The sequence below is a fragment of the Notamacropus eugenii genome, chromosome 3 (assembly GCF_028372415.1).
Source record: "Notamacropus eugenii isolate mMacEug1 chromosome 3, mMacEug1.pri_v2, whole genome shotgun sequence".
Taxonomy (NCBI): domain Eukaryota; kingdom Metazoa; phylum Chordata; class Mammalia; order Diprotodontia; family Macropodidae; genus Notamacropus; species Notamacropus eugenii.
In genome coordinates, this window is record NC_092874.1 from 63,689,978 (window position 1) to 63,940,402 (window position 250,425).

A 250,425-nucleotide genomic window follows, 5' to 3' on the forward strand; every position below is an offset into this window, starting at 1 on the left:
TAGCCTCCAGAAACAGCAAATAACAAAGCACTTTAGGCCAAGAGTCTGCTAGGCATTTCCCCAAAATTTTATGACCGACAGCAAAAATCACATGTAAGCAAATATTCCTTGGCAGAGCACACATTTTTCAAAAAATGAACAAGGCAATTTAGTCAACAATTAAGTCAAGTTACATCTGTAAATGTGAAAGTTTGCTTTGTTGTTACTACATGGGTAGAATGACCTTGGCCGACATATCCTGGGCTGTGAGCTATTATGTACTGTAATTATTAAGACTACTATTAAAGATCGTTATTAACACATTATTCTCTATCCATTTATATCATGCTGTGCTAAGGTGCTTTTGTAAAAACCTTAGCAAAAACAATTTTCAAGATAACCTTGCAAAGGACAGAAATGCCAAAAATAATGTCTTAGCCATCAAACCTATGCCCCTTAATACCATCAAATTATTTTGAATGAACTTTATGGTCCCAACAACAGAGATATAACTAGTTTTATGAATGAATGAGAAGACATTTATTAAAGGTTTACTATGTGCCAAACAGGTATGGTGGGGCAGCTAGGTGGTGTGGTGGATGGTGTGGCTGACCTGAAGTCAGGAAGACCTGAGTTCAAATCCTGCCTCAGACACTAGCTGTGTGACCTTGGGTAAGTCACTTAATGCTGTCTACTTCAGTTTCCTCATCTGTAAAATGAACTGGAGAAGGAAATGGCAAACTACTCCAGTATCTTTGCCAAGAAAACTTCAAATGGGGTCAGGAAGAGTTGTACATGACTAAAAATGATTAAACAACATGTGCCAAACACTGTGCTAAGTGCTAGGGATACAAATACAAAAGCAGAGAAAATCCCTGGCCTTAAGAAGCTTAAATTCTAACGAGTAATATCATTGTATATGTGTATGTATATGTGTGGTGGTGTGGTGGTGGTGGTGGTGTGGTGGTAGTGGTGGTGGTGGTGGTGGTTCCTGGAAGTGTATTTTGTTTTGGAAACTTAGAGAAAAAAATAGAAATTTTCAGAGATGGTGCGTGGAGTCATGGTGGGGGTGGGGGTGGGGGGAGTAGATTAACACATTCTTTCTAGGAGCAGAAACAGTACTGATTATAGTTCTAGAACCAGAAAATTGGGAGATGGGATGGAAGTAAGAACTAAAGCAAAAGAAAACAGACTTTTGTGTTGGAAAAAAAAAACAAGAAAAGTAAGGGAAAAGATGAGACAAGAGAGGGAAATAACTTGAGAAATAATCAAATTTCTCTATTCAGTTAGCACTACTAGAAGATGGGGCCTAAAAAGACTATGTTTAACAAACCTTCTCTTAGGAGCTTTCCCACAGAGCATGTGCACACTGTGCATAGGAAGCTACACAAAACTCTCAAAAAGAGAATCATTTTTACTTCTTTTGCAATATGAGAGTCAACCCATTAAGTGGGGTTAGTAACATTGAACACTCACTTTGCATAGTCTGGTAACAAGATCCACTTTCACAAAGGGCAAAGCTCCGAAATTCCCAACCATTTATAATCCAAGGAACTCCTGCAATATGGTTTACATGTTCACCAAAAAGGGATCTCACAGGGCATCCGGTCCAACTTTGTCACTTTTCCAAATGAGGAAAATAAATAAGTTTCACAGGGGCTGACCTGTCCAAGGTTATATAAGCAGGAAGTAGAAAAGGTATGATTTGAACCCAGGTTCTATGACTCCAAATTGCTCACCGTTTCTTTCTTAGGGAATTTGAATAATTTTCACAATTCTCTTTTCCCTTTCCTTCTCTAATCAAAGGAGATGATATTTGTAAAGCATTTAGCATAATGCGTGGAACAGTGTAGGCACTTAATAATAGTAATTAATACTTAACATAGGCACTATTCCCTTCCCTTCCTTCAATTTCCTTTGGCCAGGAGGTTAAACAACCACAACCATCTTTAAAAGAAACTCCATGAGATAGTAAGATCTCAGTTGGCTGAAAACATAAAAAATCTTCAGAATCAAACAAGGTTAAAAAGCATGTATTAAGACTAGATATATTAGGTCATGGCTTTAACAGCTAAAAGGCCATTAGGTATCATGGAGCATGCTCTCCCCCTACTTCCCTGATTTTGTTTTTACAGATAAGGTAAATGAAGTCAAGAAGAATTAAGTGACTTGCCCAATGTCACACAGTTAGTAAATAACAGTGCCAAGATTCTAATCAGGTCCTCTGTCTCCACTAGTGTTCTTTTCAAGCCTTTTTAAGAACCTATAATTTTTGGGGCAGCTAGAGGATCTGAGTTCAAATTTGACATCAGAACATACTAGCTGTGTGACCCTGGGCAAGTCACTTAGGACTGATTGTCTCCAAAAAGAAAAAAATATAATTTTGTAGGTATGGATGTGAGCTCCAGAATATAGACTACTACTATAACTTATGACATGGTACCCTAGACTTTTCTAGGGATTAAAATACTCATCACCATACAGCTGTCCTAGGCATGAGCTTTTCTGCATTCATCTAGACTGTCTTCTCTCTAGCAGAACATAATGGGAGGGACTTTTCATTTTCATTTTTGTCTTGGCTTACCCCATCGTGCCTGGCTTATTAAATGCTTGTCGTTTGCCTGACTGACTCAGACAACAAACATACAGTGTATCACGAGACCTGGACTTGAAGTTCCTAGTAGTCCTGGCAGTCCCACTTCCTGGTAGGACAGACCAGGGTTTGTGTTGTGTTGTTGGAGCCTTTGAGACACCAAGCCTACTGTGATGAAGCATCAGAATATAACTCTAGTGAAGAGTGATCTATCCTCACCATGTGAGAAGTCCATCTTTTTTCTTATCATATATTTCCACGAGAAATGTGTCTTATTCTTGCTCTTCTACCAAATTCCTCCTTGATTATATGTTGCTGCCTTCTCACACCCACCAAGTATTTCTGTTGTTGTATGTCTGTAAATCATGGATCACAACAGGTCATCGGAAAGGCATAAACTAGAAACACATCTGAAAAATAAAAATAAATACAGCATAAAAATGAAAGCCTGGAAAAAATCTTTGCTGGACATCAGATAAATTTAAAAAAAGAGCAGGATTTGCAATTTTGCTTTTAGCCAAAGCAAAAATAAAAATTCACAATAACAAGAGAAATCGGGAAACTATTTAATGTTTAAAAGAACCATAGACAATGAATCACTACCAACACTAAACATAAATACATGAAATACAGAGCATCTATTTTCACAAACAAAAAGTTAACTGAACACAGAATTTATTGCAGTGCCTTGGATACAATAGGTGTTTATTAAATGTTGGTTGGTTTGCAAAAATCTATATGTAGTATTAGAGCAATTATAGGAAGCTTTAATGCTACTCTCTCAGGACTGAACAAAGTTAATACAAAGATAAACAAAAAAGGAAAATAGAACAAAGATAAGGAGAAAAATAGAGGCAAGAAATAGGGAAAGAATTATAATCCAGTAACAGAAAAGACATTTCTAGTTAACCAAGTGCTGTAATCTCAGTTTAATTCAATGAGATTGCAGGCTTAAGAGACTTTAGTAAGATTATTTTTTAAAAAATACAAATACCCAGAATTCTCTTGAAGTCCTTTTATATGTTGACTTCTCTGACTGGAATGGAAGTTTGAGGACAGGAATTGCTTTTCTTTTTGTTTATATTTTTATTACCAAGACTTAGCATAGTGCCTGTAAAATATCAAATATTTAATAAATGTCTTTTGAGGTGACTTTACTTGATTATAGAATAATTTATTGCCAGGTGATGCACACTCAACAGAGTAGATAAATGGGAATAATTATGAACTAAATTTGGGAAGGAATTTTTGAGTTACAATACGGTGAAAATGCAATGAAAAACCTTTAGAAGTCTTTTAACTTCAGCTACCTTTCTTTCCTTTTTTAAAAAAATATTTTGTCAAAAAGAACAATCAAAGAAACTGGGTCAAAATCTTACAGACTATTTAAACATATCTGTTCTAAATTGACGTGGAAGATGGACCAGAGACACAGTAGAAGTAAATCAAAATCCTTTGTCTAGGTGCCAAGTAGTCACGAAAAAAACTGTTGTGGTTTGAAGAATAAGGCATGCAGAATGCTAAAACAGAAACTGAGGAAAGAACTGAACTTTGGAAGCTCTAGTTTACCAAGATGACAGTGAGTTGTAGCTGTTTTTACCTGAGGAGCTTATAATGATTGGCTCTTCTGAGGCCATATCACCTCACTACTTCCAGCAGAGCGGCTGTTTAATGTTTGCGATTTAGAGAAGTCCATAGAAACCAAAAGATTAATTTGTATTGTGATATAATACAGATGCAAATTCCAAAGATGCCTATCATAATATAGACCATTAAAACATGAATTTGGATGCATCATGAATCACAACTTGTCCTCTAAAACATATAACCACAGACTGAAAATATTTAATGACATAAGCAACCTAGAAAGCAAGTATTATTCCTGTCCCTCAATACTAGTTCTACATATGAGTGCTGTATTTTATTTATTAAGGCTTTTATCAGAATCATGTGACATTTTTTATTTTTGTTATCAATATTCGGCTAAATGTTTTTCCTAATGTTGAACTATTCTTGCATCTGCAACATAAATTCAACTTGCTCATGATAGATTTAAAAAAATAAATGCTACAGTCTTGTCATTAATATTTTATTTTCATTTTTGTGTCAATACTGATATGTCTATACTTTTCTTTCTCTGCTTTATCCCTTCCTGTGTTGTAGTTCTATCTCATAGAACAAATTTGGTAGAGAGCCTTCTTTTGCTGTTTTTGAAAATAAATTACATAGAATAGGGAATTCATCTATAGGTACTTGGTAGAATTGATTTACAAATCTATTTCTCCTACTTTTTTTGTGAGGGAGTTCATATATTAATCATCCAATTTCTTTTTTATTGTTATCTTTTCATTTTTACACTCCCCTTGACTTGCTTAGATACAATTGTGAGTAAAGATTCTCTCTACTTACCTCTTCATATCCTACTTCTCATGCCAACAAATTCACTTCTTCTCTTAATGTTTCCCTTATTTAAAATATTTACATTTGATTTCCCTTTATGGAATTTGCCCATAATTGTTCTGATTTTGTTTTCTTCTCAATAAACAAAGTGAGACTTAGAAAATTATGTTTTCTCTACTGTTAAATCCAAATGAGAATATGCTTCTGAATTTTCTCCACCCCAACAACCCTACTTTATTTCAAGGATCTCTATCTGTGTTGTCTCACTGCAAGGAATATCAATTCATCTAATAGGAAGCATAGTACAGTGAGAGAATGCTGGATCTGATGTTAGAGGACCAGGCTCAATTCTAGGTGCTGCCTACCACCTGCATGATGCTGAGCAAACCACCCTCCCAAGTGGGCTTCTGTCTCCCCATATGAAAAATGAGTCATTTTTATCCAATCTTCCTATCAGTTTCTTTTTCTCTCCTCACTTTCCTCCCCTCTTCTAGGATGCTTATATCTGATCGTACCACATATGATATTCTTTCTGTCTGGCTCTTAGACTAGTGAAACTCATAAAGACAGTACCTTTGTCTCTTCATTTTTCCAAGCAATATGAGTATGGTTCAGGGTCCCTACTCCTCAACTTCTAGCTCTGTAATCCACCCTGAACCTCCTACTTCTTTGTTCTGGTGACCTCCATTTGTGGCACTCCATTACTACTTCTTCTTCCTCTACCCGATCCCTTGCCCTATCCTTTGTCCAAAAATGTTCTCTGAATGAATCTCAGACAAAGGAATCCTAAAATGACAATATTCTTGTCTCTCAATAAACAAAGTGACACTTTTGAAGGTAGAAAATGGCATTTCCTCTATTGTTGAACCCAAATGAGAATTGACATTCTTTGCAGAATGTAAATATTGATTCATAACTTGTTCTTTTCATGGTATATGTACTTCTTTGCTTTTCTTAGATTGAGATAAAGATTCTATGCAGGGAGTGCATTCCAAGCATAGAGAGAAGCCCGTGTACAAAGACACAGAAGCAAGAGGTCAAATGCTGCATCCAAGGAGAAGCAAGTGACAGCTGACTGGAGTTGAAAGCTCATGAAGGAGAGCAATATGAAATATGTATGGAAGACTGGAGACACAATATGAAAGGTTTTAAATGCTCTATTAAGGAGTTTGCTCTTTATTATAAATGAAATTCTTGAGCAATCCCAAGAGATTCTAAGAGCAGAGGAGTGATATGTTGGAATTTTTCATTTAGGGCAAAAACAATTAAAGTGGTGTGGTTATGGTGCAGAGTGCTTGTCTTGGTAGTGGTTTCAGTGTATCTTACAGGGTAGAGTAGTGTACTATCTCCTTTCCTTTGTCTCCTGACATCTATTGACCCATGATTTTCTCACTAAACCTCTTCAGGAGCTCATTTTTCCCCCTTAGGCATGAATCAATGGAATACTATGAAACATGGAGACAGGAGTTCCTGCTCAACTGCTGTCAAAGCACTAGATCCTTTGGTTTAGCTATGCCTCTGGTCAAACCTTTGACTTTTTTTCATTCTTTCATTGAATGTTAAAGTTATTATGGGGGCGGCTAGGTGACAGAGGGGATAGAATGCTGGGTCTGAAGACCAGAATACCCATCTGAGTTAAAATGTGGCCTCAGATACATGCTAGCTGAGTGACCCTGGGCAATCACTTAATCCTGTTTGCCTCATTTCCTCACTTGTAAAATGAGTTCGAAAAGGAAACGGTAAACTACTCCAGTATCTTTGCCAAAAAAAACCACAAAAGGGACCATGAAGTGTCAGACTAACTAAAACGACTGAACAATAACAAAAGCTACTTTTTGGTTTATTCTATTATCATATCTATAGATCTAGTCACATTATTATCTCTTTCTTTTTAGGGCTTTGTCTTATTTTGTATTCTTCCATTGTATCAGTGTCTCTTTTTTTGTTGTTTATCCAGTGTGGGTGGGTGGATGTCTGTCTTCTGGGTTTTTATTTTCAAAGTTTTTCCTTGAATTTTTTCCTTTCCTCTATTTTTAGCCTTTTAAAAAATAACTTATGTAAGAGATGTGTGTGTGTGTGTGTGTGTGTGTGTGTGTGTGTGAGAGAGAGAGAGAGAGAGAGAGAGAGAGAGAGAGAGAGAGAGAGAGAGAGAGAGAAAGAGAGAGAGAGAGGTGGGGGGGAGAGAGAAAGAGAGAAGTTGGAGGGAGGTAGGGTGTCCGTGTAGATTATATGTGTGCAAATGGGTCAGTCTAAATATAGCTTACAAGGAGACATGACTAAATATCTTCACGATTTCTTGAACCAGGTTAATTTTTTTCAGTAGGGTGAATGTTCCATTTGTAAAATTAATTTCTTCTGTTGTTTGCTTTTTTTACATTTACATTTAATGGCATATCAAAGTTTAGTATAATTAATTATGGATAATGAGGTCTTCTAGATGTTTCTGTTTGAAAATGACATTTTAAGGATTCAATTCAATTCAATAAGCACTTATTACATGCACTGGATTTTAAGCTTTCTCACAAGTTGGTCTAACAATTTACATGATAAAAATCACATGGATGAAAAAATTCCTATGTTCTGATTTTAACATGTAAAGTTTTTCTGTCAAATTATTTAATCCAATTTGACACCTATGATTAAGCATTAACCCTAAGTAAGACACTGTGCTAGAGCTTGATGAGTCAAAGACAAAAGTGAAAGAATTCTAATTATATTAGTCTATTGGGAGTAAGAATATGTACACAGATAAGTAAATATTAAATAACTATAGATTAATTTTGGATGGAAAGGGATGTGAAACACTGGGAATAATCAAGGCTCAGCTTTTACAAAAGAGATCCAGGGTTTTTAAGATGGAAAAAGGCTGGGGGAAACCATGGGTAAGGTATGGAGGTGGGAAATAGGAGATAATGTACATGTAACAGTAATAAAGCCAATTTGGATAAATGCTAGAGTGTATGAGGAAAAGTTATGACAAATTAATTTGGAAAGATATATTGAATACAGATTATGGAGGAATTTAAATGCTTTGCAAAACTATTTGTACTTAATCCTTGAGGCAACTGGAAATCATGGAAGCTTATTAAGCAGAGAAGTGACATGGACGAACCTTTGCTTTAACACAGTTGGCAGCAACTTTAACAAGTTGGCAACTGTGTTGAGGGAAGACTAGAAAAGGAAAAGATTGGGTTGGGGGAAGCTGTTGAGATATTCCAAACAAGGGGTGATGGGGAAGGGTGACATCTATGGGAGTGGAGAGGAGGGGGCAGATATGAGATGATGTGAGGATTGAATTGATAAGACTTGACAACGATTGGATGTGGGAAGTGAGAGTAAAGAGAGTTAAAGATGAATCCAAGACTGAGAAACTAAGTGATTAGAAAAAAATGTCATTATTCTCTGGAAAATAGGGAAGTTAGGAGTAGCTGTGTGTTTATAAGGCAAAGTAATGACTTCTGTTTTAAATATATTCAGTTTGAGATGCCAGTAACAAACCTCAGTTGGCAATGAAGTAGTGAATCCATCAGTATATAGCTCTTAGACAATGCAGATCAATTTCAATAATCAATAGTCATTGTAGTCCAGAACTGAATCAGAGGAACAAGGTAGATGAGATAGGATTTGGGTAATGTGATGCTTACAAGGATCTCATGCTTCTCTGTAATATAAAACTCCATCTTTTTTAATGCCAAAATTCTTTCAGAGATGGTATATATAGTAACAAATTGCAGAATTTGTTTGGGAAGAATTACAATCTTCCCAACTTCAGAAGTCTGGATGACCCAAAGGCCAAAGGGAGGAGGAATGGTGGATGTAAGTAGGGTAACAATTACTTGCAAGTAAAATGTGTTGCAACAAATGTTATCCAGGAAACATATGATTAGAAAAGGAAATGTGGAGGTTATATAGTGAGAGAAAGAGACAAAGGATGGACAACTTGAATGTTTCACTAGTAGCCACAAGATGTTGAAAAATTAGTTAGAAGAAGGTCTTCAGTACCTTGGGGAGATTCTCTGCAAAGTATGGGAAAATATGGACCATAATAACACAGGATAAGAAGAGAAATGGGAACTATTTTCTGCACCAATGTGGGGGATAATCACTATGACGGAATCATAAAGCAATGAAATACTGAATTTTGCATTAGTTAACTCTTTTTTCCTGGTACAAAGATAATTTTAAATTTAATGCAACTTCACAAATATTTAAGGGCCTGTTAGGTGCCCAATTCAGTCCCATCCAAACCATTGTGAAGGCTAATTTAGCAGAATACAAATCAATAAGGTTCTACAGTACACAAGAATGCTCTTTGGTTAGTTTAAAAAATACTTTAGATTTTATCTATTTGTGAATATGTGATACCTCGAAAAAACAAGGCTATATACATATATTTCATGCCCAAACATCCTAATGCCAATTTTCAAAAATGTAAAGAGTTCCCATTTTGGATTTTCAAACAAGTCTCCTCTTTAATAATTGCTGTATGTTGCAAAGTCAGCATCTGAGTGAGTTATTCTCCAGGAACACAACCAGTCAATTCCACTGCTGAACCCTGAGGCAAACTATTATAGAGCTCCATGTCTCTTTATTACACCCACTGTAACATAAATGCATCAAATAAATCCATGCTAAGGTTAATACTTCCCCCAATACCAATGTTATAAAGTGATTCTATTGTATTCTTAGATGAGATTTGGGTTAAACTTTATCAAAAGGTTTGGCTTTATACCTAATGTCACTTAACACCTTTAACTAAATAACCAAGCATCTATGTTGCCCTTGCTCTGACTTTCATTTGTCTGTCCCCTGAAAATTGCTGAAGCAATTTCCCCTCATTCTCAAAAAAGAAAAAAAACAAAAAAAACCAAAAACCCAATAAACTTCTACAGGGATGTATGAACCAGCTGGAAGGGAGAGTGAGCCAAAGGAACTATAACATTTTCCATTTGTGTTCAAAGCAGGAACAATGTATGCTCCCATCTGGGGAAGACATTCTGATTTCTGCTTCTGGTAAGCCTAGAGACTCATTGAGAGGTGGTCCATATAGACAGGTGATGATATTGAATGAAAGCAGTCTAAAGGGAACATTAGGGGTATGGGATTTTATGTCTAGTTTAATACTTCCTCCTTTCTTTTCTCCACTATAACTTCCACCAGCCTGTTCACCCACCCTCTATCTGTTTCTCCTAATGTGTAGATATGATATTTGTCAACATATCCTAGAGGCATCATCATGTAGGAAAGGATTGCTGCACTTAGAATTAGAACTAGCTTCATATCTCAATTCTGCTACTGAGAGTAAGTTCCTGGTGGTAATGACAGTATTCATTTTCTTTGCTTCCAATGAATAAGAAATTAATTTTGTTGATGAAGATGGCAATCCTATACAAAATCTCTAGTCACCCTCACTAGATTGGGTTGCCCAGAAATGATGTCAGATCAGCCACTCGAATCCTAACACTACCTACACCTATTAGGCCATCTCTTTGATTTTGGAAGGTGTATGTGTCTGCTTCTCTGTTTCTCCATTTCTCTACCTCTTTCCCACCCTCCCTCTCTCTTATTCTCTTCTCTTCCCGTCCCCCCCCCCCCCGCCGTGATTTCATTGATATGGAAACTCCCAGGAAAGAAATTTCCTCTACCAATATAATTGCACAGGACACTGACTGCTCAAGTGGTCCTAGGGTTACACAGCTCCTATGGATCAATGGCAAGACTTGCACCCAGGTCTTACTGATTTGGAGGCCATCCTTCCATCCACTAAGCCAAACTGCCTCTCTTTTGTGAGTTACCATTGCAAATAAATATATGGATACAGGATTTTCAAAAATTATTTCTTTTTGAATGATAAAACTAATAAGAATGTTGTTTCTCTGACAAAAGCATGACAAGTTACAATTCAGATACTTATTAGTCACATTCTAGAAATACTGTAGCTAAGGGAAATGGCCTGTGCTTCCTTGGCATCTTCCCCCTTGTCTAATATTTCTGCTTTCTGTTGGATTGATATTCAAGCTGTGAAAGACATTCTTCCATCAGCAGAATCAGGCACAAAAGCAAGGTCCTCAGGCAGCAGGGTTAGCATTTTTAAAAATTCACTCTGAATTTGTTAAGTAGTTGGCAGCTGAGAAGATGAACTGACTTGCCCTAGAATGAATTTAAACACTCTGAATGAAGCGTATCTTTAAGCTATTATATTCTGTTGAATTCATATATGCACATTTTACTCTATCAAATCAATATTATTTTCATTTTAAGCAATTTCAATAGCCAATTATTTGTTTTTTTATCCCTCATTGCCAAAAAAACTGTAAGTACATCTAGAAGTGAATATTTTATTATCTGTGTTTGCCATGGAAAAATGTTGTGATGTGTAGGATTTAAATTCTATTCCTGCTGTTGCAGGAACCTGTGGTCCTAAAAGCTTACAATGGAAAAAGTACTGTACCAAATCTGCCTTTGAGACCTCAGGCCACAAAAGTTCACAGTGCCAGACTCACTGATTGGAGGCAGTCTACCATGCAAAAAGATGTTGTGATTGAGAGGCCGGGGGCAGGTCATACTGAAGGGTGACAAACAATAAAACATATACTACCTGACTAACAGATCAGATCCTACATGATCACAAATATCTAAGTAGGAAATTGAAACTAAATGGCATGAGACTGTGGTCTAGGTATATCGATCAAGTCAGAAACAATAATCATGGGATCACTGATACCGATGCTTAGTGTCTTTAAATTTGCAGCATCGTAGCCATTAATGGATTTGAATAATTTCACCATTCTTTCCCTGTACAAGAGTCTACTGAACATTAAAGAAAACCCATAAAAGAACAATAGTAAAATGTCCCAGGGTTAGTTCTATATGAATAACATTGAATATAAAACTAGTAGTGACAATGAGTATTAGTGAATTAATATAAATATGAAACATATTTATGCATATTGTCAGAAAATTCTGAAACTGGTCATATCTAAATATAGGCAGTGTGGTGCAGTGGAAAGAAAACTGAATTTGGAGTTAGAGAATTTAGATTTGAATCCTGACATAGCCACTTACTACCTGTCTAACTGTTGGCATATCATTTAATTTCTCTTGACCTGTTTCATCATCTGTAAAATGAGGCAGTTCCCAAAAATAGCATCTAAGATGCTTTCTCTAAATTTATGGTGCTATGGATATCAGGGGTGATCTCGTGCCTTTTGTTAAAGTAGATTTCATTTGTCTTGCTGGAATTACACAGCAAAACTTCTGATTGGTCTCTTGCTCTACATGATTGGATAGATCATGTTAAAAGTGACTTGACTGAGTCAGAAAAAACTGCCATCTCTGTGGCCTACAAAAGGAGAGAAGAGAATGGCTCTGCCATTTTCTTCTTTGATCTTTCCATAAGGCAGGAATGCTGGTGGGGAACCAGTACCAATAATGGCTACAGGAAGGAAGGAAAGAATGAAGAAAGGAAGGAAGAAGGAGAGAGGGGGGAGGAAGAAGGAAGAGAAGAGATGAGAAGAGAGAAGAGAAACTTTGGCAGTGGGAATATATACTGCTGGGAGTAGGAAGAGTGGGTATAAGAGAAGAGAAACCCTTCTCACCAGAGAAAGACCAAAAAGAAGCAAAGCCTTTCTCCTTTATACTCCCATAAATGAAAGACTATGGGTAGCTCCTCTGACTAGAATCATTAGTAACATCCCCCACAACTCATCATTCACAAGGACCAGAGAACCACACAGAAATTAGTGTGTCAATCCAGGAAGAAAAATCAAGTAAGAGACTCCCTAAATACTTTACTACATATCAATTTTATGATATTCAGGAAGGCAATAATTTGCTCCCAAATAGCACTAAAATTGCACATATCTAAAACTGTCCACCTCAGTTTGAGAAATCTGCTAATTTTCCTGACCAACAGGCATTGGGACGATACTCTGCACAGGTGCTCTCCATTCCATCTCAGTAAACTCAATTCCACCACTTGCAGAAATTCTTATCACCACTCTTTAGCAGGGTTCTTTATTGTAACATTATTCTGTCTGTGTAAGTGGCATGAACTTGGTAATGAAATGATTAGAGCTAATATTAATATTAAATGGAAGAACTAAGTGTGGTATTGTTTAAATAGCTATAATTATAATTTCAAGGAAGACCTTTACAATGTATGATAAGAGATGCCAGTACAAAATGATTCATTTATGATGGAGGATCAGGACAGAAGAGAGAAATGAGAGATGACAGAAGACAGAAGAAAGGGAGGATAAAGACAGGGATAGCTAGGAGTTTAAAAGGGGGTAAGAAAAAGGGAAGGAATAATTTAAGGATCAGACTCTTCAAAAGTCATGACTCTGGAAGTGAAAATACCGTCTCCTTCTGTAGCTGGAATATACTTCTGAATGGTCCTGGGGATGAAGGGGTAGCTCTGTGTCTAGGATTGTCTGTTTCCTCAGCTAATTTCCAGGTTCTAATCCTCCTTCCTCCATGTGGATCATGGATAATCTCCATGCAGTCGCCTCACTCATCTCTTTCCTCTTCATGTTCATCACTTGTTTGTACTAATGTGGAAAAACTTTCCATGATGAGAGAGACAGAGCAAAATTTTCTCAATCAAAGGTGGAAAAAGTTCGCCTAGCTGTTTCTCTGAGATGAAAGCTTTAATGGGAAAATTACTTCATCATCCTCTCAATTCTCTTCTTTCAAAGCATGCTCAATGAATGCCAAAATAGAAGGATGTCCAGAAAGAGGGGAAGAAGGCAAGAAATGAGCTTTGTGTAATCTGGTCCCTTCAGGAGACAATATATATACAATAAAATTTAAGGCATAGAAAATGTCAAGAAAATTGTTATAAAGTTAAATATATGTTTAACATAAGATATAGTAGTATTTTACTATATTTTCTATGATTAAAAAGTGATAGGAGGGATTTTTTAAAAAAAGTAAATAAACATATTATGTATTTCAATTCCCTTTCCATTCAACAAGAATTTTATAAATAAGAGCTAAAAGAAGTATAGTAGTCAAATGAACTGAGGCGAGTTTCTGTTTTCTTCTATCACCTTTTGATAAAGATTCTAATGAGTAGCGAGCAAACACATGCTTACATAAAAGGGGAGATGAGGAATGGAAGTAGAGGGTGGATTTGTTCAAATGTATTAAGAATGAAATTAACCACAACATTATAACTGTACTGATTTCATTATATTTTATTTAGTTTTTAAAATAAACTAGTTTCAGCAAAAACTTATTACAAATATTCCTAGACATGATGATGATTTTGATGGTGATGTTATAAAAAGTTAAAATATAAGCAATGGAAGAATCACTTACAAATAACCTTGTTTTTCCTAGGCAAAACAAATTGGGTATAAAGTGATCATGGAAAAACTTATACTTCTCTATGCTAAGAGACTTCCTAGGATTCTCGAGGCAAAATTAAGTGGGAAGAATACATTTAGAGCAAGGTACACCTTTACCCTACAAGTCCTTAACATACACTTTTGGAACAATAAATGGGTGACAATAAACTTAAAAATATCCAAGTAAGACTCATACAACATTTATGAAACATGGAGCCTATCACTCCAAGGCAGCGATAGAAAAGTTAATACTGTCTTGCCAAAAAGAAGAAAGAGGATTGGTAGATGTTCTCAAATCATAAAATATACAGGTTAAAACTGTCAAGAAACATTTCTGTAGCAAATGGAGACTATCTTTACAGGGAAATACTAAAAGTTGACAGTATGTTCATGGTACCACTGGATATATCAAATGTAATCAATACTGGCTTGCTTCTGGATGGAGGCAATGAAATATTTAAGATTGCCCACCAAAAGGCCAGTCCTCTATGGGCAATAGCCACATGAACTCAACCAACAGAGAAATGTCAAATATATTATGAGTCATGCAGTTTTATTTATAGACATGGAAGGATTTATGATAGCAGTACAAGACTAGACCATTGCTAACGAAATTTAAGAAAGATGGCCCATAAGAAGCACAGACCTATTGATCAATGAAGATTTTTCAATGAAATGGCAAAAACTGTGAGTTTCAAAAATCTGACATCTTCCCTGTACTTAGACCCAGTCAACAGAATTATACCACGGAAGTTTGATATCTTTGATAAAATAACAGATAACATCTCCATACTACAAATAAAATCCCCCCAAATATCATTGAAGTTCAATTAATTAACTGTGTTGGAACTGGAACATCACCTCAGACAAATCCATTGTGCCAATTGTCATTCAACATAACTCCCACAAATTCAAGAGCAACATCTTAAATAAAATCACCGTACCAAATACTCGTAACCTCCTATCTAAAGAGAATGAAGCTTTCAAATTTTAGATATTTGGCAGAAGAAAAAAAATTTTTAATGCGGCAACAGGATGAAGACCTTTATCATCCCCATCATTCTATCTGCTATGGGAATTGTCCTGAAGATGTGAAAATCACCTTAAAAAAATTAATTACAAAGTAATTATTTTACTGTCCCTTCCCTGTACAAGAGTCTATTGAACATTAAGTATAAAAGAACAATAGTAAAATGTCCCCAGGTTATTTCTATATGAATTCCATTGAATATAAAATTAGAACAAAATGATAACAATAATAATGAACATTTTATAATAAAGTGCTTTAAACTTGCCACAGCACTTAATATACACGATCTCATTTGAATACTCTATACACAATAGGGAAGCTGTTAGAGAAACTACAAAGGGTATTTCTAACAAGGCCGGTCATATTGTCCTTATTTAGTCATTTTCAGTGATGTCTGACTCTGTGACCCCTTTTGGAGTTTTCTTGACAGATACTCAAGTGGTTTGTCATTTCCTACCTGGGGACATAATGAACCTAGGATAGAGCATTTGACCTAGAATCAGAAAGACTTGGGTTGAAATCTGGTCTCTGATATTCACTAGCTGTGTGACCCTGGGTAAAACACTTAACTTCTGCTGGCCTCAGTTTCCTCAACTGTAAAATAGGGATAATAATACTGCCTACCTACTAGGGCTATTATGAGGATCCAATGAGATAGGATTTGTGAAGTCCTTTGTAAACCTTAAAAACCTACACAGATGCTAACTATCATAATTGCTGCCTCATTTGATTTTCTGGTGCTTAGTAAAACCAAACAGTTTTTGAAGTTCAATGATTTTGAACTATTAAATAATAATAATTTCAACTTAAGTCAATAAAAATTTATTAAATGCTTACTACATGTGAGATACTATGATTGGAGTTGAGGGAGAAAGATGTGAATAGATAAAGTCAGTCACCACTTTTAAGGCTCTTTTAATCCAGTAGGGAAGATGAGGAATGTCTTCAAAGGACTGTAGTATAAACCAAAATAAAAATATTATAAAATGAATACAGAGTGAATACAATTCAGGGCAAACACAACTATGGCTACAGAAAATATTCGATTTTAACTTGGGGCAGTCTGAACACATAGGTGCAGAAAAGGAGTTGGGAGGATGTCACAGACAAACTTCAGTCCTCTCAAAATGAGTCCAGGGCTAGTCTATGTAACAGTATCTTTTTAGAATTATTTCATGTGGAAAGTATTCATATTTTTCTATCAAAATTCAGGCATTTTCTAGGATCTTATGACTCATGAGAAATCAGGCATTCTTTAGAATATTTTTTTTACCTTTTCTTAGAGTACGATGAAGAATCTGAAATTACTTAGGCAGGTTCTCAGATAACAGAATTAGAATCCAGCCCTAGGCTATATTCAAAGTGTTTTTGATCAATCAATAAACAAATTTTCTAAGGTAATATGAGCTATCTGGATTTGTACTTGGCTAGAACAAACTTTAAGAATTTAGAACTGTTGTCATGCCAAAAAGAGGCATCAAGGAAGATCTTTAATGGAGGCAAATTACTTGTTTGGGAGTATAAATTCTGTTTACCACCTCCACTAGAAGCCTAATTTTTTAACAATGCCATCTGTGAAAACTACTGAACCTTTCAAAGTTATGAAAGTAGATATGGTAGCATCAGTGAAAGAATTGTTTTCTTAATACATGGCACCCTGGATTGCTGGACTTGGAGTCAAGAAGATCTAAGTTCAAATTTAGCTTCAGACACTAGCTAGCTGGGTGACCCTAGTCAAGTCACTTATGCTCTCTCAGTCTTAGATTCCTTATCTGTAAACTGGGAATTATAATAGCACCTACCTCACAAGGCTGTTGTAAGCACCAAATAAAATAACATACATAGAAGACTTTGTAAATATTAAAGTTCTGTATAAATGCTAGTTATCATCATCATAATTATTATCACTGTATAACAACAGCAATGATTTCATCAATGTTTGTATTAATACTCTAATGTTCATTTTTGATGATCTTTTATTTTGTTATAATATTATTATAATATTAAGTATCACCTCAGTGTGAGGTCAAGAGCCGCTAAGCCGTTATCACACGCTCATCACCCACACCTAGACTATTTTAATAGCCCCTTAATTTGTCTCCCTATCATCTCTCTCTTCCCTCTACATTCTACAATCTATCCTCCAAGCAGTTGCCAAAATGATATATATAAATAAGAGATATGACCTCCTCATTCCTCTGCTCAAGCTGCTACTATGGCTCCCAGTTGTCTCTAAATTAAAATATAAATTCTGCATGGCTTTCAAAACCTTTCACAACTTGACTCCAAGTTATCTTTCCAGATCAATTTCACATTATTCCACTAATGTATTCTATTTGTAGCCAAACAGGTTTTTTTGCTCTTACCCAATATTTAATCTCCCTCCTTTATACAAGATAGCTCTCATTTCTAAACTGTCCTCCCTCCTCATCTTTACGTCTTGGTAAAGGGACCTTCAAAGTTCAACTAAATGCTACCTCCTATGAGAGACTTTTTTTTCATTTCTCACCTTCTTAAACTAACACTTTGAATTTATTTTGCATATGTAGCACTTGGGGCATCTACTCCTCAAAACAGGCACCTCAGAATAGCTATCCAATGTTTAATATACTTGGCGAGTTCTTATCTACTCAATTTCATAGTCCACAAGTTTCCATTAAGGTGTTTATTATTATTATCATTATTTAGTCAGAGGGCATGATTCAAGGAAAAGGCATATAATGAAACAGTACTGTAAGAAAAATATCAATAGAATATTACCTCCAATAAATTTGTGGAACACTATCCTACAAATATGCACACTGTCAGTGGGAACCGGGAACCCACATAGGGATTAAAAAGGACATACAAAACCATGTGTACCAGAAACAGACAAAGAAGGTCACAAATGTAAGGAACATATATGGTCATGACAAATATGTGGATGGACAGCTCTGATTTGGAGAGGAAGGCTATCTTCTAGTTATCTCCTCTTGTTGCTCTCTTTGGGACTGAGCCAGTGCGCCACTTTTCTGATGCTCCTTCCCTAGGTGTTGTACTTGTGTTACTCTGCCTCTCACTATCCCCTAGGATCCTGCTTTTTTTCTGAGTCTGTGACTCCAAGAAATGTCATGATCCCTTCTAGAATATGATCTCTGGAACCATCTTCTGGGCCTCCTCTCTTGAGAGCCCCCTGCCAGACACCAGCTCATTTACTTGGGTGTGGTACCTGGAAGCCTCTCCCTCACAAGGACAGGCAGGCAGCACTTAATCATTGCTGGACTCACATGCAACTTACAGGACTCAGGCAAAGTATCTCCAAGCTAAAATTAAGTCTCTTCTTGGCTTCTGTGACTGAAGGAGAGAGTATAGTTCTCTGCAGACAGCTATCCAACAGGGTTAGAAAGTACCAGGATTCTCTATGGTTTTAGCATGTCAACATATTTGAACCAGAATAAAAGTTAAGGAAAGAGACAAAATAATTGTTCTCGAACTACATCAATGCCCAATAGTCGGCACAAAACCTCCCTGACTCTTCTACATATATGTTTGGTATTTGCTTATCTGTGTGTTTTTCCCCCAGTTGCACATAACCTCCTTGAGGACAGGGAGGACTGTTTCTTTTCTTTTCTTTTCTTTTCTTTTCTTTTTTGTCTTTGTAACCTCAGCACATCACATAGTGGCTGGCATATAATAGGTAAGTAAAATGAATTGGAACTATATAGTAGAGAAAAAGGATTAATTTCAGTACTAAGGAGTATGAGAGTAGGGGTCTTCCTGTATCTATTCTAAGAGATCTCAATCATCCCCCAAAAGAACAAAAAATTCATAGAATTAGAGAAAAATACCTTTCATCATGAAAAGAATACTGCTCACTAATGAAATTCTCATGAATTAGATATTGAATCTATATTGGGTTAACTTTCAATCAATTCGAAAGGGCTAAAATTAGTTACATGAAGCTTAGAATAATTTCCCATTATTCTTGAACCTGACTGATGTCATGACTTTGATTTGTTATAGTGCTTTTCCCCCCAAAGCCTTAGAAGATGTGAGTCATTTTCATTTAGTATGAATGTCAAAAGTTGAGTGAAAAAGGATAGGTTAATCATCCAAATCTACAGCTGGCTTTGGCTCTCTGATATGCAAAGAAGACCAACTAATCATGTGGTGACAGAAATGAAGACAAATCACTTACTTAGAACTTAATAAGTGGAATGGATGTGGAAGCAAATTTTTATCTGCTACGTTACTAAAACAAAAAGGACACTTCCATGTCAAAGGCAGGGGGAGGGGAGAGAGAGTGATTATAGAATATAGAGGAGAGTGATAAAGTCCATAGACCCAGTTTTGACAAGGCTCCAAATAATGACTTGTGTTCTGTTTATTTATATGTCTACATGGAACATAAATGTTCAGAGAAAGGGGAACAGATCTTGCAAGTAGGATTGTGTTTCCAATGGACTGGTAAGACTGATATCTAAGTATGAGGGAATTTTTTTTAATGGAAATTAGTAACTGGAAAAGCCAGTGCAATACTCTTTGCTGCATTTGCCTTGTCAATCAAAGAGCACTCCTGGTAGAAGTCAGCATTTCTGAATTTAGAAAGGCAGTATCATTTATAATCTTGACATGGGTCCGAGATTTAGGGTCCATTGTTTATATTCTTAGCCCAGTTTCTGTCCTTGGGAAAGTCATTTAAGTGCACTGGGAGTTTGTTTACTCATTTGTATAAATGGGACAATAATCCTAGATTTGTATGTGTCAAGAAATAATTAATTATCATAAGTCTTTCATTAATTCAACTCTATAAATCCATAATTGGTGATAATTGAATAGATATGTGAATCTTATTCAGCTTGAGTAAAACATTCAGAGCAGTTCATTCCTCTGTGAATTTTATAGCATTATTAATAACAAATCACATTCAGAATCAGCAGTTTATTCATTGCAAGGACTCGGGGAATTAAATATATGCCTTCAACTCTGGAGCCAAGCAATTTATTCTAGTTTAAAAAGGAACTTATATGCTTATTTTAAATTATTATAACATGTAAGGCTATTATAAATATTAATCATTCACTGATTTGCCTAATTTTATTTATCAGTATCCATTTATGCCTTAATAATTCTAAAAATATGCTTGCTATGAAATCAATACTATCATAAAGGCACAAATGAGAATTTCTGAGTTTTAAAAATTTTATTCTTTTTTTAATTGGACCTGTGATTCTGTTGGTATGAGGAAGTCTTGGTGAGAAAACACCTACTACCCAGTAAGATAGGCATCTGTTCTGCCTCTTAGCTTTAAGAAATTGCCTTGGACACTGATAGGTTGAGTAATTTGTCCAGGGTCACACAGCCAATATGTGACAGAGGCATGACTCTGGTCTTACTGGTTAATTTACTACCTACTACTTATTATCTTGACAGGAAGCATGGCGGAGTCAATGGATGGCCAGCCTCCAGGTAGAAAGACCCAGGGTCCAAGTCCTGCCTCTGACACGTACTAGCATATATGATTCTGGCAAACCACACAAATTATAAGGACCCTAAGCAACTCTCTAAGATGAAGTTTCCAAATTTTTAAGCAGTTACTTGTCTCCATTCTCAAAAGAGATTTTGCTCACCAAGAGTTCCCTATAGCATTAAAATTAGTTCAAGACCAATAAAAACCAACTTATCTTATTGTCTATTACTATTAGAGAGATCCTTCTGTGATACCATTAGGGAGACCCTTGACCACTAAAGATGTATTACAAGGGTGAGGAACCTGTGGCCTCGAGGCCACCCCAGGCCTATAATGATGCTTCATTATGTCTAGGAGGTGATCCAGATTTCTGAATGCTCTGTCAAGGGAAAGCTGCTTCTACCAATCAAGGGGGAAAGGCTTCTGGTATGGGCTCATAAGTAGGTTACATTTTCAACTGTGTGTGGACCAGCGTGGCTTAATTAGCAAAGACTCACCACCAGAAGGTTGGATGCCGGGTGATGAACTAACTTGCCTTTAGTGATCCGTAAAGAATGTCTCCTAAAGCGTGGGAGAGTTGTGATCTGTGTCCCTGGAAAGAGAAACCACATCAGTGAAATAATGGAGTTTTTGGAAGGAGAAAAAGTGAGACTACATTATGGCGATACCTTAATACTTTTGGGAATTTGAATATACTTCATTTATATGTAGGTGTGGGTGTGCACATGTGTGTGTGTACAGGTGTAATGTTGTATATATGGATCCAAATGAAGCCAATTACAAATGATAATGAATTTACACTGGCTCATAAAGCATTGCCTTCCTGGATGTGCTTCTGACTTTCTGGATTATAACACTATGTCTCTGTTGCAGTCTTACTCCAGAAATTACCTCAGTGCCTGGGGTCTCACCCTAGACTGTTCATCCACCATGCCAGTCCTCTTCTCCCATTGTTGAGTCTCTGTGGGGAGACTCCAGCTGGCCAGTCTTCATTCCCTTTCTGGTACATCTGACTACAAGGGGCAGCTAGGTGATGCAGTGGATAGAGCACCAGTGCAAGAGTCAGGAGGACCTGAGTTCAAATCTCACCTCAGACACTTGACACTCACTAGCTGTGTGACCTTGGGCAAGTCACTTAACCCCAACTGCCTCATCCTGGGTCATCTCCAGTCATCCTGATGAACATCTGGTCTCTGGATTCAGATGGCTCTGGAGAAGTGAGGCTGGTGACCTGCACAGCCCTCCCTCACTCAAGACAAAGTCAAGTGCAAGTCATGTCATTATTTCTCTGATGGCATGGTCTTCTTTGTCAATGAAGGACAAATACACACACACATCTGACTGCAGATTTCAATGCTCCAGAGTAGGTACCTTCCCTCCCCTGCCTTTTCAGCTCCCTCCAGTAGGATGTAAGCTCCTTGAAAAGAGTTTGGTTTTTTGTTTGCATTTGTATTATTGTTGTTTGGCACAATGCCTGGCACATAGTAGGCACTTAATAAATGTTACTAAATGCCTTAAAATGAAAAAGTACTATTTAATTTTTAAGTCATATATTTAAATAATAATAAATTTTCTTTCTGATAAAAGACTATTAAAATAAGTCACGGAATATAAATAGTGTATGTAGTATAACTCAAGATATTCTCCCCATGAGTCAGATCTATGTAAGGGTTTCTGTATCCTGTGGGTAACCTGGCTCTGACATGGAGGAATTTCTCTTTTGTAATGGTCTGATGTTCTCCCTTGCACATATGTAACCTCTGCCCAAAGTCCATTGGTATGGGTCTCTCTCCTTATGGGTGGAGATGAATGGTAAGGGGTGAGAGAGCTCCACTTCCCTTTGGGACTCTTCAAACTGTGAGTCACTTTGGGTATCTCTCACTTCCAGCTTTGAGAGGGAAGATGGAAAAGGTCAACCCCACTTCTGGGTGCTGAAGGAAAAAAATGAGAAGATGAGAAGAGTTGGCAGTCTCCATCATGTCCCTACATCCAGCCTGCTATTCTAGAGACTTTGGGTGATATCCCACTGGGTGAGATCAAGGACTCTCTTGGTTGAGCTGAGTTTCTTAGAGAGAGTTCCTTCACTTTGTGTTGCCTGATATTCTCCGATGTATATCTTCTCTGATTTGTTTTGCTATTCATTTGCATAAATGGGTTTTCACTATTCACTATGTGTGTTCATGGTGGAATTGGCATTGTAGGAAAGGGGCCAAGTCTTGGATACTGAGCTGTGGTCCCCTTTTCACCCCAGTAATAATAAGACAAAGTGAATGTGATTGTATGCCCAGATGAAATTTAAGGGAGCAGAGAGATGTAAATTTTGGTCTTCTCTCTGGGGAGATCAGAGTGGTGGGCTCCAGTCCCATATCCCTGCTTCTCTTCCTGGTAGGAACAAAAGTCCCCCTTGGAGAAGGGTAAGGGGAAAAGGGCTAGAGATTCTGCCTCCCCTTCAGCCATATGACAACCCTTGCCAAAGCCTTCACTATACGTGGGTCCTACTCTCAACACACATAAGGTCCCTACTTATACAGACAAAGATAACACTGATAACCATTACTGGGAGGAGATAGGCATGACCTTTGAGTTGCTTTGTTACTAGGGATGATGAGTTGCCATAGCTCTAAACATACTCTTGGTCCCAAATCCTCATGGTCAATAGCAGAAAGAGCAATGGATTTGGAGTCAAAGAATTTGAGTGTGAATCTCAGTTCTGCCGCTTCTTGTCTACGTCACTGAATTCACTACAAATTTATGTTTAGCCTTGGTCCTGGGCTACAAAGCCCGACTTTCTAATGAGAAGGGGCTACATTCCCTCTTCTCACACTTGTTGGTTGGTTAGATCCTAAATCTTTAGCTTGAGTTGTGAATAATATCGAAGGTTTCCTCAAAAGGAGGAGAGTAGAAAGGTACTTAGTGTACAACACGAGTTGTGTATAGGATTTGTAATTTGTTACTACATATAAGCTAAACTTAAAAGACATTAGAGTGACTTAAAAATTATTAACTACTGTTGAAATCTACTGGGAGGCTGACATTTAAACTTCAACACAACATAAAGCAGTTTCTTAAGCTACCAATTAGGTGTTTTTACATTTTACCTTAGCTCTTCACTGTTCAAATAACTCCCAGTACATGTCTGATTTGGACTAATCCTCAGCTAATTGTCAGTGGCTGTTTTCTATAAAACACTGGAGTAATTAGGGATTCATTCTCTGATGTCATTCAGATCCAAACAGATGGGATCTAAAGATCTCTCAGATTCACAAGGCTGCCACCAAGTATGGACTTAACGTGTCTCAAAATAGGTACTCATTTGTCTAAGAACAGGAAAAACAAACAAACACGCAAAAGAAGCATCCCAAACCCAGACTTAGCCTTTCCTAGGCAGGACATGTGTTTTAGATTCCTTGTGCTCTTGGCTACATGGAAGCCTGGGGGAGGGGAGGGAAGCAGTTATAGCAATTTTTCCTTCCCTAGCCACCCCCACCCACTTCTCAAGAAAAAGTTCCAAAAAGTTCCACTTTATATCCAGGATGGAAGAGAATATCTAAGTGGATGTTCTCTCTCTTTCATATATATCCACTAAGTCATCAGTTTTTCTGGTTCTGCAGCCAATAGTAGAGTTCCTCATGATCTCAAAGCACAAGCCTGTTAGCCTAGAGTCCCATTTGGTTAGAAAAAGACCCCAGTGTTTCCACATGGTCAATCATTACAGAGAATAGCCCCTTCAGTTCAATTAAACCTCATTATATCTGTTCTCTGATCTCAAATGGGCTCTCACTACAGCGAGGTAACCCCTTTATTCCTTCCTAATTTTTTATTAAATTCCCCACAGAAGCTGTTCTAAGCATTCTCTTCCAAGCATTCTTCTTTTGTCTTCTAAAATGTGCCCTTATAAAAGATCTATCTATTTGGCTATGAAAATCTAGAATGTTTTGTTACTGAGCAACTTCTTCTCTATTTCTCTATGTATCACAACCCATGAGATCATTTCCCCAATTCCTTTTGCTTTATTCCAGTCTCTCATGAATAAGTAGTTTTTTTTTCCTTGCCAAGGTCAATACCTCTACATGTAACTTTGATCCCAGGCTTTCTCCTTCCTTTAGCAAAAATGTGCCCATGATCATTTCCTCTCTTACCTTTAATCTCTCCCTAACAAGTGATTGTTCCCTCCCTTATACCTACACAGGCACTCAAATCTACACAAATAAAAAACCATCACTAGAACCTACAATTCCCTGAAGCTTTCTTCTGATGTTTTACTTCCTTATTGCAATAACATTCCTGAAACACACACAACTATATGCACTTGATCTTTTGTTCACTTCTTAACCACTTGAATTTGGCTTCAGACTTCAGGAGCTGCTCTTTCCAAAGTTACTGATCTCTTAATGGCCAACTCTGATGGCCTTTCCTCAATTGTCAGCTTTCTTGACCTCTCTATAGGATTCAACATGAGTTTAGGGTTTAAGATTTTAATCCTAAATCCTCCTAGATATTTCCTTCTGTCTTAGATTTCATGACACTGTACTTTCTCAGTTCTTTTCCTACTTGTGATCAGCCACTACTTCCTGATCTTCTTTGTTGTTTCATCATTCATATCTTTGAAGCCAGCAACATACAGAACATGAACAGATTAAAGATGTCTGCAAAGACTCAAAACATGTCCAGAGATTGGAAGAGATTGGAGATCTCCTCTCTCTTGCTTTCATCAACTCTTGTGAGTTCCTTGTACAAGCTCAAGGCATTGATCTCTACCAATGAGGAGAGAGTCAGCCCCATATAAATGAGTTTTTGGATTTAGGCTGTATTTGAAAGGGGCCAGCAAAACTCCTGAGTGTAGCCTGAATCAGATTAAAAAGTAACTGGGAAATGTCTAACAAAATAAATAAAAATGTACTAGAACATAATGTTAATTTGTTGTTTTCTAAGTCAACGTGTAGCCAGTTAGATGTTTTTCCACTTGCATTTGATATCAGTGGCCTAGAGCACCGAGAAGTTAGATGACTTGCCCAAGATCACACAGTCAGTATGTGTCAGAGGTGGGTCTTCCCATTGCTGTCCACCCATTATGCCACTCTGTTTTTTATGTATGTGTCAGATGTGTATATATACTCTCCTCACTAGATTATAATGCCTCAAGAACAGAGACTTTCACTTTTGTCTTTATATCTCCAGCACCAAGCTCTGTGGCACACAGAAGATGTTTAATATCACAAGCACCTATGTTTCTGGCATAGGCATCCTTAACAAATGCTTATTGATTAATTGATTGATTAGGTTACTCCCACAGGGTCTGTATCACATGGGATTTGGCTATATGTATAGTTTCTTCCATGTGCTGCTCAGCTGGACTGTTGTGTAGGACATAGTCTTCACCAGAAACTGCTTTACCAGATGCTGCCCAGATGGGCACTGCTCTGCTGGGTGGGTATTGACAGGCAAGTGCCACTAGGTACATGTGTATGGTGCTTCTCCCTGCTTCCAGCTCCTGAATTCAGCTGAAGTCTTTGTCTAAGGAGTTCTCTCTTCCTCAGTGGGAGACTGGACCAAAGACAGAGGCTTTTTAGAAAGGCTTCTGTCCCTGATTCAGCCCTATGACCATCAATAGGCCCCCTAGGGGGAAATTCTCCTGAGTTGATTTTTTTCCTTTATGGAGTATCTGTTCCCTCCTAGAGTCTTGGAGAAATTCTTTTCTTCAAGTTCTAAGCTCTCCAGGATACAGGGCAAGGTCCCCTCAGCTAGCTAATGGCCTCAAACTTAATCTTTTCTTTGGAGTACATTTTTTGTCTACAGTGCTTGGGGTCTCTGTGGGTGACTTCACTCTTAAGATGAGCACTTCAAAAAACCCTTTTGATTTTAATCTCTGAAGGCTAGACTACACTTGGAACTATCTCGGAAAACTGTAACTGCACTTCTGTTGAGGCTATTTTCCCAGGATATGCCAAACAGCTCTGGAGTTCGGGGTTTCTAAGCTTCCCAGTTCCTAAACCCTCCTACTCTCCCATGTAGATCAGGGGGCAGGATAAAGTCCCAGAGACCCAATGGGCAAGGGCATCATTTTTCCTAGCTAGTTAGCCATATTCTCGGTCTTTCCTTGGTAGATATAGATAGTCAAAGCTTAAAGGGATTTGAGTTCACCCTTACCCAAGTAAGTATATACAAATATATTCAAAGTGACACAAAATGGGATTGTGTTAATGAATGCAAGTATCAAGGAGAGTCTCTTTTGGATGTGTGACCTGAGTTGGGTCTGGGAGGAAGCCAGGGAGTCTGTGAAGTCACAGGGAGAAAAGAGCATCTTTCAGACATGAGGATCAGTACTGTGAACTTACAGGAGGTAGTTTGGAGAGTGACGATTAGGAACAGTGAGCAGGTTAGATTAGAATGAAACAAGAAGGAGAGCAATATAAAATAAGATTGAACAGGAAGAGAAGAGGCATATCATAGAGGGCTTTAAATACCAGGCTGAAAGTTTTATGCCTTTTGAGTGGGGGAGTGGCAGTTTTAGGATCAGATTTATGTTTTAGGAAACTCAACTTGATAGTTTTGTGAAGAAGAAGTTTGAGATGATTCTGGAAACAGGGAAACTGAATAAGAGGCCATTTTAAAAGCGCAGATTTATCGGTTAAAAGCGTAGGGGCTATGTGAGTGGAGTAGAAAGGAGGGGGAAGTCACATTGACTGTAATGACAGAGTGACCAGTCAAAAGCTTTGCATTATTTACTTTTTAGCTATCTATTTAACTCTAATAATCTCTTTAGTAAATCTAACACTTTCACACATAGGACCCTTAGTAGGAATGCTCTTTGGAATAGCAAATAGGACTTCCCACTGTTTGGAGACCATGTACAATTCAAAAAGTCAGTGTCTCTGGTGAACAGATTTTTTTTTCCCATGGTACAAGACAAATGCTCTGAAACTGTTCCAAAGCTCTGTATACACTACAGTATGGGAGATGAGGGGGATTTATAAGTGGAGAACTTCCTTGAACAGAAGCCAAAAAATAAAACAAAACCACTCAACTCAGATAATTTTTGAATAGTGCTGCAGTGGAGGAAATTGCCTTGTGGAAATCCATTTCTAGAACAAATTGTTTACAAGTATTGTGTATCGGAGCAAACTGAATATAGAGCATCTAAACGAAAAGTTAAAAAGGCAGAAGAAATCATCCTGGTCTATAAAATAAGTGAGTGGGTTAAATTAGAACATCTTTGAGGTTCCCTCCCAGCTCTAAATCCTGTAGTTTTATGATTTATCATCTTATCCATAACTTTCCTTTTATAGATGAGGTAGCTGAAGCCCAGAGAGTTTGACTAACTTGCCTAAGTTCATATAACTAGTGGCTAGAGGGCCCAGGACTCAAGTACATCTAACGCTCATTATCATAGGATTTTACCCAAACAGTGCTGTCTCTCAGTAAACAAACTTTACACAATATTATATAGGAATAACTTGTGTTGTAAACAGATTAAGACGCAGACATGTTTTAAAAAATAATTAACTTTTCCTCAATTACATGCAAACAAAAATTTTTAACATCCCTTTTTAAAATTTTGAGTTCTAGAGATGGTGGAATAAAGTTCAAGACCCACCTGAGCTTTCCCAGATTCCCCTCCAAATAATGTTAAAATAATGCCTCAAAACTAATTCTGGAGTAGCAGAACCAGCAGAAGGATGAGGTGAAACACTTTTTCAGCCCAGGAGAACTTAGAAGGTTGGCAAGAAAGGCTCGTATCACAGGGGTGAGAGTGTAACGCACTCCAGCACAAGCTGTGCCAGCACAGGGCATATCCCAGTAAATCAGTGGCACTCCTTTGGCAGCAAGTGAATCAGTGACCACTGGGTGGCTTCTAGAGTTCTCAGTCCACAGACAGTAAGGGAGTTAGAAACTTGGTCAGAAAGAGATTTCAAAACAATCTTTACTGGCACTGGGTGCAGGACTCTGTTCCATTGTTTATATGTGGTTCTGGGTCAAATTCCTAGGGCAAGGAAGAGCACTAGCAAAGTCAAGGACCCTGAGCACTATTTCAGGGTGAAAAAAAAGTGCTTGTGGTATCTCACAGAGCAAAGAGTAGGCCATGAGAGCAGTGACCACACCTCTCCCCAGAACACATTACCTTGGAAACATTGAAAACTTAAAAGACACCCCCAGAACTAGCTCTGAGCACAGCAACATGAAAAACCTGAAGCTTCAGACAGTGCCCTTTGCATCCTGGGAACACAACTCAACTTTAACATAAAGTTAAAAGTCAAGAAATAGGATGGAAAGATAAGCAAACAACAAAAAACAATGTATCCATAGAAAGTTATAATGAGGTCAAAGCAGCTACATGCAAAGCCTCAAAGAAAAATGTGAATTGGTCTTGGGCCCAAAAAAAGAATTCCTGGAAGAATTCCAAAAAGATTTTAAAAATCAGAGAGGAAGACAAAAAATGAGGGAAAAATGGAAACAATGTGAAAAAAAGTCAACAGCTTGGTAAAAGAAGCACAAAAATATAGAAGAAATAACATCTTACTAACATATTAGGTCAAAATATTAAAAGAGTACAAAATTCACTGAAAAAAGAATTCCTTACAAAACAAAATTCACCAAATGGAAAAAGAGGTAGAAAAATTCACTGTACAAAAGAACTCTAAAAAGTAGAATTGGCCAAATGGCAAAGGAGGTACAAAAGCTTACTGAAGAAAAGAATTCCTTAAAAATTAGAATTGGGCAAGTGGAAGCTAATCAGATAATTTTAAAATTATTAGACTACTTGAAAGCCATAATAAAAAAAGAGCTGGGACACCACATTTCAAGAAACTATTTGTTTATTTGTTTTTAGTTTTGAACATTCATTTCCACAAAATTTTGAGTTCCAAATTTTCTCTCCATCTCTCCCCTCTCCTGCCCCAAAATGCTGTGCATTCTGATTACCCCTCCCTGCAAACTGCCCTCCCTTCTATTACACCCCTCCCTTCCCTTATCCCCATCTTCTCTCTTTTCTTATAGGGCAAGATAGATTTCTATACCCCATTACCTGTATATCTTATTTCCCAGTTGCATGCAAAAATAATTCTCAACATTTGTTCCTAAAACTTTCAGTTTCAATTCCTCTCCCTTCCTCCCTCCCCACACATCCCCACTGAGAAGGCAAGTAATTCAATATAGGCTATATATGTGTAGTTTTGCAAAAGACTTCCATAATAGTCATGTTGTATAAGACTAATTATATTTCCCTCCATCCTATCTTGCCCCCCATTTATTCTATTTTCTCTTTTGACCTTGTCCCTCCCCAAAAGTGTTTATTTCTAATTACTCCCTCCTCCCATTTGCCCTCCCTTCTATCATCCTCCACCCCACTTATCCCCTTCTCCCCTGCTTTCCTGTAATGTAATACAGATTTTCATACCAAATTGAGTGTTCATGTTATTCCCTCCTTACACCAAATGTGATCAGACTAAGCTTCACTTTTTCTCTCACCTCTCCCCTTTTCCCCTCCACTGAAAAAGTTTTTTCTTGCCTCTTTTATAAGAGATAATTTGTCCCATTCCATTTCTCCCTTTTTCCTCCCAATATATTCCTCTCTCACCGCTTAATTTTATTTTTTAGATATCATCCCTTCCTATTCAACTCACCTTGTGCTCTCTCTCTCTCTCTCTCTCCATATATATATATATATATATGCATATATATGTATGTATGTATGTATGTACGTATATAGTGCATGTGAGTGTGTGTGTGTATAATCCCTCCAGCTACCAAATATTGAGAAATGTTTCAAGAATTACAAATATTTTCTTTCCATGTAGGAACATAAACAGTTCAACTTTAGTAATTCCTTTATGATTTCTCTTTCCTGTTCACCTTTTCATACTACTCTTGATTCTTGTGTTTGAAAGTCAAATTTTCTATTTAGTTCTGGTCTTTCCATCATGAATGCTTGAAAGTCCTCTATTTCACTGAATGACCATTTTTTCCCCTGAAGTATTATACTTAGTTTTGCTGAGTAGGTGATTCTTGGTTTTAATCCTAGTTCCTTTGACTTCTGGAATATCATATTCCACGCCCTTCGATCCCTTAATGTAGAAGCTGCTAGATCTTGTGTTATCCTGATTGTATTTCCACAACACTCGAATTGTTTCTTTCCAGTTGCTTGCAATATTTTCTCCTTGACCTGGGAACTCCAGAATTTGGCTACAATATTCCTAGGAGTTTCTCTTTTTGGATCTCTTTCAGGAGGTGATCGGTAGATTCTTTTAATACATATTTTACCCTCTGGTTGTAAAATATTGGGGCAGTTTTCCTTGATAATTTCATGAAAGATGATGTCTAGGCTCTTTTTTGGTTATGGCTTTCAGGTAGGCCCATAATTTTAAAACTGTCTCTCCTGGGTCTATTTTCCATGTCAGTTGTTTTTTCAATGAGATATTTCACATTATCTTCTATTTTTCATTCTTTTGGTTTTGTTTTGTAATTTCTTGGTTTCTTATAAAGTCATTAGCTTCCATAGGCTCCATTCTAAGTTTCAAAGAATTATTTTCTTTGGTAAGCTTTTGACCCTCCTTTTCCATTTGGCTAATTCTGCTTTTTAAAGCATTCTTCTCTTCATTGGACCTCTTTTGCCAACTGAGTTAACCTGTTTTTAAAGGTGTAATTTTCTTCAGCATTTTTTGGGTCTCCTTTAGCAAGTTGTTGATTTGCTTTTCATGATTTTCCTGCATCATTCTCATTTTTCTTCCCAATTTTTCCTCCACCTCTCTTCCTTGATTTTCAAAATATTTTTGAGCTCTTCCATGGCCTGAGTCCATTGCATATTTATTTTCAAGGTCTTGGATGCAGAAGCCTTGACTTTTAGGTCTTCCTCTGATGGAAAACATTGTTCTTCCTCAACCTGAAAGGATGGAAGAAAATACCTGTTTGTTAAGAAAGTAGCCTTCTATAGTCTTATTTTCCCCCCTTTTGGGGCATTTTTCCAGCCAGTTACTTGACTTTTGAGTCCTTTGTCAAGAGGAGGGTATACTCTGGGGACCTGTAAGTTCTCAGTTCTTCCAAGGTGGGGCAATCAAGGGAGAGGAGTTATTCCTCTCCTGGTCTGTGCTCTGGTTTGAGAAATATCAAAAGTTTTTCTGCCCAGGAACTTTGAAGCTGTCTTTGGCATTTGTGGGTTGAGTAATCTGGGAACTGCAGCTTCTACCAGGTATTCTACCTCTGAGGTCTGCTCATGTCACATGGCCAAGACTAGGCTGCACTCCAAGGGCTGCACTCTGCTCCAAGCCCAGTGTGATTCCTGTCTGCCTTACAGGCTGGAAATCTCTTTCACTCTATTGTTTTGTGGCTTCTGCTGCTCTACAATTTGTTTAGGGTCATTTTTTACAGACATTTTAGGGGGGAGAGCTAGAGTAGGTGCATCTTTCTCCTCTGCCTTCTTGACTCTGCACTGTTTCAAGAAATTGTTAAGGAAAATTGTCCTGATATCCTAGAACCAGATGGCAAAATAAAAACTGAAAGAACCCGCTGGTCACTTCCTGAAAGAGATCCCAAAAGAAAACCCTCAGAATATTATAGCCAAGTTTGAGAGTTCCCAGGTCAAGAAGAAAATATCACAAACAGCCAAAAAGAAACAAGTCAAATATCATGGAGTGATAGTCAGAATAACATAAGATTTAGCAGCTTCTACATCAAAGGATTGGAGGACTTGTAATATGATATTTTAGGGCACAAAGGAGCTAAGATTACAACCAAGAATCACTTATCCAGCAAAACTGAGTGTAATCCTTCAAGGGGAAAAATGGATATTTAATGAAATTCAGGACTTCCAAGCATTTTTGATGAAAAGACTCAGAAATGAAGAGAAAATCTGACTTTCAAATACAAGCCTCAAGAGAAACATTGAAATGGTAAAAAGGAAAGAAATCATAAGGGATTCAATAAGGTTAAACTCTTTACATTCTTACATGGAAAAATATTTGTGTCTCCTAAGAACTTTGTCATTACTAAAGCAATTAGAGAGAGTATACATAAATAGAGTGCACAAATGTGAGTTGAATATGGTAGGATTTTTACCTAAAAATATAAAGTGAAGAGATGAGAAAGAGAAATGCACTGGGAGAAGGGGAAAGGGAGAGGTAGAATGGGAGTAAATTATCTCACATAAAAGAAGTACAAAAGAGCTTTTACAGTAGAGGGGAACATAGTAGGGTGGTGGGCAATGTTTGAATCTTACTTTACTTAGAATTGCCTTAAAGAGGGAATAACATATGTACTCAGTAGAGCATATAAATCTTGTCTTATCCTATAGGAAAGAGGGAATGGAGGGAGTACTGATTGAACGAAGTGTGGGTTAGGGGACATGATGGTCAAAAGGAAAATGGTCTTCAGGAAGGACAGGATTAAAGGAGACAGTGGGAAGGATAAATGCAAAAAAGCAGAACACAGGAGAAAAAAACAGTAATTTTAATTGTGGATATGAATGGGATGAGCCTCATAAACTGGAAACAGATAGCAGAGTGGACTGAAAATCAGAATTCTACCAAATGTGTTTACAAGAAACACTTTTGAAGCAGAAGGACACACACAAAGTAAAGGTAAAGGGCAGGATTATGCTTCAGCTGAAGTAAAAAACAGTAGGGGTAGCAATTATGATCTTGGACAAAGCAAAAGCAAAAATAGATCTAATTAAAAGACATAATCATGGAAACTACATTTTACTAAATGATACCATGAACAATGAAGTTATATCAATATTAAACATGTATGCACCGAATGAAATAGCATCCAATTTCTTAAAGGAAATATTAAATGAGTTATGGAAGGAAATAGATAGTAAAACCATACTAGTGAGGGACCACAACTTACCTCTTTCAGAACTAGATAAGCCTCCCAAAATAAGCAAAAAATAAGCTAAGGAAATAAGTAGAATTTTAGAAAAGTTAGATATGAGAGACCCCTGGAGAAAACTGAATGGCAACAGAAAGAATTATACTTTTTTCTTAGCACCTGGCACCTACACAAAAATGACCATGTATTAGGGCGTATAATCCTCACAACCAAATTCAGAAAATCAGAAATATTAAATGCATCCTTTTCAGATCATAATGTAATAAAAAATTTATTCAATAAGGGACTGTGGAAACAGATTAAAAATTAATTGGAAAGTAAATAATCTAATCCTAAAGAAATAATAGATCAAAGGACAAATCATAGAAACAATCAATAATTTCATTAAAAAGAATAACAACAATAAGACAACATAACAAAATTTGTGGGATGTAGCCAAAACAGTACTAGGGTGAAATTTTATATCTCTAAATGCTTAAATCAATAAAATAAAGAACAGGTCATGCAATGGGAAAAAAAATTAGAAAAAGAGCAAACTAAAAATCTGCAGTTAAGCATCAAATTGTAAATCCTGCAAATCAAAGGACAGATTAATAAAAAATCAAAAATAATGAAAAAATAAAACTAGAAACTAGTTTTATGAAAAATGCATAAACCACTGCTTAATTTGATTTAAAAAAAGAAAACCAAATTACCAGTGTCAAAAATAAAAAGGGTGAATTCAAGACCAATGAAGAAGAAATTAAATCACTTAGGAGCAATTATATGACAATAATATATGACATATAATAATTATATGACAATAAATATGACAATCTAAGTGAAACTGACAAATGTTAAAAAAAACATAAATTGCCCAGATTAACAGAAGAGGAAATAGAATACTTAAACAACCCTATCGTAGAAAAGCAAATTGAACAAGCCATCAATGAACTGTCTAAGAAAAAATCCCCAGGGCCAAGTGGAGTCACAATTGAATTTCAATATATAAAGAATAATTAATTCCAATACTATATAAACTATTTGTAAAAATGGGCAAAGAAGGAATCCTTCCAAATTCCTTTTACAACAAAATCTGGGGATTTTACAACAACCTAAATCAGGGAAGAGCAAACCCAGAAAGAAATCTATAGACTAATTTCCCTCATGAATATTGTTGGAAAAATTTTAAATAAAATACTAGTAAGGAGATTAAAGGAAACTATCACAAAAGTCATGCACTATAACCAAGCGTAATTTATACTAGGAATGCAGGGCTGATTCAATATTAGGAAAACTGTCAGTATAATTGGCCTGATCAATGACAAAACCAACACAAATCATGATAAAATATGAATAGATGCAGGAAAAAGCTTTTGACAAAATACAATTCCCATTCCTATTTAAAACACTAGAAAGCACAGGAATTAATGGTGCTTTCTTTAGATAATATTTATCTAAAACCATCAACAAGTATTATCTGTAATGGAGATAAGCTAAGAGGCCTTCCTAAACATCAGGAGTGAAGCAAGGATATCCACTATCACCACTACATTTAATATTGTTCTAGAAATACTAATCATAGCAACAACAAAGAAAAAATGAAGGAATTATAATAGACAATGAGGATATAAAACTATCACTCTTTGCAGATGATATGGTAGTATTATTCTTTGAGAATCAACTTAAAAACTAGTTGAAATAATGAACTTTAGCAAATTTGCAGGATATAAAATAAATTCACATAAATCATTAGCATTTCTATGTGTTACCAACAAAGACCAGCACCAAGAGATAGAGAAATTCCATTTAAAATAATCATAGACAATATAAAATATCTGGGACTCCTCCTGCCAAGACAGATCCAGGAATGATATAAGCACAATTACAAAACATTTTTCACATGAGTATAGTCAGATCTAAAGAACTGGAAAAATATTAATTGCTCATGGGTATGCCAAGCCAATATAATAAAAATGACAATTCTACCTAAATTGATTTATTTATTCAAATTTACTTCCAAAAATTGTTTATAGAGCTAGAAAAAGTAATAACAAAATTCGTCACAGAACAAAAGTCAAGGGAACTAATGAAAAAAATGTAAAAGAAGGTGGTCTCATTGTACCAGTTTTCAAATTGTATAATAAAGTGGTAATCATCAAAACAATCGGGTACTGGCTAAGGAACAAAGTGGTGGACCAGTGGAATAGATTAGGTACACAATACACAGGAGTAAATGCTCATAGTAACCTAGTGTTATATAAACCCAAAGATCCAAAGAAATTGCTATTTGACAAAAACTGCTGGGAAAACTGGAAAGCAGTTTGGCAGAAACTAGGTATAGACCAATTTCTCACACTGTATCCCAAGACATCAAAATAGGTACATGATTTAGACATAAAGGGTCATACCATAAGCAAATTAGGGGACCATGGAATTGTTTACTAGATGCATGGATGAGGAAAGAATTCATGACCAAACAAAAGAGAACATAATGTAGTGTAAAATGAATGATTGTGATTATATTAATTAAAAAGGTTTTGCACAAACAAAACCAATGCAACCAAGGTTAGAAAGAAAGCAGAAAGCTGGGAAGTTTTTTAATAGAAAGTTTCTCTGATAAAGGCTTCATTTCTCAAATATATAGAGAACTGATTCAAATTTATAAAAGTACACATCATTCCCCACTTGATAAATGGTTAAAGGATATGAACAGGCAGTTTTCAGATAAAAAACAATCAAAGCTATCTGTAGTCATATAAAATTCTCTAAATCACTATTAATTAGAGAAATGAAAATTAAAACAACTCTGAGGTGCCACCTATCAGATTGGGTAATAGGACAGAAAAGAAAAATGATAAATGTTGGTGGGGATATGGGAAAACTGGGACATTAATGCACTATAGGTAGAGTTGTAAATTGATCCAACCATTCTGGAGAGCAATTTGGAACTATGCCCAAAGGGTCATAAAACTGTGTGCACCCTTTGACCTAGTACACTAGTACCAGAAATATTTTAAAAAAAGGAAAAGGACCTATTTCTACAAAAATGTAGCAGCTCTTCTCATGATGGCAAAGAATTGGAAATTGAGTGGATGCTCATCAATCCATCAATTAGGGAATGACTGAACAGTATATGATTGTCATGGAACAGTACAGTGGTATAAAAAAGTTATGAGCAGCATGACTTCAGAAAAACCTGAAACAACTTAACACGAACCAATTCAAAGTGAAGTGAGCAGAACCAGGAGAACACTGTACACAGTAAACAGCAATACTGTGTGATGATCAACTGTGAATAACTTAGCAATTTTCAGCAGTATAATTATCCAAGACAATTCCAAAGGACTCATGATCAAAAATGCTGTCCACCTCCAGAGAAAGAACTGATGGAGTCTGAATGCAGATCAAAGCAGATTGTTTTTTACTTTTTATTTTTTCATAGTTTTTTTGGTCTGTATTTTCTTTTACAACATGACCAATATGGAAATATGTTTTGCATGATTGCACATGTATAACCTATATCAATTTGCTTGTTGTCTCAGGAAAGGGTGAGGGGAAGAAGGGAAAGAATTTGGAACTAAAAATTTTTAAATGAACTTTAAAAATTGTTTTCACATGTAAATAAAAAATTTTTTTTAAATGTTGAAAACAAAAACTAAACTGATTAATTACTTTAAAATAAATAAATAAAAAATCCTTCACCTGTCTCTTCCATCCCCCCTTTCTTCAGAAAGCAAGCTATTTGATATGGATTCTACATGTGCGGATAGATACAGACACATTCAGAGGTGATTATTTCCTTTGTCAAAGAATTTTTCCCAGGATTTCTTTAAATAATGAGTTCCACTAGTATACTTTAAAAATTGGTTGATAAAAATCCCTTTTATATACAAGTTCTCAGGAAAACATCATTGCATAAGGAGGGCTTGAAATCTCTGGAAGCTTGTTGCTTCCTGATGCTGACAGTTGACACCAGCACTGCAGGTGAGTGCATAACATGATTATTATTTTCCCACAAGTGTTTGGTAGCAGCTCTTCTCTCTGAAATTTAAGCCAAAATGTTTAACTATATTTTTCTTGAATCGTTAAAAGCACACCTAAATTCAAAATCAAGAAGAGGAAAGCATATTTATTTAAAACTGCAGTATAGGGGCAGATAAAAAAAAATTTAAGTAGTTTTTTCACTTTTACGTTTCTAGTGATTTTTACTAGAAATTTCAAAGGATTACCCTATAATTTTCCCTTCTTTTTCTCTTTTTGACCATGGTCTGTTTGCAAGTTTCAGTACTTGCTCTTTTGTTGAAGAAAGAATGGAGTTGTGGAAACTGCCTCTACTAATGTAGCCACCTATTCTTTAACTTACAGCTGTGAAGTGATGCACATCTGTAATGCGTGTGAGTGATGGTCTTTTTTAATTCTTTAGAATTAAGTCTTTAGACTAGAGACTGTAATATTATTATAGGATCATAGAGGGAGAATTATAAGGTGCCTTGGAGGCCACTCCATCTCCTCATTTATAAATGGGGATACTGAAGTTTATGGAGATTAAGGGATAGTATTCGAACTCAGGTTCTGAAACTCCAAAGCCCTATTCTTTCCATTTTGCAATGCTGCCTCCCATGACTCATAGACACACAATAGTAGCAAAGCACTGGTATTAAAAACTGGTCTTTTGTTTCTGGGAGAAGTTTGTGGTCATTAAGGGAGACTTGCAGTTTGTAGCCAGTTCTCCTTTTTAATTCTGGGTCTGATTTGTTGTCGGCTTGTACTGTCTATCCAAGATATGTACATACACACACACACACACGTACACACAATGTTGGACAAGAGCTATAGATTTTCTATCTACCTGCATATTATAATCTGAGTAGTAGGCCTTGATCTACCGGTTTTTCCTTGTGTTATTTATTAGACCAAACAGATCTCATCCAAGAGATTCTGTAATGCCCTTGGGTTTTACGGAACCAGCACAATGACATGGGCAAACAGGAGCATCTGAATGACCTCAACATCTCTAAGGAATCGATCTTCAATTTGGACCCTACTCTGAATCTCCTTCATGATCCTGTGAAACAACTTTGGTGAGCGTATGTCTCCCCCTTTTATGTTTTGCTTGACATTAAAGACAGTTGTCTTTCAAGGAATTCTGAATAATTTTGAGGTATGCTGGAGACAATATGTTTACTGAATCCAATCATTTTTAAAAAAAAAAGCAATAAAGATGGGATTTTATATGCTCTATATCTCTGTCAATTGTGTGATGGGACTTATAGATTCACTTGTGAAAGTTTGCCTGTCTACTAATACCCCTTTTATCTGTGTTGCAATAGAGTGCCGAGGCTAGATTAAGAAAGATTTTTGTGCAAATCTAATCTCTGGCAAATAAACTTAACCCTATTTGCCTCAGTTGCCTTGTCTGTAAAATGAGATGGAGAAGGAAATGGCAAAATATTCCAATATTTTTGCCAAAGAAAACCTCAAACAGGCTCATCACTGAAAAAGACTAAACCACAGCAAGAGATGGAAAGTGGGTGTCTATATAGGTTGGAAATTTCTGATTTTCTGAAGTCTTTTTTTCAGGATTAATAAAATCTGAGATTTCCCCCTCTCAGGATTTCTCCCAGGATTGGATCCCTTGTGACTCTCCTTCCCTCGACACTCTCATAACCCCATCACTGCCAACACGGATTTCTCCTGTATGTACTCAGCTGAAGCTGGTTGATTTCTCTTTGTTCTGCCTGCGTTTGGCAGAGTATAAAATACTCTTTCTAGCAGTTTGGCACGGAAGGGGGAAGCAAGAAGACAGTGGGTTGCATTGCGTCTTTGAGATTTTTTTGTTTGTTTTGCTTTTAAGGATAGGGCACACGTGCATGTTGGTGGCTCCTTTGGAGAAGAACACAATGGCGAGTAAACAAGAGAGGAATAAAAAAGGCTGTTGAGCATTAGTGAGGAGGTCAGACACAGAACCGTTATTATCGCACAATGGTACAAAGAACAATCAGCGGGAGGTGAATTACTAATCAAATTAACCGCTGATTTTCCGAGGGCTTCAGCTTGTCTGCCGAGGTCGGATGAGAATGACTGCTAGGAGAAATCGCGATGCGGGCGGGGACGGAGCCCTGACAAGTGCCAAGCGCTGCCAGGGCACGCGAAGCGCTTCTTAAGGCGCAGGGGAAGCCGGAGCAGCCCGGGGCTGTGGGGCTCTGCAGCCAGTTGTGAAAATGGGATGTTAAAGGGACGTACTATCACTCTTACTAAAGCAGGGAGGGGATTTATTTAATTCTTTAAGAAGGAAAGAAGAGAAGCGGTCCTGGTCCAGGGTCCCCCTGGTCCAGGCTCCAAGGGATGCGATGCTGTAGGATGCGCTGGGATGCAGCACACTCTACCAGAAGGGCGGGGCGGGGGCGGGGCCTAGGCCGCCTCCTGAAGGCGCATGCGCCTAAGCATGTTTTCGCTCTCCTCCTCCTCCTGCCCCTCCCCTTCCCTCGTCTCCTAGCAACTGAAAACAACCAGAAGCCCAAGCCTAGAGGAAGGAGGGAGGGAGCGGAGGGAGCTGTTGCTCCAGGTTCACGGGCAGGTAAGGCCAAGGCTGGGATGGCAGGGAGAGCTTGGAGGAAGTCTAGAGGGCCAGGAGGCAGGTGGAGTCCCGGGAGACTCGAGGCTGGCTCGGAGGAAACATTCCGGGCAGGACCAAGTGTTCTCAGGAGATCCGCCTCCCCCCACGCTGAGCTGACCATGTCCAGAGGCTGGCCTGGCTGGGGCAGGGGGGTTGGGTTTTGTTTTCCTTTTCCCTCAGCTCCCTTCCCTCTTTCTTTTTAATCCCTCCTCCCCTTCCTTTTCTTTCTTCTTTCTCCTCTTTCCCCTTTTTCTTTCTCCCTCTAACTCGTCCTCTTTTTTAATCCATCCTCCGCTTCCTTTTCTTTCTTCTTTCTCTTCTTTCCCCTTTTTCTTTCTCCCTTTAACTCCTCCTACTACTTCTCCTCCCCTTCCTATTCCAATGCCTCTTCTCCTTTCACCACCACTTTCTGCTTCTTTCCCCTTCTTTTTCTATATCTTCTTTCCTTTTTCCTTTTATTTCTTTCTTCCTTCTCCTCTTCCCTCCTTTTTCATTGCTTCTCCCTTAACTTTCCCTTCCCTCTTTTCCTTTCTCTTTCATCATCCTTCTTGCTTTTCCTTCACCTCAGATTCTTTCATTTTATTTGCCCCTGCCTCCTCCCTTCACCTCTTCTTTACTCTTTTCCTTTCTCTCCCACTACTCTTTTCTTTCCTTATGTTTGTCTTTCTTTCTTCCTTCTCCTCCCCTTTTTTGTTATCTTCTACCTCCTTCATCCTTTTCTTCCTTCTTCCTGCAACGTACTGGCAAGCCTTGGAATCAGGAAGACCTGGATTCATATACTAACTGTAGGCAAATCCCTTAACATCTCAATGCCCCCAGGCAACTCTCCAAGACTACAAGGTATAGTGTGGGAAGTTTGCCAGATACACATCAGGAGTTCCCACTTATGACACCATTACATGTCTAGAACTGATCCTTCTCCCACCCTTCTCCCCCCTTAAAATAATGCAATGATGAATTAATCAAATTCCTCCTGGTTTTAATAAGGCATAAAAATGAATAAACAAAGAGGAGAAAGGAGAAGAAAACATAGCCAAAAAAGGGAGCTAAGAGCCTCAAATAGAAATAATTTTCAATACAGTTTTACTTAGGTCCAGATCAGAATGGAGAGACATCTTGGAGTAAAGAATAAAAAGCCAACCCAGGACCAGGAAGATCTGGGCTCAAGTCCCACTGACACATAGTAATTATGTGACCCTGGCAAGTCAGGTGCTCTAGGTGGCTACTCTTTAAGACTATATAACATGGAGAAAATGCTAACTTGTACCCTAACCATATATGTTTCCCCATGGGTGTTGTTTCTATCCTAAATATGTCTTTTCTTCTCCCTCTATATTCTTTCCCTTCTATATTTCTTTTTTCCTATCTCACTTATCTTCTGTCTCTTTCTGTTGCTGTGTCTCTTTGCCTCTGTCCTTTTGTCTGTCTCTTTCTCTACTTACCTCCCATAAGCTGCCATTGATTTAACGAGCCTTTTTCAAATCTGATATCCCAGAGATGTCTCAGAGTGAGTTCCTCCCTCTTTTCCAAACTTCTTTATTTCTGTTGAAAGCACCACTATCCTTCTAGTTTCTCAGATTCACTACTTCAGAATCATCCTGGATTCTCATTTTCCCTCACCCCACGTATCCAACCAGATGCCATTTCTGCCATCATAACATCTCTTGCATCTGACCCCTTCTCCCCACCCAGGACACAACTACCTAATGCCTCAATTCTGGCCCTCAAGACCTCTCACCATTCATTCTAGTGTATCTTACATACTGCTGCCAAAGTAATTTTTCCAAATGCAAATCTGACCATGTGATTCCCTACTCAGTCAACTTCAGTGCTTTCCTATTTTCTCAAGAATCACATGTAAAATCCTGTTTAGCTTTTAAAGCCCTACACAACCTGGCCCAACCCATCTTAATGGCCTTAGTGGACATTATCCCCTCTCCTACACCCTGCAGATCCAGACAAAACTGGCATTTTGTCTAATCCTTACATATAACCTTCCACTGTCTATCTCCATGGCTTTGTACTGGCTCTTTCTTTTGTCTGGAATTCATTCTGTCTTTACTCTTTATCAGAGAATCCTTTTCTTCCAGATGCACCTCAAACATCACCTTCTGCACAAAGCCACTCCACTCCTTCCCAACTTCTTTCCCCAGCTAATGTATTTAACCTACTATGTATGTGTATATGTATCAAATGCATGTATATATAATATATGCATGCATACACATATATCATATAGAGCATATATAGTTTTGTATAGATACAGAATAGATTTGTATTTATTCACCTTATATTTATGCTGTACATATTTTACATGCACTTAAGTAAAAGTAATTAAAAGGTAAATACGCAGGGACAATTTTATTCTTTGTGTCTGTATCCCCAGCACCCAAAATAGTGCCTTGCACATAAGAGGCACTTAATATTTGATTCCTTGATTGGTAGAGGACATTTTTTCACAATTGCTCTATAGCAGTGAAATCATGGGTCTCAATTCATGTCCAAACCAGAATATTATTGTGGTCCTCTCAGAGCTGCTATTCCTGTCTTTTGCCTTTCCCTCTTTACTCACCACTACAAATCACTAATATGGGAATAAGAAAAATAGATACTAAGACTTAGCATTAGAAGACCCTATGGATATAAGTCCACATCCTTCAGTTCTCTGGCTCTAAATCCAATGTTCTTTCCAGAACATTCACTTTCCCTTTAAGGCCAGAACAGGGACTAGGAAAGGGGGAGGAAGGGCCTGTAACCCCTGGCTCTGAGCCCAGGGCACATCCATAGGGAGCTGTCAGGCAAACACTGACTTAATAGAGGCTCTGGGGACAACATAGGCATACGGATTTGGTGGAGGCTGGGGTTTTATTTACTATTGTCAGACTGGCCCTCCAAGCCGAATGCCATGGGGGTGCTCCAAAGGTCTCATAAGAGCAGGGAGTTGAGGGAGCCTCAAGCTTTTGCAGGGTAGAAATCCTTTGCCTTACTGGTCCCCAGTCAGTCAACAGGCATTAAGAACCTACGATGCACCAGTAACTATGTGCTAGGTGATGGAAATACAAAGAAACCTTTGGAAATCAGGTACCATAACTATTTGAATATGTGAGTTGTTTCTCAGGTGTTACTTGTTCTCAAACAATAATTTATTAGGATCACTCAATTTATAGGAGACAGAGCAATTTTTATGATCTTATTAAATTACATACATACATACACATTTTATAACAAAAAACAAAAGAAACAGGTCACAATATCATATGTATTCCTATTTCTTGTTCTATGTATATTGAAATGATTGTGTTTGATTGGTTAAGTTCACAATAAAAAAAATAAAAATTTAAATGACACTTTTCCTAGGTGATATAGGCTTTTCCTAAAAGTATTGGTATGACCTAGAAGATTTGTTAAGGGCTTTCCCCAAGAGGTACTCAGTACGGTGCCCAATGCCTGGCACGTAGTAGTCACCTAAATCCTTATTGATTGACTGAGTCACATCTGACACACAGCTAGTAGCTTAGTTCAGGCCCTCATCACCTCTTCTCTTAATTATTCCAAAAACCTCTTACCTGGTCTGTCCCCACTCCAGCCCATCCTACACTCTGTGGACAAAGGAATATTTCCAAAATGCAGATCTGACCCTCTCGCTTACTTAATTCTGGTGTTCCTTATTGTCTCTAGGACAAAAGATAAACTCCTGTCTTTAGTTTTTAAAGTACTTTACAGCCTTGCCCCAAATTCTCTTCCAATTTTATTATGCATTGCCACTTCTCCTGCACTCTGGAATTCAGCCGTTCTCTCTAACTCATGATCTTCTAGATACCATAGCCATGCCTGGAATATACACTGTCTTCATCACGCCCTCAGAGAATCCCTCTCTTCAGCTTGTACATGAAGCCTTTCCTGATCCCCCAACACATTCTACCTTCTCTCTCATTCTAGCTTTCTGAAAAACTACTTTGTATTTTTTCTTTTTATGTGTTTATTTATAGATATATTTCTTGCTTTCCTCATTGGAATATATGTTCCTTCCCTGCAAGGATTATTTAATTCTTTTATATCTGTATTCTAAACACATAGCATAATCCCTGGCACATAGCAGGTGCATAAGAAATGCTAACTATTGACTGATTGAATAAAATTCTGCTCTGAGGTCTTATCACTTTAATAATAATACTAATGATACAGTTGTTCATGTCATGCTTTAACATAAGCACCCTGAGGGGATGGTAGCACAAGTGCCATCTTATTTTATGTTCGAGGACCTAAAGCCCTTTTTAAATGATTTGTCCATGATGACATACCTGGTTAATATCTGAGGCAAGTCTCTTAACACGAAGTCCAACTTCTCCTCTACCCTCTGCTGAGCTGGGGATGGTCCTCAGATGAAAAGATATAGAGCCTATACTTAAAACCTTTCCCACTTGACAATAGTACCTATTAGATCTATGCGGTGATGAATTTTTAAGCCATGATAAATCTAATTTTATTTTTACTAAGCTATAGAGAGCTTGTGATCTCCACTGAAGGAGTAGCCACACCAACAAAACTACAGCTTTTTGACACATAGCTTTCATTAAAAAAAAAAATTCTATTGTCCCCGCCATAAATGACCATGCTGAGCAGATTAAAAAAACCTCAGAATTAACTTCTGTCTATATTCCATGAAAGGGGCATTCCCACAAAGTAATTTAGATCAATCCATAGGATGAGAGAAGAGAGAGAGGAAAAAGAGAAAGAAAGAGAATATGAATATGCTGGATGAGTACCATAAAAGGCTTGATTCTTCCGGCTAGTCAGTGACCCTTTGTTATAGAATCAGTCATTGGTTTTTAGCATCACTGTTGCCTGCATCGCGCCCATGAAGCCAGGGCTTTTCAACATCATGCTCAATAAACCTATCAAATGTATATAGGAATAACAAGTAGTAGAGAAAAACAGAGTGATTCTTTGTATTTTCTGGTCTGCCCTTTTAGGATGGGTAAAAAAATAAAGAAGGAAGTAGAACCTCCTCCTAAAGATGTGGTAAGTTTTCTGATTTGTGGTATATTATAAGAAAATTCTTCATTTAAGGGCACTTTGACTATTGATTTTTTGACAGCTGTATCTGTAAAAGGAACCTTGGAAGTCGTATGAACTGTATTGTTATATACATGGAGATATATGATCACATAAGTCCAAAGCCTGGCTAATGTTTAAATTAACCAGTTCTAATATAGTATTATATCTTGGAATAGAAATTTGAAACATTGTGATCACTTAATTACAAGATTAGAGACCCACAATTATTTTCATTTTAAGTATGTGAGTGATACATCATGTTCATGAGCAAGCTTTTTTTTTGGAAATATTTAGTCAAAATTTACTGTCTGATGTTCACCATAAGCCAGTTAAGATGAACAAAAATCAGAATTTGAACTAAAACTATTTATGTGAAGAAAGCTGTCCAAAAATTGACTCAGGTCTCTGGATATCAGAAGTATTGCATTATTTATCCAGAATTATGAAGGATATCAATACTTCACCACTACATCATTTAGCCATTTTTTTGTTACATAGGGCATATATCTATTGATATCTCTTTCAAAAAAAAGTTATTTTTTCTTTTTAAAGTCTACAAAAAACTGAAAGATTCTGTTTGTTCAAGCTAGAGGGAACCCCTTGGGCTGTTCATGTATCAAACTTCAGGCTTGTGAAGAAGCAGATATGAATAAAGCATGAAATAAAACTTTTTTTGAAACAGCCATAGATGTGATTTTCCTCTTTTAAAAAAAATGAAGAGATAGGATTGTATATTTAATATAATCTTAGAATTGGAAGAGCCCTTAGATGACCTCATCTAATCCAATATCCCACTCACATTAGGAACGTTTTCTTTGACAACAGTCTCTACATGAAGAGTCCAGTGATGGAACAGGAACAAGTGTATATGACATCCCATTCTATTTGAATAGTGTTACTGGAGTCAGTTCAATGGATATCTGCTGCATTGAATTAAATAGAGTTTAATTACTTACTAGAAAGTAAAAAAGAAGTTTATTTTTTTTTTTTACCAGTTTTATCTAATGCCTTGGCCCTAGTTATACCCTCTGGAGCTGTTATGAGAAAAAAAATCATGAACTATTTGAAAATGGCCATCATAGGATGATAGATTAAGATAATGAAAGGAACTTTTAGTAGGCCATCTGGTTCAACACTGCTTGTTTTACTGATGAAGAAAGAGACCTGAGAGGGGAAATGACCTGCCCCATGTCACACTGGTAGTGAGAGAAGCAGAATTGGAACCCAGGTTCTCTGGCTTCAAAGCCAGTATACTTATGTGTAAAACTTGTCAATTTCATGTAACTTAAATGGCCTATTTTATCCTTTTTGATCACTGTTATCCCTTCTTTCCAGAGCTGTGAAAAGTACTTGATCTTGTTTTCTTCTATTATTTTTATGGTGAGATGTTTAAAATATTCAAGTCATTTGCTTATGTTGAGCTTATTTTGTTATATGGTATAAGATGCTAAACTAAACCTAATTTCCACCAACTCTCTTTCAGTCTTCCCAGCATTTATTGTCAAATAAAGATTTATCCCCATTAGACTGTGAACTCCTGGAGAGCAGGGACTGTGTTTTTGCCTCTTTTTGTATCCCCAGTGCTTCACATAGTGCCTGGCATACAGAAAACACTTACTAGCTGACTGATTAGTTTATGTTGTTGGAATTATTGAACACTAGTTTTGAGTTCACAATTAGGATAAAAAAATAGTTTGATTTGGGGGAAGAGGAAAATGATTGAGGGGAAAAACCTGTTTTGTATCAGATATTTTTGACAAAGGTCTGATATCTAAGATATGTACCTAGATATACATCTGTGCCATATATAAACACATATATGTGTACATACGTGGAATTAATATAGATATATATAATATCAAAACCTGAAATTCACCAAAGAAAGTGGTCAAAGGATACAAATAAACTGTTCTCAAAACAAGATTTACAAGCTATTAACAGCCATGTGAAAGACTGTTCCAAACCACTAATAATAACTGCACATCAAAGCTACCTCTAAAGTTTCATCTCAGATTCAGTAAATTGCCAAAGATGACAAAAGATAGAAATATTGATTGCTGGTGGGGTTGTAGGAAGACGGGCACACTAATCTCCTGTTTATGGAACTATGAGTTGGTCCACAAGTTAAAGAAAGGAATCTGGAAACATGCTAAGAAAGTGACTAAAATATCAATATTCTTTGACCCAGAGTTGCCTCTGCTGACATATGAAAGGTCCTGTAAATACCAAACTGTATATAGCAGTACTATTTATACTAGCAAAGAATTAGAAACAAAATAGATAGCCCTCTGTCAGAGCATGGCTAAGCAAATTATTACACATACATGGAATATAGCTGTGCTGTTGGAAATGGTGAATTTGAAGAAACTGATAAGACATGTATGAACTGGTTGGTACAAAGCAAAGTAAGAAGGATGAAGAAACAATATATGCAATGACTACAAGATCAATGAAAAGAATACCACCAGACACTGAAATTGGATATTGTTGAGTTCAATTATTATGACTCAGCCTGGCCCAAAGAAAGAATATGATAATTCCAGTTCTTCTTTGGAGACATAAGGCACTATGGGAGCAGAATACAGCATACAGTGTCTCTCCTTATATGTAAGTTGGTTAGTTTTGCTGAACTGTTTTTCTTAATTTTTGTTTGTAACAAAGGATGGTTCTCTGAGTAAGAGAGGGGAGAAAATTTTAGAAAATGTAAGCAATGTAAAATATATTAATAAACATTTTAAATGGCTATCACGTGCCCCCTTAAGGCACCTCTTTTCCAGTCTTAATCATTCTGATTCCTTCAACCATTCCTTAGTTTAGATGATTTGCTGACTCCTCACTATCACAGTACTGCTACAACCTCCCCCTGGCCATGGGCCTGGAGCGAAACACTGTACTCTAGATGTAGTCTGACCAATATAGGATAAAAGGGGATTATTGTATCCTTTGTCTGGATATTAAATTTCCATTAATACAAGCTAAAATTGCATTAGCTTTGTTAGAGGCCATATCATACCATTCACTCATACTGAATAGTTTCCTGGAAGATGGTAGCCTATTTTTAAAAATAAAAATTCTTTAGGAAGAACATGTTCCATCTGAGATTAGAGATTTGGAACTATGTTTGGAACAAAGATCTTTGACTGATCCACTCATCTTAATGCTTTATAATTAGACTTCTTAGAATGTAGTGTACAGTGGCATAATGAACAATTTTTGTGACTGGGGTAAAATATTATATCTAGAATTTTTATATTTCCCCATATTATGCTGAGGCAAAGTCTCAGAACAGTAACCATACCAGAAAGAAGCCTGCACTGCATTTTAGTAAAATTATTATTGTAGGCATAATATTACTGATAAGACAACCCTCCTTATAACCTAGAAATATACCAGCTATGTCTGCAGCACACAGAATATCTGGAGTAGCAAGAGGCATAAATGCTTGTACCTTTAGCTATCTCTTTGCTGATCATTCTACTGCAGAAACATCCAGAACAATTCTCATGTAAGAGAAGCTCTCTAGGAAGCTAAGACAATAATACTCTTCCTAAGTCCTATATATTCTTCTGAAATACTTTACTGGAGAAGGAAATGGCAATCCGCTCCAGTATTTTTGCCAAAAAAACTCCATGGACAGTATGGGCAAGCTATGGTCCGTGGGGCCAGGAAGAGTCAGACAAGACTGAATGACTGAGCCATGACAACAGTCCTAGAGGTGTACCTTGTATTGGATACATATTTTCACGTTACAGAATTTCAGAGTTGGAAGGAACCTCAAAAGCCAGAGAGCTAAACCAATACCTGAATAAACATACTTACCTTAAAGTTTGTCAGTAAACAACTAAACACACTGAACTCAGTGAAACCCCTCAGACCTCCTTACATAGTGGTAAATGAAACCACCAAACAGCAGTATTGCACAGATCGCGTACTTATGGTTCTCTTTCCCCCAGTTGTTGTGATAAAGTTTATCCCTGCCTTACCCCCTCTCCCTCCTCTCCAGGGGCCCTGGAGGGGACATGGGCATCTTCTTTATTAACTTCCATGGGTAGTACTCTGGGCCATAATCCTTTCACCTGACCAGATAATAGAACCACACTCATTTCTATCTGTTATTTACAGTTGAGTGCATTTCAGATCCTTCTCTAGATCCCCCACCTGCACAGAGTGTTCCCATGACTGCCAAGGAAAATTCTGAGCAACATACCAATTAAGAGGTGTGAGGCATGGAAAATTGGACAAATCTTCCATATTTGTGGTAGCACTAATGCATATGGTTCAGTCACTGGAAAACACTGAATGAGTCAATGCAACTTTCATTTAAAACAGAAAAAGCCTGCATACAAGGAGCTAAGTGTGATATAACCTTGTCCCATGATTCCAGTCACAGAGACTGTTTTTCATGGACCCTCTCTTGCCTTCCCTGTAACTGCAGCAACCTTAAACCTTAAGATTTGTGAAGTGTCTTGGATTCCCTTCTGTGGGTAGTAAATGTTCCTAGATCACCAAGGTTGGCATTTACTGAGTCTTTGGCATGTTTACCAGATATGCATATGGGGAGAATTCACAGATTACCTGAAAAAATCAGCTGGCAACTTAGAACTTTGAATAAAATATCACACAATGTAGTGTGACATAATAGAGAGAATTCTGGACTTGGAGTCAGGAGTCCTAGGTTCTATTGCCAGTATCTGACAACACTTCCTAGCTATGACCTTAGCCAAGTCATTAAAAGAACACGCTCTGTGCCTCAGTTTCTTCATCTGTAAAATGAGGATTATTATTTTTCTCTACCTGCCTCACAGGACATATGTGGGGAAAGTGCTATATAAATGTCAGCTTAGTATTCACAGTCTTGAGAAGTGATCCATTGTCATGAGGATGGTGATATTCCCTTCTAAAAGGAATGTCTGTTAAAAAAAATTTTGTTACATGATGCCATGGTCATAGAAGCATTCTTGCATTCAATCCCATCAATTTGAACAAGGACTTCTGTGTACCCTGGTACTAGTCACGCCATTAATGTAGAACTTACACCCTTAACACAGAACCAAAAGTGTCATACTCCCTTTTGACTAGGGAAAGGAATAGAAATAGCATTTATTAAGTGCCTGCTACATACAAGGCATTAAGTTTATCACTTTACAAATGTAATCTCATTTGATCCTCAGCAACAACCCTATTACTGATATTATTATCTCCGTTTTATAGTTGAGGCAGACAGAGGTTGCCAAGGGGGCAATTAGGTGGCACAGTGTCAGGTATGGCATCAGGAAGACTCATGTTCCTGAGTTCAAATCTAGCCTCAGACACTTACACTAGCTTTGTGACCATGGGCAAGCCAGTTAACCCTATTTGTCTCAGTCTTTTCATCCATAAATGAGCTGGAGAAGGAATGATAAAACATTTGTATCTCTGCCAAGAAAACCCCAAATGGAGTTGGACACGGCTGAAAAATGACTAAACAATAAAAGCAGTCACATAGTAAATGGATTTGAACTCAGGTCTTCCTGACTTCAGACTAAATATCTATATCTATTTCTATATCTATATCTATATCTATATCTATATCTATATCTATATCCACCATCACTCAGCAGCCCCTAGCAATAATGCTAACAGATAAAATTCATATTTCCCACCTCCATCTAATGTTTTAGTTCTAACATCACAGGGAGCCTACAGGGTCTCCTCCCAATCGTACATTTTCTTGACTCCTTTTTGCTGTGCATATATCCTGGGAGCAAATAATAGTTCCATATAGGCTTCCTCATGGCAGCTGAAGTATTTCTCATTCCATACACAGTATTACCTGGAAGAAAAAAACACACCCCCAAAAAGCTTGAAGCGAGGGGGGGGGGCGGGGAAAGGTAGTAGAATAGAAGCAGTAGCCAGGCTCTCCCTACATTCTGCTTGAAAATGCCTTATTTAAAATAATGCCTGAAATCAAATTTAGGAGCAGCAGAGCCAACAGAAGGTCAGGGTGAGACATTTTTCCAGCCCTTTGGAGGTTGGAAAGAGATGTCCGTGACACTGGGATGAGGCCTTGCCTGGAACCAGCATGGCAGCAACATCAACTGTGGGCCATGAGTTGGCCACAGCAATGGAAGCAGCTTTATGAGCTCTCAAGCTAGAGATAGTAAGGGGACCTGACAACTGGTCAGAAAGAGATTAAAAGAAACTCCTAGGTAGCTCCAATGTTATAGCCACTTCTGAGTCACAGTTGCAGGGCAGACAGAGGTATCTGCAGTGACAAAGGGGCAGGAACCCTAAGGAACAGTGGCCTTTGCAGTCACAAGAGATCAGGGGGACTGAGGTGCAGCAGCATTTGCAGCTACAAGAGATCAGGGGCACTTTCTGGGTAAGGATCAGAGTGCAGACCAGGAGAGCAGTGACCACACCTCTCCCCAGATTACATCACCCTGGAAGCACTGAAACCCCCAGAACTAGCTCTGAAAACAGCAGTGCCTGAAGTTTGGGACAGTGCCTCTCCTCCACCCTGAGAATAGAAGTTCTAAGTCAAGAAATAGGCTGGAAAAATGAGCAAACAACAAAAAAGAACCTCACCATAAAAAGTTACTGTGGTGACTGGAAAGATGAAGACACAAACTCAGAAGAAGAAAATAATATCAAAACAGCTACAAGTAAAGCCTCACACAAAAAGTCAATTGGATAGAAGCCTGGCAAAATCTCCTGGAAGAGCTGAAGAAAAGACGTTAAAAACCAAATAAGAATGATAAAGGGAAAATTAGTAAAGAAGTGAGAGCTATACACAGAAATAATCCTCGATCTTATCATCATTCACAAATGTTCTACTTCCATAATCAAGAAATATGACCTTCCACAATTTGATCATAATCTTTATCTTGTCTCTAAACCTGTTTTTCATCCTTGTTCTCCAGCCCCTCAGTATTGTCCTAGTACACAAACTCCTACTCTAACTACAGTCTTCTTAACTACCTTGTCTTGACACACTGATGAAACAGTTCAACTCTATATCACTAACTACTCTTAGAACAAGGCCAACTCTGTGTAGATCTGCTCTGGTGGATTTATGGGAGAACATGAACAAATCGCAGAGTGAGGAGGCACTAATGGCTTTAGACATTAGTCAAAGGTAATTTTAGCCACTTATTTAGACTTTACCCGAATGAATCAATTCAGTTTTACAACAGATTTCTGCTGATCTCTAGCTATGCCCTAGATAAGGTTGTAATCTAGTTTTCTCTTATAACAAACTGCCTCTTCTTGGAATAATTAGAAACTCAAGTCAACAAAAGGCTATTATTTGTACGTATTGATGAGGTAAATACTACAGAACTTATCAACTTTTCCTAACCTAAGTTTAAATTTGTGTCCTAGGTGGAAATTTTATTTCCAATGAGAATAACATATCTACATTTAAAATACAAATTGGTTAATTTTGGTTTATTCTTGATTACAAGAAATGACTCTCTGTAGAGGTAAGAGAAAAGTATATTTATCAACAAAAATTTAAATTACATACGTATGTCTATATTTTAAATTTGTAAATTGATAGCTTCTTTAATTACAAGACTTTTAAAGAATTCTGAGCCTAGCTAGAATACCCCTTGATTTTTTTGAGCCCTGTTAGTAATTTTAGTTCATCATTTATTTTGCACATAGTGTGAAATTATAATCTCTCCACACGCGTTTTGGTGACTATGGCTTTCTCATCTGAAAGCAGATGGAATCAGTAATTACAACACTATACTACTTGTTTAGTAATGTGTCATTGCGTTATATCTATCATTTCATTTTCAATTTCTTTAAAATAAAAATTACTATACTATGATAGACTCTGTAGGAGTAAGAGACTTCATGCTGACTTTCTCTGCCCACAGCTGCATGCTGACCCTAGCAAAGTACAATATTTCTCTACCTTTAACAATTTTTTATACTACAATTCTCACATCCTTCCTTACTTTTTTTTTGCTTATTTTAAAAATAAAATGGAGACCATGTGGTTTCATACCTCTCTTTCCTCAACCATTAAAATTAACCTTTTGAATGAATATGTAGCTTACATATGTCACTGAAAAAAATTAGTTATTCTGTTCATTTGTATCTTATTTCAAACCTAATATGATGAAAGGTAGCTAGCTGACTCAGTGGATAGAATGCTGTGCCTGGAATCAGGAAGACCTGAGTGCAGATCCAGCCTCAGATTCTACTAGCCATGTGACCCCTGGTCAGTTGCTTAACCTCTGTTTGCCTTAATCTCTTGGTGAAAGAAATAGCAAACTACTCCAGTATCTTTGCCAAGAAAACCCCATGGACAGTAGGGTCCACAGAGTCACAAAGAATCAGACATGATTGAACTGAACAAACAACAAAAAAATTGCTGAAATCTTTATTATCAAGGATTCTATCAACCATAATTCTATTAGCCAGTACTTTTGTAATTATTCTGTGTGCTAAATGAGGACAGATGGACTGAATTCAATCTTGGATATGGGCTTATGGAAACCCAGAAAATTTCCTCCCTGAGAATATCTGAATTGGCTTACTTCTCTCATATTTGAGGCAGCTCATCTGCTGGCAACCAAAGTATCCAATTAGCATTTTGAGCGTAAACATTTATTACAATATAAATACAGACATAAATGGGACTGAAATCCAAGTCCAGTAGTAAGGAACAGACTCCCAGTATCAATAAGGAAATTCCTGTAGCATAGAAAATGAGTTAGAACTTCAGTGGCCATGTCTTTAGCATCCTCTCTCAGTCGGTCTTCCCTGCCTTTGGCTTCTTAGCCAAACATTACTGCCATCCTCACTCAACTGCATAGCCCAGTGAGGTTGCCTTGACCCCCAAATATGGTACCTTAGCTCAGGCAGAAATCCTTAGGAATTGATTGCACAGCCAAGGCTACAACTTGGCTCCTAGGCCCTGGCTCTCACCCTCCTAGCTGTACACAAGTGGCTCCCCTCCTCCCAGCTATCTCTGATCTCTTCTAATCAGTGCTAATGCTTCGTGCATTTCCCCCTCTACCTCTGGTTCACAACATTCAAGAAAATATAGCTTTTACTCTTCTCTACTGCATCCTTCCTGTAGCCCTGAAAAATAGAGAGAGAGAGAAAAGATTAAAAGTCACTCTTCATGCCTGCAACCTTCTCCACCCTCTTCCCTTTCCCCTCCTCCCCATCCAAGAATTTGCTGTTTTTGAAAACTACACTGACTGTATAGATAAAGAACATCTATTGAACTATGCTGAATATGCTTATACATATAATAATATTATTATATATCCAGTTACTTGGATCATATTCAGATACCCATGATGTACAATAGCACATTGTGTTGTTGCATACTAAACAGTACAGTGTTGGTCATGGAGTCCGGAAAGTCATGAGTTCGAATCTGGCCTCAGACACTTTATAGCTGTGTCACCCTGAGCAAGTCACTTAAACTCTATCCGCTTTATTTTCCTTATAAATAAAATGAAGATAATAAAAGCACCTCCATTCTAGGATTATTAGGAAGACAAAATGAGAATAATATTTGTAAAGCACTTTGCAAACCTTAGAACACTGCATAATAATAATTATTATGCATTTACCAAACACATATGCAGCAGGACAGACACACGTGATAACTGTTTTTTTCAAGTATTTACAGGGTCATCACCTAGAAGAGGGGAGAGTCAGGAACAATGGGTGCAAATGAGTTGCAGAGGGTTGATGCAAAGAAAAACTTCCCAACAGAGCTCTCTTTGGACTGCATCCCAAGGTGGTGAGGACCCTCCCTTTGGGGGTCTTCAAGTAGCTGCTAAATGATGACTTGTTGGGCACATTGTAGGGGAGATGGCTTTTGTGTATAACCTGAAACTAGAAGTGCCCTGAAGTCCCTTCTAACTCTCAGATTCCGGGATTTCTGTGGAAGTGGATGCTCATTGATTGGGGAACGGCTGCACAAACTGGGGCATATGAACACAACAGAATATTACTGTGCAGGAAGTAATGACAAATCAGAGGAAAGCAGAGAAATGGGGAAAGATTTTGCATGCTCTGTTGCACGGTATGGTAAACAGAACCAAAATGATACTATACAGACTTGCTGTGATAATGTAAATAAAAAGAACACTGAATTCTGGGGAGCTGTAATAACCAATCTTGGTCTAGAGAACAGAAAATGAAACATACCACCCTCCTCTTGGCAGAGAGGTGGGAAAACAAAAGGACAGAATGCTTCATCATATCAAATGCAGTCATATGTTCATTATTTATGCTTAATTGTTTTTCTCTGTTACAAGGAAGGATTTAATTCTAGAAATAATGGTGATGTAAAACAAGAAAATTACTATCTTTTAAACAGACAAAATTCACTCAAAGTGCCCACTGACTACCTCCTCTGAAGATTATAATCTGTTCTATATTTCTGGATACATGATTTAATTTTGTTTACATGATACATTCTAATTTTGTTTACGTGATACATTCTAAAAGTTTATTGTTAGTAAAATGTTACTTTTTTTAATTTCAGTTTGATCCATTAACAATTGAAAGTAAAAAGGCAGCAACGGTGGTGTTAATGCTTAATTCTACAGAAGAAGAGATTTTGGCTAAAGCTTGTGAAGCCATTTATAAATTTGCCTTAAAAGGTTTGAGTTTTTTTCTGTCTTTCTGTTTTATAAGTTATTTTTGAGGTATTTGCAATATGATCAGCTCCATTTTTTACCCCACGCTTAACTTATTCCTTGACAAATTAATTCTTTAAGGAGAATCTGGTTTCCTTTAACATATTACCTGACAGAATTAATGTGTCTCCCTAAAGGCCTATTAATTTAATATCAAGAAATAATTTATACATAATTAAATAAAGATCAACAATTTTAAATTACTGATTATTTCCTTAATAAATGTTCCCTGTTAGAAAGTTATTAGGCCTCTATGACATAGAATTTGCAAATCTAAAAAGTTGGTATAATTTCAATATTGAAAAAGCACTGACTTTTCATTATATTATACAAAGTTGTTTGTTTTTTTTTTACTGAAATCAGTGTGTGAATGAATATTCTTTTACTGGATTCAGAATTTTATTTACTTTAAAAAAAAATTTTACATCAAACATATGAAAACAAAACTTAGTTAATTTGCCATCCTCATCAGAAACTTGGATGAAAGCACATCTTAACTTCCCTGTTTGATAAAGGACACTACCATCTTTCCAGTCATACAGGTCCTCACCTTTAGGCTCATCTTTGACTCTCCCATTTCCCTCACTCCTCAAATTCCATCACTTGCCAATTTTTGCCGGTCTTATTTCCATCCATTAGTTTCTCACTAGTTACATAACCTTTACCCTAGACCGGAGCCTCATCATCTGTCATTAGTTCCTGTTTCCCTAGTTTCTCTCCTTTCTACATTCTGTAGAAGCCAGTTGCTAAATTGATTCTCCTAAAGCACATAATACTCCCCTAAGGAAAGATCTTGAACAGCTCCCTGTTTCTTTAGGATAAGATACAAAACCTACGCCTGACATTTAAAAGGCTCACTTCAATACAACTCCCACTAACCTTTCCAATCTTAATTTCCTTCCCCATTATAGTAAGCCTGACCATATAGCTAGTTTTCACACCTGGAACTCCACTGCCCATTGCTCTGTCTTAGCACAAAGGAATATATTTCTTCCTTACTTCTGCAAGATAGAACCCCTATCTCCAAAACACAGCTCAGGGGCCACCATGTACAAGAAACCTTTCCTGATCTTCCAATGGTTAGTGTTATTTTCCTCATGAAATTTCTTTTTATTACTTTGTACGTCTTTTGTGTTGACTTGCCTCTTTCCATGTTGGAAGTTCCTTGAGGGTAGAGAGTTTTGACTGTTTCCATAACCCTGAGCACAATTCGTTGCCCAGAGTGGTTCTTAATAAATATGTGTTGAATTGAATCGGTGTTTTCCACTACATGGTCTTGTATTCACATTTTAAAGTATTGACTAGCATTAATCTTACTTAACAAATGTGAATTGTAGTTCTATTCCAGTGCCTCGTCTTATAATTGCTTCTACTCTTTAACTGATTCTATTCTGTATTATTGCCCCATTTTGAATGATTGCTCAAGCCATATTGCTAAATCCTTGAATTGAGCTGAAAAATCCAGCTCTTCCTCTGAGTTAGCTTAAAGTTAGTTTAAAAAAAAGGTAGTTATCTTTCCTGCCTATATCCCCTAAAATACTTCATGGGTATATGGTTGTTTAGCCTCACAAAATTATCATCCCCAAAAGATATGTCTGTCCTTTCTTGTCTGTGTAAAGGGAGCTTTTATCTCTTCCAAGAAGACAATCTGTTAGCTGTGATCCCCTAGCAAAGACTACAAGATACAGATAGGTCCCAGAAATAATGAATATTCCTTAACTGTTTAAAAGGGGTATAATTAGCCTCAACTGAATGCCCACACACCTTTCTCAGCATAACCAATTCTAATGTTTCTGCCTCAACCCTACAACCTGTCATCTTTTCTCTACACCTACCAAGACCTCTTTTTCATTGTATGTTAATAAAAAAGGTTCCCCAGCTATGCTGAGGTTGCCACTCTGACCCTCTCTTTTTTTTTTAACTTACTTATTTTAAGTTTTCAACATTCACTTCCACAAAATTTTGAGTTCCAACTTTTCTCCCTATCTCTCCCCTCCCCCCACCCCAAAGTGCTGAGAATTCTAATTACTGCTACCACCAAGCTGCCCTTCCTTCTAACAACCCTCCTTTCCCTTATCCCCATCTTCTCTTTTGTCCTGTAAGGCAAGATAAATTTCTGTACCCCATTACCTGTATTTCTTGTTTCCCATTTGTATGCAGGAACAATACCAACAGTTGTTCCTAAACTTTTGAGTTTCAACTTCTCCTCCTTCCTCCCTCCCCACCTATCCCCATTGGGAAGGCAAGCAATTCAATATAGGCTATATATGTGTAGTTTTGAAAATGACTTCCATAATAGTCATGTTGTGTAAGACTAACTATATTTCCCTCCATCCTATCCTGCCCCTCATTTCTTCTACTCTCTCTTTTGACCTTGTCCCTGTCCAAGTGCTGACTTCTAATTGCTCCCTTCTCCCATTGTCCTCTCTTCCTTCATCCCCTCCACCCTGCTTATCCACTTCTCTCCTACTTTCCTGTATTATAAGATAGGTTTTCATACCAAAATGAGTGTGCATTTTATTCCTTCCTTGAGTCAAATGTGATAAGAGTAAGCTCCATGTTTTCCCTTTCACCTCCCCCCTTTTCCCTCCATTGAAAAGTCTTTTTCTTGCCTCTTTTATAATAGATAATTTGCCCCGTTCCATTTCTCCTTTTCTCCTCCCAATATATGCCTCTCACCCTTTAATTTCATTTTTTTAGATATGATCCCTTCATATTCAACTCACCCTGTGCTCTGTCTCTCTTTCTCTCTATGTGTGTGTTTGTTTGTGTGTGTGTGTGTGTGTATGTGTGTATAATCCCACCAACTACCCAGATACTGAAAAAAGTTTCAAGAGTTACAAATATTGTCTTTCCATGTAGGAATGTAAACAGTTCAACTTTAGTAAGTCCCTTATGATTTATATTTCCTGTTTACCTTTTCATACTTCTCTTGATTCTTGTGTTTGAAAGTCAGATTTTCTTTTCAGTTCTGGTCTTTTCATCATGAATGCTTGAAAGTCCTCTATTTCATTGAAAAGCCATTTTTTTCCGTGAAGTATTATGCTCAGTTTTGCTAGGTAGGTGATTCTTGGTTTTAGTCCTAGTTCCTTTGACTTCTGGAATATCCTATTCCAAGCCCTTCAATCCCTTAATGTAGATGCTGCTAGATCTTGCATTATCCTGATTGTATTTCCACAATACTTGTGGAAACTGCCTGCAATATTTTCTTCTTGACCTGAGAACTCTGGAATTTAGCTACAACATTCCTAGGAGTTTCTCTTTTTGGATCTCTTTCAGGAGGTGATTGGTAGATTCTTTCAATATTTATTTTGCCCTCTAGTTCTAGAATATCAAAGCAGTTTTCCTTGATAATTTCATGAAAGATAATGTCTAGGCTCTGTTTGGTCATGACTTTCAGGTAGTCCCATAATTTTTAAATTGTCTCTCCTGGATCTATTTTCCAGGTAAGTTGTTTTTTCAATGAGATATTTTACATTATCTTCCATTTTTTCATTCTTTTGGTTTTGTTTTGTGATTTCTTGGTTTCTCATAAAGTCATTAACCTCCATCTGTTCCATTCTAATTTTTAGAGAACTATTTTCCTCAGTGAGCTTTTGAACCACCTTTAGCATTTGGCTAATTCTGCTTTTTAAAGCATTCTTCTCCTCATTGGCTTTTTGAACCTCTTTTGCCAATTGAGGTAGTCTGTTTTTAAAGGTGTGATTTTCTTCAGCATTTTTTTGGGGTCTCCTTTAGCAAGTTGTTGACTCACTTTTCATGCTTTTCTTGCATCTCTCTCATTTCTCTTCCCAACTTTTCCTCCACCTCTCTTGATTATCAAAATCCCTTTTGAGCTCTTCCATGGCCTGAGACCATTGAATATTTATTTTGGATTTTTCAGATAGAGAAGCCTTGACTTTTATGCCTTTCCCTGATGATAAGCATTGTTCTTCCTCATCCAAAAGGATGGGAGAAGATATCTGTTTGCCAAAAAAGTAACCTTCTATGGTCTTATTTTTTTCCCCTTTTTTGGGGGCATTTTCCCAACCATTTCCTTGACTTTTGGGTCCTTTGTCAAGAGTAGGGTATACTCTGGGGATCTGTAACATCTCAGTTCCTCCACGGTGGCGCAATGAAGTGTGTACACTGGTCTGGGAGCAACCAGAAACTTTTGTGTGTAGAATCTGTGAGAGGTAGAATTTCCTCTCCACAATCACCTAACCTTCAGTTCTACCAAGCCAACACTGGGGGCTGAGATTCAGATAAGCTGCTCAATTTCCCCAGGGGCTTTTGGTGGGGTAGGGCCGCCATTCAGTGTGAGATAAAGATCAGCTGCTCAATTCCTCCAGGAGCATTAGGTGGGGTCAGGGCCACCACATAGGGCTGAGGTAAGGATCAGCTGCTCAGTTCCCCCAGGGGTTTTACGATTCATCAATGGATGCAGGCTGCTGTGGGAGCTGCTGCTGCCTGATGCAGCCTCTGCCACCATTGCCTGAGGCCGGCGCTATGGGGAGACCCTGCTCCCTTCTCAGTCAGCAAAAAAATCTGACCTTTGTCACCTGTGGGTTGAGGGATCTGCGAACCAATGCTACTGCCACTGGACATTCCGCCCCCGAGGCCTGCTCAGGTTCTCCTCCTGGTGCTGTACCAGGCTCTGCTCCACATCCCATGCGACAGACCTTTCTTGTTGGCCTTTCAGGTGACCCTGGACTGGAAATCTCCTCCATTCCTTTGTTCTGTAGCTTCTGCTACTCTAGAATTTGTTGAGAGTCTTTCTTTACAGGTATTTTATGGTCTGTGAGGGAAGAGTTAGTGTATGTGAGTCTTTCTACTCTGCCATCTTGGCTCCACCCCACCCTCTTTGTTAATAGCTATATGCACCACTGTTAATAAATTGATCTTGCTCAATTGCACCTCAGTCTTTTATTAAAACAAATTGAGACAGAGATTACCCTTGATTTTGGAAGACTATTCTAAGGGAACGAAGGTGTTGGAAGATCAAAAACCATAGTGAAAGGCTTTGAATATAGGCCCAATGACAGATGGCAAGTCTGTCACATGAATATCAGGCAGGTTACAACTGTAAAGACTTATGGCCAAAAAGATGGAGACCAGTTGGCAAAATTCTTTTTCCTCCATAGTAACTATAATGAATATCTACTAAAGTACACATGCAATAGTCACACTAAAGAAAACATGTATCCTTGAAGTTTTTTAATTAAATGTCAACAATTTTTAATTGTTTTTTATATTAATGTTCATTATAACATATATTAGTAATAATATTTAAAATGAAGAAGATATCAAATGCTTAGAACATATATTAGGCTTTATTATTTTTTTAAGTTAATTGAGAAATCAGTACCTATCAGCTCACATGCCTAACTTACCCATCTCTACAAAATATCTATGGGAATAATCTACATACATATTGAGGGCATCCTTGATGAAGGCTTGAGTAAGGAAGAGTAGATCACATCTTTTTGGACACACAACTGACTGAAAGATACCAATTACATAAGCTCCCACTCTACTTACTCTTTGTTAGCTATTTTTTAAAAGAATTTGATTCAATTCAGCAAAATGTCACTTCAGATTTCCTTCTCTAATAAGGTGGCTCTCAAGCATGTATCAAAATTACACATTTCATGAGAAATAAAATAATAATAAACATAATATTTAGGCACAAAATAAGGAAAAGTGTTCCCTGTACACAACTGTCATGGAGGAGCTCCAACCCTGACTTTGAACCAGAGAAAGATTCTTTGTAGATGGCAAGGCCTTCCAGATGCTCCAAATTGCATGTATGACATTGCTTTAATTGCATCAACTCTCAAAACATTGTGGAGCCTCCTAAATGAGATCCATGATGTCTCCAAATAGTTTAGCCTATTTGCGAAAGAAAAAAAACAGTTCATAAAGAGTAATTATTGCATCAACTATGATATATAGTTGAATAGACAACCTATTAGCTTGTCCATCAGTTTCTATATCTTGCAAATGGGTAATCATTGGATCTAAAATTAAATAAGAGAAAAGCAGCTGGATTTTCTTTAGGAAATTGCATGTTCTTTTAATGATGCCAAACTTCTCCCTGAATCAAAGCCCCATATTTTTAATATCAACATTCTTTTTCTAAAAATTTTTTAAAAAAAATATCAACATTCTTGCAGTGTTATTGCATGATGAAAGCCATGAAACACTACTCCAAAGAACTGAAAATGAGGGTGACCCAAAGGGCACTGAAGGGGCACATGGCATGAATGAGAAGGCAGCAACATATTTAGTTTTAAAGAAAATCATGAAAAGTCTATGAGCAAAAAAGATAAGACTAGTCAGACAGGGAGAATAAGAGACATTCTGGGCTGAATCTAACTCAGGTGACTCCTCTGAGAGTTTAGGCTCAATTCTGGGACAAAATGAGAAGTTCATCAGTCATTCAAGAGTTAAAAAAGGAGATTTACTAATCATGGCAGAAGAAGTTTATTGAACCAGCACAGACATTCAGGACATGGTGAGTTGATGCAGTTGAGTGAAACTCCCTCTGAGTTGCCCATCATGATTCACCAGGCCAGCATCTGAGAGCGTCGTGTGTGGCTGCTCCGAATTCAGACAAGGAAGTTGTGTCAGCTGCCTGGAGCTTTAACATACTGAGACAACCAAGGTTCAAGGATATTCTCAATATCTTTTCAGGAAAGAATGCCTAACTTGCATGGGAGCAGAGGTTAGGATATTGCTCTTAGCACAAAAGGAAACAGACAAATGGCCTTTTTTAGTATGGTTGTGATGCCTGTAAAATTGGAGGAGAACACTGAGCAGGCAAGGAGGGTTGAGATATGTATCGCTGCAGGGAATTCTCACATTGGTGAGACCACAGATCTAATTATTTTCTTTTTTTTTAAATTTTTTTTTAATTTTTTGGTCATATTTTGAATTCTGAGCTGTCCCCCTTCCTCCATCCTAACACTGCACTAGAAAAGGCTGAATTTGACACAAATGCACACACATGTGGTATATAAAATCATACAATATATACTTCCATATATCAGTTCTTTCTCTGGAGATAGATAGCATCTTCCTTCACAAGTCCTTTGGAGTTGATTTGAATATTCATATTACTCAGAATAACTTAGTCCTTCATAATAATTTTTCCAAACAATTTTGCTGTTACTACCTACAATGTTCTTTTGGTTCTGCTTGTTTCAGTATGCATTATTTCATGCAAGTCTTTCCATGTTTTTCTAAAGTCGACCTGCTCATTAGTAGTAGTCCATCACAATCATATACCACAACTTAGTTAGCTATTTCCTAACTGATAGGTATTCCCATAATTTGCAAATTCTTTGCCACTGCAAAGAGAGCTGCCATAAATATTTTAGAACATATAGGTTCTTTTCCTTTTTTCCCTGATCACTGTGGGAAACATACCTAATAGTAGTATTGCTGAGTCAAAGGATATACACAGTTTTATAACTCTTTGGGTCCAACTCCAGATTGTTTTTCAAAATGGTTGGGTCAGTTCACAGTTGCTCCAACAATGTATTAGTGTCCCAATTTTTCCACATCCCATCCAATATTTGTCATTTTCCTTTGATGTCATTTTAACCAATCTTATTGGTGTGAGAGAAGTTGTTTTAATTTGCATTTCTTTAATCAATGATTGATTGAGTATTTTGTCATATAGCTATATATAGTTTTGATTTCATCATTAAAAAAACTGCCTGTTCATGTCCTTTGACCATTTAGCAATTGGGGAATGATTCATATTCTTATAAATTTGACAAAGTTCTCTACATATCTGAGATATGAGGCCCTTATCTGAGAAACTATCTATATAATTCTACCCCTTGCCAATTTTCTACTTTCCATCTAATCTTGACTACATTGGTTTTATTTGTTCAAAACCTTTTTAGTTTAATGTAATCAAACTTATCCATTATACATTCCACAATGTTTTCTATCTCTTGTTTATTCATATATTCTTCTCCTACTCATAAATCTGATAGATAATATGTTCCATAGAGATGATAGTTTAATTTATGGGAACTGATGAGATCACCAAATGAAAAAATAAAGAGGGAGAATATTGGAGTGCCCAAGACAGAACTTTATGGGGGAAAGCAGGGGCCTACAGTTAGTGAGTATAACTTCCAAAAAGAGTTACTGTAAACATTCCAAACAATATGACTTTAAAATAATAGTACTCAATTGTTATGGGGAACTATCCTTCTAAGTAATCTAAGATGAGATAATCAGATTTCCCAAGAAGTGATGTTTTTTGTTGCTTTTGGATACACAATAAAATGAACTTTTTTGCCTTGTCTCCAAGGAGAATCTGTGAGCCATCCTTTCATTTAGTTACAACTTACATATGTCTTCTGCTGTCACTTAATTCCTCCCACAGTTTCTCATTTTGAGCAGTGGTATTCAAATTAGGCTCTGTATCTATATACACATTGATATAATAGGGATAAACTAGCAGATCCCCTCTAAATCAATCACTGTCTTGTTGAGGTGGAAAAGCTTGCATCACTCAGTGAAACTGTGAGCTGGGCCATGAAGAGCTATCCAAGATGGACAGGGCACAGTAGAGAATTCTGACAAAAGGTGATCCTTTGGAGAAAGAAATGGCAAACCATTCCACTATCTTTGCCAAGAACACCCCACAGACAGTATTAAAATGATAAAAGAGATGACCTTAAAAGATAGGCCCTTCAGGTCAGAAGGTCCAACACAACACTGGGGAAGAGTGGAAGACAGCTACAAATAGCTCCAGTATTAATAAAGTGACTGGGCCAAAGCAGAAAGGAAGCTGAGCTGCAGATGTGTCTGGTGATGAAAGGAAAGTCTGATGCTGTAAAGATCAACGTTGCTTAGGAGCCTTGAATAAAAGATCTATGTGGTCAAACAGGAGATGAAAAGATTAAACATCAACATCTTTGGTGTAAGTGAACTTAAATGGAAAGGAATGGGTAAATTTACTACAGGTGATCACTACATAGACTGGTGTGGCTAAGAATCTGTTAGAAGAAATGGAATGGCCCACATAGTCAATAAAAGAGTGAGAAAAACAGTACGGGGATATAATCGCAAAAAAGACAGAATGGTAATTGTTTGAATTCAAGGCAATCCCCTCAACATCATAGTCATACAAGTCAATGCTCCAACCAGTGATGCCGAAGAGGCCATGATTAATCAATTTCATGAAGATCTACAATATCTTCTAGAAATAACACCAAAACTTGTCACATACATCATAAGAGACTGGCATGCTAACGTAGAAAATGGAAAGGTAACTGGAATAACAAGTAAGTCTGGTCTGGCACAAAATTAAATAGGGCAGAGGCTAGTTTTTTCAAGATAACTCACTGATCATAACAAATATTCTTTTTCAACAACCCAAAAGGTGACTCTACACATGGACATCATCAGATAGTCAATATTGGAATCAGATTGATTATATACTTTGCAGGTGAAGGTGGAAAAGCTCTATCAGTCAGTTAAAATTAGACCTGGAGCTGACTTTGACTCAGATCATGAGCTTCTTATTGCAAAATTTAGACTGAATTGAAGAAAGAAGCAACTATCAGATTGTGTAGGTATGACCTATGTAATATCTCTTATGACTATGAAGTGGAGGTGATGAATAGATTTAAGGGATTAGATCTGGTAGATATGTGTGCCTGAAGAACTATGTACAGATGGTTGCAATGTTGTACAGGAGAAAGCAACAAAAAATATTCCAAAGAAAAAGAAGTGCAAGAAAGCAAAATGACTGTCTGGTGAGGCTTTACAAATAGCTGAGGAAAGAAGGAAAGGGAAAGGAGAAAGGGAAAGATATACCCAACTGAATGTGAAATTCCACAGAATAGCAAGAAGAGATAAGGTTTTCTTAAATGAGCATGCAAAGAAAGAGAAGAAAGCAAAAGAATGGGAAATATGGGAATTCTTCCAAAAAAAAAATAGAGATATTAAGGGATCGTTTCATGTAAAAATGGAAGTGATAAAAGACAAAATGATGGGGACCTAACAGAAGCATAAGAGATTAAGAAGAGATGTTAAGAATATACAGAAGAACTACACAAGAGAGATCTTAACATCACCAATAACCACAATGGTGATGTTACTGCTCCAGAGCTAGACATCCTGAAGAATTAAGTCAACTGGGTCTCAGGAAGCAAAGCTAAGCTATTCATCACAATAAGGCTAATGGAAGTGATGGAATTCCAGGTCAGGAATATATAATCTAAAAAGATGCTGCTGCACCCAATATGTCTGCAAATTTAGAAAACTCAACAGTGGTCCCTGGATTGGAAAATATCAGTTTATGTCCCAATCCCAAAGAAGGGCAACACCAAAGAATGCTGAAATTACTAAACAATAGTGCTCATTTGAGAACAAGGTTATGCTTAAAATTCTCCAAGCTAGGCTTCGGCAATATGTGAACTGAGGATTAGCAGAAGAGCAGGCTGGTTTTTGAAGAGGCAATGGAGCTAGAGACCAAATTGTCGGCATTGACTAGATTATGGAGAAAGCAAGGGAGTTCCAGAAAAATATCTGCTTCTGCTTCATTGACTGTATTAAAGGACTTGCTACACTTTACTGTATGGATCACAGTAAAGTGTAACAAGTCCTCAAAAAGATGGGATTACCAAATCATCTTACTTCTCCCCTAAGGAACTTGTATGTAGGTCAAGAAGTAATAGTTATAACTAAACCTGGAACAACTGATTGGTTTAAGATTGGGAAAGGAGCATGACAAGGCTGTATATTGTTGCCTTATTTAACTTACTTGCAGAGAACATCATGCAAAATGCCAAACTGGATGAATCAAAAACCAGAATTAAGGTTTCTGGGAGAAATAATAATCTAGGATATATAGATGATATCACTTTGGTGGCAGAAAGTGAAGAAGAATTTTAAAGCCTCTTAATGAATGTGAAAGAGGAGAGTGTAAAAATTGACTTGAAGCTTAACATCAAAAAAATATTAAGATCATGGCAACTGGTCCCGTCACTTCCAGTCAAACACATGGAGAAGAAATAGAAGCAGTGTCAGATTTAATATTCTCAGGCTCAAAGATAACTGCAGACTGCTAGCACAGCCATGAAATTTAAAAAAATGCTTGCTCCTTGGAAGGAAAACTCTGGAAAATTTGACAGCATACTAAAAAGCAGAGACATCACCTTGCCGACAAAGTTCCATGTAGTAAACATGGTTTTTTAAGTAGTAATGTATGGCCATGAGAGTTGGACTATAATGAAAGCTGAGTGCCACAGAATCGACATTTTTGAATTATGGTGCTGGGAAAGACTTTTGAGAGTCCTTTGGATAGCAAGGAGATCAAACAGTCTGTACTTAACTTAATTCAGGCTGTTCACTGGAAGGTCAAATACTTAAGCAGAGCTTAAAAAGTTTGGCCACATAATGAGAAGATGAGACTCACTGGAAAAGACCCTGATGTTGGGAAAGATTGAGGGCAAAAGTAAAAGGGGGCAGTAGAAGATGAGGATAGATAGAGTCATGGAAGCAACAAAGATGAGCTGGACAGAGTTTGGGAGATAGTGGAGGATAGAGGGACCTGGTGTGCTATGGTCTGTGGGCTTATGAAGAGTCTGACATGACTTAACAACTGAACAACAAATCCAAGAAGATGGGTTGCATCCCACCCTCCTCATAGTAGCCAATCATGCTCCAACATCGCTCCACCCTCTCACCTATTACCATCCAACACTCCCCAATTCCCCTTATTTCCACTATGTTTCTAATCACCTAGGTTGACTCCTCAATCTCCCATTGCAAAGCCTTGCTGATTCTACACTTCTCCTCTCATAGCCCCACTTTTTTGTTCCTCTCATGTAGCAACCACTCTTGTTTAGGTCCTTGTCATCTCTCCCTGGAGTATAATCCCCTAATGTTCTTTCTTCTTTCAAATTTTTCTCCAATGCAATCTATCCTCCACACTGCTGCCAATTCCTTAGCCACAGGTCTAAACATGTCATTCATCTAATCAGGAATCTGATTCTAATTTAAACAATTATTGCATCTTTAACTCATCCTTTTGAAAAGTTATTTTTTGTGTAACTTTTATGATCAACATGATTGTATCACAGTATCTTTAATTTATATACATATGCATATGTTATATATAGGGTATATTCTCTCTCTCTCTCTTTTTTTTTTTTTTTTACTAATGGGGGAATGTGATCAAAACAGTTCAGAGATTACTGATTTAGAGTACCAGCAATTAACTTAATATTTATAGATTATCTAAAATGTGTCTAAAATCTTTTCTCCCTTTTCCTCTCCATCTCTAGTGTGATTACTATAGACAATCACGTAGGAATTGGGGCCATTTTGTCTTTTCTTTTTGTTTCCTGTTCTGCCACTATTACCACCTGTAGTGAGATCAAATATCCAATTTTCTGGTGATAAGCCCTTCTTTACTTAGCTAGGCTTACTCTCAGATAGCAGACATGATTTGTTCCTATTCCTATGATCTGGACCTTTGAATGCTGGTATTGAACTTACATTCAAATATACTATATAAGTTTAGCTTTTATAATAAAAATAGTTTATGCAATAATTCAAATCACCTAAAATTATTTTAAATTTTTCTGTGATTTTTTTCATTTTAAAAGTTTTTTCTCATCAAATGAGAGACCTAAGTAACCGTTTCAAAAATCATTTTTTCTATCTTGAAGAAAATTATATTTTAGCAACTAAGGGAATTCTGGAGGAGAAAGGCTAATGATTTGTGATCATCTCAACTACCTTTACTTAGGTGTCTCTGGTCAGTGAAATCCCACTTCTACATTTGAACAGTTAAGACCAAAGCAACCACAGAGCTCTGGTCCCTATTCCAAACTGCCAGACCTAAGATGACATCAGTGGAAGTCATAGACATACCATAAGTGGGCACACCCTTTAGGAGAGGGTGAGAAGTGAAGAAGCTCTTACACAATCCTATTGGTGCTTGAGTAGAGCTCTTGAAATATCTCTACTTGGGTAGCGTAAGGACAAAGTTAGGATGCCCCATCGTCCTTTCTGGACCAGTAACTACATTCTGGAGAGTTTAGTTGCGCACTGATATACAGTTTTCTTCTATGACGCCCTGTCTTCAGCTAAATAAAAAAAAGGATTATATTAGAAAAAAAACCAAACGAACCCTACCATTCACTGTCCTTCCATTTTCTTTTTTGTAAATAAGAACTAAATTAGAGTTTGGAAAAAAGATGTCACTTCTCTTATTTTCTCTTTTGTTTAGGAGGTAGGTGGCTAAAGGGAAGAGGTCAGGATATGATACTGCCCACAACAGTAAATTTAGAGATGGTGTGTGGGAGAGAGAGGCTCAGAAAGTATTCCAGGAGATCTATGGATTAACTGCTTCACTGTTCTGAGTGACTGAGAATGAAGTAGATGGGGGAGGGAAATAAAGGGAAAGAATAAATACTTAAGAGTAGCAGGGAGGAAAGCAAGACAAAATGAGGGAATTTTTAATTAACATTTACATGTTATCAATTTTTTTCCAAAAATTATTGTATAAACTGAATGGCAGTTTAGATATCACAATGAGTAGTTCTGTCAGGAACCAATCTAATAGCAACTTTCTAACATAAAACATTTTATTATTGATCCCATGACCTCCTTACTAGGATTTGCTCCCTGTAAAGATGCTGCCCACAAAGAGCTTGTATTTTACATGCCACTGAATACCTTTGGTGTACTTTCAGAGCTGTGAACTGCCTTAACTCTCCCAAAACTCTATGACGTCAGCAGTGTTCTTCCTGTTTTTCTGATGGTGAAAAAGAGTAGTTTAAGTGACTTTCCCAAGATTGGGAATCAGTGGCAAAAATCTGGACTAGAAACCATTAACTTCAAAAGCAGTGCTTTCCTTATTATGTCACACTGCCTTCCATCTAGGAAACCCTCATGGTGATGAGCTCAGCTTCCCTTTAGAGAGAGGAGGATGCCTGGTTTGGGTAAGCTAGGTCTTGTGCCTCCAAACTTTGCACTACTAGTAGTATAGGAAGCTTACAGAATATATTGAAATATGTTTGAAAGCAAATGATGATGGACCCAGAAAAATGGGAAGAATGAGGAGGTAGAATAAGAGGAGACTAAACTGATGTTGATATTTGAAAGGGAGCAGAGGAAAGACGTGAAATAAAAGAGAAGGAGACCGAAGATAAAATAGGAATTCTATAATGGTCTTATTTATGTACATGTCAGGTGAGGAAAATAAAGCCACTCTTCTTGAACTTGGAGCTGTGGAACCTTTAACCAAACTGCTCACACATGAAGACAAAATTGTGAGAAGAAACGCCACCATGGTATTTGGAATTCTGGCTTCCAATAGTAAGGATCTATTTTTCAGCTATGTTAAGTCCTATGTAATGCATTCTCATTTTATTTTTATTTTGAAAGAGCCTCCTTCAAAAGGTCTTTTAAGGCTTGCATGGTAACCAAATCATCGCTATGTACATGTAATATGTAGTTATAACTATGATAATCTCTTCTGGTACTGGGGAAAGGAGGAGAAACATAATTTCTAATTTCCTGAATTGAAGGAAAATCACAATTTTGAATTAAGCTGCTTTGTGTACTCTTTGGCTCTATTGCACTTTTTTCGAGGGCTGTTGATCCATAGAGGGGCAAAAACAACCCACAAACCAAGGGCCAAATAAATAATGCCACTATTTTTAGTTTGCTTTTTTATGTTTATAGGGATTTATCGATGCATGTATTATAGGATGGGGATACAAGGGCTAGACTATGATTGGTTTCCCTAGCAGAGCAAACTCTCTCTACCAATGTAGGTCATCCCCTTCTCTGAAACTTACAATCTTGGCAGGTGGTCTAGAACCTTGAGAGGTTTAAGTGACATGACCAGGGTCACACAGACAGTATCAGAGGTGGACTTTAAGGCTGGCTTTCTACCTGTTGTACTATATACTGTCATACATTTATGAAGTTCAACTTGTATACATCCCAATTCCAAAACAAAAAATTTAGAGAGTGATTATTAAGAAGATCAAGCAACTAGGTGGTACCATAGTGCTTAGAGCACTGAGCCTGGAGTCAGGAAAACCTTTTCCTGAGTTCAAATTTAGCCTCAGACATTTAGCAGCTGTGTGACCCTGGGCAAGTCACTTAACCCAGTTTGCCTCAGTTTCCAAATCTGTAAAATGAGCTGGAGAAGGAAATGTCTAACCTTTCTGGTATCTTTGCCAAGAAAATTCTAAATGGGGTCGCAGAGTCAGACATGACTGAAAGGACTAAGCAACAAATATTAACACAATAAAAGTATGCAGCATGGCATTCCTTTATATAGTAAGTTCCTTAAGTATATTAAATTGGATTTAGACACAACTTTTGAAGGACGCATGTTAACTTTAAAGAACAAGTTGGTCAGAGTGAAGGACCCAGAGCATATGTTCTCCAATTACCTGTTCCTGCTTCCAGAGTGAGAAGATTTGTGTAATTGGTTAAGGATTACAATAGAAGGTCTTGTATTACCACAGGCTCAGTTCCTGTTCTGTGAGGCCCCTTGGTAAAATTACAGCCTGTGTCAGTGGCTATCTACCAAAGCCCCTGACCACTTGTAGACATGAGACTTCCTCAGTAAACTGTCACATAAATAACATTATCGATAATACCCCTTCCAAGCTGACTCTAAGAAGGTCTACCATCCAGGAGGCTTGAGATTCCCTTCCAACCATGGATTTCCTAGTCTTTTGGTAAAGTCCAGTTCTGGTGTGCTAATGGTCATTATCCCTTCGGTCATGGTTCTGGCTATTTCAATGTTGTTCAAAGATAGCTCGAGGCATCTCTGCAGAGAATGACGCCTTTTTGTCCATTATTCATTAGTTTCCCACAGAGCAGAAATTAATCCCCTCTTAAACCCTAAAATTACATCAGCATACATATTTAAACAACTTGTAATTGGAAAACAAATTATCAGTGGCAATCATGTACTACATTTTTGTGTCTGACTGGATTTAACATAAAAATCACACTCCAATACATCTCCAGTACAATATGAGACTTCCCCTTCCCACTAATTCTTCACCCATAAATCCAAGCTAAGTACTGCTGTGTAGTCGTGTACGAGTCTTTGTAACCCGTTTTGGGGGGAGTTTCTTGGCAAAGATACTTGAGTAGTTTACCATTTCCTTCTCTAGATCATTTTACAGATGAGGAAACTGAGGAAAATAGAATTAAGTGACTTGCCCAGGGTCACACAGCTACTAAGTGTCTGCTAGTAAGTATCTGAGACAGGATTTGAACTCAGGTCTTCCAGACTATAGGCCCTGCACTTTATCCACTGCCTCTCTTAGCTGTCCAAACTAAGTATGTATCTATATAAAAGCCCTCTCTTAAGATTTCTTCTACAATTTCTATGCCCCATCCCAGAAAGTCAGATTTACTTTCAACTCAGACATTATTTTATCCTTCTGCCAACCCCCCATACCCACAGGGAGCCATCTTAGGTGCTTCCTGCTTCATATCTTCCTTTGGCCTTTCATATTTAATATTCTTTATTACCCATCACTGGCAGAAGTATAGCCAATGATCCTCTCCTTAAATTATATTTTCCTCAAAATAATATTTAACTAATACCTTTACGGATTTAAAAATAAATGTCTTTTTTTTTTTTAAGAAACACAGAAGCTAAAAGCAAAGTCCCTCTGAATATTAAAATATTGTTTCCTCTTTACATTTGTAAATGTTCAACGTGTGGATTTCCTTTTCTTCTTTTTAATCTTTACTAAGCAAAATATATGGTATTCCTATTTTCCTATATCGTCACCTTAAGTCAGGTTTAGGATGTACATGATGCTAAAGAATAAGTTAGGCAGGGAATAAAACTTAATAATTCCTCAATTTATTTTTATGTCAAATGTTTTAAGTTAAAATGTTCGTAGGCCTATGTCATAGAAAATTTACAAGTATTTTTAAATTTTGTAATTATATTTGTTTCCATATTAAATAAAAACCAGAGAATTTCTATGATGTTACTCAAAGCTTGGCATTCTCTTTATGCTTTCCTTTTTAATTTTTCTTTAATAACAAAACATGAATAATTTTCATTTTCTCTTTATAGATGACGTTAAAAAGTTGTTAAGGGAATTGGATATCCTGAATTCAGTTATTGCTCAGCTGGCACCGGAAGGTAACTTGGTTTGGCATTTATAAAAAGTGAAATTGTTGTCACCCAGTGGGAAAAACAATTTATGAAAAATTTATAACAAAAACCTCAAATCAAAGCTCAATTGGGGGAGGGGATCTTGGGCATTTAGATCTATTTTTTTTAAGCGTTAGACAACATTTAGCATTAAACACATGGCAAGTACATCAATAACTGACATGAGTGGAGGGGAATTTGTTTTTTCTTGTTGTTATAAAACAAAAGAAACCATGAAAGCAGTCATTCTGCATTGTTTCAATAGTGTAAGGCCGATTTGACCGAAGCAATGCATTTGCAATAAACTTAAGATTTGTGGTGGTTTGCCTTTTCAACTATCTTTAGTAGCTGAACAAATGAACATATACAATAATTTCATCATTTGTTTTTGATATGCAGAAGAAGTAGTGATCCATGAATTTGCCAGCCTTTGCCTCGCAAACATGTCTGTGGAATATACCAGTAAAGTGCAAATATTTGAATATGGTGGCCTGGAACCACTCATCAGACTACTTGGGAGCCCAGACCCTGATGTGAAGAAGAACTCTATTGAATGTATTTACAATCTGGTACAGGTAATGTGCTTTTCAAATGTATTTTAATTTTTGAAAAGCTAATTATGAGAATTTATATAGAAACTTAAAATGGAACGTTAAGATACTACTCATTATCATGTATCAAGGCAGATTAACAGATCGTTATTTGAGAGAGTTCTTTGTTTCCATGTTTCATAAGTCATTATACTTCCAGTCTTAGGTTTGTTTTTTAAAAATATGCTTATATAATTATATAATTTTAGTTATATATAGTTATATGTAACATATACAATTATATAATTTTAATATGCATATAACTATATATTATATAATAGCAGTGTAAATTAAGATATTTGCCTTTGATAACATTTTATCTCTTCTGAGTCTAGAAATCTACAGCTCCACAAAATGAGGAAAGTCCTTCCAGGTTACAGTTCTGTGCTTCTACAACTAACTGATTTAGGGTATTATTCATGATGATTGAGTAGATAAATGGCCATTATACACAGACCCGGATATCATAGACTGAGCATGATCAGTACCTGGTTCACTGCATGATATATTTGATCAGGATCTCCACAGACAGGAGCACACCTGTGGACTGAGCACACTGAATGTGAATTCTGCTCATAAGGCTAAGATTGCAGCATGTCATGTGTTTTTCACTTGGTGATCTCATCAAGTCCCATGGTTTCAATGTCATCTCTGTGCGGGTGATTCTCAGATCTATTTGTCCAATATTAATGTTGCTCATCTCCAGGTGCCTAACTGAATGTCTTGTAGACATTTTAAACCCAGCATGTCCAAAACTTTAATCCTATTACTGTTGAGGGACTACTGTCCTCCCAGTCATCCAGCTTTAAAACCTCGGTGTCATCCTGGACTCCTCCCTCTCTCCCTTATCTTCTATATCCAATAGGTTGTTAGTGGCTGGTGATTCTGCCTTTGAGACATCTCTTGTAGAATGCCCACTTTGCTCTTCCAGCCTTGCCACCCCCTGGTGCTTGGGCTATTATCTCCCTGCCTCAAGTCTTTCCCCACTCCCATCTATCCTCTACTCAGCTGTCAAACGGACCTTCCTAAAATGAGGATCTGGCCATATCACAACCCACCCCCATTCAGTAAACTCCATTGACTCCTCACTTCCAGGATCAAATATGAAATTCTCTGACTTTTCAAGCCCCTCATAACCTAGTGCCAGGGGTTTAATAACCTCCTCTTGGGGAAGCTGAGGAGAATGTATCCATGACACACATTTAAGTTTAATCTTTATTATTAATATTTTCTCTATCACTTTTTTAAGCCTAGACAATCAATAAAACAATAGATCAAGCCCCAATTTGGAACATTTGCCAATTTTTTGAGGTACAAATGTTTACATTGAAAACTGAACAGTTGGCTCCAGCCCACCCCTGCCTGGCCCCTTCCTATCTTTCCAGTCTTCTCCTTCCACATACTCATCTACAATGGCCTCCTTCTTATTCTAAATGCCCTCTGTCTCTGGACTCCCTGCATTTTTAAATTCCACAACTGGAATACTCTCCCTCCTCATCTCTGCCTCCTAACTTCCCTGATTTTCTTAAAGACTTATTGAAAGTCCTACCTTTCTGCAAGAAGCCTTTCCAATCGTTCTTAATCTTAGAAACTTCCTCTGAAATTACCCTTGATTTATCCAGTTACATATGTGTGTGTATGTATGTATATGTGTGTGTATATACACACACACACATATACACACACACAAACACACACATACACATATATATTGTTTGCATGTTGTCTCCCCATTATACATCTCGTTCCTTGAGAGCAAGGACTGGCATTTTGTTTTGGTTTTGTTTTTTGCCTTTCTTCGTATCCCCAACACTTACCACAGTGACCAGCACGTAGTAGGCACTTAAAAATGCTACTTGAATGACTGCCTATGTACTTTAAATGTATAACAGAGACACAGCCCTGCTCCAAGGAAGAAGCTCGTTCATCCTCTGGACGGCCTGGCTGGCTTGCTGTCTCTTGGAGGACAGATCCTTGTCCTTTTTTCCCTTATGTGGCTAACTTCTTGGCCTTTTATCCTTTCTCTGGACATCTCTCTGGGAAGGTCTCTGCAACACTTCATGCATGTACAGTCACATACATTTTAAAATATTCCCACATAAACCTTATCAGTCTCTGTCCTCAGCCCATACATTTCAGATCTTTCTACTCTTATCTTCACTGTTACCTCCTTTCTTTCCATCCCTTTCCCACCCCTCTTTCTCTACTCTGTTTCTACTTGCCTTTGGAATTTTGTTTTTCCTGTCTCCCTTTCCACTTCTCTTTCCTTTTGTCTCTTTTTTAGTTCCCTTTGTTATTACCCTTTTGAACCATTTTCCCCGAGACCCTTTCTGACCTTCACTCTTGTTGGTTTCTCAAGCACATGGTGCCCTCTCCTTCAAACCTCCTTACTGGCTCAAAGACTCCAGCTGCAGCCCCTCTATCTCTGTCCTTTTGCAGAGCCCTGTGCTCCAGGTCACCCTCTTCTCTTCCCACCTGCTCTCCAAAGCTCCCAGCCCCTCAGCATTGTTCGATTGACTATTGCCCTTACTTCTTTTCCCTTCCATGAATATATATATATATGCTATGCCAATCAAACCACTACTTGGTCAAATTTAAGGTGGTATCTCACAGAAACATTGGGAGGATTCTTTTTATTTTAAATCACACTATTCAGATTCCTCCTTTATAGAAGGATGAACTAGTAAAAGAAGGCAGATTTTTGGGCCCTTGAGTGCCCAGATGGAATAATGAAAACCCCCTTTCTCCCAAATCCCCTCTCCCTTCCTTTCTAAAGTTGAACCTTCTCCTCTTCCTTTCATCAGCTTTTGTCTGAAACTTAGGATCTTTGTCAGAGTTTCATTCTTCCACAAGGGGGAAGACCCACCCAAGACAAGAGTGACCCAGGGCTTTAGTCACTCCCTGTCATGGTTTTCATTACCTGGACACTAGTATATTTATTTGCCAGTCATGGATTCTTAGAACACCATAGTACTCCTTTCTGGAGTATAGAAAGACCTGGTCCTCCTGGGTGAAATATTCTGAAGAATCTGAGAGCAATGCCTTGCCTCTCCTAGTCTTCTACTTGCTTTTTTCCAGAAATGATTGGTTGGACTATGTAAAAGTAATATTAATTAGTAATTTATATTGATTTCTCACCATTTGTGCTTATCCACTATGCAACACTATAACGATTATATATAGATTAAATGCTAATACCAAACTGTGTTTAATCTTCATATTTGTTGGTAGTAAGACATATCCATGCATTCAAGATTTATTCTCTATATCTCTACAATATAGCTCTATGGAACATTGCTTCTTGGTCCCTTATTGCCTTAAAGATCAATCTCGGCTTTTGGCCTATTACGCTAGTCCCTGAATCTGGAGTTATCCCCTCCCCCGATGTCCTTTTTGTTTGTCCTTTGACCATTAACCACTGTACATGGATCACCTTGGATACATTTCACCTGGAATGATTAGGCTGATCATCTGATTTAAAATAAACTTCTGTGATATAACATTTATGGGATGAAGGAAAGAGCCATCATAGGCAAAGAATGATCCACATTTTGACTCGCTCCAGAGTGACAGAAGTCTAAGAAAAAGAGATAGACAATTAGTGGTAACAAGAGATCAAAGGCATAAGAGAAAAAGAGTCACTAATCCCCAAAGCTGGAAAAATCTTAAATTTTTAATCTCCTTTTATCATCTCAAGAAATGTTGCCATGTTTCATCTCCTCTTCTCTAGTATAGTTGGACAACTCTCCTCCTAAAAGCATAACTCACAATTCTGACAGCTTGGACAGGGGCCACAAAACTTGCCCCTAGGGCAAGCAGAGCAGAAAGTTCCCTCAAATCAACACTTTAGACAAATTCAGTTAAAGGAGCGAATGGGGAGGAGAAATAATGGTTATCAGTTAATGAGGTCCAGCAGAGGAAAGAGACACTGGGATACCATCTTCTATAGGGTACAGAGACAGAGACCTGTAGAGATACCTTCACACACACGCACACATGAATGGAAACTTTAGGACATCTTAAGGCTGCATGAAGCTCACCTGCGGTAGGATATCCTTGTAGGATAGGGGAGAAAGTGGGCCATCTCATACCTTCCTATTTTAAGTAATTATTCCTGTTAACTGGGTGCTAATTTTGGATTTTCCTACCTCATTAAGGATTATAACTGCTGACAGTACCCTCTAAATTTGTCCTGGGACAAAACCCTAATCACCTTGCCCTAGTTATGTCTTTGCCACCATGTGACTTTTCCCAAAGTCTTTTTCTTCCTTCCCTGGCAGGAACTATTAGGAAAAGGGAGCTCTGCTCAATATGCCTTTCCCCAGTTCCTGTCTAGTTACTACCAAGGTTCCATCATTTTTAGCAGACCCAGACACTCTCCAAAGAACTTTTCCCTATTCAGAGTCCCCAAAGAGCCTAGTCCCACTATGCTTACCAGCAACTACCCTTACCTATCAATGATAAAAGAAATTATTTTCATAACTGACATTGCTGAAAATTAACTTGGTTAATAGCGAAATCCCACGATCTCTACATATCTTTAAAAAGTTTTGTTTTTTAGCATCAGTAGTGAATCAAATAATGAATATAAGCAAAATGAACACTTTTGCAGAGAAATTCTTGGTGTCCCCAAAAGGAGCTCTAGATTTAGCTAGAAAAATTTCTCCTTACCTTCATACCATACCTCATAAATGTTTATAGAATTCATTTGATTATGTAGATAATATATTTATATGGACTCTCACATAAAAGTATATTCATTGGTGGTAGAGCTGATCAGACTCTCTCCTTAATTAACTATCTAGTAGGGGGAGGAACTCATTCCTAAGTGTAGAAAATAAGACTTCTAAGACTCTGAAGCAGCTAATTGCCCTCCTTGAAACCTGGTAGTTCCCTGGAACTAATAGAGACCCTCTCTACCTCATTCTACTTCCCCCAACTCTGTCTAAAGCGGTCATTCTTGGGATAGAATTTATAAAAATATATTCAGTTGTCTATATTGTAAGGAGTCTGTCATAGATTCCACATACCAGTGTTAGAGCTCTGAGTATGCAGATCGGCAAGTCAATAAAAACAGATCACATTTATATGATACTTTTAGGTTTATAAAATGTTTTCTGAACAACAATCTTTAGTTAAAATAATATTACTCCCATTTTATGGATAAGGAAATTGAGGCACTGAGAAATTAAATTCTTTCCCATAATGGTACTGCTAGCAAATATCTGAAGCAAGATTCGGTGTCTTTTAAGGCCAACATTCTATCTCCTACCCTCTGTCTCTTCTCAATTAAGAAATATATTTCAGATAAGAAATATATTAACAATTAGATATATTTTTAACTATGACCTATAGGCATCATGGTAATTTTAGGAATGTCTTTATTTCTCAACCTATTTCCTAAATGTAACATCAAATCTATTCTTCATTGAGACTAAGAAAATGAAAATGTCTAAAGTCTTTCTGTGTCATTTTGGGCAATTTATCTAACCTTTTTAGGCTTTATTTTACTGTAAAATAAGAAGATAATGGCTCTTCCAGGCCAGATGTTCCATAATTCCATGACTATAAAATATAAACTATGATTCATTTTGAAGATCAAAAGGGTTCATAATCTATAGGACATGATTTCCTAATTGAATTACATTATAAATACCCAGACCAAATTTTACCAAGTTGAGAGGCAACACGTTGCAATGGGGAAAAAATAGACTTACTGTCACTCCCTTCTACAACTTTGGGGAAGTCTCTTAATCTTTCAGAGGCCTAAATTTTCCCACCTATAAAATGAGGAAATTGAACTCAATAGCCTCTGAGGTTCCTTTGACACCTCAGTCTATGATCTGTGGATTATAAATATTGATGAATATCTGCTGAATAAAAAATAGGTGAAAGCAGTCAAGTAGAATAAGAAACAGATCAAGTACTCTTTACACCCCCCTTCCTGCCCCACACAAATTACAAATTGTTCACTTTAAAAATATACTGAAATTTCATTGGATTTTAAGTAAATGAGTCATTTTAAGATAGAGTTTGGAAATCTTTTTTTTTTTAACAGATTATTTTAACCAAATCTGTAATAGAATTTGCTATACAATAAAGATGCTGTAAGTAACAGAAATGGTCATGGAATATGTGATGTCCCCTATCCCTGGTAAGGTAATATATGCAAGTCATAGTGAATCTTTTAGTTTTATAAAATTACTGGTACATATTTAAATTATAACTCATTTTAGAAGGAAAGCTAAAAGCCTCAAAATGCTCATTTGCTGCTGTATGTTAGAAAACAAAATCTCTTCACTATTGCCTTGTTTTTCTGCATTACTTATGGCGTTACTTTTTTTTTTGTGGCAGGACTTTCACTGTCGTTTGGCAATTCAGGACTTCAATGCAATCCCTCCTATATTAGACCTCTTGAAGTCTGAATATCCAATTATTCAGCTGCTGGCTCTCAAGACTTTAGGCATAATTACCAATGATAGAGAAAGCAGAGTAATGCTGAGAGAATGTCAAGGACTAGAGCAACTTCTTAAAGTTCTTGAAACTAAGGTACTTAAAAAATGCTACTTCTACTGTTTAAGTCTTAATCCTCCTTAGAATCACTTGTGTAAGACATTCATTGATTTACAATAACTAGAAGGGAAAAAGTAATTTGGTCAAATCAAAGAGGATGACTGTAAAAAATTTTAAATGAAATTCACTAATATTTGTTATTTTCAAAAACTAAGATACAGAATATCTCACTAATTCAGACTTTTTGAGGAAAAGATGAACTTGAATTTACGAAAAAAAGCTATCCAAATTTTCTAAAGAAATAATTATATTACTTATGTACAATAATAATTTGACTAATGAAGTGTTACCTAGTAAAAGTCCTTGGGAGACCTTTCTAATAGCTAAATATAAATGATTTATAATTGACGCAGAAATAGTTCATCAGAAGTACTTGCAAGTATTTGAAAATGATTTGTTCTTGTAACATGTTAAAATATTTCTTCATTGTATTCTTCATACTATTAACATTTGTATGAGCACACTATTTGCTAAGCACTGGTAAACTCTGTGAATAATTGGAAATACCAAACAAGGAATGGCTTTACTGAATATATATAAGTATTAGTATGGAACTACATAATGCATCAAACCAACAGAAAACTCCTCAATATTCATTGATGGAAGAGGACATTAAAAGCATATTAAGAATGTCTTAATTTCTTGAGTTTTTAGTATGTTTTTTAAGTTACTCATTTTGGAAGTGCTTTTCCTTACTTATAAGAAAGGTCCTGATAAAAATGATTTACAACTTTTTACCAAATAAGAATGCTGTGGCTGAACGAGCAAACACTTGAAATTTGTAAAGTCTACATTAATTAGGTTTTAGTGTAATTATTTTCTCAGATAAGTGATCTTTTCTATCACTCACTAAAGTAGCCTGAAAGATGAAGTTTAAATAAACTTTTATTGAGGCATTCCGAAAAATTTCTATAGAATAAATTTTTTTTTTACATAGTAGGCAATGTGGCATAATAGAGAACTGCCTTAAAATGAGAAAGACCTATGTTTAAACGCTACTTTTGATAGGTTCTCTTTAGTTGTGTGACCATGGGTAAATCACTTAAGATATTTACATGCTTACATAGTAAGCATCCCCCCACTAAACTGATACAATCATAGATCTAGACCCCCTCCAAGTTAGTATAATGTCTTTAGCATCTTTTTTCACAGGTGGGGTCCCAGAATAGGTCTGAATCCACTCAAAACTGTAGCTCATTAATCCCTATAATGTATTTACTTCGTCTCTGGTGAGCCATAGGACACAATGAATTAACATAGTAAGAAAAGCTCTGATAGAGCATTTCCTCCCAAGGCATTGGGCTTACTCCAACAATGGGAATGCACATAGGGATCATGCATGAGGGCCACAACCATAAAATACACACAGACAACTTGCACCCCAATGCTGTAGGATCCCTGGGTCTTCTCCTGACACTCTCAGCTGGGCGCTGCTCTGCTCCCCCCATTTCCTAAGGGCTGGCGGCTCCATGTCAGTAACTCCTGGGCTCATCTTTCTGGGGCCATCCCCTGGCCATGGCAGCTTCAGTTCAATAGAAATAAGGGCAGACAAACAGATCTCTACTCATAGCCGACACATCTAGCTAACAAAAGCCAGGCTGAGAGGTCTCTGACCAACACATTTTTTCTTTTCAGTTCATGTGACACAAAACAATCTCCTCTGTTACAGAAAGTTATCTAATTTAGGATCTGTTGTTTCTACAATCTCTCTTGCTCAGCATCAGGTAAGTTGAGGAGGCACATTCTTATGCTTGCTCTGGTCCCATGGTCCCCAGTTTATTGTGCATATCTGTCAGGAACACAGCCTAACTGCTTTGGCTCTGGATTTGGGCCAGCAAAAAATCTTGCTGTCTTATTTCATATCTTGTACTACTAATAATATTAACATACATTCTTATGGAACTTTTAAGGTCGGCAAAGTGCTTTAATATATTATCTCATTTTATCCTCAACAACTGTGAGTGGATTGTTGAGTAAGTGCTACGACATTCTTTAATGGCTCTATGATCCCATCACATTAGGGACTTGAACTGTGCAGGTCATAATTCAGGAAGTGTTATCTTCATTTTGCTGGTGAGGAAACTCAGGCTTGAAGATGTTAAATAATGTCAAAGACATGATGAAAACTCAGATCTGTCCTAATTCAAAGCACAGGACTGTTTTTCTGATACAACTCACTACTTTTCTATATAGTACTTTGGAGTTTATAAAATGTTTTTATGTGTGTGATTTCATTTGCTATTTATAACAACCTTGTGAAGTAGGTAGAGGGTGGGAGGGAACTAGTATTTATTGTGTGTTTTACAAATGTTTTCAAACAATAAATAATTTTAGCTAAGTAGCAGGATCTAAAATAATAAACCCATATAAATCATCAGCATTTCTGTATATTACCAACAAAACCCTGCAAGAAGAGATAGGAAAAGATACCCCACTTAAAATAACCATAGACAATGTAAGATACCTTGGAGTACACCTGTCAAGACAAACCAGGAATTGCATGAACATAGTTATAAAACATTTTTTATACAAAGTTGGATTTACATAATTGGAGAAATATTAATTGTTCATGGGTGGGTAGGACCAATATAATAAAAATGATAATTCTCCTCAAACTAATCTATTTATTCAATACTATCCCAATCAAATTGTTTTTTAAAAATTACTTTATTGAGCTAGAAAAATAACAATTCATTTGGAAGAACAAAAAAGTCAAGGATATCCAAGGAATTAATAAAGAAAATGTAGTGAAAGGAGGTTTAGCAGGATCAGATCACAGACGATGTTGTACGGCAGTCATTGCTAAAACTATCTGATACTGGCTAAGAAACAGAAAGGTGGAACAGAATAGACAGACAATACACAGTAATAAATGATTACAGTAATCTTGCATTTGATAAATATAAAGATTTAAACTTTTAGGATAAGAATTCACTATTTAGTTAAAAAATTGTTGGTGTAACTGGAAAGCAATCTGGTAGAAATTAGGTATAGACCAATATCTTACACGAAGATGAAGTCAAAATGTATATAAAGGGAGATATTATAAGTAAATTAGAAGAACATGGAACATAATACCTCTCACTCAGATTTACAGGTAGAAGAATTTATGAAAAAGTAAAAGAGAGCTTGGTGAAATATAAAATGGATAATTTGTATTACACTAAATTTAAAAGGTTTGCATAAATAAAACCAACAAAGAAGGAAGGCAGAAAATTTGGGGGGAAATTTTATAGATAGTCTCTTGGATAAAGGTCTCATCTCAAACGTAAAGAGAACTTTGTCAAACTTATAAGAATGAGTCATTCTCTAGTGGATAAATGGTCAAAAGATGCGAACAGGCAATTTTTGGAAGAAGAAATCAAAGCAATGTATAGTCATGAACTATTGAAAATGTGCAATTTTGTTTTTGAGATTTACTTAGCGGTGTTTGAAAGTTGAGTGAATTAAACATCAATCTGCTATCAGAAACTGTCTTATTTAAGCTCAGGAGGAAAGAGCATGTTTTAGAAGGGGGTTCTCCTTTTAGAAAAGGATCACCAGCGACTGAAATGTTTGTCTTTGAGCTAATAACTTATAACTGATGCCTTTCTTTTATCTTCATTTTATGTCTGACAATGTTATTTCATACATTTCACGATGACGTATGGTATACATTTATAAGATTTATACTGTCACTTTACAGTTGTTGGTTTTAAACATAATTTGGAAAGTTTTTGTTGTGATTTTTTTTTTAAATTTAGCCTTAAGTTCTAAATGGAGAAGCAGCATGACCTAGTGGTTGAAGACAACACAGAGAATCAGTAATTATAATTCTGCCTGTTCAGTTCACGTATCACATAATACCGGTTAAATCACCTTACCCTATCATTTGTCTGAGGCTGTGAATATGTTATGCTGACCACATAAATGGAGGCATAAAAAAATCATTTTTCTCTGTCATGTCTTAAATACCAAACATTGATTTTCCTGTATTCCTTTAGCTGTTTCATTGCCCAATTTTATACCATTTCAAGTCTTCTCTTACTGCAGCTGCTAAGCTTCAGAAAGGCACACAATATAAATATATATTTCTTTTCAGAAATTATAATTATTTTTGTTTGATCCCAACTTGCTTTTTCACTGCTGTAGGCAATTCAGAGTGAGGAAACCCCTCCTGCTGGTGCAGATGGATAACTGTTTTACAACTTGTAGTCTTTAAAATATTGAGTTAGGCAATGAAAAATTAAATGATAATTAAATGCCCAGGGTCACAGAGCCAGTGTGTGTCAGGCCCATGACTTGAAACTGGGTGGTCTTAACTCTGAGGTTGGCTCTCTGCGCACTACTTTATCTCAAAGGGATTATAAACATTTCTCTAGAATAAGAACTTTTAAAATCCTTATGATCATTTACACATACTACGTCGATTATCATAAATTTCAGAGAGGCCGGCTTTGCAGTGAAGCCCTGCCTCTGACACCTTCTGGCCCTATTCACCCAGGACAAGTCATTTCATTTTCACATGCTCCAGGCAACAATCTAAAACTTCATATTTTAGAAGAGTTACCAATCTGCCCCCTGTAAACTGGCCTAAATAATGCCTTACAGCCAGTTCTTAATTTCTGGGAAGTTTACAAAAGGTTTTATTTTAGTCATTACTCAGATGACATTGTAGACTTAGTGTCTTGTCAAAGCCCCTGGCTCCTGGCGAAGTCTCAGACACTGACGTTACAATTGTGGTGGGTGGGCAGTAGGCACAGAATAAATAGGAGAAAGAAGTTAAGCCTTGAGGTCACATGTGGCCCTTTAGGTCCTCAAGGTCTCTCAAGGGCTTTGAGGCCTCAGCTTCCCCACCCCAGACTTGACAATACATGGAATGCCACAGCCTCCTCCTGTCTCTGCAACAACACCTTTACATGATGATTTTAGCTCCCCTTTACATGAAAGATTGACCAAAATAAGATACACCGAAATGTTGTTTGTTTTTATTCTTAGGAATTTAACGATCTCCACATAGAAGCTCTTGCTGTACTAGCCAACTGTCTGGAGGACGTGGATACCATGCAACAGATTCAGCTGGCAGGAGGTCTGAAGAAACTCCTGGCATTTGCAGAAAACACCACGTTTCCTGATATCCAGAAAAATGCCACTAAAGCAATTGCTAGAGCAGCTTATGATCGTACGTATAAGTTTAAAGGCAAAATAGTCCTACTTCCTTTGACATTTTAATTCTGCGTAGTGGGCTCTGCATTACAGTGTCTGCCTGCGTTCAAATATTAACCAGCCGACTGTACAAGTAGCTAATCCTTTCATTTAAGGCTGCACAAGGTCTGTCAAGCCAGGGAGCACAGAGATTCCTTTGTCACTGGCATAAGACAATAGGATAGCCCACAGATTAATAACCACCGATGTAATTTAGTCATGTTTCTGTCTTTTTATAATTACTCATTCTCTACAGGGATTTTTTTTTTTACATTCTGTTATTTGCTGTGGATTTCAGGATTATACTGAATATATGCATTATTTGTGATCCTGAAAGCTACTGTTTAAATAAGTCTGTGCTAGGATTGGTATCTATACAGTAATTTTTCAAGTTGTAATCTAAAGTCTAGTAGTGCCATGTAACAGGATATGAAAAATTCTATATTCATAACTATACATAATAAGGTTTTCATTTCAGTGATGAGTTCTGCTAACATCAATCTGCAAAACTGGAGGGGTTTATTTGTGTCAACAGAACCAAAGATGAAATTGCAGTTTTAATTTATATCTATTGGGGAGTGTTTTATTTAACACAATATGTGATATAAGTTTTATCCCCTCCTGTATCACTCCTCTTTCCAAGAGTGACAGCTTGGTTATTTTAGGTGAGTTACATTCTAAACATATGTAACAAAGGAAACATTTCCTTCTTAATCCACACTAGAGACTTTCGTTGCAACTCTTGACCTAGTTCAACAAGCAGAGTTTCGCTGACATTTAAAAATTATACCTGTAGAAAGTATGAAAAATTATATTGAGAAGTCAATACCCAAAGAAAGAATTTGAAATCAACAATAACAAAAAATAACAACAACAAATCATTTGTAGGGTGCGTTAAGGTTTGCAAAGTACTTTCCAGACAAACTGGCCTTCTCCTCACTCCTCACACTTGGTAGTCCGTCTCCAAACAACCTTGTAAGGTCAGTAATGTAAGTGATGTTTCCATTTTATAAATCAGAAAACTGAGGTTGAGTAATTTGCCCATGAAGACCCAAGCGGTAAGTGTCTGAGGTGGGATTAGAATCCATGTCTTTTGCCTTCGCTCCAGTACACCATGCTGCTTCTCAAGGTTTTCTTTGTATGATAAATGTTGGTTTATCCTTAGTCTACACTGAGTATGGTGTAATGGAAAGAATACTAATTTTGGAGTCAGAAGAGCATATGGGCATATGACCCTAGATGGTACCCTAAACCTGAGTCTATAAGATGATAATATTTATACTCTACCTCACAAGATAATTGTGAGGAAAGTGGTTATTAACCTGAAAACATTTATTTAAATGTTACATGGATTCAAGTGGATAAAGTGCTGGACCTGGAGTAAGGAAGACCTGAGTTCAAATCTGGCCTCAGACACTCACTGGCTGTGTAATCTTGGGCAAGTCACTTAACCCTGTTTGCCTGAATCCACTGGAGAAGGTAATGGTAAACCACTCTAGTATCTTTGCCAAGAAAACTTCATAGAGTGTATTGGTGGGCTATGGTCCACAGAGTCACAAAGAGTTGGACACAACTGAACAACCAAACAATATGAAATGTGCTATACAAATGTGCCGTCCTATTCCACAGCTCAGTTTCCCAGCCCAATCATCCCATGCAGAAGACCACGCTTTCTATCCTCCCCTCAAAGAAATGTCATCTCCACTGCATTTGACAAAACAACTGCCCTAAGTTCATGGTGGCCAGGTACGTTGCTCCCACACATCACCCACAGGCCTACATGCTAATCCTTGGGAGAAGTCAAACAACTTCCATCGTCAGGCAACGCCTTGTTAATGGCAATAGCTAACACTTTATATTTATTCCCATTAGATCCTCACAACAACCTGTGAGATAATCATGATTTTACATGGAGGAGGTGAGACTGAGAAAGGTGAATTGACCTGCCCCAAATCAAAAGCCTAGTTAGTATTTAAGGCACTCTGTGTGCCACGCAATCTCTGCTCAGCCTTCTGTCCATCGTCAGTGCAAAGATCCTCTGAAGTATCATCAAAGAAAGTTAAACTGTTTTATTTTTTTCTAAATTATTTTCAATATAGACTAGAGAAGATGCTCCACATAGTGAATAGTGGTAAGAGGCGCTGGGCTGGTAAGAGTACTGCCTCTGACACATCCTGGTTATGTGATTCTGCACAAGTCACCTACTCTTTCATTCTCTAAGCAATTCTGCCAGACTACCGAAAGGGCCAGCCTGCATTAATAGAGGAAGAGTCTTCACTGGGAGTAAGCCCTCTGTGTCATTCAGATCACAGCGCCAGTCCCTCTCCCTGTAGATTTAGTATTAAGTCTATCTACCCAAGACATCTTTTTGTCCATAGTTAATTAATACCTATGGACACAGAGCTGCTCAAATTCAACACAAAACACACTAGAGAAATCTAGGATCTCTGATGTCCTATCCTGTTTTATAGTATATTTCTTTTTGCTTTCCATGCTTTTTGGTACATTAAGTACGCCCAATATAATATTGCCTTAATGTTTTTGCTAGAAACTTGGAAAAGCTTCATGGCATCCTCAGTCGGTGTCATCTGTCACCTTCACCTACCCAAATGCCCACTTTTCTGAGCCCACATTGGGTGTAACAACAGGCCTCTTCTTCCTTCCATCCCCAGAATAAAGGAAGGAACCACCATTAGAGATCTGAAGCAAGACACTCCCAGTAGAACAAGCTCTTTGTTTGCCTCCTTTGCTAAGATACTGATTACCTGAATATGACCTTGTGTTGTGCCCCCAAGGGCCATGCAAGGACACACCAGTCAGCTAACAGAAGGGGTATGTGAGATAAAACTCCACTGGGATCACATAGAGACCAGATGAACAGTGCAGAGGCCATACGGTCAGCGTGAGTGAAACAATCTTGGCAATGGCTGCTAAAAGCATATTCAAGATGACATCCTGCCAAGGATTTCCTGCTTGTTCTGAAAACACCTGGACCTGGAACACCATGTAACAGCCTGTTCTGTTTAGATCCCTGCTTCCAAGGCCCCCAAAACAGTAAACCCAAACCACATGAAGGGAAATAGGAGTCAGGTTAATGATGCCAGTTTTATATAATGGACAGGGCAATAGATTTGGAGTTGTGGAGGCCTGGGTTCAGATCATCCATTCTTCCTTATAGATCATGGACAAGCCACTTAATTTCTCCAGTCTGTAGGCTGGACATAATACCAGTAATACCTTCAAGTTGCACATATCTCATCACCCTTTTGGGAAGCCCACAACGAATTTTAAAATGCTACATAAATGCCTGTGATGGTTTTATTATTAAAGGCTCGTGGGGGGATATTTAGATACCTACAGTGGGGTTCCAGAGACTTCTCGAAATTATTCTACAATATGTGATGGCTGCCCATGTGCACCCAACATTAGCCATGGTACTTGTGGCCATGGTCTCCAAGACACATTCAGATCTAGAGGAGCTTCAGATCTACCATTTATAGCTCCTCTCCTATCTGTGTGTGAACCTTGGACCTACCCTAGTTAGTGAGTGTGGAATTGATAACTAAGATGACATCTGAACATCTGAACATCTGATTTTCAGCTAATGTGTGTTTAAATATATGCTATAGGATCATGTATTGGCGTTTCAGTGGAATGCCCGTTAGCCTTGAGAAATTCCTCAAAGCTACTGACTAGTGTCAGTCATAGCCCTTGGAAGTCACTAAAGGAATTTCAATGATTATAGAGACCAGATTAAAATGAATCCTTAATCTTGTCCATTTGGGTTTTCCGTCTAGGGATCGTGACCCAACCATTCTTGTCCATATCCATATCCTCCCTATGTTTATCACATGAGAATGCTAAGAGCCTTCCTTTGATTTAGCTGGACATTTTGAGGATATCAGTGGAGCCAATGGCTTGTCAATATATTGTCCCTTGCCCTTGACAGATGATTGCCCCATCCTTTTTTTCCCTACATTTCCTTGATGACGTCTTTTATTCTTTTTCTTCAAAATTCCTTATTATGTGCTAAGCCTGCTCCCATTCATTATGTACCCCTCCATTGCCCTCTGTATCATACTCATTTTATTTTTTTAAAATTCATTAATTTTATTTATTTTCAGTGTTCTACAATAACTACCATATAACTGAGATTATTATTTTCCCCTCTCTCCCCCCACCTCCCTCCTCCTTCCCCAAGACGGCATACAATTTTGTAAAGGTTCTACACATACATTCCTATTAAATAAATTTTCACTATAGTTATTCTGTGTTGAAGAGTTAAAATGAGTGAGAGAAATCATCTAACAAACCAAAACACAAAACACACACGCACACACACACACACGCACACACACAAATAATCTGCTACATTCTGAGATTGAGTTCCATAGCTCCTTCTCTGGATGTGGAAGGCATTTTGACTTAGAAGACCATTGGGAATTTTTTTGAAGTCCTTGCATTTCAATGAAGTTCCAAGTCTACCAGAAAAAACTCTCGCACACTGTGGTTGTTGCTGTGCATGCATAAAGTTCTCCTGGTTCTGCTCACTTCACTCAGCATCAGTTCATGTAAGTCCTTCCAGGTTGTTCTGAAGTCTTCCTGTTCATCATTTCTTATGGTGCAATAGTACTCCATTACATTCATATACCATAATTTATTCAGCCATTCCCCAGTTGATAGGCATCCCCTTGACTTCCAGGTTTTGGCCACCACAAAGAGTGCTGCTATAAATATTTTTGTACATGTGGGACCCTTTCCCATTTTTACGATCTCTTGGGGATATATCATACTCATTTTAAATTCCTCCCATGCTACAGTGTGTACCATGATTTGGAATGCTGGTAGGATATTAGCATTAACAGTAAAGGCCTTTGTTTCTGGGATAAGTTTGTGTTCATGAAAGGAGCCTTGGAATTTCTGAATCCAGCCTGCTCTTCTCCTTCTGGGGACTAACTTGCTGTCATTTTGGCTATCCATCCCAGGTACATATCCTGATGGATGAGCTCTGAGGGTTCCCTTCAGTAGATACCCAGGCCAAACTGAATAATTATGGATCTTTTCTTAAGAGGCGCTGCTATGTTTCAAGGCTTGATGCAACCACCATCATCCACAAACAGGAGCATCTGGAGGGCCTCAACATCCATTAAAAATTCCTCTTCAGCTTAAGACTCTGCTCTGTGAAAGCCAGACAGCCTTGTCTTGGACCATTAACTAAAGCCTCTGACTATGGACAAAGCATGCAGACTCACAGAAAAGGCAGACACAGGTGGCCTGATATAGGAGAAGGATCATTAGACTTGGAGTAGGATGCCCTGAATTCAAATCTTGCCATCACTATTGTCATTCATATTCATACCCTGTGTTCTGGATCAGGACCCCCTCCACTCACCTCCTTCCCCTAAATGCCACAGGAATCACCTTCCCAAAAAACTAGGAATACTTCCAAAAATTCCTAACAATTCAGCCATAACGATTCAGCATGAAGTAAAATTTGCTAATTTCTCACTGACGTTTGCTGGTGTGATCAGTGAGGGAAGAAGGGGAGCATTAGGGTCCAGTTCACAATGCCACCTTTATTTTCCTTGTCCCTCAGACCAAAGCTAAATGTGCAGACAGACCTTATCAGAGTCTCACTTGCCTTGGCACACCAGCAAAGGCCTCATATTCCCTCTCATACACATTCTTTTTTAGTTTTTATTGTATTTTATTTTTATGTCACCTCCATTTCCCAATATATCCCTTCCCCTACTTTCTAGAACCTCCTTTCTGCCAAGCTTTGCTAGTCTTCTCATTTTCAGGTGTAATTCCTCCCCTGGTCCCTTCCTCAGGGCTGAGCAGTATGGATCTGCTTTTTCCCCACTCCTAATCTTGTTTGGCACAGCAGTGACCTTTTTCTTCAGTGACTTTAGAACTAGGTCAAGTATTTATGGATCAATCATAAGGGACATTCTTAGCCCTACCCTCTCTGAACTTGAGCTAGAGAAAAGGCACTGTCCCAGAACCCTCGTGGAGGTGAGGGAGAACAGCCTAAAACACTGTATCGCCATGTCAGAAATATGGAACCATGCTGGGGGATTTGAAGCCTCAATCTGACCACATAGGAGCCAATTCTATTGGCTTTTTTCCCTTTTAAAATTTTCTTTTGTTAATGTGAATTTAACAATAATTAAACATTTTAATATAAAGAACAAATAAGAGTACTGTGCAAGAAACTCACATAATACGATTTTTAAAACAAATACATAACTCTTAAAGTTTAAAATATAGTTACAGAATTACTCTACTTGTGTTTCCTTCTGCACTTTTTTTCTGATTTAAAAAAGCTTTACTGATGTTTTTCTAATACCTGTTGTTGCTTACTAACTTATCACCATCACTACCACCTTTACAACAAATAGTAAAACGAACAAAAGCTGTCATCAGCGTGGCCATGTCTTGGATTGCATTTCTCCTTCTACATCTCTAATTCATCCTACCCTAAACTGTTGCACTGGGACTGGCAGCACTGGTGGCCTGGGCCCCCAGATTGCCTGCCTGTCCATGGAGGCCTTCTACCTACAGTCCCTTGGAACAGATTTCACCCTTTCATTGATAGCATTGTCTTCTGATTCAGCTATATCAGGTTATCTGTCTTTCTTCTAGGATCAGGTTTCCTAGCTAAATGATCTTGAAGTATTCAACCTGTGCTTCAGAATCCCCTTTAAGAACGCCTTTTTTTTCCAGCCAGAATAGCTTTCACATGCCTGATTTCATTCAAATAATCCAACTGAGGCCTTCTTTCCTGCCTAATGCTCCGTATTGGTATGGAAGTTTTCGATCTCCTATGAGAACAACTAAACATTTCACAGCATTCTAGTTGTGCTCCTCAATCAAAGGCACCAATCAATCACACAAACATTTAAGTACTTACTGTGCTAGGCACTGTGTTTTCCCCCTTCCAGTCATTCCTGACCTTTTGCAATTCCAAATTGTGCTTTTACGGCACTCTCATTCTGAAACGTCCCTCAGCATCTGAGACTTACTCACTCTAGCACATCCCGTCACCTCTGCATCCTCCTTACCTGGAATATTTCCTCCCTAGGACTCCCAGCCAAGTCTGGTAGTCTGAGCCTGCTCTAGCATTCAAGTCACCCAGAATGATAAGCTTGTCCTCTTTTGGCACATTGATGATAAGGGTCTCTAGGTCTTCATAAAATTTTTCTTTGACCTCATCAGGGTTCATCATGGTGGGAGCATAGGCACGGAAGATGGTGGCATGGAGTTTTCCTGAGAGTGATAATCGTATTGTCATGAGCCTGTCATTTACTCTTTTTGGCAGGCATACCAGCTTGCTGACTAGATTAATTTTGATTGCAAAACCCACACCAGCTTCACAGCACTCTCCTTCACTGCACCCACTTCAGAAAAATGTGTATCCAGCTCCAACTTCAGTAAGCCAGTCTTCATTTGCCAACCTGGTTTCACTCAGGGCTGCCATTTGGATATGATACCTGTTGAGTTTTCTTACAGCAAGAGCAGTTCATTTTTCAGGTCTACTGGATTTTGTGTTGTCTGTAAGTGTGCACACATTCCATGTGCCAATGGTGAGTGGAATCATCTTTGCAGATGTTTTCGTACATTTTGTACATTTTTTTTTGTGTTTCACCACATAGTGGGATTCCCTGCCTGCCACCGTAATCAGGCCAGGGTTAGGTAAGCAGATGATATTTAGGGCATGTTTTCTAGCCCCCTGCCTCACACCAGGAGGTGAGCAGTGTGATCCTTAAAAGGCTGCTCAGGCACCCAAGGGGCTGCCAAGTCCCACTGCTGCTTCCAGTGAGAAATGACCCTATGGCCTGGACCACCTGTGTGCAGGGTTGTGACGACAGCTCCCAGTGTATCCGCACCTGCTGCTTCAGCACTTGCTTGTTGCCACAGGACTTGGAGGCATAATAGTGAAATGGTATGGGTGATGTCTTTTGATTCGTGCTTAAACTGGATTTAAGCGAGGCAGAGTTGCACGAAGTCATCAACCTCACGCTCTCCTCCAGAGTCATCCTAGTCCAGTGGCAGGACAGAGTCAAGACGGCTGGCGATGGCTCAGGATGCAGTGGATGACCTTGGCGTCTTTGATTTCTAACCAAGTTCTAAGCGCTCCACACCTCTTGCTTCATCTGCCTCCGTGGCCATTGGAACAAATTGTTCTCATCTGCCCATTCCACCAGAGGAAGTCTTCAGGCACCTTCATAATTACTCACTAAATGTTTACTTTCTTCCTTCCTTCCTAGATACTGGGGATAGAGGGTACAAAGACAGAACTGAAAGTGTCCCTGGCTTTAAGGAGCATACAATCTAATGAGTGAGACAACATATACGCAAACAGGTATATAGAAAGCACATTCGAAGCACATACAAGGGAGCACGGAGAAGAGGGAAGTAGCAGCAGAAGGGATTAGGAAAGACCTGAAGCAGATAGACATGCTGGAGCTGAGCCTTGAAAGAGGGAGAACATTCTAGGAATGGGGGACATCCAATGGAAAGCCACAGATGTCACGTGGCAAGGAAGCCAGTCCTGCGTACGTGGAGGGGAAAATGTGCTAGAATACTGGAAAGGGAGGGTGGGTAAGGTTGTCAAGAGTTTTCAGTGTCCAAGAGAAGTTTCTTTTTGATCCTGAAGGTACATCGTAGGGTACCAGTGGAGTTTCCTGAGTAAGAGAATGACACGGTCAGACCTGCACTTTAGGAAAACTATCACTAATGGCATTAATGTAGGCCCATCTATCTTGCATCATCCACATAGGCCTGCTTAGTTTAAAAAATGTGGGGCTGAATTCTAACCGTCAAAGTGGCACTATCTCCTGACACCAAAACTACATTCTGTTTCACCTGGAAACAAGGTGGGGAGTTTGACTGCAAGTTCTCAGAGAGTCACCAGGATTGGAGCAGCAGACCAAGGGACCTGCAATGAGTAATTCCACTGATCCCAAAGTGACTGCAACAGTGGCATTAGGGTAGAGCTTAAGGGAACACAACTTTGGGAGTTTCACACTGATGGGTGGAAACCATGGAGACCGAAACCAAGGTGGAGGAATTCTTTTTCTCTGGCTCTTACTAGTCTCTGCTGCAAAATTGTGTGTGATGTTTTTGATGGACTCCACTAGCTGCCTCTTAATGCTGTTCTTGTTGAACTAGTTGTTACTCCATGCCTTCGCAGACCTTGGCCTCTGCTGGCCTTCCTAGACCCATGTATACTCCTGTGTTGATAAGATCTCTAGGACTCTGGACTCAGTCTTCCTGCCTTGACTTTTATGCCCACCTGATCGTACCATCACTTTAGCTAAACTCCAGTTTTCCTGCTGTGCCTTCTAAATTTTCCCCTAAGATCACTAAGTGGCTCTAAAGAACTAGGCCTAAAGTCAGGAAGACTCGAGTTCAAATCTCACCTCCAGCTGTGTGAACCTGGACAAGTGACTTAACCTCTGCCTTAGCTCCTTCAACTATAAAATGTGAATAATAACAGCACCTACCTCCTAGGGCTGTTGTGAGGGTTAAATGAGACATTTGTAAAGGCTGCACAGCGCTTGTCACGTAGCATACAATGAATGCGTTCTTCCTTCCTTGTCTCATTCCTTCCCTCTCCCTTCCTTCCTTCCTTCCTCCCTTCTTCCTTCCTTCCTTCCTCCCTCCCTCCCTCTCTTCCTTCCTTCCTTCCTTCCTTCCTTCCTTCCTTCCTTCCTTCCTTCCTTCCTTCCTTCCTTCCTTCCTTCTTTCTTTCCTTCCTTTTCCCCTCTCTTAATTTATCCACTCAGCTGTCAGATAAATATTCTTGAAGCACAGACCTGCCCATACTCAAAAAGTTCCAGTGTTTCTCTGTTGCCTGCAGGATACCATACCAACTCCTCAGTTTGGCACCCTTAAATCTGGAGCCAGCCCTCCTCTGCAGGATGATCTCACACACTGCTCGCTGTGTCCCAAACAAAGTAACCTGTCAGTTGTTCCTTCCATACAGCATTCCATCTCCTATCCCTCTGCCTCTTCAATGGACGCTGCTAGGCCTCCAGCACATCCCTCACTTCTACCTCCTACAACTCCAAGGTTTTTTCAAAGCTCAGTTCAGATGCTACCTCCTGCATGCGACCTTTCCTGAACCCTTCAGAAACTAGTCCTGCCCTCCCCAGTCTACCATCTATCTGTAGCTATCACTCTGTACTTATTTATAGGTGTATGCTTTGTTCTCCCCTCCCTAAACTTCCCAGATGAGCCACTTGAAGTAAGGGACAATTTCATCTTTGTCTCAGTATCCCTGGCACCAGCACAGTGCCTAGCACATAGTAGGCATTTAAAAAGTGCTTGATGATTGATTAGAAAATCCTGTCCCTTACACATCCTAGTATGACAAACTCAAAAGTCAAAATGTAAAACAAAATCACATCTGAAAAATGTCAATAATAAATAGTTCCAGAAATACAGAAACATTTACCCAATCTTTTTTACGTAGATCCCTATCTTGAACCCTAGAAAATGCCACATTTACCAAGTACATAGCCAACCCTGTCTCTAAGTGAAGCAGTTGAGTGTTGGAAAGTGGGGGTTGGGGCTGGAGCATTGGATGTGGAACCAAGAATACTTGGGTTCATAATCTCACTTCAGACACTTACAAGCTATATGACTTCTCCCAGGTCCAGTTTCCTTATCGGGAAAATCGGGAAAATTTATCACACCTACTTTCGTTGTTTTTGTTGTTGAGTCGTTTTTTGGTACTATCTGACTCTTCATGTTTCCATCTAGGGTTTTCTTGGCAAAGATTCTGCAGTGATTTGCCATTCCCTTCTCCAGCTCCTTTTACAGATGAGGAAACTGAGGTGTACAGGGTTAAGTGACTTGCCCAGGGTCACCCAGCTAGTCAGTGTCTGAGGCCAGATTTGAACTCAGGAAGATGAGTCTTCCTGACTCCAGGCCCAGCACTTTATCCACTCCACCACCTACCTGCCCTTCTGCATCTACCATGTAGAGTTATTGTGAAGATCAAATGCAATTACATCAAAAGCACTATAAAACAAACCACACGCCCTCATTACAAAATACAGATGACAAATCTCTGGAAGGAGTTTCCACACCGGGGATTCCCCATGCTGATGAAATCATGACTCTTTCTCCCTCCTCTGATCCCCAATGCCAAGAAGCACAAGTGAAACATTTTTGAAATAGTGGCTATAAAACAGGAAATTCAACCAAGGTGAGTGAAAAAGTTACATATCCTCACCATGTGTTAAACCAAGATTGCTAAGCCTTTGACTTGACACCAGGGATGAAAGAGTTCATTACACTACTCCCAGCTAGGTTTATGGACTCCCATTAACTTGGCATTAGGGATGAAGGTGACCCCACGCAGCTCCCAGGAATGGGAAAGAAAATAAGTACGAACAAGAGTTTTTGTGACGACACAATTCCATGTCTTTTTTTTAAGTAGCACTAAAAAAACCAGTTTTAAGGTTCATTACTGTAGGAACAGCTTACTTCGCATATGTAGCTTCACTGTTTCTGTAATTAAAATGTAAATGCTTCTCTTGGTGTAGGAATTCAACGAAGTACTGAGCTAATATGTTTTTTTCATCTTTAAAATCTGTTATAACCACACAGCAGTCTGCACTTTTGAGGTTTGGTGAACACAGCTGGATTTTTAGAACATTCCCAGCAGGGTTGGGAAACTAATTACCTGCGATATTGATTTAAATGATTTTTTTCTACCTCTCCAATAATTATATATGTACTATTTTGGATGTGTAACAGTTACCTACCATAAAGCCAGTTTCCTAAATTACTTCTATTGACAATGGATATTAAGGTGCCATTTCTGAAAAAGTGACATTGGTAGATGTCTATTTAGAAAGCTGGATAAAGATATGTCATGCAGTACTTTGTGAACATAACTACTTGGATCAAATATTATGGTTAGAAGGACTCTTCCTAATGCTCTATCTTTGGGAGTGAATATATTAAAGATTCAAATGTTTAAATATGGATTCTTTTAAAAAACTAAGCACATTTATAGACAGGTTGAGGAATTAAATTGTTGTTTTAAATTAAGAGGTTAAAAGATTAAAAAGATAGAGTGATGAGACATGGTTCATTAATTAATGCCCTGAAGTTCTTGAACAAAAGACCATACTGACCGCATTACTTTGACTCTTTCTAGTTCAATATGTTCAGATGAATGAAGGGTCAAAGACAGCAACTGTCTGTTACAAAGATGATTCGTTGTTGCATGTGAATAGTTAATCACTGTAAAGGAAAAAAAAGCATTTGGTAATTTAAAAATAGTATTGAGTTGCCAGTAATTTTGGAAAAAAATCTTGAATAATATTTTTGAATTAAAAATACTTTTTAAAAGTTGAATTTATTTCTTCATGTAATTCTTCTCATGAATTAAGATTTTTTTGAATCTGAAAGATCAGTTTTTTGTATAATAATTTATTATGAAACATAACTAGTCATCCTTCTCCTATGATATAAATTTATTTTATTAAAAGTTAATTTATGAGGATTCTAAACTCATGACCAAACTTGGCAAAGAATAATTAACTAAATTGGTAAGAAACAGACCAACTGGGAACTGTGTTACTTGTCAAACCAGTCTCCTGTACCTCTCTAGGGCATATAAAAATATACAGAACAGTTTGTTTGGGTTTTTTTGCCAAACCAGTCTCCTGTACCTCTCTAGGGCATATAAAAATATACAGAACAGTTTGTTTGGGTTTTTTTGCCCAGAACATGCTTTTGATAAAATAAATTACTTAGAATTAGCTGCAGAAGAGAAAAATAGTTATTGTAGCATTTAACAATTTTCTGCTTCATTGATGAAATTATTTTATCATGTTTATTTACTAATTTTATTTTTATTTATAACAAATCCAGCCAAATCCAAAGGCCAAGATAGAAAAAGGAAAGTACCTGATGTTTAGGGGAAAACATATTTATGTTTTTCATTCTGGTTTTCTGTGACTAGATGATTATGACAGATCCATATTCTTTCTCTCCATACATATATATGTATATATATGTACATACATACGTACATATATATGTATGTGTGTGTATACACACATACACTCCTTGGGAGAAAAAAGATTTTTATTCTTTATATTTGTATCTCTAGCATCTAATATGGTATATAGCACATAGTGTGCCTTTAAGAAATGCTTGTTCATACATATATGTATCCTTATCTACATGTATGCTATATACATAGATATACATATAAGCCTTTTATTTTTATTCGAGTAAAGCTATGGTTTATGAATGCTTTCATTATTTTAATTTGCATTTATCACTATAAATAATGATTTCAAGCTCTGTCCTCCACTAACTTCCTATTCTCACCTGATCTGAACATGACCCTGGCATCTCCAAAGTCATGCCAGTAGAATGTTCGCACTGGTAGGATTCACCAAGCTGGAAAAGCCTTAGAGCAAAGACTCTATGTCAGTGGTCTGAGGTCCAGCCTAGCTGAGTCCAAAGAGACCAATCACTCAGGTTAAATACAGAGTGATGAATTATTCTACCATAGTAAGTAATGAAAACCATCTACTAATGCGTGTATTAATTGTGGGACTGCCAAACAGAAAAAATAATTGGTCTGTGAGATATGCGTATGTATAAAAATAAAAGACCAATTGTGTCATGTTAAGTTTAATTAAAGCCCTCAACATCCAATATAATTTTTCTTTGGTTGGTCTGATCTTTTACTTCTTTCTCAGAATGAATGTAAATAAAAATTGTTTCTGTTTTGGCCAGAAACCCTGAGAGTCTTCCCCTCTCAGGTCTTATTTTTTTTTAAAGAGGTCATTCTTTGCCTCATTTATATTAAACCTCAGTCACTGAATGGGTGCTGCCTCAGTCATACTAAGACCTGTTAAAGACCTTAGACTGAAAAGGCCAAGGTCCCCCACTGTATCCTGGGTCATCTCCAGTTATCCTGATCCACATCTTGCCACTGGGTCCAGATGGTTCCGGAGGAGAGAATGAGGCTGGTGACTTTGCACAGCCCTCCCTCACTTAAATCCAGTTTACTTGCATGTCATGGCATCTCCTCCCTGATGTCATGGTCTTCTTCAAGAACAGCAATTAAGAGGTAGAGTAGTGTAATGAACAGAGGACTGAAACAGAGGAACACCTGGGCTCAAAGTCTTGCCTCTGATATATGATGTGTGACTGGGCAAGTCATTTCACCTTTTGGTATCCCCACATAATTCTCTGAAACCATCTATTACAGACAGTCTCGCCATACTCTGATCTGTAACTGCGGGGGATGGGGGAGACTTTCCTCACCAGGAATTTCCTAGATTGATGAAACCACAGATATGGATGCCCTTTCTTGCCCCCAAGTGCCCTTTAAATAACCATCAAGTTAAAGGTGTACTGGAGTTAACTCACACCTGATCAAAGGAAGTGATTGTTAAATTTTCAGTGTGAGCATTTAGCCTATGTCACAAAACAGAGCTTGCTTTCTTGTTTTGTTGATTATTTGCACTTAAGAAAGAAATGGAGAAAATACCAATGATGCAGATTAAATATGAGTGTGTCATGCATACAGTTTTTTCAGAGAGACATTTTTTGCTTTTTTAAACATTGACTAGTATCCCTCTGATTGACAGTCCGTAATTGGTGGCCAGCTAGCCTCTTTATGAAAGGATAATTTCCATGATGACAGAATTAGAAAAGATTATATTCTCCAACACTCTGAAGTACAAATAATAAGTTCATTGACTGAAAAGCTGATTAGGTAGAAATTCTCTATTCTTTGGCCTCTTTGTCACTAAAGTTGAAAGTCCCATTTGCACATTCTTGGAGAACTTATTTTGGTGATCACTCTTATCTTCCCATTAAAAGCCTGCGCCTTGCTCCCTTGCAGCAGTTTTTTAAAAAGTAATTTTAATTTTTATTTTTCTTTATAAAAAGCTGAAAATAGAAAAATTCTGCATGAACAAGAGGTGGAAAAATGTCTCATAACCCTTTTGGGATCTGAAAATGAAGGAACGAAAGTTGCAGCTGCTGAAGTGATTTCAGCAATGTCTGAGAATTTGGCCAGCAAAGAGTTTTTCAACACTCAAGGTAACATGAAATATCATATTACACACTGACACTTGTTGTTAAGTCATTTTCAGTCGTTTCCAACTCTTTGTGATCCATTTTAGGTGGTTTTTTTCCCTGGGAAAGACACTGGAATAGTTTGCCATTTCCTTCTCCAGGGTATTATCCTCTAGTGTCTGATAATTTGCTTAGTCACATTTTTGATCTGTATTTTTAAAGGGATCCCACAGATAGTCCAATTGCTGAAAAGTGAAAATGATGATATTAAAGAAGCAGCCTCTCTCGCGCTGGCTAATCTGACAACAGGGAATCAAGTCAATGCAAAGTAAGTCTAAAGATTTTGTGCCCTTATTTGTCACTTGACTGTTCAGCACTGCAGGCTGTCCCAATGACTATCTTTTCATTTCAAAGTAATTTTCTTAATCTTCCCAGGTGGTCTGTTGTAGACCATCCCTCCAGATCACTTATACAAGCATAATGAGTCATAAAAAACCCAAAAATCTTACTGGCGGCACTGACAAAATCCCCATTTTCTGGATTGGTGAACTTGTGAAGACTATTTGATTCAGGCAAAATAGTAAATGCCAGTTAAAGGACAAATAAAAATAATTTCTTTTGAAATATGAAAATAATGTAAAAATAATTTTTAAAATAATCTTGAAATACTAGAAAGAAATTAAGATGTGAAAAGAATGTCCTATAGGAAAATGCTGGTGCCTATTCTAGAAATCATTATCTAGATACCAAGGTTGTTCTACAAAACATTATACAAGTTGTTTTCAGGAAATTTTTGAAGAATATAATAATTTATCTCTTTGGTACAAGAACTGCCATCTTTTACAAACATATGTCTGTGGTGATAGTATTACTAAAATTAATGTTTTTAACTTAGAAAAAAATGCCCGTCAAACACACACCATCTCTCTTTTTCTTACTCATTTTTTCTTCCCTTTCCTCAATCTTTCTGCCTTTCCATTTCTCCTTGACAATGAAATAACAAGATTTAAAGTGGCAAAATAAATAGCATTAAAGAAAAATAACAGCCCCATTAATAATCTTTGACATGTTCAGTAATTTCTCAAATTAATATTCGTTATTATTTCACAAAAGCATGCAAAACTTCTAGAATATCATGTCGTAGTAAGTAGTTGTTTCAATATAACAAATTTACTAAAAGTTCAATATAATCACATTGGTGAGGCTGGGTACCAGAGGTACTAAAAAGTTATCTAGCTTTTCTAAGGCATCTGGAATAACCATTCTGATGTAATAAAATATGTCCAGGATTTTATCTTTACAAAGATTTAAAGAAATTCATAGGAAACTGGCCATGAGCTAATTGTTGAAATAACAGTTTTCCTTTTAGTTTTTCCATTCAGTTCAGACCTACTCATTTTGAAGATCCTATCATTTATGTAATCTTTTTGTAATTCTTTATAATCATCGTGCATAAAATAAAAAAAAGGACTAAATATTGTTTGACTTTTCTTTCATATTTAAATCCTTATGAAAATAAATAAGGTAAAGTACTATAACACAAATTTCTCATCTGTTGGACCAGGCTTTGTTCCTTCATATTCCTAATTGCGACTATTCATTTTAACTCATTATCCATTATTCTTTCTGATTTCCTGTGTTTCTTCTTCGGGTAAAGGAGATGGGTTATGAATAAGGGCTAACTATATAGCTACTATTTCTACTCACCTTCTAAACTAACTTTAGTCAAAAATTCTAACACTCTTGACAAAAATTTATATAAATTGTCACTTGAATTGATGAAAAAAATTATCAGGAAAACACTAAATTTAGCCATTATTTGCTAAATTTTAAGTTATCAGGTGGAAGACTTCTAGGTTTAACAAGAGTAATAAAAGCAAAAATATTTAGTCATTAAGATATAAAGGTCTCCTAACAAGCCCTTTAGAATGGTTCATTCATAAATTCATCCTGTAATATAGATCTAATGTGAAATGAATAATGTGGGGGTAGCTAGGTGGCACAGTGGATAGACTCATCTTCCTGAATTCAAATATGGCCTCAGACACTTACTGTGGGACCCTGGACAAGTCACACACTCTGTTTGCTCAATTTCCTCATCTGTCAAGTGAGGAGAAGGAAATGGTAAAGCATTCCAGTATCTTTCCAAGAAAACCCCAAATAGGGTCATAAAGATTTGAACATCACTGAAACAACTGAACAAAAAACAGATGGATAATGTAATCCAAAACATGGAAGAAATGCTATTTTAATTTTTAAAAATACTTTTCTACTGTGACTTTTAAAAGATTAAATTCCAATCTGTTCAGAGCGCAGAATTACCACCTTGCCATAAAAATACTAGACTAGGACTTTAGCAGGAGGTTTTTTTAAATGGCTATATTATCTAGAAGTTAATAGCATTGATAGAGTAAAAACAACGACAGTAACAAAGCCCTGAGTTCTTTCTCTGCCAGTATCATTTTCCAAATAAACTTAAGCATGAAAGTTTGTTTCCTTTTTACATTATAATTATAGTAAATGGAAATATAATTATCTCTGACCTTAAATACATGAAGCAGAATTTCACCTCTTCTTGATGGCTTACTGCCATCATCACTGAGAATACCGATTGTTGAGCCATGCTGTCACTCCATCGCCTGTACCTCCTGTGTTTTCTTTTGTTTCAATACTGTTTGTAAACCTGTTTTCTGCCTCCCTCTTGGCTATAATTCCTCAATCCCGTCAGAGGATCTGCCTGGAGCAACCACTCTCCCCTCCTCATTTTCTGCTCCTGGTTTGTGAGGGCTTGGGAAAGCAATGACCAGATCCATTAGAGTTATGTGTAAAGTAAAACTAAATATGCTCTCAAGGAAGGCCTTTTTTCCTATAAATGAAAGTACATGGGGTTTGCAGTATGTATTTTGGCTGCTCAGAAACCTTTGTCTTTTCGGTTCCTGGTTCTCATCATTATATTCCACAGGTGAACATGGCTAGCAAACACCTATCTCTTTTTCTCCTGAAACCAGGAAAATGGAAGTGGGTTGCCTAAAAGAAGGCCATTACCCTTCTCCTGATATTAACCCTGGTTTTCTAATCACCATCTACCATAGTCCCATCCCCCACTGATCCCTAGCCAGCTCTGGGCTCTCCTGTTATGCCTTTGAGGATCCTTGTTCTGGTATTTTAAATAAACTTAGTATCATAGAGACAGAGTGGAAAGGAAACTCAGAGGCCAACCCCAACATTTTACAGATGAGAGACTGAAGCCCAGAGAGCCTAGGTTACTTTGACTAAAGCTAAACTATATCAGAACTAGATTCTAACTCAAGTACTTTGACTCCAAAGATGGTACTCTTTCCATTTCCTTTCCTCTTTTCCTCCTGCACTCCTGCCATCCTCTAGCATCCCTTCCCCTCCCTGCACCCCCACTCTCCAAAGGCTTTACCCCTACTTCTAAAAGATACTGTAATCCTTGTTCATTTCCTTCAGTACCAGATGTACCTTCTCTCACAATCCCTGGAAGAAGTGTAGGTGTACTTGTTTCCCACTGCCACCTCCACACCATCTCTCTGCCATTAACACATAGCAACCTGTCCTCCTTTGACGTCCTCTTGAACCAGACAGATGACTCTCTCCAAATCCTGATGGCAATCATCTCTGTCCCCAAATCATTCTTCTTCCTTTTTCAGGGAATTTAGCACCTGGCTCACAGTCTTCCTCTCCCCTCCAACCACTGCCCTCATCCTTGGCCATATAATTATCAATGTCTTCTCAAACACTCTGACCTTCTGATTCATCAATCTTTTCAACTACCATGCCCTCCACCCTCAGGGTAAACCTCTGCCACACACAAGCATGGCCATTTCACAATCTACTGAGTTTCACCATCACTACTTCTATGCACAAGAACTCTAAAATTCCTTCTTTTTTTCCCTATGCTTTACTCCTCCTATACTTATTCTTCTTCCTCACAACAATCTCCAGTATTTCCATCTCTCAATGTTTTACCAGGCCATTGCCCTTATCCTGTATCCTTAATTAATTCTCCTCCCTTCCCAGTCTTTAGCTTCTAGTTAACCACTTCAGCTATACACTACCCTCTTCACTGAAATCCTTACCCCTTAATCTATAATCATTTATCCTTTATGAAACCCAAATTTTGGATTACTACCCCACTCCCACTCCCACCATTTAGCTTCTCCACCTTTACTCAAATGTTCTTTGGTGGTTTTGGAAGAAGTTACACAACCATCCTGACTGGTTCTGCTGCAAATTTGTTATCTGATCTCAGCTGGACCCTTATAATACAGACAATCCATTTATTCTTCCATAATTCGGTATAATTGTATCTCCTCCAATGGCCGTTCCAAATCTTTCTACTCTCACAAGATATTTAGAGGTCACTGCTATTGAGTTCTCACCTCTCCCCTATTTTACATCTCGACCTTTTAACAACATCTTCCACCTTCTCCTTTGTTCTAATTTTGATGAAAAGGTAGCCCTTCTCGTCACTAATACCTTTACTTTATTTCCATGATCCTGTCCCCTTCCTTCTCTTCTGGCAGTTTGTTCCCAGAATCATTTAGTTTGAACCCCTTCCTATCTATTGGTTCTTTCTCTGCTGCTTACAAATATCTGCATTTCCCCCTTCCTTAAAAAAAACCCCAAAACCTTCCAATTCATTGTACCATTCCTTCATGCCATCTTCCTATACGTCTAGTTCCTTTCTCAGTCATAAAAAAGACATTTAAACTTATCTCCATTTCTTCTCTTGACTTTTCCCTGTTTCCATTATATTCTGGCTTCCATACACACCTTTCAGCTGAAACTACTCTTTGCCAATGATCTCTTAAATATGGCTTGTCTTTTCTCAGCTTTTTTCCTTCTTGACCTCTTTGAAGCATTTGATGCTATTTAACACTCTTTTCTCCTACATTTTACCTAGGTTTTCATAACAGTGAAGCTCTGTGCCTCCTCTTACATTTCTGATTGCTACTCCTTATTGGTTGGATCATCATTTATGGCTCTCCTTTCCAAGGTTCTGCCTGAGGGTCTGTCTTTCTCCTTCTTCATCAGCAACCATGGGATCACCTCTATGCAGATGTCTCTCAGATCTATATATTCAGTCCTAGTCTCTGTCTGCACATTAGTCCCACATTTCAACTACTCCAACTATGGGACATTTTCAAGTAAATGTCAAATTTAAAGAGAACTCATCTTTCCCCCCCAAATTCTCTCCTCTTTTGATTTTCCCTTTATCTGTTGAAGGCATCTTCGTTTGCAAATTCAGAATTATCTTTGACCCTTCCTCCTCTCTTCTGCTCTCCCTGTAACCAAATAGTTGCCAGCCACTCTTGTAAATCCATCCTCCACGGTATCTCTTGTTCTCTTGTTTAGATCCAAAATCTCCACTTCACTACAGGCCTTAATCCCCACTCTTCTCTACCATTGCATTAGCTTTCCTGCTTGCTCCATGCTCCAATCCTTCTCCACATGGCTACCAAGTAATACTCCTAACATACAAATCTGCCCTTGCTACTCCAGCACTCAAGAAGCCCCAGTGGTTCCTGTCATTTATTCCAAACTCCTCAGTTCAGCATTAAAAGCCCTTCCCTCTCTGGCTCCAGCCCACCTGACCTGGCTGACTGCACCTTACTTCCCCTTTCGCTCGCTTTGTGTTCTGGTCATACTGGAACTACTTGATGTTCCCCAGACAGGACATTTAATCTCCTATCTACATGCCTTTGTACACACCTACCTTCCATCTCCATGTTTAGACTGCATTCTATCCTCTCTGTGCTGTGCTGATGTCTCCCAGGTAGCTACTACCTTTTCCCAACCCCCACCATCTTTGAATTTACTTTGGATAGGTTTTTATCTACTTCTCCGTGAATACGTTATATTCCCCCAGAAGAATTTAAGCTTCCTGAGGACAGGCATTGTCTGTTTCTGTCTTTGTATTCTCAGTGCTGAGCACAGGGTCTGGCATGTACTGGATACTGACTTCATGCTCTTTAAATGAACCAATTCATTAATAGCTGAGTTTTGTATATTAGTTAATGGCAAATCTAGTGAGTTTATTGTAAGCAAGTCTGAATGTATAAGAATAGCCTAGAAATAAAAGGAAATGTTGTAATCTGTAGTACCTCAAGGGAGATATTTGTGAAATGCTTATTAGTAAAATGCCTGGCACATAGTAGGTAATTAATAAAAGCTTGTTTCCTCCTCTCCCCACCACTTTCTCTAATCCCATTATCAGTAGCTTCAATTTGTTTAATCTCTGTAAAAATCCATTTAAATGATTCTTGATCTTCGTAAATATATGCTGAGTTACAATGCTGCCAACCACTCAAAAGATTTAAATACCTTAGTTAATAAAGGACTGAAGCAATTTCTCTTCCCAGTATAGCTCCTGGGGAAGACATGGTTCTCTCTACTGCCACTCACCACCAGTCCCATTCCAATATCCTGAAAGTCGAAGGAAACAATACTGGGTAATATAATTAATCCTCTTCATTTAAGCCCAGAGAGACTCTGCCAAAGGGACAATGTGGCTTGTTACAGGAGTTTCTAGACCAGTGGGAAGTGCTGATACAAGCAGAAAAGACACACCTTGGGGTTAACAGAAGGCATAAACCCAGCAATCCATACTTGATCAGTGGTGGGTGAGGCAAACTATTCCCCTGATTCCTGGGAGACCTCTTTTGTGAGTCCAGAGGTTGTAGAAAGTTCCCAGAGAGTGACATGGTGATCTGTATTCTCTTTTGCTAGAGTTGTAACTAGAAATTAGAGCACCTCAGGCAAATTTATATAAGTAAATCCTGAAAGTTGGGGAGCAGGGAGCTAAAGTATAACCAGTCCTGTCAGTGGTCAGAGGAGACTGAAGATAGCTGTCATGGGACTTGAGGCTGAGGAATTTGGAAGTCAGGCAGGGGTATTTGGAGGGGACAGAGTTTAGAGTAGTGAAATCCAGGACTGAACTTACTGTGGAAGAAAAAGAAAGAGTGTGGCATGACAGTCCCTAGATAACAACAACCAGGGCAGAAGCAGTTTGAAGGAGGCTAGTCATTGCTGCAAGTAATAGTGGTATGAAAAGAAAAGAGTATGCCAACCTCTTTTCTCCTAGTACTATTTATTAGGGGGTGTGAGAGAAGGGCAATTCTCAAAAGGAAAAGGGGTGGGAGTGGGTTAAAAACCCAACAGTGTGTGAGAACATTACAAAATAATACTTATTTTTAGTACAGGAAAAGATCGCTTCATCACCCAATTAGCAAACATTTATTAAGTGCTTGCTATGTGCCTGGAATTGTAGCTGGCTGTAGATGTGAAGTCAAAACATGAAACCATCTGTGCTCACAAGGAACTTACATTTTATTGGGTGGCCTACACATGTAGAGGAAGAGCAGTGACTCTGTTCCTGGCAGGGAACAAAGATCACAAGCTCCATCCATCCATCCCTTATAGTTTTGCTCCTGAGATGAATGGAATTGGTGAGGAGAAACTGAAAGCATGGAGATCTACCAGAAGGCTTTTGCAATAGTCTAGGGGTAAGGTGATGAGAGCCTGTACCAAGATGGTGGTCATGTCAAAGAAGAAAAAGAGCGCATATATGAGCATATGTTATGAAGGTAAAATTGGCAGGACCTGGCAACAGTTAAATATATGAGGGGTGAGAGAGTGAGCAGGTGAGGATGATACCTAGGTTTTGAGCCTGGGGAACTGGGAGGTTGGTGATACCACTGACAGTAGCAAGGACATTAGGAAAAGGGGAGGGTTAGGGGAACACATACTGAATTCAAGATGTTTACAGGACATCCAGTTCAAAATATCCAATAGGCAGTTGGAAATACAAGGCAAGAAGTCAGGAGAAACGTTAGGGCTGGACAAACGGACCTAAGAGTCATCTGTCTAGACGTGACATTTGATATTTCATAGATGATATCAGCATTCACAGCACCTACACCAATTATAATGCTTTATACAGAAGTTTAGTCAATGTAAATGAATGTCTACGACACAAGAACAAATGAGCATAAAAGGCACCTAATTCAGCAAACATCTGACTTTCTTGCCAAGTGGGAGAGGGCAGCCCTTGGCAGTACTGATTTAGAATATAAACTTCTTTGAAAAGTCTTACAAAGAATAATTCACAGCATCATCTAATAGAAGTAGCAGAGGGCAAAACAAGTTTAAAGCAAGCATGGCAAAAGATTCAACTGATCAAAGTCTTCACTGGGGCTTTTAAGGAGGAAAAAATGGAAGACAGACCAAAGCATCAGACAATTGGAAAAGATCTACAAAGAATTTTTATAACAAGCTATTTTTGTTATTGGGGCAGCCAGGTGGTACAGTGGATAGAGTACTGGGCCTGGAGTCAGAAAGACTTCTTCCTGAATTCAAATCTGGCCTCAGACACTTACTAGCTGTGGGATGCTGGGCAAGTCACTTAACCCTGTTTGCCTCAGTTTCCTCATCTATAAAATGAGCTGGAGAAGTAAATGGCAAACCACTACAATATCTTTGCCAAGAAAACTCCAAATGGGGTCGCAAAGAGTCAGACTCAACTGAAATAACAGCAACTACCTTTTCACTCTCAAGGACTCTACTTGGATCACACAATCAAGCCACCATACTTGGACTCGAACTTCACTGCCCTACACATACTTATAGAACAAGGAGAAATGGTACTAAAGAGAGCAAAGAAGAGAACAGCAGCCAGATTGGATCAAGTTTACGTAGAGATTTGTGCTTGAGGCAGTGTAATTATAAGGATATTGAAGGACTTATTCACAAGGTATTTCAAGGATGGAAAGATACCAAAGATGTGGGGGAAAACCTCACGCCTTATTAATACCAAAAAAGCAACTAAAAAACATCAATAACCATCAATCTATAAGCCTACTTTCCCATCTGTACAAATTGAGGATCTCCTTAATGAACAAATGGGCAGGCTTTCACATACAATATTCTACAATGGACCACATCTTTGTCACCTCTAAGTTGACTGAAAGATGAAAAGAATACAAAATCTCACTCTAACTATTGATTACCAAAAAAGTATCTGATTTTGTTTAACAAAACACTAGCTCTCTTTCAACAAGGTATTTCCCTCTCCATACATCAAAATCACTCAAGATTTCTCAAAAAATATAACAGAAATGGTATTCATAAACATCAGGTATGGTATAATAACATAGGAAGATCTGTGCTTACCACAAGATTACCACTGATGGAGATGATCTAGTGCAGAGCCTGGATTGAAAAGGAATTTCCTGTAAGGCACTGAGATTCTTGTCCTGTTTTGTAGATGGCATTATACAAGTTGTGTTAAGCTCTGGAACATTGAAAACCTTCTGAAAGAGATCCATGAGATTTAAAAAGTTTCATCTGATGAACAACACAGTAAAGACCAAATGTATGATGTATGTCTAAATGCCAGATTAGAACATGCTGCTGTACAACCTATTGGGTTTGTCCATATTTCAGAGGAATGGACAATGAGATGAGCCCATAATTAAACAGGAGGAGGAGCACCAACTGGACTGCCTTCAGGAACCTTAAAATTTAATGATCCCAAACTTCTTCCAGTAACAAAAGCTCATCTTTTAAATAACAGTAATCTATTAGTGGTATTTGTGTAGCTGAGAAATACAGAACACCTCAGTCTCCAAAGAACCAAAAATGAACATCAAACAGAGGTCAATGGAAATATACAACAAATGAGATCAATGAGTATACAAAATTCCATTGAACTTATTGTTTGATTATGAAAAAAAATGGTTTGAACAGGGCAAAACACCATCTTAAAGTTTCTCTTCTAACAAAATGTCTTTTTCACTGTGAAATAATCAGGGAAGAATAATCAGGGAAATAATCAGGAAGAGAAGATGAACAGATCACTTGATGAGGACAAGGGATAACAAGTGGACAGTCTGAGTGGTACACTACTAACTTCATGCGGAGAAAGCAAAGAAGGCCTCTGCCATGTTGTTTGGATGTGAATTATGGGCAGACACAAACAGGAATTGAATAAGTTGGGCAGGCATCATTGGAGGTATCCAAATTGATGAGAACAAGGGATGAGTTGTAGATGAGTATCCTTTAGTACTTGTGCACAAGTCATGATTAGTAATATCAAATGAGATAATATATGTATAGCACTTTGAAAACCTTAAAATACTATACAGATGGGGGCTATTCATATGTTACAACTTAGTTAAATCCACCATGTGAGTGAATGGAAAAGGATTTTATTAAGTGCTTACCATGTACCAAACATTGTGGTAAGTGCTGAGAAAATAAACACAAGGAGAAGACAGTCCCTGCCCTCAAGGAGCAAGTGTGCTAATAAGAGGAGCTAGGACATATAGAGGAGTGGTGATGAGGTGAAGATCCTTTGGTGTGGAATATTACAGAGATGGGAAATGGAGCTATAGGGGAGCAAGTTGTCATTTTCCTTTTAAAGAGCAGTGATGGAGTTGATTTGATTACGGCTCCAGAAGTGGGATGCGGAGGATGGTAAAGAAGGGGGATGTTTACAGGAGTACCACGACCGGTGAGTGGGTAGCCAAGGAGTGAGGCATAGACAGAATGTTACTGTTTATTAATGCTATTTGTTAACACCGATGTAGTAACTGTTGTCTGTCCATTTTCGAAGAGGACCACTTATACCACCCGTGATCACAGTTTTGTTTTGACTTGGGCATGAATTGAATTTAAGTGAGGCAGAGGTGGACAAAGTCATCAGCCTTACTCTCTTCCTGAATCATCAAAAGCCAGCGGCAGGACAAAAATCAAGACATGGATGATCTTAGCGTCTTGAAGCCTGACCAAGTTCTGAGTGCTCCACAGTGCCTGCTTCAGCCACTTCATGAACATTGGAATACATTTATCTCAAGAGTCCTTTCTGCAGAGGGAAGTCTTTACATGCTTAGTGTAGACACTCACCTAGCTCAATGACAGTTTGGAGGCCTGTCAGTTACCCTCAACCTGATTTAACCCATCTGCTGAAACAGTTTTATTGGGATGTGGCCACTGTGCCTGCTACAACTTCTTGGTGAGGTGAGATGTAGGTGGACACTAAAGGTGGATGAGCAGCCCTGAAAAGGATTCAGCAAGCTGTCACACCAGAGGCGCTAGTCCTCCCAAATACTCTGTACACCCCAGGAAGTGACTAATGAAAAGGAATGGGGCCTCCCAGGTGTGAGTTCCTAGTATGAAAGGAGAAAGTCTCTCTGGCTTGGTTTCTAAGCCGTGAAGCATTGTAGTTCATGAAGATGTGTCTAAGAAATAATGAAGCATAGCTTGACCTAGATTTAGATCCTTTTGGGTCACTTTCAGTTTTGATTCTTTGAAGACTGTGGTCTCATCATCAGAAGAATACGGAACTTTTAAAATGGAGTTTTGGGTCAAGAAGTACCTTAATATCATTTAAATCATCAACCCTTAGTTTCTTTGTCTGTAAGATTAAGGGATTAAATTCAGTGTCCTGAATGGTCTAAATCCATTTTCCCATTGAGTGCTGGGGCTAGCTTACTTTCCGTTTGCATTGTCTGTCCAAGATCTATGTACGAATAATCAATCTCATTGAAGTGCCCATGATACTGCATTTTGTAGTCTGTAGGCAGGCAGTCTTCGTGAATTTGGTTTTTTCCAAAGTAATTTTTGGACTGATTTCTTTTAAGTCGTTGTGGATCTCATTGAGGAAGCCCTCATACTATTCCAGTGCTTGGGACAATCATACAAGACATCAGCAATTATCATCTCATATGCTTACTTTCTCATCTTTTAAAGATGTTTTTGAGAATGATCTACAAATCTACCTAGGGTTTTCTTGCTTAAAATATGAGAAAGGAGCATTCAGATTTTTACTGGCTGTTGTTTACAACTGACCAATCCTTAACAATCACACAGCTGAAAAGTACAGAGAATACAAGATCCCAACTGTGTTCATTTCTTTAATTGCAAAATAAAATTTGACACAGACTTCAACATTCTCCTCCAAAAAGATGTCTGTCAGTCCTATGTTAAGATTATTTACTTCTCCTCAATAGAAATCCCAGAGATTCTCTATCTCAAGGAAAAACTAAAATGGAGAGTATGCTTGCCAAAGGTGTTTGCAATTATCATGAAGAATGTCCTTTGCAGTCTAAAAAGAAAAGGATTCCACATTGATGGTGAGATCTTCTAATTGGTCTGATTTGCAGATGACATTATACTCTTTAGCAAGCCTCAGCCTTGCTAACTACTACAAGAATCATCAAAGAAGTGAAGTAATGTAAACAGATAGAAAGGAATATAGAAGTTGAAACAGCTACCACTATTGAAGGAAAAAGAAAAGAGGGGATTTTGCCTAGAAGAAAAAACGATGTAATCAAATAATTGCAGTGCTATCGTTAGCTTTTTGTATTTCCTTTATTACCCTGTTGGAGAATGAACTATTTTTATGACTTCTTGGAATTTGTGATGGTTATTTCTTGGAAAACTGAATATGTTTTTAAGGAAAATCACAAAGCATATTTGCCTATTACCTTTCCATCAAGTTAATCACGCTTACTTTAATAGTCATGATTAGCATGTAGACCTTGCTTCAAATTAGTCGCTGGACCAAATCACCTTCAGAATTTTCTGTGATTAATTTATAACATCACTGCCATCTGTTGGATTTGATCAGAATTCATTTTTAGATTTTTCACGTGATCCCACAAGAAAGAAAATGTTTGTTATTTCTCAGTTCCATTATCTAAAACTGATTAAGTTGGACTTTCAGTGGATCGTTTAAGGATAAAAGAAATTATTACGAGGCAGATTTTTTAAAGTACTACATATATTATAGGAAATACAATCAATAAAAATATTAAAATAGAATTTTACTTATCCTAATAAATGTGGAAATGGGAACATTTTCTTTATAAGATTAAAGAGCTACAAAGTGGTTTAAACTAAGAATGATAGTATGTCATTAATTTTTCAAAAGATCTACATATTTTGCCAAAGAAAATATATGGCATGCTTGCCGTTAATGTGCACACAGTTATAATGAATTACAATTTTCTACTTAGTCTATGATGCTTTCCCCAAGATAGCAAGTTTAGGCAATCTTCCTTAACCCTATCAGACCTTTCCATCACTCTTTCCTCAATGGAATTTCACACTTTCTTTTATTTCCTCTTTAGCCATGGAATGGGTCCCTAGAAAAGTTCTTTGAGTCTAATTCTTCAGGGGAGAGTAGAATTATCACTAAAGTGATGGTTTCTTTCCCCACATATAGAGCCAGAGTGTAACTCAATTCTAGTGCAGAGTATTATATCGAGTAAGCATTCAGTGAATATTTGTTAATTGATGACTATTGTACTGGTGCCTTGTAGAATGCCACAGTGACAGAGCTCTTCCCTTGGGAAGATGGTGCTACTGATGCAGAGGTATTTGTGGTTAGGACCACAAAGAACTGAGTGATAAGATCATGGAACCATAGATCAAAATGAATATAGCATGTACATCCTGAACAGTCAAATGAAAAAGGAGAAATCAATTCAATTCAACACATTTTTATTAAGTGCTTATTTTATGCATTATAGTAAGGCTGGGTACTAAGGCAGAAGAGAGAAATGCCCAAGAGGGCAAGAACTATCTCCAAAGTAATGAGTATGTATGCATTTATGTCCAGTTTGTATATATATGTGTTTAGAGGTCTTTTAATGACAATAAGTTGACAGCCATTTTGTATTAGGAATATATTAAGCACAGAATTAGCAAACCATCTTCCAACTGTTTTAATTCCAAAGATTCACTTTGTATTTACGTAAGCAGTAAAACTATTTATGGACTGGTATATTTGTAGAAAGCCATACTGATGGGGACAAGAGGAAGATCTAGCAAAAGAAAACTATTTTAAAAAGGAAGGAAAGCCCACCCAGTAAAAAGACACAATTTCACCCTAATGTAAGGTAATTTTTTTCTTCCTCCTCTCATCCCCACCTTAAGATAAAAGTAAACCAGGAAGTTACCTCAGCTGTTTATGTAATTTTATTATTTATATTATCTATAGGTGACTGCTTAATTTTGGAGCCGTCTACATGTTTGGTTGTGGAATGATCATTTTGATCATTTTATTTTTTAGGATGAGGTCTTAAATTGGATTAATAAAACAAGTTTTCAGATATAATTCTTTTTTTGATAGCTGTTATTTAAAATAGATTAGGACCTTGCACGGCAAGAGGGCAAGTGAAATCTTGGTAACGTCAAAAAAAAAACCAAAAAACACCTCACAACATTAAAGCCTTCTCTTGGGCTTACCAGCAGATGAAAGATTGCCATCCAGACTGAATAATCTTATCATTTAATAAGTTTGTATTAGATACTCATTGACCATAGGATTAATATACAAAGATGTCAAAGGTTAAAATGCATTCTAATGATAAAAGCATGCAAATATTGATAAAAGATTTAGAACTGGTATATTTTTAAGATGAAGTTATTTAACATAACTAAAGTCTTATAGCTATTATCTTTATATAGTGGTCTCTTTATTACCAGAATTTGGGCTTCTGACATGGGCAATTTATTTCACCAACAATATGGAAATAAGTGTGTCTTACTAGTGACCTCTAGTGGAAGCTTAGGTAAAAATTGTGTGGGAGGGGGGAGGTGAAGTTAGGATAAGGCTACTTGTATTTTAATGTAATGCAAACTAACTTAATTTGAGGTTTTTTCGATATGCCTAAAATGATATTTTAAACATAATGGATTGTGATATAAAAATTGCACTGGCAATTTAAAAAAAGATTTTTTTTAAAATAAGCATTCCACTGCTACATACAATTTTCTGATTTTCTTGCATTTTTTTCATTTAAAAGATGCTATCACTTAAAAAGGTCTTGACACATTAAATGTAATCATAACCCAACTTCACATGAACTGTGTAATCATACAGGGTGAATATGTTATTAATGCTTGAATGTATAAATTAACAAATGAACCATTTTCTTCCCTTAGATTTTCTCCCCTGAAACAGCAGGCTTTTTATATCTTGTTCACTGTGCATGAGAGAAAGGATATTCTTTTGTTCACAATTTATTTATACAAATTTCTCTGCCTAGGTCCAGTAACTAGGGTTCCGGCCTTATCAGTGTTTTGATATATATATGTATATATAAATATGTATATATATGATATATATATAATGTGTCTATGTATGAATATGTATGTAATTTTGATCCATTATACAACCTAGTCATTGACCTCATTTTAAAAATTTTTTCTTAAGATGAATGCTATCCCAGAGAATAATACTTATTATTTCAAAGGTAACATTATTTTATTTACTATATCTTTGCATTAAAAAAAAATCTGGCAAATGTGCTTGCTAAATCACTGTGAGTGATATGTGAAAACATAGTAGTTACTTAATAAATATTTCTTGATTGATTGACTTGAAAGATCATAGAGAACATAAGGTCCTTAAGCTGGAAAAGAGAAAAGCCCAGGCCTTTCACAACTGTTCTAGCAAGGATTAAGGGGAAAAAGTACCAGGTAGAGAAATGATCAAGAAAGTCAAGGGGAGATTGCAGTATATTTTGCTGGCCTAAGTGCATTCAAAGATGGAGTAAGAAAACTGTTGGGACCATGGAAGTGGGGTTCAACATGAAAAGCTCTACCTGAGAATGCAGTACTAGCCTTCTGGAACTGGAACCAGGGGCTGGTCAAGGACCCATAAAACCTTTTTGACTTTGACTCCCCAAAGGGTCAAGATGCCTTCATGGCTAGAACTGGGAATGTGTGCCCTGAATCGTACCACCCTGGTAAAGACTACTTGGAGTCCACTACCTCAGCATAAACCATCCCCACCTTGACTACCCTCACACTGTTCTCCCATGTGCTTAGACCAAATCAGCTGACTATGCTGACTTGAGGTGTTCCTAAGGTACTCAAAGGGCATTTTACTCATTCCTGAGGCCCAAATAAGACATGTCAATTACCCCCCCCCTTAAAAAAAATCCTTATCATTCCTTTTAGAAGTGTAAAAAATCTTCCCCTGATACAAAATCCTCATTCAGGAAGTAATGCTGGAAAATAGTAAACACAAGAAAACATCAGTGATTAAGAAATAATATTAGCTAGGGTTATTCAACCCACAAACTCAGGAAAAAAAAATAATAACTCCACATCATGTACCAACAAAGCCTCCACCAAAATAAAAAAAACAAAACTCATGGGTTTACCACTAGAGCTACCAAAATTCCTGGAATAAAGGAAGAGTTTTTAAATGACCATAATAATAAAATGAGACCTCTAAATAAAAGAATGGGAAAGGAAGTGAGAGTTCCAGAGGGGAAAAAATGGAAGGAGCATAAATAACATTAGTATAGAAGATGTAAAACTTTACTCAAATCAAATTGGACCAGATAAAAATCAATGATTACATGACATATTAAGAAGTACTGAAATGAAATTAAGATTAAATGGGAAAAAATGAGAAAAGATTAGGTATTATACTATATACACAACAATGATAGGACAGATGGAGGAGACACAAGAAAAGCACTGGAGCACTTGCATCTAATAATCTATACTCAGTGCTCTAGCATTCTGCATCCAGACTAGCTTCATATACATCACTTGCATACACTGACCTACTTGCTATTTCTGCTAAATACCTCCTATAGAATTACAATGAATCGTTTCCCTCCCCAGCAATCTTTGTAACAGGGGAGAGCTGTGGAGGAAATCTTTCCAACCAAATTGCAATACTTGTTCCTACCTAGTGTTCCCAGTCTTGCAATGTCCTAATGTGACAGGGAGAGAAGTCAAAGCCATGCCATATAAATAGAGATTTTTTTTTTTAGGAAATGGGGATGTTTGGCCTGGAGAAGAGAAGTCTTATAACAGAAATACCTCTCATAAAATATTTTAGAAATTATCGTGTAGAAGAGGGAGCACAGAAGGAGGACCAGTGGGGGCAAGTAAACAGGGAAGTTGATTTCAACTCAATATACGGAAAATATCTTGCCCTGAAGCACTGAGAGATGGGATGTAATAACCACAACATCCCCCATGGGACTTGAAAAAATTACCCAGCTCCTTTTAGGGTAATAAAGACAGGAAGATATAGAGAAATGTTCAGGAAAATGTTCTTGCTAACCCTAGGGCTTTACCCACTTGACTTCATCATTTGAACATTTTTTAACCTATGTCCTGACTCAATGGGTTTTTTTACCTGTTACAACTGCCAACGCAGTCTGTGGTCCTTATCCTATAGGGTGAACCTTTAGAAGATGACTCCGTTTTTTCTTGAAATAATAAAAAAAAGAAAACATCTCCTGTAGTGGAGTAAGAAACTACAACATGGGTTCTCACATAAAATTTACTGTGAAAATGTTCTTCTTCACTTTGGCACTAGAGAGAATAGTGAAGTAATCTGTCTTTTGTCCTTCTGTAAGCTCCAGGCAAAACTTAACATATTTATAACTGAATTCTAAATGATAAGATTTTACCCCATGGTTTTAATGGTTGAATTTTACAAATTTGGGAGTGGGATTAGGGGGCCCAGTTCTTGCAATCTATGGGGATTCACAAATTATGCACTAATTATGACTGACTGTCATAGGCAATTTCTAAATTCATTATTTAAAGAAATGTTTGGTTCAGTTGAGGTAAGAACCATTTCTTCATCATTGTAAAAATGTAATTTTATATAATTCTAAATCTCCAAAAATCATTATGAATACATTCCAGTGGTAAAGAGAACTAGATCATCTTCATTGCTATAATGGATGACAAATTTCCAGGTCTCTAATCCTTACAACATAGACCAGAGGAAAACGTTCACCTATTTATTGTCTAGTACGATAGAGTTACCAAAAAAACCCCATAAAAATTGTCCAGTAATCTTCAGGGGTATATAAGTTTATGAGGAAAATAGGACTCAAGTGAATTAATTATGTAGTGAGACAGAACAGTAAATAATCAATCACTATATGGTACAGTGCAGATAAGTGCTAAATAGGAATTAGAAGAAAAGGCGAAATAGGGTTAACACTGCAGCAAATTTAAAACATGAATGTTATCAGACTTAGGTTTCATATAATTAAGAATAGCATTCCAAAAGCTAACTTGCTGAGGACTTAATTAGAATCAGATGCTGTCTAGGAAGAAATGAATATTCTCCACCTAGAACTTCTTATCACAAGGAGCTTAGGACTATCAGTGAGTAAGAAGTCCTCTACAATTGTGTTTTCTCAATACACTAATCTTTTTAACATAAAGAGTGAAAAAGCCATAAATATCTGGATTTCTGATAAAATACTGTTTATTGTTCTTATCTGATTTAATAATCTAAGTATTTAATATACAAAGCATAACCTCTCCTTATCCCCCATACAGTACTACTAATGAAATGGAGAACATTTTCATGTTAGGAGTAAGCTGGAAAAAAAAAGACTGATTTCATATTGACTAAATACCAAAAATATGTGAAGAAAAAACACTATAAAAGTAATTTGTTATATATTCGAACACCTCGACCATTATTCTGTTGTATGATATGAAAAACAGTTAACCAATGAACATGAAGGAAAATTTATTTTTTTGTACAGGAATAAAATATTAGACTCAAACATTTAGATCAATAATAATTTCACTTTCATTTGCAATTGAATTTGATTCACCATATCTTAATTAAGCTTCAATTATAAACAAGGCACTGGAGAAACAAAGATAAAAAACATCATGGTTACTGGACTCAAGGATATGTAGGAAGATCCAAGGGGCATTCTCTTTAATACATAGGAAAATACTTTATTTTCTCAGGCTTTAATTGAGTACCATAACAGCAATGATTTTCAGTGTTGAGTGAAACCCAAGCTTAACATCTTAACATCTATATATAATATTGAGTTATCATTGTACTTTTTTATACTCATATTCTCCTTCAAATAGTAGTGAAGACATCTTAATATGAGTTGGCATATCACAGTTTCATTAACACCACATATACTAAGGAAAATCTTTATAGTGTAAGCACATTTTCTATTCTTCCCCCTCCCCATTTGTCTCATTTTGTTGCGGGTTACAAAATTTGAATGTTTGAATGATTGTTTTTAGGAAGAGTGACTACTCCAAGATGAGTGTTTTACCAATATGGAAACTGAGGTCCAAGAACACACAGTTGTTTCACACTTAAAAACTGATTAGTTCAATGAATTTGCTACTCAAAATTGTTGGAAAGACAAACTAGGATGATTAACAAAAATGGTGATCCATAGCACCTTACATCTAACTATGTGCACTGTGGAACAAGAAAGCTAGAGTTAACTAGCCAAGCAGACTAGAGAGTCTAATGCAAGGAACTAACTTTGACTTCGTAGGTAACTGCGAAATTTGTTAGGATGAAACCCATGTCTGGAAGGGTTTACCGTATTAAAAAAAATGGGCTAGGCAAAAGTGTTTGGGGTGGGGAGGGAAGCAGCATCACATATTAAAAATATATTTGTGTATGTATATATGTATGAATATATTAAGAATACATATAAAGAATTTCTCTCTCTCTCTCTCTCTCTCTCTCTCTCTCTCTCTCTCTCTCTCTCTCTCTCTCTTTCTCTCTCTCTCATAAAGATTATGTTCCATACCACTTGGAAAAGAAAGAATAGATGAATTTGGGAACAGATCCCAAGTTTGCACAGAAGTACGATATAGTGATAATGAGTGACTTTGATCACTCAGACATGTATTTGAGCTCTCTATCTACACAAAGCATAGCCATTAATACTGTCTTAACTTGACTATATAATAACATTCTTCAAAAAGTGGAGAAATTAATGATGAATCTTTTTCTTCTTGATCTGATTTTGTATTTTTTTCATTTTTTAATTATGAACTTAATAAGAACAAATATTTCAGTAAACAGTTTTTCACAGAAGTATATTAAATTTAACAAAGAAGTAACCAAATTGCCTTATTTGGTTTTTAAGGTGCTTTACCATCTGCCCCTCTTCTAGCTTTCTGGCCTTCTCACACTTGACCCCTTTCCATAGAGAGTAGCGTCTAGCAATGCCAGATTGCTTAAACTATTCTTTGCCCACAGTACTTCCCATCTCTGTGAATTTGCACTAGCTTTCCTCCATACTTGGAATGCTCTACTTTCTCACCTCAGTCTACCATTTTTGGCTCCTTTCAAGGTCTGGCTCAAAAGTCATCTTCTGCAGTAGACCACTTGAGCCTTCCTCTCTAAGATTACTTTTCCTTTTCTTTGTATGTATGGCAAAAAATGAACATGAAAAGCAGGTACATATAAAGAAGGGAGAAGAGTGTGTAATGTTCATCTAAGCTCCTTTATTCTCTTTGTCATCTTTCATCTTGTTTTAGTGTTCTCTTCTTGCTAGTGGAAGAATACATCTAGTGTAAATTATAAAAGTAATGTTCATATTTAATTTTTTTGGCACTCTTCTCCTATAATTTAAGAACAAAGCCCAACCTTTTAGACCTCATGTTGACTTTCTCTTGTCAAAGGCAAGATACTTCAATATTCAAATATTTATAATCTCATCAATCTGGCTGTTCTCCCCTGTGATGCAGGCTGCAATCCATCAGTGACCACCCAATCCAATACAACATCCAAGTCCTTTCATGAGCACTGGGCATCCAACCAGCCCAGCCCAACTTCTATTTTCATCCATCTCCTTGATATCTTTTACTCCTTTTCTTTGAAGCTTGGATATTGGTTATATCCTGCATCCTGTTTTCACACATGATATGCCTCACCATTGCCTTCTATGTGATACTTATCTTTAATTCTTTGGAGACAGTCACATTCCATGTCTCATTGCCACAGTGGTAAAATGTTGGAGTCAGGAGGACCTGAGTTCCAATCTCACTTCAGACACTTGACATTCACTAGCTGTGTGACCTTGGGCAAGTCACTTAACCCCAATTGCCTCATCCTGGCTCATCTCCAGTCATCCTGATGAATATCTGGTCACTGGATTCAGATGGGTCTGGAGAAGAAGTGAGGCTGGTGACCTGCACAGCCCTCCCTCACTCAAAACAAAGTCAAGTGCAAAGTCATATCATCATTTCTCTGATGGCATGGTCTTCTTCGGCAATGAAGGATGAACACACAATGTAGAAATATGTTCATGACTGTACATATATTATCTATATCAGATTGCTTGCTGTCTTAGGGAGGGGTGAGAGATGGGAGGGAGGGAGAAAAATTTGGAACTCAAAATCTTACAAAAATGAATGTTGAAAACTATCTTTACATGTAATTGGAAAAAATAAAATACTATTAAGTACAAAAAATTATTCTAAGTTTTGAAGAATAAAATTAGACTTTTCTTTCTCTGGCTAAATTTTTTAATTCTCTCATAATTTTACTCCTATATTTCCTGAATTTTAAGTGATGGAAGTAAAGACTATTAAAACTGGCTTCCTTAAAAGGAAATTTTGGGTTTTCAATAATGTGAGAAAATGTCTTTGTATCTAATAATTAGTTAACTATACATCAATTTATTATATTGGAAACAAGAAACTTTAAAATTTGGCACACATGGATGGGTCAACAATGCAACCTGTTTACTTATTTGAATGCACGTCATTGATTTAGTTGAATATATTTAGTCAGAAAACCCTATTTGCAAGATGAAATTTAGTGGTTTGAAATGAGTTCATTTCTGCCTGTGATTAGCTAGTAATTTGAGAATAATTATGAGTTATTTTGTCATATAGATATTAATTTCTTTGTTTAACTCAAAAGGACTGGTGGTAATATTCCTTCTGCCCACATTTTCAATAAGATAACGCCCAAGAGTATTCAGAGAATTTCCTTTCTCACTCTCTAGTTATCACTAGACACTTGAAATTCCCATGGTGCATTTTATGCCATTAAAAGTTGCAGAAAGAGCAAACTGAACATTCCCATGAATTCACATCTGAAAACTGCGCAAGTCACGTTCAGGAGGCTGTTGTGAATGACTCTACTCTGTGATTTGTGTTAACAAAATTAACATTTCATTGACACAACATTTTGAAGATGTTTTCATCCCCGTGTCTTTTTCTCTGCATTTGCCAGTGCTGTTGCTGAAGCTGAGGCTATTGACGCCTTAATAAATACCTTAAGTTGTAAGAGAGACAAAGCGATCGCCAACGCTGCCACAGTGCTGACAAACATGGCTACCCAGGAGTCCCTGCGCTTGATGATCCAGGGCCATGACATTATGCGGGCCATCATCCAACCTCTGAACTCTACCAACCCCCTTGTGCAGAGTAAAGCAGCCCTCACTGTAGCCGCAGTGGCCTGTGACGTGGATGCAAGGACAGAGGTGACAATTTTAGTATTCTTCATTCTAATTTACCTGTTCAGCATCTTTGAGAGACTGACCTACTTCTTTTTCAAATGTGCCCTAGAATCATAGAATTAAGAGCTGGCAGGAACCTTAGAAACTGTCCACATTGTACTTAGGAGAAACACAAGGCTTGGAGAGGTCTGTGAGCGGGGATGCTAGGAGTCAAACACACATACTCTCTGGCTAGAAATCTGCTATTTTCCCCATTATATTTTGCTGTCTGCCTCTCAAAATCTTGGTTAAAAATCACAAACCCAGTCTCATATTTTACTGAAAAAATGGAGGCCATTCTCTGCGAGCTCCCTCTTCTCCTCTCTTACTCATCCTATCACTCAGGAGAGTGCCTTCTTCACTCTTCCCCTTTGGCCCTGTCTCATATATGGCCTTGCTCCTTATGAAAGCCAACCCCTGTCCTTGTTCGTGGGATCCTACTTCGTCCCATCTCCTCCAGCAGACTGTCCCTTCTCTCTGCCATCCCCACTTGGTTACTTATTTTTATCTCTCTCTCTCTCTCTCTCTCTCTCTCTCTCTCTCTCTCTCTCTGCGTGTCTCTGTCTCTATCTCTCTGTCTCTGTCTCTCTGTCTCTGTCTCTCTGTCTCTCTGTCTCTCTGTCTCTCTGTCTCTCTGTCTCTCTGTCTCTCTGTCTCTCTCTCTCTCTCTCTCTCTCTCTCTCTCTCTCTCTCTCTCTCTCTCTCTCTCTCTCCCTCTCTCTCCCTCTCTCTCTCCCTCTCTCTCTCTCCATTGGCTCATTTCTTACTGTCTAAAAATGTGTCTCCCCTAAAGTGAAAAAATCCCTCACTTGATTCTTTCGTCCTCCTTAACTCTCAGTCCCAGATCTTTTCTGTCTTTTGTAGTTAACCTCCTCAAAAAGGCCATCTGCCATAGGTGGCTCTGTTTCCCTCTTCCTATTTTCCTCTTCAGCCCTCACAGTTCAGCTTCTAGCCATATCATTCCACTGTAACTGTTCTCTCCAAAGGTACTATTGATCTCTTAGTTGCCAAACCCAATGGTCTTTTTTCTCAGTCCTCATTTTTCTTGACCTCTCTGAAGCCTTTAACCCTGTTAATCACTCTCTTTGCTGATACTGTCTTCTCTCCAGGTTTTGGAGCATCATTCTCTCCAGATTCTCCTCCCATGGATCTGGCTCTCCTCTATCTCCTTTACTGTATCTTTCTCTCCAAATCACACCCTCGAGCTGTAAGTGTCCCTGAAGGTTCTGTCCTGGACCCTCTTCTCCTCTCCCTCCATATGACTTCACGTGGTAATCTCATTGGCTTTCATGGATTTAATGACCATCTCTGTGTTTCTATATTTGTACTTCTATTATCCCAAACTCCCTACTGACCTTCCATTGCTCATCTCTAACTGTCTTTCAGAAATCTCAAGCTGGATGTCCAGTAGACATCTATAACTCAACATATCCAAAACAACACATTATCTTTCTCCTAAACCCTCCCTCGACCCTTCCTAACTTCCCTGTTATTGTAGAGGGCAACGCCATCCTCCCCATCCTTTGGTCTCACAACCTAAGAGTTATACTGGATTTCTCACTATTGCCCCCTATACCATCCAAACTGTTTTCAAGGTCTGTTGATTTCACCTTTGCAAGATCTTTTGAATATGCCCCTTACTCTCCTCTGATACTGCTGTCACCCTGATGAAGGTCCATCACCTCAGCTGGAACATTATAATAGCCTGCTGCTGGGTTGACCCGCCTTAGGTCTCTCCTCACTCCAATCCATTCTATCTTTCATTCAGCCACTAAAGTGATTTTCCTAAAATGAAGGTCTAATCATGTTATTCCCCTACTCAATAAACTCCAGTGACTCCCTACCTCCATGATCAAATGCAGAGTATTTTGTTTGGCATACAAAGCCCTTCATAACCTAGCCACCTATTATATTACCTTTTCAGTCTTCTTACTCTCTTACATGCATATACTCTCCAATCCAGGGATACTGGCCTACTGGCTGTTTAATAATAAGAAAGGCCATCTCTCAGCTCCAAGCACCTTCTCTGGCGATCCTCCATGCCTGGAATGCTCTCCCTCCTCATTTCCACCTCCTCGCTTCCTTTAAATCCCAACAAAAATGTCACCAGCTATAGGAAGCTCTCCCTAACCCCTTTTAATTCCAGTGCCTTCGCTCTGTCATTGATTTCTCATTTAACCTGTATATAGCCTGCTTTGTAGACATTATTTGCATGTTCTCTCCCCCATTAGATTGCAAATTCCTAGAGTGCAGGGACTTTTCACCTCTCCTTTATCCCTGGTGCTTAACACAGAGCCTAGCATATGGCAAACACTTAATACATGGTTATTGAATTGAATTGATTGGTTTGAAACAGAAGAGGTAGCTGCACTTCTGTAGAATGGATGACTGACTAATTACTGGTGTAGAACAACAGATTGTGACAAGATAAAGGAATTTCAGAGTTCATAAACATGAAAGTGGGACACTTTTGGGTGATGGCAGGATCAAGCGTATGTCTCTGAGTTTAATTCTGGTGCCATCCCTCTGTTAATTATCTCTTATTCCTACTTCTGGATAGAGCTTGTTTGTCTATATTTGTTCACATCCTGTCTCCACCAGGAGATTGTGAGCAACATGAACATTATCTTTGGCTTCTTTTTACATCCCCAGCATTGTCTAGCACATAGTGGTTACTTAATAAATGCTTATTGATCGGTTGATTGATTAAATACTTCATTCAAAATAACAACAGAATATATGAAATACAAAATAAATACGTATAAATCAAATATCGCATACATGAGTGTATACATACATACATACATACATACATACATACATATATATATATAATATTTAGGAGTCTGCTAAGACCCAGGTAGGTAAACTTAGCACAGGGTCTGATACTATAATAGGCACTTAATAAATGTTTGTTGACTAACTGACCAAGATATAAATAGGAGCTAATGAATTCACCTACAAAATACTCTTTACACATATTAAGTCATACCTAAATAATTTAAGACATAATAATTGATTATGGTTGGGCTGTAAAAATATACATTTGTGGTTCACTTGCTTTCAGTCATGTCTGACTCTTAGTGACCCCATTTGGGAGTTTCTTGGTAAAAATACTGGAGTGGTTTGCCATTTCCTTCTCCAGCTCGTTTTACAGATGAGGAAACTTGCCCAGGATCACACAGCTAGTAAAGGTGTGAGGTCAGATTTGAACTTGGGAAGATGACTCTTCTTGCCTTCAGAACAGGCACTTGGTCCACTGCACCACCAAGCTGCCCCCCAAAAATACACTATATTATCAGTATACAATATACAAGGTACTTAAATATTTATTCTCCTTCTAATTTTTTCCTTCAGAACTCTCGTTTCCTTTCTAGTTTTTTCATACTTTCCTTTATTTGATCATTTAAAAATTCTTGCTTTATTTCAGAAATTCAGTAGCTTCTGGAAAATCTCTGCCTTGTTTTTTGTGGCATTGTATTTAATTTTTTTCTTCTGGGTTTGTGTTTTTGATGTCTCTGGCTCCATGGCGCTTTCAGTCTTACTTTCTGAATTGAAAGGAATAGTAAGGCCTTCGCTGGTACTGCTGTGTTCCTCTAGGACCTCATGAGGGGCTTTTAGCTGGCTTGCTTACTGAACAAGGGTGGGGGCAGTAAAGGACCAAAGATTTCACTCTGTGTTGACAGAGAGGTCAAGAACTCTGCATGGGGTGATCCAGAGTGCTCCTTAAAAGTTGCCTTCTTAGTCTTAGACCTTAAGGTTTTGGACCCTACTTGGAGGTCACAGTGGCACAACTGCATGATTTAGACATTATTGGTTAGAGCTTCTTCTCAACTCCCATCTCCCCATCCCCAAAATAGATGCACACTGCCCCTGCTTGTCCTGGTCTTAGAGCTGGAAAGCTTCCTCCTGGGTCATATTTTTCTGACTAGAACCCTTCCCCCATGCCCATTGGGCTCTGTTTTTGTGTGTATCTAAGTTGGCAAAATACACTTATTGTAGTTTCTCCTTGGACTTCTTGATAATTCCTTAGTCTGTTTATTGGTTTTAATATTTGCTGCCATAATCATGAGACAGCTGGCCTTTTATGATTTTTCTTACTCCGTCATCTTGACATTAGCCTAAGTTGGTATCTTTCCATGCTCATGGAGTCTTTCCTTAAATATTTTGGGGATTTCATCTTGTTCAGTAAATATATCCTATTGTGCTCCTTCTAAAAACTGGGATGCAGTGGAAGAGATTTTGGTTTCCTATTTGGGTTCATATGCAAGCACTACGTGGGTTGTGAATATCTTGATTCTGAGCAGGACTAAAATGAGGTCATGGACGCAAAAAGCTTTTGCAAATTTTCAAGAACTACACTGCTGCCAGTTATCTCCTATATACCAGAGTGACAATTTGGCTTTTCTACGTTCCAGACCCAACAACAACCACTAAAGCTTCTCCCCTCCCAGTTCCATCCCTTCCTTTCTCGCTTAGCAAAAATGTTAAAAATGGTGAATTGTCAGGACCAGCTTTTCTTTTCTTTCCTTCCCTTTATTAGGATCCTGTACATTTTATGAGCTTTTCATTTCCTCTGGTTCAATGAAGTCCACCTCAACTAGCCTGTGAATGTGTATATGAGTATACATACACACATGCATATTATATCCATGTGTATGTTTACACACCCATTCCTTTTATATGTATGCAAATACATATTCCCTCTGTGCATGTATATATGTATATGAATACATATGCACACCTATATTCTCTTTCATCTTCTTCTTCCTTCACCTTCTTTCTTGATCAGGAAAATTGCTTATCATTCTCTCTATTTAAATTTTCCTTCAAGATTGAAAAAACTTCATTGTTTTCTTTCTTTAACCGATAATTTTGCCTTCTGTTGTTTCTCATAAATGTATCATAACATCAGCTATATTACTGATTAAATGAACTCTTTTGACTGAACCCAGGAACCGATTGCCATCATTTATGCCATTATTTCTATGGGAAACATCTCTACAATAGAAGCAATACTATTTGTACTACCATCTATAAGATGTGAAAAATCATACTTGTACTACTTATCTCAAAGTGTATAAGGAAAGTATCCATAAATGTGCCTAGTTATTATGGAATTCATTATGATGTGTTAATATATTTTGCCTTGGCCCAGACACTTCTTAAATACCCAGACAAATCTACCACAAATTCATTTCCCCTAAAACAGTTAAGCAAAAACACTTAAAGCAGTAATTCCAGTAGTAATAGCTAACATTTACACAGCCATTTAAGTTTTGCAAAATCCTTTCCACATATCATCTCATTTGGCCCTCATAAAAACTCTGTAAAGTAGGTACTATTATCACCCTCAGTTTAGAGATGAGGAAATTGAGTCTGAGAGGGCTTAACTGGCTTGCCCAGGGTCATGCATGTAGGCATAAGTGTCTGACACGGGATCTGAACTGAGGTCTTTGTGACTCTGAGTCCACCACTCTCCCTCCCCATTACACCCCACTGCCCACGAGACTAAGCATCACTGTCTCCTTTTATAATTTGACATTTGTTAGCGGAAGGGAAAGATGTGTGCTTTCACTGTGATAATACGTTACCGTTGTCCATATTATTTGGGAGGGAGTATTGGGTAGCAGACATTGTCCGATTTAGTGTCAGGAGGAACCTGGGTTCTGATCCTAAGAGTCTCAGACTGGCAAATCACTTAATCTTTCTATCTTGGTTCCCTCCCCTCTAAAATGGAAGCCAGGATATGTGTGGGGGCATTTCACCTAGCTGTCTGGGAATCCAATGAGAAAAACGTAAACGATGTTTGAAAAACCTGAAAATGCTCTATTAACCTCCGCCCTTCCCTTACCTGAGATTTTGTTATTATTTTCTTCATTTTCATTGTTGGAGTTAATGTGCATATTGTTCTTTTGGCTTTTCTGAAATTTTCATATTTTCATTTTGGTCTGATATCATTCCATCGTTCTCATATACCTTGGTTTGTCCAGCCATTCATGAATTGTTGGGCAGATATTTTGTTTGTGGCTTTTATTACAATTTTTTTCTGTTGAATATACTTGTAAATATGAGTCTTTTCTTTTTTTTCATTAACTTCCTTAAGGTATAAATATAGTAATGGGTAAAAGGGGGGAAAAATCAATAACTTTTCTTACTTCCTTCCAAGTTGTTTTCTTGGACACTTTTAATGTGGCAGGTGAAAGATGAAGTGACTAAGGAAACAAAGGTGTGGGTTTCCAAGCACATCGATTTATTAAGTAATGCATTTAACACATAACAAATTGGGACCAGACCTCCTCAGCTTTGGCACCAGGACCCCGAATATAGGGGAAGACAAACTTTCATGCATTAAAAGCAATTAATCAAATAAGGTCAATTAATTAAAAGAAAGGCAGGATATAAATTACATCATCTAAGTGGAGGAAAGATTAGGAACTTTCTAGGTTGGGATGGGGAGAATGAAAAGGAGCAGTTCCCCAAAATCAGAAAAAAGAGGTGTCCCATGCTTCCAAGTGTCTGTATTCTGTTAGAGGGAAATGGAAATAATAATTGATTGAACAGTATAGGGTCAGTTTTCAGATAAGACTTATGGGTTGCTTGAGATAAATAATTGTGAGAAAACTCATTTTGTAAGTCTTAGGCTCTGACTGGGGCTTCTTGTTAGCAAGTTGGTTAAGGATCTCTAGGCTGCAGATAGGGGAGGTCCAGCTTTCCAGCCATGCAGGGCTAGGCTTAAACAATGTAACACTTCCCAAAACTGCATAAAGTTTTCTCACACAACAGAAATTGGACTAGACCCATAAATGAACAGAAAGGGACCAGAGCTAGCTCTGGATTCGAGTCACAATATAGAGTAAGTATGGTTGACTCAGTTCCCACCACCACTTGCTCTTTTCCCTTTCCCTCAGTAATGACGTGCAGCTCCACCAGCAATGTATTAGTGCCTGTCTACCCATAATCTTTCCAACATTTTTCTATCTATTACATAAATATGGAATTTACATATGCTATTTTAATTTGTATATCTAATTATTAGCAATTTTAAACAATTTCTCACATGAATCATAGACATAGACTTTGAGCTAAAAGGAACTACTGCTGCTGTTTCAGTCATGTCTGACTCTGGTAATAGGGTTGTTTTGGCAGAAATACTGGAGGGATTTGCCATTTCCTTTTCCAATCCATTTTAATCATGAGGAAACTGACAACCTAGAGACTTTGAAGCCAATCCAATTTCTCCAAAGCTAGTCATATGATATTTGATAGTTTGCATTTGTTCTTTTGTACACTGTTTGCACATATTTTCTCATCTATGAGAATGATTACAGATTCATTATCACTTCCACCTCCATTCTGATCATCAGGTTTTTTATCAAAAGTGTTTAATGAAAGATGGGTTTTTTCAATCTGTATTTTTCTTCCTGTTGTAGCTGCTTTACCTTTTGTTTATGAAAAAGCTTTTTAATTTTACATAATCAAAATTCTCTGTTTTGTCTTCTCTAATCTCTTCTATCTCATATCTGGTTATGAATTTTTAACCCTACCCACAGTTATGAAAGATCTATTTTTTATTTGTGTGTGTGTGTGTGTGTGTGTGTGTGTGTGTAGCATACCTGTTTAACTGTAGATCACTTATCTGTTAGGAATTTTTTGTGGCACCTATGTAGCACAGTGCAGAGCACTGGGCCTGAAGTCTGGACAACTTGAGTCCAAATTCTGCCTCAATCCCTCACAGGCTGTGTGACCCTAACTAAGTCACTTAACTTCTCTTGGTCTCAGTTTTCTCATCTGTAAAATGAAGATAGTAATAGCATCTGCCTGACAAGAGTTGTGATGAGGATCAAATGAGATAACATGCATGACGTGATTTGTAAGCCTTTAAGTACTACAAAAGCGTCAGCTTCCATCTCATCAGATTGTTTTCCTAACAGTTCTAACTGAAGAGCCTCTGTCCTAGCTGATTTTATTGTGGGAATTCTCAGACACTAGATTGCTGTATGTGTATGTTTCTAGGTATGGCTTATCTACTCTATTCCAATGATCTGGTCTAATACCCCCCCCCCCCCACACCCACACCCACACCCACACCCACACACACACACCCACACACACACACACACACACCCACACACACACACACACACACACACACACACACACACACACTTTAACGCAGACACACTTTAACCAGAACCAGGTAGTTTTGATAATTGTTGCTTTGTAATATAACGAGAATAGGTATGCCAACTCCTGTCCTTTATCTACTATTTCCATTGATAATGTTGGCCTTTCCCCCTCCATATGAATTTCTTTTGTTAATTTTATTTCTTATTCCTTTGTGATTTAATTGATATAGCACAAAATCTAAAAGACTGCATATTATAATATTTATAATTGTATTTTTGGCCTAGGCATGAATATTGACTTTATCTCCCTCTGTTGAAGTCTTAATATATGAATATGAAAAAATTTTATATCTATATTTATATAATAATAATAATAGCTAACATTTACATAGTGCTTACTATGTGCCAGACACTAAGTGCTTTACAATTATTATCTTATTTGGTTCTCACAACAATCCTAAGAAATAGATTTATTATTATCTCCATTTTACATTTGAGGAAACTGAAGCAAATAGAGGTTAAGTGATTTGCCCAGGATCACACAGCTATTAAGTGTCAGAACTCAGGTCTTGCTGATTTCACACCCAGTGCTCTCTCCACCGTACCACATAGCTGCTTCTAAATCCTCTCTGTTTCTCAAAAGATTAACTCCTATATATTTAATGTATTTTGTTGTTAAATGATTAACAATTTTTCTTTCTCATCCTGTTGATTTTTAATACTGTAAAGAAGAAATGATGATTTTTACAAACTTGTTTTGTAGTCTGTTTTGCTAAAAATATTGTTTTTTGTTGATTCTTTAAGGTTTTTTAAGTAAAATATTGTATGTTTATAATATTTTTTGTTGGCTTCTACTTAATCAATTGATTTCTTTTTCTTGTCTTATTTCTATAGCTAGTATTTATAATATTATGTCAAATAATAGTGGAGACTGTGGGATTCCTATCTTCACTCTTGATCTTATTGAGGTAGTTTCTGGTATTTATCCATTAAAATGATGCTGGCTCTTAATTTAAAATAAATATTTCTGATTATAGTAAGAAAAGGTAATTTTATTCTTATGAGTTTTATCATTTTTAACTTAAACAAGTGCTACGTTTTGTTCAAGGCTTTGTCTGCTTCTATTGATATGATTTATGGATTTTTGATTAGAAGAGTGGTAATGCTTTGAACAGAGCTAGGAAAGTTAGAAGAAAAGGCAGGTTCAGGGGAAGGGAGGGGAAGATAATAAATCTGCTGAAGCAAGGACGGATTTCATGTACTTCTCTGGAGGTAGTACATTGATGAAATCATGGTTCCTTGAAATATGGGAATAATTGTAATAGGTTCAATTTTTTGTTGGTGAACACTTTTAACAATCTAACTATTTTCAGTTATTGTGTATATCTTGAAGAAAAGAGAATTATTTTAAAAGGTTAATAAATACTCAGTGAATTACTTTCCCCCCTCTATTTTTAGTTAAAAAATGCAGGTGGACTTGAACCACTCGTGGAATTACTACACTCAAATAATGAGGAAGTCAGAAAACACGCTAGCTGGGCTGTGATGGTTTGTGCAAGCGATGAGCCAACATCTGTTGAACTATGTAGACTAGGGTAAGAAGCTGTTTCTTTTTTGTCATTTTAATAGAGATGTTTAGTTATATACTTATCTAAATGTCAAGAATATGGTTCTTAAATTATACATGAATACTAACTTCAAAAAATTGTATTTACTTTTAAAGTGGTTCAGATTTTCACAGTTTACACAGTGACATAAATGGGAGAAAAAGAACGTGAAATCTATCCAACTGAATAAAAAGTCACAGACTTTTTTAAGCATAGCATTGTTTAATCCACATTTGACAATTTCCTCAAATAACGATTTACTTAAATAAGGGATATATAAAGTTGAAACAAACATCTTGTTCTTTAAATTTATGGAAGCAAATACTCGAAGATGGGAGCATGGACTGAACATTAAGAAACAAACTCTCCATCCCCAAGAAAGAGGACCACCTTTCCACATCCTGCACTGCACCCTTTAAACAGCAGAGCAGTCAGGAACTATGCATGTCTATGCACCACCAATATTCTACTGGAGATGGGCAATAGTTCCTAAAAACTTGCTCACCGGGAAATATTTCCCTCATTTTCTCAAAAACTCAAAAACTCCTCAACCGTGCTGGGGATTCTTCCACATCAGCTGAAGAACTGTTACCTCACGATCACTACCTCCTGACTATCCTCTCTCTGTAGTGTCTTTAACCACTCCCTTTCTCTCCTCTCCTTCCTTCATGCCTTTAACATATTCATACACACACACACACACACACACACACACACACACACACACACACACCCATCTTAAAATAAGAACAAATAAAACTTATGCTACCTTTGCCAAACACCAAACACCAGTCTTCTAATAGTTTTAAGGTATATCCCGAATGTGCTCCCTGTTTTTCATCTCTGCTTCTCCACAGATTCTCTTTTTAATCATTTGAATTGCAAAATGCTTGGCCCATAGTACAGGTGTTTAATAAATGCTAATTGCTTGCTTGCTTGATTTATTTAGCATCTCCTACGTGTAGAATACTATGCTATATACTGGGGGATATACAAAGTTTAATTAGGCACTCTCCTTGTCCTCATGAAATTTATAGCTTAATACATGACAAACAGACTGATGATTATAATCAAATAATACATCATAAGTTCATTAGAGACGTTCATGTTACTATGCCATATTTATTTCCACGTGGTTGCTACCAATGGCGATTGGAGGAGAGAAGTCCAGGCTCTCTGAAAAAGATAGTATTTGAGGGTAACCTTTAGATGGAGGGGAAGACATTCCAAGCAAAAGAAAGAACATGAACAAATGTTGAGGAAGGAGAGTGAAAGGCAGACTGTGGAGAAGAGGGCAATAAATAGTCCAGTTTGGCCAAAGCATATAGTAATATGACTCAAGTTGGGAGAGACAAAGTGCTAGCACCTTAAGACAAAGGACAATTTATTTGTTAGACAGTAGGGAACCATTAAAGTTTTTGTTTTGTTTTGTTTTGTTTTTGCAAATGTGAGTGTGACATAACCACATTCTTACTTGAGGAAGACTATTTTGGCAAAAGAATGAAAAATAGATCAGAAGGGTAAAAATATAGGGAAAGGAAGACCCATTTGAAGGCTATTACAATAGCCTATGAGGGTCTAGATTAAGGAAGTTACAGCAAGAAAAGAAAATAATGGTATTGAGGCAAGAGATATTGTGGAAATAGAATCACTAGGGCATGATAATCAATTATATATATGAGAGGTGAGGGAGAGAAAAGAAACTAAGCTAATTCTAGGGTTCTAAACATAGGTGACTAGGTACATCCCCTCATGGATCACTGCCTAGTCATGGTGAAGGGTGCTGAGCAGCTCAATGAAACTATGAGCCATGCCATGGAGTGTTAATAAAGATGGACAGATAATAGTAGGGAGTTGTGGGGGGAGGGGGAGAGGTAGAGAAAGGTGCTCCATTGGAGAAGAAAAGGCAAACCAATCCAGTATCTTTGCTAAGAAAACCCCATGGATAGTATTAAAATGATAAAAGATATGACATCTCTATGACATAGAGATGAGCCCCTCAGGTCCGAAGGTCCAACATGCTATGAGGGAAGAGGAGAGGACAACTACAAGTAGCTCCAGTACTCATGAAGTGACTGGACCAAAGCCAAAAGGGAAGCTGAGCTGCATATGTGTCTGGTGATGAAAGGAAAGTCTGATGCTGTAAAGATCCATGTTGCATGGGAAATTGGAATATAAGATCTATGAACTGGGGTAGCTAGGTGGTGCAGTGGGTAAAGTATTGGCCCTGGAGTCAGGAGGACCTCCATTCAAATCCAGCCTCAGAAACTTGACACTTCCTAGCTATGTGACCCTCAGCAAGTTGCTTACCCCTAACTACCTCACCAAAAAAAAAAAAAGAAAGAAATCGATGAACCAAGCTGGATGTTGTCAAACAGAAGAAGGAAAGATTAAACATCAGTATCTTGGATAGGAATGAGGAAATTTAATTCAGGTGATCGCTACATATACCACTGTGGACAAGAATCCTTTAGAAGAAATGAAGTAGCCCTCAGTCAATAAAAGGATGAGAAAAGTGGTACTGGGGTATAATCTCAAAAATTACCAAATGATAACTGTTCAAATCCAAGGTAAACTATTTAGCATCATAGTAATAAAAGTCTATGCTCCCACCACTCATGATGAAAAGGCCAACATTGATCAGTTCTATGAAGACCTCTAATATCGTCTAGAACTAACACAAAAAAAGATGTCACATTCATCAAAGAGGATTCAAACAGACAAGTTTGACCTTGGAGTACAAAAGGAAGCAGGTCAGAGACTGATAAGAGTTGTTTCAATATAACTCACTAGTCAGAGCAAACACTCTTTTTTAACAACCCAAAAGGCAATTGTACACAGGGACATCACCAGATAGTCAATACTGAAACCAGATTGATTATATACTTTGCAGGCAATGGTGTAGAAGCTCTCTACAGTCAGTTAAAACAAGACCTGGAACTGACTATGGGTCAGAACAAGAGTTTCTTATTGCAAAATTTAGACTAAACTGAAGAAAAGAGCAACCATCAAATTGCATAGGTATGACTTAAATATCATCCTTTATAAATATGAAATGTAAATGATAAAAAGGTTTAAGGAATTAGATCTGGTAGATAGAATGTCTGAATATAAACGGAGGTTTGCAGTATTGCATAGGAGGCAGCAAAGAAAAAAAGAGTTAAGAAAGCAAAATGGCTATCTGACAAGGCTTTACAAATAACTGAGGAAAGAAGAAAAGGGAAAGGGAAAGAAGAAAAGGGAAAGGGAAAGGAGAAAGGGAAAGATACACCCAACTAAATGCAGAATTCCAGAGAATAGCAAGCAGAGATAAGAAGGTTTTCTTAAATAAGCAATACAAAGAAATAGAAGAAAACAATAGAATGGGAAAGACAAGAGATCTCTTCAAGAAAATAAGAGACATCAAGGAAATGTTTCATGCAAAAATTGGCATGATAAAAGACAAAAATGATAACAGAACAATTATATAAGAAAGATCTTAATATTATCAATAACTGTGATGGTGTGATTACTGATCTAGAACTAGACATCCTAGAGGATGGCATCAAGTGGGCTTTAGGAAGCATTGCCAACAATAAAGCTAGTGGGAGTGATGGAATTCCAGCTAACATTTAAAATCCTAGAAGATGATACTGTTAAAGTGCTTTCCACTCATCATGCCATCAAATTTGGAAAACTCAGCAGTGACCACTGGATTGGAAAAGATCTGTTTACATCCCAATCCTAAAAAAGGACAATGCCAAAGAATGTTGAAATTAATGAACAATTGTTCTCATTTTATATGCCAGCAAGGTTATTCTTAAAATTCTGCAAGCTAGCCTTCAGCAATATATGAGCTGAGAATTATCAGAAGTTTTGGCTGGTTTTCAAAGAAGCAGAAGAACTAGAGACCAAATTGCCAACATTGGCTGGGTTATGGAGAAAGCAAGGGAGTTTGAGAAAATAAAACAAAACATGTACTTCTGCTTCATTGACTCCATTAAAACCTTTGACTATGTAGATCACAACAAGATGTGGTAGGTCTTAAAAGAGATGGGATTACCAGATCACCTTAAATTTGTTTCTTAAAGAACCTGTATACAGGTCAAGAAGTAATAGCAATAACCAAACCCGTAACAACTGATTGGTTTAAGAAGTTAAGGAAAGGAGTATGACAAGGCTGCACACTGTCACCTTATTTAATTTATATGCAGAGTACATCTTGGCAAAATGCCAAGATGAATCAAAAGTCAGAATTAAAGTTACTGGGGAAAATATCAACAATCTAGCACATGCAGATGATATCACTCTGATGGCAGAAAGTGAAGCAGAATTAAGAAGTCTCTTAATGAGGGTGAAAGAGGAAAGTGGCTTGAAGCTTAACATCAAAAAAACCCCCAAAACAACCCGAAGATCATAGCAACTGGTCCTATCACTTCCTGGCAAATAGATGGAGAAGAAATGGAAGCCATTTCAGATTTTATATTCTTGGGTTCAAAGGTCAGTGCAGATGGTGACTACAGCCATGAAATTAAAAACCACTCATTCCTCGGAGGGCAAGCTATGACAAATCTGGACAGCATACTGAAAAGCAGAGATATCACCTTGCCAACAAAGTTCCACATAGTCAAAGCATGGTTTTTCCAACAGCAATGCATGGCTGTGAGAGTTGTACTATAAGGAAAGCAGACTGCCACAGAATTAATACTTTCAAACTATCTGCTGGAGAAGGCTTTTGAGAGTCCCTTGGACAGCAAGGAGATCAAATCAATCAATAATTAATTAATTAAACTATTCACTTGAAGGTCAAATACTGAAACTGAAGCTTAACTACTTTGACCACATAATGAAAAAACAGGACTCATTGGAAAAGACCCTAATGTTGGGAAAAGTTGAAGACAAAAGGAAAAGGGGTGACAGAGGATGAGATGGATAGATAATGTCATGGAAGCAGCAAACATGAGTTTGCATAGACTTTGGGAGATAGTGGAGGATAGAAGGGCTTGTTGTGCTATGGTCCACGGGGTGGCAAAGAGTCATATGACTGAAAGCCTCAACAACAATGACTAGGTGAATGATCATGGATCTAAATTCATAAAAAGACAGGTTTAAAGGGAAAGATAATAAACTCAGTTTTGGACAATTTATCACAGAACAGCACTTGCTCTAAGGTTCATAAGTTAGTTCCTTTTCTTTTACATATCAGGAAATGAGAATTTAAAATCCCATACATAGACTTTAACATGCTTCTGTATTCACATTTTTTTGTTCCATAAGTAGCCAAGAGAATCTACTAGAGCTTATGTGCTTATAAAATAGAATCTTAACTTTGCTTCAAATGAACAAAGATAACTTGTCTCACTCATATCCTGTTTTATTGGCATACATTCTTTGAGAGGAAATTGATTTTGCCTCAGTAATTATCAGGGTGAAGAGCATGGTAAATATGACAGAAAGCCGAGCTGGCAGTCAAAAGATCTGGGTTCAACTCACCTATCCTGCCTTTGTGAAGCTGGACAAGTCACTTAAACTCTTCTCAGCCCCAGGCAACTCTCAAGACAATAACTTGCAGAGATGGTGTGGATCTGCATTTCTAGAGAAAGTTTCTCACCTAGAGCTACCTAGACCAATTAAATAACTAGTGGGACAGGGAGTACGGGGCAGAGAAGTTGTCAAAATCTATCACCTACTAGTTCAAAGAATATGAAAGAGGTTATTTCCCCCTCCCTCCCCTCAAAAATCTGTCATTTAGTATATTAAATAAAGGTATAATTGACTTTAATGGTGAAGTATTTATGTTGAGCAAATAAAGCTTTTTTTTTTTTGTTGTTTTATTGATAGGGCTTTGGAGATACTTGAAGAAATTAATCTATCAATAAGACGAAAAAATAATTTTAGTGAGGCAGCATATAATAGATTGCTTAATAACAATCTCTCTCTGAAGTACTGCCAGATGGGTTATTTGTCATCTAATAATCTGATTCCTGATGGATTTTATGATGCTGGTCGGGTAAGTGTCAGTAATATTTTTAATGTATATTAATTTTTATTACTTTTTTCTTAAATAGTGATGTTGCTACATTGAAAGTAGATATTATGCTATTATAATGCAATTATATAATTTTCACTTACTTTACATTTTATAAAACTGAGATGCAGAAATCAGCTTCTCATCTTTAACTCTGTCAGGCCATGATAGCCCATCTTTTGTAATTTTAAGGTAAATTTGATCACTTACTATCATATTTTTGGTAAGCTAACATTATTTGATTAAACTTCAGATTAAGGATAAAATTGGGGATAAAATTAATTTTAGAATTTAGTGCCAGTTTTAGGAAAAGAATTTCAATTAGATTATTTTTTAATTTAAAATCTAATTAAGATGGAGACATAGTGCTAGATTTTTTGAAGAGAAAACTAATTACAGTAGAAAACATTTATAATTAAATAAATTTTCCATGGATATATAAACAATACTTAATACATTATTGATTTTGAGAGGAATATGTAACAAAGCCCTACTCTGATGTAGCATCATAACGTAGCAGTGTCCATGGGTTCCTGAAGGCTATGTCATTGGAGCCCAATTCTTGTGAAAGCATTGAAGTACAACTTCAGTAACAAGAAGTATCTGCTTCTCAAGAATAAGTCTAGCTAAATATAGAGAGGGTCATCACCAGGAAGATAGCCATCTGGAAATGAATTTTTTGGCCAACACAATCCATAAGACAAAAATCCAAAATGGCCCTTGCTCCTTGGCAACCCATTTCCACCTCTGCAGTGATGGTGTCAGTGGTAGAAAAGGGAACAGAGGGTATTAAGAATGACACCACTTTTAAGACTAAGTTAAGAACTTTAACTTAGCAGATGGTGCTCTAACTATGGGATCCTTGTCCAATGATGAGTGAGTGTCCACTAGAGGAACTGGATCATACCAGTCTTGACATTTTCAACATAAATTAAATCAGAAGACCTAAAAAACGTTGCAGCTAAATGCAGCTAAAAAACCTGGCTTACAGGTTCTCCTGAAATTGGCAAATTACTGAGTTTATGGAGTAGGTTTTTATTTTGGACTGAGAGGCAGTGAGCAACATCATTGTATGGGGTATTTGATCACCTTATACTGCAATACTCATGAAAAATAATTTCAGAAAGAACACTGTGAAAATTATTGTAGCTTATGTACCAATATCTGTTGTACATGAAGAAGTTAAAAAGCTCTATGAAGAACTCTATAAGATCCTTCAAATTAAATCAACATATAATTTGATGCTTGTGACTTCAAAGGTGACATTTGATTGGGACAGTGAAAAATGTATTAGAAAATATTTAACAGCAATAAGGAATGAAAGAGACCCATAACCTGTAGACTATATAAAAGCTACACAGCTGTACATAAAGAATATTCTACTTAGAAGTGAATAAGCAGATGTTGGGTATGTCAAGCACTGAATAACAACTAAAAATTAAATTGGTTATATTATAATGAGCAGGGAATTAAGTATTTCTGATAAGTTATTCCTAAGTCAGCTGTCTGTATACAATCAAAATACCAACTTGTTAGAACAAAGATCAATATTAGTAAGAAACTAGACGAAAGTATAAAGACATTGGTGAAGATATGATACTCAACTAAAACACCTCTATGCTAGCCTTTTTAACAAGTGAATGATGTAAAAATATGGGATATGAACAGAAGCCTAGACACATACTTAAATAGAAAAATTGAATCAGTCAATTGCCATGAACAGACAAAAGAAAAGAAACTAAAAAGTATTACAATCAGCCAACACTTGACTTTCTTGCCAAGTAGAGAGATATATCACTGATTTAGAAACAAAACAAAAACGAATTTGTAAAAATCTTATTGAAAAGAATGGGCAGAGTATTAACAGGGGTTACCTCATAAAATAGAAAGAAACAGTAAAAAGCAAAAACAGTTTAAGCTTTGCAAATCATCCTGGCACATTTAAGAGTAAAAGTGAAAAGACAAGAAAAAGAAGATGGAAAAGATCAGCAGAGTTTGAGGGATTTTTTTTTTATAAAAAGCACTTTTCATCACTGAGAAAAGAGAAGGCATCATCCTCAGATTCTCAATATCATGGCCCTAGAAGAGAGTTGGTAGCCATGGCTCTACAGGGAACAAAGGCCAGAAACACTGCTGGTCTTGACAAAGGGGTGTAGGGGGTGACACAGCTGTGAAGGCATTGAGGGATTGGTTCACAAGTTATCTGAAAGAGGGGAAGATACTAAAGGCATTAAAAAAAAACTACTAGATCTTATCAGTGAAAGAAAAGGCAACTAGAAAACCATCCACAGCTACTTACTGATACTTTATTATCAGTACAGTATTGAATAATGAGAATACTCTGTACATACATTGAGTATGTTGTAGGAAACAGGTACAACAATATTCTCCAGGTGAATACATCTTTACTATCACGCAATTGACTGAAAGATAGAGAGAATATGAGTTCCCAATGTGGTGATTATTTGTTGATCACAAAACAGTTTTAATATGGCAGAAAAAAACACTTCACAAGTTCTCTTCCAACAAGGTATCTCCACCATACATCAACATTATTAAAAGATTTCTTGAAAGATGCAATAACAGAACCTTATTCAACAACCCTCTGGTCATTAATGTCAGATTAGACATACTGTGGGAACATATGCTCTCGAAAAGGTGTTCCACTATCGTGGTAGAGATTCCAAATTGGAGAGGAATTTTTTGTGGGCATTGAGCTCTTCAGAGGTTCATGTTTGTGGATGATGTTGTGGTTACATCAAGCTCGAGAACACTGAAGAGCCTCCCAGATAAGAGGCAAAGGGATTTGGCCTAATCATGTCCATGGGAAGAACCCAGTGGATGAAGAACATCTATTGTCTAGCTAGACTATAATGAGTAGTGACGTGGCCAACCCATAGCAGTCATCTGTTAATGGACACACACACACACACACACACACACACACACACACACCACCCCTTGCATATGGGAAACGGCAGAGCTTCCCTAACATCAAACTTCTCCATGGAAAGGAGGCTTTTCTTTTTAAACACCAATATTTCACCAGCATTGTATGAATGGGAGTTAAGGAACACTATAATCTAAAAACAAGGCATTTTGAGTTCCAGCTGAGAGAGGCAGCATAGCACATAGAACAGAAAGCTGCCTGGGAGTCCAGAGGACCTCAGTACCTCCTAGATTTGCATTTTGTCTCTCTATGTAACAGCTAACATTTACATAGAGATTATTATGTGCCATGTAGTGTGCTAAGTAATTTACAACTATTATCTCATTTGATTCTAACAACTATCTTGGGAGGTAGGTGCTATTATCATCCCTATTTTACAGATAGAAAACTGGGGCAGCCAGAGATTAAGTGACTTGCCCAGTGTCACACAGTGAGTAAGTCTCTGAAGCTGAATTTGAACTCAGGTCTTTGTGACTTCAAGTCCCTGGTCTATTCTCTGTATTACCTAGCCACACCATTAGACTACAAGAAACCCTGGTTTGTTTGGTTTTCTTGCCTTTGTGTTCCCAGCACTAAGTCCAATGTGCAACACACAGAAGGTGCTTAATAAATGCTGCCCAAGTGACCTCTGGCACATACCAGCTGTGTGACCCTGGGCAAGTCATTTTACCTCGAAGAGCCCCCAAACTTTTTAAGACCCTAAGTTGCAGAGCAGTTGGTGACTTACAGCCAGTCAACGAGTATTTATTAAGTGCCTACTATGTGCAAAAGTGTGACCACTATGAAGAAAAGAAAAAAAAAAACAATCCCTGGTCTTTCCCTTCAGCAACCTGAAGTGGGGTTGGCCTTTTCCGTTTCCTTGCTCAAAGCTGGGAGCCAGGAGTATCTGAAGTGACCTATTGCTTGAAGGGTCAAGAAAAAGACTCAAGGTTTGATGAGTTCTCCAAGGCAACCTGGAGGGGAGTCTTGCCTCTCACCAATTCTTTCCAGCCCCTCACAGGCACAGCAGAACCTTCATCTCTTCCAATAAGGAGAAAGACCTATATAAATGGACTTCAGGGTGTGGGTTACAAAATATATGGTAAAAAATATGATGGGCTGGTTATAGTATGAGGGTGAGGAATAATGGCTGGATGTGCTCCATTAGTATCTTCACAAGGTCAAGAGAAAATAAAGAAGGTTCCTGAGACATTGGACAACTCCTCCTCTTCTTCCTCCCCCAATTTATGAGTAACATAGAAAAGATGTTGGACAGCAGAAGGATAAGGTTACAATCTGCCATGAGAGTAGGGAAAACCCAAACTTGAGGTAGATAAAAATTTAGTCCTTATTTTCCAAAGATTATATTAAAAATATATAAGCTTGTTCCTGAAGTTTACATGTTTGATATTTTATATCGATCAGGTACTTGTGAGTAATGGATTTCTTTTTAAAATATTTAAGCAAATAAGAAACAAAATATATACCACCATATTTAATTGCTAAGGTAAGAGTCATATTATAAGGTCTTCTATCAGGAAGCCATTTGATTCAGGACAATCCTTCCAGGAAGATTAAAGCCTACATTGCCTAACTTGGGGTCTTAACTACTTTCTTTAAAACAAACTCTGCCATTTTCCTTGTTAAAAAAAATTAGTATAAAGGGCTAAATAATTATTTGAGGAATTTTACCACTGAACTAAAGATTTCCATTTTAAAAACATCTTTTTCCTCTAGGTATTTATGATTTTTAAAATGAGATCTACATATTTCATCTCTGACTTATTTTGCAGATAAACCCAGGCACAAAACTTCTGACTTTGAAGGAATTTGCCTTACAAGAGCCAACTGATCGGCGTGCAATAATTTTAATTAATAGTAAACCTTCTTCTGCGTGAGTCACTGTTAGAGTCTAAGAAATGTTTGTTTTGAGTTGGTTTTTCATCCATTGTGAACATATAAAGTGTTTTCTCAAATAGGCGATTGATTGCAGGAAGCCAACTTTTTGTGCTACTTTTATTTTTTCCAGAGCTAAGGTTTCCTGATGTAAAGTACTAGCTTTGCTGTACCTAAGTTGTGACCCTGACTCCTGATGGAGAGATTTGCCAGGTTCATTTGTTATCACATGCGAGAAAATGAATATGGACCAAATTCATGACCTAGAGGAAGTAAGGCAATGGGAATATAAGAAATGCAGTGGATGTTTTCCTTTCCTTCCCAACTTGTGTTGATTAGTTTTAATGAGAACCTCTTTATCAATGAATTCTAAATGTGTTGGTATTCTCTTATCCTGCAGATGGCAGGAGCAGTAAACCAAGGCATAAATGTTAAAAGGAGACAACATTTGGTCAATTCAAATTCTTTGGGGCAATTTTCTGTAGGTCTAATGATTTTTAAAACTTAATGCAGAATTGTTAGCAATCAGCTGATAGCATTGTTGTATTGATTGTAATACCAAAGAGCTCTTTAAAATGTGAGTTATTATTATTACCTATTATTAAATAACTTATTATTCATCATCATTATTATGATACTTGAGTATTACAAAGAAGCTTAAGAGGTTAATGTATCTTTATTTCTTAATAAAATGGAAATTTAATCATTCGTTCAACTAATAATTCTAAAAACAGAGATACAGCCAAGTAGCACATTAGGCAATGGTTTTTGAGGTTTTGGGTTTTTTTTACTGTATTACTATAAAGAACAAGATTTATAGGAAACACCCTGCCCTGGGACACCTCTAGGAGAATAATCTCATTTACCTTCTATTAGCTTTAAATTGAATAACCTTTGATTGTTCAGTCATCAATAATCATATGCAGAATTCCAAAATGCTAGAATGCAATTAAAGCCTAAATCTTTTTAATTTAATTTTTTTAAATTAAAGGACTTAGGAAAAATTGTAAGAACTTCATCTACAATTTTAATGAAAACTTTTTTTTTCTAAAAATTCTTTTTCCAAAAAAAAAATTCCAATATGGCAAGGTACTAGGATCTTTCACAAGTGTTGTCATGTTTCAACCTAGCTCTTGAAAAGCTTCATAAAATTGTTTTAACACATCACTGCTAAAATTCAACATAAGTAAAAGGGCTTTCTTTCCTCTTTGAAGAAATTGTTGCCTGTTTCATGGGACCAAAGACAAATATTGTCAAATAAATGACTTCATTTGTGTATAATTTTAAATGTGTGAAATTTCAGTTTTCCACCTTCTACTACAGAAGATAAGTTGTCAGACTCTGTTTCTGGACGATCTTCTTCTTCACACAGAAGAGGGAAATCCAGGTAGGAAGAAGTATTTTGTATTCCAGTATTTTTCCTCTACATTCTGGAATACAAAATTTACTAAAAAAAAATTTTATATTTTTATAATTTTCCACTTTTACTCTGCATGATGATTGATCTCAATGTTGTCATTGCCAGCGTATTATTTTGAAGGATTCATTATTTCATTTGTGTGGAGAGGAATTCATGAACTCCAATTCACCTTCAACAACTTTGATCACAACACCCCCTGCCCCCTATGCTTTCATACTTCCATGTTTTTTCAGAAGTATTCCACAAAACTTCTACTCAATGTTTTGGAGACCTTGCGGTGTTTCTGTTTTATTTGTTATAGGATGTTCATCTGCTTGTCCATGGACTTGTTTGTCTTCTGTGTCTCATTCTCCTTATGTGGCTGATCTGTGTCCTTTCTGAATCATATGTCTTCTCAATAATACTTTTTACATCATTTCTTACATGCAAGTTATCATTGGAATATTATTTATATTAAATAGATGCACCTGTAATCAGAAACAGTGTAATAGTCTTTAAACCTCTGATCAGTTTTTTAAAAGCAGTGAGCCCAGTCCATTTTCTTATTCACTCCAGGCCCACCTCATTCATTGGTAGTACTTGTGCAAGTTAAAGATAGACAGATTATGTATATACACACAGATATGTATATATGTATGTACGTATATATAAACAAATACACACACTTTCATAAAGAGATAGACAGAGTAGACAGATAGATATAGATAGACATATACACTAATTGAGCAGTCTGGTAATACGGATGCATTTCAAAATATAAGTAATATATTTTTCATCCACTTTGTTTTGCAAGTGGATGGTCTGACTAATCTCCATTTTGTCATGGTTTGCAGGGAAGGCTTTGTAATGTAATACATGCAATAAGATATCATATGCAGTAAGAATGTTTTAGAGAACTTTGCCATCAGTCTCTGTTTGGATTTTATGATATACATCTTCTTAAAAATACATTTTATGCAACCTCCATCAACAAATACCTAAACGGAAACAAAAGGGAAAATGTGATTGTGTGTAACTGTACATGTAGTCGTAAATCTTCATTATTTATAGTTTGTTTGTTAATGTATTCACTAACTTTAATAAGATAACAATTTTCTTGATTCTGTACTCCTTTCTCAACTTCTTTTTCTGTGGGTTTATCAGAAATTTGTTGCAGGGCATCTTCTATGACACTGGCAAACACCTTTGGTGAACATACATCTCCCTGTTTCCCTTGTTTGATGTCAATGAGTATATGTAATTGAAATGTGTATAGTATATGTAGATTTATATGTGTATGAATTGAAATGAGTACATGTGAATTGAAACTGGCTTGCTTTTCTATAAATAACAAAAAATATGTATATCATTTCAGCAGTGGGGTAGGATCTCCTACAGATGAAAAGTCAGAACCTACTGGTCAAGCTGTTACCACCTCTAGCAAAAGTTTCATTAAAGAAAGAGTATCAAGGTATGAATACTTAATTTCGTAATCAAATTATAGTAAAATGTTGATTATCCAAGCATTTTGGGGAACTGGGTTGTTTTAGACAAGGAAATTTTGGAAATAAAGGTCCAACTTTATTTGACCTTTTCAATAGCTTTAGAGGCTACTGTAGGTGGGGTTTTTTGTCTTTTATCTCTCCCCAAATCAAATGTACAGACATACATCTGTCCTAAGACTGTGCCTTCCAAGGCTACTGCGGTGTATGCTGAGTTTTTCCTCTCCCTCCTCCCATGCACACTCCCCTTACACTCAAATATACTGAGTAGAGGTGTCCTAAGTCTGCCTTCCAAGTCTCCCGAAGTGTATGTGATTCTCGCCCTGTCTTCCAGACTGCCAAGTTATTCTTCCTTCTGTGTCTATCACTCATTTTTGTCTTCATTGTTAGCATCTGCTGCTCACCACACCTGTTGGTGTCTCCATTGTGCTTCTGTAGACCCTGATGTTTTTCAAGCTGCTTCTAATCTCAACTGTACATTTTTATCTTTTGTTATTTCTTGTGTCTTCCGTCTCCACTTCTTAGCTTTCACAACAAAAGGCTGGGTCTTTTAAAAATACTGATAGCCACACAGTTGCTTTTCCACAGGATCGACAGGATTCTGTTGCCTTGCCCATATGTGGTTCTGAGTACAAGTCCTGGGTAAGGAAGAACACTAACATGCTAACGCATGCAACTGCAGAGGAGCTGGGACCCTGGTCACAATTTCAGAGTAGCAAAGCGTGCTTATGGTCGCTCAAGACCAGAGCACAGGCCAGGACAGCAGTGACAACACCTCTTAGAGCGTATGATCCTGGAAGAACTGAAAACATGCAGACCCCCAAAGTTAGGTCTGAACACAGCAGCATGAGCAACCTGAAGCTTGGGACAGTTCCCCTTCCACCCCAGGAGCAGAGCCAAACATTAACATACAGTTAGAAGTCAAGAAATAGAATGGAAAAATTAGCAAACAACAACAAAAAAGAACCTGACCATAGAAAGTTACTGAAGTGACAGGGAAGATCAAAGCACAAACCCAGAAGAAAGTAACAAAATCAAAGCAGTTACCTGCAAAGCCTCAAAGAAAAATGTGAATTGATCTCAGGCCCAATAATATAATTCCTAGAAGAGTTCAAAAAAGATTTTAAAAATCAAATAAGAAAAGTAGAAGAAAATTGGGAAAATAAATGAGAGTGATGCAAAAAAAGTCACAAAGAAAGATTCAACAGCTTGATAAATGAGGCACAAAAAAACCCACTAAAGACACTAATGCCTTAAAAAAATAGGCCATAAAAGCACTTATGGAGGGTGGAGCCAAGATGGTGGAGGGAATGCAGGGACTTGCTTGAGCTGTCCCCCAAACCCCTCCAAATACCTGTTAAAATGACTCTAAATAAATTTGAGGCAGCAGAACCTACAAAATGAGAGAATGAAACAAATCTCCAGCCTAAGACAGCCTGGAAGGTTGACAAGAAGGGTCTATCACACTGGACTGGGAGTGGAACACAGTCCAGCATAGGTCATGCCAGTACAGAAGGAGCCAAAGCAGGACTCAAGGTACTTAATCAATGGCAGTTGTGGCAGTATTCAAACTTCTCAATGCCAAAACACCAAGGACAACTTGGAAAGTCAGTAGGAAAAAGTCTTTCTGATCTATGTGAGGGAGGAGCAGACTGGCCCCAGCCCCACTATGACAGAGGGGATAGCAAAGTCTGTGGCAGCCACTGTAGCAGCAGCAGTGGTTCAGTGGTGGCTGTTTCTGGAGCTTTAGGCCCATAGATTGTAGGGGGAATCTAGTAGGTGATCAGAGGGTGATTTCAGGGATCTCTTTGCTGGTGCTGAGGCTGGATTCTCTTGCTTTGCTTTGGTTCTGGGTCACAGTCCTGGGTGGCAGTCCTGGGGAGAGAAGGAGTGCTGGCATAGTAGAGCTTGTGGCAGAAGTGGAAAGGGAATCCTCCTCACAGGCCCAAGGCAGAAAAGAGTATTTGAGGTCACTCACAGACCAGAGCACAGACTAGGAGACGAGTGAACACCTCTCCTTTGATCATAAAACCTTGGAAGAGCTGAAAATTTGCAGGTCCCTAGAAGTATTTTTGAAAACAGCTGCACAAAACCTTTGAAGCTTGGTACAGTACACAACCCCACAGCCCACTCCCACTGGAAGCAGAGAACTACCTTGCCAAAGAGCTCAAAAGTCAAATAACTGACTGGGAAAATAAGCAAATGGTGGGAAAAAAAATCAGACTATGGAATCTACTTGGGTGACAAGGAAGATCAAACCATACATCCAAAAGAAGACAACAAAGTCAAAGTTCCTACATCCAAAGCCTCCAAAAAAATGAATTAGTCTCAGGCCATGGAACAGCTCAAAAAGGATTCTGAAAATCAAGTAAGAGAAGAAGAAGAAGAAATGGGAAGAGAGATGAGAGTGATATATAAGAAAATTGTGGAAAATGAGCCAACAGCTTGCTAAAGAAGACCCCCAAAAATGCTAAAGAAAATAACACCCTAAAAAAACTTACCCAAATGGCAAAAGAGGTCCAAAAAGCCCATGAGAAGAAGAATCCCTTAAAAAGCAGAATTGGTGAAATAAAAAAGGAGGTCCAAAAGCCCACTGAAGAAAATAATTCCTTAAAAATTAGAATGCAGCAAATGGAAGTTAATGACTTTATGAGAAATCAAGAAATTTTAAAACAAAACCAAAAGAAAGAAAAAATAGAAGACAATGTGAATTATCTCACTGGAAAAACCACTAATCTGGAAAATAGATCCAGGAGAGATAATTTAAAAATTGTTAGACTACCTGAAAAGCCATGATTAAAAAAAAAGAGCCTAGACATCTTTCAAGAAATTATCATGGAAAACTTCCCTGATATTTTAGAACCAGAGGATAAAATAGAAATGGAAAAAATCCACTGATTGCCTCCTGCAAAAGTTCCCAAAAGGAAAAACTTCTAGCAATATTATAGTCAAATTCCAGAGTTCATGGGTCAAGGAGAAAATACTGCATGCAGCCAGAAAGAAACAATTCAAGTATTGTGGAAACACAATCAGAATAATACAATATCTAGCAGCAATCAATTAAGGGATTGGAGGGCTTGGCGTGTGATGCTCCAGAGGTCAAAAGAGCCTGGATTAAAACCAACAATAGCAAAACTGAGTATAATACTTCAGGGGAAAAAATGGTCATGCAATGAAATAGAGGACTTTCAAGAATTCTTGATGAAAAGACCAGAGCTGAAAATCTGAGTAAACACTTTTGAGGTGGGACAGGATCAAAGGAGAGAATTTGGAACTCAGTTTTAAAAACGAATGTTAAAAATTGTTTTTACATACAACTGGGAGACATACAGCAATGGGGTACAGAAATCTATCTTGCCAGACAAGAAAATAAAGGGGAAGGGAATAAGAGAAGGGGGTATGTGTGATAGAATGGAGAACAGATTGGGGAAAGGGGTAATCAGAATGCATACTGTCTTGGGGTGGGAGGAGGGAAGAGATGGGGAGAAAATTTGAAACTCAAAATCTTGTGGAAGTGAATGTTGAAAACTAAAAATAAATAAGTTAATAATTTAAAAAACAGACCAAATGGTGAAAGAAACATTTAATAACTATATGAGTATGTTAAGTCACCACCTCTCTGAGCCTCTTTTTCCCATCTGCAGATAATGAGATCAGCCTAGGTGACACACATAATTAATATTAATCCCCTTTCTAACCCTCCTGGGCCATTAGTTTCATAATCTGTAAAAAGAGGTATTTTGAACAAATCAATAATTGAGGTCCTTTTCAGTTCTAAAATACTAGTTATATCATCTTAAATATTTTTTAAATTCAAATACTTTTTCCATTACTTTGTGACACAGATATCAGAAATATAAGAATTACATGAAATATCTATTTAAGCAAACAGGCTTTGAAATATGTTTAGTATTAAAAGTTTAGTATTCTACATGTGTTCTGTTTTAGTTTTAACTATATGGCTAATTAAATAGATTTTTAGTTTCACTGATAAGGAAATGAGATGAAAATGAGCAAATATAGTTTCTTAGGTTTTATTTATTGGATATGACAGCAAAAAGCCTGAATGTATTGACATGCAAAGTTCTAGTTGAGATGATTCAGCATTACACAGGTTAGTATAATTTGCCCACCCCCCATAAAGATGCTTTGCCGAACATCATTTTGTAGTACCATCATTAATACACTACAGCCAATCTCCATCTTAAAGTTGGGGTTTCCCTACAGCAAATGTCATGACAGTTTAAATGTACTAAATTTGTTACTGTAGCTTGCCTTGGTCCTATCTTTCTCATCTCCATTAAGAAAGAATTATCCATATCCTCTTATCAGCATTTTTGTTGTTGAGTCATTTCAGTCATGTTCAGCTCTTCCTCACCTTATTTAGGGTTTTTTTGGCAAAGATACTGGAGTGATTTACTATTTTGTTCTCCAGCTCATTTTACAGATGAAGAAACTGAGGCAAATGGGATTAAGTGACTTGTCCAAGTTCACACAGCTAGTAAATGTCTGAGGCCAGATTTGAACTCAGGTTTTTCTGAACTCCAGGTCCAGCACTTTATCCACTGTGCCACCTAGCCACCCCTCTATCAGTACAGGGAATGTTTAATTCACTGCTATAACAACATAGAAGTGTAGCTAGGTAGTGCAATGGATAGAGCACCAGGCTTGATCAGGAAGACGCCTCTTCATGAGTTCAAATTGGGCCTCAGAAACTCACTAGCTGTGTGACCTTGGGCAAGTCACTTCACCCCATGTGCCTCAGTTTTTCATCTGTAAAATGGGCTGGAGAAGGGAATGGCAAACCACTCTAGTATCTTTGCCAAGAAAACCCCGAATGGGGACAACAAAATGATGACCTGACTTATACTTCCTTCTACCATGATTCACATATCCTCCAGGGTGTCATCAAGGCCACCAGACCAGCTGGAAAGTTTTTCTTCAAAACTCAGCTTCCGGAACACAGCACATTCTTTCTTTAGCGTCTTGTTCCAGCTAACAATTCCAAATGAATGCTGCCTCTACCATGTTGTCCCTCTCTTCTGATGTAGGGAGGCAAGTTAAGTCAGTGATTGATAGGCTCTTTGACTGGCAGTCTTCCTCCACCCTCTCCGTCCTCTGTCTCCAGACCTGACTTCTCTCAAAAGCTTCATTTCCATGTCTTCTGCCCATTTCCCCTTGGATATTCTACTCAAATTCCACATGGTTAAAATGGCAGTAACCAAAACCACTTTCCCTCCTGACCTCCCTGTTTCTATTAATGCTGTTCAGTTACCCAGAATAGAATCTTCTCTTTTCTCTTGCCTTTTCCATGCACCCAACCACCAGGTCTCTAGAATCTACCCAGTACTTTGGTGTCCATTGCTGCCACCATCACTCAAGCCCTTATCACCCTCATGCCTAGATTATTTAAGTAACCTCCTGACTAGACTTGGAGTTTATACACTCTGCTCCCACCAATTTGGCCTGCCAAGCTAATCTTACTGAAACACTTTAAAGAAATCATGCCACTCACTTACTAAAAAACCTTCAAAGAGTCTCCATTGACTTGAGCAGGGATTCTTGGCCTTTTTTGTGCATGCCTCACTTTGCCAGCTGCCTAGTGAAGCCTAGGATCCCCTTATCAAAATAATAATTTAAATGCATAAAATAAAATACATAGAATTACAAAGGAAACCTTTGTATACTAAAATACAGTTATCTAAATATTTTTAAAACAAGGTCATGATGACCAGGTTAAGAACCCCTTTAATCTAGCATTCAGTGCCATTCATAGTCTAACCTACATTTCAGCCTGTGCCTATTACATAGTCTTGTATCCACCTTCCATCCCAGCAAATGTCCTCCTGAAATAGTTTCCTATATGTATGTTTACATATGACTCTTCCCCTCTTTCTCTGCCTATTCAAATCCTACCCACCTCTGAGGCTCATTTCAGATCTCATCTCTATCATTAATCCTTCCTTAAAAAGACCTGTTCAAAATGATCTCCCCTGCTCACCTCTTAGACCACTTGGCAGCACCACCCTTTTAATACCATATACTTCCTTGTGTTGCTACCCTTTTGTCTGACATATATCTTTATGTCTCCCACAGTGCTTTGTACATAATAAACACTCAATAAATGTTGGCAAATGATAATTTAAGAGAGCAATAGATTAAAGCTGTTACAATTATAAATAGTTGGGATCTTGATAAATGTAAATTTATAAAAGAAACTAATTCCTTTGAGCTATTAAACTCCTAAATTTAAACCTTCCTTACATGCTTGGGTGTTTCTACTGGCAAGATCTCTTCAAGAAGAGGGCAAAGGGGCAGGATTCTTTAATCATAGACTGATTCCTTCCTGAGAAATTAATTTAAAAGATAAGATTTTAAACATTTTTAAGTGATTGCTATTTTTAGAATTGAAGTCATTATTGATATAATGGAATGGCCTGCTTTAGAAACTAACCCAGTAGTAATACTTTTATTTATAGCTGTAGGAAACTCAAATTTATGAATTCTAATAAATTCTCTCTCTTTTCATGAGCTAATAAGATATTGCCTCAAAAGGATTCGCATTCCTCTGAAGTGGAGATCTTTGGGCCACATAGTCCTTTCCTATTTCCCCATGCAATAAACTCAGTGATATTTGTTCCCACTTAGTTATAAAAGTGTCTATAAGTCAATTATATAAATTAGCCCTTCCAATTTTCCTTAAAAGCTATCTGTTAATCCTAGAAATTTGGTGTATTAACCCTTTACAAGCTCTATAATGATTACACAGAATTAGACTTTTAAAAGTATATATTTTATTTATTTGATGGGTTATGTTCCTACTTTAAAAAAGAGATCAATAAAATGTTTTTCTAGTTGTATTTTTAAAAAATGTTTACTCACATAATCTTTGATTTGATTATTTTTGTGGGTAATTGGCTTTTAGTGAAATAAAGCTTCCCCACTCCCAATATAGGATTAATTCTCATTGATCCAGCTAACATTTATTGAAGTGGTTAGTTTTACAAAGTAGTTGAAGGTATAGTCATAGACTGCATGCCTGCTTATCCCAAGGCCAGCCTAGAAAAGTTCAGAGAAACTCATCCCCAGGTTGGGGAACACTATAAAGTTATTGAGGGCTGGCTATCTCTTAATGGAAATGTCAATACCAAAGAAATTATAACTCCCATAAGTATTAATAAGCATGAAAAAGGATTGTTAAATGAAGAGAAATGTATAAAGTTTAGGTGATACACAATACAGTCTGCCTCTGTGTGATTTATAATCTAGTGTGTAGATAAGATATACACATAGATAACTACGATGTCCAGTATTATATGAAAAATTCATGCACTGGAAATAGGACAAAGTACAATGTAAGGTTCAAGTGTGAAGTCTCTCCAACCAGGCTATCAAAGAAGGCTTCATGGAGATGATATCTGAGTGAGACGTTAAAGATTGCATTGAAATTCAAAGGACAACATGTGAAGGGATAGCTGTTCATAGAATTATAGATTTTAGAGCTGGAAGAGACATTGGAAGGGTCATTGGGTCCAACCTGCTCACATTACAGATGAGGAAAATGAGGCTGGAACAGAAGTAAGATGAACCTGTGTCTTGCTCCTGAGGGCAGACCATTTTACTTAGAAAGCCACAGCCAACGCTTATTAGCCAGAATATGGTCCCCTGCTCCCCAAATAATGTAAGCAACAGATCATGTAAACATGATTTTCTACTTCATTTTGCCATGTACTGGCAAATAGTTTTATATGATACAATCTGACACTATGACTACATCTATCAACTGGCTTGAAGGGGATTCAGGAAAAAAAAATTAAAAGAAACTGAATCCAGTTGGATCTAACATAAAACAACTGGTTTTAAGAGATTTTTTCCTCCATTTTTTTTACTGTTATATAGACCTCACAATAGACAAGCATGCACATACATACAAACATGCACACATACACACACACATGCACGCATACAAATATATATATATATATTCAGTTTTCCCCTCTCTTCCTGGGCCTGACCTTTTAGCACTACCGAAGATAGCTAGGAGCCCAGATGGATGGTGGCAGGTACAGGACCAAAATAATCCACAAGCATTTACCAAGTACATATGTACTAGCCCTATGCTGAATCCTAGAAATACAAAGAAAAAGTGAAAACAGTTCCTGTCCTTAAGGAGCTTATATTCTAATGGGGAGATAACATACATATAAACATATACAAGATACATGCAGAGTAAATACAGGGTAACCTTATAGAGGAAGGAACCAGAAGATAGGGGAGAAAAAGCTGGAGGAGATCTGCCAGGGATTGATTCTAATAGACAAAAGTGAGGAGGGAGAGATTTGCAGGCATGTGGGACGACCAATACAAAGGAAAGAAATGAAGCCTTGTGTGTGGAGGACAGTATGGCTGGATTATGTGTGGGGTAGTTATATATACATAGTAAGACTAGAAATGTAAGAACAGGCCAGGTGATGAAGAGCTTTCTTTAAATGTCAAACAAAGGACTTTATATTTATCTCCATGGTAATAGGGGAAGCCATTGGAAATTTTTGAGTTGGAGGTGAGAAGGAAGTCCGTGACATAATCAGACTTGCGATTTAGGAAAATTACTTTGTCCTCTCTCTGGGGAATAAACTGAACTGAGGAGAGACTTGAGCCAGAATGACCAATTAAGAGGCTATTGCAGTAATGCAGGTAAGACATGACAAGGGCCTAACCTGGGGTGGTGCCTGTAGGAGTGGACAAAAAGGGACATATGTGGGAGATGTTACGGAGACAGAACTGACAAGATTGGACAGCTCCTTGGATAGATGCAGTGAATGAGAGTGAGAATTTGAAGATAACGCCATTGTGAGGTTGTGATAACCAGAAGGTTCATCATGTTCTCGGCAATAATGAGAAGCTTAGAAGAAATAAGTATGAGATGCTGACTTTGATGCCTACAAGTCATCCAGTGTGAAATATCTAATTGGTAGTTGGTGACAGGACCACAGTTCAGGAAAGAGACTAGGGCTGAATATAGAAATGATCATTGATGATATAAAGTGACTGAATATAGAGAAGAAAACCCAGAACAGGATACCCATAGTTACTGTAGATATACCTGTACACACTTACAGATAAATGGTCATTGACAGTACTGTGATCCCACATACCAGATGACATTGCTGAGGCACTTAGAGATAAAAGGGATATTTTTGGAGGTAAATCAAGAAAAAGGGGGCTATAGCTCATATCTCCAAGGACATTTCATATTCCATGTAGATTCATGGGTTACTTGTGCTGGGAAGGACTTCAACAAACTGTCCAGATAGATGAACTCACCTGACTAGGACCACAAAGTTGGAACTCAGGTCTCCTGACTCCTACACTTCCTTCATGCTATAGCAAGGAGCTCTATTTTTTTAAACAATGTTGATATACATCCTCCATAATACATTATCTATTTTAATTGAGAGCCATATCAGATCACAGGCAAGTTAAAAGAGTGAATAATCCAAAGGTTCTTCTTTTACTGCCAAACAGCCTCAATCAATTTCTCAGACTTTCTTTTAAATGGTGGTGTTCAGTCATTTCAGTTGTGTCCAATGCTACAGACACTGGAGTGGTATGCCACTTCCTTCTTCAGCTCATTTTACAGATGAGGAAACTAAGGCAAACAGGGTTAAGTGACTTGCCCAGGGTCACACAGCTAGCTAAGTGTCAGAGGTCAGATTTGAACTCAGGAAGAGGAGTCTTCCTGACTTGAGGCCCAGTGCTTTACCCACTGTGCCACCCTCAATAAGGGTTTGGCTATTGATATTTACTATGGGACTTTCAGTTTAACTGCAAATTTCACAATTGACATATTTTCCTCAGGTATACATATAGTTCAGTCTGAAACCGTCTGTAATGGGAAGCAATAAATGAGGCAATGTGGTATTAAACATTGGCTTCTTATGGATGATAACACTGAGCATCGGGAACTGATGTATTTCTGCCAATAAGTTCCTCCTTCCTGAATATTCTTCTCTCCAAGTAAATGTTAAATTTACTGCAAAAAATATTCTGAAAAACAAGAGGCATGGCCTGGAACTTGCAATTTAGCTAAGCTCTAGGTCAGATAGACAGCTTTTCATTTAGTCACCATCCTAAAGAAAATGTACAGGCTCTTAGGCATGTTAGTTCCACATCAGACGTCAAGCCACTGACCCCCAGGAATTGAGAACACCCTGGAACAAAGTAAGGCTGCATCTTGCTGATGAGAACCAAACTTTCCTTTTCTGTCTTGCAAATACACCCTCTGGGTTTCTGTCCCATACCGTCCTGACCTGATAGCCCAGGCCTGGATCTTATAGTTTTCCTTTTATTTCCAAACATAGAGACCAGCAAGATCAAAGACTCACAAGCAGGAGAACACAGAACATATTCAGAGAATGAGGGGATAAATTTGACTAGAATATAGAATCCTGAGAAAGTAACAGGAGTTCAGGCTGGAAAGGTGAGATAGCATGGACTGTGGAGAGCCTTTGGTGGGAGGCAAAAGAACCTGAACAGGGCAGTTAAGCACCAATGAGACTTTCTGAGTGGGGACATGAGAAATTTGTGTGTGTGTATATATCTGTATATGTGTGTGTGTGTGTGTGTGTGTGTGTGTGTGTGTGTGCATGCTTTCTGGTTACTATATGAAGGACAGATTGAAGGGGAACAGACTGGAAGTAACAAGTCAGATTAGGAAGCTATTGTACCAATACAGACAGATGGTACTGCAGGTCTGTGTTAGAGTAATGTTAGTAGAAATAAAGGGGAAGGAGTATGGATGCAAAAGGTGTTTTAGAAGAATGATTAACAGAACTTTTTCAAAAGGAGAGAGGGAAGAGTCAAAGACTCTTGATGATCTAGTAGATGGTAGGTGATCTGGTAGATAAGAGTCCTAGACTTGGAGTCAGGATGAGGTGGTTTTAACCCCTCCCTCAGCCACTTAAGTAGCTGCGTTTGTTGTCTAGGCCAGTCACTTACCTTCTCCCAGTCTCAGCTCCCTCATTTGTAAAATGAAGAGAAAAAAAGCACATAGTTACAACCTCAATGTTGCTGGGAGGACCAAATGAGGTAACAAAAATCTTTGCAGATCTTAAAGCACCATATAAACACTATTATTATTAATACGTCTGGTAGAGTGGACGTGGGTGGTCCCACCAACAGAAATGGCAGTCCAGAGGGGGAGTGGGTTTAATGAAAAAGATGAGGTCAGTATTAAACATGTGGAGCTTGTAGTGCCAATGGAATAAACAGGTGAAAGCGTCTTGTAGCCAAGTAGATGTGGGTTTGGAACTAGAAATACAGAAACAAGAGCCATCTGCGTAGACATGATGGTTAAAGCTGGGGGAATGAATGACATTGCTGAAGGAAAGAGTGATGAGAGAAAAGAGTGCCAAGAACAGACCCTTGGGCTGAGGGATAAACAAAGAAGACAAGGACAGAATGAGCAGGAAAGAATGTCAGCTGCCTTACCATTCAGAGAGTTCACTTTCTGGCATTTAAGTTAACCCATGAACTAACAGTATCCAAATCTCTGCCATGTGGAAATGAGGCAGACCCAGATCTTAAAAAACTGCCTCTCTTAGCCTAACAAAACTATTTCTTTGATCTTTATGGTTCATAGCCAAAGATGATTGTTATTTTTTTTAACTGCCTTGCTTCAGAACAGAGTCTCTTCCATCTAGGGTCCATGGACATCTAAGGAGCCCATGGATAAATTTCAAGGGAGGCTGTGAACTGGGAAGAGGAAAAATTGCATCTTTTTTGTTTTTATAACTGAAATTTAGCATTTCCTTCAATTCTGAATGTAGGCCAAAAACAAAAACAAAACATTATCCTGAGAAGGGATCCATAGGCTTCACAAGACCGCCGAAAGGGTTCATGATATTAAAAATAAACAAACAAAAACCATTTAACAACCTCCACTCAAGGATAAAAGCAATTTAAATACTATAGTTCTTCACTTTATGACTGAACATATATACACAAAAGAAAATCACAGCTTATAAAACAATTTAAATTTGTATTATTATTTTAATTGTTAAATGATTCTTGCTTTACAAAAATATCCACTATAGATTTCTTTAAATACTGAGCTCTTTGATTACATTAGTTTTACAATCATTTAACTGTCCTAAGGTAAAGATCTACTTAAAATCAAAGAGTTAAGAACAACTGTTGCTGGAGGATCAATCCAAAATGTAGACAAAGAATCTCTAAAATTAGAGTCATGGAATTTTAGAGCTGGAAAAGACACTTGAGAAATCACCTGATTTAGCACCTGTAGGACTGTGAAGCTGAGAAAGACAAACTCATTGGCTCAAGGTCACTCAATGAGGTAGCTGATTGAGGAAAAATTGATTTATAATTTTAAAGAATACATTTGTTTGTTTTTTAAATTATCATTGGTTATTCATTATTTAATCTTTATATTTTCTTATACTTTTATTATAGTCTGAAGTCTAGGTAAGCAAAGGATATAATTTTTAAAGCTAAGAATCTACAGTTCTGGCCCTGGTCAAAACTGTGAAGCTGGAAAGGATTTGAGAAACTAATTGAAATTAAGGTGAAAGTGACAGATGATGTCTTGTATGTTACCCTCATGATATTTGTATTTCAGCAGAGGAACATGCGTTACTATGTAAATTACAAAAGGTGCAATTCCAGGCACCTGCGGCACATAGGTGCTAGAAGTATTTGGAGCAGAAGAAGCCTTCCTGACAGCCTGCAATACACAGGACCTACCCTTCTGGCCATTCTCAGAAATTCTAGTCCAGAGCTCTTCTATTCAGTCAAAAACTCGCTAAAATCTTTCTGGAACATCTGCTAACTGAGACCAAAGATGATTTGTTACTAGTCTGGATGCCCCAAAGCATTACCAAGGACAGAGGCAACTACATGGAAGTGTTATACATGACTATAGTCTTTCAAATTTTTTATTCTGCTACAGAATAGACTCTACGGAGGCAATTTTACAATTTTGAGAACTGAGATTTGAAATATCTTAACTTTGTTTTTACTATTAAAGATTTACTCAGTACAGTTTCTTGAATTTAGGTTTTTTCTTCTAAATGTTGGGGAGATCTGATTTCATTTTGCTCTCATTTCTAACCTGCAAGGTTCCTGAGGGTAGGGACTAAATTTCTCACATTTTATCCACATTGCCTCATGCACAGAATAGGTATTGAATAAATGTTGGCTGAATTTAATTTAATTCATTTTCCTCCCAAAGAAAGGGAAAAGGAAAGAAAGAAGAAGAAAAAAATAAAGAGGAAGAGGAAATACCAGCTTCATCCAAAGCCACGGAATCAAATGCCGACAAAGAGTGGTGCCTTCCCAGTGATCAAGAGTTTTGCAATTATATTATCGAAGTGTCCAAAACAATTTTGCCCATGACCGATCTCAAGGAGCAGATTGAGACACTTGCAAAGTAAGTGGGTTTTTTAAAACTGATATTATTTGTTTTGAAGTAATTTTCCCCATTAAATGAATTAGGAAAAACAATTTGCCCAGGCAGAAGCATTCCTTATTAGGAAACTCCTGTCTAATTCTGACCTGAACCTAAGCCACCTTGGGAACACTCCATAACTTGGGCAATTATTGAAATTCTGTTTGTTATCACATTGCCATCTACAATTGAAGTTAGCAGCTGGAAGAGAACTCTTTCCCCCTACCCAAAATTGTCTTTCTTTCAAGTTAAATATTACACATATATATTCCTCTATACACTGAAAGGGGACATGAAAAAACAATATATAAAAATAATTTTTGTAAATCACATCATATTTTATATGTACAGAGGACTCTGTAAAGTGTGAAATATTTTCTAAAACCAAAAGTTCTTTTGTAAAGCATGTGACTCCCATTCTAGATTTTAGTTAGCATTTCAGATTTATTTAAAGTGGGTTGTATTTTTGCTGTTAAGGTATCTATGAGTTAGCTAACTAGGGCATATTTTTTTCAGTGCCTTTGTTAAAGATCTTGATTTGACTCCACTAATGGTGAGGTTAAAATTTTGAATTGGAAACTGTATGGAATTAGTACTCGTTGTAGAAAAGAAAGAAGCAATTGTGATCAACACTAATCAAAGGAAGGGCTGCTGCATTCTGCCCCAGCTGCAGGCTCCATGGGGGCCATACATCTGCTCCAGGTGGAAGGGAATTGCAGTAATCAAGTCTGGATATGATGATTGCATAGACCAAGGTCCAAATCACCTAGTTTGGCCCCAATGGGAAAAGCGCATTTGTTACTGCTTAAGGGATCTTGCTATCTTTGAAAAATCCTATTTGGCTCACTAAAACACACACATATTATACATACATACGTACACACATATATGCACACATATATAAATACATACATACGTATCTATTTCTTTGAACAGAAATTTCTCCAGCTTCCTTGACTTTTGCACTGTTAATATTCTCAAAAACATGCTATGATTATTTTCTGATGGCACACTAAGCTAGGAGATGTGTAAAGAATGGGACTCTAGGAAATTTGAGTTCCTTATTCACTAAGAAGAAATGCAGCTTCAGAAGAGGGGCCTTTCAGCTCCTTTCTTCATGGTTGTCATTTTCCCCAATATTCCCTTTGCCAGAGGACAGGGGGGCCTGCTCAGGAAGACTCAGAGTTCTGCCTTGGCTCCCTCTGGCATCCCTCTCCTTGGCCTGGGTGCCTATAGCAGGCATGCTTGGGGATCTCTCTAGGCTGCTCTGGTGAAGTTACAGGCTGCAGGAGACTCTGACGTCACATCCCTCCAGGTTTCGCTACCTTCTCTTCTTTTTGCCCCTTTCTTTGCCCTTTTCTCTTGCCCTTTGTCCTGTCTCCTCCTCCTCCTCCTTCTGCCTTAAATTAATGTAAATAATGTATTTTGCTTGCAATTTAAGGGGAAGTTTAAATTGAAGACGAAGAGGTGGAGGGGAGAGAGTAAAAGCAGGGGGACTGCCCATGTCCACCAAATTAAACATTATGGAAAATAACAGGAAGGTTGGGTTGTAATCACAGCCAAGATACCCAGAAGTTGATTAGCAGAAAAGATTCAAGAAAAGCATTACCAACAGCATCTGTGGTGCTGTACAAAATATGGCAAACTAGTAGGATGAACTGGAACGCCCAAGACAATGAGGCAGACTTGTCGTCAGTATCAGGGAGCCTGAGATCACTAACTGGGACATGGTTCTACAGGGGTGTACTGTGTGCGAAAGAGACATGATAGGCTAGCAGGGAGCAGGGGCCAGGCAGCATTTCCCATTATGATGACATATACTCATAGGGGATGGGGTGGAAATTAAGTGGGACCATAACTAGGAGTTTCTGTAAATAGGACAAACCCTATAAACTATGCCTCAGGTCTGCAGAGAGGGGGCGGATGAGGACTACCGTGTGGCCTGGGACACTTGGCGGCCACTTCCGCAAGATTCCAACCCTCTCCACCATTTAGTAGCTTCCAGTTTTACCAATTATTCTGGATGACAACCAATCAAAGCAAATACTTATTAGCTGCCTATGACATGCCAAATATTGGTAATATGAAAAGAAAAATGAAACAGTTCTTTCTCTCAAAGAATTTACGTTAAATTAGGGGGGAAAGTGCAAATACAAGTAATGCAAAATACATAAAAATGAAATAAAAGATATTTAGGGGAGAGGGTTCTAGCACCTTATAAGTTCAAGAAAGGCTTCATATGGGAGGCAGTTCTTTAGCTTGAGTTTAGAAGTTAGGGATTCCAACAGGCGGGAATGGGGAGGGGGGACGTGCCAGGCCTGAGAGATAGCGTGGAAAAAGGCACAGAGATGAAATTATATTTGTGAGAAACAGTAAGAAAGTCAGGTTGGCTAGACCCTAGAGTTTATGAAGGGGAATCATATACACACATCAATCAAACAGTCAAGTTTGTATTTGGTCATAGGATAATCGGAACTACTGGAATTTACTGAGGGGAGTGACATGGTCAGATGCCTGTTTTAGGAATATCACTTGGGCAGCTCTGTGTGGATTGGAGAAGGGAGAAATGTGAGGCAGGGAGATTAATTCGGAAGCTATTGTAATAGCCATGGTGAGAGGTGGTAAGTCTTGAACTAAGATAGTGGCTAGAGCAGTAAGGAGTAGAGCAGTAAAATCATCATGGAAGCTGAAGAGTCCTGTCTGAACATCTGACATCCAAGGACCTTACTTGGGATTTAGGGGTACAAAGCAAATGCAATCTGATGATTTGGGGTAATGATTGAAGAGGACTTGAAGCTAATACTGCACCCCCCCCCCCAAAGTCATCAAAGCATTGTGTTCGAACTAGAAGAGATCTTAGAAAGATCTAGGCCAGCTCCTTATTTCTAGAGAAGTCACCCACTTGCCCAGATATACAAAGGAAGGCTCATTCAACTCCTAAGTTGGAGTCAAATCCAACACCAGTTTTGTAGACTTACAAACCATTGGAGATACCAACCCCTTCATTTTTCAGAGGAAGAAACAGAGACCCTGAGTAGATCATATTTTATTTACATATCTGCAAATATATTTCGTAGAAAAAGCTCCTTGAGGACTGAGATTGTCATCCTGTTTGTTTCCCTAAAACCTGGCGAGTGTCTGTAATATAGTTTGTATTTAACAAATTCTTGCTTGATTGAGCAAACCATAAATTAACCATTAGAGGAGGGGAAAAGATGGATTTATATTTTTTCTATTATATATTTAAAAAATAATTAACCCTTTTGCCACATAAACAGCAATAGAGGAACTTTTCAAAACTCCTTCAGGCTCTGGGATAAAGGCAAAGGGACATGGGAGCAAGGGAGTGAACTGATTCCACAGGAAAGTAGCCTTGAAGCGAAAATACAGACTAGAGAAAAGGAAGAAGTCAGCTGACATTGGGCCATTCCCTCGGCCCACAACAGCAGTGCATGAAGACAGGAATATGACCAATTGTTGCTATTCAGTTTTTAGGGCTGTTACTATTCTTTTGCTAACCAGGCGCCAATATTTATTCCCTTTCTATTCTTTACATGCCTTTTAACAAATTGTGTTTGGTTTAATGCTCTTATAAGCCTGGCTTTCTTGGTGGTGGATTGGAAAAGCCCCAAAAGAAAGACCCTTACCAAAGAGGTAGATGTGAGCTAAAATTGGATCTTCTCCAGTTTTCCCTGGGTGGAGGTAAAAATAAACCATTATTGAGAAGTCTGCAGGATTGAATTCTGCCCATGTGAGCTCAGAGCTATGGTTCTGAGCCAAATACATATATACATGTGAAAAAAATCTTTGGGGGACCTCTGGAGAAATGCCTCTATCTCATCTTGTTCTTTGAAAGAAGAAGTTACGTTAGGTCCTTTATTAAATGTAAAGAAGCATTTGGAAAATTAATGATAATTTCTCAATTGTTAAAAACCAAGACAAAAATCAGTGCCACGTGATCATGAAAAGAATCCAAAGTGAATTACAGACCATGTAGTTACAAATTTGTATTATGATGATTGTCATTTAACATTAGTTTTTAAAACATTTCATTACAAGTAATGCAAAATACATAAAAACGAAATAAAAGATATTTAGGGGAGAGGGTTCTAGCACCTTATAAGTTCAAGAAAGGCTTCATATGGGAGGCAGTTCTTTAGCTTGAGTTTAGAAGTTAGGGATTCCAACAGGCGGGAATGGGGAGGGGGGACGTGCCAGGCCTGAGAGATAGTGTGGAAAAAGGCACAGAGATGAAATTATATTTGTGAGAAACAGTAAGAAAGTCAGGTTCCTTTAATAAAGGAACTAGAAGAGTGGCATGTCTGAATGGCCTACAGGCATTGCATTGTTATATTAATTAACTTAATGTTAAGCCTACTTAAAGTAACTGAAAAAATAAAGATCATCAGAAACTTTTTGTGTAAAATGTCACTCCTGTTTGTATACGTGTAAGTATGCCATAAAGGATCATCAGTAAGATCTCTAAGACTGATTTATTTTCTCTCAATTTAAAGGTTTGTAGCAGGGAAGATGGGTGGTCCAGTTTCAAAAGAGTTGCTGCATGAATTCAAGTGGGAACATCACATAAGCGAAATAGAATTTCAGCTAAAATCCAATGTTGTACCCATTGGATACATCAAGAAAGGAACCTTCTACCACCGAGCTCTGCTTTTCAAGGTGTGTTGAGATACCTAACTCATAAATGTCCCTGGAGGTTCTGAGAAAAAAGAACATACACATGTCAACTTCAGAGCAGAGGAGCATCATGTGTTAGCCAAGCCAAACCAAATGACCTCATAATGTTGTGGGCTTTCCCACCAGACCAAGCAAGCACACTCCCTTTCATTCCTGTTGCTTGTGGCCTGAACTACAGACCTTTCTTTGCACAAATGACCTGGAAATCCCCTTTCACCTGGGCAGTTGTTCTTCGTTGACTTTAAGCCCTTTCATGTGGTCCCCTTCGGTAGCTCTTTTCTGGCTCCTGGGGGCAAACTAATGTGGATCTTATTTTCTCTTAAAAGTTCAGCTCAAATCCTCACCCTCCAAATCCCTGAAAAAGAGAGCATTCCCACTACTTTTCAAGGTAATCTGGCACTTTCTTTACCTCTTCCCTCCAACAAAGTCATTTAATCTTACTCATTTTATGGTCCCAGCTATTCAGCACAAGCTAAGGTGAAGGGTCTGGCAATTATCTGGATAATTCAGGCAATAAAATCAGTCTTTGCTTCAGTTAGCAAGTTAATTAAGACAAAGAGGGTGGGTTTTTTCCCCCTTCAAAATAGCCCTGGTAATTGTGGCTGTGAGGACCTGTAGCTGTAGAGAAGCTATGTGAAAGAAAAGTTTTTGTGAAATTTTCTGAAACTGATTCATGTCAACTGTGAGCCCAATTTCATTTTTACAAGGAAATACCTCATTAATAATTTACTTACAAAAGACATTTTCTTCCTAGCTAAAGTGGAGGGTCCCCCTACTTCTCTTACAAAAGCTTAGTACCTTCTTTAAAAGACAAAAAGAAAATCCTTCAATTCTGTTGCTCTAAAAGAAAAGCATAGCTCACTTTTCCTAAGAAAGGATATAATTACCTTGTTTACTCCCATTAGTTTCCTTTCCTTTGCTCCTTGACATTTCACTTTAACATTTGGATGCATCAGAGAATTATGGGATCATCTGGATCCTGGTCCCCGATTGCTCTCTGCACTTCTCCTTAATTTTAGATGTTTACTCAAGAGCAGTACTTTACCCAGAGTTGCTGCAATTAGTAAAGCTTGTTAGAATTTCTCCCTTTCATCAACAACTACTTTCTGCTTAGACTTGGAATGCTGCTTGGAGCATAATTGTGTGTAGGGGTGGGGAGGAAGATAGACAATGAAAGGGATGAGGAGTGGGATGATTACCAAGTAATTGAAAGGTACTTTTTATATTTAGGGACTCATAGATAGGATTTAGAATCGGAAGGAGTCCTAGCAATGATCTCGTCTAAACCTCTTATTTTACCAAGAAGGAAACTGAGACCACCAAAGTTAAGTGATTTGCCCGAGGATGCACCACTTGTGGCTGACCTGTGGTAGAGCCTTCCACACTCATTGGAATCAGCCACAGTTGGACACACTATAACTTGACTTCAACATAGTGATGTTATTTGGATCTTCTTCAAGCACAAAGAACCACCACCAAACCAAGAACTGGAAAAGACCTTAAAGGAGGGAGCCTAGATCAGTTGAAAGAGCACTGGGTCTGAAATCAGAGGACCCAGGTTCAAATCATGCTCTCATCCTCAGTCCCGGTGACATGGGCCTCAGCTACAAAATGAGGGGATTGGACCAGATTGGGGAGAAGGCAATAGGCACATGTATGTGTGTGCAGGGTGCTTTACACAAACATCTCATTTAATCCTCACAACAGCCCTTTGAAGGAGGTGCTTTTATGCCCATTTTACAGTTGAGAAAATCAAGGCAGCTGGTGGTTGTTTTTCATTTTCGAAGAGGACCAAAATGACTTCACTGTGCTAGAGTCAAGTTTCAGTGTGTCCAACTATGGCTGATCAGACCAGTATGAGCTCGGAATGCTCTACCACAGGTCAGGCACCAATAGGCCGTGTAAGCATCTAGGGTGCATACTCTGAATTTGCGCATCCTGCATTTCCTTTGAGTTGTTTCCATTCTACTTTGCTCATAGGGAACAGCACCCTTTCTGATGTGGGCACGCGATGCTAAGCAGTCCTGTGCCAGTGTCTCCATGTCACAAAAGCAATTCCAAAGTTCTCAAAAGAGACCTTGAGAATGTCCTTGTATCACTTCTTCTGACCACTGTGTGAATGCTTGCCCTGTGTGAGTTCTCCATAAAATAGTCTTCTTGGCAAGCGTACATTTGGCATTCGAACAGTGTGGCCAGCCTTCAGAGTTGTGCTTTATGCAGTGGAGTTTGAATGCTTGACAGTTTAGTTTGAGTAAGAACCTCAGTATCTGGTACCTTATCCTGCCAGGTGATCCTCAGAATCTTCCTAAGACAGTTCAAATGGAAGCGATTCAGTTTCCTGGCATGGCGCTGGTAGACTGTTCAGGTTTCACAGGCATACAACAATGAGGTCAGCACAACAGCTCTGTTGACCTTCAGTTTGGTAGTCAGTTTAATGCCACTTCTCTCCCATACTTTCCTTTGGGGTCTCCCAAACATTGAACTAGCTCTGACAACACATGTATCAACCTCATTATCAATATGTACATTCCTGAAAAGTACACTACCAAGGTAAGTGAACTTATCCACAGCATTCAAAACTTCTCCATTTGCTGGTGTGGTGGTGGCTGATGGAGCACCTGTGTTCTCTTGGTGTTAATTATTAGGCCAAAATTAGCACAAGCTAATTGATCCATACTTTGTTGCATCTCAGCTTCAGAGGCTGCATTGAAAGCACAATCATCTGCAAACAGAAAATCATGCACCAATACTCCCTCCACTTTGGACTTGGCTTGTAGCCTTTTCAAGTTGAAGATTTTACTAGCAAGAATTTACTATCAGTGTAGTAGCTGACCTTGATGCTGTGTTCATCCTTATTGAAAGCATCTGACAACATGACTGAAAACATCATAGTAAAAAGCATGGAGCAAGCACATAGCCCTGCTTTACTCCATTGGTGACTGGGAAAGCACAAGAGCATTGTCCATTCTGATGAACTTCTCCAACCAAATTTTGACATAATTTTCCATAAGCCCTCATGAGTGGCAGCTAGTAAGTATCAGAGGCTGAATTTGCACTCAGGTCTTCACAACTCCAGACCTTATCTACTGTACCATCAGCTGCCTGTAAAAACCTAAAGTATCTTCCAGATCTAACTGCATGGATTCTCTGGTTTGCCCAAGGTTACATACATAGGCAATAAGTAACAGTACTAACATTCAAAACAAAATCTCTGGAAATTACCATGTTCTTTCCACTCTGTATAGATAACACACTGCCTGGTTAGGTTTGGGAATTCACCAAAACCAAAGATCAGCTGCACTAAGCTCATTGCACCATGATTCAGGGAGAAAGGCAAGACCATATGTAACACCCATGAAATATGCATAAATAGTATAGTTTCCCTTTGTTTTGTGAAAGATAAACAAGATAGCTTCGGGAGCTGCTGTCTAGTTTGACCTCTGGATTATCTATGGTAACTGTGGGAATCAGGACATGATAGTTCTCTGCTGGTACAAGATGGTCCTGTTCGTACAAGGGCAATTCCACAGAGGTCAGTTTGTTCTTGGAACAGGGAGAGTTTGTCTTACTGCGGCCCACTCATGAGTTATTGCTAGGCATAGTGTCCTTGGGCTGGGGAGAAAATGGTCAGGGATAGTGTTTTGGGACTAGGGAGAAATATGATCTTGGAAGTGGCATCCAAGCACCCCATCACAACCGCATTTACTCATCCCGTAAACAAACTGAGAAGACGTGCTCTCTCCTCTCCCAACTAATTTGGCTTCTCTGTTTTTCCCCCAAACCTGACATATTGGGATAAAAGAGTGAATGAAAATTCATCTTTTGGGCAATTAATAATTGCCCTAGTGATGGGAATTTCTTGAAAGGTTCTTCTCCATGGAATTAACTACACACATACACACACACACACGCACATGCACGCACACACACACGTTCTAGCAAAGACTATAAGATATTTGTGTCCTATAAAATTTTTCAAGGAATCATCAAAATTAGTCATAAAATCCATTTGTTCCTGCATTATGGCAAGTTAGCTCTTCTGCTTCACCAATCTATTAATTCATCGAACAAACTATTTTACCAACATTAATTCAGTGTGCTGGGTTTTTTTTTTTTTAAACAGCTAATGATCTCTCACCCCTCCTCCTGCCCAACACCTACCCTTATTTTACTTATGGATGTTTTCTTTCACAGGCTTTAGCTGACAAAATTGGAATTGGTGCCACTTTAGTCCGAGGAGAGTACAACAGAGCTTGGAATGAAGTGAAATTAGTTGATGAATCCTATAAAGGCATAACTGGATTGCTACCTCGTCCTGAAGAATTTCTTGTTGACCTAATGTTTGAGCCTGGGGCTCTATTGAAGATAAGAAGTAGAGAGGCAGAGCTCTACAGATTTATTTAATCCCCAAATTGTTTAAATGAAAACAAAAACTTGTTAAATGTTTGATACCTATTTCCTAGGAAGCATAAATAGTATAGTTTCCCTTTGTTTTGTCAAAGCAACAGAATTTTTCTATTTTTCTCTGCACTCAGAAGGTTAAGGAACCTAATTCAACTTCATTTCGCACTTGTAATTACAGATCCCAGCCACAAGTTCATAATCTTTGCATTACGTTTTCTGTTTTCTCTCTTCTCTAAATTACTATTGTTATCACTTTAACCTAATTCATTGTTTTTTTTCCAGAAAAGTATCTGTCATTCTGTCTTCATATCCAGATGATCTCAGCTGTTGTATCTAGTATGATAACAAAGCCTCATTAAGCATCCTTAATATTGGTACTATTTTATACCCAGAGTACCTCATGAATACTTTGGGTTAAATCAATCTAGTTGCTTTTTAACAGTCTTTGGCTCATTACCATTGAGTAATTTCATTACATTTTCATCTTTTGCTGTATTTTGTGATGTCTCCTTTTCAGGAAAAAATATTATTCCTTCTAAGAGGCTACCTACTATGAACATCGTTGAAAATAATTCAATTTATTGAAATTGTTGCTTATCTGTTTTCAGAAAATGAGTTTTTATTGTTATAACTGTATTAGCATAGAAATAAACTCTTTGATCACAAAAGCAGTTTTCTGATTTACTTTGACATTGATGAACAAGGCATATTTAGCTATCATATTTCTGAGTTCTCATTAAAAAAATATAAGAAATAGAAATGTAATAGAATGTGAGAGATTATGTATATGTTGTTAATTTAAATGGAAAAATAAGATGTGGTTATACTTTTTAAGTGATAGATCAGGATATGGTCACATATTAAATCATATTAGTAATGTGATCAACATTAAGATATATGCTTTTCAGAATTAAAAAAAATCATGCTGTAGATGAACATGTCTATTGGTTAAAGGTTAAAGGGTGTGCTAGAATGAGATTAACTTCGTGAATCAAGGCTAAGATTGTACAGTGTGAAGTTTTCTTCTTCTCCAAAGAAACTCGAATACTATCATTTTGTCATAGTTATACAGAATACGTCACTCAATGTAAGAACCTGTAGTAAAACAAGAAGTGCAAGTGAATATCAGTTAACAGACATCTTTGTACCTTGAAGACCAATCTGAGAAGTCATTTTTTCAGAAATGCCATTTTCTAAACATTTTTAGCCCAAAGTAGCCATGCATCTTACCTTCATTAGGGTCCAGCACTTCTGTTAATACACACTCATATTGAGCTTGCCAGGGCACTAATACCTATCTCTTTCATCTAAATTGTTGTATAACCTCACCTCCCTCATCTTTTATTGTGCACTTGAATTTTTGCACGTGAGTTTTTGAAGCCTATATACAGTATAAAGCCTAGAACTTTAAATTCCTCCCTATTAAATTTCATCTTACTGGATTCTGATCATTATTCTAGCACCCTGAGGTATTCTGAGCTCCAGATTCTAGAGTACAAGTTTCATTAACAATTCCTCATGGTTTTATGGCATCTGCAATCTGATATGCATGGCATCCACGTACCATCAAATCAACAAGATATTATTAAGTACCTTCTACATCCCAAGCACCATGCTAAGTTCTAGAGATAAAAAGACAAAAACCATCCTCCTATCAAGGAGTTCACAGTCTACTGGGGGAGACATCATGCAAACAATCATGTGCAAATGATACATACTAGGAAAAACTGAAGCTAATCTCAGAAGGCACTAGCATTAAGGGAAAAAAGAAAGTCTTCCAGAAAGTGGGATTTTCAACCAGAGAAAGCAGGATGTGGAGATGAGGGAGAAAATGGGACACAGGGGAAGCAATGAGAATGTCCAAAGTCCAGAGATGGAATGTCTTGTGCAAGGAGCAGTAAGGAGGTCTATGCCACTGAATCACAGAGTATGTGGAGGAAGGGGGAGGGACTAAGGCATAAAATGACTGGAAAAATAAGAAAGGGCTTTAAACTCCAAACTAAAAATTTAATGTCTGATCCTGAAAGTATAGGAAGCCACTGGATTTTATTCAATAGGGTAGAGACATGGTTAGACTACACTTCATCTAAGCAATTAATAAAAAAATGTTTAAAAGAAGAATGAGAACACTCTGCTAGAGCCTTCCCTCCTGTCTAACACTGACCCATTGATTGATGACTACTCTTTGGGTTCTGGCATTCAGCTTTTAAAAAGCACTTAAGTGTAGATCCACCTAATTATACCATCAGTCCACTTTTTTCTCTCTTTGTTAAAAAAAAAAAAAGACTTTACCAAGTCTAGTATATTTTTTTTAAAATCTAGATACAGACTAGTGAAAATATGGGCCACTTAATTTATAGTTAGAAGATCTGGGTTGGAATTCCAGGTTGGAATACCTCTGAAAAAATCATTTAATTATTTGTTGTTATTATTGAGTCATTCCAGTTGTATCCAACTCTTCACGACCCCATTTGAGGTTTTCTTGGTAAAGATACTGGAGCAGCTTGGCATTTCCTTCTTCAGCTCATTTGACAGATGAGGAAACTGAGGCAAATAGAATTAAGTGACTTGACCAGGGTCACACAGTAAGTGTCTGAGGCCAGATTTGAACTCAGGAGATGAATATATAATACTCAGGGTAGGGGTGTGTTTTTCTAGACATATATGTGGAACTTCCCTAGGTAGGAACATGTAACCATCCACAAGTACAAGCATGAATACACAGGGAGCACCTATGACCAAGGGATATGGATATAGGGACAATTCTCCCACCTGATGCTGAAAAGCTCCTATCAATGTCTTTTACTGATTTCATTGATCAGTTCTTTTCCAGAATTGCTCCCTGCCATTGGTTTCCTAGGCTCTCACTGAGGTACTCTCTCCTCTGAGATACCTAATAATACTTGATCCTCCATGTATTATAAGTCCTACACTTAATAAACTCAGGCAAAGAATATTTTAGCCCTCCTCGGCCCACTTTCTCCACAAACGGCTGTGAAACTTTCTTCAGGCTTCCCAGCTAAAGTCTGGTTTCTCAGCCAATAGTTGCAGGAAACCACCAGGCTCTCTCAGCCAGGCTATATCATAAGTTATAGAGACCCTTTTACTTTTCTTAGAACTCTTCTGTTAATGTTTCTCTTCTGAACTCTGAAATGAACTGAATTCTTTTTAACTGAACTATTCTCTAGTATGACACCACCATCCCTGCCCACCATCAGTTCAATTGTAACCTAACTAATGGTCAGAAATCTCTTGTACTCTTTGGACTTAGCACATATCCCTGGGTAAGGCAAATCTCCCCAGAGTTCTATTTCCTCAAAGGAAAAGGAATTGAGATATGTCACAAAGAAACTTTTAATGTTGCTGCAGCAGTCCCTCTGTTCTAGGCAATATGGTAATGACTGGGCTGGCTAGAAAAATCTCAAAGGCTATTATGTTAACAACATTCATCCCACTTTGCCTAGTCACATGTCAATCCAATTTTTCTCTCTGACTTTTCTCTTTTTTTTCTGACTTTTCTCTACATTCTTCTCACCATAAAGAAAATTTCAGTCCCAGTAAATTACCTGAGGTACAGTTAAATGTTTGTATTATTCATCATTAATATCATGATTAACACCAACATAAGCATGAGAAATTTTATATATTCATACATGTACATATGTAACTTTTAATTTTAAACTGCAACACATACAATTATATTGTGCAAAAGTATATCATGAAATCTTCCAACTCTCAAAATACTTATAGAATCAAAAACCTACATAACAGTTGAGAAGGGAATTTATAATTTTCATATTAATCGATATGAGATGTGCAATGAATAAACTAATAATTTAGTTTTCTCAAGAGCTGACTCCTTGACTTGGGAGTCAGAACTCACAATGCAGCTTAAACTGATTAATCAAAACTCTGCCAATGCTCAAAATCACTAGACCTTAAGCAAAGTGAATCAAAGATTACAGAACCTGTTCCCGTCACAGAACTCTGGTTCTGTACTCTAGGGGAGATGGTCATGACCCCCAAAAGGTTGACTCCAGAATTGTTGTATTGTGGGATTTGTGGGTTTCTCATGGGAAACCAGTAAAGGATTGTTTGTAATCCACCTTCCCTTCTCTTTCTGCACTTGTGATTTAAGGGTATAACCTGTGCTTTTACTTCAGTGAAGAGAATATTCCTCACCCTGAAATTGATTAATTAAACAGCTACCTGATTACTGGCACTTTGTCTCTGGTTCACTGTTTCATCATTCTCAGGTTAGAGATTGGCTCAGTAAAATCCTGTTAACATAATACACACATTTAAGAATAAGGAGAAGGGAAGATGGCAGATTAGAGGTAGCAACCCAACTGAACTCTCTCAACATTTCCCTGCAAAAAGCTGCAAAATAATGCCCTCAAATAAAATTGTGAAGCAGCAGAGTCAAGAAAAGATCAAGGTGAGATATTTCTCTGGCCTAAGAAAACTTGAGAGGTCAGTAGAAGTTGTCTGGAGGTGGGTGAGGGCACATGGAGGCTGCAAGAGTGGCTCTAATAAGATCTTTCTATGATGGAAAAGAATTGGAAACTGAGGGGATGTCCATCAACTGGTGAATGGCTGAACAAATTGTGATATATGAATACAATGGAATACTATTGTTCCATAAGAAATGGTGAGCAAGCAGACTTCAGAAAAACTTGGGAAGACTTTTATGAACTGATGCTGAGTCAAGTGAGCAGAACCAGGAGAACACGATACACAGTAACAGCCACATTGTGTGATTACCAACTTTGTTAGACTTAGTTCTTCTGAACAATGCAATTTTCTAAGACAATTCCAAAAGACTTATGATGGAAAATGCTATCCATACCCAGAGAAAGAACTATGGAGTCTGAATGCAGATTGAAGCATACTATTTTCTCTTTCTTTTGTTGTTTTTGTTTTTTTCTTTCTCATGGTTTTTCCCTTTTCTTCTGATTCTTCTTTTATAACATAACTGATGTGGAAATATGTTTAATATGATCATACATGTATACCCTATATCAGATTGCATGCTGTTTTAGGAAGGGAAGAGTGGAGAGAGGGGGAAATTTAGATCTCAAAATCTTATAAAAGTTGAAAACTAAAAACTAAATACATACACATACACATACACACATATATACATATAAAGATACACACATAGATACACAGATACATAGATATATACATATATACATATATATGTGTGTGTATATATATATGTATATACATATACATATATATATCTTGGCTGCAGTAGCAACAGCTCAGCACAGAGATGGTAAGGAAGTTGGACAACAAGTCAGAGATCACAGCAGACTCTGCTTTTGCTGGGTACAGCTGGCACTGATTGGCAACTTTATGCCCATATGCAGTTCTGGGTTGTATTCCAGGGTGGAGAAGAACACTGGTGGTCAGTCAAAAGGGAACAAGGGCTCTTCCTGGATAAAGACCAGAATGCAGACCAAAAGAGCAATGGCCATACCTCTTTTCTCAGATTACACCATCTTGAAAGCACTAAAAACATACAGACCCCCAGAACTAGCTCTGAAAACAATAATATAAAAAACCTTAAAGTTTGGGATATGTCTCCCCATCCCTGGGTGGGCAGGAACCAACTTTAACATAAAGTTAAAAATCAAGAAACAGGCTAGACAAAATGAATAAACAAGAAAAAATGAACTTGATGACCAAAAGGTATCAGTGGCGGGGAAGACCAAGACACAAACTCAAAAGAAGACAAAAATGTGAAAAGAACAACAAGAAAGACTCAAAGAGAAATACTAATTGGATTACAAGTCCAACAAGAATTCCTGGAAGAGTTAAAGAAAGAAATGAGTGGCAGAAGAAAAAAATGGGAAAAAAATGAGAGTGATGCAAGAAATTTATGAAAAAAGAACTAACTGCTTAGTAAAAGAGGCACAAAAATACTGAAGAAAATAATACCTGAAAAAAATAGAATTTGCCTATCAGAAAAAGAGGCATAAAAATTCACTGAAGAAAAGAACTCTTTAAAAAGTAGAATAGGTCAAATGGAAAAGAAGGCACAAAAATCCACTGGAAAAAATCCTTAAAAAAGCAGAATAAGCCAAATAGAGGAGGTACAAAATATCACTGAAGAAAATAATCCCTTAAAAATTAGAGTTGGACAAGTGGAAGCTAATGACTCCATAAGACATCAAGAAACAATAAAACAAAATCAAAAGAATGAAAAAAATAGAAAAAAATGTTAAACATCCCATGAGAAAAAACACCTAACATGAAAAATAGATAAAGGCAAGATAATTCAAGTATTATCAAACTACCTGAAAGGCATGATCAAAGAAAAAGTCTGGACATTCTGTTTCAAGAAATTATCAAGGAAAACTGCCCTGAAATCCTAGAACAAGAGGGTAAAATATAAATGGAAATAATCTATTGATCACCTCTTCACAGAGATCCCAAAATGAAAACAACCAGGAATATTGCAAGCTGCCAGAAAAAAAGACAATTCAAATGTCATGGAACCACAGTCAGGATAACACAAGGTTTAGCAGCTTCTGCATTAAAGGACTGGAGGGTATGTGATATATTTTGGTAAGGCAAAGGAACTAGGATTACAACCAAGAATCACCTGCTCAGCAAAACTAAGTATAATCTTTCTGAGAAAAATGGATATTTAATGAAACAGAAAACGTTCAAGCATTCCTGATGAAAAGATCAGAGCTGAACAGAAAATCTGACATTCAAACACAAGACTCAAGAGAAGCATAAAAGGACAAATATGAAAGAGAAATCATAAGGGACTCAATAAAGTTAAACTGTTTCCATTCTTATATGGGAAGATGATTCATGAAATTCCTAAGAACTTTGTCATCATTAGACAGTTAAAAGGAGCTTGCATAAACAGAAAACATGGGCATGAGTCAACTGTGATTTCCAAAGAAAGTAAAGAAGTGAGAAAGAGGCATGCACTAGGAGAATGGGGAAGCAAGAGGTAAAATGGGAAAATTTTTCTCACATAAATGAGGCATAAAAGGAAAAGCTTTTGCAGTGGAGAGGAAAATGGTGGTGGTAGGGGGATGGTTTAGTAGGCAATGCTTGAACCTCACTCTCACTGAAGTTGGCTCAAAGAGGGAAGGGTAGATTAGACAGACAGACAGACAGACAGACAGACAGACAGATAGATAGATAGATAGATAGATAGATGATACACATAGACACTTACCTGTATAGATAAATCTATCTTACCCAATAGGGAAATAGGAGGAAAAGAGGATAACACAAGCAGGAGGGGAGAGAATCATAAAAGGAAGGGCAGATGAAGGGAGGCAGCGGCTAGAAACAAAACAGACTTTTGAAGAGGAACAGGATAATAAGATATGATAATAAGCAAAAGCAAATGCAATGGAGGGAAATACATAGTGAGTAGTCCTAACTGTGAATGTAAATGGAATGACCTAAGCCCCTCAGCCCCCAGAATAGATTAGAAACCAGAATCCAAAAATATGTTGTTTACAAGAGACACACTTGAAACAGAAAGACACACACACAGAGTTAAAATAAAGGGCTGGAGCAGAATCTAACATGCTTCACTGAAGGAAAAAAAAGGTAGCAATCATGATCTCAGACAAAGCAAAAACAGATCTAATTAAAAGAGATAATCAAGAAACAACACTTTGCTAAACATTAGCATAGACAATGAAATAATATCAAAATTTTGAACAGCAAGTTTCTCTGATACAGGTCTCATTTCTCAAATAAGTAGAGAACTGAAATAATTTTTTTAATGAGCCATTCCCTAATTGATAAAGGTCCAAAGGATATGAATAGGCAGTTCTCAGAATAAGAAGTCAAAGTTCTCTATAGTCATATGAAATAGTCATATAAAAATGCTCTAAATCATTATTTGAGAAATACAAATTAAAACAGCTCTGAGGTACCACATCTCATACCTCTCAGAAATAACAAATGCTGGATAGGATGAGGGAAAATAGATATACTAATAAACTACTGGTGGAATAATGAACTGGTCCAGTAATTCTGGAGAATAAGAAACTCTACCCAAAAAACTGTTCATATCCATTGACCCCACAATACCAAAACTAGCTCTGTACCTCCAAAGAGATCAAAGAAAAAGGAAAATGACCCATACATATAAAATATTTATAGCAGTTCTTTTTGTGGTGGCATAGAATCAGAAATTGAGGGCATGCTCCTCAGTTGGGGAATGGCTGAACAAAGGACATATGATTGATATGACAGAGGTGGGGGTCAGCAAATCATGGCAAGATCTAAATGAACTGATGCAAAGTGAAAAGAGAAGGACCATGAGATCATGGAGCATGGTAACAATGTTGCAATAAGGATCAACTATGAAAGATTTGGCTACTTTGATCAATGCAACAATCCAAGACAATTCCAAAGGACTTAAGATGGAAAAAAAATATCCATCCAGTGAGACAGAAGTGATGAATTCTGAGTTCAAACTGAAGCATAATTTTCTCACTTTATTTTTTTTTGCCTTTTTTTGCATAATGGTTAATATAGAAATGTTTTGCGTAATTTCACATGCATAATTGATATCATATTGCTTGCCTTCTCAGTGGGTGGGTGAGAGGATCAAGGAGGGATAGAATTCAGAATTCAAAATTTAAAAAGAAAAGAATGTTAAAAAATAATAAATTTTTACAACAAGTTAAAAAAAGAATAAGGTGGAGACTAGATCTGTCATTTCATTGGTATTGAAAACAAATGGTTTTTTTGTCACCTGGGACTGCTTCAACTGGAGTATTAGGCAAGAAAGAGGAAGCCTCTGGATTCAAATTTTCCCCTATGCCTAACTATAAGGTCCCTTGGGCTGAACACACTCAAAAGAATTCTCTTACTCTCTACTGGGTAAAAAGACTTCATTTTTTTTTTACCTCAGCTTTCATTGACAATCTTTTTTTGCAGCAGATGAACAGACTCTTTAGGTTCTGCTTCACTATTTTTCATTCCTCTACTCTCATTCACCAAGAAATACAACTAACTCCCCAATGGGTAATAGTTTCTTTCACTGTATGATCTTTAGGAGTCTTCAACCATCCTCTGGGCTACTTTATAAACCAGAAAGTTTCTGATCTTTTCCATAACTTAACATGGAGTGCCTTCACTAGTCTCCTATCTTATGTGTTTCTTGCATGTCAACATTTCTTAGTGGAAAGAAGTCTATTCCCTTGCTGATGATCATGACAATGAACTTGACCTTCTCCCAATATGTGAGATTACTTACAGTCCAATATACATACAATATACATAATTCTATTATACATCTTCAACCTCCGAAACTCTCTCAATAATATAGGACCTTCTCAAGAATTAAAGTTGAATCCCCTAAGATCAAGTTCATGCTCCTTGACTTTTATCCCCTCTCCATTCTCCACCATCAATCAACAAGTATTTACTAAGCACCTACTATGTGTCAGCTGCAGTGATAGATTCTAAGTGAAAGAAAGAAAGAAAAGAAGAAAGGAAGGAAAAAAAGAAAAAAGAAGCAAAGAAGACAGGAAGAAAGAATAAATCTTTACTCACAAGGAGCTAGACCATATTTTATTGTTTTGTTTTGATTTTACTTCTTTCCCTACTGCCTGGCATCCAAGGACAACAGAAGGAATGAAGATCATTTCAGTGCAGCCAAGTTCACATTTACTGCTATCAAAGACCACACATAGGTAATGGAGTCAATCAGGGTATGGAGTGATTTCCATCTTTAGTCCCATCTTTCTTTTCCCAAAGTCTACCTCATTAAGGCTTCAAGCTCCCTAGGCAAAAGGATAGGCTTAAGTGATCTGTTTCTATGTATATTCAAACATCTTTATCTTACTAGGAATTTGAAAATAGTTTACTTATTCAGGTAATTTTTCAAAAACAGATGGAATTTGATCCATTTCCCTGTGGTGTTCAGAAAGTACTTTGCATTTTCTTAAAGAATCTGCCATGCTCTCACAAAGCTCTCAATAGTCTTGTCTCTTATGTGACAAGGCATTCTAATAGCTGTCTGGGTGAGTCTACATGCATTGCTACACAACAGTACTGCAGAAGCTTAATATCCATTTGGAGTCTTTTGTTGTTTTATTTTTAATCCACCACTTGACAACCATAAAAGTAAGCCATATTTCAAAAGCATTTTTGTATGAAACAATATGAGAGTTATCTTAAAGTAATTAGTTTGTCTGACTCATAAAAACACAACAGGAAACCCAACCATCTAATCACAGCCTGGAAATCAAGAAACAATTTTCTTCAGTTGATCCATGTAGTGCTAGGGCATCCAAAATGAAAGTGCCAGATGAAAATTTCTCCAATAGATCCTGAAATGCATACAGCATACAAAATGAAAATCCAGAATGGACCTATGGATGCTCTCTTTTCCTCTCCTGTCCAGAATTTACTTCACAAGCCCCCACCAATTTGTTTTACTTTTCCACCAATCAGTCATCAAAGACCAATAGTTTTAATAACAGGAGATTTATTAATTCATAATAAAAGCATTTAAATAGCCAAGTAAATCAACTAATAAAAGAATATTCTCTCACAATATTTGAGCCCTTTCTATGAATGCATATATTTGATGTTTTTGCTCAGTCATTTCAGTTGTGTTCATGACTCCATGTGGGGTTTTCTTGGCAAAGATGTTGGAGAGGTTTGCTATTTCCTTCTGCCATTTTACAGATGGGGAACTGAGGCAAATGGAGTTAAATGACTTGCCCAGGGTCACACAACTAGTAAGTGTGTGAGGCCACATTTGAACTCAGGTCTCCCTAAGTCCATGCCCAGCTCTCTACTCACCAAGCCACCTATGAATGCATATATACTCAGTAGAGAAAGCGTATCTTTGTAGGCATTATACATGTAGCATCCACAAATGGAAAACCCATGGAGATCCACAGAAGAACATACATACACAGAGAGCACTTTAGACAAGGGTACATGTATGGACAACTCATATTTCTAAGACTGCAAAGCTGCAATTGACGCCTTTGATTGATCTTTGCAAGATCTGCTTTCCACCAAGCGTTGTTTTCCTCCACCAGGTGTCTTCTGTTTTCTCCTCCTCACCACTAGCCACTGCTCAATGTTCCTTTGCCACTACGTGTCGCCCTCTAATCTAGCTAGTTGTTGACTCCAGCTATCTTTAGCATCACCACACACACCGAAAAACAACAACTAGAGATGCTGTGGTTACAGCTGTATCATTAGCTCTTTTTAACTACCTTCACCATCCAGTGTGGAATGTTATGGTAAATAAGCCTCTCTATGTGAATGACAGCCTATGGCTCCTTCAGTTGGCTCTAACAACCTGTTCTTTCAGCTTTCTTCTTTGCCTGAGCTACAATCCTCCTTTGAGTTGCTCTTCCCCCTACATCACATAGCTTTTCTGCTTAATAAATCCATATCTTGATAAAGACCAGCACTTTTTTAGCAGTCATGACTAAACTTCTCAGCCATTTTCTATGAAGGTTTCTTCAAGTCTTCTCAAATAGCTGTCTTAGAGAGGTTTCTCAGTCAATCTCTATGAAACCTGCAGATTTCCCAGTCAATTATTTCAGACAGTAGCTAAGGAAGTTCTTTGTCAGTTAGACTGTCTCCAGAAAGCTTGGGCTGAAACCCACTAACCCTTTAACCACTTTGTAGAATTATTATATTAACTGCTTCTTTTCATCTGAACTGAACTGAACTTTTAAGCTGAACTGACCTCTCAATTCAACTGTCACATCACTTTATATTGAGAAATCTATTTTAATTTTTAGGTTTTATACCCCTTGGCCAAGATAAATCTTCCTCAAGTTCTACTTGCTGAAATGGAAAGGGGATTGAGAGACATTGGAGTTAAAAAAAAAACCTTTTTAACCCCAGGAGCCCCTCTGTTCTGTGCAAAATAATAACAGCCCTGCTGGCGAGAGAATTCTAAAAGACTGTTGACTTTCACTCCACCTTCTCCAGCTGTATTATAGCTTAGTCTCCTCTATTTCTCTATTATGGTTTGGTAGTTTAAGACTACTACTTATACTATGACATTCCTTTTGCCTATCCTGAATTGTTAACTTTTAATATTGTCCTAGTTTATATAGCTCACACTCACACATTATTTAGATATACGTACACACAGAGAGTGTAGGTGTGCACGTAGCCATACGCACCTGCTATTAATACAAAAGGACAGGAAAATTTGGTTTTTTTATTGGTTTAGCTTAACACTAGAAGTTAGGAACTTTCTGAGGGATTAGGGTGAGAAAAGAGAAAGAATGGTACTTCTTTTGCAGCTTGCCTAGTAACCAATTTTTGAATGTGTTTCTGAAGACAGGAGGCAGTGGATATTTGCATTACAATATTCAAACCCCAGCGAGAAGCTCTTAACCCTACCCAACAACTAATGAATGCTTCAAATTCAATTCTAACAGTAGTTACTGATTCTCGATTTGGAAAGATGCTTTAAAAGTATGAAGTTGTATGACCCAGTTCATAGAAATTAGTCCTCATCACCCTGCAGAGATTCAGACTTTTTTATTATCTTGACAAAGTTAAGTCTCATTTCATTTTCCCCAAGAACATCTGGTAAACAAATGGATTCCACCAGTTTGGTAGTCATTAATCATACCAGCTGGAACAGCTGAAACATATATTGTTCTTCCTAAGTACATAGATATCTTACATCTAAATCAAATGATATTCTAATGGGGTTTTTCTGCTTTTGGTTATTCCTTTTGAAAAATCAGAGTTAACATGGTTTTGTTTTCCCTTTGATTCTTTAGTTTCTTCTTTTAGAAAAATTTTCTTAACCCCGATGGGTGCTTTATAAGTGATTTGCTACCAACTCATTTATTGGTTAAATTCAAGTCAACACAACATATCTTTATAAAGAATCTGTTAAATGCAAAGAAGCATACTAATTGCTCTGTGCTGACCATCTATCCCATTGAAGATTATTGTGCAAGCTAATAAAATGAACTCTTTATCTGGAATGAACTCAGGATTCCTTCCTTACCTAGTTCTTATTTTTTCCTACTCATCTAAGCCATTAAAGGGTCTTGCAAAATGCAGCATAAAACTTGCCAATAATATTGACTTAGAAGCTAACAATAAGGAAACTAACTCAGCATGCTACAAGATGCCTCATCAAAATCAAGAAAGAACTGAATCGATTCACAACTTTACTATTACCTGAATCATACTTCAGTTCTGTCTGGTTAAAAAAAAATTAAAACTTTACTGAAAAAGCTTCTCCTTTTCACAATAACTTCAACATCGCTATCCGGTATTCATCTCTATGAAACTCTTTCCCTCCTGGTGACAATCACCTTCTCTAACTGCTTATTTACCCACTGATACAAATTTCTAATAAATCCAAAAGAACAAGGAAGAAAAGTGAACCCATTCTGATTAAATTTCTTTTATATCTGCCATCTGATTTCTTTTAGGTCTTGGTTATTATGTAGGCATGTTATGGGGATAGCCATAAAATTCTAAGCTTCCACTTTCCACAGGGACCATAAAACTTAGAGAAAAAGCAATGGCATTTCTCAGATCTGAAAATCCAGCTGAGGACTAAGGTAAAAAATGACTCCAGGAGAAAGGTCAATCTCTTCCTTTAGCCTGGAAGCATCTGCCAGAGGCCCAGAAGCTGAGGGAAGGGAGAACAGCTACCTGGTGGATGTTTCCCCTTTCATTTTTCATGTAAATTTGGCATCCTTGTCAAAAGGGAGAAAGAGACAAAGATAAGAGACACACACACATGCGCACTCACACACACGTGCGCACTCACACACACGTGCGCGCACACGCAGAGTGAAAAGCATTGAGATGTAAGTCAGCTACTATGTGAGAAGGCAGGATGTATTTTAGTTTCAAAAGGAGTTATAATTGTATAATTATATAAGCATGATATAATTATAAATATAATATAAGTACCCATAAAATACCCAGAATTTACCACTAAAGCCAGGTCATACCATCAAAAGTGAATTGATATAGAGACATTTATTTAGCTGACTCATTGGCACTTTTCATTCTCCATTCATTTCCCCTTGTTAGATCACATCCACCCCTCTAGAAATCATTCTCCCCTTGAAGGCAAGGACTGCTTCCCAACCCTCTATTCTAATGCCCACTAGATGACTGATTTATTGGCATAAGACACAGGAGCAGAATTTTAGTCATCACGATTTTCATTACTACTTGCTCCTATTAACCCAAAAGACAATGGAATCTCCTTGAACTCCTGATGATCTTGACTTCATCTTTTCACAGGCAGACCTGGAGCTCTGCTCAACTAGTTCTAAAGGGGTCAGCAGGGACGAGAGAGAAGCCTAGTGATCTGTCAGCTCGAGTACTACATAGGTCAACACCAAATGCAAGAAGGCCTCCCATGGATTGATAGAAATTCCATGTACAATTAAATTAGTGTTGTTTTGAGGTCTGCAGGAATAACTAAAAAAAAAGAACTGCACAGATTCTCCTGGTCATATATTTAGCAGCTATCTAAAGTAATGATTCTGTGATAAGCTAAACACCACACCTAGGAAAGAAAGGAATAGGCCATGCTAAGAACTTAGATGTCCTAATAATGTTTGATTAAGTGGACAATCTATCTCCCACTTCTATTATTTGGGGCCAGAAGAAGTATGGGGAGTGTTGGAGAGGGAAAAGAAGGGCTGCCAATTCTCAGATTGGAGTCTTCAACTGGTGGCCTGGGTCACAACAGTTCATTGTGCTGGGGGCTTGGGAGTGAAGGGAGATGTAACTTACCAATAGAGCTGTATGTAAATGTCAGTATACATTCTCTATCAAGCATTTTCAATTTGTTTATATACACAACAGAAGCTTGGCATTTGTGTTATGAAAACCCTAAATAGCAAACATATCCTTATATACATTTTGAAAAGTCAAAGCAACTACAAATCAGACATTACTGAATTCACTGTAGCGGTCATAATTTCGTTGGCACCCATTTAAGAACACATGAGATAGCATCTTTCCACTCAAATGGCCACCACCCTAGTTTATGCCCTCATCACCAGTTCTGGAACCTATTGTAATGGCACCATACTTGGCCTCCCTACTTCTAGTCTCTCTTCTCTCCAATCTCTATCTTCTAAACAGTTTCCCAAGGGCCAGTTCTGATGACATCATTCTCCTATTAAAAAAAACCTTGAATGTACCTGTAAGCTATCTTTCCAGTTTTCATTCATATTACTCAATTCCATTTCACTCAATAATTATTAAGGACCTACTATATAATAATAGCTAACATTTATATGATGCTTACTATGTACCAGGTACTGTGCTAAGTACTTCACAATTATTATCTCATTTAACATACCACAATTATTATCTCATTTAACATACCAAGTACTATTACAAAGATAAAAGTGCAAAAATGTCCTCAAGGAGCTTCCATGCGATATATACAGAGGAGGAAAAACAAAATATATCCAAAATGGTTTGCTGTGGAGCTCAGAATCAGAAAGAGTCTGTTTTAGAAGGTAGCATAAAGGGAACTCGAGATTCTGCGAAGTAGAAGAAAAAGAAAGGCATCCTACTCTGTGTAAAGGCAAAAAAGACATGAAATGGAATGCTATGTATGAGGAATATCACTAAGTCGGTCTGTTTGGCACATAGCATGTATAAGTGAGAGTAAATGTCTATCATCAGTCCCAAAAGGTAGGTTGGAGTTAGATTATGTTGCGTTAAATGCCAAACAGAAGAATTTGTACTTTATCCTAGAGTCAATGTTGTTGTTTGTCATTCTTGAAGAAGAGCATGATATCAGGGAGGTGATGCCATGACATGTGAGTGAATTGGATTTAAGTGAGGGAGGAACCTCACTTTCTCCTCCAACACCATCTATCTCAACAGAGAGTCACTGAATGCTCAGATCAATGATGTAGGAATATCAATATGGCAGCTCTGTGGAGGATGAATTGATGGAATAACAGGAGAGCAGTTGGGAGGCTGCTGCAATAGTCCAAGTCAGAGACAATGAGGCCTGAATTGGGGTGGTCACTATCTGGGCAGAGAGAAAAGGACATATGATGTGAGAGAGGGCATGATAGTAAACTTGACCCTTCATTACCATCTTCAGACATTGTACCTTCCTGCTAAGCTCCACCACTAGATGTTTGATTAATTGGACAATCTATCTCCCACTTCTATGCATTTGCAAAGACCCAGAATGCACACTACCTCCTTATTTCTACCTCTTGGAGAGACCCACCTTCTCCTCCCCAGTGGCTACTTCAATCTCCCTTCATTTATCTGTGAATATGTTGTATCCCCCCCCCCTTCCCAGTCAAATGTAAACTCCCTGAGGGCAAGAGCTCTTGATTTTTATTTTATTTTATTTTATTTTATTTTGTATCTTCAGCATCTGCTGCAATTCCCTGCAAATGAGAGGGGTTAAATGTTGGCTTAGGATGAGAAAGCACCTGCAGGTTGCAATTTACATCAATACAGCCAATACCCACATTGATGGGATCACAGATCCACTGAAGAGATTAAAGTGTGGAAATCTAGACTAGGTTTCTATCACAGAGAAAAATTTTGAATATAGCAGTTGCTTGTGGTTTATGGGCAATCTCCTCTTTACTTATGGTTTCAAAGTATTCTCATTGGCTCTATCCCCACCCACTCAACATTCATGCCTTCCTCTTACATTCAACCATTATTAGTCATTCACTTTGACCTCACATAGTAGGAAAAGTAAAGCAATTTAATTAGTAAAAACATGACTACATAATATAGTAGGCAAGTAAGAGAAACAATAGCAGAACTCAATTATATTTCTCCTGGGTAAAAGTCCATTTACTCTATTTATTCTCTAACAATTCCCTTGTGGCCAGAGAGGAAATAAAGAAACTGACTTATCACAAGCCTCCTATCTCCCCAGGAAGCAGGATCAAGTCATTCATAGCATGTTTAACTGGGTTCACTGAGCTTGATTCATGTCTTAAATGATCCTTGGAACTGTGGGCTGTGTTTTCACCATCATCAACAGAGTAGTAGAAACTACCATCACTCTACTCCTTGGCTCTGACTGCCTTCCAGGTGTGGCTCTAACATTGGAGAAGAGAACTGAAGAACCCTCAATGTCTGCAAGTCGAGGCCACTTTTTGCATCCACTTACGTCCTTCCCCTCCTCCTTCACCTTTATCTTCACTTCCCAAATTAAACTCGATGCCTTGTGCCCCATCATTATTCATCACTGAAGAGTAAGTCTCTCTAATTAGTGTTTACACTAAATGAATCACCACTAGCTGTGCTTTGCTCAGTCTGGGAAGACCCTGTCCTGCTAAAGTAGGCAAATGCATCCAAATTGAAACATAAACCTTCCAGGAAGCTTTGCATACTTCTTATCTAGGTCTTTTAATGTTTCTCTCACCATTTCCTGAAACTGTGTTTTTTGGGGCTTTTTTTTTTTTGTTGTTGTTGCTTTTTCTGATAAAGAGCATCATGTTGTCCTGATAGTTAATTAGTAATAAATTAAATATTAATAATATAAATTAATAAAGATTGCCTCCCCAAGGGAACACACTGTTCTTTATGATTTCTCTCCAGGAAAGGGGGCAATTTGGGGACATCATTCATATGACTACTTCTGAAGCTTCAGTGTCTTTGGTCTTTTTACTGTGTACATTGTTTCATATGATTTAGAGTTGGGAGGGAACCTTATTTTACAGCTGAAACTGGTGAGAGGAAAATGAATAACCATAAAAGCCTATGAAGCAGTCAAATGAGAGAGCCATATGGGATGTGTACTCATGTATTTGACTCAGCATGATTTGGTCCAAAGTACAAACAACTCTCTTGCATGTCCAAGCATTCTGTAACAGCACTTAACTGTTAAAAACAAGTAATTGCACAGTCCCCAATGCATGTAACTGTATTGACAAATACCCCTAGGACAAACAGCCAGAAGAGCACAAAAGTGGGTTGAATATATTGGACTTGACCCTCAGGAAGAAGGCAGGATAGGAAACCAGGGGGATGAGAGGCTCTACAGCCCACTACCAGTCAAAAGAATATTTTATTCATTCATTGCTGCTCAAATTCTCCCAAGCTCTTGCCAGAACATTTTTCAAAATTTCTGGCTCCTGGCAGAACATTTTTTAAAAATTTTATTTTCTACCCAAACGCCAGAGCACAAATATAGAGTAGAGAAATATTTTTCATTCTTAAAAGAAGATAGTTGGAAGGTTAACGTTAACATTAGTTAACAACTGAAAAATTAACATTAACATCACTTTTTTTTTTCAAACTTTGTAGCCAGATTTTTAAAACCATTCTAACTTTCAACTATTGTGGATTTTCTAGTTACTTAGATTCACCTCCAGTTTGGGATGAATGTAAAGAGAAGTAACTGGAAAACTTCTTCCTCTCTGTGGCTGATATGGTAGGAAGGGATCAGAGTTCATCCCTATTTCCATACTGTCATCACAGCCTCATCATACTGAGCAATTCAAATTGGGGTTGTGGGGAGGAGAGGAATTTTGTCGTGCTGTAAAATATTTGGCTATCAAGGCAAACTAACTATTAAAGTGTGTTGATTTACCCCCATTGGTATGTCTGGTTATTTCTTCAATCAGGAAATCATAATTGCTAATAGGAAAATAAAATCTTTGATGATCTTTACTAATTTGAATTACTCAAATTTTATAAATATTTTTAACCTGAAGTAATTTATGTCCCTTCTACTCCTGACCCAGTTTCTTCAGAAAATGACAAAATGCATCAAGAGAAGCCTGATTTTGTTTTATACTGTTTTGAGGTTAGAAACAAGTAACAGGCACTTCTCACTCCACAGGGGTCATCAGAAATATTTAAACAGCCCTGGGTGGATGTCAAATACTCACATGTGTCTTATTTCTAACCACAATTGATGATGGGGAAAAGACATGAGGATTGCAGGTGTACATCACCACTGTTCCTCTCAGAGAGAAAAGCAAGCAATCCTGCCCTGATGGTCCTTTACAGCTTCCAAAAGTAGAATAAAAGGATTTGTTTTCCTTTAATTACTCAAGTGTTTTCCCCAAAATACCCAGACTCCCTTTTGCCTTTAACCTATTACAAGGACAGGAAAGTGAAAGAGAGAGAGCCCGGTGCCAGAGAGAACCCACAGTAACTAAAGGGCAGCCTCAGGGCTGCACAACACTAAACATGGGGTTTTTAAAGACTATACTTGAGATTAAAGATATGTTTGGTCAACAGGGTTGGTCCCTGCACAAAACTGTGGAATGTGAAGTTTTTTTTCTGCCCCAAGCTTCATTTTGTTAATCTTTTTCTTCCTTCATGCCCCCTGAGGTGCCCACCATCCTCATGTTCTCCCCTTCTCTACCTAAAAAAATCCACTTTCAGGATAAACTCCTTAAAAATCACTTCAAATACTTCTCTCAGTAATGAAATGAGGGGTTATTTATGTGGAGTTTTTTGTGATTCATTGAGTGACTTTGCTTACCTAGTTTGCTTTTGGTTGTTTCTGTTGTTGCTATAAGGGAAGGTTCAATGAGGAGGGTGTGCATTGGGAATCGACTGTTATTGTTTTTAAGGTATCAATAAAAATGTTAAAGCATGCTATCAATGACAAGATCAGCTTCACATCCCTCCAATGCATCTGAATTCTAAGCAAGGATGAAATACTGAACCAAAGAAATTAATCTCCAATTACTGAATTTCAAACATCAATGAAAAAGTGCTGGGAGCTGTACAGGGAAGTCTTCTCTAAGATGTTACCTTAGCTTATGGGAAGAGACCGATTCCAAAAGGTGGACATGAGGAGGTAATGGGCTGATGCAAATATACAGAAGTGGAAGATGGACGGCCCAATTAATCAAACAGCTAGTAGTCCAGTTTAGCTGGATGGCAGAATGTCTGAAGATGGTAAGTTTACTTCCTTGCCTACAATCCCTATTACGAGAGCCAGCTGGAGCTAGGGAATGTTTGAGATTGTTCTGATGCAGTGGGTTAAAGTCAATTAGGTGTCACACTAAATTTGGCACCGTTATGGTGAATCTGTGGGAGTGCAGAAGAGGTCCAGCAGGCTGCCTAAAGAGGGGCAAACGGATAGGGTCAAAAGCTCCCCAACCTGTTAGTGGTGGAATCATAATGGCCTGTGCACTTTCAGCCAGAGTGAGATTAGAAATACCTAGTCTCAAAAAACAAACTCAAAAGGTGAGTATGCATATATGTGAGTGTGTGTATATGTATATAGATATATAGAGATAGAAATACGGATAGCTATAGATATATAGGGGAGGGGGGCACTGTTTCTCAGTGTTGCAAAAATGAGTGAACGCCAATTTCTATTAATTATGTTTGCATATAAGGCCAACCCTGCTGTTAAGGACATCCCCTCGCCCTGCCTTTTTGGGGGAATGGAAAACATACCGATCGCGCAGAAGTTGGAAGGGCAAAACCTTGAATGCTTTACATTCTTGACGGTCTTCTGGCGCGACTTGAAGTCAATGGACCTTTCACAAATGCCTTGGAGTCGCCGAATAACAAGCGGATTCTGTGACAGTCTAGATGATAAATACGATATTGCTGGTCAATTACCTGACACAGAATAGCTACATAAATCAACAAGCTAAAAGCTCGCACCATGGTGAGAAGCAAGGGCAGCAAGAAAGCTAATGCTCTACACGCAGCCCCGCGGAGAGGAGAGAGCGCAGGGCAGCCCGACCCCAGATGCGGAGCCCGCTAATCAGGAGCATTCTAACTGTGCCTCGCCCAAGGGGAAGTTCGCGCGGCAGGGGGCTGCTCTCTCCGGCTGCAGCTGCTGGCTCCCAGCTCCGCAGGTGGACCGCACCACGAGCGCCAGCCTGCTCTCCGCGGTGAGAGGAGGCTCGGGGAGGGAGCGTAAACAGGTCCTTGTTCCCCATCAGTGGCAGCCGGCCTTGGCGTTTGCAGACCCACCTGGTGCAGGCAGGGCTCTGAACGGCGATCCACGGGGTGGGTGAGTGGGGTTGCTCCCTCATCCCTTCCTGCATCATTCACGTCTCTTGGTCTCCTTCCTAACTCTGTGGAGCCCGGATAACGGCCCATAGGCCTTCAACACTTCCTCCATGTGGGACACACTCCACTAGGTATGGTTTTGTCACAACCTTTCTCCATTCAGCATTTCACACTGATGCTTTCTCCCCGACAAGCATGGAATTGGAAACTGGTATATTTATATTCTCAGGGCAGAATTTTCCTGATGGGTCCCACCCCAAATCTTTGACTCTTCTCCCTTGCTGAGAGATAGAGGAGAGGGAAGGGAAAGGTAGAGGAGAGGGGAGGGAAAGGTAGAGGAGAGGGGAGGGAAAGGTAGAGGAGAGGGGAGGGAAAGGTAGAGGAGAGGGGAGGGAAAGGTAGAGGAGAGAAAAGAAAGGGAGGGAGAGGAGAAGAGGAACAAAATATTCTGGTCGTAAGATGTTACATCTAGAACTCTAAGGTGCCTTAGAAACCATCTAGAGTAACCAACCCCCTTGTTTTAGACATGAAAAAACTAAGCCCCAGAGGGGAAATGCTTTGTTCAAAATCACACAGGTGGCAGAGCCCACCAAGATTTCAATCCGGTAAACAAAGTCAAGGGAATATTTGGCATATTTTTCTGAAACATAACTTCCTTTTTTCTCCTCTAGCCAGTTATAATAGAAGAAATTCTTTAGAACAACAAAACCATGATGCAACATTTTAAATTGAGTGAAAAACTATAAATTACTTCCAAACACTGTTCCTCTGAGTAATCCACACCTTTACCAGAATACAAAGTAATGGAGAGTTGAAATATTTGGTTGTGCTGTTGTCATCCAGAGCATTCTTCCGTAATATTGCCTATGTGGAATTTCCCTTTTGTGTTCATAGTCACACAAGCATGTCTAAATGAAAAACACACCTTTCCAGGCCTGCTAACAAAATCAATTTCTCAGCAGGAGCACGATAGCTTGTCTATGATCACACATTGAAATGCACATTTGCATGCTAATTACCCAGAAAGCCTTTCCAGATCACTGAGGTGCTATTGAAAGATTGGGTAAGAGTTCTAGAAGTACTCTAGGGTGAAGCCAAAGGGGAAGAGCAGAAAATTACAAAACGACATAGACATGTAATCATCTAAGAGATTTTTTGAAAATCCACTTTAGCCAATCCACCTTGATTGAGTGTCATGGAACTCTATTGGCCAGCAAAAAGCCTAAGCTTGGAATTGTGTTAACTGCTCAGAACAATAATGAGACTCTAACAATATCCTTCCAGCATCTTTAGTAAGCACAGAATATGGAAAGAAGTTTTTCTTTCCAGCTTTCAACTGTACCTGGATAGGTGATTTTCACAAGAAGATACAAACCTCAAAACACATTTATGAAGTGTTTTAAGTGCCCGATTCATGACCACTAATTTCTGAAACCACTGTTTTCAGGAAGGATGGGGATACAGAGGTTTTTCTTTCTGATTGAGAAAACTAGAAACCATAGCTCACGGCACTAAAAGCAAATGTAGGAACCAACCCATTTTTCATTTGATGATCTGTTTTTGGTTCTGTTTAAACTTATTAACTGCAGAAACACAGGAACCTATTTTCTGTCTCAAGACATGCATGTACTAGCAATAAAGGGCTCCTTTTGCTATCTTCTTTCTGCCTACCTCATTCATTTTAAGTTCATTATCTCAACAACGCTGATTTTTTTAAAAGGGAAATGCTTTATTTCTTCCATGTTGCCCTTTTCCTGCTTCTTATTTTTGAGAGATTTAAAGCTGCAGAGTAGGGCTAAGATGTCAGCAGGATGACTCCTTACTGTTTGGATGAGTTTGACTGATGCTGTCTATAGTGTCCTTTTCGGTATTTTGTGCTGTACTGGCCCCAGCTTAACTTTGAAAGTTAACTAACTTGCCCACTTTGCTAAATATTATGACTCAGTAAAGAAAAATTGGATGAGCTCACAGAAAGTCTAAGTCTAAAGTTCTCTAATAACCCCAAGAACAAGAAACATTTGATCCTATGGTTTAGTGTAGATTGTTGGCTCACTAGAACCCTTTTTAGAGCACTATTGTTAACTTTCTCAGTTGAAGATTTTATACTACATATATCTTAGTGTTCCTAACAATTTCAAATGTTCTGATGAACTATTCTTTATTTTCATAGGCTCACAGAGGTGGAAGGGACTTTGGAGAACGTCTAATATCATGTCTTTCTCTTTATGACCCCACTTGGGATTTTCTTGGCAGAGATCCTAGAGTAGTTTGCCATTTCCTCCTTCAGGTCCTTTTACAAATGAGGAAACTGAGGCAAACAAGGTTAAATGACCTCCCCTGCGTCACACAGCTAGGAAATGTCTCAGGCAAGATTTGAACTTAGGAAGATGAGTCTTCTGACTCCAAACCCAGCACTGTATGTGCTATGGCGCCACCTAGCTTCCCCAAATATCTATTACATCCCTCTCGTTTTTTAGGTGAGGTCCTGAGAGGTTATCTGATATGCCCTGAATCACACAGGTTGTATGTGAAAGAGACAGAATTGGAACCCAGTGTTCTCTGACTCCGGATGCAGTGCTGTCACCACTATTCCACCCGGTGTCTCTTCAGCACGTCTCATAAATAGCAATTAAGATCACAGATGGGATCAGATCTCCTGTCTGGGTGGATTTAGAAAAACAGCATGATATGTTTAGGACAGGCAGTGAGGTGGTACGGTAGATAGAGGGCATTGTTATCGTTCACCCTTTGTTCTTGAAGAAGAACAGTGACATCAGGAGGAGATATCTTGACTTGCTACTGAATTGGATTTAAGTGAGGCAGGGCTGTGTAAAGTCATCAGCCTCACTCTCTCCTCCAGAGTCACGTGAGTCCAGTGGTAAGACATAGGTCAGGCCAAGTGGAGTTGGCCACAGATGCAGTAGGGAGACCCTGGCTTTTTTAAGCTAAGGTCTTTCCCAGGTCTCAGTTTGTCTGAAGACAACACCCTTTCAGTGATTTAAGGCTGGAGTCAAGAAACCTGAGTTCAAATGTGGCTTCAGGCACTTACTAGCTGTGTAACCCTGGGCAAGTCATTTAAGCCTGTTTGCCTCAGTTTCCTCATCTATCAAATGAACTGGAGAAGCAAATGGTGAACCACTCTAGTATTTTTGCTAAGAAAACCCCAAATGACGAAGAGTCACATATGACTGAAAAGACTGAACAACATGTTTAAAACAATATCTTATAATATGTTTCCTACAGATAGAGGTAAGAGGGAAACTTAGTTGTCACCTAGTCCAATCTCCTCTTTTTACAAGTGAGGAAAGTGAAGCCCAGAGAGGTTAAATAACTTGCTTAAGTTCACACAGCTAGTAAGTACAGAGCTGGAATTCAAACCTACATCTGGTAACTCCAAGTTCACGGTTCTTTTCACTGCACATCCCAAGAGAAGCAGTGACGTACAGAAATGAATGTGGTCTTTGAGGGAAGAGACAGTGCTGGTGCCTGATGTTTATCGAGCAGCATATAGATCAATCATGAATTACAAATAAGGGTTGCTATGACCTTTTCCTTATGCAAAATTCTCAGCCTCTAATAAGTTTTTCGAAATAATTTCTACAGATTGACTCTTTATATCCTAACTAGTGTCCCTCAATCCCTAAAGAAGGGAAGCACAAACTACAACACACATCTCTCTCTACCTCTGGCTGTGCAAAGTATCCCCTCAAAAACTCCACACTAAGCACAAATCTAGAAGGGAAAAAGCCTAGAGGTGTCAAAACTATCCAGTCAGTCCTATTGAATTCTACACTTTCAGAATCATAGGCGTTTAAAGCCTCCCAGGTCATTCACGATCCAGTCTGACAGCTCAGTGTCAAGGACAAAGGAAGTGAGAACTGCCTAGAGAGGTTAAAGGTCTGCTCAGGGCCATGTGGGAAGTTTGAAGGGTTCTAGAACCCACATGTGCTGATGTGCAATTGCGAGAGGAAGCACAGAGAAGTAGAAAACATGGTAGATCTCGGAGTGAGGAGAAACCTAGTTCTCTTACCAGCTTTGTGACCACGCAAGGACAAATCACTTACCTGTCGCTAAGCCTCACTTTTCTCATCTGCAAAATGGGAGTGAGAATACCTGTAGCTCTTACCTAATGCAGTTGTTTCCAAGGAAGAAATGAAATGGCTTCTGGAAAGCACTTTTTAACCCTTAAAGCACTATACAAAAGCTAGCTATGTTATTTGCATTATAGGACATTGCCTCAGCTTAATTGTACTAACTACAGCAGCTAATGTTTAGAGAGTGCTTTACATTTTTGAAGGTATATATTTATATATATATGTATATGTGCATATAATTTATATGTGTACTCATATATGTGTATATATTATATATGGGTGTATATATAATTTATATGTGTATACATCATATGTATGTATGTATGTATGTATGTATCTATATAAAAACAAATCACTTCTGCAAAGCCTATTGGCATATCACCAGGGCCAGCATTATTGTGGGCAGTGTTTCACACCCACCATTTGGTGCCTCTTTAAACAAGGGAGGGGGAGGGGATTTTCTAGAAGGGAAAAAGCCTAGAGGTGTCAAAACTAACCATTCTCATTTCAGTTTCAGCGTTGTTATTGTCAGTGTAGATATTGTTTTCCAGTTCTACTTACTTCACTTTCAAAGAGTTCCTGACAGTCTTCCTAGGTTTCTCTGTATTCTGTCCAGTAATCAATAAGCATTTATTAAGTGAACTGTTATCGGGCACCTTGCTTGGTGCTGGGGATAAAAATTTCAGGGACTTACATTCTACTTCAATCATCCTTTCTTATAGGAACACTTCATAACTTGCAGACTGACTACTGTCTCCACAACTTTGTGAGGTAGGGAGTGCATCTCCCTTTTGCAGTTGAGGAAACCAAGTCTCAAAGAAACAAGACTGTCCACTTTCAAGTGTTTAGTAAATGCCACAATGAAGACTCAAACTCCAGGTCCTCTGGTTTCAAATCCAGTGTTCGCTTCACCACAGAATCCTGCCTCTCACAAATCAAATCAAAATAATCTTTTGCACACACCCCAGAAACAGAAACATCGTGCATTCAATTGTTTCCATCTGGGTCCCATGGCTTCGGCCTCTTGTGTACATTGATGTGGTTTTCTTCGGCAGTGAGGGCTGTGGTCATGCACCCTAGATAACCGCTTTCAAAGTGTAAGACTGTGAGGAGCTCCGCAGTCTTGTCCCTGTCCCACCCTCTCCCAGTCCCTCCCATGATCTATAAAAAGTAGGGGCTAGTCTGAAGCAAGGTGGAAAGATTGTCCAGAGCGCAAGTGGAAGCACCCCACTGTCATCTCTAAATCATGTCCTTTTCTGTATACCCTGTAACTATATCTGGGGGTTCAGTAGGATGGAATCTCTGTATCAAGGATAGATTTGTCTGAAGTATCACTGCGAACGTTTATGGGTTTTCTTCCTGTAGGGTGGAGAACAAAATGGTGTGTGTTTGTCCTTCATTGACAAAGAAGACCATGCCATCAGAGAAATAATGACATGACTTGCACTTGACTTTGTTTTGAGTGAGGGAGGGCTGTGCAGGTCACCAGCCTCACTTCTCCTCCAGAGCCATCTGAATCCAGTGACCAGATATTCATCAGGATGACTGGAGATGACCCAGCATGAGGCAGTTGGGGTTAAGTGACTTGTCCAAGGCCACACAGCTAGTGAGTGCCAAGTAAGTGAGATTTGAACGCAAGTCCTCCTGACTCCTGAACTGGTGCTTTATCCTCTGCACCACCTAGCTACCCCCGGGGAACAAAATGAACACTTGGTAAAACCTGACATGGTGTCCTCTGGGTTGTGAGCTCTTCGAGGTCAGGGACTCTCTCACTCTCTATGTGTTTGGCACTATCTGCCCTAAGCTGGGCACACAGCTGGTGCTTCATATACGAGTGTGGACTGACAGTGTGTGGGCATGCAAATGTGAGCACTTCTGCAGGTGCGTTGGTCCTTCTGCTAAGAGGACTGGCTTCACAGGCACCCCATGGAGGGAAAATAAGCCCTTCTGAGAAACTACTAGATCAAAACGTGTTTGCTTGGTTTTTTCAATGCTTCATGTCCCTCTATTTACACAGAGGTTCTTATTTTTAATCCATGAACTTGTATTTATATACAATATATTTATTATAACATAATATATTTAATATGATATATAAAATATATTTAATACATGATATAAAAATGGATATGTGATATATATTTAATTTAAATTTATATTTAATGTTCTGATAAATGTATTTCCTTATAATTGACTTCCTTGTAGTCCTATGTATTTTATTTTATGCGTTTAGAAACATTATTCTGGGGAATCCATAGGCTTCACCCGCCTATCCATGGAGTTCATAACCCACAAAAGGTTAAGACCTTTTGCTTTAAGGATCACTCCAGGGAATTCAAAGACAATAATACTCAGGAAAAACACATTTCCAAGGAATCTCCCCTCTTCCCCCCCTACACCCAGTGTGCAGTATGAGGAAAGGATCCAGCTCACTTTCACTGCACGTTCCCATTGGCAAAGCGGAGCCAAGGTCCCTAGTCCCAGGCCTGTTTCCCAACCTGTGTAACTTTATGGGAATTCTCCCACAGCCGCCTAGGATGTAGAGCCTGATGTTAGCAGTGAATTCACTGTGTCAAGGGAAAGAAATCTGTCCCTGATTGCTGCATGTAAAACATGAGAAACCCAACACACATCAGCCTTTAAATCACTTCTATTTTCCTTTTTTACGGCGCCATTGCAAATTAGCTATTTTTTGCATTTGTGATTAGAGGGTAGAACAGATGGTGAGGCCGGAGTTCAGGGTGATAAATTTGCAAAACCAACCCAGGCTGCTGCCACCGGGTGACTGCTCACTCCAGTCGGGATCCGTAATTCATTCAAAATGTACCAGGAGAAAAGCAAGGGCTGCAAAAATGCCTCCTAGGGCACAAGCCCCTTCTTTGGCAAAGTCAGAGGAGAACGGTGCCTGCCATCATTGTAATCATAGCTAACTAACACTCTCAGCTGCTAGAGTTCTTTGCCTACATTATCTCATCAAAACCCTAATAACCCTGTATATAAGTAGAGGTTTTTTAATCCCTCTTTTAAAGAGGAGGAAACTAAAGCTAAGAAAGGTAAATGACTTAGTGAGAGTCTCAAATTAGAGCCAGATTTCAGCTCACATATTCCTTAGGAAAGGCAACAAGGTGGTCCAGTAGATAGAATCCCTAGCCTGGGGTCAGAAAGACCTGAGTTCAAATGTGGCCTCAGACACTTCCTAGCTGTGTGACTGTGGACAAGTCCCTTAACCTTGTTTGCCTCAGTTTCCTCATTTGTAAAATGAGCTATACAAGGAAATAGCAAACCCCTCCAGTATCTCTGCCTAGAAAACCTCCGAAGGGATCACAAAGAGTCTGACTTGACTGAAACAAATGAACAATTACAAGTTCCTTAATGAATGGAGTGTCCAACTTGGAGAGAAGAAACTTACTATCTGTGTGACCCTGGGCACATCACTTGACCTCTCTAGACCTCGGTTTCTTCATCTGTAAAATGAAGTTGTTTTGTGGATCCAATGAGATGGCCTGTCTGAAGCACCTTACAAACCCATACCAAAGCTATTATTGTTTCCAAACCAATGATCTTCTTCATTTTACTATGTGACTGTGGTACTGCGGGCTTCTACATTGTGAAAATGAATCTTACGCTTGGTATAGCTGCCCTTTTTCTTTAACTTTTATGCAATAATGATGAAAAGGGAAAGGAAATGAAGGGAATAAGTATTTATTAAATATCTACTAAGTACCAGGAACTGTTCCAAGCACTTTACAAATATTATCTCATTTGATCCTCACAACAGCCCTGGGAGGTAGGTGCTGTGTTCAAATGTAGCCTCAGATACTTGGTAGCTATGTGAACCTGTGCAAGTCCCTTAACTTCGGTTTGGCTTAATTGACGAAAGAAGGAAATGGCAATGCACTCCAGTATCTTGACCAAGAAAACTCCATGATAGTATTGGCCTGCGGGGGTTCATGGGATCACTAAGAGTCAGACATAACAGTTAATACATGACATTGAGCAAGTGCCTTCACTTCTCTGACCTTCCTTTTTTATTTTTAAATCTGGATTATGGCAGGGACGAGACTAGAAAATCTCTAAAGTCTCATCCATCTCTAAATCCTAAAATTTTAAGCTGGTTTAAGATACAAAGCATTTATGTGAATGCAAGCATTATAACACACCATAATTTGTTGATAACACACCAGAATTTAACACAGAGGAAATAATCCGCACCTGTGAAGAAAAAGCTAGCCACCAAAAAGTCATTTTGTCTGGAGTCCCCAGCTTTCCCTCCCAAGCCTCCTAATCAGTGAGACACCCAGAAGCTCAGATATTTATCCAAACTTTCGGTGAACTCTTAGCCTCTCTGCAAGCTGCTCCATTGGGCTGGAAACCTGGCAGTAACAAGCTGTTCCATTTGCTGGCTCCAGCTGGAAGAAAAGTACACTGAGGAGAAGCCCCATTCTTTCCCAGGGAATCTTGGCCACTTTGCGTCCAGACCCAGCTGGAACCAAGAAATCGAGAGGCCCAAGAAACTAAGGAGTAAACTATCCCCAAAGCCCTGGACTCTTTTTTTCAACCCCCAGGAAAGGTTTACATTTTAGGAACTGGATGACAATTTGGGTCCAGTTAGCACGTCCCTCCCACAACAAATCACACTATCAAATTCTCCAGTGATCCCAGCAAGTGAAACTCTGGGGTGGCAGGGCCATTGCTGGCCATTTGCTTGAAATTTAAAACCTGGCTGAGGAAGCTGGAAGTTGGCACAGGAATGAGGAAACTGTCTGCTACTCACTTAGGGTCCAGTATCTGGTGCCGTTGTGGGTTATGTGACAAAGAGATTTTTTTAAAGTATAATCACTCTTCTCTCCTTTCAGTCCGGCACTAGTTACTGCTGACAGCCAACAGCTAAAAGGGGACATTTTAACTAGTAGTAATCAGCAGGTGGCTGTCTGCTGAAATCAGATTGGGGTTGGATTCCAGATGAGCTAAATATTTTAGGCTGTCTGTCTTTGCCAACTCAACTCCAGAGCCATTGCCATTTAGAGAAGACTTTAAAAACACAGCTATGAGACCAGAGAGCCAGGCTTGGAAGGGACTTCAGAGGTCATCTGTTAAACACTTGCATTTTATAGATGGGGAAACTGAGACTCAAGTAGGTTAAGTTATTCTCATAGGTCTCACAGGTAATTAGGATCTTATTCAAACTTTGTATATTCCCCTAGCACCTAATATGTACACAGTGGGTGCTTAATACATCTTTATTGTATTTGCAGCTGTTGCCTTAGCCACTCTAATAGAAGGTAAACTTCTTCAGACAGGGATTCTTGTTTTTCATTTTTGAGCACCTAGCATAATGTCTTACCCATAATAGGTCTTTAATAAATGTTTGATGATTTAAATTGGTTGAATTAATTGAACAGATATATTGTTATAGTTTAAAAGAAAAGAAACAAACAACCCTCCCCCCTACCCCTTACTATTCGAGTGTTGACAACTAAAATGCCAAAGGAACTAAAAGATCCAAAGGAAGGTTTCCAATGTGTTGGGTATAGCTGTAAAGAATTTAAGAAAAGGCATGGATAAGAATCACACATGATATAATATTTCATTGGAATAAAAAAGAAGCCAATGTGTTGAGAACTTCTCCATCTCCCCTCTTCCATCAGATGTCTTCTTCCCCCCTCCTTCAGCCCAACCTCAATGAAGAGATGGTCCTTCTTTTTACCAAGGTAAACCCTGTAGATGAGCAGATTATCCCATTCTGAAATCCTGACTTGTCCTGAAGATTGTCCTCCTTCTCATCCCAACCTTCTCACTAATTTTCAGTCTCTCCTTGTCTACTGACTACCTCCCTGATGACATGTCCAAGTCTCCCCCATTCTCAAAAAACCTATGCTTGATTTGTTCTTCACCACTATCATCTGTCTTATATTTTCCCTCCTCTTCATGGCCAAATTCCTTTAGAAAGCCTTCACTTCCTTTTCTATCACTCACCTACTCTATAGTCAGGGCTTCTGATATGTATATCCAACTCAGCCTGTACTTTGTAAAGTTACCATCTCTTAATTGCCAAATACAATGGACTTTTCTCAATCTTCATCCTCAATGACTTCTCCTCAGCCTTTGACACTCTTGACCACACTCTTCTGTCAGCTCTTTGGAAGCTAGAACTGTTTTTTGCCTTTCTTTACATTCCAGCTATTAGCATTGGGCCTAGCACATAGTAGGGATTTGATAAATGTCTACTGACTAAGTGAGTGAATCTCTAGGTTTTTGCCACACTACTTTTACCTGATTCTTTCTCTCTAACTGATTCTTCTCAGTCTCATTTACTATGTCTTCATTGAGATTATGCCCACTAATGGTAGGGGACCCCCAAGGCTCTATCTTAGGCTTTCTTTTCTTCCTCCATACTATTTTGTTTGATGATCTCATCAGCTCCCATGGACTCAGATAATTCTCAGCTCTATTTATCCAGCCCTAACCTCTCTCCTAACCTCCAGTCTTGGAACTGCAATTACTTCTTGAACATCTTGAACTACATATCCCATAAACATCTTAAACTCAATATATTCAAAACTGAATTGGTTATCTTACCACATCCCAAGCCATTCCCTCTTTCTACCTTTCCCATTACTCTTAAGAAAGTCACCATCCTTCCAATCTCCCAGGCTTGCAATCTAAGACTTATCCCCAACTTCTTACACTCTCATCTCCTGCAGCCAATCTGCTGCTAAGTCCTATCAGTTCCGTCTTCTGAAAAATTTCTTCTACATTCCCCTTCTCTCCTCTGACATTGTCATCACTCTGGTGCAGACCCTTATCCCCTCATTCCTGGATTTCTGCAACACCTTTGTTTGGTTTCCCTGCCTCAGTCTCTTCCCCACTGCATTTCATCTTCCACTCAGCTGTCAAACTGATCTTCCTAAATGCAGACCTGACCGTGTTGCCCCTCCTGCTCAGTAAGTTACAGTTGCTCCCTATTAACTCCAAATAAAATACAAAATTTTTTATTTGGCTTTTAAAGCCCTTCATAAGCTACTTATGTTACACTTCCCAGTCTTGTTATACTTTATTCTTCTCCACATACTCTCACACAAGACACTACCTTCTCTCACTGACTCTCCTCTATGCTGCAATTCTCTGCCTTCTGGTTTCTCTGCCTTCCTTCAAGTCCTCAGCTGATCTTCAACCTTTTACAAGAAACCTTGCCCATTCTCCCTCAACACTAGTGCCTTCCTTCTGAGATTACCTTCCTTCTATTCATAATTTCTGCACTCCTTCCATCTACTTCTATCATGTATGTACATAGTTACACATGGGGTTATCCAGTCTGACTTCCTCACTGTTCCTTACTCTGCCTCCCAATTTTACATTTTTTCTGGTTGTCCCCCATGCCTGAAATTTTCTCCCTCTTTTGAGTCCTCTTGAAGTTTTAGTAAAACTTCAACCTTCTGCAAGCTGTCTTCTGTTCTGCCTCAATCCCAGTGCCTTCCCTGTAAGACTACCTTCCATCTCCCCAGCATATATCACCTGTGTACAGTGTTTGTCTCCTACATTAGAATGGGACCTCCTATAGGAGGTCCTATAGTCTACTCCTATAGACTGTTTCTAACTTTCCTTGTATCCCCGGGACTTAGCACAATGCCTGGAATATAGCAGTGGCTCTCAGTTCCCTGAGCAGTAAGCTTAAAAAATGCTTGTTTACTGTTGTTGACTGACATGAGGAGAAGGTGTGGATGAACTGCGTTATGTACCAGAGGAGGGTACACTCCTATTAATGAGAACATGGGATCCATCAGGGTACCTGGGATAACAGAAATAGACAACATTGCATCCAGACCTGCTGTTCCTTATTCCAACAGTGCATTCCATGACTTGCTAGATCTGTTACTTTCTACCTATCAAGATTTTTAAGTCATTCCCTTCTCATCTGCCTTTGAGCAGATCACTGATAATGTAAGGCTACCAGATTTTTCCTTTGCCCAGCCTCAGAACTTCCCCTTCCTCTTCCTCCTCCCTGTCCCTCTACCCTTTTCAGATCTTACATTAGAAATACTGAGGAGAAAGACAGAAAAAAAGCCCTTATTAAGATGATACTGAAAGTTGATGTTTATAATTTTCTAAGACCAAACTGTTTCGATGCTTCACAATACAAACATGAGTGCCTTAAAGGTAGGAACTACTCCATTTTATCTTTGGATCCCCTCTACCAAGCACAGTGCCTTGCACATACTAGGGGTTTAATTGTTGTGTTTGTCCTTTGTTCTCAAAGAGGACCATGATATCAAGATGATGAAATGAGTTGCAGCTGACTTTGATTTGAGTGAGGGAGGGCTGTGCAAGGTCACCAACCTCACTTTCTTCTCCTGAGCCATCTGTGTCCAGTGGCAATGGGAGACCCTGGCCCTTTCAGGCTAAGGTCTTATCACATTCTCACTCATTGTTTGCTGAATACAATGGAATAGGTTGTGTGTCCACCTCAATTTATGCCTGCTTTGAGGATATTACATCAAAACAAAAGCACATAACTGAAATGAACACTGAAGCTGATACTGTGTCTTGGAATAATGTGGCTTCCTGGGAAAAATCAGGGATGTGATGGGTTTAAAAAAATATTCAGCAGATGTGGTAGAGTGGAAAGACTCTGGAATTGGTCAGGCCCCATCTCTGTTTACAGCCTAGGTGATTTTAGGTAAGATCACTTAACTTCCCTTGGCTTCAGTTTGCTCACTTGCAAAATCATGAGATTTGACTAGGTGAGCCATCAGATCCAGTGGAGGAAGAACTCAGTACTGTTCCACAAATTAATGAAAGGATTCATGTGTTGAACCTGCCACCTTCCACATTCCCTGGGCCTCTACTTCTTCATATGCTACTTTGTGTGAATTTCATGGCCAGATACCAGAAGCAACTACCATGTTTTTTTAATGTCCCTTAATGAATTGCAGATCTGTCCAACTCCAGCCTGACAGAACATACAAAAGCTAAATGGTCAGAGAGAGAATTCACTTGAGAACTAGTATGATGTAAAAGGACATAGTATACTTTTAGTTTCTAGCCTCATGTGTCAGAGTGCATGTGTGTGTGTTCGTCCTTCATTGACAAAGAAGACCATGCCATCAGAGATATAATGACATGACTTACACTTGACTTTGTTTTGAGTAAGAGAGGGCTGTGCAGGTCACCAGCCTCACTTCTCCTCCAGGCCATCTGAATCCAGTGACCAGATATTCATCAGGATGACTGGAGATGACCCAGGATGAGGCAGTTGGGGTTAAGTGACTTGCCCAAGGTCACACAGCTAGTGAGTGCCAAGTAAGTGAGATTTGAACGCAAGTCCTCCTGACTCCTGAACTGGTGCTTTATGCACTGCACCACTTAGCTGACCCTCATGTGTCAGAGACTAAGATTTTGACTACCCAAAGATCAGTCTAGCTAAATTGAGAGAGTTTTATTGCCAGAAGGTTAGCCACCAAGTATTGGATTTTTAGGCCACTGAAACTCATGAAATTCTCTACTAAGGCATGAAGAGGTGCAGGGTAGTATTGAGGAAAGAAGTAACAATAGTTGATATTTGTATAGTACCAACAACATGAAATCGTAGCTTTTTTTTTAAGTAAAAGAGTAATAGAGAATTAAGGGAGAAAGAATAAAGTACAGTAGCACAGAATTAGTAAATTTAAAAAGGGATAGAGCTCATCTTCAATTTAACTCTATCCAATCCTTCCTCCTATCCTCTGTGGGAATTTCTATTCTCAACCCTGGCCTGCTTCTATGTCTAGGCCAGCAGCCAAACCAAGCTCACTTGCTGTGATAAAAGCTGATTCCTTCACCTCTTCTTACAACTAGTTCAGAGACTTATTTTAGGTACAATGTGTATGTACAGTCATAGTGGTTCTGTGATAGTAAGTTTGTGGATATTCCCATCTGAATTCTCTCCTCCATTATATAGGACTGACTGACCTTTTCTGATAGAAAACCTGATCCTCTTCTACTCCCCCCTTCACTGTCCCACTAACTTTCCAGGTTCCTTAAACTCTCAGCCCAGTTGCAGTACTGGAATATGGAGGTCCCTCACCATTATAATTAATTATCACATTTTTTCTGGTTCCAAAACTCTTTGCTCTGTCCACTTGCCTGTGCACTCCTGTAGATGACTAAGTTATACAGTTCAGGACATATTTACTAACTACCTACTGTGTGCAGAATCCTGAGTTAGGACTTAATGGAAGATTTTAAAAAATCAGATTAGACATAGGTACCTGACCTTGTTGAGTTAACAGTCCATTGGTGGAGAAAACAAGAATAACAACATTGGTTCCCATTTTAAAAATGATTTAAGTTTAACAAAGAACTTTCCTCCCAACATTATGAGGCCAGTAATGTGCATATGGCACTCATTTTAGGGATGAGTAAACTGAGAGGCTAAGAGATGTGCCCATGATTATATAACCTGCTAGTTTTGAGGCTAGGACTCAAATTCAGGTTTTCCAGCTTCAAATCTAGCATTTACTCCACAGATCCTCACAAATCCTATAGTCCTCAGTGGCAAAATAGGAGTGGTTTTCCAAAATTCATTTCCAAATTTCCAAAATTCACACTGGGAACACTTTGTACATAAGTGATAGTGAACAGGCAATCCCAGTAAGAGGAAGGTCATGGCATTATAGCTAGACTCAGAAATACAGAAACAGGGTAAGGGGTCAGTTTCAGGAGCCACACCAGGCATCTAAATTCCTCTAATTCAGTCTGGTCTTCCAGGATCCCAACAGAACTTTTTAGGACTCTAGTGCCTTCTTTTCCCACCCCAGAAATGAGAGATCAATATTATTGGAGTTCCCCAGTCTAGCAACACACACACTCACACACAACACACACACACATACACATACACAATCTCTCTCTCTCTCTCTCTCTCTGTCTCAGAAATCCACATAAAATTCACTGTCTTAAACTGGCATGCCAGTGAAATCCCAAGAGAATTTAGATGTCTGGTGCCCCATAGTAGAGAGGCTAAACCTCAAAAACAGTTTTGAAATCAACAAAAGAAACTTTTGACAAGTATTTTTGTTTTGATAAACATAGTGACTGTACCCATTTCCAACACCCATGAATATTTTGGCTTCAGGACCCCATGATGGCTGACTTTCTAGAGTATTGTGAAAGATTCAGGGATGCTGAGTGCCTCCTGGTGGGCATAATTGTAACTTCCATTGACAAAAACTAACCTGCTGTGAGATAAAAAAAAAAAAGTGGAGAGGAGTGAAATTTGCTGAGATCCAGTGCTAACTCTGCCACTTGCTACCTGTGTGATTTGGGGGAAGGTACTTATCTTCTTTGGGGCTTAGTTTCTTCATTTGAAAAATATTAGGTTGGATTAGAAGACTTCTAAGGTACCTTCTAGTTCAAAATCTACAACCCTAAAATCTTGACCCTGAACCCCTATTTCTGGAACAAACAATAGAATCATAGATTTAAAACCGAGAGAAACCCTAGAAGACATTTTCTTCCCATTGAACAGGTATGCAAGATGGGGAACAGCGTTCATCAGTGAGTTCCTAAGATGCACATCCTAATCTTACGAGTTCCATTACCAATCCAAAACTTCTGTGGAGGCATTTTAGCAAGGAAGGAAGCAGGTAAACTAAACAAGGAAAATACCAAATAAAAAAGCTAGGGACTTTATAGGAAGGTGGCAAATCCCCTAAAAATGAACAAATAGCTTCTTGAGAAAGGCAAAGTGCTCCATGAAAGAATCATAGAAAATAAAAAAGTGTGGGGGAGGAGCCAAGATGGTGGAGTAGAAAGACACACATATGCTAGCTCTGAACCCACAGCCCATAAAATTCCTGTAAAGAACTCCCAACAAATTCTGGAGCAGCAGAAGCCACAGAACAACGGAGTAGAGGAGATTTCTGTTCCAGAGAGCCTGAAAATCTGATGCGAAAGGTCCATCACACACCAGACCTGGAGCGGAGCCCAGCCCTGCCTTGGCTGCCTGGCACTGAGAGGAGCTGATCCGAGCAGGCTTCAGGGACAGAATCTCCAGCGGCCACGCAGGTCCCTCTACCCACGGGCGCAAAGGTCAGTAAGAGAGTCTTTTTGGCTCTCAGAGAGGGAAGTGGGGTGTCCCCATAACTCGGGCCCCCCTGGGAGGCAGCAGCAGAGACAGCACCAGACTGGGGCTCCCAAAGCAGGCAGGAGCTCGGATCCATTGTTAAAGGTCTCCACATAAACCCCCTGAGGGAACTGAGCCCTGTGAGGCGGCCCTGCCCCCACCTGAGCACCTGAACTTAACCTCACACTGAATAGCAGCCCCGCCCCTGCCAAAAGCCCTGAGGCTGGGGAGCAGCATTTGAATCTCAGACCCTAAGTGCTGGCTGGGCGGATCTGGAGCTGTGGTGGGTGTGGAAAGGACACTCAGAAGTCAAGTAACTGGCTGGGAAAATGCCCAGAAAAGGGGGAAAAAAAAATAAGACCATAGAAGGTTCCTTTCTTGGTGAACAGATATCTCCTCCCTTCCTTTCTGATGAGGAAGAACAATACTTACCCTCAGGAAAAGATGTAGTAATCAAGGCTTCTGTATCCCAAACATCCAAAAGAAATATTCCGTGGGCTCAGGCCATGGAAGAGCTCAAAAAGGATTTTGAAAATCAAGTTAGAGAGGTGGAGGAAAAACTGGGAAGAGAAATGAGAGAGATGCAAGAAAAGCATGAAAATAAAAAAGTGGGGGGAGGGGAAGTTAAGCTCAGAGAGAGCAAAGGATGCTAGAGTAACATGGTAGTAGAAGAAATGAGCTAGGAGGATGGATGCTGACCAAGTGGTTTTCAAGAAGATGTGAATTATTCAAATTAAGCTTGAAGGAATATTCAGTGAAGTCTTTCCTGACTCCTTTCTTTCCTTGTCCACTCCACAACAGGAATGTCACCACTTATGGAACACTTTGTTCCAAAATCTCTTATGCACTTGAAATCTCCTATGTCACATTATAATTTATTTACAAGTGTAATTCCCTGTGAATATTGTAAGTTTCTTAAGGGCAGGTATCCTAGCTCACAACTTCAACACTCTAAGTTAACTGTCAAGAAAGGAGAGAGACAATGGCATGCTAGTGTGCTATGAACTGCTTGGGGCTGTTCCTTTAGTCACCTCTTACCTGTACAGGCCTTCCTTCTTATTTCTCCCCTCTCAAAGCCTCCAAAATGATATTCCAGAAGCAAATGTCTGAGCGTGCTGCTCCCTTGCTCAGTAAACTCCAAAGGCTTCTTAGCATCTCCAGGATGAAATCTAACCCCCACCCCACCCTTGACATTTAAACTCCTTCACAATTTGGCTACAGCTCTCATTTCTAGCCTTATTATACATTCCTTTCTGGTCTTTTTCAAACTTGCCTCTTCAGTGTTCCTCATACAAGACATTCCTGTCTCCTGTGCTCATGTGCTAACTGTCCACTTGTGCCTATAATATACATTCCCCCTTAAAGTTCAAGATCAGCTTGAATACCACCTTGTACATTGGGCCTTTCCTGATTCCTCAAGCTGCTAGTACCTCTCTCAAAAAATTTGCCTTGCATTATATATAGTATCCTTATAGAATGGAAGCACTCTAAGAATAAGGATTTTTCATTTTTGTCTCTGCTTTTTGTCTCCAGCACCTATGACAGGGCCTGGGACACAGCAAAATCTTAGTGCTTAGTAAAATCTTGTTAATGGGAGTGGATGGATACAGACATACCTCCTGGTCTGGTCCTTGTCCTTATTCTGGCTTTGAATCTCCCCTGTTCTCCACCAACCTGAGGCTCACTTTGTATTTCTTTGCTTTATGCCTTGTATTTACTTAAGAAGCTGACAATAGAAGCCATGTCCACTGGTAGACAGAAATTCCGCTAACAGCAAGCACCCTGGCATACCCAGGATGGCTGCTAGCGCAAGTTCTTAGATCTGCTTCACTAGGAAAGATAGCTGTTTAAGGGGTCAACAGTCTTGTTTTGAAATTACATTCACTGCTTCAGGGGAAAAGTCAGCACCCTGAACTTTAGAGAAAATACAAGAAAAATAAAGACTAGCAGACAAGGCTCTACGGCCTGAATCGAAGCAGTATTGCTACACAGTTTATATACATCCCTGGATCGAGAGAGCCTTTACATCTGAGCAGTCGAGGGTATAACCATTCAGAGTCTCCACCAAGGTCCTTCTCATAAGCGAATCCCCCACAGCAAAACCCCACCTCAGAGTATATATACCTCTCTCAGAGCCGGAGGGCATCACAATCCTGGTGACTCAGTGTCTAATTAAAAATTAGCAAAAGGTGTGAGTCTTCCTACAAGCAAGCTTCCCCTAAGGAAGTTTCCTTTAATGGGTTCCACTTGAGGCCTATTCATGGATGGGGAAGATCTTACAACCCATTAACATTATAATTCCCCACTGCATATTTTCAGAGCCTCTGAAGAGCTATAAAACTATTACTGAAAGCCCCCTCCTTTGGGGGTGTAGGTAGGTGGCAGAGTAGATAGAGTGCCAGGCATTGAGTCAGGAAGACCAGAGTTCAAATCCAGCCTCAGACACTGTGACCCTAAGCAAGTCATTTAACCCAGTTTCCTCATCTGTCAAATGAGCTGGAGAAGGAAATGGGAAACCACTCCAGTATCTGCCAAGGAAACACCAAACAGAGTCATGAAGAATCAGATACTGCTGAACAATAGTCCCTCCTTTTCCTAAATGATATAGAGAACAGAGGAAGCAGAACCCTTTTATGAGGGAACTCCATCAGATGGTTCAAGAGAAGACAGTACACTGCTGCTCTAGATCAGTAACCACACCATCATGGTTATCAGTGATGCCAAGATCTTTCATGCATGTGTATATATGTATACACACACACATACACACACATATATGTATGTATCTTTCATATATAGTATATTCTTGCTATCTCTTTCTTAATCTCTTCTGCTTCTGTTAAGTCCTTACAGTTTTTTGTCTTTTATCATTCCCACGAAGAGAACATTGAGCCTGTTTTCCCCCCATCTTTGTTCTTTATGAGACTGTTTTGTTTGTTTTCTGTTTTGCCACATGTTTTGAAAGAATCAAGTTTCTCCAAGACAATGTAGCCATTCATTAAAGTGCTGGTTTGTGTGTGGGGTAGATGGTAAATACAGCCTATAGAGAGGTTATGGTCAGTGAGTTACATGGAAAAAAGAGGTCGATATATTTTATTACCTCTGGGAGATACTTCCTGAAATAAAATTATGGTCTCAGCAAAACAAAAGAAATTTGGTACATATTTTTATAGCTTCCCAGGATCAGAAAGAACCCGTGAAATTGGATCTAAGCACATAGGAACCTAGACATGTATGAGCCAAGCAGCTTGGTTGGGACTGTGGGACTAAAACAAAGGTGGTGCAGAAAGTGTGAATAATGGTGTCTTAGTCTCTTTTTCCCCTTCTTCATTGTCCCTTCTATAGCAATTTTGTTTTTTTGTTTTTTTGGGGGGTTTTTTGGTGAGGCACTCAGAGTTTAGTGACTTGCCCAGGGTCACACAGCTAGTGTCAGGTGTCTGAGGCTGGCTTTGAACTCCCATCCTCCTGACTCCAGGACCAGTCCACTGTGCCACATAGCTACCCCTCTATAGCAATTTTAAGAAGACCCATTGAGAGGGGAGAGCCAAGGGTATTAACTAGAGGGAAAGTCACAGGAGGAGCTGTGGAAAAGGGGCACCGTCCACATGAGGTTATAGGCCTAAAAGAGGAGGTAACTAGCTCTGTTCACCAATCTTTCCCCTTCTCTCTCTCATGCTAGAAGCATAGCACCCCCACTGCTAGAAATATGTGTGATGTTACTCCTCTCTGACAGTATAAGCTGCTCAGGAGGGAGCCCCTAATTCTTGGTAACTTGACTAATCCATAAGGAAGCTAGATCAATGGTTCAAGCCTTATCCCCTGGGTCAAATAAGTCTCAAGAATGGTTCCAATCCTTTAAGGAAAAACTAGCCCAGTCTATATGGGGTAGGGCTTTAGGGAAAGCTAACCCAGCCTTAGGAAATATTGCTCCTACCATATCAACCCCCCCCAAATCCAAGGTTCATTAAGCAGTCTCCTCTATCCTGAAGTATTCCTCATTCAGAATAGCTGGGCACAGTGCCAGGCTTGGCAGCTACCCTTACTGAGATGAATCCCAATAAAATTCAAGGTCCCCCTGCCATTTCAAGAAGAGTGAGTGAAACAGCATATCCTTGTTTGCCTTCTTACTCTCTAGTTTCAACTCCCCGGCCTCTCAAATTATACATCTTTCCAACTGGCATTCTCCACAACCATGTGTGGGCAGCCCAGCAGCGAAGAAAAATGATTTTAACTTGTGACTTTTTCAGTGAGCTTGTCACAGATGAGAACTCTACAAAACATCATAATGTAATTGTAAAGGCTTGGCTATGCCAAATTGATGCGTTAATGTATCAATAACTCATGCTATCCTGCGTAAATGACATTTTAACAGATGTTAGTACATACATGGGATAAATAGAACAGTTTCATTAATGTCTGCCTTACTTGTTCTCCGAGAGACACAAGGCTTTAACGTTGACACAGATTTTCTTTAAGGAAGTCATACCATTTATCCCCCATCCCTCAATGGGGATACTATGTCCACTTAGAAAATACTAAGGGAACATTGCTGGAAGCTTGGAAATTCTTAACAAATAACAACACAAAAATATGCAACTTACATACTATAATTGTTCTTGGGTCCTGTTGGATAACACTAGCACCCAGTCTCATATGATCTTATTTGGCTACTATGGGTCTGATGGCAGCTACAAGAAAATTAATGGAGGTGGCCCACATTCTGATGGTTCCCATAATAGAATGAATTTCCCCATGACATTCATCAAAGTACCTTCTACACATGGAATAGTGGCTTCCACAAGGAACCAGATTCTACCAAGTCCAACCATTAGATCACCAAAGCAAGGAAATGATAAGAACATAGATGAAAAGATCTTAACCTAAGATTTATTCTTAGGTATCACGTAGTGCAGGCATTCTTAACCTGAAGTCAGTGAGCTTTTTTTAAAATTACTAATATATATTTCAATATAATTAGGTTTCTTTGTAATCCTATGATTTTTGTTTATACATTTCAAAACATCATTCTGAAGAGGGTCCATAGAATGAACCAGACTGTGAAAAAGGATTCCAAGGATACAAAAAAAAAAGGTTAAGAACTCCTAGTCCATTCCTCTCAAAGGATCATAGATTTAGAGTGGAAAGGTATCTTAGAGGTTACCTAGTTCCACCTTCTTCATTTTCCAGATGAGAAAACTGAAGCCAAGAAAGATGAAATGCAAAGTAAGTGGCAGAACTCAAATTTGAACCCAAACCCTCTGATTCCAAATCTAACACCCTTTCTATTGTACAGTGAGATTAAATTGAACACTGATGAGACAAGTCATGAAAAAGAGTTCTAGCCATGAATGGATGCATGAATATTAAATGTCCTTTTCAAAGGGCATGCTATTGTCATAGATCTGGCTGCCCAAATGAAGATGGAACTGGGAGCAAATTCTTCTGACTCCATTTAGTCAATATTTGCATGGACTTGATCATCACCTTGTTCCCCACACTGGCATATGCTGTACAGAAGCCCAGCAACCATTTTGGTTTGAATCATTTGTCAGCATTGTATTCCTGCTTCCCTCACCAAGTACACATATATACAGACACTATGACTGTAACAGAAGAAAACATATAATAAAGAGTGTCATTAATGCTGACTGACACCTCTCAGGGTCACTGGCTCTTTCCTTAGACTCATTTCTCTGACCCTTTACCTATTTTTTCTCCATACTAAATAACTCATTAACCACAACTTACTCTCTTGTCAATAATTCATTTTTTTTAAAAGCAGTTATTTAGCACCAGCTTTGTGTAACACACTGGAGACACAAAGACAAAAATTAAATCACCTTTGTCCACAACTTTACATGTACAGGGGCAACTAGGTAGTGTACCAGCCCTAGAGTCAGGAGGATCTGAGCTCAAATCCTGTCTCAGATACTTACTAGCTGTGAGACCCATGCAAGTCACTTAACCCTGTTTGCCTCAAAAAAAAAGTTTGCATATATAAGGATAAGTAAATACAAGACAATATGAGGAGGGCAATCTTTCTAAAGCACAAGTCTGACCATATCACACATACGCGCACACACACACACACACACACACACACACACACACACACACAGACAGCCCAAAAACTTTCAGGAGTTTCCTATGGTCTAAATGGTTTATGATCTAATCCCAAGTGACTAAATCTAAACTTGGAGGAGTGTATGATTAACCAGAGGATAGAAAGCTGGGTTGCATCTCAGCCTCTGCAAGATAGCCAGTCCTAGAGCTTTTCTGAACATCAGCCCTACCTACCCAGATTCTCCAACACTGCACCACTCCAAAAAGTCCCTCCTGTTGTACAAGCTCCCAAGTTTCTTTCTTTTGAGTTTTGCGTTGGTTCCTGAGGGCAGTTATAAACTGATATCTCCCTGGGAACCCACAACAGCAGCAGCGGCACAGGTTTGCCCATGAAAAAATTCTGTACCTCTCCCCCATGATACACAGCCTCTCCCCTCCCAGATCATTCCATTGCTTTAGACAGTCACCCTTCTGAGAATGGGCTTTGTACTCAAGCACAGTGACCAGTAAGAGCCCCATATAACCCTCTTTCATTTTTGGTAGGACAGGATATGTTGCATAGGATAAACAGTATGGATGGGTAGTGATTTTCATCACTCGCATCATTACATTATTTTCCCACACAAAACCCAACCTTTGCCAAACTTCTCTATTACTGTCAAAGGTACCACCAGCCTTCTAGTCACCCAGGTTCACATTTTAGACTCTTTACTTTCCCCCACCCTACAGAGCCAATCAGTAGACAAATCTTGTCATTCCTTCTTCCACAATACCACTTGTATCTGTCCCCTTCCCTCTGCTTTAATGGCCACCAGCCTAGCTCAGACCCCTACTGCAATAGCCTGCTAACTGGTTTCCCTCCCTCAAGTAGCTCTCAGCTCCAATCAATTCTCCACACAGCTGCTGAAGTGATTTCCTTAAAATGCAAACTGACCATGTCACTCACTCGCTTACTTACAACAGATTCCCTGTTGACTCTGGGATCAAATGTTATTTCATCGTCATCTCATAATTTTTCATTTCTGTTGTATGTATGTTCTAAAATATACATAATTATTTGAAAGCAGTAAATCTTCATAACTTATGAATGAGGAAATATTCATATATTAGGAAAGTCAAACATTTTTTACTGGTAAAGGTGCACAACCAAAAGAATTTGGCTTAAACAATAAAATATAAACCATCTAGCCTTGTATTATAGCCCTCTGTGATCTTGTCCCCCCACTTATTATTTAATTTTATTTCATACTATCACCCCCTTCACAAACTCCACATTCCAGCCAGACTGGGTAATTAATAATCGTTCTCTAAAGCCAATGCTCCAGCTCCCATCTCTGTATATTCTCACAGACCATTCTGCATGTGTGAGTACCCTCCCACATCTCTCTGCCTGTCAGAATCCTTCTGTTTCTCTGATGCCCAGCTCAGGTGCTATCTCCTCGGTGAAGTCCCCAGGTGTCAGGGCTCCCTGCTCATCTTGATTTCCTTGTACTGTACTTATTTATTTATTGTACTGTACTTATTCAGTTACTTTAATTATGTCCTAGTAGAGTAAAATACTTCTAAATCAGCCTTGTACTTGGTAGATACTACATAAATGCTTGTTAAATTGGAATCACAGAATTATAGAATCTCAAAGCTGAAAGGGATTCAAAGGTCATGTTGTCCAACCCATACCAAAATAAGAAGCATCCTAAAGCAGCCAATTCTACTCTGGGATTTTTCTAAGTGTTAGCAAGTTCTTTGTAACCTCTATCTAATGCTCCCAGTTCCACTCCCTGAGGCCAAGAAGAATATATCTAATCCAGGGGTGGGAAACCTGCAGCCTCAAGGCCATATATGGCGCTCTAGGTCCTCAAGTGTGGTCCTTTACCTGAATCCAAACTTCACAGAACAATCCCCTTAACAAAAGGATTTGTTCTGTAAAACTTGGACTCAGTCAAAAGGCTGTACCCAAGCACCTAGAAGGCCACATGTAGCTTCGAGGCTGCAGGTTCCCCACCCCTGGAATCCTTCTGCTTAACAACCCTTCAGATATCGAAGACAACAGTCATATCTCTGGCTAAATCTTTCTTCCCCATCAGTCTAAATACAGCTAAGTCTTTCAACCAGTCCTCAAATGGGATAGACTCCATACCCTGCAGCATCCTGGCTGCCCCTCTCTGAAATCTCTCCAGCTCATCAATATCCTTCCCAGGCTATATTAACCAGAATTAAATAGAATGCATCAGATGTGTTCCGATCAAAGCAGGGCACACAGTGGGACCGTTAAGTCCCTAGTCTCTCATTTTATGCAGCCCAAGATTACATTAGCTCTCTTGGCTTCCATGCCATACTATTAATTCATAAAAAAATTTTTGAGCATTTATTTGAGGATACAAAGAAAGACAAATTTACCAGTCCCTGCTCTCAAGGAACTCACAGTCTCATGGAGGACGCAATATGCAAATAACAATATACACAATAAATTTTAATTAGTAAACAGAGGGTAGACTCTAGAATCCAAAGGGATTAGGAAAGACTTCTTGTAGAAGGTAAAGTCTTATCTGGGAACTGAAGGGAGCCAAAGTAGCCAGGAGGTAGAGATGAAGGGAGAAAACATTCTAGGTGACAGCCAGAGAAAATGCCTAGAGTCAGGATATGGAGTGTCTTAAACAAGGAAAAGCAAGGAGACCCATATCACTGGATCAGAGTACATGGAGGGAAGCGAGGTATAAGAAGACCAGAAAGGTAGAAGATGACCTGGTTATAAAGGGCTTTAATCCAAATAAAAGATGTCATACTTGATCCCTGATCTAATAGGGAGCCACTGGAGTTTATTGAATAGTTGAGCGACATGATCTGTACTTTAGGAAGATCAAGTTAACAGCTGAGTGGAAAATGGATGAGATTTTAAGTCCACTGAAACCCCCAGATAATTTTCAAACAATTGTCTATCACAGCTCCCAATTCTTGTACCTTTGAAGTTGTTTTATTTTCTTAACCTAAATGTAAGAATTTACATTTATCCCATATTAGATTTCATTTTATTAACTTTGGCTCAGTTCTAACTTGTTTTGTATCTTGTCCCTGTCATCCAGTGTGTTAACTATCCCTCCCAGCTTTGTATCTTTTGCACTTTTGATAAGCATGGCATCTATGCCTTTATGTAAAACTCCAAAGAAAATGTTGAGCATCACAGGACCAAGCACAGACCCCTTGGTCTGTGGAAACCTACACTGGAAACTTCCTTCCAAGCTGACATTGAATCTTTGACTACTGTATGAGTCCAGTCATTCAGCTATTTCCAAATCCCCCTATTCTGAACTACTGTCAGGCAACTGAATTGAATGAAAGATCACCTTACCAACTGAAGGAGTCAAGAAAGTTTTCAGAGAAGCCACCTGAACTGAGTCTCTTTAGCCTCATATAACAGTCAGACACTGACTCTACCCTCATTTTGCTTACAACCAACAATCCAAAAAGTTCCAGGAGAAATACAGGAGCCATCAGCTCCTCCATTTTCTATCTCCTGCCCCAGTTGCAAAATGGCTGAGAACAGCAAAGCTGCCACCTGTTTCCCAACCAGTCCAATAGAATCCCAACCCCCTGAAATTACAGTTTTAAGGATAGTGATCATAAAATTTCCTGAAAATGCCATTGAGACTGTGTCTATACATTGTTTTGAAAAGTAAACAATTGATTCAATTATCTGGATAGTGAAAGTTCCAAATCATGTTTGCCTGGAATATTCAGATAATTGTGGCCAGAGAATTGATCTGCTCTGAAATATCCAAATGTTTACATGAATGTTTACATAAAGCAATCTTTACATTGCTTTAGTCATGGATCCAGCTTTGGTAGTGGCCACATCAGGTCATTTCTTGGCACTGTTCAGTCAACTAAATCACACACTTTTAAGGAGTAATTATTTAGCTGTAGTCACAGATATTGATTGGATTAACAGCCCACATAATAGCTGTATGGTCCAAACCACATTCATTTTTTTAAGAGTGATTTTCAGTATTCTGTCCATTCACTACTGACTTGCTTTAACTAAACACTGGATAGTTAGTCTGTGTTGACCTGTTAAGACATTTTCACTGCTGTCTAAAGCATCCCCCAAAAACAGAGCAAACTTGACCCACTTGGGTAATTTTAAAAAAGTACATCCTCTGTTGAGACCTTTTCTCCTCAAAATGTCTTTACAAGGAAACCGTAAGATGTTCACTCCTATTTTTCTTCTTTCTTTTCTATACCGAAATGTCCATCAACTGGTCAATCAAAAAGCATTCCTGAAGTACCTACTATGTGTCAAACATTGTATTGGTGCTAAGGATACAAAAGCAAAAATGAAATAGTCCCTGCTTTAAAGGAGGTAAGGTGAGAAAACATGCACCTATATTATATCTTTGTAAATTAAACACACATAGATATGGATGTATAAGTTTAGACAGAATAAATACAAGGCAGTTCAAGCAGAGAGAGAACTAGCTGTTAGGATAAGAAAAGACTTGACATAGTAAATGCATACTATATATATCATATATATATATACATATATATATATGATCTGCATAGAGATAATAATTAAAACCATAGGGACTTATATGTTCATCTGGTAGGAAGGTAGATAAAGGAAATTTGTCAAGTAAGATAAAGGAAGAGGGTTCGAGACAAAGCCTTGGTTATTTACACAATGATATGAGCATGATATGAGTGATGAGCCAACAAAGGAGATAGGGGAGTGGTCCAACAGGTAGAAGAAGAACCAGGAAAGATTAGTGCTATGAAAACCCAGAGAGGAGAAAGTATCCAGGAGGTGATAGACAGTCTCAAATAACTTAGAGAGGTCAAGAACAATGAGGATTGAGAATAGATCATCAGATTCGACAATTGAGATCATTGTTAACTTTGGAAAGAACAGTTCCAGTTGGTTGAAGTCAGAGCCAGATTTTAAAAGGTTAAGGAGAGAGGAAGAGGAGGCAATGTATGTTTATGTTTTTTTCTAGAGGGGTGGCTGGGAAATATAGGAAAAGGAAGGAGGAATATAGGAAAATAGCTTTTAAAAAAGGAAAATAGCTTGAGGGGATAGTAGGGTCTAGTGAAGGTTTTTAAGGATGGGAAGATGGGCATATTCGAAGGCAGTGGGGAAGCAACTAGTAGATAGAGAGGGATTGAAGTTTAGGGGGCAGTCTGCTAAAGAAGATGGGAGTGGCTGGAATCAAGGGCACATGTAGAGGGGCTAACCTTTGTGAGAGGAACTACCTCATGATTGGGGACTGGAAAAAGTTAAAAAGGAGGTAGGAGGAGGTGGTATGAAGGGGTTTTGAGATAAAAAAAAAAGTAGAGGGAAGGAAACTCAGAAAATTACTTTAATTTTCTTATACTGTATGGGACAATATTCTCAGCTGAGAGTAGAATAAAGTAGAGGAAGAGGGGAGGTTTGAGAAGAAGAGAGGTTTGTAATATCTTCTATGGGGAAAGGATAGAGAATCAATGAGGGAGGGATAAAAGTATTGCCTTCCACAGTGAGAGAAGCACAGGTGTGTGATTGTTGCAGATTCATTCAGCACTCCAAAAGTAGGAATGAAGGAACATGGTGGCAGCAATCCATGATTGAGTTTATCAAGGCAAATGGTGAAAGGATAGGAGACAGGGGATGTCATAATAAGGAAGGGCAGTTGAACTGGTTAGCTGTTAGTACTTACCTCACAGAGCTGTTGTATCAAATGAGACAACATATGTAAAGCACTTTGCAAATCTTAAAGTGCTATATAAATGTTAGATTACTGTTATTAACCCTTGTGTCAAGATTGGGAAGGGAGGAAAATTAAGTTGAAACAAAGGCAATACCTGAGAAAGTACTGAGTGGCGGAAAGTTTGCAGTCAGTGATGAGGAGGAAAAAAATACATCTAGGAGAAATAAGGCACAGGGAGAGATGGAATGATAAGTTGTGATTAGAGAGAGAAATGTCAGTTATTTGTCTTAGAAGTGGAAGACTTGTAAATGATGGTGATATCTGGGCTATGAGCAGCCAAATTTATGGTTAAGGTGGAGAGGAGTAGGTCATAGAATTTGAAGAGACCAAGGATTTGGGAATTTAAGATGTTGAAGGGAAAAACAACAAACATATTAAAGTCTTCTTGTATAAGGGCAGGAGATGGAGAGGAGAAGATAACAGTATGTTAGATACTAGATTCCTTGAGAAAAAAAGGAGAATGACTTGGAGGCCAGTAGAAGTCACCATCATCTGGATCAGGTGATAAAATTGCGACAGAGTGGACTTCAGAGAAGTTGCTAGGTGATGTTGGCAGAGAGAGACTGAAACCACAACTCCAGAAGACAAAGCATGACTGTGACAGGAAGATGATTAAGCAGAGGAACAGAATGAGATATTCATTCTCGGCTATGGCCGATATGTGGTTTTGTTTGATTATGCTTATTTGTTAATAGGGTTTTTTTTGGGGGGGGGGATTGAGGAGGGAAATAGGAGGTTAATAATGGTGTCAGAAATTCATCAGTGTCTTTTCAGAAAGAGACAAACGGGAAAGTTTTGAAATGAATATGCTGATATATATATATATCCTTAAAAAAATATAAACTACCTAATAGTTATTTGTGGTTTCATATGAGAAACAAAGGAAACTTTGGGACATAACCATGGTGGGAGTAAAGTAATATTCTAATTTCCCTCAAAGACCAATGTGGTATGAATGGGGGTGTGCAGTATGAGGGGGCACCCAGTGCTGGAGAGGGTGGCCAGGGATGCAGTGTGATCTGCAGGAAGCCAAGTCTCCAAGAGACAGAAAATGGAAAGACCACAAAAAGTGGAAGTGTACTACTTACGAAATGGGGATTCTACAGGGTACAATGGAAGAGTGGACAGAGTTCGTTTGTTGATGATTGTTAAGTTCATTATAAAAAAAAAAAGAAAAAAATTAGAAACCGATACTACATCTGGAATAATGGCAAAAGAGGATTGTGTTCTCAATTTATAAATGTTATACAGTTTTACCTTTGTGGCTGTAAATCTGAGTGTGGGAACTATAATTGTTTTGTCTGTTTTTCTGGCACCTTGTACAGTCCACTCAGTAGTAGGCACTCAAATACTTGTTGAACAAAGGAGAGAATGACTATTATTGCAGATAAGCAAGACTTCAACTGAATGTAGAAAGCATCAGGCTTTACTCTGATGAGTACATATTAGTCAAAGAAACACATAATTAATTTTGCTCTAGGAATTCCAAATGATTTCAGTGTCCGTATTCACTTGGAAGCATGACTCTACTGTGAGAAATGAAAAATTAAACTTGGAGTGATTCTAAAATCAGAACATGTAGCTTACAGCTTAATCCTAAGCTCTCCTTTTAGCATGTTTTTGTAACCTAATTGGAAAGCAGCAAACTCTATCCAGCTCCTCATTCCCAAGGATTTTCTTATAGTCAGTGCCCTACAATCACCAGTGACCCTTGTGCGAATCCATAAATACTAACAGACCAGCAAATGATTTATTGGATATGCTTATTCAGTGTTTGCTCAGTGTAGGTCATTGATGTTCCTGGGATGAGTGTTGTGTTGGTAGCCTTTGATGGCAATCTCCTGAAGGAAAGGGAACATGTCTATTTAACTTGTTTAGCACAGTGTCCAATTCAGCAAGCATGTGTCAAATGCCTACTGTGTGCCAGGCTTTGGGATGGGCACTGAGAATTTGCATGTGAACATGAAAAAAACTTCCATTCTACTAGAGATGAATATGCACCCAGATCAATCGATAGAAAATACATACGAAGGAAATATCAAGGAAACTGGAGGAAAGGTACACTCGTAAGTGGAGGAAATCAGGTTATGCCTTCTGTTGGAAGTAGAACTTAATATAAGTCTTAAAAGAAGGGAGAGGTTCTGAAAGATGGAGGTAGGGATAGAGCACACTCCAAATTTGGGGGACAGCCTGTATGGCTGTATGACTGGGGTTGGAATGTTTTCTGTGGGACTACAGCAAATTTCATCCATTTATTTGACAACCATGTAAGCCCAACTATGTACAATACATTAGGCTTCTGGTATGGCTAGGGAAAGAGTGGTAAAAAAAAAAAAAAACCTCTCATTCCTGCCTTCCAAGAGCTCATAGTCTAAAAAGGGAGATAGGAAATATATACCAATAAGTATAATACAAATTTGAATAGATACATAAGTTAGATATTAAATGCTAGTAATGATTATACTGAAATGTTTGCCAGTAATTTAGTTTGGAATGCTTTCTAACACTGTTATCAATAGCTGGTCATTCATTCAGGTGCTGGTTGAATAAATGATTACAAGAGCGTGTTTATCAGAATTCTGAGTAGGAGCTTAGCCTCCAGAGGCTTTCAGTGGTGGTTACATTCATGTTTAGCATGTTTGGTTAGTGCTGTGATGTGGCTGCAACTGTTAACGCTATGTCTCTCAGATTGAATAAGTTTCAGTTACACAGTGTATGAGATTTTATGGATTTTGGTCATGGTTTTCCATCATGGAGTTCACCATTGACTTATTTAAATATGTTACAGATAATGTTCAGTAATGTGCAGTTGGACATTAGACAGCCAAGATCTCATACCATTTTTCAATGCCAGAAAATACCACCTGGTTCTCAGACCATACCTTGAATCACAAGACGATGCTTTTATTGGGATTGGTCTTGTAAATAAAGTTAGCTACCCCACAAGCTCCTTGAGGCAAGGATCACGTTAAGTATATACTTATAAGTACCTAGATCACCTAATAGACTTTCAATAAATGTTTATAGAAATAAACTGAATTAAATCAAATTTACTTTCAATAACCCTGAGGGCCCACAATGCAAACTAACCTACCTTTTCTTTCTCTCCTTTAATGTGAAAATGTTGCTTGGCCTTACAGCATTACTGTGGGAACAGCAAAAAGACTAGAGGGAATTATTTGAATTCAAGAACTGCAGTTTGGCTCCCCCTACTGCCATGTCTTTGAGAGGTTAGGTTCACATCTAACCAAGAGCCAGTGCGGAAGAAGGCTGCTGGTTCATGTCAGCCATGTCCATGGAGCATATTTGGAGGAGCAACAGAAAAGGGTGACAGGGAAGACCAGGGGTCACCAGCTGAAACATCAGGGAGTTTCTCACTTTTCCCCTGGCAGCCCTTCTAGTCAAGCGAAAGGAGATATTTTCTCAGACTGGATTCCCATAGGTCTGTTCCATGGAGGGCACAAGGAAGACACCTCTGAGATTATAGTCAATTCTGATATTCTGTGGTTCTGTTACTCCAGTGGTAATAAGAAGTAGTGTGGGGTAGAGAAGAAAACGTCAGTCTTGGAACCAAGAAGAAGATTAGGTCCGACTCTTGCTTCTAACACATACTGGCTATTTCATTCAATCAATCTCTCAGTGTTCTAGGCAACCTTTTAAGAATCTAAGTTGCTAATAGTCTATGACCTCTTGCCTTTTGGGGGTAATACAGTCAGATATGTAGCCTTATGCAGAAACGTGAATGGAGGTTTTTTTACCCAACTCTCTTGATTGCTGTGACCTGTGGTTGGACTTTGGGGCAACACAATAGCACAGTCACTAACCACATAGTTAACCCAGGGAATATGTATGCCATCTGAGCTCCAAACCACCCTTCCAGAACATTTGTGGTTGGCTATACACACTGCCACAAAAATAAGGAGGAAATACTCAAGAGTACTAGATCATTATCCTTGCATATATCCAACAAGCCTTACCAGACCCCCGCCCTATACTGTCACCATGCAATCTTTCTGTGCAAGACAGTTTTATATTTATATTTAGATATATATACACACATATATATGTATGCACACACACACACACACACAAACACACATATACAACAGTGCCTGACACATAGTAAGTACTTAGTAGTATTTGCTGACTGCCTGACACCAGCCTCAAAGCATTTAAATAAATTGTAATGAAAGGAAGACCTCAGCAGAGGCAATTTCCTCCCTCATTTCCCCTGAGCCCCAACTTCCAGGGCTGCAGTTTTGATAATTTGGTCCATTACCATGTTTTAGACTTTACTTATGTTAGTTCTTTAGGGAGTTAGGGAAGGAACCCAAGTTTACACTTCAAATAACCCTGAGGTCAGGTACCTGAGTTGAGATCCATCACCTCTACCTATGCCTGACCTGGGCTGAAAGCACTAATTTGGCTTCCAAGGATGAGCAATTGATACCCTACTAGTCTAGAAGATCAGGTGGATGGTGTCATTAGCAGGGAGAAAAGGGAAGACTTACTAATAAAATACAAAACAGACAATACTCTCCTCTTTAACATCCAAACCACTTCTCTCATGATCACTGTAAAAAGAAGCAGGTCCCAGATGCATACACCATCGCCAATGAGGCTGTCAATCAGCATGATTTTTCACCTTAGCTTCAAATTTAGAGTTAGAAGAGACCTTAGAAATTAGACATTACAACCCCCTCATTTTACAGATGACGGGAAGCATACCCAATTTCACCCAGGTAATAAGTCACAATCAGGAATCAAACTCAGATCCTGTGACCAGGCTTCAAAACCAATAGTTTCCAAGATGTCATAAAATAATGTGTTTTGCATCCCGGGACCAACAACATCCTTTATGTTAAACCTGTTTTATAATCAGCTGCCATAATATCTGTATAGCTTCACAGAGGGTGAGTAGGGAAATGTACAAAATCAAAAAATTCAGATTACCTATTATTCTAGATGCTCCCCTGTGAACAATAGTTCCATCACGGACATTTAGGCTTTAGTGAATAACAACCCATTTGGCAATTTTGGAGTAATGGAACAGATGGTAGGTGTGTGTTGGGGGAGTAGTATGTAGGCAGAATGGGGTTGGGGGAAGGGAGGGAGGGGAGAAGAATGGGTTGAGGAAAGAGAGAAGAGTCTTAAAAATGAAAGTATAAATAGACCTCTCATAAATACTAGATTAGCCAATCAAGAGACTATAAAAGCAATGAAAAATCAGTAATGACTCATAGTTGGTGATTATGAGAACCAGGGACCACCCACCCAAGTTAATCAGGGCTTCAGTACGTATTCTGATTTTAAATCGATCTATCAAAATAGATCATTCACGGCACATTGGGCCAACAATAAAGCTCTTCAAACTCTCCAAGTAAGTATTTGCCAGTAATTTATAATCTGACCTGAAAGCTAGAAAGACCTAGGTTCTAATCCTGTTTCTGGCTCATAGTGGCTGTGTAAACCCTGGACAAGTACATTAATCTCTAGTGTTATAAGTATCTGAGATGATATAACCTACAAAGAAAGTACTAACCTGCATTGGAAATGAAATTCTTCACCAGAAATTTCCTTATAGGAAGGAAATCATAGATAGAGTCCTTATGCCTAGCTTAGTTAGAAATTCTATTATCTTGACAAGATTTTGAGGAGAAAGGCAAGAACTATTTTGTTAAGGATAGATAAGGTAAGGTTTGAAGGAAAACCTAGAAGAAATAGGTTTGCTTTGTTACTACAGGGGAATAATCAGGTCACACAGTATAGAAGTCAGGTGAGAAAGAAAAATTAAAGCTTTAACATCTTTTAACTTAACTCTAACTAAATAGCAATGTGAAAAAAGTAGCCACAAACAATTCCTTTGCTCTACAAACCTTGAACTTATTCTCCAACAAACACATAGGTAATTAGTGGAAAGAGGGAATATTTTGCAAGAATTGTGTGTGGGACATCTATTCTTGAGGGGATACACCTAAAGTGAACCTGTATGACCAAGTCCCATGCACCAAAGGGCAAAGCAAAGCTTCAAATGTCAGTGATTAATGTCACCATGTTGCTTTCCTACCAGGTAATCTCTGATTCTCTCCACCAGGGATCACTTTCCATCCTTGATGGTCATAAACTCCAGCTATGTTGAAGGTCACCTCAAACCCTGTACCACATGCATTACATCTGTGCTTGTATTACTGTTCTTTCACCGGCTCATCTAGCCACCTCCATCATCCACTGAGATATGTGTAATTAATAAGCCTCTCCACTGCAGATGAGAGGTTACAACGTTTTCAGTCGGCTGTCAGTCTGTTGTTTGAGCCTCCTTCAAAGCTTCAGCTCTACTCTTCAACTGAGCTGCTATCTTCAGATCCATTTGCAATTAGACCTCATTTGCTGCAGATGGTATGCTTAGTAAACTTCTCCTAGGCGGAGAGGACAGCAGCCCTCTTCAGCTTGGCTTCTCAGATAAGTTTCTCATCCAAAGACTATGAAGTTTCAGTTGTCTCAGCCAAGATTCTCAGCCAATAGTTTTAAAGCTTTCTTGACTCTCCTCAGTCAAATATCTCAGTTAATCTTCCTGACTAAGCCTCTTAACACCCTTTCCCTTGGCCAGGCTGCACCAGAAGGTACATGGGCCTCTCCTGGGGCTGGGGTCTCCTTTTTAAACTCATTTTAGAACTCTTTTGTTAACCGCTTCTCTAAACTTCTTTTCTGGATTTAACTGAACTCAACATTGCCCTATCCTCTCCTATTTTCCCTGGGTTTCTCAATTCAACTGCAAAAAAACTTATGGTCAACAAATCTTTTTTTTAATTTTTTTTTATTTTTAGGACTCATCATATCTGTGGCTAGTGCAAATGTCCCAAGCATCTATTTCCTCAAACAGAGAAGGGATTGAAGAACACTGTAGTAGTTTAACTGTTTTAATCTCATCCCAGTGAAACCTCTTTTGTAGGTAAATAGCACTGGCTGTACTACATATATTCCTAAAAGGCTGTTGACCTTTGTCTTCCTACTACCTAGTCACACATCACAACTTCCTCTCTCTCTCTCTCCTTCTCTCCCTCCATTGTTTCTCTTTGTGTCTCTATCTTTCTCTCTGTTTTTTTGTCTTTGTCTCTCCTCCGCAGATGCTAATAAACTAGACTGAGGCTGCCATGTCATGGTCACTGTCTGCATGAAGACATGATTCTCTTTGTCATCAGATTCACCTTCCTTGGTTTCCAAAATGTAATTTTAATAATGGATGCTGGGGAAATAGCTGTTCTTGTGATATTCAATACATATCAACATTATACTAAAACCCAAAGCCCTTATAATTTGGGTACAATTTTACTTGAGATAAGTAGTTATATCTCATCTGGAGTGATTTAATTGACTTCAAATATTTTAAATGAAATTTGTTATTAAAGGCCTCAAGAAATTTTCTCATCAGGGTGTTCTGTCATCTATACAATTTTGGCACTAAAATTATTCAAATAGAGTAATCTTTTCTTGTCTGCTAATAAAAAAAATGTTTGAAATCTGTCAGTCATTCCTTCAAAGGGTGACTGTAGATATTCTTAAATGTGAATCTGAAAGCTTGATTTGAGGTATCAGGGAAAAGCAAATCATTATCATCATCGAATGCATTTATTAAAAGCCTATTTGCATGTGATAAATGAGGCACAACAGAAAAAGAATGGCATTCCCTTGACTGGGTGGCAGCTGGGGTGGAGTGCTCACAGCATTGTCTGGGATCCAGGGTTGCTACCAGTTAGTGGCTGTATGACCTTGAGAAAATCACTTAAACCAGGACCTCAGTTTCCTTTTTTGTAGAATAAAAGTCGAATAAATGAATAAGTACAAAGTGCCTACCACATGTCACACACTATGCTATATACAGATGATTCAAATGTATAGAATGAACCAGTCTCTCCTGCCAATGAATTTCTAATATTTTAATGCAGGAGACAAGAACATAAAAATATGGATAGCAGGAACATAAAATTAATGAATATATACAAAGTAGTTAAATACAAGGTAGTTAGGGTGAGAGAACTAGCAGTTGGGAGTATAGAAGGTCTTCATACAGAATATTGACTACAAAGTAACTGATATAATTATATCCGTTATATAATTACATAATGACCAGTCTTGGTCCCAGAGGTAAGGAAATTAATCTCCCTCTTTTCCTTGAAGAGATGAGGGACAATAGGTGTTGAATGTCTCATACACTGTAAAACTTGTTTGTCAGTGATGTTTGCCTAACCAGTGTTCTTTATTACAAGAGAAGGTTAATTATAGGATTGGTACTGGGAAGTAGGTGAGTATAAGGGAATCTACAAACATAACTGTGATGTCAGTGTAAAAGGTAACAATAAAACTGTTGACAAAGAAATATCTAGCAACTGAATGGATAAAACATCCGACATATGGCCAGTCAGTCAACAACATTAGTAAACAATTTAGTCAACTTTTCGTTTCCCACCAGGCTACACTCCTTTGGACATTTCCATAATACCCCAAGAATGCTCTTCATCTTGGAAGATCATTTGGACCCTGGAACTCACAAACCCACACCTTAGAAGTACCCTTTGCCCCTGAGCCCCTCCCTCTAATTGGAGAGTGCAGAGATTCTCCCAGAACCTCCAAACCATCCATGTTTTAAAATTTCCCACCAACCTGCGCTTCTCTGGACATCTCCATCACATCTTCAAACAGGGTACCTTCTTTTCCTCCCCCCTCAACTTTTTTAGCTTTCTTTTATGTATTATTTTCCCCATTCGAATGTAAGCTCCTGGTACTTCCTAAGAATTTAATAAATGTCTATTGACTTTTTTTGTTAGGCCTTGCTTGATATTAAATTAGACCATCATTTAACAAAATTAACTATGGTTGTATCTATTATGCACATTGTATGATTTTAACATATACACTTTGCTTTGCTCTACTGGGTCCATTTTTTTCTTTTTCCAATTACTGAGCAGTAAGCAGATTTAGATCTTATATCATCCATACAAGTGATGTTCAGACCTTTTGATTGCACACCCTTATCCATAAAAAAAATTGAGGATGCAATCCCAATATATGCTTATTTATTTATAAATTACATACACATACTATTGTGTTAATATAATATGCTCACTATAAACCTATTCAAAATATACATTTAAAAAGGATGAGATCAAGATGAAATAAACATTTTAAATATTTTATAATGACAGAACAAATATTTTTGCTCTTTTGGAAAAGCAGTGTAATTCAATTTATAATTTAAAAAAATATTGATTTGACATTTTGGGATACAGTAATTCAAAGGTCTGGTTTTAAGTTTGGGCACTTGGTTTTAATGGCTCACAGTTGGTATCTATGTGAGGTATCTAGCTTATAATAATCTGTAGATACAAATGGAAAAAGTGATACTAAATCATAATACTCATTTTTCAATTCCATCTACCTATTATGTAGAAATTTGGTTGAAATGGGGCTATTAAATTTCCACCATCCCTGAGGGCAACCAGTTATTCTTAACAAACTAATTAAAAGATGCTGCATTTTTAATAAATGATTTCAAGACCCCCTGAAATTCTTCATTTATAATATTTTGAAAAAGGATAGAAAATTATGTTTCCCAATTTAAAGTGTGCAGACATAAGAGCTTTTATAGTTGATGCATCATTTTTGACAACAAACTTAGCCTGTAAATGTCTTGCTCATCATGATGGCTTCTACTATTGTGACATAATGTCTCAAGGAATCTTATATACTGAAAACTAGGCTTATCATAATAATATTGGATGTAAATCATCCAGTATTTGATTATTTCCCACCAGACTACACTCCTTTGGACATCTCCATAATACCCCAAGAAAGCTCTTCATCTTGGAAGATCATTTTGGCCCTGAAACTCACAAACCCATACCTTAGAAGTTCCCTTTGCCCCTGAGCTCCTCCCTCTAATTGGAGAGTGCAGAGATTCTCCCAAAACCTCCAAACCATCCATTTTTAAAAATTTCCCACCAACCTGCGCTGCTGTGGACATCTCCATCACAAATAATAAAATATATAACAAAATAAATAAACAATAAAAATCAAATAATCTTAGTAACTGAATTTTTTTTCACTTAAATCATCCTTTCTTCCCTATGATGTGGCTGACAAAGAGTTCTTACTCTTTGTCAAAGTATCAGCTCTTATCATTTTCTTGTTCTCCTGAGTTCATTTTATTAATATTCTCTTCAACCCATAGTTTCTTTGCAGGAATCTTTTTAATCTGCTTGTTCATTTTGTGAGGGTCAACTCATTTGAAATGAGTCAACATAATCCATTAAGTCCACTTAAATAGGCACATTCAAACTACAATATGTTTTTATATGCTGAAAGTGAATATATAAGTATGGGAACTATTGTCAACACCTCCATACAGTGGAATTCCCATTCTTTCCTCAACCTATTTCAATCAATCAGATGTGACTGACACATGGACAGAGTGAGGGTGCCATTGTTAATACATATATTAAATATTAAAGAAATTCTTCTTTTTAGATAAAACTAAGTATAAGTAAACATTCTAATACTTTCTTCTTGTACCCCCAAGGGATCTTGTGTACTCTTGAGCAGAACGCACTGCACTTTGGAGACCACTGTTGTGTATCCTCCAGTTAAGTCTGTGACTATGAAAATATGATCTGCTAAAGAAAATCATTTGCAAAAGATTAGTTATTCCCTTCTCATAATGTAATCCAGCACACCCTTTATGTGTAGATCATCCTCATAAAGATTTTACAGGAATAAGGAAGCAGGCATGCAGTTCAGAAGTTACTAATATCCTCTTGGTTGCCTTTTTTAAAATATTAGTACTAATGGAAGGCCATGAAAATGGGATCAATTATTTGCTCCACATTTTATCCATTCTTCATGGGAGAGAGGGAGTGCTAGGGAGAGAGGTGTTCTAGGTCTGCAGGGCCTCCAGACTAGAATTTATGAGTTCCATCAATGCATTTTAATCCCTGAATTTTCCATGGTCAAATTAGTTTGAGAAATGCTAAGCTAAGAGATAAGGAAGAATGTGGGAGGAATAAGGCAGTGCAAAGAGAAAGAGTAAGACACAGAGGAGAAAGCAAAGAGAAGGGAACAGGAAAAGAAAAGGAAAAGAGGGATGAAAAGAGTAAATAAAAATGAAAAGAGGGGGAAGAAGAAGAAAGAGGGTTTGTTATTCAGTCATTTCAGTCATGTCCAAGTCTTCATGACTTCATTTGGGGTTTTCTTGGCAAAAATACTGGAGTGATTCGTCATTTCCTTCTCCAACTCATTTTACAAATGGGAAAAGTGAGGCACACTGGGTTAAATGACTTTGCCCAGAGTCACACAGCTAGTAAGTGTCTGAGGAAAATTAAACTTCCTGACTCCAGGACTGGCACTCTACCACCTAACTGCCTTTAGAAAGAGGGTAGGAAGAATTATCTTGGGTGCTCCAGATTCTTTTTAATTTGTTTAAGGAGTAGAATGAAATTAAAGCCCCACTCTGCCACCCCCACCCCAGAAAGGAACTGGAACATTGGTCCACCTTATCCAATCTACTCTCAAGCCCCTTGATTTAAATAAAATTCTAAGAATAGTCAACTAAATTAAACATTTCTCCTGAATGGTTCTCTCAGAGAAGTTGCATGCTGACAAATTAATATAAATAGGACATTATAAACACCTTAGACATCTAATGTCTGAGTTCAATTGTTTAATCACTTTGAAAGTGCCAAGAGCTGCCTCCTTTTGCTCCTGGTTTGAAAGCTTCCCTATCTCTTGGTCTTACAAAAGAAGCTTCCTTATGCAGCATGTCATACATGATAGGAAAATATTACCTCATGGTCCAGAGAGAACCTTCAGCTGTTCTACCTTGTCAAGCAGGAATGTGTTAAGATTGATTAAACATTCCTCTGGCAGAAGTTAATGAATATGGATGCATGACAAAAGCTTTTCAATAGGTTTTTTGTGAAAACTTTGGCATGTATACTTTGGGCAATAACACAGAGCTTTAGAAGATAGCAGGGCCTTTCTCCTAGGGATTGTCCAAAAGATCTTGGCAAATGTATCCCTAGAATCACAAAATATTTTATGAAAACCAACACACATAGTCTATAGCACACAGAGGCACTCAATAAATATTATCAACAGATTGCTAATTCCAGTGAATCTACTTTTACTTATAGTCATAACTGTAATGAGTTAACCATTTAGTGAAGAAATCTGTTGTCCTTCACATTGGAAATTGATTAAATTTATTCCATTCTTGCAGTCACACTTCTTGCCATCAGTGGGAATAACTAGGGTTTGCACTTTTTTCAATCTGTTCTATCCTTGCAGAGCAGCATGAAAATAAAAAGAAAGGTATATGGTCAAAAAAACCCCAACTGGTCTAATGCTGTTCCGTGGGGCAGCCATTCAAATACTCGAATACAGGTATTATATCTTCCCCTTAAGTCTTCTCTTCTCCAGGCAAAAAGAATTTCCAGTTCTTTCAAGGGATCATCATATTGCATGATTTCTCCACTGTGGCTTATCCCATTGCTGAACATGAAACTGCCAATATGGTTCGATGAGAGCTGAGGGTAATAGGACAGTCACCTCCTTTGTTCTGGATGCTGCCAGTAGGACCAGCTACCTCTGCGGACAGCCACAGAGGGAGCTGGGGCCTTCCCCTTCCTGGAACCTACCAAAGGGCCGCTAGAAGACGGATTAGAACTCCCTGCTGCCACTGAGGGAAGCCAAAGACGTTCCTCTTCTGTAAACAACCCTAACTGCACATTGCTCAGGTCCCATCAGACCTAAGACATCTATCAGTTGGATATTGACTCCCATATCCCCAGTTCTTCCAGGGGCATCTCAGAGCCTCCCCCAACTCTAACTTTTGAATTCACTATCTTCTCAACAGAGGATTATTTCTCCTCCTCACCAAGTTCCTCGGGGCCTCACCACCTCCCCATCCCTGCCCAAGTACTACCTGGACTGAACTGCTGTAAACTGAACGTAGACATGAAACTCTCCTTTAGGTGGTGTCTCCCCCATTGAGAATATGAGCTCCAGGTACAAGAACCATGTCCATTTTCTCTTGTTTTCCCAGTACTTAACACAGTGCTAAGCACTTAATTGAGTAAAAACTTAATAAATGAATTTTCATTCCATTCTATAGTATAGCATTAAAATGACATTCATTTTATAAAGTTCTATGTTACACTGTTAACTCATTTTGAACTTTTAATCCCCAAATCCAGAAGTCTTTTCCACATCAACTTTTGTCTGGCCATGGCTTTCCTCATCCTTTCCTCATGTGCAACTGATTTTTTAGATTCAAACAAAGGCCTTCACATTGTCCCATTTCATTTCATAACTTTATGAAATGTTACTATTTGTATATACCCTGTACCTACTTTTTTGTGTACATGCTGTACTCTCCAATAGGAAGATGGAGAAAGCAGCAGCATAGGAATCAAAGGGCCTGAATTCAAATCCAGCCTCAGGCACTTAGTGCTTTTAGCCACATCCTCAGTCTCCTTTGTCTCAGTTTCCTCAGGATTGGACTGAATGCCCTCTAAGGTCCCTTCCAGTCTAAAGCTATGAACTTCACATTATGGCTAAAGCTTCCTATTTTAGAACTATATTCAGCAAAAGATTTTAAGATCAAATCTTATGATCTTGGATTGAAGGTAATTTGCCCTGGTGAAGAAGAAGGTAAAATTTAGTCTGGGGTAAAACAAAATGAGAAAAGACATGGAGGCAAGCATGATCATAGTACATGTATATGTTGGAGGGTGAAGAGGAATAAATAACAGAAGAATAAATTTAGGTTTTGTTTATGCAGGACTATGAAACCAATTGGAAATGAAAAGTTTCATATGTAGCTTTTACCCCCCTCTAATGTAGGCCCTTGAAAAATATGCCAAAGTTTAAGGCACTCTTTGACTTGGCATCTATTCAAGCCCACAACTCATGTGCCCCACCAATGTGGGACCAATCCAAAGGACACATTAACTCAAAGCATATAAGCTCCTTAAAAGCAGGGACTACTTTGTTTCCATGTTTCTAGCCACTGTGTCTGGCAGAGTACCTTGTACATAGTAGATATTTAATAAAGATTTGTTGGATTAGACTGAATTAATTCCATGTCCTCATCTTAGTTATGATTTTAAAAAATATTGACTAGAACACAGTCAGTGACAGATCCCTGGGATTCTCCAGCAGAGACCTCCCGTAAAGTAACAGTGAGTCATTAAGGACTACGTCATGCATCTCTGAACCAATTCTGTGCCTTCCTGTACCATCATCAAGACACATCTGTCCATTTTATCCCCCCCAAATCATCATACATTTTATTGAACATTCTGCCAAAATTCTGTTATAGCGCATACCAGTATTCTCCCTGATTTTTAAGTCTAGTTACCCTGTCAACAAAAGGAAATGAGGTTGGTCTGATAAAATCTCATCTTTATAGGAGTCACACCGGTATTTAGTGATCATCATTTCCCCTGCCAAGTGCTCACAAACCCCCTGTTTACATAATATATTTTAGAACTTCCCCAGTTGATGAAGTCAAGTTCATCGGCCAATAGGTTGAAGAATCTACCTTCTACATTTTGAAAATGATAACTGCTCATGTTTACATAGAATTTAATGTTTGCAAAGTGCTTTACCTAATAGATAGTCTCATTTGATCCTCATGACAACCTTGTGAGGTAGGCGCTATTGCTATCTTTGTTTTATTGAGAATGAGAGGCTTTCTGGGCTCTCTACTCTGACTCTTTGTCCTCTATCACCATGCTTCAGCAGACTTCCCATCCTGTAAGGTGCCTCTGCCACCATGCCCCAGCAATCTTCTCCCCCTGAAATTTCCTTCTACCCCTGCAGCCCCTTCCTCTGATTGGTCAGTTCCTCCATCAGGTCAGTGATCCTTCATTCCTCTCCCAGCTCTACTTTTGATTTTTAAGACTTCTCCACCATTTCCTATCCTGGGTATGTTTTCTTCCTCCTCCAGTCCCTCCATCCCTGAATTTCAACTTCCTTTTATGTATTGTCTTTCCCTATTAGGATCTAAGCTCTTTGAGGGTAGCCAATGTCTTTCTTTTTGCTCGTATTTGTATTCCACACTTATCACGTAGCACACACAATTCCTGGCATATAGTAAGCATTTTATAAATGTTTATTGTTGAGAGAGGTTACTTGGTTTTTCTAGGATCATACAGCAAATTAAGTGACTGAGGGAGGATTCGAACTCAAGTATTCCTGATTCAGACTCCAGAATTCAATCCACTATACCACCTAGTGGCAACAATCAGGATATAGGCAGATATCTGCCTATCTCCAGTTGTTTAGTGTCTCTCCCATTAGCCATAGTTTTTAAAAATCACAGACCGTAGCCCAATAATAACACATACAAGTTCTTTTAGTGTCCTAGGATATATCAATGCTTAATACCTCCCAGTCTGAAGATATCAACAGGGGTGGAGTAGGACTGTCTTTAATTCATCACTTGTTGTTTTCTTCTCCTCTATCCCAAGCTGTGGGCCTTAACCTTTCTTTGATTAAACAAGATTTTACTTTAAACAAGAGTAAAGGTTTTTTTTTTTAAATTTTAAAAAGTGAGAAGTCGTATCCTTAGTGGTTCTTACTAGAATTGTTCATATATAAGGAGAGGAACGGACCACAGCAGATGGAAAAGGAATAAATCACGGAATTAGAAGATTTGGCTTCCATTAAATCATTTAGCTACTCTGAGACTCATTTTTCTCATGGTTCAGATGAAACGGTTGCACAATCCTAAATGTTCCTCTAGCTCTAACATCCTCCTGGTAAGAAGATCTTTCTTGGTGGAAAAGAGAATTTAGGTGCAAATTGCTCCAATTTGCCCCCTCCACTTTTTCCTAAGTCTTGCCAACTGACACTAGCCCTAGTGCTAAGTCAAAGACTTAAGAGGAGTTGAGACGAATCTACCGACCCTAACTCAGCTTATTGTATGCTGGAGTGAGAGTACTGCTGTGCTGGGAGAAAGAAAAAAAGAAAATTTTAAAAATAGCATACAGATTTAACCTAACGGACTTTCCGTGTGTTGGCTGGGTGCAGCTGCAGGTCGGAATCAGAAAAGAACTAAAACAGCTCTGAGCTTTGGGTTAAACTTACAAAATGCATTCCCCTGTAGGGAAAAAGCTACTTGGTTTCAATTCAGGCAAGTTTTACCAAATGGCATTTGTGGCTCAGTGGAGAACCAGTAGAGGCAACAGAGTGGAGAAAGCAGACCAGCAGACTGCTTTAGCAGCTCTGCAGAGAAGCAGCAAATCGGTGTTTCGTTGGCAGACACACAGCTCTGGGATTACAAGGTCTCAGGGATGTATCCTTTCCCTCCAGTGACATTGGAACCTGTGGGAGAGTGTGTCCCTTCCCATGTGTATGGGAAAAGCTTTCCATGTTATTGATCTAGCTGTTCTATTTAATTAAATGCCTCTCTACTCTGAGTTAATATATTTTTTGGTTTGGTAAAAGAAAAACATTGGTTGAGTCACATGTGCTATGGGTTTGAACAGAGGCTGACAAAGGTGTACCTTGAACTGTGGTGTATTTTTCAGGGGCCTAATTTGAGATCAGACAGGGTTACATATGGAACTCTTCATATCCATTTGATTTTGCCACTCTGTGTAGAATTAGCCTTAGTTTATTCTGCTTCTTCTATGCACACAACACATACACATACATACACACACGTACATACACACCCTGTTCATTTTTGCCTATATAACTTATCTTTTAAAATTCAAATATATTTTGTTTTCAGATCCAAATTCTCTCACTTCTACCACCCCATCCCCTCCACCCCTTTCTCCCTTCTCCACTGAGAAAGTAAGAAAAACAAAATCCATTAGAAACACGTACAATCAAGCAAAATTAATATCCATGTCCCCCTTCATAGCTTTTCTCATGTTGTTTCCCCATCCTGGAATGTGTTCCACCCTCTTCTTCATCATCAGCCCACTTAAAGTGATAGTTCTCTTACATGTAGGTAAGCATAATTTATCTCTGACTCAACAACAATAACCATAATAATTGACATCTGAAAGGTCAGGAACTATGTCTACTATTTCTTTCATATCGTCCATAGTACCTATCACAGTCCTAGGCAAACAGTAAGCACTGAATACTTATTTGCTTGACTTATTGACTTACTAATTGATAGTAATAAATTCAGAGGGACAAAGAGAAAGTCACCTTTGTGATTCATGATTTTGAAATATGAGGTACTATAAAATATGTAAATAACAAGTAATTAGAAACATGTTTTCATTTGAATAAAGATAATTTATTAACAAAAACTATAAAATAGATGATATCCTGTGTGGTTAAATTGGGTAATTACTAGATACACAACCTTGGCTTTCAGACAAATGGCATATGACATTACACGTTTTTGTCTGTAATTATAGTCATCCAAAAGGCAGCACTGAGATTTGGATGAGTTGAAGTAAAATTTACTCTGAACTAAATCAAAAGGATTCACTTATTCAGACTTCAAAATGCATTGGGGAAAACCACATTGTATTGAAGAAAGTGTATATGTTTATTATTTAAATGTAGAAATGAATAAATTAGTCAAAAGGAAAGAACAGTGTTTAGAGCAACAGATTAGGAGTTAGGAAATTTAGACTGGGCCAAACTCAGATGTTGCTCATTCAGCTAGTACTGCTTTGGTACAGACCTACTAGAGACTAAAATGTCAATCTTAACACTGATGGGATTGCCGTCATAAGACTTTCAGCATTTTGAAGATTTTATCCATGTAGGTGCTCCCTCTGATTGCATATTGCATATTGCTAAGTGGTGCAGTGGATAGAGCACCAGTGCAGGAGTCAGGAAGACCTGAGTTCAAATCTCACCTCAGACACTTGACACTCACTAGCTGTGTGACCTTGGGCAAGTCACTTAACCCCAATTGCCTCATCCTGGGTCATCTCCAGTCATCCTGATGAATATCTGGTCACTGGATTCAGATGACTGTGGAGGAGAAGTGAGGCTGGTGACCTGTACAGCCCTCTCTCACTCAAAACAAAGTTAAGTGCAAGTCATGTCATTATTTCTCTGATGGCATGGTCTTCTTTGGCAACGAAGGACAAACACACACATTGCATGACTTAGTAGATGGTCTTAAAGAGTTGCTGAAGCCAAAAAGTTCATCATCCTGTGGATAACGGGGTAGCCCCGCAGAGGCTGATCCTAGGAAAATTCAGTTCAATGCATCAACTGTTTATGAAATACCTACTATTTGCAAAGAGCTGTGCCAAGAATTGGGGATGCAGACCAAATTAAAATAGCTCTGCCCTCAGGAATAGACATTCTACTGAAATCTATGCAAATGGAACTTGGGCTAGGGAAGGGAGGGAAGGGTAAAATCACAGTGATTTTTGGTCCAGTTCAGAAGATAAGACAAGAAGATGGAATTCCTACTGAAGCAGGAGGGATTGAGGCCACTAGGACACCAAGACCACAAAATGGAATTCTGTCCTGTGGTGGAAATATTTCTGGGTCCAAATTCCATTTCTACTGATTACTGCCTGTGTGACCCAAGTCATCTCTTAGTTCCTGCATTTGTAAAGTGAAAGGGTTAAACTGGGTGACTCCTAAGGTCTTTTTGAGCTCTGAATCTATCATCCCTTTATACCTACCAATGCTCCTCTTCTTGCTTCTACTAGGAACGGATTTGGAAACTTGGTACTTCAACGAGACCATAATTCTACGGTTCTCCAGCATCACTTTTCTATACAGGTCCCTCTGAGTAAAGTCCAGTTGTCTCCATTCCTCCTAATTGAAGTCTACAGACACAGTCATAAAAGTCTTGGATTCCTTCCCCACTTCCTGTCCTCTCCTACCCTACAGCCCATCACAGCTGTCTCCAGGCCTGCCACATCATTGGGCAGTTATCTGCAACCTTGATTACAGACTGCCAGTACTTATACTCCACTAGCATTGCCTTCAAGAATTCAATCTAAGTTATGATCAGTAATAGCATCATGACATAACATCAGAGCAGCAGAATTTGTATGAAGAGCCGTGACATCTACACAGAGTATACTTTAAGTTCACTGTAGGGAGCCCTCCCCTTGGTGGTTACATCCATCTAGGAAACTGAATAATAGTTGAGGTTGAGCTTGATTCCTCATTATCCCTCACAGGGACTATTTTTATAGGTTACTCATTGGTTTCCTTTTCTTCATCCTCTCCTTCACTTTAATGCAGGGGTTCTTAACCTTTTTTGTGTCATGGACTCCTTTAGGATTTTGGTGAAGCCTATAAATGCTTTCTCAAGATAATGTTTTGGTGTGTGTGTGGCTGTGTGTGTGTGTGTGTGTGTGTGTGTGTGTGGCTGTGTGTGTGTGTTGGTCCTTCGTTGCCAAAGAAGATCATGCCATCAGAGAAATGATGACATGGCTTGCACTTGACTTACAAGTCACAAGCCTCACTTGTCCTCCAGAGCCATCTGAATCCAGTGACCAGATATTCATCAGGATGACTGGAGATGACCCAGGATGAGGCAATTGGGATTAAGTGACTTGCCCAAGGTCACACAGCTAGTGAGTGTCAAGTGTCTGAAGTGAGATTTGAACTCAGGTTCTCCTGACTCCTTCACTGGTGCTCTATCCACTGTACCATCCAGCTGCCCCTTAATGTTTTTAAGTAATTGAAGGAAGTGGTATTTCAGTTGTCTGTAGAAATAAAGATGTAATATTCATGCTATCCAAATTCAGAGAACCAAGTTTACAAACCCATGCTCAAATGCATCTTTTACACAGTTACAATAAGTTTTCTATGGCTTAGTCATGACCATGTAATTACTATGATCAAAAACTGACCAATTCCCTAAGAAAATTACAAATCTTAGTCTGACATTCAAGGACCTTCATAATTAGGATCCAACTTAGGGGCTTGTTTTCCCTTATGGACTTTATGTTCAAGAAAAACACTGTACTATTATCTGTGCCCTGAACTCAACATATCAACTCCATATTTCTACAAACTGTCTCCCAAACCTAGAATACTCTCTCTCTGTAATCCTACTTTCCACAATATTTTCCTTCAAGCTCAAGCGCAGGTACCATCTTGTCATTGAATTCCTTCGTTTCTCCCGTTCCTAATATACTCTCTCTCTCTGTCTTTGTCTCTGTCTCTTTGTGTCTCTATCTCTCTCTCCAAAATACTCTTAATTTACTAATCTGTGCCCAAAATATATCCCATCAATAGAATGTAAGTACCTTGAGGACAAGGACTGCTCTGTATTTATAGTTCTATGGCCTAGGCTCTAGGCCATGAAGTGGAATGAGTGCCAGACTTGGAAGTCAGGAAAACCTGAGTTCAAATCCTACCTCAAACACTTTCTAGCTGTGTGATCCTAGGTAAAAATACTCTCTCAGTCTCGGTTTCCTGGCCTGTAAAATGAAGGGAATAAGAGCACCCACCTCCTACAGTTATTGTGAAGTTGCAAAGCAAACATGCTATACAAATGTTAGTTACTAATGAACACAGTGCCTGACATATAGTGTATGCAGCAGGTTTTTAATAAATGCTTGTGGAATGTAATTAACTGGGAACCTTGGAATCTGAGCAAAGAAAGTGGAATGTCCTTGAGGGATATCTTTACCAAGCTCTAGTGTATTCCCCAAGTGCCTTCTCTGCCTATCAAACCAGCCCTAGTCATAAAAATTGAATGATCCTCTCCAATGGACACTGACAAACCTTTATTCCCTGGCTCTCCTCCATCAAGACCCTAAGCACTACTGTCCGTTTTGTGAAGCACATGTTATAATCATAACTTGTTTGACATTAAGTTTCATATTATATTGGTATCTCCACATAGAGCCCCTTTGTTAAGAGTGTACAGACCAACAGGATGTGGATTCCCTGAGGTCAGAAACTGCTGTCACTGTTTTGTATCCTTAGGACCTAGCAAAGCCCCTGGTAGGTACTAATTAAATGTTTGCTGAATAAATGAGTGTTTGTAGCCCAGGAACCTGGCATTATAATAAATGACTAGTATCCTCTTTTGTCACATGGATGCTCTATTTTGTGACTTTGACATTTCCACCATACTCCAGGAAGGTCATTTTTGAGAAAACCTCATCATCCTGCAAGATCCCATCAGCTATGGTAATCCACCTCATCACTATTGCCCCCCCCCCCCCCCATTCCTCTGATTATACAGTGGAGCCAAGAACTCCAAAGCTCAAATAGTTAAGGAGAGAGCCCAGGTCAGAACATCTCCTGATTTCCCACCTGGCTACACTTCCCTTGTTTTTCCACCATGCCCCCCTGCCTTGGGACCTTCCCTTCCCAGCTGCCTCCTTCCCACCCCTTTTCAGTTTCCTTTTGGGTGTCATCTTTCTCCCTTAGCCTGTAAGCTCTTTGAGGACAGGGACTGTCTTTTTTTGGATTTGTATCCCCAGAGTTTAACACGGTACCTGGCACACAGTAGGTGCTTAATAAATATTTACTAATTAATTGACTGATGACTTAAATAAATGAATGATGTCGATAACCCACTCACAAATGAACTCTCTTGGTGGGTTACTTTTTAAACTGGGTAATCTCATTCATTTTCTGTTGATTTTTGTGAGATTCAGTGTCAGAGTGGTGTTCACTAACATTGTTTCTAATTTCTGGAGGAGCCTGCATCTCCCAAGGACTATATCTACCTCACTGGGGCTCTCCAAGCATTAGTAAAATCTAATAATTACATAAGTATTTTAGATGGCTGGATGAAAGCTTCTTCCAAGTATAGATATATTGTTATTATAAAATGAAATTAAAACCTAATTCCTCTGCCTATTTAAACAGTATGCAATGAAAATAAATGGACCATTTTATGTGGAATAATTAATTCAAGTGGAAAATGTAAAATTTAGCATCTTACAAAACAGGACCCATTTCAACGACTTTCCAAGGATTTTCCTTGTCAGAACTCACTCGTCGTCTCCATCTGCTAGCCTTGTGTTGGTTCTAAAGACTGAGGTGTATCTGTAACTACATCAGAGATGATGTTTCATCTGTCACCGCCTCCCATTCTTATTGACCCAGACACCTTGGGCATGTTGCTGAAGAAGACCTGAGTGTGAATTTGTTACCTCCATCTAATTCTGCAGCTCTGGTTCACTTGAATTTGCAGCAGAATCTAAGCAGCATTATTTTCTTAACTGCTCCACAGGTACTGATCTACAGAAAACCATTTGTCTGATCCCTAATTATTTCTGCTGTACAGCTGCCTTTTCAGTCCAGTAGACTGAAGTGGAATTTTATGACCTGCTATATTATGGGTCACAGTTTCCATTTCGCTTGTTGTGCATCTATTCAACTCTGATGAAAGCTCAGATTCCTAAAGGATAAAGCCAGAGGGAACTTTAGATAACATCTACTCCAACCCCTTTGTTTTCTGGATGTGAAAACTGAACCACAGAGAGAAAGAGAAAAAGGAAGGGAGCATTTATTAAGAGCTTACTATGCGTCACGCATTTTACAAATATTACCGTATTTGATACACACAACAATCCTGGAAGCTAGATAATATTATTATTCCCAATTTACAGATGAGAAAACTGAGGCAGACAGTAGTTAAGTGTCTGAGGTCAGATTTGAACTTAGGTCTTCTGGACTCCTGGCCCAGCCCTCTATTGATACATCTAATTAGTGGCAGAGGCTAGAAGGGAATCCAGATCTCTTGACTCCTAGACTTCTGCATTTTCCATACTACCCAGAAAGACAGCAAAGAATAGAAAAAAACAACACTGGTTTTGGAAACAACCTTGATTTTTGCCCTGGCTTTTAGTTTTACTACTTGTATGTACCTTGGGCAAATCACTTAGGGTGATGCAGATCTAAGCTTCCTCATCTCTAAAGTGATGTCTCGGTTCCCTGTTATGTTGCCAAAGTTCATGCATACAGTAAGTGCTTAATAAATGTTTATTGAACAGAATTTCTTATCTTCCCTGATCCTATGGTGATTTTCAGGCCTAGAAGTAAAGGTAAGTCTGATGGGGCTTTTCCCCCCTTCCATTTGTGGTATGTATGTCTTTGCTTCGTTTTTGTATTTAAATGTGTACTAGCTTTCCCAGCCTCAAGGTCCCTGAGCACATGGTCAAAATTAAAACCCACCAACAAATGCAGAGCAGCAGGTCACCTCTCTCTCACACAGAAACAACGTAACTCAATCAGACTTCAGCTGTCAGGATAAGAGGGGCCCTCAAAGAAAGATTTTGCACGATGCTGAGAAGGTCAGGGAGCTCCGGGCTCAGTACCATCATTTGTTCACATTTTTCCATGGCTCTTACTTTTAAGTATGGGGTGTTACCCACTCCCAGTAGCTCATTAATCACAGTAGCTTTTTATTATGAAAAGAGCAATACACCAGCCAGAGTCCTAAGGGCTTGCCAGGGAGGTTTTCTGCCTATACCTTAAAATGGGCCAAAACACCCCAGGCTCTGCCAACTGTGATTACGCTTGGCATTAATTGAGAATGCTGAGAGACATAAGCCTTCCTGAGTTTAGCCACCTGGAGCAGATTAAAATCTGGGTCTTGCTGGTGAGGAGGTCTGAGGGATTGGGAATACAGGGCTGTTTTAATCTTTTCCAAGTCAGCCTGTTTAGAAATATCCATACATCAAATGTTCATGGATCTCAGGCAATTTCTTTCTCAGGGGAGATTTCAATTACCAGGAACATGAAGTGGGATTAAGTTGTTGTGGCGAGCCATCTGGATGGAGAGGATTCACCATCTCCTAGAAATATGTTCAGGGATCCACCACACCATGATTTCAAAAGAAAAGTTGCGAAAAGCCTTCCAAGGTATAAGCAGTGTGACCCTGGAAAATCTCATCTCATCTGCCTGGTGGAAATAAAACACAGCAAAAAAAAACCCCAAAAAACAAAAACCAACAAAAAAACCCAAAACAACAACAACAACAAAAAACAAGACATAGATATCCATCTGTGCTCAATGTCCCTGGATTTAAGAAAAGCAGTGGTATGGGTGGAATGACTGAAATATATTAAGCAAATAAGGCACGCCCCCTGCTGGACTTTCTGGGCAGGAGAAGCTAGAGGACACATACCTGCCTACAGCATTTCATCGTAACATCCTAACAAAGTTCTTGGTGGAATATTGGACTACCAATGACTTCTTATCTCCTGAGATGCTGCTCCCAGTCTTGTTGAGAATATTATCACCATCACCTAAAAAAAGAGTAATAATTCATTTTGATCTGGAGTCAGCAATGACCTGGGTTCAAATACCACCCCTGAGGCTTATGAGCTTGTGTGACCATGGGTAAAGGCCATCTTCTCTTGGAGCGGGCATCCTCTTCAGTAAAATGAGGATAATCCTTCTAAAGGGGGCTACGCAGCTCAAATGAGGTCATGTAGATTACATCCTTGGCACACTAGGCAACACCCTGTAAACAATCCATCGGTGCTTCTTCTAAGCACTACATTTCCAGTTGGAGTCAAGCAAGCTGACTAGTTTTCTCCTTGATCCCAGAAAGCCCCTCATGCTCAGGGACTCCAGCAGCCAGGTCAAGGAAGAATCATCTGGATACTGTATCCTTTTCACTCATCTAGATGCTTTGTTTTCTGTGACCCAGGAGCACAACACCTTGGGTCTCTGGTTGGTATAGAAAAAGAAGGCATATGTGTGTGTGCGTGTGTGTGTATGTCTGTGTGTCTGTGTGTGTCTGTGTGTGTCTGTGTGTGCTATAACAGCAAGGACTCCGACATACACAGGAGGGCCTGCTATCACAGGTCTTTGATCTGCTTTTCTAAAAGGAAAGCAACTTTTGAGGGGTCAACAATCACTTTAATCAAGCGCATGTATCATTCACTTAGTTCAGGGGAAAAAGTCAGCACCGTGAACTTCAGAGAAAATGCAGAGAAACAAAGATCACCCAACGGACAGGGCTTCCAACTGTCTGATTGTAAGCAATACATATATCACAGATCAACAGACAGGGCTTCCAACTGTCTGACTATACATACATAGTTACCAGAGAAAGAAGCACCTAACATCCAGGTTTTCAAAGCCGGAGGCTCCTTAGTGGCTGCCCAGAGTCTCCTCTGGCCAAACAAACACTTCCAACAAGTAAGCTCCAAAGTAAAACCTGACCTCAGGGGATATATACACTTTTCAGAGCCAGAGGGCATCACAACCCTTGAAAACCAGTTCCTCATTAGAAATTAACAAAAGTTGTGGGCCTTCCAATAAAAAAATTTCCCCTAATCAAGCTTCCCTTAATGTGCAGGCCCCTTTAATGGGTGGGGAAGATCTTTAACTTTCATTAGCATTACAAATGTATAGATACACATTAGTGTATATATGTGCATGTATATATATAAATACATATATAACATATGCATGTTATATATGTACAAGTACACACACACATACACACACATATACACATATACATACACATATACATATATGTATACATATTTAAATTTTCAAAGAACTGTGAGGCTCGATGCATTAAGAAAATTAATTTGGTAATTAAGTGAAGGATGGACTGAAATAGAAAGAGACTTAGGACAGGCTACTGAAATAATCTGAGCAGGAGATGAAGAGGGTCTGTATCAGAGAGGTGGCAACATCAGAGGAAGGAAGGGGGAATATTAAAGAGATGTTTCAAAGGTAAAGTTAACTGGCCTTGGCAACAGGTTTGATATGGGTGGAGGAAGAGAGAGTGAGTGGAAGGTGGAGGAAGTGGGAGTGAGACAGAGTTAGAAGCAGAGAATGATATCTAGGTTGCAAGCCTGTGGGACTAGGCCCTTGACAATAATAGAGGAGGGAGGAAGGGTTTGGGGTGAACTAATGAGTTTAGTCTGGGGCATGTTGAGTTTAGATGTCTACTGGAAATTCAGTTCAAGTTATCTGAAAGGCATTTGGAGATGCAAGAATGGAGGTCAGCAGAGAGATTAGGGCAGGAGATCTGAGAATTATCAGCATAGACATGGTAATTAAATCCATGGAATCACCAACTGATCTAGAGGGAGAAGAGAAAAGGGTCCAGGATGGAGCCCTGTGACAGACCTATAGTTAGAACAAATGACCTGGATGAGAATCCTGCAAAGGAGTGATCAGATAGGTAGGAGAGAGGCTAAAGAGAGGTCAAGGAGGAAGAGGATTGAAAAAAGGGCCATTGGATTTGGCAACTAAGAGGTTATTGGTAATTTTAGAGAAAAGTTTCTGTGGAATGATGAGGATAGAAGCTGGATTGTAAGGGGTTAAGAAGTGAGTGAGGGGAGAGGAAGTAGACGTACCTATTGAAGACAGTCTCCTCAAGAAGTCTGACAACAAAGGGTGAAGACAATAGAGGGGAAGAAAGATCAAGTGAGGGTTTTTTGAGGATGACAGAGGCATGGGCATGTTTATAGGGAGTAGGGAAGAAGCCAATGGACAGGCAGAAAGTGAAGATAGAGTAGGGATAACAGGGGCAGTCTGTTGGAGGAGATGGGATGGAGTGGGATCCTTTATGCAGGTGGAAGGGTGAGCCTTGCTAAGGAATAAGGAATAACATGAGAGGAATGAGGAGAAAGAAGAATGAAAGACTGAAGGTAAAAAATAATAATTAGCGTCAAAAATTTGTCAAATTTAAAGCTTTGCAAAAAGTAATTCTTTGGTATGTAGTATAATGTTGGATAACAATAGCTAAATGAGGAAAAGTAATTAAGAAGAAGTTGTCCTGGTACTATATGTTTTTTGGGTAAAAGAAACAAATTATAAAAAAACAAATTTCTTTTAGAGGTTTACTTAAAAATTCAGGAATTCCTTGGACTTAGTGCACCTTCAGCTCAATATCGCATTACGTTAGTTTCATCTGTGGTTCCACACATTATCTATCTATCTATCTATCTATCTATCTATCTATCTATCTATCTATCTATCTTTCTATCTATCATCTTTCTCTCTCTCTCTCTCTACATATGTATATATATGTATGTATATACTTATCATACATTTATCTACATACATTTTAAAAAATTATGACTGGCTCACCTGCAAGATCTTGAAGTTATATAAGAAAGAACTAATTGTCTTCACTGTTTATTACTTACTAAAGAAGGAAATTGTGCTAAGACATTAACCAAAATATTCAATTGACCAGAACTTATTCCCTGAGCATGTTGGCTAATCTAAATATTAATGCCTTCTGTAAATCAGAAGTAAGCCATGGAAGAGTTGGTAATAATAATAGCTGGCATTTATATAATGCTTTTAAAAATTATCTCATTTTATCCTCATAACAACCCAAGGAGGCAGGTGCTACTGTTAGCCCCTTTTTACAAATGAGTAAATTGAGGCAGGCAGAGGTTACAACAACTTGCCCAGAGCCACACAGGTTATAGTATCTGAGACCAGATATGAATTCAGGTCTTCCTGACTCCAGGTCCAGTGCTACCATATAGCTGCCTGTAAACAGAAGAGCCTATAATGGCAAGCAAAGTAGGAACTTTTGCTGTTTTTGTTTTAGTCTAATCAAGTGCCTGTGATTTTATAATGAGATTAAAGATCTTCCCCACCCATTAATGGGCCTGCCCATTAAGGGGAGTTTGATTGGGAAGATCTTTAGTTAGGTCCACACCTTTTGTTAGTAAGGCACTGGTTCTCAAGGGTTATGATGCCCTCTGGCTCTAAAAAGTGTATAAATACTCTGAGGTGAGGTTTTACTTTGGGACTCACTCATTGGAAGAAGGTTATTTGGCCACATTCTATTACATGAGACTCTGGGTAGCCTGGCTTTGAAAACTCAGATGTTGGTGCTTCCCTCTCTAGTAACTCACCATGGTCAGGCCGTTGTACCTGTCTGTTAATCTGTGACATGTCTTGCTTATGGTCAGACAGTTGGAGGTCTGTGTGCTGGTCTTTATTTCTCTTCTTGTATTTCTCTCTATTGGTGACTAATATATATGCTTGATTAAAGGAGATTGTTAACCCCTCAAAAGCTGCATTTCCTTTTAAAAAGGCAGATCCAAGAACTTGTGTTAGCAGGCCCTCTTGTGTATGTCAGGGTGCTTGCTTTACAGAGCCCAATTTTGCCAGTGTTCCAAAGGGTTGCCATGGGGAGAAGGACCTAGGAAATGTATTATCCTTTAATTTAATAAAAGCATGATTCAGCCTTCTCTTCTATAGAATGAAATATTCAAACAATATCACTAACACGACAGTTGCCTAACATCAGTTTCACAAAAGCAGAATTTAAGATAAAACAACACTGAGAGCAGTTAGAAACAAATGCTATAAACTGAAGATATGTTCCTTGATGGGCAGGGGCTTTTGAGGGTGGGAAGGAAGTTTGAGAAATTCTTTGAGTAGAAAATGAGAACTACTTGGCTTCCAGGGAGAGGATTAACTAAAATATTATAATGAGGTTTCAGTACATAAATAGTTGGGTGTGGTGATATCAATGACAACATCCTTGGTCAAAGTAACTTTATATTGGATGTGTGCATATAAAGCTATAGAGGTATCTGAACCAAAACAGAAGTTCCAAATTGTTACTTAATATAGATTTATTACAGGCAGTTGGGGTCTTAGAGCACTGGGCTTGAAGTCAGGAAGACCTGAGTTCAAATCCAGCCTCATGCACTTACTAGCTGTATGACTCTTGGAAAGTCACTTAAACCTTTATTTGCCTCAGTTTCCTCAACTTTAAAATGGGGATCATAGTAGCACTTACTTGCTGGGATTGCATTGATGATCAAATGGCATGTAGTAGGTACTACATAAGTGCTCATCCCTTCCCCCTTTTCTCCAATTATGCTCCAGCATTGAGCAGGGAACGGGGTAGAAGGAATGATAAATATAAAGAATGAAACAATCTTTACTCTCAAAGACCTTACATTCTACAAGTACGCCAAGGGGAAGATGGTAATCAATAGTGTCAAAGGCTTAAGAGAGGTCAAGGAGAATGAAGAGGTTGAAACAGGCTTTAAAAGCTAAACAGAGTTTATATTTTATCAAGGGTAATAAAAAGCCATTGGAATTTACTGAGTAGCAACAGAGACATGGTCAGGTTGGTGCTTAAAGAAAATCCTTTTGGCAGCTAAGTGGAGGATAAATTGGAATGGGGAGACCTGAAGCCACGAGAACAACTTTGTGCATACGTAGAAAAGGTAAGATTTGGCAACTGATTGGATGTGGAGTGAGGGAGAGTGAGGAGTCCAGGATAAGTGTAAGGTTAAAGATCCTGAGAGAATAGAACAGGGGTGGTCCCCTCAACAGAAATATGGATAGCTAGATATGCAGAAGAATTAAGAACAATCTAAACTCTAGATTCTAGAGAGACAATTTAGATAATTCTATTAAAAAACCAAATGGTCCTTTGCTAGTGCTACCTGTAAAGTCTTTCAAATAATCATGTAGTCCTTTCCATAACTTTATTAGATAATCACCACACGCTATGTGTCTACTATGTAGCTTTAAACATCATTTTCATTTACCTACTTTTAAAAAACCTACAATCTGAAAGACTATAAAATGTTTTCCATGTGTGGGATAACCCACATGAGAAATTCTCATTCCTATCGCTCATTCAATAGTTCACACTGCAAAGGACTGCTTCTCCATAATCCCTATAAATGCATTATTATAGCCAGAAAATAATTGGCTTTGGGCTCATTTAATAACTCTTATATTTGTGCGGGTGACTTAATTTTACCTTTGGGGACATTTTTTTTATTCCTTAATATTTAAAAAGTTTTCATTATTAACAATATATTGTACACTCTATTAACTAGCTCTGTGACTTTAGGTGACTCAGTGCTCCTCTGGGCCATCATTTTCCTCATCAAATGAGGGCGATGAAAGATGATTTCTGCATTTCCTTCTAGCACTAAGATTTTATGATTGTAAATATTGTTCAAACACAAATTTACTTGCAGGAATAAAAATGTGTCCAATTGTCCCATGCTACACATAAGGGGAGAGTCTTTATTTTATGAAAGAGCTCAGTTGTGATTGATATTTAACTATTCCAGTCTGAGGTTTGGCCAATCAGTCAACCAATTAGTAAACATTTATTAAGTGCCCACTATGTGCCAGGCATTATGTTAAAGAAAGAGGGTACAAAAGAAGGCAAAAGACAGTCTCTGTCCTCAAGAAGTTTACAATCTAAGGCTAGAACTTCATAATCTTGACAGAGAACATGTTTATTGTTCAGTTGTGTCCAAATCTTCACGACCCCATTTGGGGTTTTCTTTGCAAAGATAGTGGAGTGGTTTGCCATTACCTTCTCTAGCTCATTTTATAGATGAGGAAACTGAGACAAAAAGGGTTAAGTGACTTGCCATGGGACACACAGCTGATAAGTGTCTGAGGTTGAGTTTGTACTCAAGTCTTCTTGACTTCAGGCCTGGCATTTCATCTGCTATATCACCTAGCTGCCCCAAAGAGCCATTAGCCTGCCCTTCTCTAAGAGAGGTTCTAGTCATTATACCCAAACAGACTGGTGCTGAAAATGTATAGCTTAGATTATAGATAAATTATGTAACTATAAAATTGTAGCTAACATTTAACAGTTCAGGAGACACTCTTGCCAGCTGGGCAATAGGTCAGTAGAGATAATAGCAGTTATTCAGACACCAACCCAAAGGAAACTTAGCCCAGTGGCTCATAGGGCAATATAGGGATATCACTATAATATGGTGGTATTGAATTGTATACTGAAGCACTGTATATATACCTCTACCGATTTACTATACACTATATATTCTTCAAGCATAAGCCTCTCATGAATGACACTTATGCATGCTCACTCTTCCTCACAGTGGTGTGTATATTTGTAGGAAAGTGTTCCAAATGGTTATGGGGAAATGTTATATTGCATACCTTGTTACTTAGGGGTTTCATTAAATGTCTTTGCTTTGAATTGTGCCGACACATGACTAGGAAAAAGATATTGGCTGGTGGCACCTGTAACAGTAAGCACCCCGACGGGGAAATGGGGAGGCGGGGCTGGTGTCACAGGTTCTGCTTTTCTAAAAGGAAAGGCAACTTTTGAGAGGTTAACAATCTCCTTTAATGAAGCACATATATCATTCACTTATTTCAGGAAATCAACAGACAGCGCTTCCAAACTGTCTGACATAAGCAATACATATATCACAAATCAACAGACAAGTTCAACTGTCTGACCATAGTTGCAAGAGAGAGAAGCACCAACATCCGGGTTTTCAAAGTTGGGGGCTCCTTAGCAACTTCTCAGAGTCTTGTCTGGCACACAGAGCTTCTTCCAAAAACTAAGCCCCAAAGTAAAACATCACCCTTCATACCTTTTTATATATAAAAGGTATTTATATATGCTATAGTATATATAAATATTTAATATTAATATATATAAATATTATATATATTTATTATAAATATATATTTATACCTTTTTTAGAGCCAGAGGACATCTCAACCCTTGAGATCCAGTGCCTCATTAATAAAAGGTGTGGGCCTTCCTACAAATCTTCCCTAATCAAACTCCCCTTAATGGGCAGGCCCATTAATAGGTGAGGAAGATCTTTAATCACATTAACAATACAAATATATATATACAGTTTCTAGTTAAAGAAATTCTTGTTTCTGTACTTTCCTCCTAATAAAGACTCTTGGTTGATAAAGGCAATATTCAATCAGAGGCATTATGCGTCTTGATTACACTAAAACAAAAACAGCAAAAGACAGTACTTGGCTTGCCCTTAGAACACCTAAAGTAACATTTGAGTGGGTGTGGATCCAAAGCACCTACAGAGAACCCAAGGTTCATTCTGGAGGCCCAACATATGAGAGGGAAATAGCCCAGGTCTCACAATCAAGCTCGTATAAAATAGATAAAAGACAATTTGGAAGAGAAGGTTCTCTAATTGAAAAACTGTCAAAGGATATGAACAGGCGGTTCTCAAGGTAGGAAATCCAAGCTACCAACAAACATATGAAAAAATCCTTCAAATACTAATAATTTAATAAAAATTAAAATAACTGACATTCTACCTCACACACTCATGTGACAAATTGTGCATTGAAAACACTGTAAAGATAAGCTGTCATGAAAGACTTAAGAACTCTGATCCACCACGAACAATGACCCACCATGATGCCTTCTACATACCTCCTAACAGAGAAATGAAGGACCACGATGAGAAGACATATGTTTGGGACATGACCAGCTTAGGAATCTGTTTTGCTTTACTATACCTATTTGTTACAAGGATTTTCTTTTGTTTTTATTTTTCCAGTGGGAGAGGAAGGTGGAGAGAGAAAAGAAATGCTTGTTAATTGAAAAAAGAATAAAATCTAAAGGGACAGGGGCAAAGCATTTGCAGCTGGAGAGATGAATAAAACAGCATTTGAACTTAACTCTAAAGGAACAAGAATTCATTGAGACCCAGATGAGGACCCTACAAAAGTGAGGGGCAGTCATTGCCAAAGCCTAGGGACCAAGGACAGCAAGGTGTCCAGTTTGACCAGCCTGTGGAGTGTTAAGAGAAATAACATATACAGATGGAAAGACACGTTGTCATTCCCCTTAAAATGTATGTATTTACTTCTTTGTTTG

The 250,425-nt window shown here is 38.2% G+C and overlaps 1 protein-coding gene and 1 long non-coding RNA gene across 6 annotated transcripts; one reads left to right on the top strand and one right to left on the bottom strand.

Moving 5' to 3' along the window:
• The first annotated feature begins 40,008 nt into the window (after window positions 1-40,008).
• On the top strand, window positions 40,009-169,540 carry ARMC3 (armadillo repeat containing 3). Of its 5 annotated transcripts, XM_072651702.1 has the most exons (19): window positions 40,009-40,185; window positions 45,198-45,246; window positions 55,787-55,904; window positions 70,155-70,280; window positions 73,030-73,098; window positions 73,510-73,685; window positions 80,055-80,249; window positions 85,251-85,434; window positions 100,398-100,550; window positions 100,749-100,854; window positions 122,575-122,824; window positions 132,427-132,563; window positions 138,396-138,564; window positions 143,305-143,405; window positions 144,711-144,794; window positions 146,182-146,277; window positions 159,558-159,755; window positions 164,288-164,450; window positions 168,663-169,540. In XM_072651702.1, the coding sequence occupies exons 2-19, from the start codon at window positions 45,199-45,201 to the stop codon at window positions 168,870-168,872; spliced, it is 2,583 nt and encodes an 860-aa protein (XP_072507803.1). In that variant the 5' UTR covers window positions 40,009-40,185; window position 45,198; the 3' UTR covers window positions 168,873-169,540. The 5 variants fall into 5 exon arrangements, 4 of the variants coding, with proteins under 4 accessions (XP_072507803.1, XP_072507804.1, XP_072507806.1 ...); XR_011976667.1 differs by lacking the exons at window positions 164,288-164,450; window positions 168,663-169,540 and adding an exon at window positions 154,839-155,002 and having other exon boundaries at window positions 159,558-159,664; XM_072651703.1 differs by lacking the exon at window positions 144,711-144,794.
• LOC140532802 (uncharacterized) lies at window positions 169,474-189,358 on the bottom strand. The gene is made up of 2 exons (XR_011976668.1): window positions 189,273-189,358; window positions 169,474-169,967 (listed from the first exon to the last, which is right to left on the bottom strand). It is a non-coding gene; the product is annotated as an uncharacterized lncRNA (long non-coding RNA).
• Between the last annotated feature and the right edge of the window lie 61,067 nt (window positions 189,359-250,425).

Coding starts and splice junctions, on each gene's coding strand:
- ARMC3 (XM_072651702.1), top strand. CDS start 45,199: ATGGGTAAAAAAATAAAGAAGGAAGTAGAACCTCCTCCTAAAGATGTG. Junction 45,247..55,786: donor AACCTCCTCCTAAAGATGTG/GTAAGTTTTCTG, acceptor TTTTAATTTCAG/TTTGATCCATTAACAATTGA. Junction 70,281..73,029: donor TGGAATTCTGGCTTCCAATA/GTAAGGATCTAT, acceptor TTCTCTTTATAG/ATGACGTTAAAAAGTTGTTA.